At 47.9% G+C, this 288,358-nt stretch overlaps 1 protein-coding gene across 2 annotated transcripts; it reads right to left on the reverse strand.

Annotated features, from left to right (window-relative positions):
• Positions 1 to 1,399: 1,399 nt before the first annotated feature.
• On the reverse strand, positions 1,400 to 209,179 carry SDHA (succinate dehydrogenase complex flavoprotein subunit A). Of its 2 annotated transcripts, none has more exons than XM_077269529.1 (15): positions 209,065 to 209,179; positions 193,502 to 193,591; positions 191,999 to 192,160; positions 188,039 to 188,182; positions 186,979 to 187,143; positions 171,618 to 171,766; positions 168,184 to 168,308; positions 158,490 to 158,658; positions 151,627 to 151,822; positions 150,456 to 150,627; positions 150,084 to 150,202; positions 142,854 to 142,965; positions 140,773 to 140,903; positions 8,358 to 8,468; positions 1,400 to 1,623 (listed from the first exon to the last, which is right to left on the reverse strand). In XM_077269529.1, exons 1-15 carry the CDS (start codon positions 209,131 to 209,133, stop codon positions 1,537 to 1,539), a joined length of 2,001 nt encoding a protein of 666 aa, XP_077125644.1. In that variant the 5' UTR covers positions 209,134 to 209,179; the 3' UTR covers positions 1,400 to 1,536. The 2 variants fall into 2 exon arrangements, with proteins under 2 accessions (XP_077125644.1, XP_077125646.1); XM_077269531.1 differs by lacking the exon at positions 209,065 to 209,179 and adding an exon at positions 208,740 to 208,884.
• Between the last annotated feature and the right edge of the window lie 79,179 nt (positions 209,180 to 288,358).

A 288,358-nucleotide genomic window follows, 5' to 3' on the forward strand; every position in this document is an offset into this window, starting at 1 on the left:
AAAATGGTTTTGTAAATTTTGTTGTAAAAATGAGAAATCACTGGTCAATTTTAACCCTTATAACTTCCTAGCAAAAAAAAAAAATTGTTTCCAAAATTGTGCTGATGTAAAGTAGACATGTGGGAAACGTTATTTATTAACTATTTTGTGTCACATAACTCTCTTTTAATAAAAATTCAAAATGTGAAAATTGCGAAATTTTCAAAATTTTAGCCAAATTTCCATTTTTTTCAGAAATAAACTCAGAAATTATCGACCTAAATTTACCACTAACATGAAGCCCAATATGTCACGAAAAAACAATCTCAGAATCGCTAGGATCCGTTGAAGCGTTCCTGAGTTATTACCTCATAAAGGGACACTGGTCAGAATTGCAAAAAACGGCAAGGTCATTAAGGCCAAAATAGGCTGGGTCATGAAGGGGTTAAGGATGGCTTGTTTCACTTGCATGGAGAGCTCCTTTGACCGCATGTTTACTTCACAGCAAAACCTTCCAAATGCAAGCACCACACCTCAAATCAACTCCAGGCCTTTTATCTGCTTAATTGAGAATGACATAACGAAGGGATTGCCCACACCTGTTCATGAAATAGCCTTGGAGTCAATTGTCCAATTACTTTTGGTCCCTTTAAAAACAGGGTCGCACATGTTAAGGAGCTGAAACTCCTAAACCCTTCATCCAATTTTATTGTGGATACCCTCAAATGAAAGCTGAAAGTCTGAACTTCAACTGCATCTGAATTGTTTTGTTTAAAATTCATTGTGGTAATGTCTATAACCAAAATTAGAAAAATGTTGTCTCTGTCCAAATATATATGGACCTAACTGTATAGCACTGTGTACTTACAATTGCTCATTCTGCCTTTCTACCCAGCTAATTCTTCTCTTTCCTCTGCCCATTGTAGAAACAAGAAGTTTCTTTTCCCTGAATAAATCATTCCCCTCAACACCTGACAACTGCTCCCTTTTCCCTTTGCCAGGGACTTTTGCAGATACTCATGAGTCATACAGAGAAAACAGATTTCCTGTCACTACACAGAGCTTAGAAGGATTCCAAAAACATACCGATAGGGAATTTAGATTGTGAGCCCCATCGGGGACAGCTATGATAATGTGTGCAAACTGTTAAGAGCTGCGGAATATGTTAGCGCTATATAAAAATAAAGATTATTATTATTATTATTAAGGATTCAGCTGGTCAGTTTTTAATCACGTGAGGTCATGAACCTAATGGAAAACAGAAGAATTACCGGGGTAGAAGGGAAAATTGTAAGCACACAGTGCTGTATAATATGATGATTGCAGTATACTAACTTTGATAGGAGTACTACTTTAAGGTAGAGTAAAAAATAAAATCCAAAGCTCCATCAAGCAAAGTGTAGTAATGAGGACATGCAGATTTCAAAATAAAGTTAACTTTAATGGCCAGGGATCAGCAAGATGGCAAACGGCGGAGTATTTTGCATATTCACTGAATTGTCAGAAAGCTACTATACACAACAAATTAGCGTTCACGGTCAGAGAACGGTGTGGAATTTAGTAGGATCGAATGGCAGGAGGGACTGAAGCACAGTCTTGCTCGTCCAGGGTTGAGTCAATTACTGGTCTGTATTGTAAAGTGACCTAGAGAGAAAACAAAAAAACAGGTTTCACAAGCAGAATAATGTTAGGGCACAGAAGAAAACATATGAAGCCAAGTTGTTATATAGCAGCCTATAGGATATCTTTCCCAGTATGTATTTTCCATAAGATTTGAAACTTAACTCTTTCCAGAAATACTATGGACAATGAAGGTTTTCTGTTTGACACCAAGCTTATTTTCATTCCAGGTTTGACTCCACACCTTCGGTTTAAATTTTGCTCCTTTCGTTTAAGGGTGTATGTCCACGGGCCGGATTACATCCAGAATAGCTGCGGATTTGCATACAACCGCAGCGTTCAACCGGCAGCGTCCAGATGTTACAGCATAGTGGAGGGGATTTTTTAAAATCCCGTCTCCACTATGCGTGCGAACACGCATCCGGCGGCCCTGCGTTTATGGACATGCGGCGAGTCTTTTTAGAACGCAGCATGTCGGTTTACCTTACAGCGACGCTCCGTAGCCGCAAAGTAAATAACAGGGCCCTATGTATGAGGTGCGGAGATTCCAGATGTGTGCAATGAACACATCCGGAATCACCGCTTGTACAGAAAGGGGCGGCGCTTTGGGTGGAGCGAGATTTCTGCTCCGTCCAAAGCGCAGTCATTACGGACAGTGGACACATACTCTTACACTTAAAATTGAATGAGTTGATTGTAGGTGAGCAAACTTAAATGTTATTGCATGTGCACACACAAATCTGTGGCCAGCCCTGCTATTACTATGCAGAGTCACAGTGGACTCACTTAAAGGTTAAGGTTTTCCTTTCATTCCATGTACAGTACAACAATAATGATACCAGTCGTACCAATGAATGACAATATGTAAAATTTATGTGTATATTCTAAAAAGAGGTCTCTGTAATTTCACATTTTTGTTGCTGTTAAATGCAAATTTTGATAACTACCAAACGCTGTTGTCAGAATAAGCTCACTGATGGATTCACAATTCAAGGGGTATTATCATAATATCAAATTGCTTTAGCTAGTTAAACCTGGACAGACTGAAGATATGGATAAACTTTTTACATCAGATGTCTCTGTTCTTAAAAAAAAGTGCAACATAGTGATCATGGGAAATTTTAGCTATCCAGATATTTGTTGGGAAACTCTCCCAGGCAAAAGTAATGGGTCCAGAATATTCTCATCTTTTCTTGGGACAACTCTTTCAAAAGGTAAAAGAGAGAACAAGAGGAACTACAATCTTGAACCTTATTCTTACCAAGGAGGAAATGTTTGAGGAAGTAAAGGAAGCTGGGAATTTAGGAGGCAAGGATCAGGCTATCCTTGAATTTTGGATTACAAGAGGGGTAAGACCAGTGAGGACTCCAACTTTAAGGTTGGACTTCAGAAAGGCAGACTTTAATGGACTCAGAAAGCGGGAAGCAAAGGTCCAATGGCTGGATGTACTGAAGGACAGAAATGTCCAAGAAGGATGGGAGATTTAGCTAAATGAAATTCTCACTGTGCAATCTGTAACAATCCCAAAAAGGAAGAATTGGAAGCATTTAAAGAGACCAGGATGGATGAATACAGAAATTGTTGAAAAGGAAAAAAGAAATGTATATTAAATGGAAAGAGGGGGGCATATCTAAAGAAGAATATAATGTTGTCTGCAGGTAATGCAGAGCAAGTGATAGAATAGCTAAAGCCAGTAATGAAGTAAGGCTTGCAAGGGAGACCAAAAGGATTTGGGGGTATGTCAAAAGCAAAATAAAAGTCAAAGATACTATAGGATTTTTACAGGATGAAAAGGGTGAAGTGGTCAAAAATGATGATGAGAAGGCCGAACTTTTAAATTCCTATTTCACACTTATATTCGCTAAGAAAGCAATTGTAACATCAACTGATCTTCATGGTGCCATAAAAGGAATAAAAGAATCCACACGATCTATAAAACAGAGAGTTGGTGAGGGAACACTTCGCTAATTTAAATGTATTTAAATCTCCTGGTCCAGATGACTTACAGCCTAAGGTCCTGAAAGAGTTAGCAGAGGACATTTCAGAACCACTAGCCAGAATCTTTGAAAAATCCTGGAGAACAGAAGTCCCAAAAGATTGGAGAAGGGCAAGTGTTGTCCCTATCTTCAAAAAAGGAAAGAAGATGGAGCCTCAAAATTAAAGAACAGTGAGCCTCACTTCTATTTACTTCTATACCAGGAAAGATTTTTGAACAAATTATTAAACAGCATGCATGTAAGTACTTGTATAAGAATACAATGATTAACCAGAGCAAGCATGAGTGTGTAGCCAACAAGTCATGCCAGACTAATCTAATTTCCTTCTTTGATGGAATCACTGACTGAGAGGATTAGGGAAAAGCAGTAGATATAGTATATCTCGACTTCAGCAAAACATTTGACAATACTATCTTTATTGAAAAAATGACCAAGTATGGAACTGACAAGGCTACGGTTAGGTGGATTCATAAGTGGCACAGTAATTGTACTCAAAGAGTGGTAATAAATTGTTGCACATAAAATTGGAATAGCGTTTCAAGTGGGGTACCGCAAGGCTCTGTCCTGGCCCGAGTGGTGTTGTTCAAAATTTTAATAAATGATCTAGTTAAGGGAACTATAGGTAAACTAATCAAATTTGTAGACAATGCAAAACTAGGAGGGACAGCTAACACTAGAGTAGACAGAGAAAGGATTAAGAAGGATTTAGATAAGCTTGAACTATGGGCAGCGAATAATAGAATGGTATTTAACCCAGAAATGCAAGATTCTAAAGGTACCTTCACACTAAGCGACTTTGCAGCGAGAACAACGACGATCCGTGACGTTGCAGCGTCCAGGATAGCGATCTCGTTGTGTTTGACACGCAGCAGCGATCTGGATCCCGCTGTGATATCGCTGGTCGGAGCTAGAAGTCCAGAACTTTATTTCTTCGCTGATCACCCGCTGTCCATCCCTGGATCGGCATGTGTGACGCCGACCCAGTGATGTGTTCACTTGTAACCAGGGTAAATATCGGATTACTAAGCGCAGGGCCGCGCTTAGTAACTCGATATTTACCCTGGTTACCATTGTAAAAGTAAAAAAAAAAAAAACACTACATACTCACATTCTGATGTCTGTCACGTCCCCCGGCGTCCACAGGGTTACGCGCTGCTGCTCAGAGCTTCCCGCACTGACGGTGTCAGCGCCGTCAGTAAAGCAGAGCACAGCGGTGACGTCACCGCTGTGCTCTTCTTTACGGCCGGCACTGACAGTCAGTGTGGGAAGCTCTGAGCAGCAGCGCGTAACCCTGTGGACACCGGCGGGGGACGTGACAGACATCAGAATGTGAGTATGTAGTGTTTTTTTTTTGTTTTTTTTTTACTTTTACAATGGTAACCAGGGTAAATATCGGGTTACTAAGCACGGCCCTGCACTTAGTAACCCGATGCTTACCCTGGTTACCCGGGTGCTGCAGGGGGACTTCGGCATCGCTGAAGACAGTTTCAATGATGCCGAAGTCGTTCCCCTGATTGTTGGTCGCTGGAGAGAGCTGTCTGTGTGACAGCTCCCCAGCGACCACACAACGACTTACCAACGATCACGGCCAGGTCGTATCGCTGGTCGAGATCATTGGTAAGTCGTTTAGTGTAACGGTACCTTAAATCTGGGCAAGAAAAACAAAAGTGACATCTACAGAATGTGAAGAACAGAACTAAACAGTAGCACATGTGAAAAATACTTAGGTACACTAACAGATCACAGACTGCACATGAGTCAACAGTGTGATGCAGTAGCAAAAAAGGCAAACACAGTTTTAGGTTGTATTAAGAGAAGCATAGAGTCTAGATCACATAAAGTAATTATCCCCCTCTACTCCTCCTTGGTCAGGCCTCATCTGTAATACTGTTATCCAGTTCTGGACACCACGTTTAAAAAAAAAAACCATTGAAAAACTGGAGCAAGTTCATAGAAGAACTACTAGGATGGTGAGCGGACTGCAAAGTATGCCCTACGAGGAATGGTTAAAGGACCTGGGAATGTTTAGCTTGCAAAAAAAGCAAAAAAAAAGGCTAAGAGGCAACTTAATAGCTTTCTACCAATATCTGAAAGGATGTAACAGTGTAGAGGGATCATCCTTATTCTCATTTCCACATGGAAATATGAGAAGCAATGGAATGAACGGAAAGGTACAAAATACAGATTAGATATTACAAAAAACTTTTTGACAATGAGGGTGATCAATGGGTGGAACAGGCTGCCACGAGAGGTGGGGAGTTCTCCTTCAATGGAAGTCTTCAAACAGAAGCTGGACAGACATCTGTCTAAGATGGTTTAGTGAATCCTGCGCTGCATTGAGCCCCCTGGACACGATGACCCTTGTTGTTCCTCCCAACTCTAGCATTCTAGGATTCTATGAAAATAAGCAAGTTTGCAAATGGCTTGCGTTATCGGCCGTAATGCTCCTGACAACTTACATAGGGTACAACTAGATTCCAAGGAGATCAACCACCAGAGTCTGGCCGAGTATGTGCAGCAGTTAGATTCCAGAAGAGGGGCTAAAGAGGCATTCTCAAGCGGTTTCTTAACAGCACACAACTCTGCAGTCTAATTACTTCATGATTGTAGGGGGGGAAGGCACTACTCTTAGGCCATGTGCACACGTTCAGTATTTTTCACGTTTTTTCGCTATAAAAACGTGATAAAAACGCGAAAAAAATGCAAAAAAAACCGCTTACATATGCCTCCCATTATTTTAAGTGTATTCCGCATTTCTTGTGCCAATGTTGCATTTTTTTCCACGAAAAAAATCGTATCGCGGAAAGAAAAGCAACATGTTCATTAAATTTGCAGAATTGCGGGGATTCCGCACACCTAGGAATGCATTGATCTGCTTACTTTCCGCATGGGGCTGTGCACACCATGCGGGAAGTAAGCAGATCATGTGCGGTTGGAACCCAGGGTGGAGGAGAGGAGACTCTCCTCCACGGACTGGGCACCATATAATTGGTTAAAAAAAAATTATTAAAATAAAAAAATAAGTCATATACTCACCTTCGATGGCCCCCGGAGTCTTCCCGCCTCTCATCGGTGCATGCCGCCGCTTCCGTTCCTATAGATGGTGTGTGTGTGAAGGACCTGCGATGACGTTGCGGTCACATGACCGCGACGTCATCGAAGGTCCTGCACACACACCATCTATAGGAACGGAAGCCGCTGAGGAGATCGGCTGTCTGCAGGTGAGTATAACCATTTTTTTAATTATTTTTAAACATTCTATCTTACTATTGATGCTGCATAGGCTGCATCTATAGTAAAAAGTTGGTCACACTTGTCAAACACTATGTTTGACAAGTGTAACCAAACTGTCAATCAGGAAAACTTTAGCATTCTGCAAGCTAATTACGCTTGCAAAATGCTAAAAAAAAAACGGGAGAAAAAACGGGGAAAAAACGGGGAAAAAACGCAAAAAAAAAAATGCGGATTTCTTGCAGAAAATTTCCGGTTTTCTTCAGGAAATTTCAGCAAGAAATGCTGACGTGTGCACATACCCTTAGAGTGACAGTACTCATCTGTTTTCTTCGGCTAAGGTCATTGCTCTGAAGTGTATACTGTTATCACTATATTTGCATACAGAAATAACTGAGGTTTTGAAGGAAAAAGCCCATGGCTCAAGAAAGAACTGTGATTAGGAGAACTGCTGTGGACACTGCCGATGCTGGGAGTGGGAGCCTTGTGATTATGCCGAACTCATAGCAGCTTGATCAGGAGTTGAAAGTGAGCGAGAGAGGTAAGCCTTTAACTGCTCTATTGAAATCAGTGGGCTGGAGAAGGCTTTCCGGGATCTCCCTTTGTTAAACTCCCCTCACTTGCTGCCACTGTGGGCAGTGGCATCTAAATAGATACAGTGCTGGAACCAATGCTTGGTCTGGTCCCAGCACATACAATAGAAGATCAACTGTGTATAACAGCTAAATTCTTCTGCAGATGGCAAAGGCATAACACCTGAGCGCAAACTCCATGGCATAACTGTATGCCCAATGGCGGGAAATCACCAGCAATTTGGACATGCAGTTACACCTATTCAAAGGAAGGGGTTAGTAAAATTTCAGGTTGCGTTCATGTGGTCAGGTTTTTGAAGATAAAGGCCAGTACTAGATTCAAGAGGTCTGTTCTTCAAAGGCGTCTTCTGTTTATGATCCATTCCTGGCTTTGACTTCAAAAACTGCATACAAAACCTAAATGTAGAAACATATTCCTACTGAGGGTTATTTCACACATACTGGGGAGGATTTATCAAGGAAAATAAAGCAGAATTTACATAGAAAAAGTTGTCTTTCATGACAAAGGGGCCTGGCCTTGCATGCAACAAAAATGTGCCTAAAGGAAGCTAAAAAAGGGTGTTAAACTTAGACTAAACAGTCTAAAAATATGCCAAATTTACCAAACAGAATGAACCAATAAGATAAATCTGGTACACTTTAAGAGCGTCTAGTCTAAGTTTGCAATGTTTTTTTGTTTTGTTTTTTTTAAACCAAAGACCGAAGTGTATTCTAAAAGAATGTGAAATATACTAGATAGACTTTTGCTTCTCCTTGCTCTATTCACTTCTGGCTTAAATAAAAAAAAGGTCCAAACTAGGGCCCCATAACATGCATATGGGCATGTATTGGCGATACAATTCTGTTAAGGGAGTTGCTAAAGTTGTAATACTGGCAAATATAACATACAGAAGATCTTTTTTTTTTGCCCCAGTCCTGTATGGTGCAGTCAAATTACCTTGCCCTTCTGATCAACAAATGATAGTGTATGCTTTCTCCAATGTTCTTCAATGGGTTTCTTCTGCTGTCCTTGTAGTGGCTTAGAGAAATCATATTCATCAATTCTGACCTAGAAAGAACAAACCCATAAAAGACCTAATCAGTCATTCTAATCTTTCTGAAACTGAATGGGACACAGGAGCTTATACCACTCCACCACTGAATAGTGCCCTAATATTAAATGTAAAAAGAGGTTGGCCACTTTTACTTAACTTTAAGGCTGTGTGCACACGTTGCGGATTTTGATGGGGATCCGCAGTGTTTTTGGATGCGCAGCATTGCATCACATCCGCATTGTAGTTCACAACCAATGTTAGTCAATGGGAAATTCAGAATTGGTGTGCACCTGCTGCGGAAAAATCCACGTGGATTTGCAGCGTTTCTGCAGCGTTTGTGCACCCATTGACTTCCACTGAGTCAGTCAAATCCGCAGCAAAACTGCAAGTGTAAAAAGATTTGCGGTTTTGCTGCGGAGTTGCGTGAGAAAAACGCTGCAGATCATGGAGAGGAAGAGTGTGTGTGTGTGTGTGTGTGTGTGTGTGTGTGTGTGTGCAAAGATGTGCGTGTCTGTATGTATCTGTGTGTGTCTGCGGGTGTGTGTGAGTCTGTGTGTAGGCAGGCATAGTCAGATGGGACTTCTACTCCCATCAGGCTATGTCTGCTGTCACATAGAACAGTGACAGCATTAGCCGATGATGGGACAGTAGTCCCATCATCCGGCTACTATGTTGAATAGTAAAAAGAAAAAAAAAAAAACACATACAGTACATACTCACCAAACAGCTAATCCCAGACGCCCTCGATTGCCTGCAACAAAATATTAAATAATAAACCAACAGTAAACTCCCTGTTCCGATGTAATCCATTTAATAACGAGTATCCCAAGATGATCTCCTGTGTAGAGCTGTCACATCGGGAGATGTGACTGTTCTACAGGGCTTCGGTGATACAGTGACTGGAGGTGACTCTGCCGCCTAGAGGTCACCGGAGTTCATACTGTCGTTTGCAGCACCGCGTACGTAAGAAAATTCTCATGCAGCGGTAGTGCCATAAAGTGAGAGCACGTACTCTGGTGAACTACACTGAGGGAGTATTATCTCTGGTCAGTGTATCATCGGAGGCCCCTGTAGAGCGTTCCTGATGTGACAGGAACAGTGTGTTGTGTTGGTTTATTTTTTTATTTTTTGCAGGAGAACGAGGGCGTCGCATGGATTAGCTGTATAATAAATATGGGAAACGGTGTGGTGCTTTATTTCATTAAAATACTTTATTCTGGCTGTGTCTTTACTTAACCTATAACAACTATAGGATTAGCAATGGATAGGTGTCTCATTGTCACCTCTCCATTACTAAGCCGGGCTTGATATCACCTTACAAAACAAAGGTGACATCAACCCAACAACCATTACCCCACTTGCCACCGCTACAGGGCAAGTGGGAAGAAAGAGGCTAAGTGCCAAAATTGGCGCATCTTAGAGAAGCGCCATTTCTGGGGCGGCTGAGAGATGGTGTTGGTAGCTGGGGGGGAGCAACATCCATGGCCCCTTCCTAGGCTATTAATATCAGCCCACAGCTGTCTGCATAGCCTTTTCTGGTTAAAAAGTATTGGGGGACCACACATCATTTTTTGAGGGGCTCCTCTATTTTAATAGCCAGTAAAAGCTAAATATACAGCTGTGAGCTTTTTTTAATAGCCTGGGAAGCTCCATGGGTATTACCTCGTTCCCAGGCTATAAACATCGCCCCCCAGTCGCTGGCTTTCCCTGTCTGGTTTTGAAAATTGTGCAGGAGCCCACGCCTCTTTTTTTTTTTTTTTTTACATTAAACAGACATTGCGTTTAAGGCCGGGGTCACACTTGCGAGAAACTCACATAAGTCTCGCACCTCACTACCTGGCATCGGAGTGTGCGGCTGCATGTATTTCTATGCACCTGAACGCTTCAATCCGAGTGTGAGCGGCAGTACTGAGGTGCGAGACTCGTGCGAGTTTCTCGCAAGTGTGACTCCGGCCTAACGCAGATTTTGTGTGTCTGTCTGTCTGTCTTCGGGCTTGGTATTGTATATCTATCTATCCATATCTATCTATCTATCTATCTATCGATATTCACCTATATTTGTTTTGTATGTATAAACATATTTGAAGATGGTAAGTGATGATATTAAGGTATTCAATGGAGTATGTAGAAGAAGAGGTTGGACAAAGAAATTACATAACAATTCTTTTTTTTTCTGTTAAATAATCCGGTAGCTGCTACTGCGCATGCGTCGATGGCACCATCTTACTGGAGTAGAAAAAAAATTTCCTCCTCCAAGATGGAACGGTCTGTGCAGTAGCAGCTATCGGATCACAGCTAGACACAGATAGCTGCTATTGCGCAGGCGGCACCATCTTGGAGGATTTTTTTTTCTACTCCAGTAAGATGGCGCATGTGCAGTGGCAGCTATCGGATCACAGCTTGACACCGATAGCTGCTACTGCGCAGGCGTGACGGGCTCTATTTTCAAATTGATTTTTTTTTTCCCCATAGTTGAATAACGTTAAGAAAATGTATTATTGGCACACTAAACTTGCGATTATGCTGCAGAGCAGGTGCCACAGCCGGCACCTGCTTGCAGAAGAGTTTTTTGTCTCTTTCTTCAGTATGTTAGGTATTCATTATGCAAACTAAGAGACGCGTCAGTGAAGGATCAGTGACCTGTCAGCAATGTGCATTATGAATATCTAATCAGAGCACCACATACACCAACCACACGAGCATACCATTAACTAAAAACTGAAAATAAATATTAAAAAACAACCATATGACGGATTTCATCAACTAAGGTAATCAGTATAATGGTACCGACCTGACACTGCACAATCCTGCTGACAGGTTCCCTTTAAGGACCATAAAATCACATCCGCAACATAATTGTTAAAATAAATATAAAATGGCCAAACTCTTCACATTTCAAGAGCAACACAACTACTGTTAGCATGTAGCTAAGATTGCATTATGAATACATTCAATAAGGTAAGTAAAGCAAGTGCCAATTCCTCTTACTGAGAAAACAGTGGCGCACATCACTCATTCAATAATATGAAAGCTACCATATTTTTCGGACTGTAAGACACTTTTTACCTCAAAAAATATGGAGGAAAATGGGGGTGCGTCTTATAGTCTGGATGTACCTGCTCTGGCTGTAGTGGGGGAGCAGCAGCGGCGGAGCAGCGGGTTACAGGAGGCAGGAGCCGACGGCTGCGGCTAACTCCTGTGCCCGCTGCTAAAGAGAAATGAATATTCACTGCATTCCACGCCCATGGGCGTGGAGGTCAGGGAATATTCATTTCTCTTTAATGGCATCCTGCTATAAATGGCCCCATCCTTTTCCCGGTATAATTGGCCCCCAGCCTGATATGCAGGGCCCCATCAGAAAAATATTTAAAAAAAATCAAAACCATTCCACTTACCTTCTCTGCGCTCCTTCGCAGAATCTTGCTTCGGTGCCAGCAGCTGCTTCATGCTTGTAAGCAGCGCATAGTGGGGACGTCATGCACTGCTTACAAGCCGAACACAGCTGCCAGAATACTCACTGCTCTGCACGCCGGGACTATGTGTGTGGAGAGCAGAGAGTATTCATCGCTCTTCAGTAGCAAGCAGTGTCAGCCGCAGGCTTCCAGCAGCTGCTGGGCATTGACGTGTGCCCCCTACTAAAGGGAATGATTATTCACTGCTCTCCTCTCCCATGGGCGTGGAATGCAGCGAATATTCATTCCCTTTAGCAGCGGCACACATGAACGCCCGGCAGCTGCAGGAAGTGCCCTGCATCTGTGGCTGACACTGTGCTCGCTACTAAAGAGCAATGAATACTCACTGCCCTCCGCGCACAGTCCCGGTGTAAGTGTAAAGGTTTTGTTTTTTTTTAAAGATTTTTCTGATAGGGTTATGCATACAAGGATAGGGATGGGGACCAATCATACCAGGATAAGGATGGGGCTCTGCATACCAGGGCAGAGATGGGGGCCCTGCATACCAGGATGGGTATGGGGGCCAAAAATACCAGGATAAGGATGGGGCCATGCATACCAGGACAGAGATGGGGCCCTGCATACCAGGATGGGGATGAAAGTAACCATTCCTACCAGGATAGGGATGAGGGGTACATGCCTACCATGCTAGGGATGAGGGGACCAGGCATACCAGGATGGTGATGAGAGGGCCATGCATACCCGGGTAGGGATGAGGGGGCCATGCAAACCAGGATAGGGATGAGGGGGCCATGCATACCAGGATAGGGTTGAGGGGGCCATGCATACCAGGATAGGGAGGAGGGGGTCATGCATACCAGGATAAGGATGATGAGGGAGGCATATATACCAGGATAGGGGATATTAAGTACAGAATTGACCACATTTTTTGCTTAATTTTTTTTTATAATTTCCTCCTCTAAAACCTAGTAGCGTCTTATGGTCTGGTGCATCTTATAGTCTGAAAAATAAGGTACTTTACACATATGTCATGGATAGCCCTGCTATTTAACTGTTAAAAAGATGACGTCACAGCCTATGGGTTACTAACGTCAGTGTGAGGCAGCAGTCATCCATTTATAGGCTAAATTTTCCACTGTTTAGCCGATAAGTCACAAAAGGCTATTGAGAACCCCATGAAATATCATATAAAAACACAGCAGTCACTAATGGATACCATAATAAATATCTGTAAGACATACCTTGTCTGAAATGCTGTGACTTTCTACTACTATATATAAGCCCTTCCTTTACCTTCTCTGTCTTTGCATAGGCCATAATGGAAAAGGGTTTTGCTAAATTATTGACCCCTCCCACAGCAACCAAGTTTCATTTTTGAACTTACATTTTTCCCTCCCCTTCTACCCGAGCCATCATTTTTTATTTTTCTGCTGACAGTGATATAACGGCAGGTGTTTGTGGGATGAGTTGCAGCTTTGAATGACATCATTCATTTCACTATGCAATGTAGTGGAAAATGGATTTTTTTTTCACAGCGCTCTCTACACAGAAAAATGACCAGACAACATAATTCTCCCGGTGAGTACAATTATGCCCATACCAAAGTTCCACAGTTCAGTTGTTTTTTTATTTTAGCAGTGAATATCAATTCAGAAATTTGTAAAAGAAAACAAAAAATTACCATTTTCCGAGACCTATAACTATTTAATTCTTTAATCTGTGGAGCTGTATGAGCACTTGTTTTATATTGACTATATTGATTGATTGACCATTTTGGGGTACATACATGTACCAACCCTGAAGCCATGGGATTCTGTGAAGCATGCCTCTTGCTGCCATGGTAACCTATCAGCAAGACATAACTTTTTTATTTTCCTGACAATATGGCCATATGACTTGCTATGAAGACTTGCTAAAACTGACCTGTCATTATGATTCTCCAGGTCATTACGAGTTCCCAGATATCAAACATGTATAAGTTATTTTTTATTTAAGTGGTGAAAAAAAAATCCAAAGTTTGTAAAAAAAAAGTTGCCATGGGCATGGTTTACAACGCGCTTCCAGCACATGCATGTTAAACGCTGTCAAAGATTGACAGTGGCATTTAACATGTTAACATCAGCGGGTGTATCGCGATTCCACCCACGGCTGTGCTGGAAAAGCTCCACAATATTATAACACCATACTGCACGCACTCTCTCCCCTATGATATTCCCTGGAGCCTATGTTATCACAAGACCGCACTCAGTATTCAGCCCAATAGCCTCCAACATCATTGGTACAAATCGCACATATGACTGCATCTATCTACTCCCCGTTTAGGGCAGTCCTATGCCCTCACTGGGACACATTCACCAACGCAAACCGCGCATGCGCGGTGTTCTGCACACCGTGCGTCGCGTTACTTCTGGTCCGGGGAGGACACTTCCGGTCCGGCGGTGATTGCGGCGTCATTTAAAGCTGCCGCTCCTCCACACCCAATGCAGGCACACTCAGCAAGGCGTGGGAGCGCCGCTCGCCCAGACAGAACGGATCATTGCAGGTAAGGCTACGTTCACATTTGCGTTGTGCTGCACAGCGTCGGCGACGCAACGCACAACGCATGCAAAAAGCATGCACAACGCAGTGTTTTGTGACGCATGCGTTCATTTTTTGCATGATTTTTGGCGCAGAAAAAACTGCATCATGCAGCGTCCTCTGCGCCCTGACAGTTGCGCCAAAATGACGCAAGCGTCACAAAACGCAAGACAACGCATGTCCATGCGCCCCCCATGTTAAATATAGGGGCGCATGACGCATGCGTCGCCGCGGCTGCGCCCGACGCTGCGCCGCACAACGCTAATGTGAACGTAGCCTAATTGAACTATTTCCCCTTGGGGCATAACGCTGCGCCCCCAATGACTACTGCACATGAACTTAGGGTACTGTCACACAGTGGCACTTTTGTCGCTACGACGGTACGATCCATGACGTTCCAGCGATATCCATACGATATCGCTGTGTCTGACACGCAGCAGCGATCAGGGACCCTGCTGAGAATCGTACGTCGTAGCAGATCGTTTGGAACTTTCTTTCGTCGCTGGATCTCCCGCTGTCATCGCTGGATCGTTGTGTGTGACAGCGATCCAGCGATGCGTTCGCTTGTAACCAGGGTAAACATCGGGTTACTAAGCGCAGGGCCGCGCTTAGTAACCCGATGTTTACTGTGGTTACCAGCGTAAAAGTATAAAAAAACAAACAGTACATACTTACATTCCGGTGTCTGTCCCCCGGCGTTCTGCTTCTCTGCACTGTGAGCGCCGGCCAGCCGGAAAGCGAGCACAGCGGTGACGTCACCGCTGTGCTTTCCGGCTGGCACAGACACAGTGGAGAGAAGCAGAACGCCGGGTGACAGACACCGGAATGTAAGTATGTACGTTTTTTTTTTTTTTTACTTTTACGCTGGTAACCACGGTAAACATCGGGTTACTAAGCGCGGCCCTGCGCTTAGTAACCCGATGTTTACCCTGGTTACCCGGGGCCTTCGGCATCGTTGGTCGCTGGAGAGCTGACTGTGTGACAGCTCCCCAGCGACCACACAACCACTTACCAACGATCACGGCCAGGTCGTATCGCTGGTCGTGATCGTTGGTAAATCGTTTAGTGTGACAGTACCCTAATGGCTATATGCCTGCAGGTCCAGCCCAGAGGAGACGGCCACCTATCTAGATGCCGATCACTATTTAAAGAAAACCTACCATGTATGCGGATAACCTCCCCCCCCCCCCTTTTCGCCTAAGGGTACTGTCACACTAAACGATTTACCAACGATCACGACCAGCGATACGACCTGGCCGTGATCGTTGGTAAGTGGTTGTGTGGTCGCTGGGGAGCTGTCACACAGTCAGCTCTCCAGCGACCAACGATGCCGAAGGCCCCAGGTAACCAGGGTAAACATCGGGTTACTAAGCTGCTTCTCTCCACTGTGTCTGTGCCAGCCGGAAAGCACAGCGGTGACGTCACCGCTGTGCTCGCTTTCCGGCTGGCCGGCGCTCACAGTGCAGAGAAGCAGAACGCCGGGGGACAGACACCGGAATGTAAGTATGTACTGTTTGTTTTTTTATACTTTTACGCTGGTAACCACGGTAAACATCGGGTTACTAAGCGCGGCCCTGCGCTTAGTAACCCGATGTTTACCCTGGTTACAAGCGAACGCATCGCTGGATCGCTGTCACACACAACGATCCAGGGTTGACAGCGGGAGATCCAGCGACGAAAGAAAGTTCCAAATGATCTGCTACGACGTACGATTCTCAGCAGGGTCCCTGATCGCTGCTGCGTGTCAGACACAGCGATATCGTATGGATATCGCTGGAACGTCACGGATCGTACCGTCGTAGCGACAAAAGTGCCACTGTGTGACAGTACCCTAAGAATAAGGTATCTAACATTTCAACTATTACTGCTATACATAAGGCTGCTTCCTGACACCAGAGTTACCTATGCCTCCTTCCTAGATCATTAGCTTGCATATCATCATAGACCCTGCTACGGCAGATACACATTGCATGAACACTGCAAGGTACAAGTTACCTCCTGGTGTCTCACTTATTGTACTTATTATATTCTATATATAACTTTACCCCTCTCATCATTCATTAGACTGCCTGGATCTATACTAAGGAGGCTATCTTTCTCTTCTACCTTGCCACTTATACATACTCACCTGGAACAAAGGTAACCAGCCGCTATTGTACTGATGATTACCCCATCCTGTATCTACGTTATTCATTATAGTGCTTTGGAACAAAGCACTATATTGTAATCCGATCGTGGTAAACTTCTTATTCTTATTATAGTGCTTTGGAACAAAGCACTATATTGTAATCCGAACGTGGTAAACTTCTTCTTATTATTATAGTGCTTTGGAACAAAGCACTATATTGTAATCCGATCGTGGATAACTTCTTATTATAGTGCTTTGGAACAAAGCACTATATTGTAATCCGATCGTGGATAACTTCTTCTTATTATAGTGCTTTGGAACAAAGCACTATATTGTAATCCGATCGTGGATAACTTCTTCTTATTATAGTGCTTTGGAACAAAGCACTATATTGTAATCCGATCGTGGATAACTTCTTCTTATTATAGTGCTTTGGAACAAAGCACTATACTGTTATTCCATCGTGGATAACTTCTTCTTATTCTTATTATGGTGGTTGAACCTCCTAAGTTCAAGCAACATATTGTAATCCGAGTTCTTATATTTCATTATTATGGTGCTTGAACCTCCTAGGTTCAAGCAACATATTGTAATCCGATTTCTTATATTTTCTTATTATTATGGTGCTTGAACCTCCTAGGTTCAAGCAACATATTGTAATCCGATTTCTTATATTTATGGTGCTTGAACCTCCTAGGTTCAAGCAACATATTGTAATCCGATTTCTTATATTTTATTATGGTGCTTGAACCTCCTAGGTTCAAGCAACATATTGTAATCCGATTTCTTATATTTTATTCTTCTTCTTCTCCGCGTTTTCCGCAATTAATGCGGCCCGAACCGCTCGGCGCAGAGACCCCGTTCAGGCGGCGTTTGGAAGGCCTCGGTGGGGACAGGTGTGCTATGACTTTTATAGTCGATCCGATATGCAGATTTTATTTAAATCGCATTTAAAAAAAAAAATTTCCCATAGGAAATAATGGCGAACTTTCCATTACCCCCAACTTGACCTTCCAAAGATGGCAGCTATGCAAATGTACGGTGTCCATTTTAGGACATGATCATTTATCACAGTCAAACATCAGAATAAAGTGAATATGACACCCTCTCGTCCCGTGTGTGAAAAGTAAGTGCCCCCCCGGCCCCGTGTGTGAAAAGTAAGTGCCCCCCCGGCCCCGTGTGTGAAAAGTAAGTGCCCCCCCGGCCCCGTGTGTGAAAAGTAAGTGCCCCCCGGCCCCGTGTGTGAAAAGTACGTGCCCCCCCGGCCCCGTGTGTGAAAAGTAAGTGCCCCCCCCCCCGGCCCCGTGTGTGAAAAGTAAGTGCCCCCCCGGCCTCATGTGTGAAAAGTAAGTGCCCCCCCGGCCCCGTGTGTGAAAAGTAAGTGCCCCCCCGGCCTCATGTGTGAAAAGTAAGTGCCCCCCCTGCCTCGTGTGTGAAAAGTAAGTGCCCCCCCGGTCCCGTGTGTGAAAAGTAAGTGCCCCCCCGGTCCCGTGTGTGAAAAGTAAGTGCCCCCCCGGCCTCATGTGTGAAAAGTAAGTGCCCCCCCGGCCCCTTGTGTGAAAAGTAAGTGCCCCACCGGCACCGTGTGTGAAAAGTAAGTGCCCCCCCGGCCCCGTGTGTGAAAAGTAAGTGCCCCCCCGGCCCCGTGTGTGAAAAGTAAGTGCCCCCCGGCCCCGTGTATGAAAAGTAAGTGACCCACAACTCTGCCCTGTATATAGGAGTCTGTATATAGGGGGGATGTCTGTATATAGGAGTGGTGTCTGTATTTAGAGGGATGTCTGTATATAGGAGTGGTGTCTGTATATAGAGGGATGTCTGTATATAGGAGTGGTGTCTGTATATAGAGGGATGTCTGTATATAGGAGTGATGTCTGTGTATAGGGGGATGTCTGTATATAGGAGTGGTGTCTGTATATAGGGGGATGTCTGTATATAGGAGTGGTGTCTGTATATAGGGGGATGTCTGTATATAGGAGTGGTGTCTGTATTTAGAGGGATGTCTGTATATAGGAGTGGTGTCTGTATAAAGAGGGATGTCGGTATATAGGAGTGATGTCTGTATATAGAGGGATGTCTGTATATAGGAGTGATGTCTGTATATAGGGGGATGTCTGTATATAGGAGTGGTGTCTGTATATAGGGGGATGTCAGTATATAGGAGTGGTGTCTCTATATAGGGGGATGTCTGAATATAGGAGAGATGTCTGTATATAGAGGGATGTCTGTATATGGGAGTGGTGTCTGTATATAGGGGGATGTCTGTATATAGGAGTGGTGTCTGTATATAGAGGGATTTCTGTATATAGGATTGGTGTCTGTATATAGGGGGATGTCTGAATATAGGAGAGATGTCTGTATATAGAGGGATGTCTGTATATAGGAGTGGTGTCTGTATATAGAGGGATGTCTGTATATAGGAGAGATGTCTGTATATAGAGGGATGTCTGTATATAGGAGTGGTGTCTGTATATAGGGGATGTCTGTATATAGGAGTGGTGTCTGTATATAGAGGGATGTCTGTATATAGGAGTGGTGTCTGTATAAAGAGGGATGTCTGTATATAGGAGTGGTGTCTGTATATAGAGGGATGTCTGTATATAGGAGTGGTGTCTGTATATAGGGGGATGTCTGTATATAGGAGTGGTGTCTGTATATAGAGGGATGTCTGTATATAGGAGAGATGTCTGTATATAGGGGGATGTTTGTATATAGGAGAGATGTCTGTATATAGGAGTGGTGTCTGTATACAGAGGGATGTCTATATAGGAGTGGTGTCTGTATATAGAGGGATGTCTGTATATAGGAGTGGTGTCTGTATATAGAGGGATGTCTGTATATAGGAGTGGTGTCTGTATATAGAGGGATGTATGTATAAGGGAGTGGTGTCTGTATATAGGGGGATGTCTGTATATAGGAGTGGTGTCTGTATATAGAGGGATGTCTGTATATAGGAGTGGTGTCTGTATATAGGGGGATGTCTGTATATAGGAGTGGTGTCTGTATATAGAAGGATGTCTGTATATAGGAGTGGTGTCTGTATATAGAGGGAAGTCTGTATATAGGAGTGGTGTCTGTATATAGAGGGATGTATATATATAGGAGTGATGTCTGTATATAGGAGTGGTGTCTGTATATAGGGGGATGTCAGTATATAGGAGTGGTGTCTCTATATAGGGGGATGTCTGAATATAGGAGAGATGTCTGTATATAGAGGGATGTCTGTATATAGGAGTGGTGTCTGTATATAGAGGGATGTCTGTATATAGGAGAGATGTCTGTATATAGAGGGATGTCTGTATATAGAAGTGGTGTCTGTATATAGAGGGATGTCTGTATATAGGAGTGGTGTCTGTATATAGAGGGATGTCTGTATATAGGAGTGATGTCTGTATATAGGGGGATGTCTGTATATAGGAGTGGTGTCTGTATATAGGGGGATGTCAGTATATAGGAGTGGTGTCTCTATATAGGGGGATGTCTGAATATAGGAGAGATGTCTGTATATAGAGGGATGTCTGTATATAGGAGTGGTGTCTGTATATAGGGGGATGTCTGTATATAGGAGTGGTGTCTGTATATAGAGGGATTTCTGTATATAGGATTGGTGTCTGTATATAGGGGGATGTCTGTATATAGGAGTGGTGTCTCTATATAGGGGGATGTCTGTATATAGAGGGATGTCTGTATATAGGAGTGGTGTCTGTATATAGGGGGATGTCTGAATATAGGAGAGATGTCTGTATATAGAGGGATGTCTGTATATAGGAGTGGTGTCTGTATATAGGGGATGTCTGTATATAGGAGTGGTGTCTGTATATTGGGGGATGTCTGAATATAGGAGATATGTCTGTATATAGAGGGATGTCTGTATATAGGAGTGGTGTCTGTATATAGAGGGATGTCTGTATATAGGAGTGGTGTCTGTATATAGAGGGATGTCTGTATATAGGAGTGGTGTCTGTATATAGAGGGATGTATGTATATAGGAGTGGTGTCTGTATATAGGGGGATGTCTGTATATAGGAGTGGTGTCTGTATATAGAGGGATGTCTGTATATAGGAGTGGTGTCTGTATATAGAGGGATGTCTGTATATAGGAGTGGTGTCTGTATATAGAGGGATGTCTGTATATAGGAGTGGTGTCTGTATATAGGGGGATGTCTGTATATCGGAGTGGTGTCTGTATATAGAGGGATGTCTGTATATAGGAGAGATGTCTGTATATAGAGGGATGTCTGTATATAGGAGAGATGTCTGTATATAAGAATGGTGTCTGTATATAGAGGGATGTCTGTACATAGGAGAGATGTCTGTATATCGGAGTGGTGTCTGTATATAGAGGGATGTCTGTATATAGGAGAGATGTCTGTATATAAGAATGGTGTCTGTATATAGAGGGATGTCTGTATATAGGAGAGATGTCTGTATATAGAGTGATGTCTGTATATAGGAGTGGTGTCTGTATATAGAGGGATGTCTGTATATAGGAGTGGTGTCTGTATATAGAGGGATGTCTGTATATAGGAGTGGTGTCTGTATATAGAGGCATGTCTGTATATAGAAGTGGTGTCTGTATATAGGGGGATGTCTGTATATAGGAGTGGTGTCTGTATATAGGGGGATGTCTGTATATAGGAGAGATGTCTGTATAAGGGAGAGATGTCTGTATATAGAGGGATGTCTGTATATAGGAGAGATGTCTGTATATAGGAGTGGTGTCTGTATATAGGGGATGTCTGTATATAGGAGTGGTGTCTGTATATAGAAGGATGTCTGTATATTGTAGTGGTGTCTGTATATAGGGGTATGTCTGTATATAGGAGTGGTATCTGTATATAGAGGGATCTCTGTATATGGTAGTGGTGTCTGTATATAGAGGGATGTCTGTATGTAGGAGTTGTGTCTGTATATAGGAGTGGTGTCTGTATATAGGAGTGATGTCTGTATATAAGAGGATGTGGCCAAAGTGGCTACCGAGAGGCTGTGTGCTCCAAAGTGGCTACCAAGGATTCCTGCATGCCAAAATGGCTACCAAGAGGCCAAAGTTGCTAACAAGGGGCCCCGCACATCAAAGTGGCTACCAAGGGGCCAAATTGGATACCCAGGGGCAGGGCCCTGCATGCCAGACTTGCTCCTGAGGTTCATTGGCAGCTGGCAGCGCTGTTCAAGCACCATGTATTTCCTTCAGGAAATGCCCGTCTAGTTATAGTGCTTTGGAACAAAGCACTATACTGTTATTCCATCGTGGTAAACTTCTTCTTCTTATTATTATTATTATTAGGCTTTTTTTCGCAGTTAATGCGGCCCGAACCGCTGAACGCACAGACTCCAGTGAGGTGTCATTTCGAAGCCAGCGTCCACGAGAGGTGTGCTAAGTTATTTTCATGTCGATCGGATTTGTAGTTTTGGCGCAATTTGCATTTGAAAATTGTTTCCCCCTCATTGGAAAGCATTGTTTCAATGCATTTCAATAGGGAAATTTTGCTATACGTTTAAAATGGGCTGGTTTCTGAGGCAATTTCTAAAAATAACTTAACTGCCAAATGCCACCTGGCTGATTAGCTCATTGATATGCGCAGTCAGACACAGTTACTATGCCAACGCCTATCAACTCCACCAGGTCACAGTTTTGTCAGATAATATCAGCTCTTAAAGTGACAGCACAGCACAATTCCAAAGGACTATCTGTAGTCTTATTATTATTACAGTATACAGCGCAGAGCCCCGCAGCATACAGCGCGGAGCCCCGCAGCATACAGCGCGGAGCCCCGCAGCATACAGCGCGGAGCCCCGCAGCATACAGCGCGGAGCCCCGCAGCATACAGCGCGGAGCCCCGCAGCATACAGCGCGGAGCCCCGCAGCATACAGCGCGGAGCCCCGCAGCATACAGCGCGGGGAGCCGCGCAGCATACAGCGCGGAGCCCCGCAGCATACAGCGCGGAGCCCCGCAGCATACAGCGCGGAGCCCCGCAGCATACAGCGCAGAGCCCCGCAGCATACAGCGCAGAGCCCCGCAGCATACAGCGCAGAGCCCCGCAGCATACAGCGCAGAGCCCCGCAGCATACAGCGCAGAGCCCCGCAGCATACAGCGCAGAGCCCCGCAGCATACAGCGCAGAGCCCCGCAGCATACAGCGCAGAGCCCCGCAGCATACAGCGCAGAGCCCCGCAGCATACAGCGCAGAGCCCCGCAGCATACAGCGCAGAGCCCCGCAGCATACAGCGCAGAGCCCCGCAGCATACAGCGCAGAGCCCCGCAGCATACAGCGCAGAGCCCCGCAGCATACAGCGCAGAGCCCCGCAGCATACAGCGCAGAGCCCCGCAGCATACAGCGCAGAGCCCCGCAGCATACAGCGCAGAGCCCCGCAGCATACAGCGCAGAGCCCCGCAGCATACAGCGCAGAGCCCCGCAGCATACAGCGCAGAGCCCCGCAGCATACAGCGCAGAGCCCCGCAGCATACAGCGCAGAGCCCCGCAGCATACAGCGCAGAGCCCCGCAGCATACAGCGCAGAGCCCCGCAGCATACAGCGCAGAGCCCCGCAGCATACAGCGCAGAGCCCCGCAGCATACAGCGCAGAGCCCCGCAGCATACAGCGCAGAGCCCCGCAGCATACAGCGCAGAGCCCCGCAGCATACAGCGCAGAGCCCCGCAGCATACAGCGCAGAGCCCCGCAGCATACAGCGCAGAGCCCCGCAGCATACAGCGCAGAGCCCCGCAGCATACAGCGCAGAGCCCCGCAGCATACAGCGCAGAGCCCCGCAGCATACAGCGCAGAGCCCCGCAGCATACAGCGCAGAGCCCCGCAGCATACAGCGCAGAGCCCCGCAGCATACAGCGCAGAGCCCCGCAGCATACAGCGCAGAGCCCCGCAGCATACAGCGCAGAGCCCCGCAGCATACAGCGCAGAGCCCCGCAGCATACAGCGCAGAGCCCCGCAGCATACAGCGCAGAGCCCCGCAGCATACAGCGCAGAGCCCCGCAGCATACAGCGCAGAGCCCCGCAGCATACAGCGCAGAGCCCCGCAGCATACAGCGCCCACCAAATCGGACCCAGAGTGGCTACAACTACCAAACCAGCGCCTGAGGGGCACCCAAGTGTGAAAGTCTTGCTGGGGCAACCCGGGCACCATTCCAAAGCACTATCTGTAGTTCCTTCAGGAAATACCCATCTTTTTCTCTCTGTTATCAGCCATTCCCCGTACTGCTGTCAGTCTATTTGTCTCTGTTATCAGCCATTTCCCTGTCCTGCTGTCAGTCTATTCTCTCTGTTATCAGCCATTCCCCGTCCTGCTGTCAGTCTATTCTCTCTGTTATCAGCCATTCCCCGTCCTGCTGTCAGTCTATTCTCTCTGTTATCAGCCATTCCGCGTCCTGCTGTCAGTCTATTTCTCTCTGTTATCAGCCATTCCCCGTACTGCTGTCAGTCTATTTCTCTCTGTTATCAGCCATTCCCCTGTCCTGCTGTCAGTCTATTCTCTCTGTTATCAGCCATTCCCCGTCCTGCTGTCAGTCTATTCTCTCTGTTATCAGCCATTCCCCTGTCCTGCTGTCAGTCTATTCTCTCTGTTATCAGCCATTCCCCGTCCTGCTGTCAGTCTATTTCTCCCTGTTATCAGCCATTCCCCTGTCCTGCTGTCAGTCTATTCTCTCTATCAGCCATTCCCCGTCCTGCTGTCAGTCTATTTCTGTTATCAGCAATTCCCCTGTCCTGCTGTCAGTCTATTCTCTCTGTTATCAGCCATTCCCTTGTCCTGCTGTCAGTCTATTCTCAGTTATCAGCCATTCCCTTATCCTGTTGTCAGTCAGAGTGACCCGGCCCACCAAATCGGACCCAGAGTGACCCGGCCCACCAAATCGGACCCAGAGTGACCCGGCCCACCAAATTGGACCCAGAGTGACCCGGCCCACCAAATCGGACCCAGAGTGACCCGGCCCACCAAATCGGACCCAGAGTGACCCGGCCCACCAAACCGGACCCAGAGTGACCCGGCCCACCAAACCGGACCCAGAGAGACCCGGCCCACCAAAACGGACCCAGAATGACCCGGCCCACCAAATCGGACCCAGAGGGACCCGGCCCACCAAATCGGACCCAGAGGGACCCGGCCCACCAAATCGGACCCAGAGGGACCCGGCCCACCAAATCGGACCCAGAGTGACCCGGCCCACCAAATCGGACCCAGAGTGACCCGGCCCACCAAATCGGACCCAGAGTGACCCGGGCCACCAAATCGGACCCAGAGCGACCCGGGCCACCAAATCGGACCCAGAGTGACCCGGGTCACCAAATCGGACCCAAAGTGACCCGGGCCACCAAATCGGACCCAGAGTGACCCGGGCCACCAAATCGGACCCAGAGTGACCCGGGCCACCAAATCGGACCCAGAATGACCCGGCCCACCAAATCGGACCCAGAGTGACCCGGGCAACCAAACCGGACCCAGAGTGACCCGGGCCACCAAATCAAACCCAGAGTGACCCGGCCCACCAAATCGGACCCAGAGTGACCCGGCCCACCAAATCGGACCCAGAGTGACCCGGGCCACCAAATCGGACCCAGAGTGACCCGGGCCACCAAATCGGACCCAGAGTGACCCGGGCCACCAAATCGGACCCAGAGTGACCCGGGCCACCAAATCGGACCCAGAGTGACCCGGGCCACCAAATCGGACCCAGAGTGACCCGGGCCACCAAATCGGACCCAGAGTGACCCGGGCCACCAAATCGGACCCAGAGTGACCCGGGCCACCAAATCGGACCCAGAGTGACCCGGGCCACCAAATCGGACCCAGAGTGACCTGGCCCACCAAATCGGACCCAGAGTGACCCGGGCCACCAAATCGGACCCAGAGTGACCCGGGCCACCAAATCGGACCCAGAGAGACCCGGGCCACCAAATCGGACCCAGAGTGACCCGGGCCACCAAATCGGACCCAGAGTGACCCGGGCCACCAAATCGGACCCAGAGTGACCCGGCCCACCAAATCGGACCCAAAGTGACCCGGCCCACCAAATCGGACCCAGAGTGACCCGGCCCACCAAATCGGACCCAGAGTGACCCGGCCCACCAAATCGGACCCAGAGTGACCCGGCCCACCAAATCGGACGCAGAGTGACCCGGCCCACCAAATCGGACCCAGAGTGACCCGGCCCACCAAATCGGACCCAGGCCTCAACCCTGAGGGGCTACAACTACCAAACCAGTGCCTGAGGGGCACCCAAGTGTGAAAGTCTTGCAGGGGCAGCCCGGGCACCATTCCAAAGCACTATCTGTAGTTCCTTCAGGAAATACCCATCTAGTTTCTTATTATTATTCTTCTTCTCCGCGTTTTCCGCAATTAATGCGGCCCGAACCGCTCGGCGCAGAGACCCCGTTCAGGCGGCGTTTCGAAAGGCCTCGGTGGGGACAGGTGTGCTATGACTTTTATAGTCGATCCGATATGTAGATTTTATTTAAATCGCATTTAAAAAAAAAAATTCCCATAGGAAATAAAGGCGAACTTTCCATTACCCCCAACTTGACCTTCCAAAGATGGCAGCTATGCAAATGTACGGTGTCCATTTTAGGACATGATCATTTATCAAAGTCAAACATCAGAATAAAGTGACTATGACACCCTCTCGTCCCGTGTGTGAAAAGTAAGTGCCCCCCCGGCCCCGTGTGTGAAAAGTAAGTGCACCCCCCCGGCCCCGTGTGTGAAAAGTAAGTGCGCCCACTGCCCCGTGTGCAAAAGTAAGTGCGCCCCCGGCCCCGAGTGCAAAAGTAAGTGCGCCCCCGGCCCCGTGTGCAAAAGTAAGTGCGCCCCCGGCCCCGTGTGCAAAAGTAAGTGCGCCCCCGGCCCCGTGTGCAAAAGTAAGTGCGCCCCCGGCCCCGTGTGCAAAAGTAAGTGCGCCCCCGGCCCCGTGTGCAAAAGTAAGTGCATCCCCGGCCCCGTGTGCAAAAGTAAGTGCGCCCCCCTCCCCGTGTGCAAAAGTAAGTGCGCCCCCGGCCCCGTGTGCAAAAGTAAGTGCGCCCCCCGCCCCGTGTGCAAAATTAAGTGCGCCCCCGGCCCCGTGTGCAAAAGTAAGTGCGCCCCCGGCCCCGTGTGCAAAAGTAAGTGCGCCCCCGGCCCCGTGTGCAAAAGTAAGTGCGCCCCCGGCCCCGTGTGCAAAAGTAAGTGCGCCCCCGGCCCCGTGTGCAAAAGTAAGTGCGCCCCCGGCCCCGTGTGCAAAAGTAAGTGCGCCCCCGGCCCCGTGTGCAAAAGTAAGTGCGCCCCCGGCCCCGTGTGCAAAAGTAAGTGCGCCCCCGGCCCCGTGTGCAAAAGTAAGTGCGCCCCCGGCCCCGTGTGCAAAAGTAAGTGCGCCCCCGGCCCGTGTGCAAAAGTAAGTGCGCCCCCGGCCCCGTGTGCAAAAGTAAGTGCGCCCCCGGCCCCGTGTGCAAAAGTAAGTGCGCCCCCGGCCCCGTGTGCAAAATTAAGTGCGCCCCCGGCCCCGTGTGCAAAAGTAAGTGCGCCCCCGGCCCCGTGTGCAAAAGTAAGTGCGCCCCCGGCCCCGTGTGCAAAAGTAAGGGCGCCCCCGGCCCCGTGTGCAAAAGTAAGGGCGCCCCCGGCCCCGTGTGCAAAAGTAAGGGCGCCCCCGGCCCCGTGTGCAAAAGTAATGGCGCCCCCGGCCCCGTGTGCAAAAGTAATGGCGCCCCCGGCCCCGTGTGCAAAAGTAATGGCTCCCCCGGCCCCGTGTGCAAAAGTAATGGCGCCCCCGGCCCCGTGTGCAAAAGTAATGGCGCCCCCGGCCCCGTGTGCAAAAGTAATGGCGCCCCCGGCCCCGTGTGCAAAAGTAATGGCGCCCCCGGCCCCGTGTGCAAAAGTAATGGCGCCCCCGGCCCCGTGTGCAAAAGTAATGGCGGCCCCGTGTGCAAAAGTAATGGCGCCCCCGGCCCCGTGTGCAAAAGTAATGGCGCCCCCGGCCCCGTGTGCAAAAGTAATGGCGCCCCCGGCCCCGTGTGCAAAAGTAATGGCGCCCCCGGCCCCGTGTGCAAAAGTAATGGCGCCCCCGGCCCCGTGTGCAAAAGTAATGGCGCCCCCGGCCCCGTGTGCAAAAGTAATGGCGCCCCCGTCCCCGTGTGCAAAAGTAATGGCGCCTCCGGCCCCGTGTGCAAAAGTAAGTGCGCCCCCGGCCCCGTGTGCAAAAGTAATGGCGCCCCCGGCCCCGTGTGCAAAAGTAATGGCGCCCCCGGTCCCGTGTGCAAAAGTAATGGCGCCCCCGGTCCCGTGTGCAAAAGTAATGGCGCCCCCGGTCCCGTGTGCAAAAGTAATGGCGCCCCCGGGCCCCGTGTGCAAAAGTGATGGCGCCCCCGGGCCCCGTGTGCAAAAGTGATGGCGCCCCCGGGCCCCGTGTGCAAAAGTGATGGCGCCCCCGGCCCCGTGTGCAAATGTAATGGCGCCCCCGGCCCCGTGTGCAAAAGTAATGGCGCCCCCGGCCCCGTGTGCAAAAGTAATGGCGCCCCCGGCCCCGTGTGCAAAAGTAATGGCGGCCCCGTGTGCAAAAGTAATGGCGCCCCCGGCCCCGTGTGCAAAAGTAATGGCGCCCCCGGCCCCGTGTGTGAAAAGTAAGTGCCTCCCCGGCCCCGTGTGTGAAAAGTAAGTGACCCACAACTCTGACCTGTATATAGGAGTCTGTATATAGGGGGATGTCTGTATATAGGAGTGGTGTCTGTATTTAGAGGGATGTCTGTATATAGGAGTGGTGTCTGTATAAAAGGGAATGTCTGTATATAGGAGTGGTGTCTGTATATAGGGGATTGTCTGTATATAGGAGTGGTGTCTGTATATAGAGGGATGTCTGTATATAGGAGTGGTGTCTGTATATAGAGGGATGTCTGTATATAGGAGTGATGTCTGTATATAGGGGGATGTCTGTATATAGGAGTGGTGTCTGTATATAGAGGGATGTCTGTATATAAGAGTGGTGTCTGTATATAGAGGGATGTCTGTATATAGGAGTGGTGTCTGTATATAGAGGGATGTCTGTATATAGGAGTAGTGTCTGTATATAGAGGGATGTCTGTATATAAGAGTGGTGTCTGTATATAGGGGGATGTCTGTATATAGGAGTGGTGTCTGTATATAGAGGGATGTCTGTATAAAGGAGAGATGTCTGTATATAAAGGGATGTCTGTATATAGGAGTGGTGTCTGTATATAGAGGGATGTCTGTATATAGGAGAGATGTCTGTATATAGAGGGATGTCTGTATATAGGAGTGGTGTCTGTACATAGAGGGATGTCTGTATATAGGAGTGGTGTCTGTATATAGAGGGATGTCTGTATATAGTAGTGGTGTCTGTATACAGAGGGATGTCTGTATATAGGAGTGGTGTCTGTATATAGAGGGATGTCTGTATATAAGAGTGGTGTCTGTATATAGAGGGATGTCTGTATATAGGAGTGGTGTCTGTATACAGAGGGATGTCTGTATATAGGAGTGGTGTCTGTATATAGGGGGATGTCTGTATATAGGAGTGGTGTCTGTATATAGAGGGATGTCTGTATATAGGATTGGTGTCTGTATATAGAGGGATGTCTGTATATAGGAGTGGTGTCTGTATATAGGGGGATGTCTGTATATAGGAGTGGTGTCTGTATATAGAGGGATGTCTGTATATAGGAGTGGTGTCTGTATATAGAGGGATGTCTGTATATAGAGGGATGTCTGTATATAGGAGTGGTGTCTGTATATAGGGGGATGTCTGCATATAGGAGTGGTGTCTGTATACAGAGGGATGTCTGTATATAGGAGTGGTGTCTGTATATAGGGGGATGTCTGTATATTGGAGTGGTGTCTGTATATAGGGGGATGTCTGTATATAGGAGTGGTGTCTGTATATAGTGGGATGTCTGTATATAGGAGTGGTGTCTGTATATAGGGGGATGTCTGTATATAGGAGTGTTGTCTGTATATAGAGGGATGTCTGTATATAGGAGAGGTGTCTGTATATAGAGGGATGTCTGTATATAGGAGTGGTGTCTGTATATAGGGGGATGTCTGTATATAGGAGTGGCGTCTGTATATAGAGGGATGTCTGTATATAGGAGTGGTGTCTGTATATAGAGGGATGTCTGTTTATAGGAGTCGTGTCTGTATACAGAGGGATGTCTGTATATAGGAGTGGTGTCTGTATATAGGGGGATGTCTGTATATAGGAGTGGTGTCTGTATATAGAGGGATGTCTGTATATAGGAGTGGTGTCTGTATACAGAGGGATGTCTGTATATAGGAGAGGTGTCTGTATACAGAGGGATGTCTGTATATAGGAGTGGTGTCTGTATATAGAGGGATGTCTGTATATAGGAGTGGTGTCTATATAGGGGGATGTCTGTATATAGGAGTGGTGTCTGTATATAGAGGGATTTCTGTATATAGGAGTGGTGTCTGTATATAGAGGGATGTCTATATATAGGAGTGGTGTCTGTATATAGAGGGATGTCTGTATATAGGAGTGGTGTCTGTATATAGGGGGATGTCTGTATATAGGGGGATGTCTGTATATAGGAGTGGTGTCTGTATATAGTGGGATGTCTGTATATAGGAGTGGTGTCTGTATACAGAGGGATGTCTGTATATAGGAGTGGTGTCTGTATATAGGAGTGGTGTCTGTATATAGAGTGGTGTCTGTATATAGGAGTGGTGTCTGTATATAGAGGGATGTCTGTATATAGGAGTGGTGTCTGTATATAGGGGGATGTCTGTATATAGGAGTGGTGTCTGTATATAGGGGGATGTTTGTATATAGGAGTGGTGTCTGTATATAGGGGGATGTCTGTATATAGGAGTGGTGTCTGTATATAGAGGGATGTCTGTATATAAGAGTGGTGTCTGTATATAGGGGGATTTCTGTATATAGGAGTGGTTTCTGTATATAGAGGGATATCTGTATAAAGGAGAGATGTCTGTATATAGGAGTGGTGTCTGTACATAGAGGGATGTCTGTATATAGGAGAGATGTCTGTATATAGAGGGATGTCTGTATATAGTAGTGGTGTCTGTACATAGAGGGATGTCTGTATATAGGAGTGGTGTCTGTATATAGAGGGATGTCTGTATATAGTAGTGGTGTCTGTATACAGAGGGATGTCTGTATATAGGAGTGGTGTCTGTATATAGAGGGATGTCTGTATATAAGAGTGGTGTCTGTATATAGGGGGATGTCTGTATATAGGAGTGGTGTCTGTATATAGAGGGATGTCTGTATATAGGAGTGGTGTCTGTATATAGAGGGATGTCTCTATATAGGAGTGGTATCTGTATACAGAGGGATGTCGGTATATAGGAGTGGTGTCTGTATATAGGGGGATGTCTGTATATAGGAGTGTTGTCTGTATATAGGGGGATGTCTGTATATAGGAGTGGTGTCTGTATATAGAGGGATGTCTGTATATAGGAGTGGTGTCTGTATATAGAGCGATGTCTGTATATAGGAGTGGTGTCTGTATATAGAGGGATGTCTGTATATAGGAGTGGTGTCTGTATATAGAGGGATGTCTGTATATAGGAGTGGTGTCTGTATAAAGAGGGATGTCTGTATATAGGAGTGGTGTCTGTATATAGAGAGATGTCTGTATATAGGAGTGGTGTCTGTATATAGAGGGATGTCTGTATATAGGAGTGCTGTCTGTATATAGAGGGATGTCTGTATATAGGAGTGGTGTCTGTATATAGAGGGATGTCTGTATATAGGAGTGGTGTCTGTATACAGAGGGATGTCTGTATATAGGAGTGGTGTCCATATATAGAGGGATGTCTGTATATAGGGGGATGTCTGTATATAGGAGTGGTGTCTGTATATAGGGGGATGTCTGTATATAGGAGTGGTGTCTGTATATAGAGGGATGTCTCTATATAGGAGAGATGTCTGTATATACAGGGATGTCTGTATATAGGAGTGGTGTCTGTATATAGAGGGATGTCTGTATATAGGAGTGGTGTCTGTATATAGAGGGATGTCTGTATATAGGAGTGGTGTCTGTATACAGAGGGATGTCTGTATATAGGAGTGGTGTCCGTATATAGGGGGATGTCTGTATATAGGGGGATGTCTGTATATAGGAGTGGTGTCTGTATATAGGGGGATGTCTGTATATAGGAGTGGTGTCTGTATATACAGGGATGTCTCTATATAGGAGTGGTGTCTGTATATAGAGGGATGCCTGTATATAGGAGTGGTGTCTGTATATAGAGGGATGTCTGTCTAGGAGTGGTGTCTGTATATAGAGGGATGTCTGTATATAGGAGTGGTGTCTGTATACAGAGGGATGTCTGTAGGAGTGATGTCTGTATATAGGGGGATGTCTGTATATAGGAGTGGTGTCTGTATATAGAGGGATGTCTGTATATAGGAGAGATGTCTGTATATAGAGGGATGTCTGTATATACGAGTGGTGTCTGTATATAGAGGGATGTCTGTATATAGGAGTGGTGTCTGTATATAGAGGGATGTCTGTATATAGGATTTGTGTCTGTATACAGAGGGATGTCTGTATATAGGAGTGGCGTCTCTATATAGGGGGATGTCTGAATATAGAAGATATGTCTGTATATAGAGGGATGTCTGTATATAGGAGTGGTGTCTGTATATAGAGGGATGTCTGTATATAGGAGTGGTGTCTGTATATAGAGGGATGTCTGTATATAGGAGTGGTGTCTGTATACAGAGGGATGTCTGTCTATAGGAGTGGTGTCTGTATATAGGGGGATGTCTGTATATAGGAGTGGTGTCTGTATATAGGGGGATGTCTGTATATAGGAGTGGTGTCTGTATATAGAGGGATGTCTGTATATAGGAGTGGTGTCTGTATATAGAGGGATGTCTGTATATAGGAGTGGTGTCTGTATATAGGGGGATGTCTGTATATAGGAGTGGTGTCTGTATATAGAGGGATGTCTGTATATAGGAGAGATGTCTGTATATAGAGGGATGTCTGTATATAGGAGTGGTGTCTGTATATAGAGGGATGTCTGTATATAGGAGAGATGTCTGTATATAGAGGGATGTCTGTATATAGGATTGGTGTCTGTATATAGAGGGATGTCTGTATATAGGAGTGGTGTCTGTATATAGGGGGATGTCTGTATATAGGAGAGATGTCTGTATACAGAGGGATGTCTGTAAATAGGAGTGGTGTCTGTATATAGAGGGATGTCTGTATATAGGAGTGGTGTCTCTATATAGGGGGATGTCTGAATATAGAAGATATGTCTGTATATAGGAGTGGTGTCTGTATATAGAGGGATGTCTGTGTATAGGAGTGGTGTCTGTATATAGAGGGATGTCTGTATATAGGAGTGGTGTCTGTATACAGAGGGATGTCTGTCTATAGGAGTGGTGTCTGTATATAGGGGGATGTCTGTATATAGGAGTGGTGTCTGTATATAGGGGGATGTCTGTATATAGGAGTGGTGTCTGTATATTGAGGGATGTCTGTATATAGGAGTGGTGTCTGTATATAGGGGGGATGTCTGTATACAGGAGAGATGTCTGTATATAGAGGGATGTCTGTATATAGGAGTGGTGTCTGTATATAGAGGGATGTCTGTATATAGGAGTGGTGTCTGTATATAGAGGGATGTCTGTATATAGGAGAGATGTCTGTATATAGAGGGATGTCTGTATATAGGATTGGTGTCTGTATATAGAGGGATGTCTGTATATAGGAGTGGTGTCTGTATATAGGGGGATGTCTGTATACAGGAGAGATGTCTGTATATAGAGGGATGTCTGTATATAGGAGTGGTGTCTGTATATAGAGGGATGTCTGTATATAGGAGTGGTGTCTGTATATAGAGGGATCTCTGTATATGGTAGTGGTGTCTGTATATAGAGGGATGTCTGTATATAGGAGTGGTGTCTGTATATAGGAGTGATGTTTGTATATAAGAGGATGTGGCCAAAGTGGCTACCAAGGATTCCTGCATGCCAAAATGGCTACCAAGGGGCCAAAGTTGCTAACAAGGGGCCCCGCACATCAAAGTGGCTACCAAGGGGCCAAATTGGATACCCAGGGGCTGGGCCCTGCATGCCAGACTTGCTCCTGAGGTTCATTGTCAGCTGGCAGCGCTGTTCAAGCACCATGTATTTCCTTCAGGAAATGCCCATCTAGTTTATTATTATTCTTCTTCTTCTCCGCGTTTTCCGCAATTAATGCGGCCCGAACCGCTCGGCGCAGAGACCCCGTTCAGGCGGCGTTTCGAAGGCCTCGGTGGGGACAGGTGTGCTATGACTTTTATAGTCGATCCGATATGTAGATTTTATTTAAATCGCATTTAAAAAAAAAAATTTCCCATAGGAAATAATGGCGAACTTTCCATTACCCCCAGCTTGACCTTCCAAAGATGGCAGCTATGCAAATGTACGGTGTCCATTTTAGGACATGATCATTTATCACAGTCAAACATCAGAATAAAGTCAATATGACACCCTCTCGTCCCGTGTGTGAAAAGTAAGTGCTCCCCCGGCCCCGTGTGTGAAAAGTAAGTGCCCCCCGGCCCCGTGTGTCAAAAGTAAGTGCCCCCCGGCCCCGTGTGTGAAAAGTAAGTGCCCCCCTGGCCCCGTGTGTGAAAAGTAAGTGCCCCCCGGCCCCGTGTGTGAAAAGTAAGTGCCCCCCCGGCCCCGTGTGTGAAAAGTAAGTGCCCCCCCGGCCCCGCCCACCGAATCGGAGGCCGAGGGTCCCCGGCCACCGAATCGGAGGCCGAGGGTCCCCGGCCACCGAATCGGAGGCCGAGGGTCCCCGGCCTCCAAATCGGAGGCCGAGGGTCCCCGGGCACCGAATCGGAGGCCGAGGGTCCCCGGCCTCCAAATCGGAGGCCGAGGGTCCCCGGCCTCCAAATCGGAGGCCGAGGGTCCCCGGCCACCAAATCGGAGGCCGAGGGTCCCCGGCCTCCAAATCGGAGGCCGAGGGTCCCCGGCCTCCAAATCGGAGGCCGAGGGTCCCCGGCCACCAAATCGGAGGCCGAGGGTCCCCGGCCTCCAAATCGGAGGCCGAGGGTCCCCGGCCTCCAAATCGGAGGCCGAGGGTCCCCGGCCACCAAATCGGAGGCCGAGGGTCCCCGGCCTCCAAATCGGAGGCCGAGGGTCCCCGGCCTCCAAATCGGAGGCCGAGGGTCCCCGGCCTCCAAATCGGAGGCCGAGGGTCCCCGGCCACCAAATCGGAGGCCGAGGGTCCCCGGCCTCCAAATCGGAGGCCGAGGGTCCCCGGCCTCCAAATCGGAGGCCGAGGGTCCCCGGCCTCCAAATCGGAGGCCGAGGGTCCCCGGCCACCAAATCGGGGGCCGAGGGTCCCCGGCCTCCAAATCGGAGGCCGAGGGTCCCCGGCCTCCAAATAGGAGGCCGAGGGTCCCCGGCCACCAAATCGGAGGCCGAGGGTCCCCGGCCTCCAAATCGGAGGCCGAGGGTCCCCAGCCACCAAATCGGAGGCCGAGGGTCCCCGGCCTCCAAATCGGAGGCCGAGGGTCCCCGGCCTCCAAATCGGAGGCCGAGGGTCCCCGGCCTCCAAATCGGAGGCCGAGGGTCCCCGGCCACCAAATCGGAGGCCGAGGGTCCCCGGCCACCAAATCGGAGGCCGAGGGTCCCCGGCCTCCAAATCGGAGGCCGAGGGTCCCCGGCCTCCAAATCGGAGGCCGAGGGTCCCCGGCCACCAAATCGGAGGCCGAGGGTCCCCGGCCTCCAAATCGGAGGCCGAGGGTCCCCGGCCACCAAATCGGAGGCCGAGGGTCCCCGGCCTCCAAATCGGAGGCCGAGGGTCCCCGGCCTCCAAATCGGAGGCCGAGGGTCCCCGGCCTCCAAATCGGAGGCCGAGGGTCCCCGGCCACCAAATCGGAGGCCGAGGGTCCCCGGCCTCCAAATCGGAGGCCGAGGGTCCCCGGCCTCCAAATCGGAGGCCGAGGGTCCCCGGCCACCAAATCGGAGGCCGAGGGTCCCCGGCCTCCAAATCGGAGGCCGAGGGTCCCCGGCCTCCAAATCGGAGGCCGAGGGTCCCAGGCCTCCAAATCGGAGGCCGAGGGTCCCCGGCCTCCAAATCGGAGGCCGAGGGTCCCCGGCCACCAAATCGGAGGCCGAGGGTCCCCGGCCTCCAAATCGGAGACCGAGGGTCCCCGGCCTCCAAATCGGAGACCGAGGGTCCCCGGCCTCCAAATCGGAGGCAGAGGGTCCCCGGCCTCCAAATCGGAGGCCGAGGGTCCCCGGCCACCAAATCGGAGGCCGAGGGTCCCCGGCCTCCGATTAAAGTGGCTACCGAGGATTCCTAAATGCCAAAATGGCTACCAAGGATTCCTGCATGCCAAAATGGCTACCAAGGGGCCAAAGTTGCTAACAAGGGGCCCCGCACATCAAAGTTTCTACCAAGGGGTCAAAGTTGCTAACAAGGGGCCCCGCACATCAAAGTGGCTACCAAGGGGCCAAATTGGATACCCAGGGGCAGGGCCCTGCATGCCAGACTTGCTCCTGAGGTTCATTGGCAGCTGGCAGCACTGTTCAAGCACCATGTATTTCCTTCAGGAAATGCCCATCTAGTTATTATTATTCTTTTTCTTCTCCGCGTTTTCCGCAATTAATGCGGCCCGAACCGCTCGGCGCAGAGACCCCGTTCAGGCGGCGTTTCGAAGGCCTCGGTGGGGACAGGTGTGCTATGACTTTTATAGTCGATCCGATATGTAGATTTTATTTAAATCGCATTTAAAAAAAAAAATTCCCATAGGAAATAATGGCGAACTTTCCATTACCCCCAACTTGACCTTCCAAAGATGGCAGCTATGCAAATGTACGGTGTCCATTTTAGAACATGATCATTTAACACAGTCAAACATCAGAATAAAGTGACTATGACACCCTCTCGTCCCGTGTGTGAAAAGTAAGTGCCCCCCGGCCCCGTGAGCAAAAGTAAGTGCCCCCCCCTGCCCCGTGTGTGAAAAGTAAGTGCCCCCCCGGCCCCGTGTGTGAAAAGTAAGTGCGCCCCCGGCCCCGTGTGCAAAAGTGCGCCCCCGGCCCCGTGTGTGAAAAGTAAGTGCCCCCCGGACCCGTGTGTGAAAAGTAAGTGCCCCCCGGCCCCGTGTGTGAAAAGTAAGTGCCCCCCGGCCCCGTGTGTGAAAAGTAAGTGCCCTCCGGCCCCGTGTGTGAAATGTAAGTGCCCCCCCGGCCCCGTATGTGAAAAGTAAGTGCCCCCCGGCCCCGTTTGTGAAAAGTAAGTGCCCCCCCCCGGCCCCGTGTGTGAAAAGTGCCCCCCCGGCCCCGTGTGTGAAAAGTAAGTGCCCCCGGGCCCCGTGTGTGAAAAGTAAGTGCCCCCCCGGCCCCGTGTGTGAAAAGTAAGTGCCCCCCGGCTCCGTGTGTGAAAAGTAAGTGCCCCCCGGCCCCGTGTGTGAAAAGTAAGTTCCGCCCCGTGTGTGAAAAGTAAGTGACCCACAACTCTGACCTGTGTATAGGAGTCTGTATATAGGGGGATGTCTGTATATAGGAGTGGTGTCTGTATACAGAGGGATGTCTGTATATAGGAGCGGTGTCTGTATATAGAGGGATGTCTGTATATAGGAGTGGTGTCTGTATATAGGGGGATGTCTGTATATAGGAGTGGTGTCTGTATATAGAGGGATGTCTGTATATAAGAGTGGTGTCTGTATATAGAGGGATATCTGTATAAAGGAGAGATGTCTGTATATAGAGGGATGTCTGTATATAGGAGTGGTGTCTGTATATAGTGGGATGTCTGTATATAGGAGAGATGTCTGTATATAGAGGGATGTCTGTATATAGGAGTGGTGTCTGTACATAGAGGGATGTCTGTATATAGGAGTGGTGTCTGTATATAGAGGAATGTCTGTATATAGGAGTGGTGTCTGTATATAGAGGGATGTCTGTATATAAGAGTGGTGTCTGTATATAGGGGGATGTCTGTATATAGGAGTGGTGTCTGTATATAGAGGGATGTCTGTATATAAGAGTGGTGTCTGTATATAGAGGGATGTCTGTATATAGGAGAGATGTCTGTATATAGAGGGATGTCTGTATATAGGAGTGGTGTCTGTATACAGAGGGATGTCTGTATATAGGAGTGGTGTCTGTATATAGAGGGATGTCTGCATATAGGAGTGGTGTCTGTATATAGAGGGATGTCTGTATATAGGAGGGATGTCTGTATATAGGAGTGGTGTCTGTATATAGAGGGATGTCTGTATATAGGAGTGGTGTCTGTGTATAGAGGAATGTCTGTATATAGGAGTGGTGTCTGTATACAGAGGGATGTCTGTATATAGGAATGGTGTCTGTATATAGAGGGATGTCTGTATATAGGAGTGGTGTCTGTATAGAGAGGGATGTCTGTATATAGGAGTGGTGTCTGTATACAGAGGGATGTCTGTATATAGGAGTGGTGTCTGTATATAGAGGGATGTCTGTATATAGGAGTGGTGTCTATATAGGGGGATGTCTGTATATAGGAGTGGTGTCTGTATATAGAGGGATGTCTGTATATAGGAGTGGTGTCTGTATATAGAGGGATGTCTGTATATAGGAGTGGTGTCTGTATATAGAGGGATGTCTGTATATAAGAGTGGTGTCTGTATATAGAGGGATGTCTGTATATAGGAGTGGTCTCTGTATATAGAGGGATGTCTGTATATAGGAGTGGTGTCTGTATATAGAGGGATGTCTGTATATAAGAGTGGTGTCTGTATATAGAGGGATGTCTGTATATAGGAGTGGTGTCTGTATATAGAGGGATGTCTGTATATAAGAGTGGTGTCTGTATATAGAGGGATGTCTGTATATAGGAGTGGTGTCTGTATACAGAGGGATGTCTGTATATAAGAGTGGTGTCTGTATATAGGGGGATGTCTGTATATAGGGGGATGTCTGTATATAGGAGAGATGTCTGTATATACAGGGATGTCTGTATATAGGAGTGGTGTCTGTACATAGAGGGATGTCTGTATATAGGAGTGGTGTCTGTATATAGAGGGATGTCTGTGTATAGGAGTGGTGTCTGTATATAGAGGGATGTCTGTATATAGGAGTGGTGTCTGTATACAGAGGGATGTCTGTATATAGGAGTGGTGTCTGTATATAGGGGGATGTCTGTATATAGGAGTGGTGTCTGTATATAGAGGGATGTCTGTATATAGGATTGGTGTCTGTATATAGAGGGATGTCTGTATATAGGAGTGGTGCCTGTATATAGAGGGATGTCTGTATATAGGAGTGGTGTCTGTATATAGGGGGATGTCTGTATATAGGAGTGGTGTCTGTATATAGGGGGATATCTGTATATAGGAGTGGTGTCTCTATATAGAGGGATGTCTGTATATAGGAGTGGTGTCTGTATATAGAGGGATGTCTGTATATAGGAGTGGTGTCTGTATATAGAGGGATGTCTGTATATAGGAGTGGTGTCTGTATATAGAGGGATGTCTGCATATAGGAGTGGTGTCTGTATATAGAGGGATGTCTGTATATAGGGGGATGTCTGTATTTAGGAGTGGTGTCTGTATATAGAGGGATGTCTGTATATAGGAGAGATGTCTGTATATAGAGGGATGTCTGTATATAGGAGTGGTGTCTGTATATAGAGGGATGTCTGTATATAGGAGTGGTGTCTGTATATAGAGGGATGTCTGTATATAGCAGTGGTGTCTGTATATAGAAGGATGTCTGTATATAGTAGTTGTGTCTGTATACAGAGGGATGTCTGTATATAAGAGTGGTGTCTCTATATAGGTGGATGTCTGAATATAGAAGATATGTATGTATATAGAGGGATGTCTGTATATAGGAGTGGTGTCTGTATATAGGAGTGGTGTCTGTATATAGAGGATTGTCTGTATATAGGAGTGGTGTCTGTATACAGAGGGATGTCTGTATATAGGAGTGGTGTCTGTATATAGGGGGATGTCTGTATATAGGAGTGGTGTCTGTATACAGAGGGATGTCTGTATATAGGAGTGGTGTCTGTATATAGGGGGATGTCTGTATATAGGAGTGGTGTCTGTATATAGGGGGATGTCTGTATATAGGAGTGGTGTCTGTATATAGGGGGATGTCTGTATATAGGAGTGGTGTCTATATAGGGGGATGTCTGTATATAGGAGATATGTCTGTATATAGAGGGATGTCTGTATATAGGAGTGGTGTCTGTATATAGAGGGATGTCTGTATATAGGAGTGGTGACTGTATATAGGTGGATGTCTGTATATAGGAGAGGTGTCTGTATATAGAGGGATGTCTGTATATAGGAGTGGTGTCTGTATATAGGGGGATGTCTGTATATAGGAGTGGTGTCTGTATATAGAGGGATGTCTGTATATAGGAGAGATGTCTGTATATAGAGGGATGTCTGTATATAGGAGTGGTGTCTGTATATAGAGGGATGTCTGTATATAGGAGAGATGTCTGTATATAGAGGGATGTCTGTATATAGGAGTGGTGTGTGTATATAGAGGGATATCTGTATATAGGAGTGGTGTCTGTATATAGGGGGATGTCTGTATATAGGAGTGGTGTCTGTATATATAGGGATGTCTGTATATAGGAGTGGTGTCTGTATATAGAGGGATGTCTGTATATAGGAGTGGTGTCTGTATACAGATGGATGTCTGTATATAGGAGTGGTGTCTGTATATAGAGGGATGTCTGTATATAAGAGTGGTGTCTGTATATAGGGGGATGTCTGAATATAGGAGAGATGTCTGTATATAGAGGGATGTCTGTATATAGGAGTGGTGTCTGTATATAGAGGAATGTCTGTATATAGGAGAGATGTCTGTATATAGAGGGATGTCTGTATATAGGAGTGGTGTCTGTATATAGGGGATGTCTGTATATAGGAGTGGTGTCTGTATATAGAGGGATGTCTGTATATAGGAGTGGTGTCTGTATAAAGAGGGATGTCTGTATATAGGAGTGGTGTCTGTATATAGAGGGATGTCTGTATATAGGAGTGGTGTCTGTCATGGTTCTCAATGGCAAGAGACCGTAGTAAAGCATACAAAAGGACTAGCTCTTGGAAGATGGGAACTCGAGCTGACTGTGAGCTAAACCTACCGCACAACTAACAGTGGCCGGGTAGCGTGCCTACGTTTTATCCCTAGACGCCCAGCGCCAGCCGGAGAACTGACTGACCCTAGCAGAGGAAAATACAGACCTGGCTTACCTCTAGAGAAATTTTCCCCAAAAGGCAGACAGTAGCCCCCACATATAATGTCGGTGATTTTAGAGGAAATTGACATACGAAGTATGAAGATAGGTTTAGCAAATTGAGGTCCGCTTACTAGATAGTAGGAAGACAGAAAAGGGAACTACACAGTCAGCTGAAAACCCTTTCAAAACACCATCCTGAAATTACTTTAAGACTCTAATATCAACTCATGACACCAGAGTGGCAATTTCAGCTCACAAGAGCTTCCAGCCTCAGAAATATTCAAACACAGAGAACTGGAACAAAAATGCAAAACAAACTTAGGACTACAAGTCCAACTTAGCTGATAGTAGTCTAGGAGCAGGAACATGCAACAGAAAGGCTTCTGGTAACATTGGTGGCCGGCATAGAAATGACTGAGGAGCAAGGCTAAATAGACAACTCCCACATCCTGATGGAAACAGGTGAACAGAGGGGATGAAGCACACAAGTTCAGTACCACCAGTGACCACCGGGGGAGCCCAGAAACCAAATTCACAACAGGTGTCTGTATATAGGGGGATGTCTGTATATAGGAGTGGTGTCTGTATATAGAGGGATGTTTGTATATAGGAGTGGTGTCTGTATATAGAGGGATGTCTGTATATAGGAGTGGTGTCTGTATATAGAGGAATGTCCCTATATAGGAGAGATGTCTGTATATAGGGGAATGTCTGTATATAGGAGAGATGTCTGTATATAGGGGGATGTTTGTATATAGGAGAGATGTCTGTATATAGGAGTGGTGTCTGTATACAGAGGGATGTCTGTATATAGGAGTGGTGTCTGTATATAGAGGGATGTCTGTATATAGGAGTGGTGTCTGTATATAGAGGGATGTATGTATAAAGGAGTGGTGTCTGTATATAGGGGGATGTCTGTATATAGGAGTGGTGTCTGTATATAGAGGGATGTATGTATATAGGAGTGGTGTCTGTATATAGGGGGATGTCAGTATATAGGAGTGGTGTCTCTATATAGGGGGATGTCTGAATATAGGAGAGATGTCTGTATATAGAGGGATGTCTGTATATAGGAGTGGTGTCTGTATATAGAGGGATGTCTGTATATAGGAGAGATGTCTGTATATAGAGGGATGTCTGTATATAAAAGTGGTGTCTCTATATAGGGGGATGTCTGTATATAGGAGTGTTGTCTGTATATAGAGGGATTTCTGTATATAGGATTGGTGTCTGTATATAGGAGTGGTGTCTCTATATAGGGGGATGTCTGTATATAGAGGGATGTCTGTATATAGGAGTGGTGTCTGTATATAGGAGTGGTGTCTGTATATAGGGGGATGTCAGTATATAGGAGTGGTGTCTCTATATAGGGGGATGTCTGAATATAGGAGAGATGTCTGTATATAGAGGGATGTCTGTATATAGGAGTGGTGTCTGTATATAGGGGGATGTCTGTATATAGGAGTGTTGTCTGTATATAGAGGGATTTCTGTATATAGGATTGGTGTCTGTATATAGGGGGATGTCTGCATATAGGAGTGGTGTCTCTATATAGGGGGATGTCTGTATATAGAGGGATGTCTGTATATAGGAGTGGTGTCTGTATATAGGGGGATGTCTGAATATAGGAGAGATGTCTGTATATAGAGGGATGTCTGTATATAGGAGTGGTGTCTGTATATAGGGGATGTCTGTATATAGGAGTGGTGTCTGTATATTGGGGGATGTCTGAATATAGGAGATATGTCTGTATATAGAGGGGTGTCTGTATATAGGAGTGGTGTCTGTATATAGAGGGATGGCTGTATATAGGAGTGGTGTCTGTATATAGGGAGGATGTCTGTATATAGGAGTGGTGTCTGTATTTAGAGGGATGTCTGTATATAGGAGTGGTGTCTGTATATAGAGGGATGTCTGTATATAGGAGTGGTGTCTGTATATAGAGGGATGTCTGTATATAGGAGTGGTGTCTGTATATAGGGGGATGTCTGTATATCGGAGTGGTGTCTGTATATAGAGGGATCTCTGTATATAGGAGAGATGTCTGTATATAAGAATGGTGTCTGTATATAGAGGGATGTCTGTATATAGGAGAGATGTCTGTATATAGAGTGATGTCTGTATATAGGAGTGGTGTCTGTATATAGGGAGGATGTCTGTATATAGGAGTGGTGTCTGTATTTAGAGGGATGTCTGTATATAGGAGTGGTGTCTGTATATAGAGGGATGTCTGTATATAGGAGTGGTGTCTGTATATAGAGGGATGTCTGTATATAGAAGTGGTGTCTGTATATAGGGGGATGTCTGTATATAGGAGTGGTGTCTGTATATAGGGGGATGTCTGTATATAGGAGTGGTGTCTGTATATAGAGGGATGTCTGTATATAGGAGTGGTGTCTGTATATAGAGGGATGTCTGTATATAGGAGTGGTGTCTGTATATAGAGGCATGTCTGTATATAGAAGTGGTGTCTGTATATAGGGGGATGTCTGTATATAGGAGTGGTGTCTGTATATAGGGGGATGTCTGTATATAGGAGATGTCTGTATAAGGGAGAGATGTGTGTATATAGAGGGATGTCTGTATATAGGAGAGATGTCTGTATATAGGAGTGGTGTCTGTATATAGGGGGATGTCTGTATATAGGAGTGGTGTCTGTATATAGAAGGATGTCTGTATATTGTAGTGGTGTCTGTATATAGGGGTATGTCTGTATATAGGAGTGGTATCTGTATATAGAGGGATCTCTGTATATGGTAGTGGTGTCTGTATATAGAGGGATGTCTGTATGTAGGAGTTGTGTCTGTATATAGGAGTGGTGTCTGTATATAGGAGTGATGTCTGTATATAAGAGGATGTGGCCAAAGTGGCTACCGAGAGGCTGTGTGCTCCAAAGTGGCTACCAAGGATTCCTGCATGCCAAAATGGCTACCAAGAGGCCAAAGTTGCTAACAAGGGGCCCCGCACATCAAAGTGGCTACCAAGGGGCCAAATTGGATACCCAGGGGCAGGGCCCTGCATGCCAGACTTGCTCCTGAGGTTCATTGGCAGCTGGCAGCGCTGTTCAAGCACCATGTATTTCCTTCAGGAAAGGCCCGTCTAGTTATAGTGCTTTGGAACAAAGCACTATACTGTTATTCCACCGTGGTAAACTTCTTATTCTTATTATTATTATTCAGTCCGCACGTAATGCGGCCCGAACCGCTAAACTCACAGACTCCAGTGAGGTGTAATTTCGAAGCCAGCGTTCCTGAGAGGTGTGCTAAGTATTTTTCGTGTCGATCGGATTTGTATAGTTTTGGCGCAATTTGCGTTTGAAAAAAGTGTCTCAATGCATTTCAATAGGGAAATTTTCCAATACGTTTATAATGGGCCTGATTTCTGAGGCAATTAAAAATAACTGCCACCTGGCTGATTACCTCATTGATATGCGCAGTGAGACCCAGTTACTATGCCAACGCCTATAAACTCTACCAGCCCACCAGGTCACAAGTTTTGTCAGATAATATCAGCTCTTAAAGTGACAGTACAGCACAATTACAAAGCACTATCTGTAGTCTTATCATTATTGCCCCGCTCACCAAATCGGACCCAGCCCACCAAATCGGACGAGAGTGCCCCCGCTTGCCAAATCGGACCCAGAGTGCCCCCGCCCGCCAAATCGGACCCAGAGTGGCGCCGCCCGCCAAATTGGACCCAGAGTGGCGCCGCCCGCCAAATCGGACCCAGAGTGGCGCCGCCCGCCAAATCGGACCCAGAGTGGCGCCGCCCGCCAAATCGGACCCAGAGTGGCGCCGCCCGCCAAATCGGATACAGAGTTGCGCCGCCCGCCAAATCGGACCCAGAGTGGCGCCGCCCGCCAAATCGGACCCAGAGTGACCCGGGCCGCCAAATCGGACCCAGAGTGACCCGGGCCGCCAAATCGGACCCAGAGTGGCGCCGCCCACCAAATCGGACCCAGAGTGGCGCAGCCCACCAAATCGGACCCAGAGTGGCGCCGCCCACCAAATCGGACCCAGAGTGGCGCCGCCCGCCAAATCGGACCCAGAGTGGCGCCGCCCGCCAAATCGGACCCAGAGTGGCGCCGCCCACCAAATCGGACCCAGAGTGACCCGGGCCACCAAATCGGACCCAGAGTGGCGCCGCCCGCCAAATCGGACCCAGAGTGGCGCCGCCCGCCAAATCGGACCCAGAGTGGCGCCGCCTGCCAAATCGGACCCAGAGTGGCGCCGCCCGCCAAATCGGACCCAGAGTGACCCGGCCCGCCAAATCGGACCGAGTGACCCGGCCCGCCAAATCGGACCCAGAGTGAGCCGGCCCGCCAAATCGGACCCAGAGTGACCCGGCCCGCCAAATCGGACCCAGAGTGACCCGGCCCGCCAAATCGGACCCAGAGTGACCCGGCCCGCCAAATCGGACCCAGAGTGACCCGGCCCGCCAAATCGGACCCAGAGTGACCCGGCCCACCAAATCGGACCCAGAGTGGCGCTGCCCACCAAGTCGGACCCAGAGTGGCGCCGCCCGCCAAGTCGGACCCAGAGTGGCGCCGCCCGCCAAGTCGGACCCAGAGTGGCGCCACGCGCCAAGTCGGACCCAGAGTGGCGCCGCCCGCCAAGTCGGACCCAGAGTGGCGCCACCCGTCAAATCGGACCCAGAGTGGCGCCGCCCGTCAAATCGTACCCAGAGTGACCCGGGCCACCAAATCGGACCCAGAGTGACCCGGGCCACCAAATCGGACCCAGAGTGACCCGGGCCACCAAATCGGACCCAGAGTGACCCGGGCCACCAAATCGGACCCAGAGTGACTCGGGCCATCAAATCGGACCCAGAGTGACCCGGGCCACCAAATCGGACCCAGAGTGACCAGGGCCACCAAATCGGACCCAGAGTGACCAGGGCCACCAAATCGGACCCAGAGTGACCCGGGCCACCAAATCGGACCCAGAGTGACCCGGGCAACCAAATCGGACCCAGAGTGACCCGGGCCACCAAATCGGACACAGAGTGACCCGGGCCACCAAATCGGCCCCAGAGTGACCCGGGCCACCAAATCGGACACAGAGTGACCCGGGCCACCAAATCGGCCCCAGAGTGACCCGGGCCACCAAATCGGGCCCAGATTGACCCGGGCCACCAAATCCGGTCCAGATTGACCCGGGCCACCAAATCGGGCCCAGAGTGACCCGGGTTGACCAAATCGGGCCCAGAGTGACCCGGGCCACCAAATCGGGCCCAGAGTGACCCGGGCCACCAAATCGGACCAAGAGTGACCCGGGCCACCAAATGGGACCCAGAGTGACCCGGGCCACCAAATGGGACCCAGAGTGACCCGGGGCCACCAAATGGGACCCAGAGTGACCCGGGCCACCAAATGGGACCCAGAGTGACCCGGCCCACCAAATGGGACCCAGAGTGACCCGGCCCACCAAATGGGACCCAGAGTGACCCGGCCCACCAAATGGGACCCAGAGTGACCCGGCCCACCAAATCGGACCCAGAGTGACCCGGCCCACCAAGCCTCAACCCTGAGGGGCTACAACTACCAAACCAGCGCCTGAGGGGCACCCAAGTGTGAAAGTCTTGCAGGGGCAGCCCGGGCACCATTCCAAAGCACTATCTGTAGTTCCTTCAGGAAATACCCATCTAGTTATTATTATTATTAGGCTTTTTTTCGCAGTTAATGCGGCCCGAACCGCTGAACGCACAGACTCCAGTGAGGTGTCATTTCGAAGCCAGCGTCCACGAGAGGTGTGCTAAGTTATTTTCATGTCGATCGGATTTGTAGTTTTGGCGCAATTTGCATTTGAAAATTGTTTCCCCCTCATTGGAAAGCATTGTTTCAATGCATTTCAATAGGGAAATTTTGCTATACGTTTAAAATGGGCTGGTTTCTGAGGCAATTTCTAAAAATAACTTAACTGCCAAATGCCACCTGGCTGATTAGCTCATTGATATGCGCAGTCAGACACAGTTACTATGCCAACGCCTATCAACTCCACCAGGTCACAGTTTTGTCAGATAATATCAGCTCTTAAAGTGACAGCACAGCACAATTCCAAAGGACTATCTGTAGTCTTATTATTATTACAGTATACAGCGCAGAGCCCCGCAGCATACAGCGCAGAGCCCCGCAGCATACAGCGCGGAGCCCCGCATTATACAGCGCGGAGCCCCGCATTATACAGCGCGGAGCCGCGCAGCATACAGCGCGGAGCCGCGCAGCATACAGCGCGGAGCCGCGCAGCATACAGCGCGGAGCCGCGCAGCATACAGCGCGGAGCCCCGCAGCATACGGCGCGGAGCCCCGCAGCATACGGCGCGGAGCCCCGCAGCATACGGCGCGGAGCCCCGCAGCATACGGCGCGGAGCCCCGCAGCATACGGCGCGGAGCCCCGCAGCATACGGCGCGGAGCCCCGCAGCATACGGCGCGGAGCCCCGCAGCATACGGCGCGGAGCCCCGCAGCATACGGCGCAGAGCCCCGCAGCATACGGCGCAGAGCCCCGCAGCATACGGCGCAGAGCCCCGCAGCATACGGCGCAGAGCCCCGCAGCATACGGCGCAGAGCCCCGCAGCATACGGCGCAGAGCCCCGCTGCATACGGCGCAGAGCCCCGCTGCATACGGCGCAGAGCCCCGCTGCATACGGCGCAGAGCCCCGCAGCATACGGCGCAGAGCCCCGCAGCATACGGCGCAGAGCCCCGCAGCATACAGCGCAGAGCCCCGCAGCATACAGCGCAGAGCCCCGCAGCATACAGCGCAGAGCCCCGCAGCATACAGCGCAGAGCCCCGCAGCATACAGCGCAGAGCCCCGCAGCATACAGCGCAGAGCCCCGCAGCATACAGCGCAGAGCCCCGCAGCATACAGCGCAGAGCCCCGCAGCATACAGCGCAGAGCCCCGCAGCATACAGCGCAGAGCCCCGCAGCATACAGCGCAGAGCCCCGCAGCATACAGCGCAGAGCCCCGCAGCATACAGCGCAGAGCCCCGCAGCATACAGCGCAGAGCCCCGCAGCATACAGCGCAGAGCCCCGCAGCATACAGCGCAGAGCCCCGCAGCATACAGCGCAGAGCCCCGCAGCATACAGCGCAGAGCCCCGCAGCATACAGCGCAGAGCCCCGCAGCATACAGCGCAGAGCCCCGCAGCATACAGCGCAGAGCCCCGCAGCATACAGCGCAGAGCCCCGCAGCATACAGCGCAGAGCCCCGCAGCATACAGCGCAGAGCCCCGCAGCATACAGCGCAGAGCCCCGCAGCATACAGCGCAGAGCCCCGCAGCATACAGCGCAGAGCCCCGCAGCATACAGCGCAGAGCCCCGCAGCATACAGCGCAGAGCCCCGCAGCATACAGCGCAGAGCCCCGCAGCATACAGCGCAGAGCCCCGCAGCATACAGCGCAGAGCCCCGCAGCATACAGCGCAGAGCCGCGCAGCATACAGCGCAGAGCCGCGCAGCATACAGCGCAGAGTCGCGCAGTATACAGCGCAGAGCCGCGCAGTATACAGCGCCCACCAAATCGGACCCAGAGTGGCTACAACTACCAAACCAGCGCCTGAGGGGCACCCAAGTGTGAAAGTCTTGCTGGGGCAACCCGGGCACCATTCCAAAGCACTATCTGTAGTTCCTTCAGGAAATACCCATCTTTTTCTCTCTGTTGTCAGCCATTCCCCGTACTGCTGTCAGTCTATTTGTCTCTGTTATCAGCCATTTCCCTGTCCTGCTGTCAGTCTATTCTCTCTGTTATCAGCCATTCCCCGTCCTGCTGTCAGTCTATTCTCTCTGTTACCAGCCATTCCCCTGTCCTGCTGTCAGTCTATTCTCTCTGTTATCAGCCATTCCGCGTCCTGCTGTCAGTCTATTTCTCTCTGTTATCAGCCATTCCCCGTACTGCTGTCAGTCTATTTCTCTCTGTTATCAGCCATTCCCCTGTCCTGCTGTCAGTCTATTCTCTGTTATCAGCCATTCCCCTGTCCTGCTGTCAGTCTATTTCTCCCTGTTATCAGCCATTCCCCGTACTGCTGTCAGTCTATTTCTCTCTGTTATCAGCCATTCCCCTGTCCTGCTGTCAGTCTATTCTCTCTGTTATCAGCAATTCCCCTGTCCTGCTGTCAGTCTATTCTCTCTGTTATCAGCCATTCCCTTGTCCTGCTGTCAGTCTATTCTCAGTTATCAGCCATTCCCTTATCCTGTTGTCAGTCAGAGTGACCCGGCCCACCAAATCGGACCCAGAGTGACCCGGCCCACCAAATCGGACCCAGAGTGACCCGGCCCACCAAATCGGACCCAGAGTGACCCGGCCCACCAAATCGGACCCAGAGTGACCCGGCCCACCAAATCGGACCCAGAGTGACCCGGCCCACCAAACCGGACCCAGAGTGACCCGGCCCACCAAACCGGACCCAGAGTGACCCGGCCCACCAAATCGGACCCAGAGGGACCCGGCCCACCAAATCGGACCCAGAGGGACCCGGCCCACCAAATCGGACCCAGAGGGACCCGGCCCACCAAATCGGACCCAGAGGGACCCGGCCCACCAAATCGGACCCAGAGTGACCCGGCCCACCAAATCGGACCCAGAGTGACCCGGCCCACCAAATCGGACCCAGAGTGACCCGGCCCACCAAATCGGACCCAGAGTGACCCGGGCCACCAAATCGGACCCAGAGTGACCCGGGCCACCAAATCGGACCCAGAGTGACCCGGGCCACCAAATCGGACCCAGAGTGACCCGGCCCACCAAATCGGACCCAGAGTGACCCGGGCCACCAAATCGGACCCAGAGTGACCCGGGCCACCAAATCGGACCCAGAGTGACCCGGGCCACCAAATCGGACCCAGAGTGACCCGGGCCACCAAATCGGACCCAGAGTGACCCGGCCCACCAAATCGGACCCAGAGTGACCCGGCCCACCAAATCGGACCCAGAGTGACCCGGCCCACCAAATCGGACCCAGAGTGACCCGGCCCACCAAATCGGACCCAGAGTGACCCGGCCCACCAAATCGGACCCAGAGTGACCCGGCCCACCAAATCGGACCCAGAGTGACCCGGCCCACCAAATCGGACGCAGAGTGACCCGGCCCACCAAATCGGACCCAGGCCTCAACCCTGAGGGGCTACAGCTACCAAACCAGTGCCTGAGGGGCACCCAAGTGTGAAAGTCTTGCAGGGGCAGCCCGGGCACCATTCCAAAGCACTATCTGTAGTTCCTTCAGGAAATACCCATCTAGTTTCTTATTATTATGGTGCTTGAACCTCCTAGGTTCAAGCAACATATTGTAATCCGATTTCTTATATTTTATTATTATTATGGTGCTTGAACCTCCTAGGTTCAAGCAACATATTGTAATCCGATTTCTTATATTTTATTATTATTATTATTATTATGGTGCTTGAACCTCCTAGGTTCAAGCAACATATTGTAATCCGATTTCTTATATTTATGGTGCTTGAACCTCCTAGGTTCAAGCAACATATTGTAATCCGATTTCTTATATTTATGGTGCTTGAACCTCCTAGGTTCAAGCAACATATTATAATCCGATTTCTTATATTTATGGTGCTTGAACCCTCCTAGGTTCAAGCAACATATTGTAATCCGATTTCTTATATTTTATTATTATTATTCTTCTCCGCGTTTTCCGCAATTAATGCGGCCCGAACCGCTCGGCGCAGAGACCCCGTTCAGGCGGCGTTTCGAAGGCCTCGGTGGGGACAGGTGTGCTATGACTTTTATAGTCGATCCGATATGTAGATTTTATTTAAATCGCATTTAAAAAAAAAAATTTCCCATAGGAAATAATGGCGAACATTCCATTACCCCGAACTTGACCTTCCAAAGATGGCAGCTATGCAAATGTACGGTGTCCATTTTAGGACATGATCATTTATCAAAGTCAAACATCAGAATAAAGTGACTATGACACCCTCTCGTCCCGTGTGTGAAAAGTAAGTGCCCCCCGGCCCCGTGTGTGAAAAGTAAGTGCCCCCCGGCCCCGTGTGTGAAAAGTAAGTGCCTCCCAGCCCCGTGTGTCAAAAGTAAGTGCCCCCCCGGCCCCGTGTGTGAAAAGTAAGTGCCTCCCAGCCCCGTGTGTCAAAAGTAAGTGCCCCCCCGGCCCCGTGTGTGAAAAGTAAGTGCCCTCCCGGCCCCGTGTGTGAAAAGTAAGTGCCCTCCCGGCCCCGTGTGTGAAAAGTAAGTGCCCTCCCGGCCCCGTGTGCAAAAGTAAGTGCGCCCCCGGCCCCGTGTGCAAAAGTAAGTGCGCCCCCGGCCCCGTGTGCAAAAGTAAGTTCGCCCCCGGCCCCGTGTGCAAAAGTAAGTGCGCCCCCGGCCCCGTGTGCAAAAGTAAGTGCGCCCCCGGCCCCGTGTGCAAAAGTAAGTGCGCCCCCGGCCCCGTGTGCAAAAGTAAGTGCGCCCCCGGCCCCGTGTGCAAAAGTAAGTGCGCCCCCGGCCCCGTGTGCAAAAGTAGGTGCGCCCCCGGCCCCGTGTGCAAAAGTAAGTGCGCCCCCGGCCCCGTGTGCAAAAGTAAGTGCGCCCCCGGCCCCGTGTGCAAAAGTAAGTGCGCCCCCGGCCCCGTGTGCAAAAGTAAGTGCGCCCCCGGCCCCGTGTGCAAAAGTAAGTGCGCCCCCGGCCCCGTGTGCAAAAGTAAGTGCGCCCCCGGCACCGTGTGCAAAAGTAAGTGCGCCCCCGGCCCCGTGTGCGAAAAGTAAGTGCGCCCCCGGCCCCGTGTGTGAAAAGTAAGTGCCCCCCCGGCCCCGTGTGTATAAAGTAAGTGCCCCCCGGCCCCGTGTGTGAAAAGTAAGTGCCCCCCGGCCCCGTGTGTGAAAGGTAACTGCCCCCCGGCCCCGTGTGTATAAAGTAAGTGCCCCCCCGGCCCCGTGTGTGAAAAGTAAGTGACCCACAACTCTGACCTGTATATAGGAGTCTGTATATAGGAGTGGTGTCTATTTAGAGGGATGTCTGTATATAGGAGTGGTGTCTGTATATAAAGAATGTCTGTATATAGGAGTGGTGTCTGTATATAGGGGATTGTCTGTATATAGGAGTGGTGTCTGTATATAGAGGGATGTCTGTATATAGGAGTGGTGTCTGTATATAGAGGGATGTCTGTATATAGGAGTGATGTCTGTATATAGGGGGATGTCTGTATATAGGAGTGGTGTCTGTATATAGAGGGATGTCTGTATATAAGAGTGGTGTCTGTATATAGAGGGATGTCTGTATATAGGAGTGGTGTCTGTATATAGAGGGATGTCTGTATATAGGAGTGGTGTCTGTATATAGAGGGATGTCTGTATATAAGAGTGGTGTCTGTATATAGGGGGATGTCTGTATATAGGAGTGGTGTCTGTATATAGAGGGATATCTGTATAAAGGAGAGATGTCTGTATATAGAGGGATGTCTGTATATAGGAGTGGTGTCTGTATATAGAGGGATGTCTGTATATAGGAGAGATGTCTGTATATAGGAGAGATGTCTGTATATAGAGGGATGTCTGTATATAGGAGTGGTGTCTGTACATAGAGGGATGTCTGTATATAGGAGTGGTGTCTGTATATAGGGGATTGTCTGTATATAGGAGTGGTGTCTGTATATAGAGGGATGTCTGTATATAGGAGTGGTGTCTGTATATAGAGGGATGTCTGTATATAGGAGTGATGTCTGTATATAGGGGGATGTCTGTATATAGGAGTGGTGTCTGTATATAGAGGGATGTCTGTATATAAGAGTGGTGTCTGTATATAGAGGGATGTCTGTATATAGGAGTGGTGTCTGTATATAGAGGGATATCTGTATAAAGGAGAGATGTCTGTATATAGAGGGATGTCTGTATATAGGAGTGGTGTCTGTATATAGAGGGATGTCTGTATATAGGAGAGATGTCTGTATATAGGAGAGATGTCTGTATATAGAGGGATGTCTGTATATAGGAGTGGTGTCTGTACATAGAGGGATGTCTGTATATAGGAGTGGTGTCTGTATATAGGGGGATGTCTGTATATAGGAGTGGTGTCTGTATATAGAGGGATGTCTGTATATAGGAGAGATGTCTGTATATAGAGGGATGTCTGTATATAGGAGTGGTGTCTGTATATAGAGGGATGTCTGTATATAGGAGTGGTGTCTGTATATAGAGGGATGTCTGTATATAGGAGTGGTGTCTGTATATAGGGGGATGTCTGTATATAGGAGTGGTGTCTGTATACAGAGGGATGTCTATATAGGAGTGGTGTCTGTATATAGGGGGATGTCTGTATATAGGAGTGGTGTCTGTATACAGAGGGATGTCTGTATATAAGAGTGGTGTCTGTATATAGGGGGATGTCTGTATATAGGAGTGTTGTCTGTATATATGGGGATGTCTGTATATAGGAGTGGTGTCTGTATATAGAGGGATGTCTGTATATAGGAGAGATGTCTGTATATAAAGGGATGTCTGTATATAGGGGGATGTCTGTATATAGGAGAGATGTCTGTATATAGGGGGATGTCTGTATATAGGGGGATGTCTGTATATAGGAGAGATGTCTGTATATAGAGGGATGTCTGTATATAGGAGTGGTGTCTGTATATAGAGGGATGTCTGTATATAGGAGTGGTGTCTGTATATAGGGGGATGTCTGTATATAGGAGTGGTGTCTGTATACAGAGGGATGTCTGTATATAGGAGTGGTGTCTGTATATAGGGGGATGTCTGTATATAGGAGTGTTGTCTATATAGGGGGATGTCTGTATATAGGAGTGGTGTCTGTATATAGGGGGATGTCTGTATATAGGAGTGGCGTCTGTATATAGAGGGATGTCTGTATATAGGAGAGGTGTCTGTATATAGAGGGATGTCTGTATATAGGAGTGGTGTCTGTATATAGGGGGATGTCTGTATATAGGAGTGGCGTCTATGTATAGGGATGTCTGTATATAGGAGTGGTGTCTGTATATAGAGGGATGTCTGTATATAGGAGTGGTGTCTGTATACAGAGGGATGTCTGTATATAGGAGTGGTGTCTGTATATAGGGGGATGTCTGTATATAGGAGTGGTGTCTGTATATAGAGGGATGTCTGTATATAGGAGTGGTGTCTGTATACAGAGGGATGTCTGTATATAGGAGAGGTGTCTGTATACAGAGGGATGTCTGTATATAGGAGTGGTGTCTCTATAGAGGGATGTCTGTATATAGGAGTGGTATCTGTATATAGGGGGATGTCTGTACAGGTCCTTCTCAAAAAATTAGCATATAGTGTTAAATTTCATTATTTACCATAATGTAATGATTACAATTAAACTTTCATATATTATAGATTCATTATCCACCAACTGAAATTTGTCAGGTCTTTTATTGTTTTAATACTGATGATTTTGGCCTACAACTCCTGATAACCCAAAAAACCTGTCTCAATAAATTAGCATATCAAGAAAAGGTTCTCTAAACGACCTATTACCCTAATCTTCTGAATCAACTAATTAACTCTAAACACATGCAAAAGATACCTGAGGCTTTTAAAAACTCCCTGCCTGGTTCATTACTCAAAACCCCCATCATGGGTAAGACTAGCGACCCGACAGATGTCAAGAAGGCCATCATTGACACCCTCAAGCAAGAGGGTAAGACCCAGAAAGAAATTTCTCAACAAATAGGCTGTTCCCAGAGTGCTGTATCAAGGCACCTCAATGGTAAGTCTGTTGGAAGGAAACAATGTGGCAGAAAACGCTGTACAACGAGAAGAGGTGACCGGATCCTGAGGAAGATTGTGGAGAAGGACCGATTCCAGACCTTGGGGAACCTGAGGAAGCAGTGGACTGAGTCTGGTGTGGAAACATCCAGAGCCACCGTGCACAGGCGTGTGCAGGAAATGGGCTACAGGTGCCGCATTCCCCAGGTAAAGCCACTTTTGAACCATAAACAGCGGCAGAAGCGCCTGACCTGGGCTACAGAGAAGCAGCACTGGACTGTTGCTAAGTGGTCCCAAGTACTTTTTTCTGATGAAAGCAAATTTTGCATGTCATTCGGAAATCAAGGTGCCAGAGTCTGGAGGAAGACTGGGGAGAAGGAAATGCCAAAATGCCTGAAGTCCAGTGTCAAGTACCCAGTCAGTGATGGTGTGGGGTGCCATGTCAGCTGCTGGTGTTGGTCCACTGTGTTTCATCAAGGGCAGGGTCAATGCAGCTAGCTATCAGGAGATTTTGGAGCATTTCATGCTTCCTGGCACCTGCTCACAGTGCCAAAACCACTGGTAAATGGTTTACTGACCATGGTATTACTGTGCTCAATTGGCCTGCCAACTCTCCTGACCTGAACCCCATAGAGAATCTGTGGGATATTGTGAAGAGAAGGTTGAGAGACGCAAGACCCAACACTCTGGATGAGCCTAAGGCCGCTATTGAAGCATCCTGGGCCTCCATAACATCTCAGCAGTGTCACAGGCTGATTGCCTCCATGCCACGCCGCATTGAAGCAGTCATTTCTGCCAAAGGATTCCCGAACCAAGTATTGAGTGCATAACTGAACATTATTATTTGATGGTTTTTTTGTTTGTTATTAAAAAACACTTTTATTTGATTGGACGGTTGAAATATGCTAATTTATTGAGACAGGTTTTTTGGGTTATCAGGAGTTGTAGGCCAAAATCATCAGTATTAAAACAATAAAAGACCTGACAAATTTCAGTTGGTGGATAATGAATCTATAATATATGAAAGTTTAATTGTAATCATTACATTATGGTAAATAATGAAATTTAACACTATATGCTAATTTTTTCAGAAGGACCTGTATATAGGAGAGGTGTCTGTATACAGAGGGATGTCTGTATATAGGAGTGGTGTCTGTATATAGAGGGATGTCTGTATATAGGAGTGGTGTCTATATAGGGGGATGTCTGTATATAGGAGTGGTGTCTGTATATAGAGGGATGTCTGTATATAGGAGTGGTGTCTGTATATAGAGGGATGTCTGTATATAGGAGTGGTGTCTGTATACAGAGGGATGTCTGTATATAGGAGTGGTGTCTGTATATAGGGGGATATCTGTATATAGGGGGATGTCTGTATATAGGAGTGGTGTCTGTATATAGTGGGATGTCTGTATATAGGAGTGGTGTCTGTATACAGAGGGATGTCTGTATATAGGAGTGGTGTCTGTATATAGAGTGGTGTCTGTATATAGAGGGATGTCTGTATATAGGAGTGGTGTCTGTATATAGAGGGATGTCTGTATATAGGAGTGGTGCCTATATAGGGGGATGTCTGTATATAGGAGTGGTGTCTGTATATAGGGGGATGTCTGTATATAGGGGGATGTCTGTATATAGGAGTGGTGTCTGTATATAGAGGGATGTCTGTATATAAGAGTGGTGTCTGTATATAGGGGGATGTCTGTATATAGGAGTGGTGTCTGTATATAGAGGGATATCTGTATATAGGAGAGATGTCTGTATATAGAGGGATGTCTGTATATAGGAGTGGTGTCTGTATATAGAGGGATGTCTGTATATAGTAGTGTCTGTATACAGAGGGATGTCTGTATATAGGAGTGGTGTCTGTATATAGAGGGATGTCTGTATATAGGAGAGATGTCTGTATATAGAGGGATGTCTGTATATAGGAGTGGTGTCTGTATATAGAGGGATGTCTGTATATAGGAGTGGTGTCTGTATATAGAGGGATGTCTGTATATAGGAGTGGTGTCTGTATAAAGAGGGATGTCTGTATATAGGAGTGGTGTCTGTATATAGGGGGATGTCTGTATATAGGAGTGTCTGTATACAGAGGGATGTCTGTATATAGGAGTGGTGTCTGTATATAGGGGGATGTCTGTATATAGGAGTGGTGTCTATATAGGGGGATGTCTGTATATAGGAGTGGTGTCTGTATATAGGGGGATGTCTGTATATAGGAGTGGTGTCTGTATATAGGGGGATGTCTGTATATAGGAGTGGTGTCTGTATATAGAGGGATGTCTGTATATAGGAGTGGTGTCTGTATACAGAGGGATGTCTGTATATAGGAGTGGTGTCTGTATATAGGGGGATGTCTGTATATAGGAGTGGTGTCTGTATATAGAGGGATGTCTGTATATAGGAGTGGTGTCTGTATACAGAGGGATGTCTGTATATAGGAGAGGTGTCTGTATACAGAGGGATGTCTGTATATAGGAGTGGTGTCTGTATATAGAGGGATGTCTGTATATAGGAGTGGTGTCTATATAGGGGGATGTCTGTATATAGGAGTGGTGTCTGTATATAGAGGGATGTCTGTATATAGGAGTGGTGTCTGTATATAGAGGGATGTCTGTATATAGGAGTGGTGTCTGTATACAGAGGGATGTCTGTATATAGGAGTGGTGTCTGTATACAGCGGGATGTCTGTATATAGGAGTGGTGTCTGTATATAGGGGGATGTCTGTATATAGGGGGATGTCTGTATATAGGAGTGGTGTCTGTATATAGTGGGATGTCTGTATATAGGAGTGGTGTCTGTATACAGAGGGATGTCTGTATATAGGAGTGGTGTCTGTATATAGAGTGGTGTCTGTATATAGAGGGATGTCTGTATATAGGAGTGGTGTCTGTATATAGAGGGATGTCTGTATATAGGAGTGGTGTCTGTATATAGGGGGATGTCTGTATATAGGAGTGGTGTCTGTATATAGGGGGATGTCTGTATATAGGAGTGGTGTCTGTATATAGAGGGATGTCTGTATATAAGAGTGGTGTCTGTATATAGGGGATGTCTGTATATAGGAGTGGTGTCTGTATATAGAGGGATATCTGTATAAAGGAGAGATGTCTGTATATAGGAGTGGTGTCTGTATATAGAGGGATGTCTGTATATAGGAGAGATGTCTGTATATAGAGGGATGTCTGTATATAGGAGTGGTGTCTGTACATAGAGGGATGTCTGTATATAGGAGTGGTGTCTGTATATAGAGGGATGTCTGTATATAGTAGTGTCTGTATACAGAGGGATGTCTGTATATAGGAGTGGTGTCTGTATATAGAGGGATGTCTGTATATAAGAGTGGTGTCTGTATATAGGGGGATGTCTGTATATAGGAGTGGTGTCTGTATATAGAGGGATGTCTGTATATAGGAGTGGTGTCTGTATATAGAGGGATGTCTGTATATAGGAGTGGTGTCTGTATACAGAGGGATGTCGGTATATAGGAGTGGTGTCTGTATATAGGGGGATGTCTGTATATAGGGGGATGTCTGTATATAGGAGTGGTGTCTGTATATAGAGGGATGTCTGTATATAGGAGTGGTGTCTGTATATAGAGGGATGTCTGTATATAGGAGTGGTGTCTGTATATAGAGGGATGTCTGTATATAGGAGTGGTGTCTGTATATAGAGGGATGTCTGTATATAGGAGTGGTGTCTGTATAAAGAGGGATGTCTGTATATAGGAGTGGTGTCTGTATATATAGAGATGTCTGTATATAGGAGTGGTGTCTGTATATAGAGGGATGTCTGTATATAGGAGTGGTGTCTGTATATAGAGTGATGTCTGTATATAGGAGTGGTGTCTGTATATAGAGGGATGTCTGTATATAGGAGTGGTGTCTGTATACACAGGGATGTCTGTATATAGGAGTGGTGTCCGTATATAGGGGGATGTCTGTATATAGGGGGATGTCTGTATATAGGAGTGGTGTCTGTATATAGGGGGATGTCTGTATATAGGAGTGGTGTCTGTATATAGAGGGATGTCTCTATATAGGAGAGATGTCTGTATATACAGGGATGTCTGTATATAGGAGTGGTGTCTGTATATAGAGGGATGTCTGTATATAGGAGTGGTGTCTGTATATAGAGGGATGTCTGTCTATAGGAGTGGTGTCTTTATATAGAGGGATGTCTGTATATAGGAGTGGTGTCTGTATACAGAGGGATGTCTGTATATAGGAGTGGTGTCTGTATATAGGGGGATGTCTGTATATAGGAGTGGTGTCTGTATATAGAGGGATGTCTGTATATAGGAGAGATGTCTGTATATAGAGGGATGTCTGTATATAGGAGTGGTGTCTGTATATAGAGGGATGTCTGTATATAGGAGAGATGTCTGTATATAGAGGGATGTCTGTATATAGGAGTGGTGTCTGTATATAGGAGTGGTGTCTGTATATAGAGGGATGTCTGTATATAGGATTGGTGTCTGTATATAGGGGGATGTCTGTATATAGGAGTGGTGTCTGTATATAGAGGGATGTCTGTATATAGGAGTGGTGTCTGTATATAGAGGGATGTCTGTATATAGAGGGATGTCTGTATATAGGAGTGGTGTCTGTATACAGAGGGATGTCTGTATATAGGAGTGGTGTCTGTATATAGAGAGATGTCTGTATATAAGAGTGGTGTCTATATAGAGGGACGTCTGTATATAGGAGTGGTGTCTGTATATAGAGGGATGTCTGTATATAGGAGTGGTGTCTGTATATAGGGGGATATCTGTATATAGGAGTGGTTTCTGTATATAGGGGGATGTCTGTATATAGGAGTGGTGTCTGTATATAGGGGGATGTCTGTATATAGGAGTGGTGTCTGTATATAGAGGGATGTCTGTATATAGGAGAGGTGCCTGCATATAGGAGTGGTGTCTGTATATAGGAGTGGTGTCTGTATATAGGGGGATGTCTGTATATAGGAGTGGTGTCTGTATATAGAGGGATGTCTGTATATAGGAGAGATGTCTGTATATAGAGGGATGTCTGTATATAGGAGTGGTGTCTGTATATAGGGGGATGTCTGTATATAGGAGAGGTGTCTGTATATAGAGGGATGTCTGTATATAGGAGTGGTGTCTGTATATAGGGGGATGTCTGTATATAGGAGTGGTGTCTGTATATAGAGGGATGTCTGTATATAGGAGAGATGTCTGTATATAGAGGGATGTCAGTATATAGGAGTGGTGTCTGTATATAGAGGGATGTCTGTATATAGGAGAGATGTCTGTATATAGAGGGATGTCTGTATATAGGAGTGGTGTCTGTATATAGAGGGATGTCTGTATATAGGAGTGGTGTCTGTATATAGGGGGATGTCTGTATATAGGAGTGGTGTCTGTATATAGAGGGATGTCTGTATATAGGAGTGGTGTCTGTATATAGAGGGATGTCTGTATATAGAGGGATATCTGTATATAGGAGTGGTGTCTGTATACAGAGGGATGTCTGTATATAGGAGTGGTGTCTGTATATAGAGAGATGTCTGTATATAAGAGTGGTGTCTATATAGAGGGATGTCTGTATATAGGAGTGGTGTCTGTATATAGAGGGATGTCTGTATATAGGAGTGGTGTCTGTATATAGGGGGATATCTGTATATAGGAGTGGTGTCTGTATATAGGGGGATGTCTGTATATAGGAGTGGTGTCTGTATATAGGGGGATGTCTGTATATAGGAGTGGTGTCTGTATATAGAGGGATGTCTGTATATAGGAGAGGTGCCTGCATATAGGAGTGGTTTCTGTATATAGGAGTGGTGTCTGTATATAGGGGGATGTCTGTATATAGGAGTGGTGTCTGTATATAGAGGGATGTCTGTATATAGGAGAGATGTCTGTATATAGAGGGATGTCTGTATATAGGAGTGGTGTCTCTATATTGGGGGATGTCTGTATATAGTAGATATGTCTGTATATAGGGGGATGTCTGTATATAGGGGGGTGTCTGAATATAGGAGTGGTGTCTGTATATAGGGGGATGTCTGTATATAGGAGTGATGTCTGTATATAGAGGGATGTCTGTATATAGGAGAGGTGCCTGCATATAGGATTGGTGTCTGCATATAGGAGTGGTGTCTGTATATAGAGGGATGTCTGTATATAGGAGTGGTGTCTGTATATAGAGGGATGTCTGTATATAGAGGGATGTCTGTATATAGGAGTGGTTTCTGTATACAGAGGGATGTCTGTATATAGGAGTGGTGTCTGTATATAGGAGTGGTGTCTGTATATAGAGGGATGTCTGTATATAGAAGTGGTGTCTGTATATAGGGGGATGTCTGTATAAGGGAGAGATGTCTGTATATAGAGGGATGTCTGTATATAGGATAGATGTCTGTATATAGGAGTGGTATCTGTATATAGAGGGATCTCTGTATATGGTAGTGGTGTCTGTATATAGAGGGATGTCTGTATGTAGGAGTTGTGTCTGTATATAGGAGTGGTGTCTGTATATAGGAGTGATGTCTGTATATAAAAGGATGTGGCCAAAGTGGCTACCAAGGATTCCTGCATGCCAAAATGGCTACCAAGGGGCCACAGTTGCTAACAAGGGGCCCCGCACATGAAAGTGGCTACCAAGGGGCCAAATTGGATACCCAGGGTCAGGGCCCTGCATGCCAGACTTGCTCCTGAGGTTCATTGGCAGCTGGCATCGCTGTTCAAGCACCATGTATTTCCTTCAGGAAATGCCCATCTAGTTTATTATTATTCTTCTTCTCCGCGTTTTCCGCAATTAATGCGGCCCGAACCGCTCGGCGCAGAGACCCCGTTCAGGCGGCGTTTCGAAGGCCTCGGTGGGGACAGGTGTGCTATGACTTTTATAGTCGATCCGATATGTAGATTTTATTTAAATCGCATTTAAAAAAAAAAATTTCCCATAGGAAATAATGGCGAACTTTCCATTACCCCCAGCTTGACCTTCCAAAGATGGCAGCTATGCAAATGTACGGTGTCCATTTTAGGACATGATCATTTATCACAGTCAAACATCAGAATAAAGTCAATATGACACCCTCTCGTCCCGTGTGTGAAAAGTGCTCCCCCGGCCCCGTGTGTGAAAAGTAAGTGCCCCCCGGCCCCGTGTGTCAAAAGTAAGTGCCCCCCCGGCCCCGTGTGTCAAAAGTAAGTGCCCCCCCGGCCCCGTGTGTGAAAAGTAAGTGCCCCCCGGCCCCGTGTGTGAAAAGTAAGTGCCCCCCCGGCCCCGTGTGTGAAAAGTAAGTGCCCCCCCGGCCCCGCCCACCGAATCGGAGGCCGAGGGTCCCCGGCCACCGAATCGGAGGCCGAGGGTCCCCGGCCACCGAATCGGAGGCCGAGGGTCCCCGGCCACCGAATCGGAGGCCGAGGGTCCCCGGCCACCGAATCGGAGGCCGAGGGTCCCCGGCCACCGAATCGGAGGCCGAGGGTCCCCGGGCACCGAATCGGAGGCCGAGAGTCCCCGGCCACCGAATCGGAGGCCGAGGGTCCCCGGCCTCCAAATCGGAGGCCGAGGGTCCCCGGGCACCAAATCGGAGGCCGAGGGTCCCCGGCCTCCAAATCGGAGGCCGAGGGTCCCCGGCCTCCAAATCGGAGGCCGAGGGTCCCCGGCCTCCAAATCGGAGGCCGAGGGTCCCCGGCCACCGAATCGGAGGCCGAGGGTCCCCGGGCACCGAATCGGAGGCCGAGAGTCCCCGGCCACCGAATCGGAGGCCGAGGGTCCCCGGCCTCCACATCGGAGGCCGAGGGTCCCCGGCCTCCAAATCGGAGGCCGAGGGTCCCCGGCCTCCAAATCGGAGGCCGAGGGTCCCCGGCCACCACATCGGAGGCCGAGGGTCCCCGGCCTCCAAATCGGAGGCCGAGGGTCCCCGGCCTCCAAATCGGAGGCCGAGGGTCCCCGGCCTCCAAATCGGAGGCCGAGGGTCCCCGGCCTCCAAATCGGAGGCCGAGGGTCCCCGGCCTCCAAATCGGAGGCCGAGGGTCCCCGGCCACCAAATCGGAGGCCGAGGGTCCCCGGCCACCAAATCGGAGGCCGAGGGTCCCCGGCCTCCAAATCGGAGGCCGAGGGTCCCCGGCCTCCAAATCGGAGGCCGAGGGTCCCCGGCCTCCAAATCGGAGGCCGAGGGTCCCCGGCCTCCAAATCGGAGGCCGAGGGTCCCCGGCCTCCAAATCGGAGGCCGAGGGTCCCCGGCCTCCAAATCGGAGGCCGAGGGTCCCCGGCCTCCAAATCGGAGGCCGAGGGTCCCCGGCCTCCAAATCGGAGGCCGAGGGTCCCCGGCCTCCAAATCGGAGGCCGAGGGTCCCCGGCCTCCAAATCGGAGGCCGAGGATGCCCGGCCTCCAAATCGGAGGCCGAGGGTCCCCGGCCTCCAAATCGGAGGCCGAGGGTCCCCGGCCTCCAAATCGGCCAAATCGGCCAAAAGTGCCCCCCGGCCCCGTGTGTGAAAAGTAAGTGCCCCCCCGGCCCCGTGTGTGAAAAGTAAGTGCCCCCCCGGCCCCGCCCACCGAATCGGAGGCCGAGGGTCCCCGGCCACCGAATCGGAGGCCGAGGGTCCCCGGCCACCGAATCGGAGGCCGAGGGTCCCCGGCCTCCAAATCGGAGGCCGAGGGTCCCCGGGCACCGAATCGGAGGCCGAGGGTCCCCGGCCTCCAAATCGCAGGCCGAGGGTCCCCGGCCTCCAAATCGGAGGCCGAGGGTCCCCGGCCACCAAATCGGAGGCCGAGGGTCCCCGGCCTCCAAATCGGAGGCCGAGGGTCCCCGGCCTCCAAATCGGAGGCCGAGGGTCCCCGGCCACCAAATCGGAGGCCGAGGGTCCCCGGCCTCCAAATCGGAGGCCGAGGGTCCCCGGCCACCAAATCGGAGGCCGAGGGTCCCCGGCCTCCAAATCGGAGGCCGAGGGTCCCCGGCCTCCAAATCGGGGGCCGAGGGTCCCCGGCCTCCAAATCGGAGGCCGAGGGTCCCCGGCCACCGAATCGGAGGCCGAGGGTCCCCGGCCTCCGAATCGGAGGCCGAGGGTCCCCGGGCACCGAATCGGAGGCCGAGGGTCCCCGGCCTCCAAATCGCAGGCCGAGGGTCCCCGGCCTCCAAATCGGAGGCCGAGGGTCCCCGGCCACCAAATCGGAGGCCGAGGGTCCCCGGCCTCCAAATCGGAGGCCGAGGGTCCCCGGCCTCCAAATCGGAGGCCGAGGGTCCCCGGCCACCAAATCGGAGGCCGAGGGTCCCCGGCCTCCAAATCGGAGGCCGAGGGTCCCCGGCCTCCAAATCGGAGGCCGAGGGTCCCCGGCCTCCAAATCGGAGGCCGAGGGTCCCCGGCCTCCAAATCGGGGGCCGAGGGTCCCCGGCCTCCAAATCGGGGGCCGAGGGTCCCCGGCCTCCAAATCGGAGGCCGAGGGTCCCCGGCCACCAAATCGGAGGCCGAGGGTCCCCGGCCTCCAAATCGGAGGCCGAGGGTCCCCGGCCTCCAAATCGGAGGCCGAGGGTCCCCGGCCTCCAAATCGGGGGCCGAGGGTCCCCGGCCTCCAAATCGGAGGCCGAGGGTCCCCGGCCACCAAATCGGAGGCCGAGGGTCCCCGGCCTCCAAATCGGAGGCCGAGGGTCCCCGGCCACCAAATCGGAGGCCGAGGGTCCCCGGCCTCCAAATCGGAGGCCGAGGGTCCCCGGCCTCCAAATCGGAGGCCGAGGGTCCCCGGCCTCCAAATCGGAGGCCGAGGGTCCCCGGCCACCAAATCGGAGGCCGAGGGTCCCCGGCCTCCAAATCGGAGGCCGAGGGTCCCCGGCCTCCAAATCGGAGGCCGAGGGTCCCCGGCCACCAAATCGGAGGCCGAGGGTCCCCGGCCACCAAATCGGAGGCCGAGGGTCCCCGGCCTCCAAATCGGAGGCCGAGGGTCCCCGGCCTCCAAATCGGAGGCCGAGGGTCCCCGGCCTCCAAATCGGAGGCCGAGGGTCCCCGGCCTCCAAATCGGAGGCCGAGGGTCCCCGGCCTCCAAATCGGAGGCCGAGGGTCCCCGGCCTCCAAATCGGAGGCCGAGGGTCCCCGGCCACCAAATCGGAGGCCGAGGGTCCCCGGCCTCCAAATCGGAGGCCGAGGGTCCCCGGCCTCCAAATCGGAGGCCGAGGGTCCCCGGCCTCCAAATCGGAGGCCGAGGGTCCCCGGCCTCCAAATCGGAGGCCGAGGGTCCCCGGCCTCCAAATCGGAGGCCGAGGGTCCCCGGCCACCAAATCGGAGGCCGAGGGTCCCCGGCCTCCGATTAAAGTGGCTACCGAGGATTCCTAAATGCCAAAATGGCTACCAAGGATTCCTGCATGCCAAAATGGCTACCAAGGGGCCAAAGTTGCTAACAAGGGGCCCCGCACATCAAAGTTTCTACCAAGGGGTGAAAGTTGCTAACAAGGGGCCCCGCACATCAAAGTGGCTACCAAGGGGCCAAATTGGATACCCAGGGGCAGGGCCCTGCATGCCAGACTTGCTCCTGAGGTTCATTGGCAGCTGGCAGCGCTGTTCAAGCACCATGTATTTCCTTCAGGAAATGCCCATCTAGTTTATTATGGTGCTTGAACCCTCCTAGGTTCAAGCAACATATTGTAATCCGATTTCTTATATTTTATTATTATTATTATTATTATTATTATTATTATTCTTCTTCTTCTCCGCGTTTTCCGCAATTAATGCGGCCCGAACCGCTCGGCGCAGAGACCCCGTTCAGGCGGCGTTTCGAAGCCCTCGGTGGGGACAGGTGTGCTATGACTTTTATAGTCGATCCGATATGTAGATTTTATTTAAATCGCATTTAAAAAAAAAAATTTCCCATAGGAAATAATGGCGAACTTTCCATTACCCCAAACTTGACCTTCCAAAGATGGCAGCTATGCAAATGTACGGTATCCATTTTAGGACATGATCATTTTATCACACGGCCCCGTGTGCAAAAGTAAGTGCGCCCCCGGCCCCGTGTGCAAAAGTAAGTGCGCCCCCGGCCCCGTGTGCAAAAGTAAGTGCGCCCCCGGCCCCGTGTGCAAAAGTAAGTGCGCCCCCGGCCCCGTGTGCAAAAGTAAGTGCGCCCCCGGCCCCGTGTGCAAAAGTAAGTGCGCCCCCGGCCCCGTGTGCAAAAGTAAGTGCGCCCCCGGCCCCGTGTGCAAAAGTAAGTGCGCCCCCGGCCCCGTGTGCAAAAGTAAGTGCGCCCCCGGCCCCGTGTGCAAAAGTAAGTGCGCCCCCGGCCCCGTGTGCAAAAGTAAGTGCGCCCCCGGCCCCGTGTGCAAAAGTAAGTGCGCCCCCGGCCCCGTGTGCAAAAGTAAGTGCGCCCCCGGCCCCGTGTGCAAAAGTAATGGCGCCCCCGGCCCCGTGTGCAAAAGTAATGGCGCCCCCGGCCCCGTGTGCAAAAGTAATGGCGCCCCCGGCCCCGTGTGCAAAAGTAATGGCGCCCCCGGCCCCGTGTGCAAAAGTAATGGCGCCCCCGGCCCCGTGTGCAAAAGTAATGGCGCCCCCGGCCCCGTGTGCAAAAGTAATGGCGCCCCCGGCCCCGTGTGCAAAAGTAATGGCGCCCCCGGCCCCGTGTGCAAAAGTAATGGCGCCCCCGGCCCCGTGTGCAAAAGTAATGGCGCCCCCGGCCCCGTGTGCAAAAGTAATGGCGCCCCCGGCCCCGTGTGCAAAAGTAATGGCGCCCCCGGCCCCGTGTGCAAAAGTAATGGCGCCCCCGGCCCCGTGTGCAAAAGTAATGGCGCCCCGGCCCCGTGTGCAAAAGTAAGCGCGCCCCCGGCCCCGTGTGCAAAAGTAATGGCGCCCCGGCCCCGTGTGCAAAAGTAAGCGCGCCCCCGGCCCCGTGTGCAAAAGTAAGCGCGCCCTTGGCCCCGTGTGCAAAAGTAATGGCGCCCCCGGCCCGTGTGCAAAAGTAATGGCGCCCCCGGCCCCGTGTGCAAAAGTAATGGCGCCCCGGCCCCGTGTGCAAAAGTAAGCGCGCCCCCGGCCCCGTGTGCAAAAGTAAGCGCGCCCTTGGCCCCGTGTGCAAAAGTAATGGCGCCCCCGGCCCCGTGTGCAAAAGTAAGCACGCCCCCGTCCCCGTGTGCAAAAGTAATGGCGCCCCCGTCCCCGTGTGCAAAAGTAATGGCGCCCCCGGCCCCGTGTGCAAAAGTAATGGCGCCCCCGGCCCCGTGTGCAAAAGTAATGGCGCCCCCGGCCCCGTGTGCAAAAGTAATGGCGCCCCCGGCCCCGTGTGCAAAAGTAATGGTGCCCCCGGCCCCGTGTGCAAAAGTAATGGCGCCCCCGGCCCCGTGTGCAAAAGTAATGGCGCCCCCGGCCCCGTGTGCAAAAGTAATGGCGCCCCCGGCCCCGTGTGCAAAAGTAATGGCGCCCCCGGCCCCGTGTGCAAAAGTAATGGCGCCCCCGGCCCCGTGTGCAAAAGTAATGGCGCCCCCGGCCCCGTGTGCAAAAGTAAGCGCGCCCCCGGCCCCGTGTGCAAAAGTAAGCGCGCCCCCGGCCCCGTGTGCAAAAGTAAGCGCGCCCCCGGCCCCGTGTGCAAAAGTAAGCGCGCCCCCGGCCCCGTGTGCAAAAGTAAGCGCGCCCCCGGCCCCGTGTGCAAAAGTAAGCGCGCCCCCGGCCCCGTGTGCAAAAGTGAGCGCGCCCCCGGCCCCGTGTGCAAAAGTAAGCGCGCCCCCGGCCCCGTGTGCAAAAGTAAGCGCGCCCCCGGCCCCGTGTGCAAAAGTAAGCGCGCCCCCGGCCCCGTGTGCAAAAGTAAGCGCGCCCCCGGCCCCGTGTGCAAAAGTAAGCGCGCCCCCGGCCCCGTGTGCAAAAGTAAGCGCGCCCCCGGCCCCGTGTGCAAAAGTAAGCGCGCCCCCGGCCCCGTGTGGAAAAGTAAGCGCGCCCCCGGCCCCGTGTGCAAAAGTAAGCGCGCCCCCGGCCCCGTGTGCAAAAGTAAGCGCGCCCCCGGCCCCGTGTGCAAAAGTAAGCGCGCCCCCGTCCCCGTGTGCAAAAGTAATGGCGCCCCCGGCCTCGTGTGCAAAAGTAATGGCGCCCCCGGCCCCGTGTGCAAAAGTAATGGCGCCCCCGGCCCTGTGTGCAAAACTAATGGCGCCCCCGGCCCCGTGTGCAAAAATAATGGCGCCCCCGGCCCCGTGTGCAAAAATAATGGCGCCCCCGGCCCCGTGTGCAAAAGTAATGGCGCCCTTGGCCCCGTGTACAAAAGTAAGCGCGCCCCCGGCCCCGTGTGCAAAAGTAAGCGCGCCCCCGGCCCCGTGTGCAAAAGTAAGCGCGCCCCGGTCCCGGGTGTGCAAAAGTAAGTGCTCCCCTGGACCCAGGTGTGGAAAAGTAAGTGGCCCCCCTGGTCCGGTGTGTGAAAAGTGCTGCTGTAAAGCTGGCAGCGCTGTTCAAGCACCATGTATTTCCTTCAGGAAATGCCCATCTAGTTATGGTGCTTGAACCTCCTAGGTTCAAGCAACATATTGTAATCCGATTTCTTATATTTTATTATTATTCTTCTTCTTCTCCGCGTTTTCCGCAATTAATGCGGCCCGAACCGCTCGGCGCAGAGACCCCGTTCAGGCGGCGTTTCGAAGGCCTCGGTGGGGACAGGTGTGCTATGACTTTTATAGTCGATCCGATATGTAGATTTTATTTAAATCGCATTTAAAAAAAAAAATTTCCCATAGGAAATAATGGCGAACTTTCCATTACCCCCAGCTTGACCTTCCAAAGATGGCAGCTATGCAAATGTACGGTGTCCATTTTAGGACATGATCATTTATCACAGTCAAACATCAGAATAAAGTCAATATGACACCCTCTCGTCCCGTGTGTGAAAAGTAAGTGCTCCCCCGGCCCCGTGTGTGAAAAGTAAGTGCCCCCCGGCCCCGTGTGTCAAAAGTAAGTGCCCCCCGGCCCCGTGTGTCAAAAGTAAGTGCCCCCCCGGCCCCGTGTGTGAAAAGTAAGTGCCCCCCCCGGCCCCGTGTGTGAAAAGTAAGTGCCCCCCGGCCCCGTGTGTGAAAAGTAAGTGCCCCCCCGGCCCCGTGTGTGAAAAGTAAGTGCCCCCCCGGCCCCGCCCACCGAATCGGAGGCCGAGGGTCCCCGGCCACCGAATCGGAGGCCGAGGGTCCCCGGCCACCGAATCGGAGGCCGAGGGTCCCCGGCCTCCAAATCGGAGGCCGAGGGTCCCCGGGCACCGAATCGGAGGCCGAGGGTCCCCGGCCACCGAATCGGAGGCCGAGGGTCCCCGGCCTCCAAATCGGAGGCCGAGGGTCCCCGGGCACCAAATCGGAGGCCGAGGGTCCCCGGCCTCCAAATCGGAGGCCGAGGGTCCCCGACCACCAAATCGGAGGCCGAGGGTCCCCGGCCTCCAAATCGGAGGCCGAGGGTCCCCGGCCTCCAAATCGGAGGCCGAGGGTCCCCGGCCTCCAAATCGGAGGCCGAGGGTCCCCGGCCTCCAAATCGGAGGCCGAGCCAAATCGGAGGCCGAGGGTCCCCGGCCACCAAATCGGAGGCTGAGGGTCCCCGGCCTCCAAATCGGAGGCCGAGGGTCCCCGGCCACCAAATCGGAGGCCGAGGGTCCCCGGCCTCCAAATCGGAGGCCGAGGGTCCCCGGCCTCCAAATCGGAGGCCGAGGGTCCCCGGCCTCCAAATCGGAGGCCGAGGGTCCCCGGCCTCCAAATCGGAGGCCGAGGGTCCCCGGCCTCCAAATCGGAGGCCGAGGGTCCCCGGCCTCCAAATCGGAGGCCGAGGGTCCCCGGCCACCAAATCGGAGGCCGAGGGTCCCCGGCCTCCAAATCGGAGGCCGAGGGTCCCCGGCCACCAAATCGGAGGCCGAGGGTCCCCGGCCTCCAAATCGGAGGCCGAGGGTCCCCGGCCTCCAAATCGGAGGCCGAGGGTCCCCGGCCTCCAAATCGGAGGCCGAGGGTCCCCGGCCTCCAAATCGGAGGCCGAGGGTCCCCGGCCTCCAAATCGGAGGCCGAGGGTCCCCGGCCTCCAAATCGGAGGCCGAGGGTCCCCGGCCTCCAAATCGGAGGCCGAGGGTTCCCGGCCTCCAAATCGGAGGCCGAGGGTCCCCGGCCTCCAAATCGGAGGCCGAGGGTCCCCGGCCACCAAATCGGAGGCCGAGGGTCCCCGGCCACCAAATCGGAGGCCGAGGGTCCCCGGCCTCCAAATCGGAGGCCGAGGGTCCCCGGCCTCCAAATCGGAGGCCGAGGGTCCCCGGCCTCCAAATCGGAGGCCGAGGGTCCCCGGCCTCCAAATCGGAGGCCGAGGGTCCCCGGCCTCCGATTAAAGTGGCTACCGAGGATTCCTAAATGCCAAAATGGCTACCAAGGATTCCTGCATGCCAAAATGGCTACCAAGGGGCCAAAGTTGCTAACAAGGGGCCCCGCACATCAAAGTTTCTACCAAGGGGTCAAAGTTGCTAACAAGGGGCCCCGCACATCAAAGTGGCTACCAAGGGGCCAAATTGGATACCCAGGGGCAGGGCCCTGCATGCCAGACTTGCTCCTGAGGTTCATTGGCAGCTGGCAGCGCTGTTCAAGCACCATGTATTTCCTTCAGGAAATGCCCATCTAGTTATTATTATTATTCTTCTCCGCGTTTTCCGCAATTAATGCGGCCCGAACCGCTCGGCGCAGAGACCCCGTTCAGGCGGCGTTTCGAAGGCCTCGGTGGGGACAGGTGTGCTATGACTTTTATAGTCGATCCGATATGTAGATTTTATTTAAATCGCATTTTAAAAAAAAAAATTCCCATAGGAAATAATGGCGAACTTTCCATTACCCCCAACTTGACCTTCCAAAGATGGCAGCTATGCAAATGTACGGTGTCCATTTTCGGACATGATCATTTATCAAAGTCAAACATCAGAATAAAGTGACTATGACACCCTCTCGTCCCGTGTGTGAAAAGTAAGTGCCCCCCCGGCCCCGTGTGTGAAAAGTAAGTGCCCCCCCGGCCCCGTGTGTGAAAAGTAAGTGCCCCCCCGGCCCCGTGTGTGAAAAGTAAGTGCCCCCCCGGCCCCGTGTGCAAAAGTAAGCGCGCCCCCGGCACCGTGTGCAAAAGTAAGCGCGCCCCCGGCCCCGTGTGCAAAAGTAAGCGCGCCCCCGGCCCCGTGTGCAAAAGTAATGGCGCCCCCGGCCCCGTGTGCAAAAGTAATGGCGCCCCCGGCTCCTTGTGCAAAAGTAATGGCGGCCCCGTGTGCAAAAGTAATAGCGCGCCCTTGGCCCCGTGTGCAAAAGTAAGCGCGCCCCCGTCCCCGTGTGCAAAAGTAATGGCGCCCCCGTCCCCGTGTGCAAAAGTAAGCGCGCCCCCGGCCCCGTGTGCAAAAGTAATGGCGCCCCCGGCCCCGTGTGCAAAAGTAATGGCGCCCCCGGCCCCGTATGCAAAAGTAAGTGCGCCCCCGGTCCCGTGTGCAAAAGTAATGGCGCCCCCGGCCCCGTGTGCAAAAGTAATGGCGCCCCCGGCCCCGTGTGCAAAAGTAATGGCGCCCCCGGCCCCGTGTGCAAAAGTAAGCGCGCCCCCGGCCCCGTGTGCAAAAGTAATGGCGCCCCCGGCCCCGTGTGCAAAAGTAAGCGCGCCCCCGGCCCCGTGTGCAAAAGTAAGCGCGCCCCCGGCCCCGTGTGCAAAAGTAAGCGCGCCCCCGGCCCCGTGTGCAAAAGTAATGGCGCCCCCGGCCCCGTGTGCAAAAGTAATGGCGCCCCCGGCCCCGTGTGCAAAAGTAATGGCGCCCCCGGCCCCGTGTGCAAAAGTAATGGCGCCCCCGGCCCCGTGTGCAAAAGTAAGCGCGCCCCCGGCCCCGTGTGCAAAAGTAAGCGCGCCCCCGGCCCCGTGTGCAAAAGTAAGCGCGCCCCCGGCCCCGTGTGCAAAAGTAAGCGCGCCCCCGGCCCCGTGTGCAAAAGTAAGCGCGCCCCCGGCCCCGTGTGCAAAAGTAAGCGCGCCCCCGGCCCCGTGTGCAAAAGTAAGCGCGCCCTTGGCCCCGTGTGCAAAAGTAAGCGCGCCCCCGGCCCCGTGTGCAAAAGTAAGCGCGCCCCCGGCCCCGTGTGCAAAAGTAAGCGCGCCCCCGGCCCCGTGTGCAAAAGTAAGCGCGCCCCCGGCCCCGTGTGCAAAAGTAAGCGCGCCCTCGGCCCCGTGTGCAAAAGTAATGGCGCCCCCGGCCCCGTGTGCAAAAGTAATGGCGCCCCCGGCCCCGTGAGCAAAAGTAATGGCGCCTCCGGCCCCGTGAGCAAAAGTAATGGCGCCCCCGGCCCCGTGAGCAAAAGTAATGGCGCCCCCGGCCCCGTGTGCAAAAGTAATGGCGCCCCCGGCCCCGTGTGCAAAAGTAATGGCGCCCCCGGCCCCGTGTGCAAAAGTAATGGCGCCCCCGGCCCCGTGTGCAAAAGTAATGGCGCCCCCGGCCCCGTGTGCAAAAGTAATGGCGCCCCCGGCCCCGTGTGCAAAAGTAATGGCGCCCCCGGCCCCGTGTGCAAAAGTAATGGCGCCCCCGGCCCCGTGTGCAAAAGTAATGGCGCCCCCGGCCCCGTGTGCAAAAGTAATGGCGCCCCCGGCCCCGTGTGCAAAAGTAAGCGCGCCCCCGGCCCCGTGTGCAAAAGTAAGCGCGCCCCCGGCCCCGTGTGCAAAAGTAAGCGCGCCCCCGGCCCCGTGTGCAAAAGTAAGCGCGCCCCCGGCCCCGTGTGCAAAAGTAAGCGCGCCCCCGGCCCCGTGTGCAAAAGTAAGCGCGCCCCCGGCCCCGTGTGCAAAAGTAAGCGCGCCCTTGGCCCCGTGTGCAAAAGTAAGCGCGCCCTTGGCCCCATGTGCAAAAGTAAGCGCGCCCCCGGCCCCGTGTGCAAAAGTAAGCGCGCCCCCGGCCCCGTGTGCAAAAGTAAGCGCGCCCCCGGCCCCGTGTGCAAAAGTAAGCGCGCCCTCGGCCCCGTGTGCAAAAGTAAGCGCGCCCCCGACCCCGTGTGCAAAAGTAATGGCGCCCCCGGCCCCGTGAGCAAAAGTAATGGCGCCTCCGGCCCCGTGAGCAAAAGTAATGGCGCCCCCGGCCCCGTGTGCAAAAGTAATGGCGCCCCCGGCCCCGTGTGCAAAAGTAATGGCGCCCCCGGCCCCGTGTGCAAAAGTAATGGCGCCCCCGGCCCCGTGTGCAAAAGTAATGGCGCCCCCGGCCCCGTGTGCAAAAGTAATGGCGCCCCCGGCCCCGTGAGCAAAAGTAATGGCGCCCCCGGCCCCGTGTGCAAAAGTAATGGCGCCCCCGGCCCCGTGTGCAAAAGTAAGCGCGCCCCCGGCCCCGTGTGCAAAAGTAATGGCGCCCCGTGTGCAAAAGTAATGGCGCCCCCGGCCCCGTGTGCAAAAGTAATGGCGCCCCCGGCCCCGTGTGCAAAAGTAATGGCGCCCCCGGCCCCGTGTGCAAAAGTAATGGCGCCCCCGGCCCCGTGTGCAAAAGTAATGGCGCCCCCGGCCCCGTGTGCAAAAGTAATGGCGCCCCCGGCCCCGTGTGCAAAAGTAAGCGCGCCCCCGGCCCCGTGTGCAAAAGTAAGCGCGCCCCCGGCCCCGTGTGCAAAAGTAAGCGCGCCCCCGGCCCCGTGTGCAAAAGTAAGCGCGCCCCCGGCCCCGTGTGCAAAAGTAAGCGCGCCCCCGGCCCCGTGTGCAAAAGTAATGGCGCCCCCGGCCCCGTGTGCAAAAGTAATGGCGCCTCCGGCCCCGTGTGCAAAAGTAATGGCTCCCCCGGTCCCGTGTGCAAAAGTAATGGCGCCCCCGGTCCCGTGTGCAAAAGTAATGGCGCCCACATGCCCCGTGTGCAAAAGTAATGGCGCCCCCGGCCCCGTGTGCAAAAGTAATGGCGGCCCCGTGTGCAAAAGTAATGGCGCCCCCGGCCCCGTGTGCAAAAGTAATGGCGCCCCCGGCCCCGTGTGCAAAAGTAATGGCGCCCCCGGCCCCGTGTGCAAAAGTAATGGCGCCCCCGGCCCCGTGTGCAAAAGTAATGGCGCCCCCGGCCCCGTGTGCAAAAGTAATGGCGCCCCCGGCCCCGTGTGCAAAAGTAATGGCGCCCCCTTGGCCCCGTGTGCAAAAGTAATGGCGCCCCCTTGGCCCCGTGTGCAAAAGTAAGTGCGCCCTTGGCCCCGTGTGCAAAAGTGCGCGCCCCCGGCCCCGTGTGCAAAAGTAAGCGCGCCCCCGGCCCCGTGTGCAAAAGTAATGGCGCCCTTGGCCCCGTGTGCAAAAGTAAGCGCGCCCCCGGCCCCGTGTGCAAAAGTAAGCGCGCCCCCGGCCCCGTGTGCAAAAGTAAGTGCGCCCCGGTCCCGGGTGTGCAAAAGTAAGTGCTCCCCTGGTGTGTGAAGTGCTGCTGTAAAGCTGGCAGCGCTGTTCAAGCACCATGTATTTCCTTCAGGAAATGCCCATCTAGTTATTATGGTGCTTGAACCTCCTAGGTTCAAGCAACATATTGTAATCCGATTTCTTATATTTTCTTATTATGGTGCTTGAACCTCCTAGGTTCAAGCAACATATTGTAATCCGATTTCTTATATTTTATTATTATGGTGCTTGAACCTCCTAGGTTCAAGCAACATATTGTAATCCGATTTCTTATATTTTATTATTATTATTATTATTCTTCTCCGCGTTTTCCGCAATTAATGCGGCCCAAACCGCTCGGCGCAGAGACCCCGTTCAGGCGGCGTTTCGAAGGCCTCGGTGGGGACAGGTGTGCTATGACTTTTATAGTCGATCCGATATGTAGATTTTATTTAAATCGCATTTAAAAAAAAAAATTTCCCATAGGAAATAATGGCGAACTTTCCATTACCCCCAGCTTGACCTTCCAAAGATGGCAGCTATGCAAATGTACGGTGTCCATTTTAGGACATGATCATTTATCACAGTCAAACATCAGAATAAAGTGAATATGACATCCTCTCGTCCCGTGTGTGAAAAGTAAGTGCCCCCCGGCCCCGTGTGTGAAAAGTAAGTGCACCCCGGCCCCGTGTGTCAAAAGTAAGTGCCCCCCGGCCCCGTGTGTGAAAAGTAAGTGCCCCCCCGGCCCCGTGTGTGAAAAGTAAGTGCTCCCCCGGCCCCGCCCACCGAATCGGAGGCCGAGGGTCCCCGGCCACCGAATCGGAGGCCGAGGGTCCCCGGCCACCGAATCAAAGGCCGAGGGTCCCCGGCCTCCAAATCAGAGGCCGAAGGTCCCCGGGCACCGAATTGGAGGCCGAGGGTCCCCGGCCTCCAAATCGGAGGCCGAGGGTCCCCGGCCTCCAAATCGGAGGCCGAGGGTCCCCGGCCACCAAATCGGAGGCCGAGGGTCCCCGGCCTCCAAATCGGAGGCCGAGGGTCCCCGGCCTCCAAATCGGAGGCCGAGAGTCCCCGGCCTCCAAATCAGAGGCCGAAGGTCCCCGGGCACCGAATCGGAGGCCGAGGGTCCCCGGCCTCCAAATCGGAGGCCGAGGGTCCCCGGCCTCCAAATCGGAGGCCGAGGGTCCCCGGCCTCCAAATCGGAGGCCGAGGGTCCCCGGCCTCCAAATCGGAGGCCGAGGGTCCCCGGCCACCAAATCGGAGGCCGAGGGTCCCCGGCCTCCAAATCGGAGGCCGAGGGTCCCCGGCCTCCAAATCGGGGGCCGAGGGTCCCCGGCCTCCAAATCGGAGGCCGAGGGTCCCCGGCCTCCAAATCGGGGGCCGAGGGTCCCCGGCCTCCAAATCGGAGGCCGAGGGTCCCCGGCCTCCAAATCGGAGGCCGAGGGTCCCCGGCCACCAAATCGGAGGCCGAGGGTCCCCGGCCTCCAAATCGGAGGCCGAGGGTCCCCGGCCTCCAAATCGGAGGCCGAGGGTCCCCGGCCTCCAAATCGGAGGCCGAGGGTCCCCGGCCTCCAAATCGGAGGCCGAGGGTCCCCGGCCTCCAAATCGGAGGCCGAGGGTCCCCGGCCACCAAATCGGAGGCCGAGGGTCCCCGGCCACCAAATCGGAGGCCGAGGGTCCCCGGCCACCAAATCGGAGGCCGAGGGTCCCCGGCCTCCAAATCGGAGGCCGAGGGTCCCCGGCCACCAAATCGGAGGCCGAGGGTCCCCGGCCTCCAAATCGGAGGCCGAGGGTCCCCGGCCACCAAATCGGAGGCCGAGGGTCCCCGGCCTCCGATTAAAGTGGCTACCGAGGATTCCTAAATGCCAAAATGGCTACCAAGGATTCCTGCATGCCAAAATGGCTACCAAGGGGCCAAAGTTGCTAACAAGGGGCCCCGCACATCAAAGTTTCTACCAAGGGGCCAAAGTTGCTAACAAGGGGCCCCGCACATCAAAGTGGCTACCAAGGGGCCAAATTGGATACCCAGGGGCAGGGCCCTGCATGCCAGACTTGCTCCTGAGGTTCATTGGCAGCTGGCAGTGCTGTTCAAGCACCATGTATTTCCTTCAGGAAATGCCCATCTAGTTATTATTATTATTCTTCTCCGCGTTTTCCGCAATTAATGCGGCCCGAACCGCTCGGCGCAGAGACCCCGTTCAGGCGGCGTTTCGAAGCCCTCGGTGGGGACAGGTGTGCTATGACTTTTATAGTCGATCCGATATGTAGATTTTATTTAAATCGCATTTAAAAAAAAAAAATTCCCATAGGAAATAATGGCGAACTTTCCATTACCCCAAACTTGACCTTCCAAAGATGGCAGCTATGCAAATGTACGGTATCCATTTTAGGACATGATCATTTATCACACGGCCCCGTGTGCAAAAGTAAGTGCGCCCCGGGCCCGTGTGCAAAAGTAAGTGCGCCCCCGGCCCCGTGTGCAAAAGTAAGTGCGCCCCCGGCCCCGTGTGCAAAAGTAAGTGCGCCCCCGGCCCCGTGTGCAAAAGTAAGTGCGCCCCCGGCCCCGTGTGCAAAAGTAAGTGCGCCCCCGGCCCCGTGTGCAAAAGTAAATGCGCCCCCGGCCCCGTGTGCAAAAGTAAGTGCGCCCCCGGCCCCAAAAGTAAGTGCGCCCCCGGCCCCGTGTGCAAAAGTAAGTGCGCCCCCGGCCCCGTGTGCAAAATTAAGAGCGCCCCCGGCCCCGTGGGCAAAAGTAAGTGCGCCCCCGGCCCCGTGTGCAAAAGTAAGTGCGCCCCCGGCCCCGTGTGCAAAAGTAAGTGCGCCCCCGGCCCCGTGTGCAAAAGTAAGTGCGCCCCCGGCCCCGTGTGCAAAAGTAAGTGCGCCCCCGGCCCCGTGTGCAAAAGTAAGTGCGCCCCCTGCCCCGTGTGCAACAGTAAGTGCGCCCCCGGCCCCGTGTGCAAAAGTAAGTGCGCCCCCGGACCCGTGTGCAAAAGTAAGTGCGCCCCCGGCCCCGTGTGCAAAAGTAAGTGCGCCCCCGGCCCCGTGTGCATAAGTAAGGGCGCCCCCGGCCCCGTGTGCAAAAGTAAGCGCGCCCCCGGCCCCGTGTGCAAAAGTAAGCGCGCCCCCGGCCCCGTGTGCAAAAGTAAGCGCGCCCCCGGCCCCGTGTGCAAAAGTAATGGCGCCCCCGGCCCCGTGTGCAAAAGTAATGGCGCCCCCGGCCCCGTGTGCAAAAGTAATGGCGCCCCCGGCCCCGTGTGCAAAAGTAATGGCGCCCCCGGCCCCGTGTGCAAAAGTAATGGCGCCCCCGGCCCCGTGTGCAAAAGTAATGGCGGCCCCGTGTGCAAAAGTAATGGCGCCCCCGGCCCCGTGTGCAAAAGTAATGGCGCCCCCGGCCCCGTGTGCAAAAGTAAGCGCGCCCCCGGCCCCGTGTGCAAAAGTAAGCGCGCCCCCGACCCCGTGTGCAAAAGTAAGCGCGCCCCCGGCCCCGTGTGCAAAAGTAAGCGCGCCCTTGGCCCCGTGTGCAAAAGTAAGCGCGCCCCCGGCCCCGTGTGCAAAAGTAAGCGTGCCCCCGGCCCCGTGTGCAAAAGTAAGCGCCCCCCGTTCCCGTGTGCAAAAGTAATGGCGCCCCCGGCCCCGTGTGCAAAAGTTATGGCGGCCCCGTGTGCAAAAGTAATGGCGCCCCCGGCCCCGTGTGCAAAAGTAATGGCGCCCCCGGCCCCGTGTGCAAAAGTAATGGCGCCCCCGGTCCCGTGTGCAAAAGTAATGGCGCCCCCGGTCCCGTGTGCAAAAGTAATGGCGCCCCGTGTGCAAAAGTAATGGCGCCCCCGGCCCCGTGTGCAAAAGTAATGGCGGCCCCGTGTGCAAAAGTAATGGCGCCCCCGTCCCCGTGTGCAAAAGTAATGGCGCCCCCGTCCCCGTGTGCAAAAGTAATGGCGCCCCCGTCCCCGTGTGCAAAAGTAATGGCGCCCCCGTCCCCGTGTGCAAAAGTAATGGCGCCCCCGTCCCCGTGTGCAAAAGTAATGGCGCCCCCGTCCCCGTGTGCAAAAGTAATGGCGCCCCCGTCCCCGTGTGCAAAAGTAATGGCGCCCCCGTCCCCGTGTGCAAAAGTAATGGCGTCCCCGGCCCCGTGTGCAAAAGTAATGGCGCCCCCGTCCCCGTGTGCAAAAGTAATGGCGCCCCCGTCCCCGTGTGCAAAAGTAATGGCGCCCCCGTCCCCGTGTGCAAAAGTAATGGCGCCCCCGGCCCCGTGTGCAAAAGTAATGGCGCCCCCGGCCCCGTGTGCAAAAGTAATGGCGGCCCCGTGTGCAAAAGTAATGGCGGCCCCGTGTGCAAAAGTAATGGCGCCCCCGGCCCCGTGTGCAAAAGTAATGGCGCCCCCGGCCCCGTGTGCAAAAGTAATGGCGCCCCCGGCCCCGTGTGCAAAAGTAATGGCGCCCCCGGCCCCGTGTGCAAAAGTAAGCGCCCCCCGTTCCCGTGTGCAAAAGTAATGGCGCCCCCGGCCCCGTGTGCAAAAGTAATGGCGCCCCCGGTCCCGTGTGCAAAAGTAATGGCGCCCCCGGCCCCGTGTGCAAAAGTAATGGCGCCCCCGGCCCCGTGTGCAAAAGTAATGGCGGCCCCGTGTGCAAAAGTAATGGCGCCCCCGTCCCCGTGTGCAAAAGTAATGGCGCCCCCGTCCCCGTGTGCAAAAGTAATGGCGCCCCCGGCCCCGTGTGCAAAAGTAATGGCGCCCCCGGCCCCGTGTGCAAAAGTAATGGCGCCCCCGGCCCCGTGTGCAAAAGTAATGGCGCCCCCGGCCCCGTGTGCAAAAGTAATGGCGCCCCCGGCCCCGTGTGCAAAAGTAATGGCGCCCCCGGTCCCGTGTGCAAAAGTAATGGCGCCCCCGATCCCGTGTGCAAAAGTAATGGCGCCCCCGGGCCCCGTGTGCAAAAGTAATGGCGCCCCCGGGCCCCGTGTGCAAAAGTAATGGCGCCCCCGGGCCCCGTGTGCAAAAGTGATGGCGCCCCCGGGCCCCTTGTGCAAAAGTGATGGCGCCCCGGGCCCCGTGTGCAAAAGTAATGGCGCCCCCGGCCCCGTGTGCAAAAGTAATGGCGCCCCCGGCCCCGTGTGCAAAAGTAATGGCGGCCCCGTGTGCAAAAGTAATGGCGCCCCCGGCCCCGTGTGCAAAAGTAATGGCGCCCCCGGCCCCGTGTGCAAAAGTAATGGCGCCCCCGGCCCCGAGTGCAAAAGTAATGGCGCCCCCGGCCCCGTGTGCAAAAGTAATGGCGGCCCCGTGTGCAAAAGTAATGGCGCCCCCGGCCCCGTGTGCAAAAGTAATGGCGCCCCCGGCCCCGTGTGCAAAGGTAAGCGCGCCCCCGGCCCCGTGTGCAAAAGTAAGCGCGCCCTTGGCCCCGTGTGCAAAAGTAAGCGCGCCCCCGGCCCCGTGTGCAAAAGTAAGCGCGCCCCCGGCCCCGTGTGCAAAAGTAAGCGCGCCCCCGGCCCCGTGTGCAAAAATAATGGCGCCCCCGGCCCCGTGTGCAAAAATAATGGTGCCCCCGGCCCCGTGTGCAAAAGTAATGGCGCCCTTGGCCCCGTGTGCAAAAGTAAGCGCGCCCCCGGCCCCGTGTGCAAAAGTAAGTGCTCCCCTGGACCCGGGTGTGGAAAAGTAAGTGGCCCCCCTGGTCCGGTGTGTGAAAAGTGCTGCTGTAAAGCTGGCAGCGCTGTTCAAGCACCATGTATTTCCTTCAGGAAATGCCCATCTAGTTATTATTCTTCTTCTTCTCCGCGTTTTCCGCAATTAATGCGGCCCGAACCGCTCGGCGCAGAGACCCCGTTCAGGCGGCGTTTCGAAGCCCTCGGTGGGGACAGGTGTGCTATGACTTTTATAGTCGATCCGATATGTAGATTTTATTTAAATCGCATTTAAAAAAAAAAATTTCCCATAGGAAATAATGGCGAACTTTCCATTACCCCAAACTTGACCTTCCAAAGATGGCAGCTATGCAAATGTACGGTGTCCATTTTAGGACATGATCATTTATCAAAGTCAAACATCAGAATAAAGTGACTATGAAACCCTCTCGTCCCGTGTGTGAAAAGTGCGCCCCCGTCCCCGTGTGCAAAAGTAAGTGCGCCCCCGTCCCCGTGTGCAAAAGTAAGTGCGCCACCGTCCCCGTGTGCAAAAGTAAGTGCGCCCCCGGCCCCGTGTGCAAAAGTAAGTGCGCCCCCGGCCCCGTGTGCAAAAGTAAGTGCGCCCCCGTCCCCGTGTGCAAAAGTAAGTGCGCCCCCGTCCCCGTGTGCAAAAGTAAGTGCGCCCCCGTCCCCGTGTGCAAAAGTAAGTGCGCCCCCGTCCCCGTCTGCAAAAGTAAGTGCACCCCCGTCCCCGTGTGCAAAAGTAAGTGCGCCCCCGTCCCCGTGTGCAAAAGTAAGTGCGCCCCCAGCCCCGTGTGCAAAAGTAGGTGCGCCCCCGGCCCCGTGTGCAAAAGTAAGTGCGCCCCGGTCCCGGGTGTGGAAAAGTAAGTGCGCCCCTCTCCCGGGTGTGGAAAAGTAAGTGCTCCCCTGGTCCCGGGTGTGGAAAAGTAAGTGGCCCCCCTGGTCCCGTGTGTGAAAAGTGCTGTTGTAAAGCTGGCAGCGCTGTTCAAGCACCATGTATTTCCTTCAGGAAATGCCCATCTAGTTATGGTGCTTGAACCTCCTAGGTTCAAGCAACATATTGTAATCCGATTTCTTATATTTTATTATTATGGTGCTTGAACCTCCTAGGTTCAAGCAACATATTGTAATCCGATTTCTTATATTTTATTATTATGGTGCTTGAACCTCCTAGGTTCAAGCAACATATTGTAATCCGATTTCTTATATTTTATTATTATTATGGTGCTTGAACCTCCTAGGTTCAAGCAACATATTGTAATCCGATTTCTTATATTTTATTATTATTCTTCTTCTTCTCCGCGTTTTCCGCAATTAATGCGGCCCGAACCGCTCGGCGCAGAGACCCCGTTCAGGCGGCGTTTCGAAGGCCTCGGTGGGGACAGGTGTGCTATGACTTTTATAGTCGATCCGATATGTAGATTTTATTTAAATCGCATTTAAAAAAAAAAATTTCCCATAGGAAATAATGGCGAACTTTCCATTACCCCCAGCTTGACCTTCCAAAGATGGCAGCTATGCAAATGTACGGTGTCCATTTTAGGACATGATCATTTATCACAGTCAAACATCAGAATAAAGTCAATATGACACCCTCTCGTCCCGTGTGTGAAAAGTAAGTGCTCCCCCGGCCCCGTGTGTGAAAAGTAAGTGCCCCCCGGCCCCGTGTGTCAAAAGTAAGTGCCCCCCGGCCCCGTGTGTCAAAAGTAAGTGCCCCCCCGGCCCCGTGTGTGAAAAGTAAGTGCCCCCCCCGGCCCCGTGTGTGAAAAGTAAGTGCCCCCCGGCCCCGTGTGTGAAAAGTAAGTGCCCCCCCGGCCCCGTGTGTGAAAAGTAAGTGCCCCCCCGGCCCCGCCCACCGAATCGGAGGCCGAGGGTCCCCGGCCACCGAATCGGAGGCCGAGGGTCCCCGGCCACCGAATCGGAGGCCGAGGGTCCCCGGCCTCCAAATCGGAGGCCGAGGGTCCCCGGGCACCGAATCGGAGGCCGAGGGTCCCCGGCCACCGAATCGGAGGCCGAGGGTCCCCGGCCTCCAAATCGGAGGCCGAGGGTCCCCGGGCACCAAATCGGAGGCCGAGGGTCCCCGGCCTCCAAATCGGAGGCCGAGGGTCCCCGACCACCAAATCGGAGGCCGAGGGTCCCCGGCCTCCAAATCGGAGGCCGAGGGTCCCCGGCCTCCAAATCGGAGGCCGAGGGTCCCCGGCCTCCAAATCGGAGGCCGAGGGTCCCCGGCCTCCAAATCGGAGGCCGAGCCAAATCGGAGGCCGAGGGTCCCCGGCCACCAAATCGGAGGCTGAGGGTCCCCGGCCTCCAAATCGGAGGCCGAGGGTCCCCGGCCACCAAATCGGAGGCCGAGGGTCCCCGGCCTCCAAATCGGAGGCCGAGGGTCCCCGGCCTCCAAATCGGAGGCCGAGGGTCCCCGGCCTCCAAATCGGAGGCCGAGGGTCCCCGGCCTCCAAATCGGAGGCCGAGGGTCCCCGGCCTCCAAATCGGAGGCCGAGGGTCCCCGGCCTCCAAATCGGAGGCCGAGGGTCCCCGGCCACCAAATCGGAGGCCGAGGGTCCCCGGCCTCCAAATCGGAGGCCGAGGGTCCCCGGCCACCAAATCGGAGGCCGAGGGTCCCCGGCCTCCAAATCGGAGGCCGAGGGTCCCCGGCCTCCAAATCGGAGGCCGAGGGTCCCCGGCCTCCAAATCGGAGGCCGAGGGTCCCCGGCCTCCAAATCGGAGGCCGAGGGTCCCCGGCCTCCAAATCGGAGGCCGAGGGTCCCCGGCCTCCAAATCGGAGGCCGAGGGTCCCCGGCCACCAAATCGGAGGCCGAGGGTCCCCGGCCTCCAAATCGGAGGCCGAGGGTCCCCGGCCTCCAAATCGGAGGCCGAGGGTCCCCGGCCTCCAAATCGGAGGCCGAGGGTCCCCGGCCTCCAAATCGGAGGCCGAGGGTCCCCGGCCTCCAAATCGGAGGCCGAGGGTCCCCGGCCTCCAAATCGGAGGCCGAGGGTCCCCGGCCTCCAAATCGGAGGCCGAGGGTCCCCGGCCTCCAAATCGGAGGCCGAGGGTCCCCGGCCTCCAAATCGGAGGCCGAGGGTCCCCGGCCTCCAAATCGGAGGCCGAGGGTCCCCGGCCTCCAAATCGGAGGCCGAGGGTCCCCGGCCTCCAAATCGGAGGCCGAGGGTCCCCGGCCTCCAAATCGGAGGCCGAGGGTCCCCGGCCTCCAAATCGGAGGCCGAGGGTTCCCGGCCTCCAAATCGGAGGCCGAGGGTCCCCGGCCTCCAAATCGGAGGCCGAGGGTCCCCGGCCACCAAATCGGAGGCCGAGGGTCCCCGGCCACCAAATCGGAGGCCGAGGGTCCCCGGCCTCCAAATCGGAGGCCGAGGGTCCCCGGCCTCCAAATCGGAGGCCGAGGGTCCCCGGCCTCCAAATCGGAGGCCGAGGGTCCCCGGCCTCCAAATCGGAGGCCGAGGGTTTGGAGGCCGAGGGTCCCCGGCCACCAAATCGGAGGCCGAGGGTCCCCGGCCACCAAATCGGAGGCCGAGGGTCCCCGGCCTCCAAATCGGAGGCCGAGGGTCCCCGGCCTCCAAATCGGAGGCCGAGGGTCCCCGGCCTCCAAATCGGAGGCCGAGGGTCCCCGGCCTCCAAATCGGAGGCCGAGGGTCCCCGGCCTCCGATTAAAGTGGCTACCGAGGATTCCTAAATGCCAAAATGGCTACCAAGGATTCCTGCATGCCAAAATGGCTACCAAGGGGCCAAAGTTGCTAACAAGGGGCCCCGCACATCAAAGTTTCTACCAAGGGGTCAAAGTTGCTAACAAGGGGCCCCGCACATCAAAGTGGCTACCAAGGGGCCAAATTGGATACCCAGGGGCAGGGCCCTGCATGCCAGACTTGCTCCTGAGGTTCATTGGCAGCTGGCAGCGCTGTTCAAGCACCATGTATTTCCTTCAGGAAATGCCCATCTAGTTCTTCTTCTTCTCCGCGTTTTCCGCAATTAATGCGGCCCGAACCGCTCGGCGCAGAGACCCCGTTCAGGCGGCGTTTCGAAGGCCTCGGTGGGGACAGGTGTGCTATGACTTTTATAGTCGATCCGATATGTAGATTTTATTTAAATCGCATTTAAAAAAAAAAATTTCCCATAGGAAATAATGGCGAACTTTCCATTACCCCCAGCTTGACCTTCCAAAGATGGCAGCTATGCAAATGTACGGTGTCCATTTTAGGACATGATCATTTATCACAGTCAAACATCAGAATAAAGTCAATATGACACCCTCTCGTCCCGTGTGTGAAAAGTAAGTGCTCCCCCGGCCCCGTGTGTGAAAAGTAAGTGCCCCCCGGCCCCGTGTGTGAAAAGTAAGTGCCCCCCGGCCCCGTGTGTGAAAAGTAAGTGCCCCCCCGGCCCCGTGTGTGAAAAGTAAGTGCCCCCCGGCCCTGTGTGTGAAAAGTAAGTGCCCCCCGGCCCCGTGTGTGAAAAGTAAGTGCCCCCCGACCCCGTGTGTCAAAAGTAAGTGCCCCCCGGCCCCGTGTGTGAAAAGTAAGTGCCCCCCCGGCCCCGTGTGTGAAAAGTAAGTGCCCCCCCGGCCCCGTGTGTGAAAAGTAAGTGCCCCCCGGCCCTGTGTGTGAAAAGTGTGCCCCCCGGCCCCGTGTGTGAAAAGTAAGTGCCCCCCCGGCCCCGTGTGTGAAAAGTAAGTGCCCCCCCGGCCCCGCCCACCGAATCGGAGGCCGAGGGTCCCCGGCCACCGAATCGGAGGCCGAGAGTCCCCGGCCACCGAATCGGAGGCCGAGGGTCCCCGGCCTCCAAATCGGAGGCCGAGGGTCCCCGGGCACCGAATCGGAGGCCGAGGGTCCCCGGCCTCCAAATCGGAGGCCGAGGGTCCCCGGCCTCCAAATCGGAGGCCGAGGGTCCCCGGCCTCCAAATCGGAGGCCGAGGGTCCCCGGCCTCCAAATCGGAGGCCGAGGGTCCCCGGCCACCAAATCGGAGGCCGAGGGTCCCCGGCCTCCGAATCGGAGGCCGAGGGTCCCCGGCCTCCAAATCGGAGGCCGAGGGTCCCCGGCCTCCAAATCGGAGGCCGAGGGTCCCCGGCCTCCAAATCGGAGGCCGAGGGTCCCCGGCCACCAAATCGGAGGCCGAGGGTCCCCGGCCTCCGATTAAAGTGGCTACCGAGGATTCCTAAATGCCAAAATGGCTACCAAGGATTCCTGCATGCCAAAATGGCTACCAAGGGGCCAAAGTTGCTAACAAGGGGCCCCGCACATCAAAGTTTCTACCAAGGGGTCAAAGTTGCTAACAAGGGGCCCCGCACATCAAAGTGGCTACCAAGGGGCCAAATTGGATACCCAGGGGCAGGGCCCTGCATGCCAGACTTGCTCCTGAGGTTCATTGGCAGCTGGCAGCGCTGTTCAAGCACCATGTATTTCCTTCAGGAAATGCCCATCTAGTTATTATTATTATTATTATTATTCTTCTTCTCCGCGTTTTCCGCAATTAATGCGGCCCGAACCGCTCGGCGCAGAGACCCCGTTCAGGCGGCGTTTCGAAGCCCTCGGTGGGGACAGGTGTGCTATGACTTTTATAGTCGATCCGATATGTAGGTTTTATTTAAATCGCATTTAAAAAAAAAAATTTCCCATAGGAAATAATGGCGAACTTTCCATTACCCCAAACTTGACCTTCCAAAGATGGCAGCTATGCAAATGTACGGTATCCATTTTAGGACATGATCATTTATCACACGGCCCCGTGTGCAAAAGTAAGTGCGCCCCCGGCCCCGTGTGCAAAAGTAAGTGCGCCCCCGGCCCCGTGTGCAAAAGTAAGTGCGCCCCCGGCCCCGTGTGCAAAAGTAAGTGCGCCCCCGGCCCCGTGTGCAAAAGTAAGTGCGCCCCGGGTGCAAAAGTAAGTGCGCCCCCGGCCCCGTGTGCAAAAGTAAGTGCGCCCCCGGCCCCGTGTGCAAAAGTAAGTGCGCCCCCGGCCCCGTGTGCAAAAGTAAGTGCGCCCCCGGCCCCGTGTGGAAAAATAAGTGCGCCTCCGGCCCTGGGTGCAAAAGTAAGTGCGCCCCCGGCCCCGTGTGCAAAACTAAGTGCGCCCCCGGCCCCGTGTGCAAAAGTAAGTGCGCCCCCGGCCCCGTGTGCAAAAGTAAGTGCGCCCCCGGCCCCGTGTGCAAAAGTAAGTGCGCCCCCGGCCCCGTGTGCAAAAGTAAGTGCGCCCCCGGCCCCGTGTGCAAAAGTAAGTGCGCCCCCGGCCCCGTGTGCAAAAGTAAGTGCGCCCCCGGCCCCGTGTGCAAAAGTAAGTGCGCCCCCGGCCCCGTATGCAAAAGTAAGAGCGCCCCCGGCCCCGTGTGCAAAAGTAAGTGCGCCCCCGGCCCCGTGTGCAAAAGTAAGTGCGCCCCCGGCCCCGTGTGCAAAAGTAAGTGCGCCCCCGGCCCCGTGTGCAAAAGTAAGTGCGCCCCCGACCCCGTGTGCAAAAGTAAGTGCGCCCCCGGCCCCGTGTGCAAAAGTAAGTGCGCCCCCGGCCCCGTGTGCAAAAGTAAGTGCGCCCCCGGCCCCGTGTGCAAAAGTAAGTGCGCCCCCGGCCCCGTGTGCAAAAGTAAGTGCGCCCCCGGCCCCGTGTGCAAAAGTAAGTGCGCCCCCGGCCCCGTGTGCAAAAGTAAGTGCGCCCCCGGCCCCGTGTGCAAAAGTAAGTGCGCCCCCGGCCCCGTGTGCAAAAGTAAGGGCGCCCCCGGCCTCGTGTGCAGAAGTAAGTGCGCCCCCGGCTCCGTGTGCAAAAGTAAGTGCGCCCCCGGCCCCGTGTGCAAAAGTAAGTGCGCCCCCGGCCCCGTGTGCAAAAGTAAGTGCGCCCCCGGCCCCGTGTGTGAAAAGTGAGTGCCCCCTTGGCCCCGTGTGTGAAAAGTAAGTGCCCCCCGGCCCCGTGTGTGAAAAGTAAGTGCCCCCCGGCCCCGTGTGTGAAAAGTAAGTGCCCCCCGGCCCCGTGTGTGAAAAGTAAGTGACCCACAACTCTGACCTGTATATAGGAGTCTGTATATAGGGGGATGTCTGTATATAGGAGTGGTGTCTGTATTTAGAGGGATGTCTGTATATAGGAGTGGTGTCTGTATATAGGGGGATGTCTGTATATAGGAGTGGTGTCTGTATATAGGGGATTGTCTGTATATAGGAGTGGTGTCTGTATATAGAGGGATGTCTGTATATAGGAGTGGTGTCTGTATATAGAGGGATGTCTGTATATAGGAGTGATGTCTGTATATAGGGGGATGTCTGTATATAGGAGTGATGTCTGTATATAGGGGGATGTCTGTATATAGGAGTGGTGTCTGTATATAGAGGGATGTCTGTATATAAGAGTGGTGTCTGTATATAGAGGGATGTCTATATATAGGAGTGGTGTCTGTATATAGAGGGATGTCTGTATATAGGAGTGGTGTCTGTATATAGAGGGATGTCTGTATATAAGAGTGGTGTCTGTATATAGGGGGATGTCTGTATATAGGAGTGGTGTCTGTATATAGAGGGATATCTGTATAAAGGAGAGATGTCTGTATATAGAGGGATGTCTGTATATAGGAGTGGTGTCTGTACATAGAGGGATGTCTGTATATAGGAGTGGTGTCTGTATATAGAGGGATGTCTGTATATAGGAGTGGTGTCTGTATACAGAGGGATGTCTGTATATAGGAGTGGTGTCTGTATACAGAGGGATGTCTGTATATAGGAGTGGTGTCTGTATACAGAGGGATGTCTGTATATAAGAGTGGTGTCTGTATATAGGGGGATGTCTGTATATAGGAGTGGTGTCTGTATATAGAGGGATGTCTGTATATAGGAGTGGTGTCTGTATATAGAGGGATGTCTGCATATAGGAGTGGTGTCTGTATATAGGGGGATGTCTGTATATAGGAGTGGTGTCTGTATATAGGGGGATGTCTGTATATAGGAGTGGTGTCTGTATATAGGGGGATGTCTGTATATAGGAGTAGTGTCTGTATATAGGGGGATGTCTGTATATAGGAGTGGTGTCTGTATATAGGGGGATATCTGTATATAGGAGTGGTGTCTGTATATAGAGGGATGTCTCTATATAGGAGAGATGTCTGTATATACAGGGATGTCTGTATATAGGAGTGGTGTCTGTATATAGAGGGATGTCTGTATATAGGAGTGGTGTCTGTATACAGGGGGATGTCTGTATATAGGAGTGGTGTCTGTATATAGAGGGATGTCTGTATATAGGAGTGGTGTCTGTATATAGAGGGATGTCTGTATGTAGGAGTGGTGTCTGTATACAGAGGGATGTCTGTATATAGGAGTGGTGTCTGTATATAGAGGGATGTCTGTATATAGGAGTGTTGTCTGTATATAGAGGGATGTCTGTATATAGGAGTGGTGTCTGTATATAGAGGGATGTCTGTTTATAGGAGTGGTGTCTGTATATAGAGGGATGTCTGTATATAGGAGTGGTGTCTGTATATAGGGGGATGTCTGTATATAGGAGTGGTGTCTGTATATAGAGGGATGTCTGTATATAGGAGAGATGTCTGTATATAGAGGGATGTCTGTATATAGGAGTGGTGTCTGTATATAGAGGGATGTCTGTATATAGGAGTGGTGTCTGTATATAGAGGTATGTCTGTATATAGGAGAGATGTCTGTATATAGAGGGATGTCTGTATATAGGAGTTCTGTCTGTATACAGAGGGATGTCTGTATATAGGAGTGGTGTCTCTATATAGGGGGATGTCTGAATATAGGAGATATGTCTGTATATAGAGTGATGTCTGTATATAGGAGTGGTGTCTGTATATAGAGGGATGTCTGTATATAGGAGTGGTGTCTGTATATAGAGGGATGTCTGTATATAGAAGTGGTGTCTGTATACAGAGGGATGTCTGTATATAGGAGTGGTGTCTGTATATAGATGGATGTCTGTATATAGGAGTGGTGTCTGTATATAGGGGGATGTCTGTATATAGGAGTGGTGTCTGTATATAGAGGGATGTCTGTATATAGGAGTGGTGTCTGTATATAGAGGGATGTCTGTTTATAGGAGTGGTGTATGTATATAGAGGGATGTCTGTATATAGGAGTGGTGTCTGTATATAGAGGGATGTCTGTATATAGGAGTGGTGTCTGTATATAGGGGAATGTCTGTATATAGGAGAGATGTCTGTATATAGAGGGATGTCTGTATATAGGAGTGGTGTCTGTATATAGAGGGATGTCTGTATATAGGAGTGGTGTCTGTATATAGAGGGATGTCTGTTTATAGGAGTGGTGTATGTATATAGAGGGATGTCTGTATATAGGAGTGGTGTCTGTATATAGAGGGATGTCTGTATATAGGAGTGGTGTCTGTATATAGGGGAATGTCTGTATATAGGAGAGATGTCTGTATATAGAGGGATGTCTGTATATAGGAGTGGTGTCTGTATATAGAGGGATGTCTGTATATAGGAGTGGTGTCTGTATATAGAGGGATGTCTGTATATAGGAGAGATGTCTGTATATAGAGGGATGTCTGTATATAGGAGTGGTGTCTGTATATAGAGGGATGTCTGTATATAGGAGAGATGTCTGTATATAGAGGGATGTCTGTATATAGGAGTGGTGTCTGTATATAGAGGGATGTCTGTATATAAGAGTGGTGTCTGTATATAGGGGGATGTCTGTATATAGGAGTGGTGTCTGTATATAGAGGGATGTCTGTATATAGGAGAGGTGCCTGCATATAGGAGTGGTGTCTGTATATAGGAGTGGTGTCTGTATACAGAGGGATGTCTGTATATAGGAGTGGTGTCTGTATATAGGAGTAATGTCTGTATATAAGAGGATGTGGCAAAAGTGGCTACCAAGGATTCCTGCATGCCAAAATGGCTACCAAGGGGCCAATGTTGCTAACAAGGGCCCCCGCACATCAAAGTGGCTACCAAGGGGCCAAATTGGATACCCAGGGGCAGGGCCCTGCATGCCAGACTTGCTCCTGAGGTTCATTGGCAGCTGGCAGCGCTGTTCAAGCACCATGTATTTCCTTCAGGAAATGCCCATCTAGTTATTATTCTTCTTCTTCTCCGCGTTTTCCGCAATTAATGCGGCCCGAACCGCTCGGCGCAGAGACCCCTTTCAGGCGGCGTTTTGAAGCCCTCGGTGGGGACAGGTGTGCTATGACTTTTATAGTCGATCCGATATGTAGATTTTATTTAAATTGCATTTTAAAAAAAAAATTTCCCATAGGAAATAATGGCGAACTTTCCATTACCCCCAACTTGACCTTCCAAAGATGGCAGCTATGCAAATGTACGGTGTCCATTTTAGGACATGATCATTTATCAAAGTCAAACATCAGAATAAAGTGACTATGACACCCTCTCGTCCCGTGTGTAAAAGGTAAGTGCCCCCCCGGCCCCATGTGCAAAAGTAAGTGCCCCCCCCCGGCCCCGTGTGTGAAAAGTAAGTGCCCCCCCGGCCCCGTGTGTGAAAAGTAAGTGCGCCCCCGGCCCCGTGTGCAAAAGTGCGCCCCCGGCCCCATGTGTGAAAAGTAAGTGCCCCCCGGCCCCGTGTGTGAAAAGTAAGTGCCCCCCCCCCCCCGGCCCCGTGTGTGAAAAGTAAGTGCCCCCCGGCCCTGTGTGTGAAAAATAAGTGCCCCCGGCCCCGTGTGTGAAAAGTAAGTGCCCCCCCGGCCCCGTGTGTGAAAAGTAAGTGCCCCCCCGGCCCCGTATGTGAAAAGTAAGTGCCCCCCCGGCCCCGTGTGTGAAAAGTAAGTGCCCCCCGGCCCCGTGTGTGAAAAGTAAGTGCCCCCCGGCCCCGTGTGTGAAAAGTAAGTGCCCCCCGGCCCCGTGTGTGAAAAGTAAGTGCCCCCCGGCCCCGTGTGTGAAAAGTAAGTGCCCGGCCCCGTGTGTGATAAGTAAGTGCCCGGCCCCGTGTGTGATAAGTAAGTGACCCACAAGTCTGACCTGTATATAGGAGTCTTTATATAGGGGGATGTCTGTATATAGGAGTGGTGTCTGTATTTAGAGGGATGTCTGTATATAGGAGTGGTGTCTGTATATAGGGGGATGTCTGTATATAGGAGTGGTGTCTGTATATCGGGGATTGTCTGTATATAGGAGTGGTGTCTGTATATAGGAGGATGTCTGTATATAGGAGTGGTGTCTGTATATAGAGGGATGTCTGTATATAGGAGAGGTGCCTGCATATAGGAGTGGTGTCTGTATATAGGAGTGGTGTCTGTATATAGGAGTGGTGTCTGTATATAGGGGGATGTCTGTATATAGAGGGATGTCTGTATATAGGAGAGATGTCTGTATATAGAGGGATGTCTGTATATAGGAGTGGTGTCTCTATATTGGGGGATGTCTGCATATAGTAGAGATGTCTGTATATAGGGGGATGTCTGTATATAGGAGAGATGTCTGTATATAGAGAAATGTCTGTATATAGGAGTGGTGTCTGTATATAGAGGGATGTCTGTATATAGGAGTGGTGTCTGTATATAGGGGGATGTCTGTATATAGGAGAGGTGTCTGTATATAGAGGGATGTCTGTATATAGGAGTGGTGTCTGTATATAGGGGGATGTCTGTATATAGGAGTGGTGTCTGTATATAGAGGGATGTCTGTATATAGGAGAGATGTCTGTATATAGAGGGATGTCTGTATATAGGAGTGGTGTCTGTATATAGAGGGATGTCTGTATATAGGAGAGATGTCTGTATATAGAGGGATGTCTGTATATAGGAGTGGTGTCTGTATATAGAGGGATGTCTGTATATAGGAGTGGTGTCTGTATATAGGGGGATGTCTGTATATAGGAGTGGTGTCTGTATATAGAGGGATGTCTGTATATAGGAGTGATGTCTGTATATAGGGGGATGTCTGTATATAGGAGTGGTGTCTGTATATAGAGGGATGTCTGTATATAAGAGTGGTGTCTGTATATAGAGGGATGTCTATATATAGGAGTGGTGTCTGTATATAGAGGGATGTCTGTATATAGGAGTGGTGTCTGTATATAGAGGGATGTCTGTATATAAGAGTGGTGTCTGTATATAGGGGGATGTCTGTATATAGGAGTGGTGTCTGTATATAGAGGGATATCTGTATAAAGGAGAGATGTCTGTATATAGAGGGATGTCTGTATATAGGAGTGGTGTCTGTACATAGAGGGATGTCTGTATATAGGAGTGGTGTCTGTATATAGAGGGATGTCTGTATATAGGAGTGGTGTCTGTATACAGAGGGATGTCTGTATATAGGAGTGGTGTCTGTATACAGAGGGATGTCTGTATATAGGAGTGGTGTCTGTATACAGAGGGATGTCTGTATATAAGAGTGGTGTCTGTATATAGGGGGATGTCTGTATATAGGAGTGGTGTCTGTATATAGAGGGATGTCTGTATATAGGAGTGGTGTCTGTATATAGAGGGATGTCTGCATATAGGAGTGGTGTCTGTATATAGGGGGATGTCTGTATATAGGAGTGGTGTCTGTATATAGGGGGATGTCTGTATATAGGAGTGGTGTCTGTATATAGGGGGATGTCTGTATATAGGAGTAGTGTCTGTATATAGGGGGATGTCTGTATATAGGAGTGGTGTCTGTATATAGGGGGATATCTGTATATAGGAGTGGTGTCTGTATATAGAGGGATGTCTCTATATAGGAGAGATGTCTGTATATACAGGGATGTCTGTATATAGGAGTGGTGTCTGTATATAGAGGGATGTCTATATAGGAGTGGTGTCTGTATACAGGGGGATGTCTGTATATAGGAGTGGTGTCTGTATATAGAGGGATGTCTGTATATAGGAGTGGTGTCTGTATATAGAGGGATGTCTGTATGTAGGAGTGGTGTCTGTATACAGAGGGATGTCTGTATATAGGAGTGGTGTCTGTATATAGAGGGATGTCTGTATATAGGAGTGTTGTCTGTATATAGAGGGATGTCTGTATATAGGAGTGGTGTCTGTATATAGAGGGATGTCTGTTTATAGGAGTGGTGTCTGTATATAGAGGGATGTCTGTATATAGGAGTGGTGTCTGTATATAGGGGGATGTCTGTATATAGGAGTGGTGTCTGTATATAGAGGGATGTCTGTATATAGGAGAGATGTCTGTATATAGAGGGATGTCTGTATATAGGAGTGGTGTCTGTATATAGAGGGATGTCTGTATATAGGAGTGGTGTCTGTATATAGAGGTATGTCTGTATATAGGAGAGATGTCTGTATATAGAGGGATGTCTGTATATAGGAGTTCTGTCTGTATACAGAGGGATGTCTGTATATAGGAGTGGTGTCTCTATATAGGGGGATGTCTGAATATAGGAGATATGTCTGTATATAGAGTGATGTCTGTATATAGGAGTGGTGTCTGTATATAGAGGGATGTCTGTATATAGGAGTGGTGTCTGTATATAGAGGGATGTCTGTATATAGAAGTGGTGTCTGTATACAGAGGGATGTCTGTATATAGGAGTGGTGTCTGTATATAGATGGATGTCTGTATATAGGAGTGGTGTCTGTATATAGGGGGATGTCTGTATATAGGAGTGGTGTCTGTATATAGAGGGATGTCTGTATATAGGAGTGGTGTCTGTATATAGAGGGATGTCTGTTTATAGGAGTGGTGTATGTATATAGAGGGATGTCTGTATATAGGAGTGGTGTCTGTATATAGAGGGATGTCTGTATATAGGAGTGGTGTCTGTATATAGGGGAATGTCTGTATATAGGAGAGATGTCTGTATATAGAGGGATGTCTGTATATAGGAGTGGTGTCTGTATATAGAGGGATGTCTGTATATAGGAGTGGTGTCTGTATATAGAGGGATGTCTGTTTATAGGAGTGGTGTATGTATATAGAGGGATGTCTGTATATAGGAGTGGTGTCTGTATATAGAGGGATGTCTGTATATAGGAGTGGTGTCTGTATATAGGGGAATGTCTGTATATAGGAGAGATGTCTGTATATAGAGGGATGTCTGTATATAGGAGTGGTGTCTGTATATAGAGGGATGTCTGTATATAGGAGTGGTGTCTGTATATAGAGGGATGTCTGTATATAGGAGAGATGTCTGTATATAGAGGGATGTCTGTATATAGGAGTGGTGTCTGTATATAGAGGGATGTCTGTATATAGGAGAGATGTCTGTATATAGAGGGATGTCTGTATATAGGAGTGGTGTCTGTATATAGAGGGATGTCTGTATATAAGAGTGGTGTCTGTATATAGGGGGATGTCTGTATATAGGAGTGGTGTCTGTATATAGAGGGATGTCTGTATATAGGAGAGGTGCCTGCATATAGGAGTGGTGTCTGTATATAGGAGTGGTGTCTGTATACAGAGGGATGTCTGTATATAGGAGTGGTGTCTGTATATAGGAGTAATGTCTGTATATAAGAGGATGTGGCAAAAGTGGCTACCAAGGATTCCTGCATGCCAAAATGGCTACCAAGGGGCCAATGTTGCTAACAAGGGCCCCCGCACATCAAAGTGGCTACCAAGGGGCCAAATTGGATACCCAGGGGCAGGGCCCTGCATGCCAGACTTGCTCCTGAGGTTCATTGGCAGCTGGCAGCGCTGTTCAAGCACCATGTATTTCCTTCAGGAAATGCCCATCTAGTTATTATTCTTCTTCTTCTCCGCGTTTTCCGCAATTAATGCGGCCCGAACCGCTCGGCGCAGAGACCCCTTTCAGGCGGCGTTTTGAAGCCCTCGGTGGGGACAGGTGTGCTATGACTTTTATAGTCGATCCGATATGTAGATTTTATTTAAATTGCATTTTAAAAAAAAAATTTCCCATAGGAAATAATGGCGAACTTTCCATTACCCCCAACTTGACCTTCCAAAGATGGCAGCTATGCAAATGTACGGTGTCCATTTTAGGACATGATCATTTATCAAAGTCAAACATCAGAATAAAGTGACTATGACACCCTCTCGTCCCGTGTGTAAAAGGTAAGTGCCCCCCCGGCCCCATGTGCAAAAGTAAGTGCCCCCCCCCGGCCCCGTGTGTGAAAAGTAAGTGCCCCCCCGGCCCCGTGTGTGAAAAGTAAGTGCGCCCCCGGCCCCGTGTGCAAAAGTGCGCCCCCGGCCCCATGTGTGAAAAGTAAGTGCCCCCCGGCCCCGTGTGTGAAAAGTAAGTGCCCCCCCCCCCGGCCCCGTGTGTGAAAAGTAAGTGCCCCCCGGCCCTGTGTGTGAAAAATAAGTGCCCCCGGCCCCGTGTGTGAAAAGTAAGTGCCCCCCCGGCCCCGTGTGTGAAAAGTAAGTGCCCCCCCGGCCCCGTATGTGAAAAGTAAGTGCCCTCCCGGCCCCGTGTGTGAAAAGTAAGTGCCCCCCGGCCCCGTGTGTGAAAAGTAAGTGCCCCCCGGCCCCGTGTGTGAAAAGTAAGTGCCCCCCGGCCCCGTGTGTGAAAAGTAAGTGCCCCCCGGCCCCGTGTGTGAAAAGTAAGTGCCCCCCGGCCCCGTGTGTGAAAAGTAAGTGCCCGGCCCCGTGTGTGATAAGTAAGTGCCCGGCCCCGTGTGTGATAAGTAAGTGACCCACAAGTCTGACCTGTATATAGGAGTCTTTATATAGGGGGATGTCTGTATATAGGAGTGGTGTCTGTATTTAGAGGGATGTCTGTATATAGGAGTGGTGTCTGTATATAGGGGGATGTCTGTATATAGGAGTGGTGTCTGTATATCGGGGATTGTCTGTATATAGGAGTGGTGTCTGTATATAGGAGGATGTCTGTATATAGGAGTGGTGTCTGTATATAGAGGGATGTCTGTATATAGGAGAGGTGCCTGCATATAGGAGTGGTGTCTGTATATAGGAGTGGTGTCTGTATATAGGAGTGGTGTCTGTATATAGGGGGATGTCTGTATATAGAGGGATGTCTGTATATAGGAGAGATGTCTGTATATAGAGGGATGTCTGTATATAGGAGTGGTGTCTCTATATTGGGGGATGTCTGCATATAGTAGAGATGTCTGTATATAGGGGGATGTCTGTATATAGGAGAGATGTCTGTATATAGAGAAATGTCTGTATATAGGAGTGGTGTCTGTATATAGAGGGATGTCTGTATATAGGAGTGGTGTCTGTATATAGGGGGATGTCTGTATATAGGAGAGGTGTCTGTATATAGAGGGATGTCTGTATATAGGAGTGGTGTCTGTATATAGGGGGATGTCTGTATATAGGAGTGGTGTCTGTATATAGAGGGATGTCTGTATATAGGAGAGATGTCTGTATATAGAGGGATGTCTGTATATAGGAGTGGTGTCTGTATATAGAGGGATGTCTGTATATAGGAGAGATGTCTGTATATAGAGGGATGTCTGTATATAGGAGTGGTGTCTGTATATAGAGGGATGTCTGTATATAGGAGTGGTGTCTGTATATAGGGGGATGTCTGTATATAGGAGAGGTGTCTGTATATAGAGGGATGTCTGTATATAGGAGTGGTGTCTGTATATAGGGGGATGTCTGTATATAGGAGTGGTGTCTGTATATAGAGGGATGTCTGTATATAGGAGAGATGTCTGTATATAGAGGGATGTCTGTATATAGGAGTGGTGTCTGTATATAGAGGGATGTCTGTATATAGGAGAGATGTCTGTATATAGAGGGATGTCTGTATATAGGAGTGGTGTCTGTATATAGAGGGATGTCTGTATATAGGAGTGGTGTCTGTATATAGAGGGATGTCTGTATATAGGAGTGGTGTCTGTATATAGAGGGATGTCTGTATATAGGAGTGGTGTCTGTATACAGAGGGATGTCTGTATATAGGAGTGGTGTCTGTATATAGAGGGATGTCTGTATATAAGAGTGGTGTCTATATATAGAGGGATGTCTGTATATAGGAGTGGTGTCTGTATATAGAGGGATGTCTGTATATAGGAGTGGTGTCTGTATATAGGGGGATGTCTGTATATAGGAGTGGTGTCTGTATATAGGAGTGGTGTCTGTATATAGGGGGATGTCTGTATATAGGAGTGGTGTCTGTATATAGGGGGATGTCTGTATATAGGAGTGGTGTCTGTATATAGAGGGATGTCTGTATATAGGAGAGGTGCCTGCATATAGGAGTGGTGTCTGTATATAGGAGTGGTGTCTGTATATAGGGGGATGTCTGTATATAGGAGTGGTGTCTGTATATAGAGGGATGTCTGTATATAGGAGAGATGTCTGTATATAGAGGGATGTCTGTATATAGGAGTGGTGTCTCTATATTGGGGGATGTCTGTATATAGTAGAGATGTCTGTATATAGGGGGGATGTCTGTATATAGGGGGATGTCTGAATATAGGAGTGGTGTCTGTATATAGGGGGATGTCTGTATATAGGAGTGGTGTCTGTATATAAAAGGATGTCTGTATATAGGAGAGGTGCCTGCATATAGGAGTTGTGTCTGTATATAGGAGTGGTGTCTGTATATAAAAGGATGTCTGTATATAGGAGAGGTGCCTGCATATAGGAGTTGTGTCTGTATATAGGAGTGGTGTCTGTATATAGGGGGATTTCTGTATATTGTAGTGCTGTCTGTATATAGGGGTATGTCTGTATATAGGAGTGGTATCTGTATATAGAGGGATCTCTGTATATGGTAGTGGTGTCTGTATATAGAGGGATGTCTGTATATAGGAGTGGTGTCTGTATATAGGAGTGATGTTTGTATATAAGAGGATGTGGCCAAAGTGGCTACCAAGGATTCCTGCATGCCAAAATGGCTACCAAGGGGCCAAAGTTGCTAACAAGGGGCCCCGCACATCAAAGTGGCTCAAAAGGGGCCAAATTGGATACCCAGGGGCAGGGCACTGCATGCCAGACTTGCTCCTGAGGTTCATTGGCAGCTGGCAGCGCTGTTCAAGCACCATGTATTTCCTTCAGGAAATACCCATCTAGTTATTATTATGGTGCTTGAACCTCCTAGGTTCAAGCAACATATTGTAATCCGATTTCTTATATTTATAGTGCTTTGGAACAAAGCACTATACTGTTATTCCACCGTGGTAAACTTCTTCTTATTCTTATTATTCAGTCCGCACGTAATGCGGCCCGAACCGCTAAACTCACAGACTCCAGTGAGGTGTCATTTCGAAGCCAGCGTTCCTGAGAGGTGTGCTAAGTATTTTTCGTGCCGATCGGATTTGTAGTTTTTGCGCAATTTGTGTTTGAAAAAAGTCTTTCAATGCGTTTCAATAGAGAAATTTTCCTATACGTTTATAATGGGCTGGTTTCTGAGGCAATTTCTAAAAATAACTGCCACCTGGCCGATTAGCTCATTGATATGCGCAGTCAGACACAGTTACTATGCCAACGCCTATGAAGTCTACATCAGCTCACCAGGTCACAAGTTTTGTCAGATAATATCAGCTCTTAAAGTGACAGTACAGCACAATTCCAAACCACTATCTGTAGTCTTATAATTATTAGACTGTGGCCCGATTCTAACTCATCGGGTATTCTAGAATATGTATGTCCACGTAGTATATTGCACAGCCACACAGTACAAAGCGCAGAGCCACGCAGTACACAGCGCAGAGCCACGCAGTACACAGCGCAGAGCCACGCAGTACACAGCGCAGAGCCGCGCAGTACACAGCGCAGAGCCGCGCAGTATAAAGCGCAGAGCCGCGCAGTACACAGCGCAGAGCCGCGCAGTATAAAGCGCAGAGCCGCGCAGTATAAAGCGCAGAGCCGTGCAGTATAAAGCGCAGAGCCGTGCAGTACACAGCGCAGAGCCGCGCAGTACACAGCGCAGAGCCGCGCAGTACACAGCGCAGAGCCGAGCAGTACACAGCGCAGAGCCGAGCAGTACACAGCGCAGAGCCGCGCAGTACACAGCGCAGAGCCGCGCAGTACACAGCGCAGAGCCGCGCAGTACACAGCACAGAGCCGCGTAGTACACAGCGCAGAGCCGAGCAGTACACAGCGCAGAACCGCGCAGTACACAGCACAGAGCCACGCAGTACACAGCGCAGAGCCGCGCAGTACACAGCGCAGAGCCGCGCAGTATAAAGCGGAGAGCCGCGCAGTACACAGTGCAGAGCCGAGCAGTACACAGCGCAGAGCTGCGCAATACACAGCGCAGAGCCGCGCAGTACACAGCGCAGAGCCGCGCAGTACACAGCGCAGAGCCGCGCAGTATAAAGCGGAGAGCCACGCAGTACACAGCGCAGAGCCGAGCAGTACACAGCGCAGAGCCGCGCAGTACACAGCGCAGAGCCGCGCAGTACAGCGCAGAGCCGCGCAGTACACAGCGGAGAGCCGCGCAGTACACAGCGCAGAGCCGAGCAGTACACAGCGCAGAGCCGCGCAGTACACAGCGCAGAGCCGCGCAGTACACAGCGCAGAGCCGCGCAGTACACAGCGGAGAGCCGCGCAGTACACAGCGCAGAGCCGCGCAATCCAGAGCGCAGAGCCGCGCAGTATAAAGCGCAGAGCCGCGCAGTACACAGCGCAGAGCCGCGCAGTACACAGCGCAGAGCCGCGCAGTACACAGTGCAGAGCCGCGCAGTACACAGCACAGAGCCGCGCAGTACACAGCGCAGAGCCACCCAGTATACAGCGCAGAGCCGCGCAGTATACAGCGCAGAGCCGCGCAGTACACAGCGTAGAGCCACGCAGTATGCAGCGCAGAGCCGCGCAGTATACAGCGCAGAGCCGCGTAGTATACTGTGCAGAGCCCCGCAGTAAACAGCGCAGAGCTGCGCAGTACACAGCGTAGAGCCACGCAGTATGCAGCGCAGAGCCGCGCAGTATACAGTGCAGAGCCCCGCAGTATACAGCGCAGAGCCGCGCAGTACAAAGCGCAGAGCCGCGCAGTATACAGCGCAGAGCCGCGCAGTATACAGCGCAGAACGCGCAGTACACAGTGCAGAGCCGCGCAGTACACAGCGCAGAGCCGTGCAGTACACAGCGCAGAGCCGCGCAGTACACAGCGCAGAGCCACGCAGTATACAGCGCAGAGCCGCGTAGTATACAGCGCAGAGCCGCGTAGTATACAGCGCAGAGCCGCGTAGTATACAGCGCAGAGCCACGCAGTATACAGCGCAGAGCCACGCAGTATACAGCACAGAGCCACGTAGTTATACTGCCCAGTCACGTAGTATATTGTCCAGTCACATAGTATACTGCATATCCCTGTTAAAAAAAAAAAAGAATTAAAATAAAAAAGTTACATACTCACCTCCTGGAGCGGCCGGTATCTGATGGTTGTTGCACCTCCTAGAGCGGCCGGTACACGATGCTTGTTGCACCTGGAGTGGCCGGTACCCGATGCTTGTTGCGCGCTCCGGTCCCAAGAGTGCATTGCGGTCTCACGAGATGATGACGTAGCGGTGTTGAGACAGAAAGACGGAAGTGCCCTTAGACAATTATATAGTAGATTACCCCGCTCACCAAATCGGACCCCGAGGGGCCCGGCTCACCAAATCAGACCCAGAGTGACCCCGCCCCCTAAATCAGTCCCAGAGTGACCCCGCCCACCAAATCGGACCCAGAGTGGCTCCGCCCACCAAATCGGACCCAGAGTGACCCCTTCCACCAAATCAGACCCAGAGTGACCCCTTCCACCAAATCGGACCCAGAGTGACCCCTTCCACCAAATCAGGCCCAGAGTGACCCCGCCCACCAAATCGGACCCAGAGTGACCCCACCCACCAAATCGGACCCTGAGGTGCCCAGCCCACCAAATCAGACCCTGAGGTGCCCAGCCCACCAAATCGGACCGAGTGACCCCACCCACCAAATTGGTCCCTAAGGTGACCCGCCCACCAAATCGGACCCAGAGTGGCTCCGCCCACCGAATCGGACCCAGAGTGGCCGCGCCCACAGAATCGGACCAAAAGTGACCCCGCCCACCGAATCGGACCTAGATTTACCCCGCCCACAAAATCAGACCCAGATTGACCCAACCCACCAAATCGGACCGCCTGAGGGGCACCCAAGTGTGAAAGTCTTGCAGGGGCAGCCCGGGCACCATTCCAAAGCACTATCTGTAGTTCCTTCAGGAAATACCCATCTAGTTATGGTGCTTGAACCTCCTAGGTTCAAGCAACATATTGTAATCCGATTTCTTATATTTTCTTATTATTATTATTATTATTATTATTATTCTTCTCCGCGTTTTCCGCAATTAATGCGGCCCGAACCGCTCGGCGCAGAGACCCCGTTCAGGCGGCGTTTCGAAGCCCTCGGTGGGGACAGGTGTGCTATGACTTTTATAGTCGATCCGATATGTAGATTTTATTTAAATCGCATTTAAAAAAAAAAAATTCCCATAGGAAATAATGGCGAACTTTCCATTACCCCAAACTTGACCTTCCAAAGATGGCAGCTATGCAAATGTACGGTATCCATTTTAGGACATGATCATTTATCACACGGCCCCGTGTGCAAAAGTAAGTGCGCCCCCGGCCCCGTGTGCAAAAGTAAGTGCGCCCCCGGCCCCGTGTGCAAAAGTAAGTGCGCCCCCGGCCCCGTGTGCAAAAGTAAGTGCGCCCCCGGCCCCGTGTGCAAAAGTAAGTGCGCCCCCGGCCCCGTGTGCAAAAGTAAGTGCGCCCCCGGCCCCGTGTGCAAAAGTAAGTGCGCCCCCGGCCCCGTGTGCAAAAGTAAGTGCGCCCCCGGCCCCGTGTGCAAAAGTAAGTGCGCCCCCGGCCCCGTGTGCAAAAGTAAGTGCGCCCCCGGCCCCGTGTGCAAAAGTAATGGCGCCCCCGGCCCCGTGTGCAAAAGTAATGGCGCCCCCGGCCCCGTGTGCAAAAATAATGGCGCCCCCGGCCCCGTGTGCAAAAGTAATGGCGCCCCCGGCCCCGTGTGCAAAAGTAATGGCGCCCCCGGCCCCGTGTGCAAAAGTAATGGCGCCCCCGCCCCCGTGTGCAAAAGTAATGGCGCCCCCGGCCCCGTGTGCAAAAGTAATGGCGCCCCCGGCCCCGTGTGCAAAAGTAATGGCGCCCCCGGCCCCGTGTGCAAAAGTAATGGCGCCCCCGGCCCCGTGTGCAAAAGTAATGGCGCCCCCGGCCCCGTGTGCAAAAGTAATGGCGCCCCCGGCCCCGTGTGCAAAAGTAATGGCGCCCCCGGCCCCGTGTGCAAAAGTAATGGCGCCCCCGGCCATGTGTGCAAAAGTAATGGCGCCCCCGGTCCCGTGTGCAAAAGTAATGGCGCCCCCGGCCCCGTGTGCAAAAGTAATGGCGCCCCCGGCCCCGTGTGCAAAAGTAATGGCGCCCCCGGCCCCGTGTGCAAAAGTAATGGCGCCCCCGGCCCCGTGTGCAAAAGTAATGGCGCCCCCGGCCCCGTGTGCAAAAGTAATGGCGCCCCCGGCCCCGTGTGCAAAAGTAATGGCGCCCCCGGCCCCGTGTGCAAAAGTAATGGCGCCCCCGGCCCCGTGTGCAAAAGTAATGGCGCCCCCGGCCCCGTGTGCAAAAGTAATGGCGCCCCCGGCCCCGTGTGCAAAAGTAATGGCGCCCCCGGCCCCGTGTGCAAAAGTAATGGCGCCCCCGGCCCCGTGTGCAAAAGTAATGGCGCCCCCGGCCCCGTGTGCAAAGTAAGCGCGCCCCCGGCCCCGTGTGCAAAAGTAATGGTGACCCCGGCCCCGTGTGCAAAAGTAATGGTGACCCCGGCCCCGTGTGCAAAAGTAATGGCGCCCCCGGCCCCGTGTGCAAAAGTAATGGCGGCCCCGTGTGCAAAAGTAATGGCGCCCTTGGCCCCGTGTGCAAAAGTAAGCGCGCCCCCGGCCCCGTGTGCAAAAGTAAGCGCGCCCCCGGCCCCGTGTGCAAAAGTAAGTGCGCCCCGGTCCCGGGTGTGCAAAAGTAAGTGCTCCCCTGGTGTGTGAAGTGCTGCTGTAAAGCTGGCAGCGCTGTTCAAGCACCATGTATTTCCTTCAGGAAATGCCCATCTAGTTTATTATTATTCTTCTTCTTCTCCGCGTTTTCCGCAATTAATGCGGCCCGAACCGCTCGGCGCAGAGACCCCGTTCAGGCGGCGTTTCGAAGGCCTCGGTGGGGACAGGTGTGCTATGACTTTTATAGTCGATCCGATATGTAGATTTTATTTAAATCGCATTTAAAAAAAAAAATTTCCCATAGGAAATAATGGCGAACTTTCCATTACCCCCAACTTGACCTTCCAAAGATGGCAGCTATGCAAATGTACGGTGTCCATTTTAGGACATGATCATTTATCAAAGTCAAACATCAGAATAAAGTGACTATGACACCCTCTCGTCCCGTGTGTGAAAAGTAAGTGCCCCCCCGGCCCCGTGTGTGAAAAGTAAGCGCCACCCGGCCCCGTGTGCAAAAGTAATGGCGCCCCCGACCCCCTGTGCAAAAGTAATGGCGCCCCCGGCCCCGTGTGCAAAAGTAATGGCGCCCCCGGCCCCGTGTGCAAAAGTAATGGCGCCCCCGGCCCCGTGTGCAAAAGTAATGGCGCCCCCGGCCCCGTGTGCAAAAGTAATGGCGCCCCCGGCCCCGTGTGCAAAAGTAATGGCGCCCCCGGCCCCGTGTGCAAAAGTAATGGCGCCCCCGGCCCCGTGTGCAAAAGTAATGGCGCCCCCGGCCCCGTGTGCAAAAGTAAGCGCGCCCCCGTGTGCAAAAGTAAGCGCGCCCCCGTCCCCGTGTGCAAAAGTAATGGCGCCCCCGTCCCCGTGTGCAAAAGTAATGGCGCCCCCGTCCCCGTGTGCAAAAGTAATGGCGCCCCCGTCCCCGTGTGCAAAAGTAATGGCGCCCCCGTCCCCGTGTGCAAAAGTAATGGCGCCCCCGTCCCCGTGTGCAAAAGTAATGGCGCCCCCGTCCCCGTGTGCAAAAGTAATGGCGCCCCCGTCCCCGTGTGCAAAAGTAATGGCGCCCCCGGCCCCGTGTGCAAAAGTAATGGCGCCCCCGGCCCCGTGTGCAAAAGTAATGGCGCCCCCGGCCCCGTGTGCAAAAGTAATGGCGCCCCCGGCCCCGTGTGCAAAAGTAATGGCGCCCCCGGCCCCGTGTGCAAAAGTAAGCGCGCCCCCGGCCCCGTGTGCAAAAGTAATGGCGCCCCCGGCCCCGTGTGCAAAAGTAAGCGCGCCCCCGTCCCCGTGTGCAAAAGTAAGCGCGCCCCCGTCCCCGTGTGCAAAAGTAAGCGCGCCCCCGACCCCGTGTGCAAAAGTAAGCGCGCCCCCGGCCCCGTGTGCAAAAGTAAGCGCGCCCCCGGCCCCGTGTGCAAAAGTAATGGCGCCCCCGTCCCCGTGTGCAAAAGTAATGCCGCCCCCGTCCCCGTGTGCAAAAGTAAGCGCGCCCCCGTCCCCGTGTGCAAAAGTAATGGCGCCTGCGTCCCCGTGTGCAAAAGTAATGGCGCCCCCGGCCCCGTGTGCAAAAGTAATGGCGCCCCCGGCCCCGTGTGCAAAAGTAATGGCGCCCCCGGCCCCGTGTGCAAAACTAATGGCGCCCCCGGCCCCGTGTGCAAAAGTAATGGCGCCCCCGGCCCCGTGTGCAAAAGTAATGGCGCCCCCGGCCCCGTGTGCAAAAGTAATGGCGCCCCCGGCCCCGTGTGCAAAAGTAATGGCGCCCCCGGCCCCGTGTGCAAAAGTAAGCGCGCCCCCGGCCCCGTGTGCAAAAGTAAGCGCGCCCCCGTCCCCGTGTGCAAAAGTAAGCGCGCCCCCGTCCCCGTGTGCAAAAGTAATGGCACCCCGTCCCCGTGTGCAAAAGTAATGGCGCCCCGTGTGCAAAAGTAATGGCGCCCCCGGCCCCGTGTGCAAAAGTAAGCGCGCCCCCGGCCCCGTGTGCAAAAGTAAGCGCGCCCCCGGCCCCGTGTGCAAAAGTAAGCGCGCCCCCGGCCCCGTGTGCAAAAGTAATGGCGCCCCCGGCCCCGTGTGCAAAAGTAATGGCGCCCCCGGCCCCTTGTGCAAAAGTAATGGCGCCCCCGTGTGCAAAAGTAATGGCGCCCCCGGCCCCTTGTGCAAAAGTAATGGCGCCCCCGTGTGCAAAAGTAATGGCGCCCCCGGCCCCTTGTGCAAAAGTAATGGCGCCCCCGTGTGCAAAAGTAATGGCGCCCCCGGCCCCGTGTGCAAAAGTAATGGCGCCCCCGGCCCCGTGTGCAAAAGTAATGGCGCCCCCGGCCCCGTGTGCAAAAGTAATGGCGCCCCCGGCCCCGTGTGCAAAAGTAATGGCGCCCCCGGCCCCGTGTGCAAAAGTAATGGCGCCCCCGGCCCCGTGTGCAAAAGTAATGGCGCCCCCGGCCCCGTGTGCAAAAGTAATGGCGCCCCCGGCCCCGTGTGCAAAAGTAATGGCGCCCCCGGCCCCGTGTGCAAAAGTAAGCGCGCCCCCGGCCCCGTGTGCAAAAGTAAGCGCGCCCCCGGCCCCGTGTGCAAAAGTAAGCGCGCCCCCGTCCCCGTGTGCAAAAGTAAGCGCGCCCCCGTCCCCGTGTGCAAAAGTAAGCGCGCCCCCGTCCCCGTGTGCAAAAGTAATGGCACCCCCGTCCCCGTGTGCAAAAGTAATGGCGCCCCCGGCCCCGTGTGCAAAAGTAATGGCGCCCCCGGCCCCGTGTGCAAAAGTAAGCGCGCCCCCGGCCCCGTGTGCAAAAGTAAGCGCGCCCCCGGCCCCGTGTGCAAAAGTAAGCGCGCCCCCGGCCCCGTGTGCAAAAGTAAGCGCGCCCCCGGCCCCGTGTGCAAAAGTAAGCGCGCCCCCGGCCCCGTGTGCAAAAGTAAGCGCGCCCCCGGCCCCGTGTGCAAAAGTAAGCGCGCCCCCGGCCCCGTGTGCAAAAGTAAGCGCGCCCCCGGCCCCGTGTGCAAAAGTAAGCGCGCCCCCGGCCCCGTGTGCAAAAGTAAGCGCGCCCCCGGCCCCGTGTGCAAAAGTAATGGCGCCCCCGGCCCCGTGTGCAAAAGTAATGGCGCCCCCGGCCCCGTGTGCAAAAGTAATGGCGCCCCCGGCCCCGTGTGCAAAAGTAATGGCGCCCCCGGCCCCGTGTGCAAAAGTAATGGCGCCCCCGGCCCCGTGTGCAAAAGTAATGGCGCCCCCGGCCCCATGTGCAAAAGTAATGGCGCCCCCGGCCCCGTGTGCAAAAGTAATGGGGCCCCCGGCCCCGTGTGCAAAAGTAAGCGCGCCCCCGTCCCCGTGTGCAAAAGTAATGGCGCCCCGTGTGCAAAAGTAATGGCGCCCCCGGCCCCGTGTGCAAAAGTAATGGCGCCCCCCGGCCCCGTGTGCAAAAGTAATGGCGCCCCCGGCCCCGTGTGCAAAAGTAAGCGCGCCCTTGGCCCCGTGTGCAAAAGTGCACGCCCCCGGCCCCGTGTGCAAAAGTAAGCGCGCCCCCGGCCCCGTGTGCAAAAGTAAGCGCGCCCTTGGCCCCGTGTGCAAAAGTAAGCGCGCCCTTGGCCCCGTGTGCAAAAGTAAGCGCGCCCCCGGCCCCGTGTGCAAAAGTAAGCGCGCCCCCGGCCCCGTGTGCAAAAGTAAGTGCGCCCCGGTCCCGGGTGTGCAAAAGTAAGTGCTCCCCTGGTGTGTGAAGTGCTGCTGTAAAGCTGGCAGCGCTGTTCAAGCACCATGTATTTCCTTCAGGAAATGCCCATCTAGTTATTATTCTTCTCCGCGTTTTCCGCAATTAATGCGGCCCGAACCGCTCGGCGCAGAGACCCCGTTCAGGCGGCGTTTCGAAGCCCTCGGTGGGGACAGGTGTGCTATGACTTTTATAGTCGATCCGATATGTAGATTTTATTTAAATCGCATTTAAAAAAAAAAAAATTCCCATAGGAAATAATGGCGAACTTTCCATTACCCCAAACTTGACCTTCCAAAGATGGCAGCTATGCAAATGTACGGTATCCATTTTAGGACATGATCATTTATCACACGGCCCCGTGTGCAAAAGTAAGTGCGCCCCCGGCCCTGTGTGCAAAAGTAAGTGCGCCCCCGGCCCCGTGTGCAAAAGTAAGTGCGCCCCCGGCCCCGTGTGCAAAAGTAAGTGCGCCCCCGGCCCCGTGTGCAAAAGTAAGTGCGCCCCCGGCCCCGGGTGCAAAAGTAAGTGCGCCCCCGGCCCCGTGTGCCAAAGTAAGTGCGCCCCCGGCCCCGTGTGCAAAAGTAAGTGCGCCCCCGGCCCCCTGTGCAAAAGTAAGTGCGCCCCCGGCCCCCTGTGCAAAAGTAAGTGCGCCCCCGGCCCCGTGTGCAAAAGTAAGAGCGCCCCCGGCCCCGTGTGCAAAAGTAAGTGCGCCCCCGGCCCCGTGTGCAAAAGTAAGTGCTCCCCCGGCCCCGTGTGCAAAAGTAAGTGCGCCCCCGGCCCCGTGTGCAAAAGTAAGTGCGCCCCCGGCCCCGTGTGCAAAAGTAAGTGCGCCCCCGGCCCCGTGTGCAAAAGTAAGTGCGCCCCCGGCCCCATGTGCAAAAGTAAGTGCGCCCCCGGCCCCGTGTGCAAAAGTAAGTGCGCCCCCGGCCCCGTGTGCAAAAGAACGTGCGCCCCCGGCCCCGTGTGCAAAAGTAAGTGCGCCCCCCGGCCTCGTGTGCAAAAGTAAGTGCGCCCCCGGCCCCGTGTGCAAAAGTAAGTGCGCCCCCATCCCCGTGTGCAAAAGTAAGTGCGCCCCCGGCCCCGTGTGCAAAAGTAAGAGCGCCCCCGGCCCCGTGTGCAAAAGTAAGTGCGCCCCCGGCCCCGTGTGCAAAAGTAAGTGCGCCCCCGGCCCCGTGTGCAAAAGTAAGTGCGCCCCCCAACCCCGTGTGTGAAAAGTAAGTGCCCCCTTGGCCCCGTGTGGGAAAAGTAAGTGCCCCCCGGCCCCGTGTGTGAAAAGTAAGTGCCCCCCGGCCCCGTGTGTGAAAAGTAAGTGCCCCCCCGGCCCCGTGTGTGAAAAGTAAGTGACCCACAACTCTGACCTGTATATAGGAGTCTGTATATAGGGGGATGTCTGTATATAGGAGTGGTGTCTGTATTTAGAGGGATGTCTGTATATAAGAGTGGTGTCTGTATATAGAGGGATGTCTGTATATAGGAGTGGTGTCTGTATATAGAGGGATGTCTGTATATAGGAGTGGTGTCTGTATATAGGGGGATGTCTGTATCTAGGAGTGGTGTCTGTACATAGAGGGATATCTGTATAAAGGAGAGATGTCTGTATATAGAGGGATGTCTGTATATAGGAGTGGTGTCTGTACATAGAGGGATGTCTGTATATAGGAGTGGTGTCTGTATATAGTGGGATGTCTGTATATAGGAGTGGTGTCTGTATACAGAGGGATGTCTGTATATAGGAGTGGTGTCTGTATACAGAGGGATGTCTGTATATAAGAGTGGTGTCTGTATATAGGGGGATGTCTGTATATAGGAGTGGTGTCTGTAAATAGAGGGATGTCTGTATATAGGAGTGGTGTCTGTATATAGAGGGATGTCTGCATATAGGAGTGGTGTCTGTATATAGGGGGATGTCTGTATATAGGAGTGGTGTCTGTATATAGGGGGATGTCTGTATATAGGAGTGGTGTCTGTATATAGGGGGATGTCTGTATATAGGAGTAGTGTCTGTATATAGGGGGATGTCTGTATATAGGAGTGGTGTCTGTATATAGGGGGATATCTGTATATAGGAGTGGTGTCTGTATATAGAGGGATGTCTCTATATAGGAGAGATGTCTGTATATACAGGGATGTCTGTATATAGGAGTGGTGTCTGTATATAGAGGGATGTCTGTATATTGGAGTGGTGTCTGTATATAGAGGGATGTCTGTATATAGGAGTGGTGTCTGTATACAGAGGGATGTCAGTATATAGGAGTGGTGTCTGTATATAGAGGGATGTCTGTATATAGGAGTGGTGTCTGTATATAGGAGTGGTGTCTGTATATAGGGGGATGTCTGTATATAGGAGTGGTGTCTGTATATAGGGGGATATCTGTATATAGGAGTGGTGTCTGTATATAGAGGGATGTCTGTATATAGGAGTGGTGTCTGTATATAGGGGGATGTCTGTATCTAGGAGTGGTGTCTGTACATAGAGGGATATCTGTATAAAGGAGAGATGTCTGTATATAGAGGGATGTCTGTATATAGGAGTGGTGTCTGTACATAGAGGGATGTATGTATATAGGAGTGGCGTCTGTATATAGAGGGAGGTCTGTATATAGGAGTGGTGTCTGTATACAGAGGGATGTCTGTATATAGGAGTGGTGTCTGTATACAGAGGGATGTCTGTATATAAGAGTGGTGTCTGTATATAGGGGGATGTCTGTATATAGGAGTGGTGTCTGTAAATAGAGGGATGTCTGTATATAGGAGTGGTGTCTGTATATAGAGGGATGTCTGCATATAGGAGTGGTGTCTGTATATAGGGGGATGTCTGTATATAGGAGTGGTGTCTGTATATAGGGGGATGTCTGTATATAGGAGTGGTGTCTGTATATATGGGGATGTCTGTATATAGGAGTAGTGTCTGTATATAGGGGGATATCTGTATATAGGAGTGGTGTCTGTATATAGGGGGACATCTGTATATAGGAGTGGTGTCTGTATATAGAGGGATGTCTCTGTATAGGAGAGATGTCTGTATATACAGGGATGTCTGTATATAGGAGTGGTGTCTGTATATAGAGGGATGTCTGTATATTGGAGTGGTGTCTGTATATAGAGGGATGTCTGTATATAGGAGTGGTGTCTGTATACAGAGGGATGTCTGTATATAGGAGTGGTGTCTGTATATAGAGGGATGTCTGTATATAGGAGTGGTGTCTGTATATAGGGGGAAGTCTGTATATAGGAGTGGTGTCTGTATATAGGGGGATATCTGTATATAGGAGTGGTGTCTGTATATAGAGGGATGTCTGTATATAGGAGTGGTGTTTGTATATAGAGGGATGTCTGTATATAGGAGTGGTGTCTGTATATAGAGGGATGTCTGTATATAGGAGTGGTGTCTGTATACAGGGGGATGTCTGTATATAGGAGTGGTGTCTGTATATAGAGGGATGTCTGTATATAGGAGTGGTGTCTGTATATAGTGGGATGTCTGTATGTAGGAGTGGTGTCTGTATACAGAGGGATGTCTGTATATAGGAATGGTGTCTGTATATAGGGGGATGTCTGTATATAGGAGTGGTGTCTGTATATAGAGGGATGTCTGTATATAGGAGTGGTGTCTGTATATAGAGGGATGTCTGTATGTAGGAGTGGTGTCTGTATACAGAGGGATGTCTGTATATAGGTGTGGTGTCTGTATATAGGGGGATGTCTGTATATAGGACTGGTGTCTGTATATAGGGGGATATCTGTATATAGGAGTGGTGTCTGTATATAGAGGGATGTCTGTATATAGGAGTGGTGTCTGTATATAGAGGGATGTCTGTATATAGGAGTGGTGTCTGTATATAGAGGGATGTCTGTATATAGGAGTGGTGTCTGTATATAGAGGGATGTCTGTATTTAGGAGTGGTGTCTGTATAAAGAGGGATGTCTATATAGGAGTGGTGTCTGTATATAGAGGGATGTCTGTATATAGGAGTGGTGTCTGTATATAGGGGGATGTCTGTATATAGGAGTGGTGTCTGTATATAGAGGGATGTCTGTATATAGGAGAGATGTCTGTATATAGAGGGATGTCTGTATATAGGAGTGGTGTCTGTATATAGAGGGATGTCTGTATATAGGAGTGGTGTCTGTATATAGAGGGATGTCTGTATATAGGAGAGATGTCTGTATATAGAGGGATGTCTGTATATAGGAGTTGTGTCTGTATACAGAGGGATGTCTGTATATAGGAGTGGTGTCTCTATATAGGGGATGTCTGAATATAGGAGATATGTCTGTATATAGAGTGATGTCTGTATATTGGAGTGGTGTCTGTATATAGAGGGATGTCTGTATATAGGAGTGGTGTCTGTATATAGAGGGATGTCTGTATATAGGAGTGGTGTCTGTATATAGGGGGGTGTCTGTATATAGGGGTGGTGTCTGTATATAGAGGGATGACTGTATATAGGAGTGGTGTCTGTATATAGAGGGATGTCTGTATATAAGAGTGTTGTCTGTATATAGAGGGATGTCTGTTTATAGGAGTGGTGTCTGTATATAGAGGGATGTCTGTATATAGGAGTGGTGTCTGTATATAGAGGGATGTCTGCATATAGGAGTGGTGTCTGTATATAGGGGAATGTCTGTATATAGGAGAGATGTCTGTATATAGAGGGATGTCTGTATATAGGAGTGGTGTCTGTATATAGAGGGATGTCTGTATATAGGAGTGGTGTCTGTATATAGGGGGATGTCTGTATATAGGAGAGATGTCTGTATATAGAGGGATGTCTGTATATAGGAGTGGTGTCTGTATATAGAGGGATGTCTGTATATAGGAGTGGTGTCTGTATATAGGGGGATGTCTGTATATAGGAGTGGTGTCTGTATATAGAGGGATGTCTGTATATAGGAGTGGTGTCTGTATATAGGGGGATGTCTGTATATAGGAGTGGTGTCTGTATATAGAGGGATGTCTGTATATAGGAGAGATGTCTGTATATAGAGGGATGTCTGTATATAGGAGTGGTGTCTGTATATAGAGGGATGTCTGTATATAGGAGTGGTGTCTGTATATAGGGGGATGTCTGTATATAGGAGTGGTGTCTGTATATAGAGGGATGTCTGTATATAGGAGAGGTGCCTGCATATAGGAGTGGTGTCTGTATATAGGAGTGGTGTCTGTATACAGAGGGATGTCTTTATATAGAAGTGGTGTCTGTATATAGGGGGATGTCTGTATATTGTAGTGCTGTCTGTATATAGGGGTATGTCTGTATAAAGGAGTGGTATCTGTATATAGAGGGATCTCTGTATATTGTAGTCGTGTCTGTATATAGAGGGATGTCTGTATGTAGGAGTTGTGTCTGTATATAGGAGTGGTGTCTGTATATAGGAGTAATGTCTGTATATAAGAGGATGTGGCCAAAGTGGCTACCAAGGATTCCTGCATGCCAAAATGGCTACCAAGGGGCCAATGTTGCTAACAAGGGCCCCCGCACATCAAGGTGGCTACCAAGGGGCCAAATTGGATACCCAGGGGCAAGGCCCTGCATGCCAGACTTGCTCCTGAGGTTCATTGGCAGCTGGCAGCGCTGTTCAAGCACCATGTATTTCCTTCAGGAAATGCCCATCTAGTTATTCTTCTTCTCCGCGTTTTCCGCAATTAATGCGGCCCGAACCGCTCGGCGCAGAGACCCCGTTCAGGCGGCGTTTCGAAGCCCTCGGTGGGGACAGGTGTGCTATGACTTTTATAGTCGATCCAATATGTAGATTTTATTTAAATCGCATTTAAAAAAAAAAAATTCCCATAGGAAATAATGGCGAACTTTCCATTACCCCCAACTTGACCTTCCAAAGATGGCAGCTATGCAAATGTACGGTGTCCATTTTAGGACATGATCATTTATCAAAGTCAAACATCAGAATAAAGTGACTATGACACCCTCTCGTCCCGTGTGTGAAAAGTAAGTGCCCCCCCGGCCCCGTGTGTGAAAAGTAAGTGCACTCCCCCGGCCCCGTGTGTGAAAAGTAAGCGCCCCCACGGCCCCGTGTGCAAAAGTAAGTGCGCCCCCGGCCCCGTGTGCAAAAGTAAGAGCGCCCCCGGCCCCGTGTGCAAAAGTAAGTGCGCCCCCGGCCCCGTGTGCAAAAGTAAGTGCGCCCCCGGCCCCGTGTGCAAAAGTAAGTGCGCCCCCGGCCCCGTGTGCAAAAGTAAGTGCGCCCCCGGCCCCGTGTGCAAAAGTAAGTGCGCCCCCGGCCCCGTGTGCAAAAGTAAGTGCGCCCCCGGCCCCGTGTGCAAAAGTAAGTGCGCCCCCGGCCCCGTGTGCAAAAGTAAGTGCGTCCCCGGCCCCGTGTGCAAAAGTAAGTGCGCCCCCGGCCCCGTGTGCAAAAGTAAGTGCGCCCCCGGCCCCGTGTGCAAAAGTAAGTGCGCCCCCGGCCCCGTGTGCAAAAGTAAGTGCGCCCCCGGCCCCGTGTGCAAAAGTAAGTGCGCCCCCGGCCCCGTGTGCAAAAGTAAGTGCGCCCCCGGCCCCGTGTGCAAAAGTAAGTGCGCCCCCGGCCCCGTGTGCAAAAGTAAGTGCGCCCCCGGCCCCGTGAGCAAAAGTAAGTGCGCCCCCGGCCCCGTGAGCAAAAGTAAGTGCGCCCCCGGCCCCGTGCGCAAAAGTAAGTGTGCCCCCGGCCCCGTGCGCAAAAGTAAGTGCGCCCACGGCCCCGTGCGCAAAAGTAAGTGCGCCCCCGGCCCCGTGCGCAAAAGTAAGTGCGCCCCCGGCCCCGTGCGCAAAAGTAAGTGCGCCCCCGACCCCGTGCGCAAAAGTAAGTGCGCCCCCGGCCCCGTGTGCAAAAGTAAGTGCGCCCCCGGCCCCGTGTGCAAAAGTAAGTGCGCCCCAGGCCCCGTGTGCAAAAGTAAGTGCGCCCCCGGCCCCGTGTGCAAAAGTAAGTGCGCCCCCGGCCCCGTGTGCAAAAGTAAGTGCGTCCCCGGCCCCGTGTGCAAAAGTAAGTGCGCCCCCGGCCCCGTGTGCAAAAGTAAGTGCGCCCCCGGCCCCGTGTGCAAAAGTAAGTGTGCCTACAGCCCCGTGTGCAAAAGTAAGTGCGTCCCCGGCCCCGTGTGCAAAAGTAAGTGCCCCCCGGCCCCGTGTGTGAAAAGTAAGTGCCCCCCCGGCCCCGTGTGTGAAAAGTAAGTGACCCACAACTCTGACCTGTATATAGGAGTCTGTATATAGGGGGATGTCTGTATACAGGAGTGGTGTCTGTATACAGAGGGATGTCTGTATATAGGAGTGGTGTCTGTATATAGAGGGATGTCTGTATATAGGAGTGGTGTCTGTATATAGGGGGATGTCTGTATATAGAAGTGGTGTCTGTATATAGAGGGATGTCTGTATATAAGAGTGGTGTCTGTATATAGAGGGATATCTGTATAAAGGAGAGATGTCTGTATATAGAGGGATGTCTGTATATAGGAGTGGTGTCTGTATATAGCGGGATGTCTGTATATAGGAGTGGTGTCTGTACATAGAGGGATGTCTGTATATAGGAGTGGTGTCTGTATATAGAGGGATGTCTGTATATAGGAGGGATGTCTGTATATAGGAGTGGTGTCTGTATATAGAGGGATGTCTGTATATAGGAGTGGTGTCTGTATATAGAGGAATGTCTGTATATAGGAGTGGTGTCTGTATATAGGAGTGGTGTCTGTATACACAGGGATGTCTGTATATAGGAATAGTGTCTGTATATAGAGGGATGTCTGTATATAGGAGTGGTGTCTGTATAGAGAGGGATGTCTGTATATAGGAGTGGTGTCTGTATACAGAGGGATGTCTGTATATAGGAGTGGTGTCTGTATATAGAGGGATGTCTGTATATAGGAGTGTGCAAAAGTAAGTGTGCCTACAGCCCCGTGTGCAAAAGTAAGTGCGTCCCCGGCCCCGTGTGCAAAAGTAAGTGCCCCCCGGCCCCGTGTGTGAAAAGTAAGTGCCCCCCCGGCCCCGTGTGTGAAAAGTAAGTGACCCACAACTCTGACCTGTATATAGGAGTCTGTATATAGGGGGATGTCTGTATATAGGAGTGGTGTCTGTATACAGAGGGATGTCTGTATATAGGAGTGGTGTCTGTATATAGAGGGATGTCTGTGTATAGGAGTGGTGTCTGTATATAGAGGGATGTCTGTATATAGCGGGATGTCTGTATATAGGAGTGGTGTCTGTACATAGAGGGATGTCTGTATATAGGAGTGGTGTCTGTATATAGAGGGATGTCTGTATATAGGAGTGGTGTCTGTATATAGAGGGATGTCTGTATATAGGAGGGATGTCTGTATATAGGAGTGGTGTCTGTATATAGAGGGATGTCTGTATATAGGAGGGATGTCTGTATATAGGAGTGGTGTCTGTATATAGGGGGATATCTGTATATAGGAGTGGTGTCTATATAGAGGGATGTCTGTATATGAGTGGTGTCTGTATATAGAGGGATGTCTGTGTATAGGAGTGGTGTCTGTATATAGAGGGATGTCTGTATATAGCGGGATGTCTGTATATAGGAGTGGTGTCTGTATATAGAGGGATGTCTGTATATAGGAGTGGTGTCTGTATATAGAGGGATGTCTGTATATAGGAGTGGTGTCTGTATATAGAGGGATGTCTGTTTATAGGAGGGATGTCTGTATATAGGAGTGGTGTCTGTATATAGAGGGATGTCTGTATATAGGAATGGTGTCTGTATATAGAGGAATGTCTGTATATAGGAGTGGTGTCTGTATATAGGAGTGGTGTCTGTATACAGAGGGATGTCTGTATATAGGAATAGTGTCTGTATATAGAGGGATGTCTGTATATAGGAGTGGTGTCTGTATACAGAGGGATGTCTGTATATAGGAGTGGTGTCTGTATACAGAGGGATGTCTGTATATAGGAGTGGTGTCTGTATATAGAGGGATGTCTGTATATAGGAGTGGTGTCTGTATATAGGGGGATGTCTGTATATAGGAGTGGTGTCTGTATATAGAGGGATGTCTGTATATAGGAGTGGTGTCTGTATATAGAGGGATGTCTGTATATAGGAGTGGTGTCTGTATATAGAGGGATGTCTGTATATAGGAGTGGTGTCTGTATATAGAGGGATGTCTGTATATAGGAGTGGTGTCTGTATATAGAGGGATGTCTGTATATAAGAGTGGTGTCTGTATATAGGGGGATGTCTGTATATAGGAGTGGTGTCTGTATATAAGAGTGGTGTCTGTATATAGAGGGATGTCTGTATAGAGGAGAGATGTCTGTATATAGAGGGATGTCTGTATATAGAGGGATGTCTGTATATAGGAGTGGTGTCTGTATATAGAGGGATGTCTGTATATAGGAGTGGTGTCTGTATATAGAGGGATGTCTGTATATAGGAGTGGTGTCTGTATATAGAGGGATGTCTGTATATAGGAGTGGTGTCTGTATACAGAGGGATGTCTGTATATAGGAGTGGTGTCTGTATACAGAGGGATGTCTGTATATAGGAATGGTGTCTGTATATAGAGGGATGTCTGTATATAGGAGTGGTGTCTGTATAGAGAGGGATGTCTGTATATAGGAGTGGTGTCTGTATACAGAGGGATGTCTGTATATAGGAGTGGTGTCTGTATATAGGGGGATGTCTGTATATAGGAGTGGTGTCTGTATATAGGGGGATGTCTGTATATAGGAGTGGTGTCTGTATATAGAGGGATGTCTGTATATAGGAATGGTGTCTGTATATAGAGGGATGTCTGTATATAGGAGTGGTGTCTGTATATAGGGGGATGTCTGTATATAGGAGTGGTGTCTGTATATAGAGGGATGTCTGTATATAAGAGTGGTGTCTGTATATAGAGGGATGTCTGTATATAGGAGAGATGTCTGTATATAGAGGGATGTCTGTATATAGGAGTGGTGTCTGTATATAGAGGGATGTCTGTATATAGGAGTGGTGTCTGTATACAGAGGGATGTCTGTATATAAGAGTGGTGTCTGTATATAGGGGGATGTCTGTATATAGGAGTGGTGTCTGTATATAGGGGAATGTCTGTATATAGGAGTGGTGTCTGTATATAGAGGGATGTCTCTATATAGGAGAGATGTCTGTATATACAGGGATGTCTGTATATAGGAGTGGTGTCTGTATATAGAGGGATGTCTGTATATAGGAGTGGTGTCTGTATATAGAGGGATGTCTGTGTATAGGTGTGGTGTCTGTATATAGAGGGATGTCTGTATATAGGATTGGTGTCTGTATATAGAGGGATGTCTGTATATAGGAGTGGTGTCTGTATATAGAGGGATGTCTGTATATAGGAGTGGTGTCTGTATATAGGGGGATGTCTGTATATAGGAGTGGTGTCTGTATATAGAGGGATGTCTGTATATAGGAGTGGTGTCTGTATATAGAGGGATGTCTGTATATAGGAGTGGTGTCTGTATATAGAGGAATGTCCGTATATAGGAGAGATGTCTGTATATAGGGGAATGTCTGTATATAGGAGAGATGTCTGTATATATGGGGATGTTTGTATATAGGAGAGATGTCTGTATATAGGAGTGGTGTCTGTATACAGAGGGATGTCTGTATATAGGAGTGGTGTCTGTATATAGAGGGATGTCTGTATATAGGAGTGGTGTCTGTATATAGAGGGATGTCTGTATATAGGAGTGGTGTCTGTATATAGAGGGATGTATGTATAAAGGAGTGGTGTCTGTATATAGGGGGATGTCTGTATATAGGAGTGGTGTCTGTATATAGAGGGATGTATGTATATAGGAGTGGTGTCTGTATATAGGGGGATGTCTGTATATAGGAGTGGTGTCTGTATATAGAAGGATGTCTGTATATAGGAGTGGTGTCTGTATATAGAGGGAAGTCTGTATATAGGAGTGGTGTCTGTATATAGAGGGATGTATATATATAGGAGTGATGTCTGTATATAGGGGGATGTCTGTATATAGGAGTGGTGTCTGTATATAGGGGGATGTCAGTATATAGGAGTGGTGTCTCTATATTTACTATGTATTGCTTTTTCTGACTTGAACGCCCCGCCCTTCACCATGCTGTGATTTTAACTACATCCAAACACAGTTGGTTCTAACTTCCTCTATAAATACAGGCTTTACCATTTTATTAGCCATAGGTAAGTGTTCACACTAGGCAGACAGGTTAGTTACCCATTCGATCTGAGATTACCTTGACGTTTGGTGAATGGGCTCACAATATTTGGCCAAATTTTGTGCTAAAAATCTCATGTTTTTTCATAAATTTCACAAGCCATTATGCTGTTCACATTTCATGTATTGCACATTTCCTTGCTTTAGCACAATAAACTTGAGTGCAGCCATTATCTATTTGCTATGTAAGACTTTTTGGTTATGCACCAGTTCAGACTAGATGGCTGTTCAGTCAGTTTTTCTATATTTACTATGTATTGCTTTTTCTGACTTGAACGCCACGCCCTTCACCATGCTGTGATTTTAACTACATCCAAACACAGTTGGTTCTAACCTCCTCTATAAATACAGGCTTTACCATTTTATTAGCCATAGGTAAGTGTTCACACTAGGCAGACAGGTTAGTTACCCATTCGATCTGAGATTACCTTGACGTTTGGTGAATGGGCTCACAATATTTGGCCAAATTTTGTGCTAAAAATCTCATGTGTTTTTTCATAAATTTCACAAGCCATTATGCTGTTCACATTTCATGTATTACACATTTCCTTGCTTTAGCACAATAAACTTGAGTGCAGCCATTATCTATTTGCTATGTAAGACTTTTTGGTTATGCACCAGTTCAGACTAGATGGCTGTTCAGTCAGTTTTTCTATATTTACTATGTATTGCTTTTTCTGACTTGAACGCCCCGCCCTTCACCATGCTGTGATTTTAACTACATCCAAACACAGTTGGTTCTAACCTCCTCTATAAATACAGGCTTTACCATTTTATTAGCCATAGGTAAGTGTTCACACTAGGCAGACAGGTTAGTTACCCATTCGATCTGAGATTACCTTGACGTTTGGTGAATGGGCTCACAATATTTGGCCAAATTTTGTGCTAAAAATCTCATGTGTTTTTTCATAAATTTCACAAGCCATTATGCTGTTCACATTTCATGTATTGCACATTTCCTTGCTTTAGCACAATAAACTTGAGTGCAGCCATTATCTATTTGCTATGTAAGACTTTTTGGTTATGCACCAGTTCAGACTAGATGGCTGTTCAGTCAGTTTTTCTATATTTACTATGTATTGCTTTTTCTGACTTGAACGCCCCGCCCTTCACCATGCTGTGATTTTAACTACATCCAAACACAGTTGGTTCTAACCTCCTCTATAAATACAGGCTTTACCATTTTATTAGCCATAGGTAAGTATTCACACTAGGCAGACAGGTTAGTTACCCATTCGATCTGAGATTACCTTGACGTTTGGTGAATGGGCTCACAATATTTGGCCAAATTTTGTGCTAAAAATCTCATGTGTTTTTTCATAAATTTCACAAGCCATTATGCTGTTCACATTTCATGTATTGCACATTTCCTTGCTTTAGCACAATAAACTTGAGTGCAGCCATTATCTATTTGCTATGTAAGACTTTTTGGTTATGCACCAGTTCAGACTAGATGGCTGTTCAGTCAGTTTTTCTATATTTACTATGTATATAGAAGTGGTGTCTGTATATAGAGGGATGTCTGTATATAGGAGTGGTGTCTGTATATAGAGGGATGTCTGTATATAGGAGTGATGTCTCTATATAGGGGGATGTCTGAATATAGGAGAGATGTCTGTATATAGAGGGATGTCTGTATATAGGAGTGGTGTCTGTATATAGGGGGATGTCTGTATATAGGAGTGTTGTCTGTATATAGAGGGATTTCTGTATATAGGATTGGTATCTGTATATAGGGGGATGTCTGTATATAGGAGTGGTGTCTCTATATAGGGGGATGTCTGTATATAGAGGGATGTCTGTATATAGGAGTGGTGTCTGTATATAGGGGATGTCTGAATATAGGAGAGATGTCTGTATATAGAGGGATGTCTGTATATAGGAGTGGTGTCTGTATATAGGGGATGTCTGTATATAGGAGTGGTGTCTATATATTGGGGGATGTCTGAATATAGGAGATATGTCTGTATATAGAGGGATGTCTGTATATAGGAGTGGTGTCTGTATATAGAGGGATGTCTGTATATAGGAGTGGTGTCTGTATATAGGGGGGATGTCTGTATATAGGAGTGGTGTCTGTATTTAGAGGGATGTCTGTATATAGGAGTGGTGTCTGTGTATAGAGGGATGTCTGTATATAGGAGTGGTGTCTGTGTATAGAGGGATGTCTGTATATAGGAGTGGTGTCTGTATATAGGGGGATGTCTGTATATCGGAGTGGTGTCTGTATATAGAGGGATGTCTGTATATAGAGGGATGTCTGTATATAGGTGAGATGTCTGTATATAAGAATGGTGTCTGTATATAGAGGGATGTCTGTATATAGGAGAGATGTCTGTATATCGGAGTGGTGTCTGTATATAGAGGGATCTCTGTATGTAGGAGAGATGTCTGTATATAAGAATGGTGTCTGTATATAGAGGGATGTCTGTATATAGGAGAGATGTCTGTATATAGAGTGATGTCTGTATATAGGAGTAGTGTCTGTATATAGAGGGATGTCTGTATATAGAAGTGGTGTCTGTATATAGGGGGATGTCTGTATATAGGAGTGGTGTCTGTATATAGGGGGATGTCTGTATATAGGAGTGGTGTCTGTATAGAGGGATGTCTGTATATAGGAGTGGTGTCTGTATATAGAGGGATGTCTGTATATAGGAGTGGTGTCTGTATATAGAGGCATGTCTGTATATAGAAGTGGTGTCTGTATATAGGGGGATGTCTGTATATAGGAGTGGTGTCTGTATATAGGGGGATGTCTGTATATAGGAGAGATGTCTGTATAAGGGAGAGATGTCTGTATATAGAGGGATGTCTGTATATAGGAGAGATGTCTGTATATAGGGGGATGTCTGTATATAGGAGTGGTGTCTGTATATAGAAAGATGTCTGTATATTGTAGTGGTGTCTGTATATAGGGGTATGTCTGTATATAGGAGTGGTATCTGTATATAGAGGGATCTCTGTATATGGTAGTGGTGTCTGTATATAGAGGGATGTCTGTATGTAGGAGTTGTGTCTGTATATAGGAGTGGTGTCTGTATATAGGAGTGATGTCTGTATATAAGAGGATGTGGCCAAAGTGGCTACCGAGAGGCTGTGTGCTCCAAAGTGGCTACCAAGGATTCCTGCATGCCAAAATGGCTACCAAGAGGCCAAAGTTGCTAACAAGGGGCCCCGCACATCAAAGTGGCTACCAAGGGGCCAAATTGGATACCCAGGGGCAGGGCCCTGCATGCCAGACTTGCTCCTGAGGTTCATTGGCAGCTGGCAGCGCTGTTCAAGCACCATGTATTTCCTTCAGGAAATGCCCGTCTAGTTATAGTGCTTTGGAACAAAGCACTATACTGTTATTCCATCGTGGTAAACTTCTTCTTATTATAGTGCTTTGGAACAAAGCACTATACTGTTATTCCACCGTGGTAAACTTCTTATTCTTATTATTATTATTCAGTCCGCACGTAATGCGGCCCGAACCGCTAAACTCACAGACTCCAGTGAGGTGTCATTTCGAAGCCAGCGTTCCTGAGAGGTGTGCTAAGTATTTTTTGTGTCGATCGGATTTGTATAGTTTTGGCGCAATTTGCGTTTGAAAAAAGTGTCTCAATGCATTTCAATAGGGAAATTTTCCAATACGTTTATAATGGGCCTGATTTCTGAGGCAATTTCTAAAAATAACTGCCACCTGGCTGATTACCTCATTGATATGCGCAGTGAGACCCAGTTACTATGCCAACGCCTATAAACTCTACCAGCCCACCAGGTCACAAGTTTTGTCAGATAATATCAGCTCTTAACCCCTTAAGCCCCGAGGGTGGTTTGCACGTTAATGACCGGGCCAATTTTTACAATTCTGACCACTGTCCCTTTATGAGGTTATAACTCTGGAACGCTTCAACGGATCTTGGCGATTCTGACATTGTTTTCTCGTGACATATTGTACTTCATGTTAGTGGTAAAATTTCTTCGATATAACTTGCGTTTATTTGTGAAAAAAACGAATATTTGGCGAAAATTTTGAAAATTTCGCAATTTTCCAACTTTGAATTTTTATGCCCTTAAATCACAGACATATGTCACACAAAATACTTAATAAATAACATTTCCCACATGTCTACTTTACATCAGCACAATTTTGGAACCAATTTTTTTTTTTGTTAGGGAGTTATAAGGGTTAAAAGTTGACCAGCAATTTCTCATTTTTACAACACCATTTATTTTAGGGACCACATCTCATTTGAAGTCATTTTGACGGGTCTATATGATAGAAAATACCCAAGTGTGACACCATTCTAAAAACTGCACCCCTCAAGGTACTCAAAACCACTTTCAAGAAGTTTATTAACCCTTCAGGTGTTTCACAGGAATTTTTGGAATGTTTAAATAAAAATGAACATTTAACTTTTTTTCACACAAAATTTATTTCAGCTCCAATTTGTTTTATTTTACCAAGGGTAACAGGAGAAAATAGACCCCAAAAGTTGTTGTACAATTTGTCCTGAGTACGCTGATACCCCATATGTGGGGGTAAACCACAGTTTGGGCGCATGGCAGAGCTTGGAAGCAAAGGAGCGCCATTTGACTTTTCAATGCAAAATTGACTGGAATTGAGATGGGACGCCATGTTGCATTTGGAGAGCCCCTGATGTGCCTAAACATTGAAACCCCCCACAAGTGACACCATTTTGGAAAGTAGACCCCCTAAGGAACTTATCTAGATGTGTGGTGAGCACTTTGACCCAACAAGTGCTTTACAGAAGTTTATAATGCAGAGCCGTAAAAATAAAAAATCATATTTTTTCACAAAATTGATCTTTTCACCCCCAATTTTTTATTTTCCCAAGGGTAAGAGAAGAAATTGGACCCCAAAAATTGTTGTGCAATTTGTCCTGAGTACACTGATACCCCATATGTGGGTGTAAACCATTGTTTGGGCGCAGGGCAGAGCTCAGAAGGGAAGGAGCGCCATTTGACTTTTCAATGCAAAATTGACTGGAATTGAGATGGGACGCCATGTTGCGTTTGGAGAGCCCCTAATGTGCCTAAACATTGAAACCCCCCACGAGTGACACCATTTTGGAAAGTAGACCCCTTAAGGAACTTATCTAGATGTGTGTTGAGCACTTTGACCCAACAAGTGCTTCACAGAAGTTTATAATGCAGAGCCGTAAAAATAAAAAATCATATTTTTTCACAAAAATGATCTTTTCATCCCCATTTTTTTATTTCCCCAAGGGTAAGAGAAGAAATTAGACCACAAAAGTTGTTGTGCAATTTGTCCTGAGTACGACGATACCCCATATGTGGGTGTAAACCATTGTTTGGGCGCATAGCAGAGCTCAGAAGGGAAGAAGCGCTATTTTACTTTTCAATGCAAAATTGACTGGAATTAAGATGGGATGCCATGTTGCGTTTGGAGAGCCCCTGATGTGCCTAAACATTAAACCCCCCACACAAGTGACACCATTTTGGAAAGTAGACCCCCTAAGGAACTTATCTAGATGTGTTTTGAGAGCTTTGAACCCCCAAGTGTTTCACTACAGTTTATAACGCAGAGCCGTGAAAATAAAAATTATTTTTTTTTTTCACAAAAATGATTTTTTTAGCCCCCAGTTTTGTATTTTCACAAGGGTATCAGGATAAATTGGACCCCAAAAGTTGTTGTCCAATTTGTCTGGAGTACGCTGATACCCCATTTGTGGGGAGGGACCACTGTTTGGGCGCATGACAGAGCTCGGAAGGGAAGGAGCGCCATTTGGAATGCAGACTTAAATGGATTGGTCTGCAGGCGTCACGTTGCATTTGCAGAGCCCCTGATGTACCCAAACAGTACAAACCCCCCACAAGTGACCCCATATTGGAAACTAGACCCCCCAAGGAACTTATCTAGATGTGTTGTGAGAACTTTGAACCCCCAAGTGTTTCACTACAGTTTATAACGCAGAGCCGTGAAAATAATTTTTTTTTTTTTTTTCACAAAAATGAAATTTAGCCCCCAGTTTTGTATTTTCACAAGGGTATCAGGATAAATTGGACCCTAAAAGTTGTTGTCCAATTTGTCCTGAGTACGCTGATACCCCCTATGTGGGGGGGAACCACTGTTTGGGCGCATGACAGAGCTCGGAAGGGAAGGAGCGCCATTTGGAATGCAGACTTAAATGGATTGGTCTGCAGGCGTCACGTTGCATTTGCAGAGCCCCTGATGTACCCAAATAGTACAAACCCCCCACAAGTGACCCCATATTGGAAACTAGACCCCCCAAGGAACTTATCTAGATGTGTTGTGAGAACTTTGAACCCCCAAGTGTTTCACTACAGTTTACAACGCAGAGCCGTGAAAATAAAACATATTTTTTTTCCCACAAAAATGATTTTTAGCCCCCCAAATTTTTATTTTCCCAAGGATAACAAGAGAACTTGGACCCCAGAAGTTGTTGTTCAATTTGTCCCTAGTACGCTGATACCCCATATGTTGGGGTAAACCCCTTTTTGGACGCACGGGAGAGCTCGGAAGGGAAGGAGCACTGTTTTACTTTTTCAACGCAGAATTGGCTGGAATTGAGATTGGACGCCATGTCGCGTTTGGAGAGCCCCTGATGTGCCTGAACAGTGGAAACTCCCCAATTCTACCTGAAACCCTACCCCTAACCGTTTACTGAACATTTTCTGACAGTCATAAGTGCCATGTATATAAGTGCCACGTATATAAGTGTCACGTATATAAGTGCCACGTATATAAGTGCCACGTATATAAGTGCCACGTATTTAAGTGCCACGTATTTAAGTGCCACGTATTTAAGTGCCACGTATTTAAGTGCCACGTATTTAAGTGCCACAATATTTCAGTGCCACAATATTTCAGTGCCACAATATTTCAGTGCCACGTATTTCAGTGCCACGTATTTCAGTGCCACGTATTTCAGGCACTGAAAAATACGTGGCACGTAAATACTTCAGTGCCACGATATTTCAGTGCCACGATATTTCAGTGCCACGATATTTCAGTGCCACGTATTTCAGAGCCACGTATTTCAGTGCCACGTATTTCAGTGTCACGTATTTCAGTGCCACGTATTTCAGGCACTGAAAAATACGTGGCACTTAAATACGTGGCACTTAAATACGTGGCACTTAAATACGTGGCACTTAAATACGTGGCACTTAAATACGTGGCACTTAAATACGTGGCACTTAAATACGTGGCACTTAAATACGTGGCACTTAAATACGTGGCACTTAAATACGTGGCACTTAAATACGTGGCCACTGAAATATCGTGGCACTTATATACGTATATAAACGTATATTTCAGTGCCACGTATTTCAGTGCCACGTATTTCAGGTTAGGGTTAGGGGTAGGGTTAGGGTTTTTTGTTTTTTTCTTGTTTTCTTGTGTTTTTCTATAAAAACGCATGCGTTTTACCGCGTTTACATGCATTTTTTCACACATGCGGTTTTTTAAAAAAACGCATGCAGATAAAAACGCAAGTGTGAAACCAGACTAAAAGACGCTTTTTATAGCAAAAAAGTTTTTGCGTCTCCACATTTTGAGACCTATAATTTTTCCACATTTTGGTCCACAGAGTCATGTGAGGTCTTGTTTTTTGCGGGACGAGTTGACGTTTTTATTGGTAACATTTTCGGACACGTGACCATTTTTTATCACTTTTTATTCCGATTTTTGTGAGGCAGAATAACCAAAAACCAGCTATTCATGAATTTCTTTTGGGGGAGGCGTTTATACCGTTCCACGCTTGGTAAAATTGATAAAGCAGTTTTATTCGTCGGGTCAGTACGATTACAGCGATACCTCATTTATATCATTTTTTTATGTTTTGACGCTTTTATACGATAAAAACTATTTTATAGAAAAAATAATTATTTTGGCATCGCTTTATTCTGAGGACTATAACTTTTTTATTTTTTTGCTGATGATGCTGTATGGCGGCTCGTTTTTTGCGGGACAAGATGACGTTTTCAGCGGTAACATGGTTATTTATATCCGTCTTTTTGATCGCGTGTTATTCCACTTTTTGTTCGGCGGTATGGTAATAAAGCGTTGTTTTTTGCCTCGGTTTTTTTTTTTTTCTTACGGTGTTTACTGAAGGGGTTAACTAGTGGGCCAGTTTTATAGGTTGGGTCGTTACGGACGCGGCGATACTAAATATGTGTACTTTTATTGTTTTTGTTTGTTTTTTTTAGATAAAGAAATGTATTTATGGGAATAATATTTTTTTTTTTATTATTATTTATTTAGGAATTATTTATTTTTATTTTTTTTACACATGTGAAAATTTTTTTTTTAACTTTTTTACTTTGTCCCAGGGGGGGACATCACAGATCGCAGATCTGATAGTGTGCACAGCACTCTATCAGATCTGCGATCATACTTTCATCGGAGCAGGCTGCAGCTTTCATCTGCAGCCTGCTCCGACCCGGAAGTGCTCCCTGCAGGACCCGGATACAGCCCCTCGGCCATTTTGGATCCGGGGCCTGCAGGGAGAAGACGTTCGGTACGAGGTGAGTACATCACCTTGTACCGATCGTCTCAGGGAAGCCCGCAGGGAGACCCCTCCCTGCGCGATGCTTCCCTGTACCGCCGGTACACCGCGATCATGTTTGATCGCGGTGTGCCGGGGGTTAATGTGCCGGGGGCGGTCCGTGACCGCTCCTGGCACATAGTGCCGGATGTCAGCTGCGATATGCAGCCGACACCCGGCCGCGATCGGCCGCGCTCCCCCCGTGAGCGCGGCCGATCGCGTATGACGTACTATACCGTCACCGGGAATTAAGGCCCACCCCACCTCGACGGTATAGTACGTCATATGGGATTAAGGGGTTAAAGTGACAGTACAGCACAATTACAAAGCACTATCTGTAGTCTTATCATTATTGCCCCGCTCACCAAATCGGACCCAGCCCACCAAATCGGACGAGAGTGCCCCCGCTTGCCAAATCGGACCCAGAGTGCCCCCGCCCGCCAAATCGGACCCAGAGTGGCGCCGCCCGTCAAGTCGGACCCAGAGTGGCGCCGCCCGCCAAATCGGACCCAGAGTGGCGCCGCCCGCCAAATCGGACCCAGAGTGGCGCCGCCCGCCAAATCGGGACCCAGAGTGGCGCCGCCCACCAAATCGGACCCAGAGTGGCACCGCCCGCCAAATCGGACCCAGAGTGGCGCCGCCCGCCAAATCGGACCCAGAGTGGCGCCGCCCGCCAAATCGGACACAGAGTTGCGCCGCCCGCCAAATCGGACCCAGAGTGGCGCCGCCCGCCAAATCGGACCCAGAGTGACCCGGGCCGCCAAATCGGACCCAGAGTGACCCGGGCCGCCAAATCGGACCCAGAGTGACCCGGGCCGCCAAATCGGACCTAGAGTGGCGCCGCCCGCCAAATCGGACCCAGAGTGGCGCCGCCCGCCAAATCGGACCCAGAGTGGCGCCGCCCGCCAAATCGGACCCAGAGTGGCGCCGCCCGCCAAATCGGACCCAGAGTGGCGCGGGCCGCCAAATCGGACCCAGAGTGACCCGGCCCAAATCGGACCCAGAGTGGCCCCGCCCGCCAAATCGGACCCAGAGTGGCGCCGCCCGCCAAATCGGACCGAGTGGCGCCGCCCGCCAAATCGGACCCAGAGTGGCGCCGCCCGCCAAATCGGACCCAGAGTGGCGCCGCCCGCCAAATCGGACCCAGAGTGACCCGGCCCGCCAAATCGGACCCAGAGTGAGCCGGCCCGCCAAATCGGACCCAGAGTGAGCCGGCCCGCCAAATCGGACCCAGAGTGACCCGGCCCGCCAAATCGGACCCAGAGTGACCCGGCCCGCCAAATCGGACCCAGAGTGGCGCCGCCCACCAAGTCGGACCCAGAGTGGCGCCGCCCACCAAGTCGGACCCAGAGTGGCGCCGCCCGCCAAGTCGGACCCAGAGTGGCACCGCCCGCCAAGTCGGACCCAGAGTGGCGCCGCCCGCCAAGTCGGACCCAGAGTGGCGCCGCCCGTCAAATCGGACCCAGAGTGGCGCCGCCCGTCAAATCGGACCCAGAGTGACCCGGGCCACCAAATCGGACCCAGAGTGACCCGGGCCACCAAATCGGACCCAGAGTGACCCGGGCCATCAAATCGGACCCAGAGTGACCCGGGCCACCAAATCGGACCCAGAGTGACCCGGGCCACCAAATCGGACCCAGAGTGACCCGGGCAATCAAATCGGACCCAGAGTGACCCGGGCCACCAAATCGGACCCAGAGTGACCCGGGCCACCAAATCGGACCCAGAGTGACCCGAGCCACCAAATCGGACCCAGAGTGACCCGGGCCACCAAATCGGACCCAGAGTGACCCGGGCCACCAAATCGGACCCAGAGTGACCCGGGCCACCAAATCGGACCCAGAGTGACCCGGGCCACCAAATCGGACCCAGAGTGACCCGGGCCACCAAATCGGCCCCAGAGTGACCCGGGCCACCAAATCGGCCCCAGAGTGACCCGGGCCACCAAATCGGCCCCAGAGTGACCCGGGCCACCAAATCGGGCCCAGAGTGACCCGGGCCACCAAATCGGGCCCAGAGTGACCCGGGTTGACCAAATCGGGCCCAGAGTGACCCGGGCCACCAAATCGGGCCCAGAGTGACCCGGGCCACCAAATCGGACCAAGAGTGACCCGGGCCACCAAATGGGACCCAGAGTGACCCGGGCCACCAAATGGGACCCAGAGTGACCCGGCCCACCAAATGGGACCCAGAGTGACCCGGCCCACCAAATGGGACCCAGAGTGACCCGGCCCACCAAATGGGACCCAGAGTGACCCGGCCCACCAAATGGGACCCAGAGTGACCCGGCCCACCAAATGGGACCCAGAGTGACCCGGCCCACCAAATGGGACCCAGAGTGACCCGGCCCACCAAATCGGACCCAGAGTGACCCGGCCCACCAAATCGGACCCAGAGTGACCCGGCCTACCAAATCGGACCCAGAGTGATCCGGCCCACCAAATCGGACCCAGAGTGACCCGGCCCACCAAATCGGACCCAGAGTGACCCGGCCCGCCAAATCGGACCCAGAGTGAGCCGGCCCGCCAAATCGGACCCAGAGTGAGCCGGCCCGCCAAATCGGACCCAGAGTGACCCGGGCCACCAAATGGGACCCAGAGTGACCCGGGCCACCAAATGGGACCCAGAGTGACCCGGCCCACCAAATGGGACCCAGAGTGACCCGGCCCACCAAATGGGACCCAGAGTGACCCGGCCCACCAAATGGGACCCAGAGTGACCCGGCCCACCAAATAGGACCCAGAGTGACCCGGCCCACCAAATCGGACCCAGAGTGACCCGGCCCACCAAATCGGACCCAGAGTGACCCGGCCCACCAAATCGGACCCAGAGTGACCCGGCCTACCAAATCGGACCCAGAGTGATCCGGCCCACCAAATCGGACCCAGAGTGACCCGGCCCACCAAATCGGACCCAGAGTGACCCGGCCCACCAAGCCTCAACCCTGAGGGGCTACAACTACCAAACCAGCGCCTGAGGGGCACCCAAGTGTGAAAGTCTTGCAGGGGCAGCCCGGGCACCATTCCAAAGCACTATCTGTAGTTCCTTCAGGAAATACCCATCTAGTTATTATTATTATTAGGCTTTTTTTCGCAGTTAATGCGGCCCGAACCGCTGAACGCACAGAATCCAGTGAGGTGTCATTTCGAAGCCAGCGTCCACGAGAGGTGTGCTAAGTTATTTTCATGTCGATCGGATTTGTAGTTTTGGCGCAATTTGCATTTGAAAATTGTTTCCTCCTCATTGGAAAGCATTGTTTCAATGCATTTCAATAGGGAAATTTTGCTATACGTTTAAAATGGGCTGGTTTCTGAGGCAATTTCTAAAAATAACTTAACTGCCAAATGCCACCTGGCTGATTAGCTCATTGATATGCGCAGTCAGACACAGTTACTATGCCAACGCCTATCAACTCCACCAGGTCACAGTTTTGTCAGATAATATCAGCTCTTAAAGTGACAGCACAGCATAATTCCAAAGGACTATCTGTAGTCTTATTATTATTACAGTATACAGCGCAGAGCCCCGCAGCATACAGCGCGGAGCCCCGCAGCATACAGCGCGGAGCCCCGCAGCATACAGCGCGGAGCCCCGCAGCATACAGCGCGGAGCCCCGCAGCATACAGCGCGGAGCCCCGCAGCATACAGCGCGGAGCCCCGCAGCATACAGCGCAGAGCCCCGCAGCATACAGCGCAGAGCCCCGCAGCATACAGCGCAGAGCCCCGCAGCATACAGCGCAGAGCCCCGCAGCATACAGCGCAGAGCCCCGCAGCATACAGCGCAGAGCCCCGCAGCATACAGCGCAGAGCCCCGCAGCATACAGCGCAGAGCCCCGCAGCATACAGCGCAGAGCCCCGCAGCATACAGCGCAGAGCCCCGCAGCATACAGCGCAGAGCCCCGCAGCATACAGCGCAGAGCCCCGCAGCATACAGCGCAGAGCCCCGCAGCATACAGCGCAGAGCCCCGCAGCATACAGCGCAGAGCCCCGCAGCATACAGCGCAGAGCCCCGCAGCATACAGCGCAGAGCCCCGCAGCATACAGCGCAGAGGCCCGCAGCATACAGCGCAGAGGCCCGCAGCATACAGCGCAGAGCCCCGCAGCATACAGCGCAGAGCCCCGCAGCATACAGCGCAGAGCCCCGCAGCATACAGCGCAGAGCCCCGCAGCATACAGCGCAGAGCCCCGCAGCATACAGCGCAGAGCCCCGCAGCATACAGCGCAGAGCCCCGCAGCATACAGCGCAGAGCCCCGCAGCATACAGCGCAGAGCCCCGCAGCATACAGCGCAGAGCCCCGCAGCATACAGCGCAGAGCCCCGCAGCATACAGCGCAGAGCCCCGCAGCATACAGCGCAGAGCCCCGCAGCATACAGCGCAGAGCCCCGCAGCATACAGCGCAGAGCCCCGCAGCATACAGCGCAGAGCCCCGCAGCATACAGCGCAGAGCCCCGCAGCATACAGCGCAGAGCCGCGCAGCATACAACGCAGAGCCGCGCAGCATACAGCGCAGAGCCGCGCAGCATACAGCGCCCACCAAATCGGACCCAGAGTGGCTACAACTACCAAACCAGCGCCTGAGGGGCACCCAAGTGTGAAAGTCTTGCTGGGGCAACCCGGGCACCATTCCAAAGCACTATCTGTAGTTCCTTCAGGAAAAAAACATCTTTTTCTCTCTGTTATCAGCCATTCCCCGTACTGCTGTCAGTCTATTTGTCTCTGTTATCAGCCATTTCCCTGTCCTGCTGTCAGTCTATTCTCTCTGTTATCAGCCATTCCCCGTCCTGCTGTCAGTCTATTCTCTCTGTTATCAGCCATTCCCCTGTCCTGCTGTCAGTCTATTCTCTCTGTTATCAGCCATTCCCCGTCCTGCTGTCAGTCTATTTCTCCCTGTTATCAGCCATTCCCCGTACTGCTGTCAGTCTATTTCTCTCTGTTATCAGCCATTCCCCTGTCCTGCTGTCAGTCTATTCTCTCTGTTATCAGCCATTCCCCGTCCTGCTGTCAGTCTATTTCTCTCTGTTATCAGCAATTCCCCTGTCCTGCTGTCAGTCTATTCTCTCTGTTATCAGCCATTCCCTTGTCCTGCTGTCAGTCTATTCTCAGTTATCAGCCATTCCCTTATCCTGCTGTCAGTCAGAGTGACCCGGCCCACCAAATCGGACCCAGAGTGACCCGGCCCACCAAATCGGACCCAGAGTGACCCGGCCCACCAAATCGGACCCAGAGTGACCCGGCCCACCAAATCGGACCCAGAGTGACCCGGCCCACCAAATCGGACCCAGAGTGACCCGGCCCACCAAATCGGACCCAGAGTGACCCGGCCCACCAAACCGGACCCAGAGTGACCCGGCCCACCAAACCGGACCCAGAGTGACCCGGCCCACCAAAACGGACCCAGAGTGACCCGGCCCACCAAATCGGACCCAGAGTGACCCGGCCCACCAAATCGGACCCAGAGTGACCCGGGCCACCAAATCGGACCCAGAGTGACCCGGCCCACCAAATCGGACCCAGAGTGCCCCGGGCCACCAAATCGGACCCAGAGTGCCCCGGGCCACCAAATCGGACCCAGAGTGCCCCGGGCCTCCAAATCGGACCCAGAGTGACCCGGCCCACCAAATCGGACCCAGAGTGACCCGGCCCACCAAATCGGACCCAGAGTGACCCGGCCCACCAAATCGGACCCAGAGTGACCCGGGCCACCAAATTGGATCCAGAGTGACCCGGGCCACCAAATTGGACCCAGAGTGACCCGGGCCACCAAATTGGACCCAGAGTGACCCGGGCCACCAAATTGGACCCAGAGTGACCCGGGCCACCAAATTGGACCCAGAGTGATCCGGGCCACCAAATCGGACCCAGAGTGATCCGGGCCACCAAATCGGACCCAGAGTGACCCGGGCCACCAAATCGGACCCAGAGTGACCCGGGCCACCAAATCGGACCCAGAGTGACCCGGGCCACCAAATCGGACCCAGAGGGACCCGGCCCACCAAATCGGACCCAGAGTGGCCCCGCCCACCAAATCCTCAACTACCAAACCAGTGTCTGAGGGGCACCCAAGTGTGAAAGTCTTGCAGGGGCAGCCCGGGCACCATTCCAAAGCACTATCTGTAGTTCCTTCAGGAAATACCCATCTAGTTATTATTATTATTAGGCTTTTTTTCGCAGTTAATGCGGCCCGAACCGCTGAACGCACAGACTCCAGTGAGGTGTCATTTCGAAGCCAGCGTCCACGAGAGGTGTGCTAAGTATTTTTCATGTCGATCGGATTTGTAGTTTTGGCGCAATTTGCATTTGAAAATTGTTTCCCCCTCATTGGAAAGCATTGTTTCAATGCATTTCAATAGGGAAATTTTCCTATACGTTTATAATGGGCTGGTTTCTGAGGCAATTTCTAAAAATAACTGCAAACTGCCACCTGGCTGATTAGCTCATTGATATGCGCAGTCAGACACAGTTACTATGCCAACGCCTACTAACTCCACCAGGTCACAGTTTTGTCAGATAATATCAGCTCTTAAAGTGACAGCACAGCACAATTCCAAAGCACTATCTGTAGTCATATTATAATTATTGCCCCGCTCACCAATTCGGACCCAGAGTGGCGCCGCCCGCCAAATCGGACCCGGAGTGGCGCCGCCCGCCAAATCGGACCCGGAGTGGCGCCGCCCGCCAAATCGGACCCGGAGTGGCGCCGCCCGCCAAATCGGACCCGGAGTGGCGCCGCCCGCCAAATCGGACCCGGAGTGGCGCCGCCCGCCAAATCGGACCCGGAGTGGCGCCGCCCGCCAAATCGGACCCGGAGTGGCGCCGCCCGCCAAATCGGACCCGGAGTGGCGCCGCCCGACAAATCGGACCCGGAGTGGCGCCGCCCGACAAATCGGACCCGGAGTGGCGCCGCCCGACAAATCGGACCCGGAGTGGCGCCGCCCGACAAATCGGACCCGGAGTGGCGCCGCCCGCCAAATCGGACCCGGAGTGGCTACAACTACCAAACCAGCGCCTGAGGGGCACCCAAGTGTGAAAGTCTTGCTGGGGCAACCCGGGCACCATTCCAAAGCACTATCTGTAGTTCCTTCAGGAAATACCCATCTATTTCTCTCTGTTATCAGCCATTCCCCGTACTGCTGTCAGTCTATTCTCTCTGTTATCAGCCATTCCCCGTCCTGCTGTCAGTCTATTCTCTCTGTTATCAGCCATTCCCCGTACTGCTGTCAGTCTATTCTCTCTGTTATCAGCCATTCCCCGTCCTGCTGTCAGTCTATTTCTCTGTTATCAGCCATTTCCTTATCCTGCTGTCAGTCAGAGTGACCCGGCCCACCAAATCGGACCCAGAGTGACCCGGCCCACCAAATCGGACCCAGAGTGACCCGTCCCACCAAATCGGACCCAGAGTGACCCGGCCCACCAAATCGGACCCAGAGTGACCCGGCCCACCAAATCGGACCCAGAGTGACCCGGCCCACCAAATCGGACCCAGAGTGCCCCGGGCCACCAAATCGGACCCAGAGTGCCCCGGGCCACCAAATCGGACCCAGAGTGACCCGGCCCACCAAATCGGACCCAGAGTGACCCGGCCCACCAAATCGGACCCAGAGTGACCCGGCCCACCAAATCGGACCCAGAGTGACCCGGCCCACCAAATCGGACCCAGAGTGACCCGGCCCACCAAATCGGACCCAGAGTGACCCGGGCCACCAAATCGGACCCAGAGAGACCCGGCCCACCAAATCGGACCCAGAGTGACCCGGCCCACCAAATCGAACCCAGAGTGACCCGGCCCACCAAATCGGACCCAGAGTGACCCGGCCCACCAAATCGGACCCAGACTGACCCGGCCCACCAAATCGGACCCAGAGTGACCCGGGCCACCAAATCGGACCCAGAGTGACCCGGCCCACCAAATCAGACCCAGAGTGACCCGGCCCACCAATTCGGACCCAGAGTGGCGCCGCCCGCCAAATCGGACCCAGAGTGGCGCCGCCCGCCAAATGGGACCCAGAGTGGCGCCGCCCGCCAAATGGGACCCCGAGTGGCGCCGCCCGCCAAATGGGACCCCGAGTGGCGCCGCCCGCCAAATGGGACCCCGAGTGGCGCCGCCCGCCAAATCGGACCCGGAGTGGCGCCGCCACCAAATCGGACCCGGAGTGGCGCCGCCCGCCAAATCGGACCCGGAGTGGCGCCGCCTGCCAAATCGGACCCGGAGTGCGCCCGCCAAATCGGACCCGGAGTGGCGCCGCCCGCCAAATCGGATCCGGAGTGGCTACAACTACCAAACCAGCGCCTGAGGGGCACCCAAGTGTGAAAGTCTTGCTGGGGCAACCCGGGCACCATTCCAAAGCACTATCTGTAGTTCCTTCAGGAAATACCCATCTATTTCTCTCTGTTATCAGCCATTCCCCTGTCCTGCTGTCAGTCTATTCTCTCTGTTATCAGCCATTCCCCGTCCTGCTGTCAGTCTATTCTCTCTGTTATCAGCCATACCCCTGTCCTGCTGTCAGTCTATTTCTCTGTTATCAGCCATTCCCCTGTCCTGCTGTCAGTCTGTTTCTCTCTGTTATCAGCCATTCCCCGTCCTGCTGTCAGTCTATTTCTCTGTTATCAGCCATTTCCTTATCCTGCTGTCAGTCAGAGTGACCCGGCCCACCAAATCGGACCCAGAGTGACCCGGCCCACCAAATCGGATCCAGAGTGACCCGGCCCACCAAATCGGACCCAGAGTGACCCGGCCCACCAAATCGGACCCAGAGTGACCCGGGCCACCAAATCGGACCCAGAGTGACCCGGGCCACCAAATCGGACCCAGAGTGACCCGGGCCACCAAATCGGACCCAGAGTGACCCGGGCCACCAAATCGGACCCAGAGTGACCCGGGCCACCAAATCGGACCCAGAGTGACCCGGGCCACCAAATCGGACCCAGAGTGACCCGGGCCACCAAATCGGACCCAGAGTGACCCGGGCCACCAAATCGGACCCAGAGTGACCCGGGCCACCAAATCGGACCCAGAGGGACCGGCCCACCAAATCGGACCCAGAGTGGCCCCGCCCACCAAATCCTCAACTACCAAACCAGTGTCTGAGGGGCACCCAAGTGTGAAAGTCTTGCAGGGGCAGCCCGGGCACCATTCCAAAGCACTATCTGTAGTTCCTTCAGGAAATACCCATCTAGTTATTATTATTATTAGGCTTTTTTTCGCAGCTAATGCGGCCCGAACCACTGAACGCACAGACTCCAGTGAGGTGTCATTTCGAAGCCAGCGTCCACGAGAGGTGTGCTAAGTATTTTTCATGTCGATCGGATTTGTAGTTTTGGCGCAATTTGCATTTGAAAATAGTTTCCCCCTCATTGGAAAGCATTGTTTCAATGCATTTCAATAGGGAAATTGTCATGTTCTCAATGGCAAGAGAACATAGCATCAGCATATATAGGAACTAGCTCTTGGAAGATGGGAACTGAGCTGACCATGAACTAAACCTAACGCACAACTAGCAGTGGCCGGGTAGCATGCCTACGTTGATTCTAGATGCCCAGCACCAGCCGGAGGACTAAATAATGCTAGCAGAGGAAAATATTAGTCCTAGCTCACCTCTAGAGAAATACCCCGAAAGGAGACAGAGGCCCCCCACATGTATTGGCGGTGAATTAAGATGAAATAACAAACGTAGTATGAAAATAGGTTTAGCAAATTTGAGGTCCACTTACTACATAGCAGAAGACAGAAAGGACACTTTCATGGTCAGCTGAAAACCCTATCAAAACACCATCCAGGAATTACTTTAAAACTCTGGCATTAACTCATAACACCAGAGTGGCAATTCCTGTTCACAAGAGCTTTCCAGACACAGTAACGAAACTACAGCTGTGAACTGGAACAAAAATGCAAAAACAAACATGGACAAGAGTCCAACTTATCTAGTAGTTGTCTAGGAGCAGGAACAAGCACAGAGAGGCTTCTGATAACATTGTTGACCGGCAAGCAACTAACAGAGCAGCAAGGTTATATAGCGACTCCCACATCTTGATGGGAACAGGTGAACAGAGAAGATGAAAACACCAGTTCAATTCCACCAGTAGCCACCGGGGGAGCCCAGAATCCAAATTCACAACAGGAAATTTTCCTATACGTTTATAATGGGCTGGTTTCTGAGGCAATTTCTAAAAATAACTGCAAACTGCCACCTGGCTGATTAGCTCATTGATATGCGCAGTCAGACACAGTTACTATGCCAACGCCTACTAACTCCACCAGGTCACAGTTTTGTCAGATAATATCAGCTCTTAAAGTGACAGCACAGCACAATTCCAAAGCACTATCTGTAGTCATATTATAATTATTGCCCCGCTCACCAATTCGGACCCAGAGTGGCGCCGCCCGCCAAATCGGACCCGGAGTGGTGCCGCCCGACAAATCGGACCCGGAGTGGCGCCGCCCGCCAAATCGGACCCGGAGTGGCGCCGCCCGCCAAATCGGACCCGGAGTGGCGCCGCCCGACAAATCGGACCCGGAGTGGCGCCGCCCGACAAATCGGACCCGGAGTGGCGCCGCCCGCCAAATCGGACCCGGAGTGGCTACAACTACCAAACCAGCGCCTGAGGGGCACCCAAGTGTGAAAGTCTTGCTGGGGCAACCCGGGCACCATTCCAAAGCACTATCTGTAGTTCCTTCAGGAAATACCCATCTATTTCTCTCTGTTATCAGCCATTCCCCGTACTGCTGTCAGTCTATTCTCTCTGTTATCAGCCATTCCCCGTCCTGCTGTCAGTCTATTCTCTCTGTTATCAGCCATTCCCCGTACTGCTGTCAGTCTATTCTCTCTGTTATCAGCCATTCCCCGTCCTGCTGTCAGTCTATTTCTCTGTTATCAGCCATTTCCTTATCCTGCTGTCAGTCAGAGTGACCCGGCCCACCAAATCGGACCCAGAGTGACCCGGCCCACCAAATCGGACCCAGAGTGACCCGTCCCACCAAATCGGACCCAGAGTGACCCGGCCCACCAAATCGGACCCAGAGTGACCCGGCCCACCAAATCGGACCCAGAGTGCCCCGGGCCACCAAATCGGACCCAGAGTGCCCCGGGCCACCAAATCGGACCAAGAGTGACCCGGCCCACCAAATCGGACCCAGAGTGACCCGGGCCCACCAAATCGGACCCAGAGTGACCCGGCCCACCAAATCGGACCCAGAGTGACCCGGCCCACCAAATCGGACCCAGAGTGACCCGGCCCACCAAATCGGACCCAGAGTGACCCGGGCCACCAAATCGGACCCAGAGAGACCCGGCCCACCAAATCGGACCCAGAGTGACCCGGCCCACCAAATCGGACCCAGAGTGACCCGGCCCACCAAATCGGACCCAGAGTGACCCGGCCCACCAAATCGGACCCAGACTGACCCGGCCCACCAAATCGGACCCAGAGTGACCCGGCCCACCAAATCGGACCCAGAGTGACCCGGCCCACCAATTCGGACCCAGAGTGGCGCCGCCCGCCAAATCGGACCCAGAGTGGCGCCGCCCGCCAAATGGGACCCAGAGTGGCGCCGCCCGCCAAATGGGACCCAGAGTGGCGCCGCCCGCCAAATGGGACCCCGAGTGGCGCCGCCCGCCAAATGGGACCCCGAGTGGCGCCGCCTGCCAAATGGGACCCCGAGTGGCGCCACCCGCCAAATCAGACCCGGAGTGGCGCCGCCACCAAATCGGACCCGGAGTGGCGCCGCCCGCCAAATCGGACCCGGAGTGGCGCCGCCTGCCAAATCGGACCCGGAGTGCGCCCGCCAAATCGGACCCGGAGTGGCGCCGCCCGCCAAATCGGATCCGGAGTGGCTACAACTACCAAACCAGCACCTGAGGGGCACCCAAGTGTGAAAGTCTTGCTGGGGCAACCCGGGCACCATTCCAAAGCACTATCTGTAGTTCCTTCAGGAAATACCCATCTATTTCTCTCTGTTATCAGCCATTCCCCTGTCCTGCTGTCAGTCTATTCTCTCTGTTATCAGCCATTCCCCGTCCTGCTGTCAGTCTATTCTCTCTGTTATCAGCCATACCCCTGTCCTGCTGTCAGTCTATTTCTCTGTTATCAGCCATTCCCCTGTCCTGCTGTCAGTCTGTTTCTCTCTGTTATCAGCCATTCCCCGTCCTGCTGTCAGTCTATTTCTCTCTGTTATCAGCCATTCCCCCGTCCTGCTGTCAGTCTATTTCTCTGTTATCAGCCATTTCCTTATCCTGCTGTCAGTCAGAGTGACCCGGCCCACCAAATCGGACCCAGAGTGACCCGGCCCACCAAATCGGACCCAGAGTGACCCGGCCCACCAAATCGGACCCAGAGTGACCCGGCCCACCAAATCGGACCCAGAGTGACCCGGGCCACCAAATCGGACCCAGAGTGACCCGGGCCACCAAATCGGACCCAGAGTGACCCGGGCCACCAAATCGGACCCAGAGTGACCCGGGCCACCAAATCGGACCCAGAGTGACCCGGGCCACCAAATCGGACCCAGAGTGACCCGGGCCACCAAATCGGACCCAGAGTGACCCGGGCCACCAAATCGGACCCAGAGTGACCCGGGCCACCAAATCGGACCCAGAGTGACCCGGGCCACCAAATCGGACCCAGAGTGACCCGGCCCACCAAATCGGACCCAGAGGGACCGGCCCACCAAATCGGACCCAGAGTGCCCCGGGCCACCAAATCGGACCCAGAGTGACCCGGGCCACCAAAACGGACCCAGAGTGACCCGGGCCACCAAATCGGACCCAGAGTGACCCGGGCCACCAAATCGGACCCAGAGTGACCCGGGCCACCAAATCGGACCCAGAGTGACCCGGCCCACCAAATCGGACCCAGAGTGACCCGGGCCACCAAATGGGACCCAGAGTGACCCGGCCCACCAAATGGGACCCAGAGTGACCCGGGCCACCAAATCGGACCCAGAGTGACCCGGGCCACCAAATCGGACCCAGAGTGACCCGGCCCACCAAATCGGACCCAGAGTGGCCTCAACCCTGAGGGGCTACAACTACCAAACCAGCGCCTGAGGGGCACCCAAGTGTGAAAGTCTTGCAGGGGCAGCCCGGGCACCATTCCAAAGCACTATCTGTAGTTCCTTCAGGAAATACCCATCTAGTATTATTATTGTTATTCAGTTTTTTTCCGCAATTAATGCGGCCTGAACCGCTGCACTCACAGACTCCAGTGAGGCGTCATTTCGAAGCCAGCATCCACGAGAGGTGTGCTAAGTATTTTTCGTGTAGATCGGATTTGTAGTTTGGGTGCAATTTGCGTTTTTTTCCCCTCATTGGAATGCATTGTCTCAATGTATTTCAATTGGGAAATTTTCCCATTTGGCCTGATTACTGAGGCAATTTGAAATGTAACTGCCACCTGGGCTGATTAGCTCATTGATATGCGCAGTCAGACCCAGTTTCTATGCCAACGCCTACCAACTCTACATGACCCCACCAGGACACAGGTTTTGCCAGATAATATCAGCTCTTAAAGTGACCCGCCCACCAAATCGGACCCTGAGGTGCCCCGCCCACCAAATTGGACCCTGAGTGACCCCGCCCACCAAATCGGACCCAGAGTGAACCCGCCCACCAAATCGGACCCTGAGGTGCCCAGCCCACCAAATCGGACCCAGAGTGACCCCGCCCACCAAATCAGACCCAGAGGGGCCCCACCCACCAAATCGGACCCTGAGGTGCCCCACCCACCAAATCGGACCCTGAGTGACCACGCCCACCAAATCGGTCCCTGAGGTGACCACGCCCACCAAATCGGTCCCTGAGGTGCCCCGCCCACCAAATTGGTCCCAGAGTGACCCCGCCCACCAAATCGGACCGAGTGACCCCGCCCACCAAATCGGACCCAGAGTGGCCTCAACCCTGAGGGGCTACAACTACCAAACCAGCGCCTGAGGGGCACCCAAGTGTGAAAGTCTTGCAGGGGCAGCCCGGGCACCATTCCAAAGCACTATCTGTAGTTCCTTCAGGAAATACCCATCTAGTTCTTTTTGCTCACTGTCTCTCACTCTGAAAAGGTTTAACCCCTTACTATACAATTTTCCATCTCTGACTAATAGTCCGCAATCTTTGCTGGCTGCCTAGTTATGCATACTGCTGTATCTATAATGGTTTCTATGACTACTATATTATTGTTTTTCTATGCTATATATTGTCATGTGAATTTTAGTTTTGTATACTTAATACTATTGCATGAAACAAAAACTCAGGTCCCGAGACCATACTCATAAATTGGTCCTGTCAACTTGACAAAACTCTATGGAATTTTACCTTGAGATACTTACCATTATATAGCCAACCACAAGAAAAATGAAGTATAACACCTCAACTTTATCCATAAAATAATTCATTTATTTCATATACTAAAAAGAACAAAGTATAGTATAACAATAGAAATATCATATACAGAGATATTCGAATAAAAGGAAAAGGTGCACCACAATACCCACTATCACATTAATGGGAGGGGAGGAGGACATGAGTTCTAACAATAGTAGTAGTAAGTCCCTGTATTTACTCATTAGAGCCAAAAAATGCCAGTGCTAAATGTCAAACAGAGAATTACCACGCATCTCCTAATGCTGCGGACACATGTCAGGGCAATATCCCGCAGTCTGGTGACCCATAGTCCTATCTATGCAGCAAAGCTGAACACAAGCTGGGTTTGAAACGATAGGGATTCAAAAAATGAAGTTACCTTTATTAAAACTACGGTAGATCATTCACTAGACATTTGTTACCTGCACTAATAACCACTTAAGTTCATCTGTAGGACAGGCATGGCAGATGTGCACCAGCGTTGTATGGTGCGAGATCAGGAGCAAATCCAGCGTCATACACTATGGGTGGGAGCTGTATTATACAGCTGGCACCTATCTGTAACTGCTGGACAATTCTGATTTAAATACTGCAATCTTTTGAATGTTGCAGTCAATAGCATCAATGGCATCCAAGTAGGTGGGCAAGGAGGGGAAGGGTGGGAGGTGTTAACACACAACCATGTAAACATGCAAATAAAAAAATGCACTCCAAAGTGGGGTTAGTAGGGTAGCAAAACGAAAAAAGGGAAAAATGGCTGCATCTTCAAGGGGTTTAGAAGATGCTAAAGACCAAAATGATCAGTATCAGGGGAATTTCAACAGACATCAGACCATTTGTGATGATCTATCTATAATGGTAATAATATAATAATATTAAAGAAAAAAACCTCAACAATTAGTCATTTTTTGTCATGCAGACAGTATAACTATTGTCAATACGAATTATATGAAAGTCAGGATTGTTTCATCTCAGAAAGATTTACGAAAGCAGAGCTCATGGTAAGGGTCTACATGTATCACAGAAGCATCTCACCTTATAGTCCTCTCTGGCGTGAGCACCCCGACTTTCTTTACGAGCTTCAGCTCCATAGATAGTCTGAAGTGCATTAAGCATTAGGTTTTGTAATTCAAGTGCCTCCACCAAATCAGTGTTCCAAACTATTCCTAAAATTGATCATTAAAAATGTGATTATATTACTGTAATCCTCACATGCAAGCAAATTATAAGCAGCTAGTTAGCAACAAGAATAGAGGGTGACTTATGCATTCTTACGGGGTGTCAAAATAACACATGGCAATGCAGGTGGTTGTGGACTACAAATTGAACATTGACATGGACCCGTAAAAGCGTCTTTCACGCGAAACGGACGTCGTCCTCCCCCACATTCCTCCTGCACCTGCTTGTCCCAATAACTTTGTCCACAGACCAATTATGGTTTAATAAAGGACTTCGTTCACACAGCTCATGGGTGAGTGCTGCATCTTTTTCCACTTTGATTCATTGTAAATACTGTTTCTTTATGGCCGCAAGGTTTTGCTTATGTGTCAATGCCCTCAGAAAGGAGGTTAACAAGATACACTTTAGAGTCTCAGGATGGTAAAGCCCACTTATAGAATAAAAAAAAAATGTGGATAGCAATTTTCATATAGGGTAGCTACGTGGTATGTCCACACGTGTCAGGCATGAAAAATACATCCTATGAGTGTGAGTCAGCAAAAAAAATATGCGTGGACAAATAACAATAGAGCTAACCATTGTGTAAATCTGATCTAAACCCTCGGCAAATCCAGGTGGAATTCTGAGGACACAGATTTTAATATATGAAAATACCCCTGGTGAAATCACCCTTTCTATTTGTATTTCGAGTGGGATGGTTCAAGCATTGGCTCCCGGTCATTAGTACATCCATAAGTTTCTAAGTATTTGGAGGTTTGCTTTTTGAGTCCTACATAGTGTCGAGCAAATGTGCCCTAATAACATGTTATCATGCTCAGGTGTTATCAGAGTATCTTGGGAATGCTCATAGATTATGTTTGAATCCCCGAGGTTGCATGATTCTAACAAACAGGCAATCCCTGCATGTGTTCAGGTTGTCTAAAGGGTATGTTTCCACGTTCAGTTTTGCTTCAGGCTTTGGTCAGGATTTTATGCAGGTAAAATCCTGACCAAAACTGCACCTGAGGTCACTGGCAGGTCACCTGCGGTGTACCTGCGTGTTTTGCTCATAGTAGCAACATGCTGCGTTTCGAAAAAACGCACCACGCATGCGTTTTCGCGGCAAAAACGCATGCGTTTTTTAACGCATAGTGGAGTCTGGATTTCATAAAATCCCATCCACTATGCTGTAACATCTGGACGCTGCGTTTTTGACGCTGCAGAAAAACGCAGCGTCAAAAACGCAGCGTTTCCTGAACGTGGAAACATACCCTTAGGGTATGTCTCCACGTTCAGGATTGCATCAGTCTTTGGTCAGGATTTTATGCAAGTAAAATCCTGACCAAAACTGCACCTGAGGTCACTGGCAGGTCACCTGCGGTGTTCCTGCGTGTTTTGCTCATAGTAGCAACATGCAGCGTTTTGAAAAAACGCACAACGCATGCGTTTTCGCGGCAAAAACGCATGCGTTTTTAAACGCATAGTGGAGTCTGGATTTCATAAAATCCCATCCACTATGCTGTAACATCTGGACGCTGCGTTTTTGACGCAGCAGAAAAACGCAGCGTCAAAAACGCAGCATTTCCTGAACGTGGAAACATACCCTTACAGCGCGAATCATGCAGCCGCAGGGACTCAAGCACATTATATGAGCACACCCAAGATACTCTGATAACACCCGAGCATGCTCAGATAACATGTTGGCTTACAGAACTGATGACAATTTTGGATACCTTGATAATTCCAACACGTATGCACTGCTAACGGAATCGTAAAAACATGGTCTATTGGGCCCATGAGGACTGGAGTTTGGTAACACTGCACAAGACCAAGATCTAAAATCTGCTGAAGTCTATGTTGTACATTTTACCAAGTCAGTGACTTACAGGAGAAACTGAAATGTTGTCATTGAATTGATGTAAAATAAATACCCAAAAAAGAACACCACGATGCATTACCTCTGTCATAGGTTTTGATGTCATCCATGGAAGTGTTGACTGTACTCAGCTTTTCACATCCTTCCTGTAGTACAGAGCCGGTTCGGAATACAGCAGCATGAGTCTGCATGGTCTGAAGGCAAAAATTATTATGAGCTCTAAATACCGATGCTTCAGCTCTCTACAACTCTAGGATACTATATTAAAAATAAATGATCAGTCAAAGGAACTGAAACACTTTAAATTGTGTATATTAAATATGTATGTTATTGGGGTATTCTCCAGTTTGAAAGATATCCCCTATCCATGGGATAGGTAATAACTTTTCGATCACCAGGGATGCGTCCGCAAAGACAATGCAGTGTCCCATGTGACTGCAATAGTAATCAATCATGCGTCCAAACACTCTATTCACTCTTCACGGGAGCACTGGAGATTGCGGAGCACTGAACTAGGCTAATATTAAGCACTCCGTTGTCAGCTGGGTTGCTCCCACTAGATCATTGGAAGTTTTAATTGCAAAAGGTTATTGTAGATATTACATTTACTGCATTAGTACTGTTCAGTGCTAACCTCTATACTATTCACCTGCTATGTAAAATCAATCGTCATGTCTCTGCCACTTGATAAAGGGACCCGTGTGTCCAAAAACACAATGCAATTTTGAGACATTATAAATTAATACTTTTTTTTTCATATTTGAGTTCCTAATGGATACTGCATCATATCCATGTCATAATATTAACCCCTTCACCCCGAAGCCTGTTTTCACCTAACTGACACGGCCAATTTTTACAATTCTGACCACTGTCACTTTATGAGGTCATAACTCTGAAACGCTTCAACGGATCCTGGTGATTCTGAGATTGTTTTCTCGTGACATATTGTACTTTATGATAGTGGTAAAACTTCTTCGATATGACTTGCATTTATTTGTGAAAAAAACAGAAATTTGTCGAAAATTATGAAAATTTCGCAATTTTAAAATTTTTCGTTTTTATGCCCTTAAATTAGAGAGTTATATCACATAATATAGTTAATAAACAACATTTCCCACATGTCTGCTTTACATCAGCACAACTTTGAAAACATAATTTTTTTTTATGTTAGGGAGTTATAAGGGTTAAAAGTTGAAAAGCGATTTCTCATTTTTGCAACAAAATTTGCAAAACCATTTTTTTTACGGACCACCTCACACTTGAAGTGACTTTGAGGGGTCTATATGACAGAAAATGCCCAAAACTGACACCATTCTAAAAACTGCACCCCTCAAGGTACTCAAAACCACATTCAAAAAGTTTATTAACCCTTCAGGTGCTTCACAGGAATTTTTGGAATGTTTAAAAAAAATTGAACATTTAACTTTCTTTTTCACAAAATTTTTACTTCAGATATAATTTGTTTTATTTTACCAAGGGTAACAGGAGAAATTGGACCAAAAAAGTCGTTGTACAATTTGTCCTGAGTACGCCGATACCCCACATGTTGGAGTAAACCATTGATTGGGCACATGGCAGAGCTCGGAAGGGAAGGAGCGCCATTTGACTTTTCAATGCAAAATTGGCTGGAATTGAGATCGGAACCCATGTCGTGTTTGGAGAGCCCCTGACGTGCCTAAACAGTGGAAACCCCCACAAGTGACACCATTTTGGAAAGTAGACCCTCTAAGGAACTAACCACAAAAGAACAAACAGTATACTGTGCTATGTTAAAAGATAATCTTTATTAAACAAAGCTACAAAAAACCTGTAGTCACAATTACAATTGTTATAAATCTCAAATACCAACCGGCATGATGGTGTATGACACTACTTGATAAATGTGGGAAAATACATCAATGCTGCTTAGATCTACCATTGATATGAACAAAGTGCTTTGTGCTATTTCATAATGGAAACCCCAGGTGGCGCCCTAGTATCGTAGACACCATGACCATGGGATAACTTAATCACAATAAGATAAACACTTACATAGCAGGGTGATCTTGGCAGCGTGGTTTCCCTAAGCGCCCCAACGCGCGTTTCGTTCCTTCATCAGGAGGCGAACCTCTAAGGAACTAATCTAGATGTGTGGTGAGCACTTTGAACCTCCAAGTGCTTCACAGAAGTTTATAATGTAGAGCCGTAAAAAAATGATCTTTTTGCCCCAAATTATTTATTTTCCCAAGGGTAGCAGGATAAATTGGACCCCAAAAGTTGTTGTGCAATTTGTCCTGAGTACGCTGATACTTCATATATGGGGATAAACCACTGTTTGGGCGCATGGCAGAGCTCGGAAGGGAAGGAGCGCCATTTGACTTTTCAATGCAAAATTGGCTGGAATTGAGATCGGAACCCATGTCGTGTTTGGAGAGCCCCTGATATGCCTAAACAGTGGAAACCCCCACAAGTGACACCATTTTGGAAAGAAGACCCCCTAAGGAACTTATCTAGATGTGTGGTGAGCACTTTTAACCCCCAATTGTTTCACTAAAGTTTAGAATGTAGCGCTATGAAAATTAAAAAATCATTTTTTCTTTCCACTAAATGATGTTTTAGCCCGCAATTTTTTTCCCCAAGGGTAACAGGAGAAATTGGACCACAAAAGTTATTGTCCAATTTGTCCTGAGTACGCTGATACCCCATACATTGGGGGGAACCACTGTTTGGGCGCACGGCAGAGCTCGGAAGGGAAGGAGCGCCGTTTGAAATGCAGACTTAGATGGATTGGTCTGCAGGTGTCATGTTGCATTTGCAGAGCCCCTGATGTACCTAAACAGTAGAAACCCCCTACAAGTGACCCCATATTGGAAACTAGACCCCCCACGGAACTTATCTAGATGTGTTGTGAGAACTTTGAACCAACAAGTGTTTCACTACAGTTTATCACGCAGAGCCGTGAAAATAAAAAATATTTTTTTTTCCACGAAAATTATATTTTAGCCCCCACGTTTTTATTTTCCCAAGGGTAAGGCTGGTTTCACACTTGCGTTTTTATCTGCATGCGTTTTTTTTAAAAACGCATGTGTGAAAAAACGCATGTAAACGCGGTAAAACGCATGCGTTTTTTAGACGCATGCGTTTTTATAGAAAAACAAGAAAACGAGAAAAAAACAAAAAACCCTAACCCTACCCCTAACCCTAACCTGAAATACGTGGCACTGAAATACGTGGCACTGAAATACGTTTATATACGTATATACGTATATAAGTGCCACGATATTTCAGTGGCCACGTGTTTAAGTGCCACGTGTATATAAGTGCCACGTGTATATAAGTGCCACGTGTATATAAGTGCCACGTGTATATAAGTGCCACGTGTATATAAGTGCCACGTGTATATAAGTGCCACGTGTATATAAGTGCCACGTGTATATAAGTGCCACGTGTATATAAGTGCCACGTGTATATAAGTGCCACGTGTATATAAGTGCCACGTGTATATAAGTGCCACGTGTATATAAGTGCCACGTGTATATAAGTGCCACGTGTATATAAGTGCCACGTGTATATAAGTGCCACGTGTATATAAGTGCCACGTATTTCACGTAAATGCCACGATATTTCAGTGCCACGTATTTCACTGAAATATCGTGGCACTTAAATACGTGGCACTGAAATATCGTGGCACTGAAAGACGTGGCACTGAAAGACGTGGCACTGAAATATCGTGGCACTGAAATACGTGGCACTGAAATATCGTGGCACTGAAATATCGTGGCACTGAAATACGTGGCACTATGACTGTCAGAAAATGTTCATTAAACGGTTAGGGGTGAGTTTAGGGGTAGGGTTAGGGTTTGGATCCCTTTATCACCTTGATGGTGGTGGGTGACTTTTCAGTGTGTGTTCTGGTTTTTTTCTATAAAAACGCATGTGTTTTTAACGCAAACAAACGCGTTGAGATCGGACGCCATGTCGCGTTTGGAGAGCCCCTGATGTGCCTAAACAGTGAAAACTCCCCAATTCTAACCTCAACCCTAACCTCAACCCTAACCCCAGCCCTAACCCTAGCCCTAACCCCAACCCCAACCCTAGCCCTAACCCTAGCGCTACTTTCACACTAGCGTTTTTTTGCATACGTCGCAATGCGTCGTTTTGGCGAAAAAACGCATCCTGCAAAGTCATCTGCAGGATGCGTTTTTTCCCCATAGACTAACATTAGCGACATATTGACACACGTCGCAAGCGTCGTGCGACGGTTGCGTCGTGTTGTGGCGGACCGCCAGCAGCAAAAAACGTTACATGTAACTTTTTTTGTGCTGACGGTCCACCATTTCCGACCGCGCATGCGCGGCTGGAACTCCGCCCCCACCTCCCCGCACCTCACAATGGGGCAGCGGATGCGTGGAAAAGCAGCATCCGCTGCCCCCGTTGTGCGGCGCTTGCACAGTATGCGTCGGTATGTCGGGCCGACGCAACGCGACGGCCCCGTACCGACGCTAGTGTGAAAGTAGCCTAACGGGAAAATGGAAATAAATATATTTTTTAAAATTGTATTATTTTTCCCTAACTAAGGGGGTGATGAAGGGGGATTTGATTTACTTTTATAGCGTTTTTTAGCGGATTTTTATGGTTGGCAGCCATCACACACTAAAAGACGCTTTTTATTGCAAAAAATAGTTTTTGAATCACCACATTTTGAGAGCTATAATTTTTCCATATTTTGGTCCACAGAGTCATGTGAAATCTTGTTTTTTGCGGGACGAGTTGACGTTTTTATTGGTACCATTTTCGGGTACATGACATTTTTTGATCGCTTTTTATTCCGATTTTTGGGAGGCGGAATGAACAAAAATCAGCAATTCCTGAAATTCTTTTAGGGGAGGTGTTTAAACCGTTCCGCGTTTGGTAAAAAGGATAAAGCAGTTTTATTCTTCGGGTCAGTACGATTACAGCGATACCTCATTTATGTAATTTTTTTATGTTTTGGCGCTTTTACACAATAAAAACTATTTTATATAAAAAAATTATTGTTTTTGCATCGCTTTATTCTGAGAGCTATAACTTTTTTATTTTTCTGCTGATGATGCTGTATGGCGGCTTTTTTTTTGCGGGACAAGATGACGTTTTCAGCGGTACCATGCTTATTTATATCCGTCCTTTTGATCGCGTGTTATTCCACTTTTTGTTTGGCGGTATGAGAATAAAGCGTTGTTTTTTGCCTCGTTTTTTTTATTTTTTTTTTACGGTGTTCACTGAAGGGGTTAACTAGTGATATCGTTTTATAGGTGGGATCGTTACGGACGCGGCGATACTAAATATGTGTACTTTTATTGTGTGATTTTTTTTTATTTAGATAAAGAAATGTATTTATGGGAATTTTTTTTTTTTTTTTTCTTTATTTAGGAATTTTTTTTTTTTTTTACACATGTGGAAAATTTTTTTTTTTACTTTGTCCAAGGAGGGGACATCACAGATCGGTGATCTGACAGTGTGCACAGCACTCTGTCAGATCATCGATCTGACAGGCACATTGCAGAGGCTTGCAGGCGCCTGCTATGAGGAATTCTCAGCAGACGCCGGCAAGCAGGGTCATCTCATGACCCGGAAGGAGTCCCGCGGCCATCTTGGATCCGGGGACTCCTTCCAGGTCACCGGAGCAGCGCGATCTCATCGCTTTGCTCCGGTGGGAGAGCGCAGGGAGCCCCCGTCCCTGCGCGATCCCCCTCTATGCCGCTGTCACTATTGACAGCGGCATCAGAGGGGTTAAATGCCCGCGATCGGCGATAGCGCCGATCGTGGGCATTGCTGCGGGGTGTCAGCTGTCATATACAGCTGACACCCGCACCCGATCACCGCGGCGCTCAGCGCGAGACCGCGGTGATCGGGGCGCCGTACTAGTACTGCGGCTGTCAGTAATGCAGTGCCGGCAGCGCAGTACTAGTACGGCGCATGTCGGGAAGGGGTTAATGTGGTGGGTTCGGCCGAACAGTTAAAAAAAATGTAAACAGTTTGGTTCGAGTACTAGAACAGTACCCAAACAGTACCCAAATTCACTTGAATGGGGGGCCGAATATCCAGTGTTTGCCACGCTGTCATGTGCATGACACTAAAAGCTCACAGACAAAAAAAGAGGACTTAAAAATCCTCCAAAAAATTGAAAAAATCACAGAGAAAAAAAGCAGAGATGATTACCTGCTGAAGCCTCCAAACAAATGCACTATCAGGGTGCAGCGGACCCGATAAATGATGGCAAAAACACAGGTGCAAAAAATACCGATGAAACAACCACTTTCAATCCAGTGTTGGCTGTTTGGCATTAGTGCACAAAAAGATAAGCGATAATAGTCTGTATGTGGCATTGTTGTGCATGACACTGCAGCAATGAAATTATAACTGCTGGTCAAAGAGCCGCGGGTTCCCACGCTGTCAAATGGCAGGGTGAGCCCACAGCTGTGACTGGAGGTAAAAAGTTTACCTTCGGTCACTGGCGTTGGCTGATGAGACTACTACTCCCATCAGCCTATGCCTGCTGTGGCTAATAACAGAGACTCCAATCACAGCTGCGGGCTCACGCTGTCATTTGACAGTGTGGGAACCACGGTTCTCTGACCGGTGGTAATGATTTTACTACCAATCATAGGCAGTGTTTGCTGCGTTGTCATACACATGACAGAAACACCCGGTGTACAGGTTGCCGAACTCGAAGAGTAACACAGACTTCCTGGTAAAGCCCATGTTCGGGGTCCGTGCACGAACAGTGGGTACGGAATGGACCACGAACTTTACTGTTCGGGTTCACCCAGCTCTATTCATTCACTATCTTTTTCAGTGGCAAAACTTACAGCATGTGGAAGCCAATGCAAAATCTCCAGAAGGGCTTTTCCTGGTCCTTAAATAGTATTGGTTTTCTTGTATGAGCCAAAGGAACCTTTTGGGCACCCTCAACTCCAGGGCCCATGTGCGACTGCAACCCCAGGACCCACTATAGTTACGCCCCTGATTGTACTGGCTAAAATGCTCTTCCATGCCTTGCCTGGCATTTCCAGCCAAGGAGTAAGGACATCTGAAACTTGCTTATGCTTACAATGGAGCACAATTCCCTAAATCGAGACTCTCTAACCACCATTTCATGTACATATTTTGTCTAAACATGCTAACCCCATTCTTGTTTATTTCTTGTATGCCATCTACTAATTCATCTAAGAAATGCAGTTTAAGGAACTGAAGCTTTTACCCTCGAACAAGCCCGTCCATAAAAGAATAAAGTGTAAAGAGAGAACATACAATTAGAAGCATGAATGAATGAATCACCAGTGATCAGTAATACCTTTTGCATGTTGATTCTCAACTCTGAAGTTCTTGTGCTTCCATTGGCAAACCGTAATCTATCCAGATTTGCCACAGACTCTTCTCCAGCATTAGCTTTGATTGAAGGCAGCTTTTCTCCTAGAAAACACGAACACTATATTTAAAAGTGGTTTTATGGTGGCCAAAATATTGCATTAGTCAACCCAGTTGAAAAATGAATTTATGCCATTATGTACTATATAGTGAGGCATGAATTATTAACAAATGTTCTAGATGTTAAGAGGGTTTACTTGACTTCTCCCACGTCAACTGGATAAAAGAAATTTTGTATACAGTTAAGTAATTTATTAATACAAAAAATGCATTAGTCACTAAAAAAACAAAGGCATACCAGGCTTGCAGGACTCTGCTATGCTAAGAGCACAGGCACGACCAAACACCACCAAATCTAGGAGGGAGTTTGCACCAAGTCGGTTGGCGCCATGTACAGAGGCTGAAGCTGCCTCACCACAAGCGTACAGTCCAGGAACCACTTTGTCTTTACCGTTCTCATGAATAATAACCTGCAAGGAGAAAAAAGCAGAAATGTGACTTTCATATTAATTCGAAATACAAGTCTTTAACATTAGGTACTGCAATCTACCTTTGATTTGCACAATATACACTTTAAAATCTGCTATATCTCAGTTCAGAACAGTGAGGACCATTACTGTGTCTTACAACTTAAAGGGAACCTGGTGTTTTTAACTAAAAGAGCCACCTTGAGCAGCAGTAATGCTGCATTCTGACAAGGTGGCTCTTTTAGTTCTGGGTGCTGTAACTGCCGAAATAATCAGTTTTGTAATTTGTCCTAAATACCTTTTCTTCAGTCAAAGAGGCAGGCGTTTCCCCCCCTGCTGCAGACACCACACAGCCGTCACTCAAATCTTCTTGGCGCTGGGCGCCGCCTCCTCACCGCTATTTTGAAATGAGCTGGCGCCTGCGCTATTTTGAAATGAGCTGGCGCCTGCGCTTTTTTCTCCTGCCTTGGGCAGGCACAGTGAGCGCTGCCCATCTGTCCTCATATGCAGTCTAGCTGACTGCGCCTGTGCGGCCGCCCTGCCTGTGAATCCCAGCCCCGCAATGTGAATAAATCAGAAGACACTGCGGGGCTGGGATTCACAGGCAAGGCGTCCGCACAGGCGCAGTCAGCTAGACTGCATATGAGGACAGATGGGCAGCGCTCACTGCGCCTGCCCAAGGAAGGAGAAAAGAGCACAGGCGCCGGCTGATTTCAAAACAGCGCTGAGGAGGCGGCGCCCGGCGCCAAGAAGACTTGAGTGACGGCTGTGTGGCGTCTGCAGCAGGGGGGAAAAGCCTGCCTCCTTGACTGAAGAAAAGGTATTTAGGACAAGTTACAAAACTGATTAATTCGGCAGTTACAGCACCAATAACTAAAAGAGCCACCTTGTCAGAATGCAGCATTACTGCTGCACAAGTTGGCTCTTTTAGTTAAAAACGCCCTGGGGGGGGTGACAGGTTCCCTTTAATAAGATAAAGTAGACCTCTTTCAGCGAGCTTACTTGTCCTTTGAAGTTAGTTGGGATGCCTCCCATGTTATAATGGACTGTGGGCAGGACAGGTATAGGCTCCTTCGTGACATCAACACCTGCAAAGATCATTGCAGTCTCGGAGATACCTGGGAGACGAGTAGCCAACTGCTGAGGTGGAAGATGGTGAAGTTGTAAGTAGACATGATCTTTATCTGGCCCACAGCCTCTGTAAAGAAAGTGAAGATTTGATGCAGAAAAAAGATGTATAAAATAGACTGGAATCAAAATGATCCTATAGCAAAACCTGAAAAATCATATTTGCTTGCATTTAACCCCATAAAAGAGATTCCTGTTGTCTCCCCCTGTCCAATGCTGCAGCCAATATGTGAGACCAGCTCATTCTGTAAACTTGGGCACTGCCCATTATGCACAATCATCCGGTAATGTACTGTCGTCATGATGTCAGCGCTGCTGACAATAACAGGCACTGGGAGCAGCAGTTAAGACTCAGGAAGGGCGAGTAAGGCACAGTGTGATTATACATATGTTTTCCAAAACTAAAAAAAATCCATTTAAGAAGCAGGTGATTGCATGCCTTGAATGTAGTAGTAAAAAATATGAACAGCACAACTACTTATCTTCGGGTGCAAGGCCCCCAGGCAACCTGTCCAATGATTGTCCCAAATGCATACAAATTCAAAAAAGAAGGCAGCACTCCACATCCTTGAAGAAATATGTGCAGGATTTATTCAATCCACTTATCTGGGAGACGTTTCGGCTCTGAATGAGCCTTTCTCAAGGCTTGAGAAAGGCTCAAGGATGTGGAGTGCCGCCTTCTTTTTTGAATTTGTATGCCTTCAATGTAAGCATTTTATTTCATTATTATTATGCTTTTTGAAAGTGCATTTGAACAGCAAGGTGGCTTGTTGTTGAAGGGAAATAGAGAGAGAGAAAAAAAATAAAAAAAATCTATAAATCTTCAGCATAGCGAGTGTGAGCGAGCTGAGTGTGAGCGAGCTGAGTGTGACCTGAGCGTAAGTGTGAACGGCGGTAAGTGTGACTTGTGATTCAGTGACTTTGGAATCAGGGAGTTTCCAAGGGAGGAATTGCTGTCTGTTTTTAATTAATACTTTGTATTTATTTTTTATATAACGTTTCTGTGGTGCAATCCCCATTAGGAAATGTGCTCCACTATTGTTAATGCCATCCAGTGCACATCTTGCCTCATGTATGCAGTCCTTGATCAGCCGGTCGAGGGTGCATACTGCTGTGCGAGATGTGAGCACGTTGTGCATTTGGAAACCCAGATTCTGGATCTAAATGTGCAGCTGGCAACACTGAGATCCATAGACAATATGGAGAGGAGTCTTCTGCTCACAGAGCAGACGCTCAATGGGATAGATGAGGAGGGGGATGGTAGGATGGAGCTGCAGGACAGTAAGGCAGTTAGCTGGGTGACAGATAGAAGGCGGGGTAGAGGGAAGAGTGCCAGGGAGGCTAGTCCTGATCTGGCACACCCAAATAAGTTCGCTAAGTTGGCAGATGAGGGGGGTGCCAGTACAGGGGTAGCACTGCTGCAGCCAGGCATGTCCTCTGAAAGCCGGAGGAGTGACTGCTCCAGTAAGGAGGGAAATAGGAGAGCAGGGCAGGCCAGACAGGTGCTGGTAGTGGGGGACTCAATTATTAGGAGAACAGATAGGGCAATCTGTCACAAAGACAGGGATCGTCAAACGGTGTGCTGCCTACCTGGCGCTCGAGTCCGACACATCGCTGATCGGGTGGACAGATTACTGGGAGGGGCTGGTGAGGACCCAGCGGTCATGGTGCACATTGGCACAAATGACAAAGTTAGAGGTAGGTGGAAGGTCCTTAAAGATGATTTCAGGGAATTAGGCTGCAAGCTGAAAGCAAGGACCTCCAACGTGGTATTTTCCGAAATACTGCCTGTACCACGTGCCACGCCAGAGAGGCAACGGGAGATTAGGGAGGTTAATAAGAATTGGTGTAGGAAGGAGGGGTTTGGGTTCCTGCAGAACTGGGCCGACTTCTCAGTTGGCTACAAGCTCTACGCTAGGGACGGGCTGCACCTCAATGGGGAAGGTGCAGCTGTGCTGGGGGAGAAAATGGCTAGAAGGTTGGAGGAGTGTTTAAACTAGGGATTGGGGGGGAGGGTATTCATTTTATAGGAGGGGAAGATAGTGCAGATAGAGACCTGGGCACAAATAAGGAAGTTGGGGGTGGCGGTGGCATGGGGGGTGGGGTTAGAACAGCTAATAATTTAAGAAAGAATAGAGGTACAGAGAGGAACATCAAGTGCTTGTATACTAATGCCAGAAGCCTCGCCAACAAAATGGACGAATTAGAACTAATGTTGTTGGAACATAATTATGGCATGGTGGGGATATCTGAAACATGGCTGGATGAGAGCCATGACTGGACTGTTAACTTGCAGGGCTATAGCCTTTTCAGAAATGACCGTACAGATAAGCGAGGGGGAGGGGTGTATCTGTATGTAAAATCCACCTTAAAACCCATCCTGCGTGATAATATAGGTGAATATAATGAAAATGTAGAGTCCCTGTGGGTGGAGATAAGGGGAGGGGGAAAAAATAATAAATTACTGATAGGGGTTTGTTATAAATCTCCAAAAATAATGGAAGCAATGGAGAATATCCTCGTAAAGCAAATAGATGAAGCTGTGACTCAAGGAGAAGTCATTATTATGGGGGACTTCAACTACCCTGAAATAGATTGGGGAACAGAAACCTGCAGTTCCAGTAAAGGTAATCGGTTTTTGACAACTATGAGAGACAATTACCTTTCACAACTGGTTCAAGACCCAACAAGGAGGGGGGCACTGCTAGACCTAATATTAACCAACAGGCCAGACCGTATATCAAATATAAGGGTTGGGGGTCACTTGGGGAATAGTGATCACAAAATAATAAGTTTTCAGGTCTCCTTTAATAAGATGTGTAGTAGAGGGGTGACAAGGACACTAAACTTCAAGAGGGCAAATTTCCAACGGATGAGAGAGGATCTTGGTGCAATTAACTGGGACTATATCCTGAGACATAAAAGTACACAAAGAAAATGGGAGACGTTTATTAGCATCCTGGATAGGACCTGTGCACAGTATATACCGTATGGGAATAAACATACTAGAAATAGGAGGAAACCAATATGGCTAAATAGAGCTGTAAGGGGCGCAATAAGTGACAAAAAGAAAGCATTTAGAGAATTAAAGGAAGTAGGTAGTGATGAGGCATTAAATAAATATAGAAAATTTAATAAATTCTGTAAAAAGCAAATCAAGGTAGCAAAGATTGAGACAGAGAGACTCATTGCCAGAGAGAGCAATAATAACCCCAAAATATTCTTTAACTACATAAATAGTAAGAAACTAAAAAATGATAGTGTTGGCCCCCTTAAAAATAGTCTGGGTGAAATGGTGGATGAGGACGAGGAAAAGCCAATATGCTAAATGACTTTTTTTCATCAGTATTTACAAAAGAAAATCCCATGGCAGCCAATATGACTAGTGATAAAAATTCCCAATTAAATGTTACCTGCTTAACCCAGCAGGAAGTACGGCGGCGTCTAAAAATCACAAAAATTGACAAATCTCCAGGCCCGGATGGGATACACCCCCGAGTACTGCAGGAACTAAGTACAGTCATTGATAGACCGTTATTTTTAATCTTTAAAGAGTCCATAATAACAGGGTCTGTACCACAGGACTGGCGTATAGCAAATGTGGTGCCAATATTTAAAAAGGGGACAAAAACTGAACTCGGAAATTATAGGCCAGTAAGCTTAACCTCTACTGTGGGTAAAATCCTAGAGGGCATTCTAAGGGATGCTATACTGGAGTATCTGAAGAGGAATAACCTCATGACCCAGTATCAGCACGGGTTTACTAGGGACCGTTCATGTCAGACTAATTTGATCAGCTTCTATGAAGAGCTAAGTTCCGGACTGGACCAAGGGAGCCCAGTGGATGTAGTGTATATGGACTTTTCAAAAGCATTTGATACGGTGCCACACAAAAGGTTGATACATAAAATGAGAATAATGGGGATAGGGGAAAATATGTGCAAGTGGGTTGAGAGCTGGCTCAGGGATAGGAAACAAAGGGTGGTTATTAATGGAGCACACTCGGACTGGGTCGCGGTTAGTAGTGGGGTACCACAGGGGTCAGTATTGGGCCCTCTTCTTTTTAACATATTTATTAATGACCTTGTAGGGGGCATTCAGAGTAGAATTTCAATATTTGCAGATGACACTAAACTCTGCAGGGTAATCAATACAGAGGAGGACAATTTTGTATTACAGGATGATTTATGTAAACTAGAAGCTTGGGCTGATAAATGGCAAATGAGCTTTAATGGGGATAAATGTAAGGTCATGCACTTGGGTAGGAGTAATAAGATGAATAACTTTGTGCTTAATTCTAAAACTCTGGGTAAAACTGTCAATGAAAAGGACCTGGGTTTATGGGTGGATGACAAACTCATATTCAGTGGCCAGTGTCAGGCAGCTGCTACAAAGGCAAATAAAATAATGGGATGTATTAAAAGAGGCATAGATGCTCATGAGGAGAACATAATTTTACCTCTATACAAGTCACTTAGTGCGACCACACTTAGAATACTGTGCACAGTTCTGGTCTCCGGTGTATAAGAAAGACATAGCTGAACTAGAGCGGGTGCAGAGAAGAGCGACCAAGGTTATTAGAGGACTGGGGGGTCTGCAATACCAAGATAGGTTATTACACTTGGGGCTATTTAGTTTGGAAAAACGAAGGCTAAGGGGTGATCTTATGTTAATGTATAAATATATGAGGGGACAGTACAAAGACCTTTCTGATGATCTTTTTAATCATAGACCGGTGACAGGGACAAGGGGGCATCTTCTACGTCTGGAAGAAAAAAGGTTTAAGCATAATAACAGACGCGGGTTCTTTACTGTAAGAGCAGTGAAACTATGGAACTCTCTGCCGTATAATTTTGTAATGAGTGATTCATTACTTAAATTTAAGAGGGGACTGGATGCCTTTCTGGAAAAGTATAATGTTACAGGGTATATACACTAGATTCCTTGATAGGGCGTTGATCCAGGGAACTAGTCTGATTGCCGTATGTGGGGTCGGGAAGGAATTTTTTTCCCCATGGTGGAGCTTACTCTTACCACATGGGTTTTTTTTGCCTTCCCCTGGATCAACATGTTAGGGCATGTTAGGTTAGGCTATGGGTTGAACTAGATGGACTTAAAGTCTTCCTTCAACCTTAATAACTATGTAACTATCCAAAAGCTTTGACTTTTATTATGCTATCGAAGTAAAGAAAAGGTGGCTTATTTTTTGGTATCATGAACTGCGGTTTTCATGGGTACGGTTTTACGGTATGCATAAATTGAATAACTGTTGAAAAAAAACTTAATTTAATTAGCTGGGAACAGATGGTCTCAGAGGCTGGGTGCCCCCTCTATCAGGAGAGATTTTTGATTGCAGACATTGCAGAGTTTTATATACTCTTGCCACAGTCTTGTGGGTACTCTGGTCAGCACAGAAGAGGTCACTTAATAGTATTAGGCTCCAGCCAGAGATAAACTGTCACAATTTTTCATGTCATTAAAGCGGATATTCATGACTCTGTATAATAAAAAAGTAATAAATGTGCCTAAGCGCTAACAGGCAAGCATTTCCCCCTTCCAGCCTGTTGTGCCTGTTAGCAGCAGTTAGAGACCACTATTGCCTGCGATTCAGCTGCCTCTGCTGACGTCCAGCCTTGATAACAGAGCAGGGCCAAAAATCAGCCATTCTGTCAATGTACAGTCATCAGAGGCAGCTCAATCACTGGCATGAACGGTCTGTGACTGCTCAGTGCCAGCAAAGAACAGAGCTGGGCACAACAGGCAGGTAGGAAGCAACTAAGCAGTTTTTGTTTTGTTTTTCAAACAAAGTCCTTGATATCCCCTTTAGCTTTTTAATCCAAATACTGGACATACTACAAGTTCAAGAAGCAGAGTTGTAGTTTGCTACATATGGGCATACTCGCATGTGTTAACTAGCTCTTCAGCCTATATGACAAATGGAAGACAGATTGCTGGCAGTAATTTATTCTTTTTAAGATATGTAGATAAGCAAATAGAGGTTCAAGTAAATCACGCTTTCAAAGCAATGAAATCTGAATATTATAAGATAGACTTTACACCACAATCAATCCACAGAATAGGGTTCTGAAGAGTCTAGTCTGGAGTGAAAGTTGTGCATGCACTATTCCAGTCCATTCATTCTCAATGGCACATCCAGAAGTAGTTGAGTGCAGCATTTAGCTATTCTTCGGAATTCCCGTTAAGAATAAACAGAGCAGATATTTGCATGCTTGACCTCCATTCCAATAAAATGGAGTATGGTATTTCTGATTCGCCATGTCTCTCTCCTCATGTGCAGGCATTGAAGGATTTGGGGATCCATGGTTACAACCACTAGCAACTAGCTAACTTACTGTCGCTATATCAGTGGTTGTCAACATGGATACCTAAGGTCCTGCAATGCCTGCACATGAGGAAACACATATCAATAAAATCAGAAAAATTGTACTACATTTTTAATTTAAGGTATTTGCTAATATTATTCTTACACCTACTGCATATTGGGATGGTGAAATTTGACTTGGCGACATGACAGGTCCTCTTTAACATATCTGAGATAAAAGCTTTGCTCATAACCAGCAAATTGACTCCACCTGGCGGCATACTCAAGGCTTTCTCTCTTTATTTTTAAGTTACTTAAGATCATCTATTTGTACCTATTTGTAAAAGAATTTAAGCAAAATGAATGCTGCTTATTTTTTACTTAAATAGATTCTGGAATCAGAAGTGAGACCAACCTTCCCTCACGAATCTCAATGGTCATGGATCGGGATACTACATCACGAGATGCGAGATCTTTAGCTACAGGTGCATATCTTTCCATGAATCTTTCACCTTCACTGTTAATAAGAATTCCTCCCTCCCCACGGCATCCTTCAGTAATCAAACAACCAGCTCCATAAATACCTGCAAGTTGGTAAAGTAAAAGAAGAAAAAGAAAGGGTAAAGTAGTCATTAAATCCTTGCTACCCAAACCACCAAAGCATGAATCAAAACGTGGTTGCATCTTTGAAGCCAGGTACACTTTATTCTGAAATGATGCTGCATTTCACAGAAAACCTAGAACCCAACTCATCAAGATTGACATTGTTCACCTCGCTCGATGAACTGGCGTGCTGGAGCCAGATGCTCCTGATTCATGCTCAAGACCACATTTAACCCTTTAGATGCTTCAGGAATTCAAGCAACGAGGGAGGAAAAAATGAAAATGTTACTTTTTCCCCACAAAAATGTTACTTTAGCCCTAAAGGTTTCATTTTCACAAGGTTAACTGGAGAAAATGTACCCCAAAATTTGTTGTGCAATTTCTCCTGAGTACGCCGATACCCTATATGTGGTGGGAAACTATTGATTGGACGCATGGCAGGGCACAGAAGGGAAGGAGAACCATTTGCTTATTGGAGCACAAAATTGTTTGAACTAGATAGCGGATGACATATCACGTTTGTAGAGCCTCTGATGTGCCTAAACAGTGGAAACCCCTCCACAAGTGACCCGATTTTGGAAACTAAACTCCTCAAGGAACTTATCTAAAGGTGCGGTGAGCACCTTGAAGCCCCAGATACTTCACAGAAATTTATAACGTTGAGCCGTGAAAATGAAAAATTAGATTTCCCCCACAAAAAACAGGATTTTTGGTTGATTACCGTAAAATCTATTTCTCGGAGCCTTCATTGGGGGACACAGGAACCATGGGTGTATGCTGCTGCCACTAGGAGGCTGACACTATGCAAATAAAAAAGTTAGCTCCTCCTCTGCAGTATACACCTTAACGCCAGGAAGTAGGATATTCAGTTAGTGAGAAAGCAGTAGGAGAAGCACCATGTAAAAGATAGAAAACTCAAACTTTAACAATATAGCACAATAAAACAACGCTGTTCAACTTGGGAGGGTGCTGTGTCCCCCAATGAAGGCTCCGAGAAACAGATTTTACGGTAAGCAACCAAAAATCCTGCTTTCTCTATCGCTTCATTGGGGGACACAGGAACCATGGGACGTCCCAAAGCAGTCCCTGGAGAGGGAACAGCAGAAAACTCCATTCAGGTCGGAGAACTCGCCACTGCAGTACGCGAGATCCTTCTGCCTATCTGGCGTCTTCCGAAGCGTAGGTATGGACCTTATAAAATTTGGCAAACGTGTGAATGGAAGACCAGGTTGCCACTTTGCAAAGTTGTAGGGCAGATGCCCCATGGTGTACTGCCCAGGAGGCGCCTACTGCCGGTTAGAGTGAGCCTCAATCCCAGGGGAGGCACTCTGTTCTTGACCCGGTAAGCCTCCGAAATTGCAGTTCTGATCCAGCAAGCAATCGTAGCCTTGGAGGCCGGCAGGCCTCTTCACGAACCATTTGGAATGACGAATAGAGTCCGTCTTCCTAAAGGGGGCGGTCCTAGCTAGATAGGTCCTCACCACCCTGATCAGGACTAACCTGTTCAGTGAACGCTTCACAGAATGAGTCAGAGCAGGACAAAAGGAAGCGAGGACAACACCCTCATTCAGGTGAAAGGTGGACACCACCTTGGGAAGGAAGGCAGGCGGAGGTCGCAAAATCACCTTATCCTGGTGAAAAAACAAGAAAGGGGGTGACAGGAAAGTGTCCCCAACTCCGAGACGCGCCTGATGGAGGTGATGGCCACAAGAAACACCACCTTCCAGGACAGAACAGACAGGGAAACCTCTCGGAGAGGTTCAAAGGAAGAACCCCTCAGGGTCTCCAGAATAAGATTGAGGTCCCAGGGGTCCACAGGAGTCCGGTACAGAGGAGCCGCATACGCAACTCCTTGAAGAAAAGTTCTGACCTGAGAGCGGGAAGCTAAGGTCTTCTGGAAAAGAATGGAAAGGGCTGATACCTGACCCTTTAGTGACTAAGGGCAAGGCCAGCGTCCGCGTCCTGCCTGGAGAAATGCCAGAATGGAAGGGAGAGAAAGGGACATCGGCAGAATGTCATTAGACTCATACCAGCAGAAAAAGGCTTTCCAGGTCCGATAATAGACCCAGGAAGAGGACGGCTTCTTAGCCTGGATCATGGTGTGAATCACCCGATCAGAAAATCCTGACGCTCTCAGAACCGCAGTTTCAACAGCCATGGCATTAAATTGAGCGACTGAGAAGTCTGGTGGCAGATCGGTCCTTGGGACAGAAGATCTGGCCTATCTGGGAGTCTCCAGGGGGCGTCCGCGAGAAGATTGACTAACTCTGCGAACCAAGACCTTCTGGGCCAATCCGGTGAGATCAGAATGACCGGCACCCCATTCGCCTTGATCTTCTTCAACAGCCTGGGAAGAAGGAGGAAAACAGAAAGGGAAGCACGAACTGCGACAAAGAAATGGCCAGGGCATCGGCGCCCACCGCGAGAGGATCACGGGACCTGGAGACGATCCGTGGAACCTTCCTGATCAGTCGGGATGCCATGAAGCACACATCCAGGGTCCTCCATCAAAGGCAAATCTGATGGAAGACCTCCTGATGCAGGGACCATTCCCCTGCCGCAAGGCCCTCGCGGCTGAGAAAATCGGCGGCCCAGTTGTCCACGCCGGGAATATGCACCGCGGATATCGCTGGAAGTGTCACCTCTGCCCAAAGGAGAATCTTGGATGCCTCGGCCTTCGCCAAGGCACTTGGATTCCCTACCTGGTGATTAACGTATTCCACTGCCGTGGCATTGTCCGTCTGAACTCAGATTGGCAGATCCATGAGAAGCCTTTCCCAGTGACAGAGGGTCAGAAGAATGGCCCTTATCTCGAGGATGTTGATCGGCAGAGAGGTTTCCTCTGCCGACCAACGTCCCTGGACAGTCAGATGGTGAAACACGGCACCCCAGCCGAGAAGGCTGGCGTTCGTTGTCACCACCTACTACACGGTGTTGCAAATTATTATGCACAAAGAGTTTAGGAGTGATAAAGTTAGAATTTTTTTGTTTGTCATTTAAACTCATTGATGGTGATGTGCGTCTGGGCTCTTTATATCACTGAAAGCAATTGCAGATACCTGTGCATATTAGTCTGGCAGGTGTGTCCAAATAAAGGCAAGACTACTTAAGAAGGCTGTTCCACATTATTAAGCAGCCTACATTTTTTGCCAAAATGGGAAAGAAAAAGGATGTGTCGGCTGCTGAGAAGCAACAAATTGTGGAGTATTTAGGTCAAGGCATAACTACAATCAACATTGTGCGATGATCACGATGAAGTGTCTTGGCAATCAAGAAGTATGTAGCTGATTCCCAGTACACACGTGTGCGTGCTGATAAGGAAAAATTGAGGACTCTTTCCAACAGGCAATTGCGTAAGGTTAAAAGAGCAGCTGCAAAAATGCCTTGTCATAGCAGCAGACAAGTTTTTGAAGCTGCTGGTGCCTCCAACGTCCCTAGGACAACAAGATGCAGGGTCCTTCAGAGGTCTGCAGCTGTGCGTAAGCCATCCTGTCGACCACCTCTATCCACTGCACACAAGCAGAAATGGCTCCAGTGGGCCAAACAATACATGAAGACTGACTTCCAAACTGTTTTGTTCACTGATGAGTGCCGTGCAACGCTCGATGGTCCAGATGGATGGCGTGGAGGATAGCTGGTTGATGGACACCCCATGAAAACACGGCTAAGGCGCCAACAAGGAGGAGGTGGAGTAATGTTTTGTGCTGTAATCATGGGGAGAGAGATTGTCGACCCCTTTATGATCCCTGAAGGGGTAAAGATGAACTCCATAATCTATGTGGAGTTTCTAAAACAACACTTTCTGCCATGGTTCAAGAGGAAGAACCGTGCTTTCCGAAGCAAGATCATTTTCATGCATGATAATGTACCGTCTCATGCTGCAAAAAACACATCGAGATCTCTGGCTGCTATGGGCATAGAAGAGGACAAACTTATGGTGTGGCCACCATCTTCCCCTGACCTCAACCCCATTGAGAACCTCTGGAGCATCATCAAAAGGAGTGTCTATGATGGCGGGAGGCAGTTCACATCTAAGCAACAGCTCTGGGAGGGTATTCTGTCCACATGCAAAACAATTGAAGCAGAAACCATCCAAAAACTGACAAATTCAATGGACGAAGAGAGTTCAGAAGCTTCTTTCGAACAAGGGGTCCTATGTGCAAATGTAACATCACCTAGAATAAAGTTTTCACTTGAAAACTGTTTGATTTCATTTTGTAATAAGCTGATAATGCTTATAACTTCACAATTGACCATTTTTTTGTTCAAAATAAAATAAGGTTGAAAACTCTGCTGTGCATAATAATTTGGAACATGCATTTTGAGTGTTTATTTTTTTTTTTAAAAGATACTGTTTTCATAGGCAGTTTGTTCCAAAACATTGCAATTATACTAGAATAGTAGATGACTGGAAAATAACAATGACTGCAATTCAGATAGGTAATTTAGAGAAAATATGAGGAAATATTATCTGCATAATAATTTGGAATACAGTGTAGTAAACGGTTAGGAAGGACCGGCCCTGTAGGATGAGAGGGGATGACAGCCACCAATTGAGAGATCGTTTGGCTCTGGAAGAGAGCCGAACCGGATGATCCAGAGAGAGAACAGACCCATCCCACTGTGAAAGGATGGCCTGCTGAAGTGGTCCTGAGTGGAATTGGGCGGAAGGGATCGCCTCGCCGCTGCAACCATCCTACCTAGGACCTTCAGGAAGGAAAGAAGCTGAAGGCCCTGTAGAGAGAGAAACTCCATGTTAGAGGATTGCTCTCTTCTCTTTGGGAAGAAAAACCCTTGACTGATAGGTGTCGAACAGCTTGCCTAGAAAAAACAGGCGCTGAGTCGGAACAAGGCAGGACTTTTTCTTGTTGACAAGCCACCCGAAACGGGACAGGGTGTCGAGAAAGATGGCCAGGCTTTCCTGGGCCTGAGAAAAAAATGGAGCCTTTATGAGGATATCGTATTTCCCTGCGTGAGAAATCTGGTCGGCGAGATCCGCCAGATCTTCCGGTCGAGCTCCAGCAAGAATGCCCTGACGGAGTTGTTTGGCCCATCTGGCTATGGATTTCAAGACCCAAGCAGAGGCAAAAGCAAGACATAATGCAGAAGCAGCCGCTTCGAAGGCTGATTTTGCAAAGGATTCTATAATTGTCATTGGCATACTTGAGAGATGCTCCATTAGTAAGCGGGAGGGCCGTGTTTGGTGGACAGTCTGGAAACTGGCGGGTCCACCGCCGGAGAAGCTGTCCAGTTGGCGGTGAGCTCGAGAGAAAAGAGATATAGGACACAGAGGCGCTTCCCTCTTTGAAAGCGCCTGGTCGGGTTCTCTCTTTCCCTGGCAAGTACCTCTTCAAATTCTTTATGAGGAGCAAAGACCTTGGAAGGTGGTTTAGACCGTCTAAATGAAACCGACTGATCTGCGGGTTCCGTAGAGGTGTCCTTGATGCTAAAGGTGTGGTTGACCGCAACAATGAGGCTCTGGACCATATCCTTCTTGTTGGAGGTTTGTTCCAAAACAAGGTCTGAATCATCCTCTGACGGTGCATCCGAAAACGCCACGCCTGGCTCGGGAGAGGAAGATCGGGACGAGGCAGACCGCCAGGAAGGACCGGGGGGGGGGGGGAGATGGAGCGGGAAGAGGACCTAAAACGGTTCTCCTGTCTGGATCCCTTGCGGCCTGCGTTGGAAGGCCCAGACGGAGATTCCTGTGACCCACTAGCAACTATGGAAGTCGGGAGGGGCAACCTATCAAGTATGGACACCAGGATCTGGGACACCTTGGTGAGATCCACTACGGACTTTGACAGAGGAAGCCCACCCTGGAATAGGGGCCTCACTCCCACCTGGGACAGAAGGGTACTCCTAGGCGGTGGGCACAAGGGGGCTGCTGCAGTCCTGACAGAGGGAAGAGGATTGACCTGAAGGGAGCCTGCATTTGAACGAAGAGCGCACAAAGTGTTTCATGAGAGCAGAAGAAGAAGAGAAGGTGGGAGGACGAGAGCGCTCTTCCCTTAGGATTAATAGCCAGTTTCCTACTCCACACTGATAAGGGGCAAATACCCCGAAAAAGCTGTCTGTGGATGGATACCATGTTTTGGCATAGGTGGTTTTCCTTTATTGGATGCTGCCCTTCCCGTGGTTGTTCCTTCCCGGTGAAAGACCTGGCTATTCATTGCTTGCGTTGAGAAACACGTGATGGTGTCTCCGCAGTGTTGGATGTTTTGATCTCCCCGAGGTCATTCACCTTTATGTTCATAGTCTTTTCACCAGGCACTGCTCCTAATAGCCAGTTTCCTACTCCACACTGATGAGGGGCAAATACCCCGAAACAGCTGTCTGTGGATGGATACCATGTTTTGGCATAGGTGGTTTTCCTTTATTGGATGCTGCCCTTCCTGTGGTTGTTCCTTCCCGGTGAAAGACCTGGCTATTCATTGCTTGCGTTGAGAAACACGTGATGGTGTCTCCGCGGCTTTTCTACATGCATTTGCATATTTCCCATAAGGGATGGGAGCAGTGTTCTGGATCACTGTGTTGAGAAACACGTGATAGTGTCTCCGCAGTGTTGGATGTTTTGATCTCCCCGAGGTCATTCACCCTTATGTTCATACTCCCTTAGGATTAGGCATGATGAGCAGACCCATTAACTGATGCCAGAAGGTTAGGGGACAGGAGAGCCAAGGAGAGTGTCGGGCTGCAGAGCAGCTACTCAGAGTACATGCAGTCATCCTGTATTCATCTCCAGACTGTAGTGCTGCTGTGCCAGGGAGAGGCTCCACAGGAAAAAGGTACAATCTGGATCCACCAAGAGGAAAAATGGCAGTCACAAGAGGGTGTCCAGGTCCAGGAGTGAAAAAGCGCACACTGCAGAGACACATGCTGAAAAGCCTGCTCTGAGACAGGAAAAGGGGGTGGAGCTAAGCCACGGGACAACGGGCAGAGCCAAGCGCCGGGGCGGAGCTAAGTCCCGGCAGGAAGGAGCTGACTAAGAGATAGGCGGGAGAAAAGCCCGCCCGAAAAGCAGGAAGAAGAGGGGCGCAGCCAGCCCTGCAGCTAGGCCCGAGTGAAGCCGAGACCTAAATTATAGCTGATGACCACCGGAGGATGGGGGAGCAGCGTGGAGGATTGAAAAACGCTGCAAAACAACGCCTGCAGCCCCCAATACTCCCAAATTAAAGGGGAAAAGACCCCTGATGCCCCACTCTGCAGCTAGGCCCGGAAGAAGCTGGGACCTAAATTACATCAAATGACCACCGGAGCACGGGGGAAGCGGCGAGGAGAGCCCTAAAACTGCTGCAAAGGTAACCTGAATTAAGGGGCCCACTATTAAATTAAAGGAATTTTTTTTTTTCCTGATCTTCTTTCTTCTGTGATCTTCTTATCTTTCACTCTGTACCTGGGGGGAGAGAGAGAGTACCTCCCCATCCAAGATCGGACGTCTGATAATCCAGCATAGTGGGACGTCAGCGTCTCCTCGAACCGACAGGCTCTGGTGGGCGAGTGGGTGGGAGACGAAGGCAGGCCCGGGTTCGAATCACCTCAAAACGCTTCTGTGTTAGGGGCTGGGGTCCTGCCGACTCGACGTATGAGGATACGGGGTGGCAGTACACGCCGTACTCAGTCTCTTTGTGGGAGTACAGGAGTGACCATTCACCCTGTATCCCTCCGGAAACCTGAAAAGAAATGACGCACATTGAGGTAGATATGGGTCTAATGAAAGACCCGTGTCCACCTCTTACTGACACTAAGCTAAACTGGATATCCTACTTCCTGTCGGTAGGGTGTATACTGCAGAGGAGGAGCTAACTTTGTTATTTGCATAGTGTCAGCCTCCTAGTGGCAGCAGCATACACCCTTGGTTCCTGTGTCCCCCAATGAAGCGATAGAGAAATGTTGCTTTAGCCCCAAAGTTTTCATTATCATAAGGGTAACAAGAGAAAAGAACCAGTAAAGTTGTTGTGCAACTTCTCCAGAGTACGCCAATGACCCATATGTTGGGGAAAACTACTGTTAAGGCACACAGTAGAGCTCCAAAACAAAGGAGTGATGTTTTGGGAAAGACTTTGCTTGTATGGTTTGGGGGCACTATGTCACATTTGTAGGGCCCTTGTATAACCATAAGTGCAGTAACCCCCACAAGTGACCCCATTCTGGAATCCACACCCTTCATGGAATTCATCTAGTAGTGTGGTGAGCATATTGAACTCACAAGAACTTCACAGAGGTTTTGTGTTTTTGTTTGTTTTTGTTTTGTTTTTTTAAATACTGGGACATGAAAATGTTTTTGCTCCAAATTTTTATATTTCACAAATAATAACAGTGGAAAATGGACCCAAACATTTATAAAGCAATTTTTTCTGAATACCCTATATGTGGTCATTCACTTTTGTGTGGGCATACGGCAGGGCTCAGAAAAGAGAGCGCTATTTGGCTTTTAGGGAGTTTCCTAAAGTAGTTTATGGACACCATTTGCAGGGGGTCAAAACTTCTAAAACAGCAGAGAACACAATTTTGCAAATTGCACTCAGGGAAATCATCTAGAAGTATAGTGACTATTGTGACCCCATTGGCATTTTCCAAAATATGGTGCTAAATGGATGTTGGAGAGTGAAAATTGCAAATATGCCATCTTAGTGACCAATACATAGTGCCTGGTTTATGCTTCTGGAGACATGACGACTCGTCTCAATATAATTATTATTGGTGCCATTTGGGGGTACGTAACATTTTATATTTGATTTTAATTTCTATTTTTGAAAAACAAAATTAACATATAAAAAGCAACTTAGGAAATGCTGTACATTTTTTTTGCAACATTTATGCTGTTCACAGTGCGGTAAACATGAGAGATGACTATTTTTCAGGCCATTACAATTACAGTGAAGCCAGGATTATAAATTATTTTCATAATTTGCACGCTAAAACACTGATTTACAAAAAAAAGTTGCCTTTATTTTGCATTGCCATATTCTGAGAGCTATAACTTTATTTTTCCGATGAACGAGCTGTAGCAGCTTGTTTTCTGCGAGATGAGTTGACTATTTATTTGTACCATTTTGGACTACATAGTCTTGCTTTTTTTTTTCCAACTTTTAGGTGGCATAGTGAACAAAATCCAGAAATTCATAAATTATTTTTATTACTATTTTTTCATCACAATCTCCGTGTGATAAGAGAACAGCCAACTTTACTCTTCAGGTCATTACGATCGCAGTGACAAAAGATTTATAAAGGTTTGAATGTATGTTTTGTATCTTTTGCACACCAAAATCAATTTTTTACAAACAGTTTGTTTTTCCATCGTCATACTCTAACAGCTGTAACTTTACTTTTTTTCTAATCAACGGAGCTATATAGGGAAAAATTAACAGTTATCAACCTAAAAAAAAAAACCACACACACACACACAAGAGAAACACACACCTAAAAGAGTTTTGATAAAACCGTGACAATATTTTGTACAATGGGAAGAAATATTTAAAATAAAAGTATAAGAGTGACTATACCTGTTGGATGAAACTGTACAAATTCCAAGTCTTGGCAGGGTAGCCCCGCTCGTGTCACCATGGCATTGCCATCACCAGTGCATGTGTGTGCGGAGGTACAGCTAAAAAAAGTGCGTCCGTAACCACTAGGAGTTAAGAGTAAAATGGATATATTTAAAAAAGATATCTACAAGTTTGTTTTTTTTTAACTGACCAAAAAGGGCACTCGGAGAGTAATAAACAAGCATGTGTCAAGAACAGCAACAACAAAGTCAGAGCAAACATGACAAAACATCAGAACGGAGATGGGGATGAAAACCACTAGAACATGAGAACCTTCTTGATGAGGTTCAACTAAAAGCTCCAACTAAAAGTTTTGTTTTTAACTTTCCTGAGGAATGTTTTGAGCATCTATTGGTCACGGAAAAAAGTAGTAATGAGTCTGTAAATAGTGTCTCGTGAGAAATCAAAAGGCAAGATCTGGCAGATATTCCACACCTCTGCCAGCAAACATAAGACCCTGGTAAAACTCAAACAATCAGCGCACTAGAGGTACCGTCACATTAAGCGACGCTGCAGCGATATAGAAAACGATGCCGATCGCTGCAGCGTCGCTGTTTCGTCGTTGTGTGGTCGCTGGAGAGCTGTCACACAGCGACCAACGATGCCGAAGTCCCCGGGTAACCAGGGTAAACATCGGGTTACTAAGCGCAGGGCCGCGCTTAGTAACCCGATGTTTACCCTGGTTACCAGTGTAAATGTAAAAAACAAACAAACACTACATACTTACATTCTGGTGTCTGTCGCGTTCCCCGGCGTCCGCTTCCCTGCACTGTGTAAGCGCCGGCCGTAAAGCAGAGCGGTGACGTCACCGCTGTGCTCTGCTTTACGGCCGGCCGGCGCTGACACAGTGCAGGGAAGCGGACGCCGGGGGACGCGACAGACACCGGAATGTGAGTATGTAGTGTTTGGTTTTTTTACATTTACAATGGTAACCCGATGTTTACCCTGGTTAATCAGCGTCACACACGCCGACTCAGAGATGTCAGCGGGTGATCCAGCGACGAAATAAGGTGCTGACATTGTTATGACTAAGGACCCCAGAGCCTGAAACACATCAGTGTAGTCTGCTTTAGATCTTTTGGGAAAGTTGGATTCTGGAATCAAATCTTTTTTTCATAAATCCTTATTAAAATTTGTTAAGAATAACAAAACAGTTTCCTTGTTCTCTAAAATAAGTTAAATGCTGGCACTTAGTAAGTAAAATATCATAGGTTATTAAAGAATATGGCTCTAAATACAGTGCTTTGAAGTATTTGGACCTGTGAACCTTTTCACATTTTCTCACGTTACAACCACAAACTTAAATGCATTTTTGGGGAATTTATATGATTTACCAACACAATGTAACAAATATTTGTGAAGCGTAATGGAAATGATACTTGATTTTCTTAATATTCTAAAAATATAAATCTGAAAATTGTGAAGTGCATTTGTATTCAGCCCTCCTGAGACAATACTTTGTAGGACCAGCTTTCGCTGTAATTACTGCTGTACGTCTCTACCAGCTTTGCACATGTACAGACTGACAGTTTTGCCCATTCTTCTTTGATAACTAGCTCTTGCTCAGTGAGATTGGATGGAGATGTCTGTTAACAGCAATCTTCAAGTCATAGATTCTCAGTGGGAATTAGGTCTGGACGGTGAAAGGGTCATTCACACATATGAATACGCTTTCATCTAAAAGATTTCATTGTAGCTCTGGCAGAATTTTAGGATTACCTGGCATATCCAATATTCTATCAAAAAGACGTGGTGAACAGCAGTGTAAGCGGACACTTTTTACCTCTCCGCTTCTGGTATCTCCAGCGTTCGGTCAGATAGAGAGGATGGAGAGGAGTGCGAGTGGCCTCTTACCTCAGCACCACTGGTGTCTCCAATATTCGGTAAGTCAGACAGGATGAACAGCAGGGTGTCCAGCCTCTAGTATCTCCAGTGTTAGATCAGAGAGACAGGATGGACAGCAGTGAGTGGCCTCTTCTTACTTCAGCACCTCTGGTATCTCCAGTGTTAAATCAGAAAGATAGGACGAACAGCAGTGTGAGCAGCCTCTTCTTACCTCAGCACCTCCGATATCTCCATGGTCAGATAGACAGGATGGACAGCAGTGTGAGCGGCCTCTTTTTATCTCAGCACCTCCAGTATCTTCAGTGTTAGATCAGATAGACAGGATGGACCGTAGTGTGAGCTGCTTCTTTTTACCTCAGTACCTCTGGCATCTCCAATATTAGATCAGAGAGACAAGATGAACAGCAGCGTGAGCAGGCTCTTACGTAAGCACCATGGTATGTCCACTGTTCGATCACAGAGATAGGATAGACAGCAGTGTGATCAGCCTTTTTTTTACTTCAGCACCTCCAGTAACTTCTATATTAGATCAGAAGATCCACGGAGCACATCTTCCTACATATCAAGGGAGGGGTTCCTACTGCACATACTAACAGGCACCTACCTTATTAATATTCTATGTCGGGTTTCTATCAGTGTAAGAAGATGGCAGCCATTTTGTTGTACTATAGTGATTACTTCCCAAGCCAAAATGAGTGCAATAAAAGACATTTAGGAATTTATTTAAAATTGCACTCTTTTTTTCTATTCCCAGAGAAAACCTTTAAATCCTATAGTAGCAGAGTAGCAGAGCAGATAGCTTTGTTACTTTGGAGAGTTGTTTCCTAGACCTGAATCCGATCAAGGACAACATCTTAATGGCGGCCGCAGTGCGCATGCGCCGACGAAAGCCATCCTGATTGGCCTCATTCGGTCATGTGACCAAGTTCACCGGGTTATTTGAAGGTCCTGTAAGGGCCTGAGGTATACTTCCTTGAGAAAGCGTCCCCAAGTAGCCGCGAAACGTGCGTCGGGACCCTCCATCTGACCCCCCTTGTTCCCACTCATCTGCTGGTAAGCATTGCACCTTTTGCTAGTTACTTCCGCACTTTATATGAAAGATAGACAGGTGTTACTTTATCCTTAGTCACTTTATGGATGCATGCTGACCTCCAGGTGTCCACTTTTGGATGCACTGCTCCCTCAGTGTTATGGTCCTTGGACCTTTATGTTATTTTTTCAGGGACTCATGTGCAATGTGAGGTGGTGATAGGTGGGGTGTGGGGTATATAGCAATCTGCATTGTTTATGGCTCTTTATGTACTGTTGAGATGTTTTATCTTTTCTACGAATTAATAAAGTTATATGACTATTTTTACCGGATGTAATCAGTTTGCTCCTTTTTCTCCTATTTTTGTCATCTGTATGGAGTTTGTATATTCTCTCCATATTTTCTTGGGCTCTCTCCAAATACAAAAAAAGAACTGGCTTCATATGAAATTATAGAAAAATAGAGCCATTACAAAACTTCCCAGCTGCTTGTCATTATCAGAAATAAAGTATATTACCCTGTAGCTATAACGGTGTTCTTAGCCTTGAATCGATGTATGGATCCATCTTCCATACATAACGCAATAACACCACGACATTCTCCATTTTCCATTAGGAGGTCCAGGGCAAAATATTCTACGAAATAGCTGGTGTCGTATCTGAGAGACTGAAGAATTAAATACATTAAATCTAAACAAACAAAAAAAATATCATCAAAGAAAACATCAGAAACTAAACCCTCAGTTTCAACATATCTTTTTAGTCCTTTACCACTGCTGCCTGTTTTGGCCCAAAAGGGGTCTCTCATCAGTGATCTTCAGAAGCACACCACTCTGGGCGCCTTGATGCCAGGCCAATGGTTCTCTTCCGATCGGTTGCCAGTCCCTGCTACCGGCAAGGGTGCACCACTGGTATAACTGCACTCTCCAATGGGGTGTTCTGTATATGACTATTCTATTTATCCAGCTGGACTTGTACTGTAATTTAATATTTATTCATAGACCAACCCTGGTGCTATATCTGCATTGTACTATTTTATGTGTTTTGAGGACAATATCATTTGATTATTAGACCCACTTTCTGTACGTCTTTTCCTGTGATTTTCCTGTGTTTGATTTAGTCCCCTCTATGTATTTTATCTTCACTGATAATATGCAGTTTTTATATTTATGTATTAATAAAAAATATATATTTTATTGATTATTCCAGTGTCTATTCAATTTTTTTGGTAGGATGTACATATTTAATCAGTGAATAATGACATACATCATGCAAATATAATAGGTATTTATATTATCTTTGTTGTTGTTTACTTCCCAACAAGGCAATTTTCTTTTTTAGAGTTGTTTTTTTTCAAGCCGTCCTTCAAAAAACCATAACTTTTTAATTATTTTGTCAGCATAGCTACATGAGGGCTTTTTTTTTTTTGCGGGATGAGTTGTACTTTTAAAATAAAATGGGTATTAGACCTACCGGTAATTCGGTTTCCAGGAATCCATCCTGACAGCACTTTGGAGCACGTCCTCCTCCTCCTTGCAGGGACAGGAAAAACAACACGAGAAGTTAAAAGGTCCCACTCCGCCTCCTTTCCTTCAGTGTTTTGAAAAGTACCACACCATGGATAGATGCAATTTGAATTCTTTATTAACCAAATCATATTACAGCATATGAAATATTATACATAGGGGGGAAAATAACGGTGCTGTCAGGATGGACTCCTGGAAACCGAATTTCCGGTAGGTCTAATACCCATTTTCCAGGACGTCCTCCTGACAGCACTTTGGAGAATACCAAAGAAAACTCCTTTAGGGTGGGACAACTGCTTGGAGAACTTTTCTCCCAAATGACGTTTGCTGGGCTGCTAACACGTCAAGTTTATAATGTTTGCAAAATGTGTTCACCCTGGCCCAAGTTGCGGCCTTACATATTTGTTCTAAGGATGCCCCTGCCCGTTCAGCCCATGATGCTGAAATGGCCCTAGTAGAATGAGCTTTAATTCCTGCTGGACAATCTACCCCTTCTGATGAGTAGGCTTTAGCAATTACAGTTGTGATCCATCTAGCTATAGAAGTTTTGGAAGCTTTTTTACCCCTATTCTTTCCCCCAAAAGGGATAAATAGGTTAGGGTCACTTCTCCAGGTACTAGTGGCCTCTACATAGTCTAACACTGCTTGTCTGACATCAAGGGAATGTAAAGATTGCTCCTTTGCATTAGAGGGGTTTTCGCAAAAGGAGGGTAAAATTATCTCCTGGTTTCGGTTTTGTACTGAAGCAACATTAGGGCTAAACGATGGATCTAATTTTAAAATTATATGGTCGTCACTAGTGTTGAGCATTCCGATACTGCAAGTATCGGGTATCGGCCGATACTTGCTGTATCGGAATTTCCGATACCGAGATCCGATATTTTTGTGATATCGGGTATCGGGTATCGCAACAACATTAATGTAATAATGTGTAAAAAAGAGAATTAAAATAAAAAATATCGCTATACTCACCTGTCCGACGCAGCCGGGACCTCAGCGAGGGAAGCGGCAGCGTTGTTTGTTTAAATTTCGCGCTTTTACTTGGTTACGTGAAGTCCCGGCTTGTGATTGGTCAGGGCGGCCATGTTGCCGGGACGCGGACCAATCACAGCAAGCCGTGACGAAATTACGTCACGGCTTGCTGTGATTGGTCCGCGTCCCGGCAACATGGCCGCCATTAACCAATCACAAGCCGTGACGTCACGGGAGGCTGGACATGCGCGTATTTTGAAAAGCGCGCGTGTCCAGCCTCCAGTGACGTCCCGGCAACATGGCCGCCATTAACCAATCACAAGCCGTGACGTCACGGGAGGCTGGACATGCGCGTATTTTGAAAAGCGCGCGTGTCCAGCCTCCAGTGACGTCCCGGCAACATGGCCGCCATTAACCAATCACAAGCCGTGACGTCACGGGAGGCTGGACATGCGCGTATTTTGAAAAGCGCGCGTGTCCAGCCTCCAGTGACGTCCCGGCAACATGGCCGCCATTAACCAATCACAAGCCGGGACGTCACTGGAGGCTGGACACGCGCGCTTTTCAAAATACGCGCATATCGAGCCTCCCGTGACGTCACGGCTTGTGATTGGTTAATGGCGGCCATGTTGCCGGGACGCGGACCAATCACAGCAAGCCGTGACGTAATTTCGTCACGGCTTGCTGTGATTGGTCCGCGTCCCGGCAACATGGCCGCCCTGACCAATCACAAGCCGGGACTTCACGTAACCAAGTAAAAGCGCGAATTTTAAACAAACAACGCTGCCGGTTCCCTCGCTGAGGTCCCGGCTGCGTCGGACAGGTGAGTATAGCAATATTTTTTATTTTAATTCTTTATTTTACACATTAATATGGTTCCCAGGGCCTGAAGGAGAGTTTCCTCTCCTTCAGACCCTGGGAACCATCAGGAATACCGTCCGATACTTGAGTCCCATTGACTTGTATTGGTATCGGGTATCGGTATCGGATTGGATCCGATACTTTGCCGGTATCGGCCGATACTTTCCGATACCGATACTTTCAAGTATCGGACGGTATCGCTCAACACTAGTCGTCACGAATCTGAAGGTATGGATCTCTAATAGATAGGGCTTGAATTTCTCCCACTCTTTTAGCAATTGCTACCAAAAAGGCTGTTTTCCATGTACGAACTGAGATAGGCACATCTTCCTCAAGGGTATAAGGGTTACATAGAGCCCTGAGGACTAGGTTTAAGTCCCAAGTGGGAGTCAATTGTCCAATCTCTGGATGGCTTTAACAAACCTAATTATCCAAGGGTGAGAGGCCAAAGGATAATCTAAGAAAGTGCTGAGGGCCGAGATCTGTATCTTAAGGGTTCTAGGTCTAAGCCCCATGTTGAAACCAGACTGGAGAAAATCCAGAACTCTGGGAACGTCCGGGGTCTCCGTCATCAAGGCCGACCTGCCACCCTCCATACAGAATTTTTTCCAGATTTTGTAGTAGATGGCTGAAGTTACCAGTTTTCTACTAGCCTGAATGGTTGAAATTACTTCATCGGATAAACCTCGGGCTTTCAAAATGTCCCTTTCAGGATCCATGCTGAAAGGTGTAATCTTTCCGGGTTTTGGTGCAATCAGGATAAATGATGTCCTTCCATAGAGGAAGTTTGATTGGGTTCTCTGTTGTCATGGATCCCAGCAACGGGAACCAGCTTCTTTTTGGCCAGAATGGTACAATCATCAGAACTGTTGCCTGGTCTTCCTGAATTTTCCTGAGTACCACCGGAATGAGTGCTAATGGGGGAAAAGCATAGGAGAGTGGTTCGTCCCACGTTTGGCTTAAGGCGTCGACTGCTTCTGGCATGTCTGAGGGGTTGAGAGACTAGAATCTGGGCACCTTTAAATTTTTTCTTGTGGCAAACAAATCTATTTTGGAAGTTCCCCAACGGTGGCATAATAGTTGGAAAACTTCTTGATTTAGTTCCCACTCTGTTGGACAGACTTTCCTCCTGCTCAGGTAGTCGGCCAGGATATTCTGAGACCCTTCTAAGTGCACTGCTGTAATTGAAAGAACTGTGCTCTCCGCCCAAACAAATATCTTTTGTGCTAACTCTTGAAGTGCTTTGTGTCTGGGGCCTCCCTGGTGTCTCAGGAAGGATACTGCTGTCATGTTGTCTGTTAAAATCACATGCTTGTTCTTTAGGCGAGAACGGTTTCTTCTTAGGGTCTCTCTCAAACCACGTAAAGTTCGCTGTAGTTTGACGACTTGTGGCTGATGTCTTCGGGCCACCTGCCCTGGAAGAAACTCCCTTCTAGGTGGGCTCCCCATCCCCACTGACTGGCGTCTGTGGTGATTACCACACAAGGGGTCAAGATCCATTGTACACCTATTCTTAGGTTGCTGTATTGTGTCCACCACCGTAATGATCTTCTTATTGCTGTTGATCGTTGAATTGTTCTGTCCAGAGACGTCTGGCAACGATCCCATACCGAGAGAACCTGACTTTGTAATAGTCTCGAGTGAGCTTGGGCCCACCTGACACAAGTGATACAGGCTGTCATTTTTCCCAAGATCTTCATGGCTGATCTTATGGTAACTTGATGCCTCAGGAACTCTATGATCATCTTTTTCATTGACTCCTGCTTTTCTCTTGGTAGAAAGGATTGTCTGGAGGTAGAATCCAGAAGTACTCCCAGGAATACCTTCCGAGATTTGGGCTTTAGGTGTGACTTTTTTCGATTTATGACCCAACCCAGGTGTTTCAACACCGCTATGACTCGATCTCTGTGTAGGAGTAAAATGTCTTCTGCTCGGGCTACCAAGAGAAAATCCTCCAAATAAGGAATTATTGTAATCCTTGGTTTCTTAGGTATGCCACTACCTCTGCAACCAGCTTTGTAAATATTCTTGGAGCTGAGGCTAGGCCAAACGGGAGGCACTGAAACTGGAGGTGGCAGGTTTGGTCCGGAAATCTTACCGAGAACCTAAGAAGCTCCTGAGAAGTTGAATGGATTGGAACCTGATAATACGCACTCTTCAGGTCGAGTGAGCACATTACAGAATTTTTGTCTATAAGGTGGATGGTTGACCTTATCGATTCCATCCTGAACCTTTTGTATTTGACGCATACGTTTAAAGGTTTTAGCTTTATTATTGTGCGAGTTTCTCCTGACGGTTTCGGGATTGAGAATAGAGAAGATTAGTGACCTCTGCCTATTTCTGGTGAGGGAACCTGAACTATGACCTGAGCGCTGAAAAGTTTCTGAAGGTCTGAGAACATGTGGCGCGGGAGATATAAGCTCTATTTTACAGACCTCGGATATTATATTAAGGACATATTCGTTCTTTGTGATCCGACTCCAGTTGTTCAGAAAAAGACTGAGCCAGCCCCCTATACCTATGGCGTCATTGTCTTCTAGGTCTAGAGCTTGATCCAAAAAGGGAATTTCTTCCCCTTCTGTTCTGAGCATAGGATCCTTTATAGGTCCCTCAGTTGGATCTCCACTGCTCTCTATAGTCAGGTTGTTTGCGAGGTGGAGGCCTTTTCCAAAAGGGCTGAAATTTCTTAGGTTTATCCTCGGGAAAACCTTTTTTACTATCAGACGCAAACTCTAAGATGTCATCTAATGCCTGTCCAAACACCCTGGATCCTGCAAAGGGAATGGCACATAACTTTTCTAACAATAAATTATCTCCCGACCAAGATTTAAGTCATATAGCCCTAAGGGTTGCATTAGATAAGGAACTATTTCTAGCTGCAAATCTCACTGATTCAGCTGAAGTATCAGCCATGAAGGCCGTGGCAGACTTTATAATGGGCAGGGAAGAAATTATATCAGCCCACGGGGTCTTATTAACTAAATGTTCTTCTAATTGTCCCATCCACAAGAACATGGACCTGGCCACTGAAGTAGCTGCTATGTTAGTCTTTATCAGAGCTGCCGATGTTTCCCAAGCTCGACGTAAGAGAATATCTGCCTTGCGGTCCATGGTATCCCTGAGGCTTGACGAATCCTCAAAAGGGATGGCCGTCTTCTTTGTAACCTTGGCCACAGGTATGTTGACTTTAGGGATTTCTTCCCATGTCTTGATTTTCCTCTGGGTCAAACGGTAGACGGCCCTTAAATTCCCGGGACATCACCAGTCTACGCTCTGCATCCTTCCATTCCTGCAATATCATCAGTCGGATGTGTTCGCTCACCTGGAACACAGTCTGTCTCTGAGATGTAAGACCTCCAAACATCAGATCCTGTCTGGACATTGGACGCGGCTCCTCCTTCATCTGCATCGTATTTCTCACCGCCTGAACTAGATCTTCCGTGTCTTCCACTGGAAAAAGATACTTCCTTCCTTGATCCTGCTCTTCTAGTGGCAGCACTCCTCCCTCCTGATCCGAACTCTTAAAGTCTGATTCTTCATTTGAAGACATATCAGGATCTTTTTGTTCTGGGTCCCCTTCTAGGTCTCTTGCGACTTGGACCTGGACTGGAAGGGTACTGCTGTGACATGGTAGCTAACAAGCTTTGTACCTCCTCCCGGATTAGACTCCTCATCTCTGATAAGAATGTTGGTTGTTCTTCTCTTACAACCTTGGAAATACAGGAGTTGCAGAGAGCTTTTTTGTGTGCCTCTGGAAGCTTTACATGACATATGGAACACCGACTAGACTTCGCTGAGGCCATGCCTGGCTTTTTTGTCGTTGGGAGGGGTGTCTGTGGGACATCCTTATCCTAAATATAAGAATAGGGACTGCTTAGCGTCTACATGTGTGTGTGTGTAGGTACATCTCACTCCTGACTTTCATATCCTCTGTTGAGAGACAATCAGGCCTGTGTAAATGTGCAGTCCTATGTCAGAAGGACACAGCAGCAGTCGCTGCACTCACTCTTTGTCTCCGGCATTGCAGACACCTCTGATCCAGCCCTCTGTGCCAACCCAGTGACTCTGGACCGTCTGACTGCGAGTCTCGTGCACATGCGGTCGGAAGCCTGCGCAAAACAAATCAAATTTGGCGCCCGCCGCTCCTCACACTGTGGAACGCTGGACGGATACGCCTCTGACGTCACAGGAATCGACGCTCGGCTATCATGCCTACTTCCGAGTTCCACGAAGTGGAACGCACGCTGGGCCGCCGACGTCAAGGGAAATGACATCCGGGCCCGATCAGGATACGCTGCTGACGTCACCGGAAATGAAGCTCCTACTTCCGCGTTCCACACAGTGGAACGCACGCTGGGCCCCGCTGACGCCGGAAGTTCTTCTGACACCTCCGTGTTCATGTATGGAACATGTGGATCCCGACGCCTCTTTTCCGATATGGCGCCTGAGCCGAGAGCCCCCCACTGGGAGGAAGCGGCTCTACCCAGGAGCCCGTCCGCATGACTGGTCTCTTGGGCAGAGGGACTCCCCACCGGGAAGTTTCTGCCCTGGGCTACTAAAGAGGGGGAAAGATATTGGACCAGCCGCACGATCTCCCTGAGCCCTCCGGTCCGGTAAGCCTTTGCTGTGCTGATCTCTCGTGTGTCCCTCCATGCAGGGACAGGAAAAACACTGAAGGAAAGGGGGCGGAGTGGGACCTTTTAACCTCTCTTGTTGTTTTTCCTGTCCCTGCAAGGAGGAGGAGGACGTCCTCCAAAGTGCTGTCAGGAGGACGTCCTGGAAATCATACATTTTATCATGTGATGTACTGTAAAGCGGGGAAAAAAAATTTCAAGTGTGGTGAAACTGGTAGAAAAAAAAAAAGCACAGCTCGGCAATTGTATTTTTGAGTTTTGTCTTTACAGCGTTCATTACAAGGCTAGAATGACCAAGCAATATGTTTCTCCAGGTCAGTATGATTTATTTTTTCACTTATTTGTTTCGTTTTTTTCTTTAAGTGGTGAAAACATACCAAAAATACAGATTCTGAAAAAAAATAAACAAACATTTTGCTTGAGTCCCATAACAGTTTCAATTTTCAGTCAATAGAACTGTGCGAGAGGTTGTTTTTTTTTAACCCAGAGTTGATATGTTTATTAATATCATTTTGGAATGAATATAAAGTTTTGATTGACTCTTATTGCATTTTTCTCAGGTGTTGATGAAGCCGAAAAACAGCGAGTCTGGGGTTTTTGATTTTTTTTCTCATTACAGCCTTTTTGATAGATTGGCTTTTTACGGACGTGAAGGTACCACATATGTGATTTGAATCATTTATATTTTTTGTTTACATATTTTGAACACTTAATTATTTGCTGTATTTTATAGGTCCATTAGGGAACTTAAACCTGTGGTCGCCTTATCACTTGTAATATACACGGCAATACTGCAGTAGCATGGCAAAAATCAGTCTCCTATGAACACCAGCCAACAGTGCTACTTCCATGACACGTGAAGTAAAACTTCCATTGGCATATAACCAGTTAACAGCCGCAGGAGGAGCTCCAATCGACTCGCATCTTTTAGTGGCAGATGACAGCTGAATAATACAGCCATCATCTGATTCTCATCACTGATGTGTGTCACTGATCAGAGCACAGCTGCCACAGCATCCACACTCAGAAGTAATGCAAATTATTAAAAAAAGAAAATAGTCAAAAACTGAGCATAGACATCAGTTATACCGCTCTGAATAGTATCAATTAACAATATCCTCCAAAGTACGTGGCCCTCTTAATGGTTAAAACAGGAGAAGCATTGCAATTCTCTAGTCAGAACTGACCAACTAATGGCAGCAAGTGCTGATGGATAATGAGGAGAGATGGGACAATCAATTCGCAGGTCCCCAGTCCAGCAGCAAGGTCAGGATTCCATTGAATGAGGGATGTGAGATCTGCAAATCATTGCTTAACCTCTTCACACCCAGGCAATTTTTCATTTTTTTTTTCCTGTCCCATTTTTCCAAGAGCCATAACTTGTTTTATTTTTCTGTCCACATAGCCAGCCGTATGACTACCTAGTTTTTTGCAGAACAAAATATACTTTTAAATGATACTATTCATTTTATGATGTGATGCACTGGAAAGCGGGGAAAAAATTCCAAGTATGTTAACCCCTTCATGACCCAGCCTATTTTGGCCTTAATGACCTGGCCGTTTTTTTGCAATTCTGACCAGTGTCCCTTTATGAGGTAATAACTCAGAAACGCTTCAACGGATCCTAGCGATTCTGAGATTGTTTTTTCGTGACATATTGGGCTTCACGTTAGTGGTAAATTTAGGTCGATAATTTTTGCGTTTATTTGTGAAAAAAATGGAAATTTGGCTAAAATTTTGAAAATTTCGCAATTTTCAAATTTTGAATTTTTATTCTGGTAAATGAGAGAGTTATGTGACACAAAATAGTTAATAAATAACATTTCCCACATGTCTACTTTACATCAGCACAATTTTGGAAACAACATTTTTTTTTGCTAGGAAGCTATAAGGGTTAAAATTTGACCAGCGATTTCTCATTTTTACAACGAAATTTACAAAACCATTTTTTTTAGGGACCACCTCACATTTGAAGTCAGTTTGAGGGGTCTATATGGCTGAAAATACCCAAAAGTGACAATTCTAAAAACTGCACCCCTCAAGGTGCTCAAAACCACATTCAAGAAGTTTATTAACCCTTCAGGTGCTTCACAGCAGCAGAAGCAACATGGAAGGAAAAAATGAACATTTAACTTTTTAGTCACAAAAATGATGTTTTAGCAACAATTTTTTTATTTTCCCAAGGGTAAAAAGAGAAACTGGACCACAAAAGTTATTGTACAATTTGTCCTGAGTACGCCGATACCCCATATGTGGGGTGGAACAACTGTTTTAGCTCACGACAGGGCTCGGAAGGGAAGGAGCGCCATTTGACTTTTTCAATGAAAAATTGGCTCCAATCTTTAGCGGACACCATGTCGCGTTTGGAGAGCCCCTGTGTGCCTAAACATTGGAGCTCCCCCACAAGTGACCCCATTTTAGAAACTAGACCCCCCAAGGAACTTATCTAGAAGCATAGTGAGCACTTTAAACCCCCAGGTGCTTCACAAATTGATCTGTAAAAATGAAAAAGTACTTTTTTTTTTTCACAAAAAAATTATTTTAGCCTCAATTTTTTCATTTTCACATGGGCAACAGGATAAAATGGATCCTAAAATTTGTTGAACAATTTCTCCTGAGTACACAGATACCTCACATGTGGGGGTAAACCACTATTTGGGCACATGGTAAGGCTCGGAAGGGAAGGAGCGCCATTTGACTTTTTGAATGTGTGAAGGAACAAATTATGAAAGGTTCTCCATTTTGTGCTTTTCGACTCCATTTTCTTGTTGTTAAAGATAAATTCTGTTAATTAGGTAAAAGGTTATAGCTGCCATGAAGTAACTTTATCTTGTTGTTCACAAGCCTGGTATGCAACTAGGCTATGGTTCATAATTGGTATAAAGACCTTGAGTCTTCGGACTCGAGCCAGGGAAGTGACTCGGGGGTGTATCGCTAGATAAGACTTTGAGGCACCTGTGAGTATATGTTTTTCTCTGTTTTTTCTGTATACTCATGGGTTAAGTTTTTCCTGCATTCTTATAGGTTAAGAACTGTGAGCGTGTTCTTATGCTGATTGGTTGAAGTATAATTTCTATGACTATGAAAACTCATACACAATAAACGGGGGCCAGAGATCTGCTCGATCCCCCATACAGAGAAACATGTCTCCGTCTGGTCATTTTCAGTTGCCGGCAACGCCCTGTAGAATAATTTGGAAATCACTGAGTAAACCGTGAAGGATCAATTTAGATCCTCCCTCAACAAATGAAAAATTATCTCCATCGCTAGCGGACACCATGTCACGTTTGGAGAGCCCCTGTGTGCCTAAACATTGGAGCTCCCCCACAAGTGACCCCATTTTGGAAACTAGACCCCCCAAGGAACTTATCTAGAAGCATAGTGAGCACTTTAAACCCTCAGGTGCTTCACAAATTGATCCGTAAAAATTAAAAAGTACTTTTTTTTCACACAAAATTTCTTTTAGCCTCAATTTTTTCATTTTCACATGGGCAACAGGACAAAATGGATCCTAAAATTTGTTGGACAATTTCTCCTGAGTACGCCGATACCTCATATGTGGGGGTAAACCACTGTTTGGGTGCACGGCAAGGCTCGGAAGGGGAGGCGCGCCATTTGACTTTTTGAATGGAAAATTAGCTCCAATTGTTAGCGGACACCATGTCGCGTTTGGAGAGCCCCTGTGTGCCTAAACATTGGAGCTCCCCCACAAGTGACCCCATTTTGGAAACTAGACCTCCCAAGGAACTAAGCTAGATGTGTGGTGAGCACTTTGAACCCCCAAGTGCTTCACAGAAGTTTATAACGCAGAGCCATGAAAATAAAAAATAAATTTTTCTTTTCTCAAAAATGATTTTTTAGCCCACAATTTTTTATTTTCCCAAGGGTAACAGGAGAAATTTGACCCCAAAAGTTGTTGTCCAGTTTCTCCTGAGTACGCTGATACCCCATATGTGGGGGTAAACCACTGTTTTGGCACACGTCGGGGTTCGGAAGGGAAGTAGTGACGTTTTGAAATGCAGACTTTGATGGAATGCTCTGCGGGCGTCAGGTTGCATTTACAGAGCCCCTGATGTGCCTAAACAGTAGGAACTCCCCACAAGTGACCCCATTTTGGAAACTAGACCCCAAAGGGAACTTATCTAGATGTGTGGTGAGCACTTTGAACCCCCAAGTGCTTCACAGAAGTTTATAATGCAGAGCCGTGAAAATAATAAATGTGTTTCCTTTCCTCAAAAATATTTTTTTAGCCCAGAATTTTTTAATTTTCCCAAGAGTAACAGGAGAAATTTGACCCCAAAAGTTGTTGACCAGTTTCTCCTGAGTATGCTGATACCCCATATGTGGGGGTAAACCACTGTTTGGGCACATGCCGGGGCTCGGAAGGGAAGTAATGACGTTTTGGAATGCAGACTTTGATGGAATGGTCTGCGGGCATCATGTTACGTTTGCAGAGCCCCTGATGTGCCTAAACAGTAGAAACCCCCCACAAGTGACCCCATTTTGGAAACTAGACCCCCCAAGGAACTTATCTAGATGTGTGGTGAGCACTTTGAACCCCCAAGTGCTTCACAGAAGTTTACAACGCAGAGGCGTGAAAATAAAAAAATCATTTTTCTTTCCTCAAAAATTATGTTTTAGCAAGTACGGTAATTTTTTATTTTTGCAAGGGTAACAGGGGAAATTGGACCCCAATATTTGTTGCCCAGTTTGTTGTGAGTACGCTGATACCCCATATGTGGGGGTAAACCACTGTTTGGGCGCACGTCAGGGCTCCGAAGGGAAGTAGTGACATTTGAAATGCAGACTTTGATGGAATGGTCTGCGGGCGTCACGTTGCATTTGCAGAGCCCCTGATGTGCCTAAACAGTAGAAACACCCCACAAGTGACCCCATTTTGGAAACTAGACCCCCCAAGGAACTTATCTAGATGTGTGGTGAGCACTTTCAACCCCCAAGTGCTTCACACAAGTTTATAACGCAGAGCCGTGAAAATAAAAAATAATTGTTCTTTCCTCAAAAATTATGTTTTAGCAAGTAATTTTTTATTTCTGCAAGGGTAACAGGGGAAATTGGACCCCAACAGTTGTTGCCCAGTTTGTCTTGAATACGCTGGTACCCCATATGTGGGGGTAAACCACTGTTTGGGCGCACGTCGGGGCTTGGAAGCGAGGGAGCACCATTTGACTTTTTGAACGCAAGATTGGCTGGAATCAATGGTGGTGCCATGTTGCGTTTGGAGACCCCTGATGTGCCCAAACAGTGGAAACCTCTCAATTCTAACTTCAACACTAACCCCAACACACCCCTAACCCTAATCCCAACTGTAGCCATAACCCTAATCACAACCCTAACCCCAACACACCCCTAACCACAACCCTAACCCAAACACACCCGTACCCCTAATCCCAACCCTAACCCTAATCCTAACCCTAATCCCAACCCTAACCCTAATCCCAACCCTAACCACAACTGTAACCCCAACACACCCCTAACCCTATCCGTAACCCTAACCACAAGCCTAATCTTAACCCTATTTCCAACCCTAGCCCTAATTCCAACCCTAACCCTAAGGCTATGTGCCCACGTTGCGGATTCGTGTGAGATTTTTCCGCACGATTTTTGAAAAATCTGCAGGTAAAAGGCACTGCGTTTTACCTGCGGATTTACAGCGGATTTACAGTGTTTTTTTGTGTGGATTTCACCTGCAGATTCCTATTGAGGAACAGGTGTAAAACGCTGCGGAATCCGCACAAAGAATTGACATGCTGCGGAAAATACAACGCAGCGTTTCCGCACGGAATTTTCCGCACCATGGGCACAGCGGATTTGGTTTTCCATAGGTGTACATGGTACTGTAAACCTGATGGAAAACTGCTACGAATTCGCAGCTGCCAATCCGCTGCGGATCCGCGGCCAATCCGCTGCGGATCCGCAGCCAAATCCGCACTGTGTGCTGTGTGCACATGCCCTAACCCTAACCCTACCCCTAACCCTAACCCTACCCCTAGCTCTAACCCTAGTTCTAACCCTAACCCTATTGGAAAAAGAAAAAAAATATTTTCTTTTTTTTTATTATTGTCCCTACCTATTGGGGTGATAAAGGGGGGGGGTCATTTACTATTTTTTTTATTTTGATCACTGTGATAAGTACATTTTGATCACTGTGATAAAACCTATCACAGTGATCAAAATGTACAAGGAACGAATCTGCCGGCCGATTCGGCGGGCGCACTGCACATGCGCCCGCCATTTTGGAAGATGGCGGCGCCCATGGAGAAGGATGGACACCGGGAGCCTCGGTAAGTAAAAGGGGGTGGAGATCGGGGCACGGGGGGGGGAGCGCCGGAGCACTGGAGGTGTTATAGGAGCACGGGGGGAGCGGACAGGAGGACGGGGGAGCGGAGCACAAGACGGAGGGGAGTGGACCACAGATCGGTGGCTTGGGGGGGGTGTACATAAGTGTCTCCAGCCATGGCCGATGATATTGCAGCATCGGCCATGGCTGGATTGTAATATTTCACCAGTTTTTTAGGTGAAATATTACAAATTGCTCTGATTGGCAGTTTCACTTTCAACAGCCAATCAGAGCGATCGTAGCTGAGGTACCACTCCCCCTGTCCCTGCAGATCGCGTGAAATTGGAGTTAACCCTTTCACCCGATCTGCAGGGACGCGATCATTCCATGACGCCACATAGGCGTCATGGGTCGGATTGGCACAGGTTTTCATGACGCCTACGTGGCGTCATGGGTCGGGAAGGGGTTAAACTGGCAAAAAAGTGCAATGTCACCATTTTTTTTTTAATTACTCACTACGTTCACTATACGGTAAAACTGACCTGGCAATATGATTCTCCAGGTCGCTACGTTTACCAAACATGTATAGTTTGTTTTTTATATTTAATTAACTGGTGAAAAATCAGAAATTTGTAAAAATAAACTTTGCTTTTGTTGCCATTTTCCGAGACCCGTAACACTTGACATTTAGGGATATAGTGCTGAGTGATGGCTTATTTTTTGCATCCTGAGCGGATTTTTACTGGTAACATTTTGGGGTAGACAATTTTTTTGATCGCTTCTTATTGCATTTTGAAGTAATTTTGTGGAGGCCAAAACACTATGATTGTAGAGTTTTCGTTTCTTTTGAGAAAATTAATTTACTTTATATTTTGACAGATCGGAATGCAGTGATCCCAAATATAAGTATTTTTTACTTTTGCTTTATTTTTCATGGGGCAAAAGGGGGGTGATTTGAACGTTTGTTGGGTTTTGTGTTTTTTTTTTTACTTTTTACTGTATTTAATAGTCCCTTTAGGTGACGAAGCTGCAATCATCCAATCGCTTGTGCTATACATAGCAGTGCATGAGCACTACTATGTATATTTAAAATCAAGATCTCCTATGGACTGGCTTTCACAGAATAGTCAAGATAAGCATGGGGGTCTTCAGCAGACCGCTGCCTGTCATTGCTGATAGTGGCATTTCACATGCGCCTCCAGGGACATGTCATTCTACGTCGTGCCCATAGTCAAACCCACGACGTGGTCAGCTCATGTGTACTGCCATTGTCAGAGATTGACAGCAGCATATAACTGAGACCCATGATGGCTGATTCAATCAGCCATGTGATCTGCCGGGAAAGATGCGGGCTCTACGTGAAAGCTGGAATCATAGGCAGAAACGCAAGATAAGTCATATGTCATATGTTGTGAAGGGATTAACGGATGCCATTCGTGGCTCTGCTTTTCATAGCATGGCTAGTCAGGGAATTCTCCCATTGATGCAAGCTGAATCCCATCGATTCTCCTATTCTCCATAAATAAAATACATCATTTTGTATGTCCTATGTAGGGAAGGGATTACAAAGAATAAGACCTTGACTTACCCTTCCATACAAAGTGTGTAACAATGAATGCCCAGTTCTGTCTGCTACACAGCAGCAGCGATGAGCCTGCCCTCCTTTACCATACTTCAGGCTTTGCCCTCCAAAAGCACGCTGGTAGATCTTCCCTTGTTCTGTTCTGCTGAAAGGCATTCCATAGTTTTCAAGCTACCAAGAAGGGGACAGACATTTTTTTTTATTAATTATATACCTTATTTTTAAACAGATAAAGTTTATTAAGAGATTACAGGATGAAGTACACATCATATTACATAGACAATCCTATGCAGTGTATCCCTATGATAGAACTGTATACAATGATGATACTAAAAGCATATCCACTAATCATATGCACTACACAGACATTTTCTACAATGAGTGCAGAGACGGAACCCAACAATAACTGCTTTTACTGTGTGTCTGTCTGAATCCACCAAAATTTACAACCAGGATTTATGGGCATGGGTAGTGTGCTTATCATTAATGGTGGACTAAATACAGCTCATTGGTATCTTGCTAGTAGGGATATACTTTTCCATCGTTTGCCTATCCATCTTGCACTACTCCTATTTCCTGTTTGGGTGCACACAGAACAAAGTCACTTCAAATATCTTTACAGCAAAGTTGCAGATGTCCACAATATATTTTGACACAACGTAGTTTTCAAATTAACTGGATCTGTCATTTTCTGCTGTGGGAAAATGTGCTGCTTATCTGATGTAAGTGAACATACCCTTTTCTCCACATCTTCAGGAAAAGACATCCTTTCATATGCAATTCCACTTCCAGTCTATTATTAATATTTATTATTATTATTATTATTATTTATTTATTGTTATAGCGCCATTTATTCCATGGCGCTTTACAAGTGAGGAGGGGTATACATAATAAAAACAAGTACAATAATCTTGAACAATACAAGTCATAACTGGTACAGTAGGAGAGAGGACCCTGCCCGCGAAGGCTCACAATCTACAAGGGATGGGGTCTATCATATAAGGTCATTTTGTCGTGTATAATCAAATAAAAGAAGTGGACGAGAATTCTGTGGACAAGTAGTTACCTCAATAACGGAAGCTGGTGCTTGTTCTGTCATGTAATGTATGGCATCTTGATCACCCAACCAATCAGAGCCTTTTACTGTGTCATAAAAGTGCCACCTCCAATCATCATCTTCCATGTTGCCCAAAGCTGCATTTATACCACCCTAAATAAAACAATAAATTATAATGATCGTAACAAAAAACACTAATAAATCTGCGTATTACGGATCCCAGTCCTTAATTTACAATCAATAAAATATACAAATAAATGTTAGTCAGTGTTTAACTAAAAATATAGCATAGACAGTAAGGAGATAGATGTAGAATATATAGGATAGCATGTAGCACGGTAACTCGGTGGTTAGCACTGTTTTACAGCGCTGGGGTCCCGTGTTCAAAGGACACCACCTGCAAGCAGTTTGCAGGTTCTATCCATGATTACGTGGGTTTCCTTCCATCTTCCAAAGACAGGTAATTTAGATTGTTAACCATAATGGGAACAATGATGATAATGTCTGTAAAGTGCTATGGTACACACATGGTCAAAATTGTTGGTGCCCCTTGTTTAATGACAGAAAAACCCACAATGGTCACAGAAATAACTTGAATCTGACAAAAGTAAAAATAAAAAAAAATCTATGAAAATGAACAAATGAAAGTCAGACATTGCTTTTCAACCATGCTTCCACAGAATTAAAAAAATAAAACTCATGAAATAGGCCTGGACAGAAATGATGGTACCCTTAACTTAATATTTTGTTAAACAACCTTTAAGGCAATCACTGCAATCAAACGATTCCTGTAACTATCAATAAGACTTCTGCACCTCTCGACAGTTATTTTGGTCCACTCCTCAAGAGCAAACTGCTCCATTTGTCTTATGTTTGAAGGTTGCCTTTTCCAGATGGCATGTTTCAGCTCATTCCAAAGATGCTCAATAGGATTTAGGTCAGGGCTCATAGAAGGCCACTTCAGAATAGTCCAATGTTTTCCTCTTGGCCATTCTTGGGTGTTTTTAGCTGTGTGTTTTGGGTCATTATCCTGTTACAAGACCCATGACCTGCAACTGAGACCAAGCTTTCGGACACTGGGCAGCACATTACTCTCTAGAATCCCTTGATAGTCTTGAAATTTCATTGTACCCTGCACAGATTCTAGACACCCTGTGCCAGATGCAGCAAAGCAGCCCCAGAACATAACAGAGCCTCCTCCATGTTTTCACAGTAGGGACAATGTTCTTTACTTGATATGCTTCATTTTTCCGTCTGTGAACATAGAGCTGATGAGCCTTGCCAAAAAATTCCATTTTGTCTCATCTGTCCATAGGACATTCTCCCAGAAGCTTTGTGGCTTGCCAACATGTAGTTTGGCAAGTTCCAGTCTGGCTTTTTTATGATTATTTTTCAACAATGGTGTCCTCCTTGGTCATCTCCCATGAAGTCCTCTTTGGCTCATACAATGAAGGATGGGGCGATCCGACACTGATGTTACTTGGGCTTGAAGCTCACCTTTAATCTGTTTAGAAATTTGTCTGGGCTCTTTTGTCACCATTCGTATTATTCGTCTCTTTGATTTGTCATCCTGCGGCCTGGTCCAGGGAGATTGGCTACAGTCCGATGGATCTTGAATTTCTGAATAATATATGCAACTGTAGTCACAGGAGCATCAAGCTGCTTGGAGATGGTCTTATAACTTTTACCTTTAACATGTTTGTCTATAATTTTCTTTCTAATCACTCTTTCCTTCGCTTCCTCTGGTCCATGTTGAGTGTGATACACACCATGTCACCAAACAGCACAGTGAGTATCTACAGCCCTATATAGAGGCCCACTCACTGATTCCAAGATTGTAGACACCTGTGATGCTAGTTAGTGGAGACAACTTGATTTAACATGTCCCATTTGTCACACTATTTTCAGGGGTACCATAATTTCTGTCCAGGCCTATTTCATGAGTTTTATTTTTTTTGTTAATTATGTGGAAGCATGGTTGAAAAGCAATATCTGACTTTAATTTGTTCATTTTCATAGATTTTTTAACTAACGTATACACTCGAGTATAAGCTGAGATTTTCAGCCCATTTTTTTTTAGGCTGATAGTGCCCCTCTTGGCTTATACTTGAGTCACTGTCTCAGGGGGTCGGCGGGGGAGGGGGTGCGGCAGCTGTACATCATACTCACCTGCTCCCGGCGCGTCTCTGCTTGTACCTGCTTCTCCGGCGCCCGCAGCTCTTCCGGTGTTCAGCGGTCACGTGGTACCGCTCATTAAAGTAATGGATATGGACGCGACTCCACTCCCATAGGGATGGAGTGCATATTCATTACTTTAATGTGCGGTACCAGTGACCATTGAGCACAGGAACAAGCTGCCGGTCCGGGACGACAGAAAAGCAGGGACCACGCCGGGAGGGTGAGTATAACAGGGGAGGGTGAGCATTGCGATATTCACCTGTCCGCTTTCCACCACCGGGCTCAGTCTTCTGCATCCTCTGGCTGTGACGTTCAGGTCAGAGGGCGCGATGACGTAGTTAGTACACGCCGCCCTCTGCCTGAACAGTCAGAGAGCCAGAAAACGGAGCGGTGCACGGCGGTGGAAAGGGGACAGGTGAATATCGCAAGTACCGGTGTCCTGAGTGACGAGAGGCGAGTATGTCATTTTTTTCTTTTTCATCGCAGCAGCAACAGCATATGGGGCATAATCTATGGAGCATCTTATGGGGCCATCAACCTTTATGCAAAATTGTATGGGGCCATCAACCTTTATGCAGGATTGTATGGGGCATAATCTATGGAGCATCTTATGGGGCGGCCATCAACCTTTATGCAGGATTGTATGGGGCATAATCTATGGAACATCTTATGGGGCTATCAACCTTTGTGCAGCATTATATGGGGCATAATATTCTATAAAGAGTTTGTATGTTCTCTCAGTGTTTGCATGAGTTTCCTCCGGGTACTCCGGTTTCCTCCCACATTTCAAAGACATACTGATAGAGAATTTAGATTGTGAGCCCCAACGGGGACAGCGATGATAATGTGTGCAAATTGTAAAGCGCTGCAGAATATGTTAGCGCTATATAAAAATAAAGGTTATTATTATTATTATTATTATTATTATTAAGCATCTTAAGGGGCCATCATTAACCTTTTGTGCATCATTATATGGGACATATTTTAATATGGAGCATCTTATGGGACCCATCATGAACTTTATGAAGCATTATATGGGGCTCCTGATTCAATAGGGCTCCTGATTCAATATTCAAAAACACTTAACCTACTGATCTCTCAATCAGTTTTACTTTTATTGGTATCTATTTTGATTTTTTAAATTTACCAGTAGCTGCTGCATTTCCCACTGTAGGCTTATACTCGAGTCATTAAGTTTTCTCAGTTTTTTTGTGGCAAAATTAGGGGTCTCGGCTTATAGCGCCAAAACATTAAAAAAATGATATAAATGAGGTATCACTAATCATACTGACCAGAATAATAAAACTGGTTTATTAATTTTACCACACGCGGAACGGTATAAACGACCCACCCAACAGAAAATACCATTGTAACGCAAGGCATTACTGGGGACGGCAGCTGCCGGGAGCATCACGAGCATCGGTAACACTGCGCGGGATGCCGGAAGGTGAGAATATTGCCATCTTTTTTCTTTTTAACATGGGTTTTGTTGTGTATGCGTTTTCGCAGCAGAAAACCGCTGTGAATACGCATACACAACAGGTGCACATAGCCTCGATGGGTCCGTCAGAAAAGCAGGCCCAGTGCACCCGTTTTTTACAATCTGCACATGATCCGTCATTTCAACATTTTGACGGATTCTGTGCAGATTGTAAAAACAGAAGTGTGAAAGAGGCCTCAGTGGTCAGAAATGCTAAAATCCATGCGAAAATTATAAAAACTGCTGAAGTTACTATTTTCTGTCTTTTACAATATGGACACAAAAATAGAAACCAAATCAGAAGCCCGTACCTGTGCAGCCACTGTGTGGGATCTAGTAGGAAACAACTTTGTGACACATGCGGTATTGAAGCCTGCTTCAGATAAGCCAAACGCGGCTCGTAATCCTGCTCCACCAGCGCCCACCACCACCGCATCAAACTCATGGTCCACTACAGGGTACTGGGTGGAAACCTGGAAAACAAAATGGTCAAAGAAATTGTGGAGAATACAAACACCACCTTGACATACAAAAACCTCCATGGTAGCCCACACACATGCCAAGAGACATGCCCAGCACACACAGACACTTGCTGATGCACTTTTGGGGTCATCTTTTACTGCAGTCTAAATTTGATTTTATTTCCAAGTACTAAAAAAGTAAAACGCTGCAATACCCATGGACAGCTTGTGCAGAAAACGGGAACACTGCCAGTGCTGCCACTATGCAGATAAAACCTTATGGGGGACATCGTGCAGAGACCCCTTCCGTCCTTCCTTCCAGAAGCTAGAGTACATCACAAAGTGATGGAGTATCTGAGCAATATACAGCACCACCTTTAGGCTGCTTTCACACTAGCGTCGGTACGGGGCCATAGCGCTGCGTCGGCCCGACGCATACTGTGAAGAAAATGCCCGACGTTGGCAGCGGAAGCAGTCTTAAGACGCTTCCGCTGCTTCATTGTAAGGTCCGGGGAGGAGGGGGCGGAGTTTCGGCCACGCATGCGTGGTCGAAAATGGCAGTCCCGACGCACAAAAAACCGTTACATGTAACTTTTTTTGTGGCGGCAGTGCGCCAAAACACGACGCAACCGTCGCACGACGGTTGCGACGTGTGGCACTGGTTATGCACCAGTTCAGACTAGATTGCTGTTCAGTCAGTTTTCCTATATTTACTATGTACTATTTTTTCTGACTTGAACGCCTCGCCCTTCACCATGCTGTGATTTTAATTACATTCAAACACAGTTGGTTCCGACCTTCCTATAAATGCAGGCTTTACCATGTTATTAGCCATAGGTAAGTGTTCACACTAGGCAGAGAGGTCAGGTACCCATCCGATCTGAAATTACCTTGACGTTTGGTGGATGGGCTCACAATTTTTGGCCAAATCTTGTGCTAAGCATCTCATGTGTTTTTTCATAGATTTCACAAGCCATTATGCTATTCACATTTCACGTATCGCACATTTCCTTGCTTTAGTACAGTAAAATTGAGTGCAGCCATTGATCTATTTACTATATGTCTTTTTTTGGTTATGCACCAGTTCAGACTAGATTGCTGTTCAGTCAGTTTTCCTATATTTACTGCGTCGCAATGCGTCGGTAATGTTAGTCTATGGGGAAAAAACGCATCCTGCAGACAACTTTCCTCCACAACGACGCATTGCGACGTGCAGTGCACAACGCTAGTGTGAAAGTAGCCTTAGCAGTTTACGATTTTCTTATCATTCTGATCCGCAAAAGCGCTTGACACAACAATGTTGGTAATTTCATCACATAGAATTTACAGGAACATATTTAGTGGGAAACTTACGGAATCAGAGACTTTAGCAGATGCACTCTTCTTGCCATAAACAGTGAAGTGGAAAGTTCTAGTAAGTACAGGGGATACTGCTGCCCATTTCTAGAACACACAATAAGTGTTAATTATATAAAAATATTTACACAAAAAAAATTGTCTTAAAAAAAATAACATATTCAATTAAACTTATAAAAAAAACTCAACTGTACATCATTAAAATTTTATTTTGACGTTCCTTTGTGCAGGAGTGCACTGCTCCCCAGCCCCCCGGTTTTGTGCTTGGGACCAGTGGTTTAGTGGTGCCAGCACGCCTTGGGCTGCCAGCTTTGCCTCGGCAGCATGGGAGAAGCCCAGGGCATTAAAGATGGCCTGCTTGCCAGCTGTCTGACATCTGTGCGCCTCTACTAGAACATACAGCCTGGAAGCACATACTACATGTCTAGCAGACCAGACGCCTCCTGAGGTCACCACCACCAGTCACCTTGTCAACAAGCAGTAAACAGTACAATTAGATTTTTTTTTAATAAGTAGTTAACTGCAAAGTTGAATTGATTTTACAAGCACTCCAGATTTTACCCATTTTTAAAGAGACACTTATCATGAAACAACCCCTTTAATGTCTAATATATCCAAGCGCCCAGTCTGACTAGTGACTAACCCGTAATGACCTGACAAGTAGCCACACATACACCAGCTCTATCCTTTCATTGCTACAGTATAGAATAGAAGCAAACTCAGCCATACATTAGTCAGTATTCACACTGCACACAGTATAAAAAGCTTGTAGTACGCTTACTAATAACAGCAATACATTCTGCAGCACCTGAGATAAGGAAAGACAGCACGCACACACACAGAAAAAAAAACAGCTCCTTGCCCATGAGCACAAAGGCTATGAGACTATGGTACCTAGGGGAATCTGGAATGCAGTGAAAATATTAGTGACAAGATCAGGTTATGTACCTGCAATGGACTATGGCTGCAGGACAAGTCTAATGTTCAGGCCACCAAGTCCCGCAGAATGGCTGCAGCACAGGAGAATACCTGTAGGCTGGAACGGATATAATGCCAGAGTGACAGGTACAGGGACCAAATGGGTAAGTGAGAAGAGCGTCCACATGTATGGCAGTGCCTACTGTGCTTGGTAAAAGAGGGTGAGAGTACTACACCTTGTTCCACAAACAAATGGTAGCTTAAAGAGCAACCACAGCAGATATCAGGCTTCAATCACACGGCAGACGTAATTGGTAAAGTCCAACAGTACTTGGATATGTGCATGTTTTGGATTTGCAGACAGAAAATAAGGCATAGTGGCAGGAAAAAAGCTGCGGAAAATACGCACATTTTTTTGCTCCAAGGAAAAAAAATTAGCAGCACATGGGCGAGATCTCAGAAATCTCACTCACTTTACTAATGCTGTAACATGCTCAGTTACCTTTCCACAGCAAAAAGTCTGAAGACGCCTTTTGTAAGCCAAGACCTGCAGTGGGTCAATAATTTAGAGACGTTGAAGCATTTGCATCATACCACTTCCTTCTTCTTTTCCTGGATTTAGCTTACAAATATCAAGTGTGAACGTGGCCTTATTGTAACTCATAGAAAGAAAGATCAACCTTGCTGCTGGGTTAAAGCAGATTCATCACCATACAAACTGTACACATTATTAACCTGATGAGGCTCATGTATTTACTTTGAAAACAGATGTCTATATAATAAATAATACATATCCATAAAATACACAAAATAAGAGTATCTTTTGAGTCCAGGTCATTTTATGAGGCAAAAAAGTTTTCAAAATGGACAATAAAGCCCTTCTGACATGCATTTTCAAAGTATATACACCAGCCTCATCAAGTCTAAGATATTTTTAATAATAATAATAATAATAATAATGTATGCCATTTGTATTTGTAAAATCTGGTGACAGATCTGCTTTAATGATTGATTGCAGAAGAGCATGTCTTTTACGTGGAACACCATCTTCCATTCTACGGAGAAATGATTAGGGCTAGTGTTTTAGTAGGTTCGTGATGGAAGGATACAAGAAATGTTTTTTTAAGTTGAAGAATGCAGAATCAATTTGGACATACAACACATTTGTTTGTTCTACACAAAGAGCAGACAAGGGCCCGTACACAAAGAGCAGACAAGGGCCCGTACACAAAGAGCAGACAAGGGCCCGTACACAAAGAGCAGACAGGGGCCCGTACACAAAGAGCAGACAGGGGCCCGTACACAAAGAGCAGACAGGGGCCCGTACACAAAGAGCAGACAGGGGCCCGTACACAAAGAGCAGACAGGGGCCCGTACACAAAGAGCAGACAGGGGTCCGTACACAAAGAGCAGACAGGGGTCCGTACACAAAGAGCAGACAGGGGTCCGTACACAAAGAGCAGACAGGGGTCCATACACAAAGAGCAGACAAGGGTCCATACACAAAGAGCAGACAAGGGTCTGTTAGAAGGGCCAAAGTGTTCAATGAGGATGTATCTCCTTGGGTGTAATCAGCTTCAATACTCTACAGTAAACCAAGAAAACAGGAGGGGGCCAAACCCCAGAGAGGGGAAGGGGGTTAAACAAGACACTATGGTCACCAAAATGGGTGCCTTTTAGAGGACATGGTCATATACAGCTGATCCTCTGGACAGATTCAAGCTGCCCCAACTGCAAACAGCAACTCATCCAGCCGCCTCAGTAAAACCATATGATAACTGAAGACTTGTCATCTGGATGGCTCTCCACTGGTTGTACTACTGTAGATTCACAAGTCACTTAGCACATTCTATTTTGGGTAAGCTCACACTAGGCTTTTTTTCAGCAGTTTTTTTCTGCAGCAAAACCTGATCTTTTGGCAGAAAAGCATGTTTCCCTTGGTTTTAATTGCTTTATTTGTGGCGGTTTTGGCATGCTAGATTTGTCTCTTGTGCATGCTGATAAAGTTTTGTGTTGAAAAAAAAAAGTCCTATTCCATAGAATCAGGATTTCAAACAAAAAAAAAGCAGCAACCTGTGCTTATGGTGCATTTTTCAGCATTTTTGTCACCATCCATTCAAGTCAATGGGTGAAAAACGCTGAAAAAACGCTGAATGAAGTGACATGCTGCAGCACCCCAGGTAGCCGGTTGCTGCAGTAATGTTGCCTTCCCTTCGGGGAGAGTGATGTCATGCTTGGAGGCAAGGGGGATTCCTTCTATCAGGTAAGGCACTTACATTCAACACTTCTAAATCTAGGCCAGGAGGGGGTGCTCAGGACCTGGATTCAGGGGCTTCCTTGGACTTTATGTTTCCTGGTCTGGAGGAGGAGTCAGCCAGTTGTAGAGGAGTGAGGAGAGGAGAAGGACGTCTGGAGCAGACGTAGGGGCCGAGCAGCCAAGAGGGAGCTGCTACCCCTGGAAAGAACGAGAATTATAAGGAGAGTTGAATAGTGAAGGAGCTTAGAGGGAAGAAGCAAAGTGGAGGAAAGGGCTCAGGAGGGGAACAGCGGAAGGATACCCTCAGAGCCAGAGCGCAGAAGCCGGGTACCGGGAGCCGGAGGTAATGTTATTCTCCAGGGATCGGGACAGGACCGGAGGGCACAGTGCTATATGTCAATTGCCTGTAACAAGTCTGAGGTGAAGCAGTGACCTTAAGAGCCGGGTCATCTAAGAGATCCTATAAAAAGGCTCAAACTGCCTATCGTAAACATCTGAGAATGGGGACCCTGTCAGCAAGCTTTAAACCACAGGGACCTCGCCATCTGGCACAAGTAGGAAAGGCTTATGGACCTCACCTGAAGTGGGATCCGTTATTGCCTCCAAGCCGGATGGACTACAGCTACCCTACACCTGGTACCCTGGACTGAGGACTGCTACCATCAGTAAACCAGGTAAAACACTTCAAACTCTGTGTCCTCCACTTATTCGTCGGCATACACCATCTTTGCCACACACTTTGGGAGCCCTGGGGACCCCGCTTCACCTGTGGGAACCGTTACCATCTTGCTGCAACATCACCCCAGAGGACCCCATAAGCAGCGTCGGTCCCAACTGACCAAACACCACAGGTTGCGTCACGAACATAGATATTACAATTCCCCTTTAAAGACCTTTCAATTTATTTGGGGGCCCAGGGCCAAGGACCGGGTTGCAACCACTTTAACATCCCCTTTAAGACCGGACCCGGTACCGAGTATTCCGCTGCCCTGGTGTGGGCACTCCAATGCTCTATGTTCAAAAAACCATGCAAAGCACAAAATACTGATGACAAAAAAACAATGTGTGTGCATGAGATTTCTGAAATCTCATTGACTTTGCTGGTACTGTAAAAAGCAGCTGAAAATTAGCATAAAAAAAGCAGCAAACAGCCTAGTGTGAACTTAGCCTTAAGGTACCTTCACACTAAGCGACTTTGCAGCGAGAACGACGACGATCCGTGACGTTGCAGCGTCCTGGATAGCGATCTCGTTGTGTTTGACACGCAGCAGCGATCTGGATCCCGCTGTGATATCGCTGGTCGGAGCTAGAAGTCCAGAACTTTATTTCGTCGCTGATCACCCGCTGGATAGGTGTGTGTGACACCGATCCAGCGATGTGTTCACTTGTAACCAGGGTAAATATCGGGTTACTAAGCGCAGGGCCGCGCTTAGTAACCCGATATTTACCCTGGTTACCATTGTAAAAGTAAAAAAAAAAAAACACTACATACTCACCTTCTGATGTCTGTCACGTCCCCCGCCGGCGGCTTCCCTGCACTGAATGTGTCAGCGCCGGCCGGCCGTAAAGCAGAGCACAGCGGTGACGTCACCGCTGCTGCCGGCGCTGACACATTCAGTCAGTGCAGGAAGCTCTCGGCAGCAGCGCGTAACCCTGTGGACGCCGGGGGACGTGACAGACATCAGAAGGTGAGTATGTAGTGTTTTTTTTTTTACTTTTACAATGGTAACCAGGGTAAATATCGGGTTACTATGCGCGGCCCTGCACTTAGTAACCCGATGTTTACCCTAGTTACCCGGGTGCTGCAGGGGGACTTCGGCATCGTTGAAGACAGTCTCAACGATGTCGAAGTCGTTCCCCTGATCGTTGGTCGCTGGAGAGAGCTGTGTGTGACAGCTCCCCAGCGACCACACAACGACTTACCAACGATCGCATCACTGATCGTGATCGTTGGTAAGTCGTTTAGTGTAACGGTACCCTTAGGCATAGGATTTAGGGTGTAATGGCAGTCTTAGGATCGATTGTGTATTTTACAAATTAGGCCAACAATCATCTAGAGCAGACCTGAACAAAGTGTGGTCTGAGGGCCACATGTGGTCCCTTAATGGTTCTGTTGCAGATCATGGACCGGGAAAACTAAAGGACTGGATACAGTGGCATCATAAACCAAGCGTCTGTCCCTGCCGGACGCCTCACTTTCTGGGGATACAGACATTGGTAAAACTATGATGGAAGAGCGAGCAGTCAGCAAACCCCATACATAATGGGGCCTATGCTTCTGTGAGACTTCAGCATGCATGGGGACTTCACTACATCGCGCAAGCTGTGCCTTATCACACAGCGCAGACCGGAGCAGCCAGAACGGTCTTAGATCAGTGGCTTTATTTATGTTTTAATTGACAGTATATAGGACTGCACAAGGGGGCTGTGTTGGGGAGTTATACTGTGTATGGGGACTGTAGGGTCATCATATTGTGCTAGGAGCTGTTAAGATAGGGGTCGGCACTCGCTCTCCTGGGACTCATGAGGTTGTTATATCACGCGAGCCCTGCGCCCAATCACCACCGGCTTCACTGTCTCCACCTTTGGACGTATGTTATTAACAGGTAGTGAATGGCAAAATTGGATAAAAGGCTCATTCCACGCTCGCATAGGTGTGCCAATGACGTGATCGCAGGGCACTGATGGGTTCTCATGACAACCGAGGGTGTGTTGAAGACCCCAGAGCCTGTCATTAAAGGTAAGGTACCGCGTTTGTAGATCATTAATAAATCACTGTAATGTAGCATAACATGCTGCTATAACCAAGTTTTAAATGCATGTGAAACAGATTTCGTCTGTTATGTGTGTTTAAAGAAGGAACTGGGGGCTGACATCTTGGTTTTGCAGCAGCAGGGCACTAACAGTGTCATTTTACAGCACCCCATGGACATAGGAGATAATAGACCGGCGCTGACCCTATCTTTAACATTGGAGAGGTGTTAGCAGTGAGCTGGGCACGCCTCTGTGGGCTGCACAACTCACTGCTGTAGGTGTGACTAGCAGCCATTTTATTATAGCCCAGTGCTCTCTGCCCAGCTCCACTTACTCTCTATCACAGGAGCTCCATTCACTCCATTAAGCTGCATTCACAGCTTGCAGAGAGGAGTTGACACCTGACACCTCTCTCAGCCATACAACGTATCTCCCCCCTCCCTCCACAATGCCCGGCCATTCACTGCAGACCTGGAGCTCCTTCTTATTACTGAGGGATGAGTCACAGACAGCTCTGCACAGACAATGCTGCTCCATACTGATGCAGTAACTGCTGGTGATAGCAGATCACAGGTCAGTCACACACAAAATGGCTCTGCCCTGTGATGCTGCTCTTCATTCTGCCCCAGGGATACTAGACCACCCAAAAGGAGAGGGAAATGGTGATGTCAGCAGTTACTGCCCCGATTTTCCAGCTAACAGTAAAGCTGGTAAGTCTCACTATAGCTGCTTGAGGTCTAAAACGGAAAATGCTCCCCCTAGTGGTCAATATATATTTGTAAGAAAATATATAATATTTTTCATATAGAAATGTTTGCAAACAGTGCAAACATTGCATTAATACATTTTATTTACTATTTTAAGCTTAATTTCACAAAAAAACAAACTACAAGAAAACTGGTGGCACCTTCCCTTTAAGATACTTCTGTGAATGTCGGCATTCATACGAGATCGTCATTACAGTTACATGTATGTTAAGCACAGGCAATCGGACGATTGCAACTTCAAGTCACCTAAGGAGACTATTAAATAAAGGAAAAAGTGGGGAAAATAGTTTTTAAAAATCTAAAAAAAAAATGAAAAACACAAAAAGTTTGCATTGTACTTCTTTTCCCCACTGAAAACAAAACAATAAAAAAATACACATATTTGGTATCGCTGAGTCCAGAAATGTGTATTCAATCAAAAGCTAAATTAAATGAATCCAATTGGTAATCCGAAAAATGCAATAAAATGCAATATGAGGTGATCAAAACATTGCATGAACCCCCAAACTGGTATCAATAAAAACACCAGCTTAGGGCTGAAAAAATAAGTCCTCACCCAGACCCCGAAAAACAAAAATGTTAAAGGTCTCAGAAACTAGGGACAAAGCAAAAACCATTTTTTATACAAATGTAGTTTGTACATGTTTAGTATCTGCGTACTCGGAAATCAGATTACCAGGTCAGTTTAACCATATGGTGAACATGGTAAATAAACCCCCCATATGGAAAGTCAATTAGGCTACTTTCACACTTGCGTTTGTAGCCGCTGCGGAGGGCTGTGGACTTCCTCCGTGAAGCCCCGCCCCCCGCCGCTAGCTCCGCCTATTTCTGCATGCGGCCTGTGTACGTATATTTAACATTAGGTACGCAGGTCGTGCGGCTGTATGCAGATGCTGCCGCATGGTTCGTTTTGATGATGTGGAAAAAAAAAAATTGCTACGAGCTGCGTCCTACGCTGGTCTCCGCATCGTCAAAACGACGCATGCGGCAACATCTGCATACAGCCGCACGACCTGCGTACCTAATGTTAAATATAGGTATACAGGCCGCATGCCGGCCGCATGCAGAAATAGGCGGAGCTAGCGGCGGGGGGCGGGGCTTCACGGAGGAAGTCCACAGCCCTCCGCAGCGGCTACAAACACAAGTGTGAAAGCGGCCTTATACCAATCAAACGTCCAACTAGTCCAGTAAAAAAAAGCCCTCATACGGCTATATTGAGAGAAAGGACATTACATCCGAAACGTCGCTACGCCGTTCAGGCAATAGAGTCCACTATTTTTTTCAGTTTTTTTGTGCTGCTTTCCTTTTTTTGATTATATCATTGGAGACCATTGGATTGCTGGTTGGGAGAGCTTTGCATGATATTTGAGGTATTTTTTGGATGCTGTTCCAATTTTTTCTATATTGAGAGAAATATAGAAAAGGTATGGCTCTTGGAAAAAGCAAAACCGAAAAAAATGGAAAATGGCCCTGGGTGAAAGGGTTAAAGGCAAACAAGTGTCCTTGCCACATGGAATCCCCTCACTTCCGGAATGTAACTACTTACACACAGAATACATCACTTATGTTCCACTAAATCAAAGGGCACTTCACATCATGTGCAACAAATAGATCTCACAAACTGTATGTGAGAACAAGAAGAGATCCCAAAGTCCATTAAAAAACCATATGTATTAATAAACAGTTAAAATACATAAATATAAAACAAAGCAAAAAGTACTGTAGGGGACACCATGAAAAACAAAAAAACATACGCTACAACAATTCAGGCATATGGTATCTATAAACACACAGAGTGGTACATAAAATGCAATTAAATGTGGGATGCCTAATTCCCCTGATGAAATAACTGTTAATCTTGCCTAAAATAGACCTAAATATACCACCTACATGTAAAGAATGTGAGAACTCGCTCAAAAAAATGCAATGGATGGAGAATGTCAATTAACAATACTAGCAAGGTAGTTTGGTTACTACCACACAGAGCTCAATAGCTTAAGGGTTAAACAATCCCCCTTAATAATTTCTCCAAATATTCTGAACTATCATCTGTGACAATCCCTCCATTGCTGCGATCCTATTCAGCCACACCCCGGAAGCAGGAGGCGAAACGCGCCACGGAGTGAGGGGACACCACGGACCCCAACACTCGCACCAGGTATATATCCCTCCCCATGGGGAATGATATGGGTGAGGCTGAATAGGATGGCACAGGAGCCAGTGCGAGGAATCCCTGCTGCGCTTCTGAATGGCACAGGAGCCAGTACAATTCTCCCGCCCTTCCTGCCAGCAGAGGCAAGCTGAGGGGATTTATTATCTCTGGCATCCTTAAGGTACCGTCACACTAAGCGACGCTGCAGCGATATAGACAACGATCCGATCGCTGCAGCGTCGCTGTTTAGGTCGCTGTAGAGATGTCAAACACAGCAGCTCCAGAACGATGCAGGAGCGATCCTGTGACGTAACGGTGACTCACTTATCGTTCTCTCAGGTCGTTAGCTCCATGTTTAACATTGCTGGCATTGTTGCTTTTGCTGTCAAACACGACGATACATGCCGATCTGACGACCAAATAAAGTTCTGGACTTCTAGCTCCAACCAGCGATATCACAGCGGGATCCAGATCGCTGCTGCGTGTCAAACACAACGAGATCGCTAACCAGGACGCTGCAACGTCACGGATCGTTGTCGTTCTCGTTGCAAAGTCGCTTAGTGTGAAGGTACCTTTACACAGAAGCATCTCGTCTGGTCACCTGCTGGGACTTGGACAGTCTGAAGAAGTGACGGCCAGTAACATACACTGTGCCCAGGGCACTTGCTTGTCTCCGAGACTGCAGGATCGGGGTGGTAGGGCTGCCTTCCTCGCAGGCCAAATGGTATCTGCTCACGGGCCAGACTAACACATGTGCTCTAAAGTATGAATTGCGCCTATTTTTCTAATGGTAATATGATTTTTGCTTTTGTGTGGGAAAAATGCATTACTCTAGTACTGTCTGTATCAAAGTTTTCAGTCACACAGACTCTTTGCAATTAATTTTGAAGACGAGGAGGCTCTCACCTCACAGGAGGGTTGGGTAGTATACACCTCACAAAAGGGGCATGCAGGTGACAGGAGGGCCAGGGAGCATGCACGTGACAAGAGTGTTGAGGGTCATACAAGTGACAGGAGTACAGTTCAATGAGAGTCTTGGCCATAACATGAGTGCACAGGGTTTCCTTATCAGGGTCATTCCATGGTAACTTACGTTACATTCACAAGCCAAAAACTGGCTACAGACTGTTCTTTGAAGGCAGGCACAAAATGGAGAGAATGTATACTGTACATTAAACTATTCTCAATAGATTTCAACACAGTTTGATTTTTCAACAATAAAATTAAATACAGTGTTATTACTTGGTAACTTACGTTACAAAAAAAAAGGAAAGGCAATTGTCCTTCATGAGTCTGCCAAATTGTCTGTTCTGGTAAACAGGGGAGAAGCACTATTTTTATTGTATTAAAACACCATAGTCCCAGCATCTTTAAAAAATGTATTTTAACCTCTCAAGTTAAAAGCAACAGTTTTTATTACAAGAAATATAGAGAACTTACATCACCGCTCAGTATAGTAACTTACGTTACTAAGCTGATGGTAACTTGCGTTACTAAGCTAATGGTAACTTACGTTACTAAGCTAATGGTAACTTACGTTACTAAGCTAATGGTAACTTACGTTACTAAGCTAATGGTAACTTACGTTACTAAGCTAATGGTAACTTACGTTACTAAGCTAATGGTAACTTACGTTACTAAGCTAATGGTAACTTACGTTACTAAGCTAATGGTAACTTACGTTACTAAGCTAATGGTAACTTACGTTACTAAGCTAATGGTAACTTACGTTACTAAGCTGATGGTAACTTACGTTACTAAGCTGATGGTAACTTACGTTACTAAGCTGATGGTAACTTACGTTACTAAGCTGATGGTAACTTACGTTACTAAGCTGATGGTAACTTACGTTACTAAGCTGATGGTAACTTACGTTACTAAGCTAATGGTAACTTACGTTACTAAGCTAATGGTAACTTACGTTACTAAGCTAATGGTAACTTACGTTACTAAGCTAATGGTAACTTACGTTACTAAGCTAATGGTAACTTACGTTACTAAGCTAATGGTAACTTACGTTACTAAGCTAATGGTAACTTACGTTACTAAGCTGATGGTAACTTACGTTACTAAGCTGATGGTAACTTACGTTACTAAGCTGATGGTAACTTACGTTACTAAGCTAATGGTAACTTACGTTACTAAGCTAATGGTAACTTACGTTACTAAGCTATGGTAAGATGGTAACTTACGTTACTAAGCTAATGGTAACTTACGTTACTAAGCTAATGGTAACTTACGTTACTAAGCTAATGGTAACTTACGTTACTAAGCTGATGGTAACTTACGTTACTAAGCTAATGGTAACTTACGTTACTAAGCTAATGGTAACTTACGTTACTAAGCTAATGGTAACTTACGTTACTAAGCTAATGGTAACTTACGTTACTAAGCTAATGGTAACTTACGTTACTAAGCTGATGGTAACTTGCGTTACTAAGCTGATGGTAACTTGCGTTACTAAGCTGATGGTAACTTGCGTTACTAAGCTAATGGTAACTTACGTTACTAAGCTAATGGTAACTTACGTTACTAAGCTAATGGTAACTTACGTTACTAAGCTGATGGTAACTTGCGTTACTAAGCTGATGGTAACTTGCGTTACTAAGCTGATGGTAACTTGCGTTACTAAGCTGATGGTAACTTGCGTTACTAAGCTGATGGTAACTTGCGTTACTAAGCTGATGATAACTTACGTTACTAAGCTGATGGTAACTTGCGTTACTAAGCTGATGGTAACTTGCGTTACTAAGCTAATGGTAACTTGCGTTACTAAGCTAATGGTAACTTGCGTTACTAAGCTGATGGTAACTTGCGTTACTAAGCTGATGGTAACTTACGTTACTAAGCTAATGGTAACTTACGTTACTAAGCTGATGGTAACTTGCGTTACTAAGCTGATGGTAACTTGCGTTACTAAGCTGATGGTAACTTGCGTTACTAAGCTGATGGTAACTTACGTTACTAAGCTAATGGTAACTTACGTTACTAAGCTGATGGTAACTTGCGTTACTAAGCTGATGGTAACTTGCGTTACTAAGCTAATGGTAACTTACGTTACTAAGCTGATGGTAACTTGCGTTACTAAGCTAATGGTAACTTACGTTACTAAGCTAATGGTAACTTACGTTACTAAGCTGATGGTAACTTGCGTTACTAAGCTGATGGTAACTTACGTTACTAAGCTGATGATAACTTACGTTACTAAGCTGATGGTAACTTGCGTTACTAAGCTGATGGTAACTTGCGTTACTAAGCTGATGGTAACTTACGTTACTAAGCTAATGGTAACTTACGTTACTAAGCTGATGGTAACTTGCGTTACTAAGCTGATGGTAACTTACGTTACTAAGCTGATGGTAACTTACGTTACTAAGCTGATGGTAACTTACGTTACTAAGCTAATGGTAACTTGCGTTACTAAGCTGATGGTAACTTGCGTTACTAAGCTGATGGTAACTTATGCTACAGAAAGTTAGCATCAAATGGATTAAACTTATTGCCAGGTAAGTTACCATCACCTTTGTAACGTAAGTTACTATATTGTGTTGTAATGTAAGCTACCATGGAATGACCCCTCAGTGTATCTGACTAAACCTCAGTTTCTACAGTACAAAAATATTTCCCAGAGGGGCATTGCAGCTTTAAGTCTCCTCATCTCGACATGCTTAACATGTCACTCTCCGCAAGGAGAAACGATACTTCTTGGAACCCGGTCAGACGCCTCTTACTCAGCCAAACTAGATCTCCACTTTGCACTGATGAGGGGCAGTACCCCGAAACACAGTGTCTGCAAATTGAGATTTTGGTTTGGCTTTTATCCTAAGTCATGTGACAAGGCTTGTTAAAGGGTCGACATTGACTGTTAGGATTGCTACTTCCAATAGGTGGCACTAGAGTTCTAGGCTTCTTCCTCTCTGAAGAAACTATTTACAATACAAAAGTTATTTATTAAGGGCTATAACTAGTGATGAGTGAGTATACTCGTTGCTCTGGTGGTCTCCGAGTATTTGTGACTGCTCGGAGATTTAGTTTTCATTGCCTAAGTTGCATGATTTACAGCTACTAGCCTGCTTTGATTACATGTGGGGATTCCCTACCAACCAGGCAACCCCCACATGTACTCAGGCTGACTAGCAGCTGTAAATCATGCAGCTGAGTCAACAAAAACTAGATCTCCGAGTAGTCACAAATACTCGGAGACCACCCGAGTGTGATCGGGAAAACCCGAGCAACAAGTATACTCGCTCATCACTAGCTATATCACTTACAAGGCTATGGACTTCTTTATTCACATTTCACTTATTGTGATATCTTCTATATCCAATGTGTTCTTCAATTATATTTTTTAGGGACCCTTTTAGCTTGTTTTTCACTAATATTTTTGACTACTGGCATGATTTCAATGTCTGCGGATTTTCTTACCGGCTTCATGTCATAATAGTATATTATCACCTGTTGGTTTTGTAGCCCCCCGTGTACACAGTTATCGGCCACATATATATACATGTCCACATTTATCAGCTACACGCAGGTGCTAAGTCCCTCTGTTTCCATTTAGTTTTTTGGCTGGGTTTGGCAATCTACTGCGCATTCAGCCTCTTTAGTTTTGGTTACCGGTCATATCTAAGGGCGTACTGCGCAAACGTCAAGTCCTGATACCCCCTCCCACCGCATATTCTGGGTCTGATCAACCTCTACGCATGGGTCCCTTGTGCTTTTCATTACCGGCCGTATCCAGCGGTACACCACGCAAGCGCCAACTTGTTTCTATTCCTTTCTACTTTACGGCTTAGCCTGGTAACCCACAGCACATGCGCCTCTTACCCTTTAGGCCGGGTCTGGGAATTCATTGCACACGTGCAGGTTCCGTACGCCCCCTCTGACTTTCGGAAGCGCCGACACACGTGACCACAGTGCGTTCCACTGCGTGTTACGCTGCGCTCTCCCGAAAGTCCCTTTGGTAAGGTGGGCCGGTCCTGCATGCACGCGCAGATACGAATCTCCTGGATCTCCTTCCACCATCCCCGCACCTCATCTGCCACTATATAAACACCTCTAATTACCTTCCCACTTTGCCCTCGCCCCTTGGAAGAAGCTAATGCGAAACGGCGCTCGTCGGGCGAGGGGGGACTTTCAACAGCACCTCTAATACAGCCCAGCCCACAGATTTTCAATACCAACAACTACAATTGCAGGTAATTACCCAATTGATGTGCATTTCTCCCCCTTCTTACTCGGCGGTGTATAGTTAGTATATGTGCCTTATTGCCTTCCAGCTTCATTAGCAACTAATCTTGCCTGACTGGACACATCTCTATCCACCTGTCTTGATATGGGGAATACAGCACCTTAAATACTATATATATATATATATATATATATATATATATATATATATATATATAGCCTGCTATGCCTCAATATACTGTTACTGGGCACTTTAAAATTTAACTTGCTGTAACCACGTATTATCGCTGCATTAAGATCTGCCTACTCCTAGGTTTCTGCATTTTACTAGTTTGTGCTGTATAAAGTCTCCCCCAGCATTTGGAGGTTCCGTTCCCCCGGTTTTTGTCTGCATGCATTTATCCATTTTAATGGATTGTTTATAAATAAACATTATTTTTTATATTGTACTCTTTCCTCATCACTTCTTTCTTGTATGGCACCCACCATATTAGAATATGTTTCTGATGCACCATTAAAGTGACTTAAGCCGCTGCTATAATATAGGACTATGGGAATACTTAGTTTAAATTGTCAGTTTGGGCTGAAAGTGTCCCTCTAAACACAAGAATATGTTCTGATGCCAGGGCTACCGTACACACGGCACTATATTCTGATTACCTACCTACTTTATATATTGCACTACATTATCATGACAGATCCACCTCAGGGACAAAGGAAAAAAACTAACACATGGATACATGAATCTTCCAGGGCCTCAGCTAATCCAACGCAGCCAACTCTAGGGGTCTGCGCCAGAAGCGATGCCTGCTCTTTAGTCAGAGAACCGCTGCAGGATCAGGTAACTGTAAACCCTGTGACCAGGGAACGGGCTATGGTGGATGCACGGACGCCCTGGAAGGGGGGGATTCCACAATTTATTTCGGGCACGTCCATGCCTGGAAATGACATTTTTTCTGTACCTGCCAACCACATTAAATACTGCACTACAAATTGATGACTGATCCACAACAATGCAAGGATCATGGGCAGCACTGAAGCCTGTGAGACTGGAGGAACAATCTCAGGCTAATCTGGGCCTTGATAGAAGACTGAGTAGTAACCCCTAACATGCTGGTGTACAGAGAAACAGTCACACAAAACGAATCACTTCCATTCAGAACAGACATCGGTGAGCAGCAACATGTCACTGTTTACTGAGGACAGTCCGATCTGCAGTCTCAGCAGCGCCGCAGCCAGAGGACAGAGCGGTCATCCTTTGCCCTTTCAGACAGCACAAAGGTGAGAACACCAAGCTGACTCGTGACTACGTCTGCAACCAATCACTAGCAGGAAAAAGTGTGACAGTGTCCCAGCCAGCCAATAGCACATCAGAGAGGATGTGATCTTCCCCCTAGCCCCGCCCTCCCCACGCCAGCTACCTCCGCCACGAACCAAGGACAACGCCATTACATGAGCGAGCTGGCTCTGCCCTGCGGCCCGCAGTGTTCTCCCGTGCTCCCAGCACAGTGCCGCAGCTCACCTTACTGCGCGTCTCTAACGACAAGCTCCTTCCCAGGAGACGCGAAGCTGCCGCACTCAGTGCCGCCATGATGCCTGGGAGGGGTCTACTATGGAAGCACCGCCCCTTTTCACAAAACTTTATTAGATCAAGAACACATTAACAATGACATGAGCAGAAATATATACAACTGGAAGCAGCTCTTTGAACCCTGTTGACCTAGCTAGTATGAGGCGCATCTTGTAGGTTCCCCAGCAACTTTAGTCAGTATAATACTAAGGTATATACAATATATGGACACTTTATACGTTCCCCAGTAGCCTATATACACTAGTCCATGCAATACTGAGGTATACAGAATGTACGACCACCTTGTAGGTTCCCCAGAAGCCTATATACTCTATTCAGTACAGTACTAAGGTATATAGAATTTATGGACACCTTGTAGGTTCGCCAGCAGCCTATATACTCTAGTCAGTACAATACTCAGGTATATAGAATGTATGGCCACCTTGTAGGTTCCCCAGCAGCCTATATACTCTAGTCAGTACAATACTGGGGTATATAGAATATATGGACACCTTGTAGGTTCCCCAGCAGCCTATATACTCTAGTCAGTACAATACTGGGGTATATAGAATATATGGACACCTTGTAGGTTCGCCAGCAGCCTATATACTCTAGTCAGTACAATACTGGGGTATATAGAATATATGGCCACCTTGTAGGTTCCCCAGCAGCCTATATACTCTAGTCAGTACAATACTGGGGTATATAGAATATATGGACACCTTGTAGGTTCCCCAGCAGCCTATATTCTCTAGTCAGTACAATACTGAGGTATATAGAATGTATGGCCACCTTGTAGGTTCCCCAGCAGCCTATATACTCTAGTCAGTACAATACTGAGGTATATAGAATATATGGACACCTTGTAGGTTCCCCAGCAGCCTATATTCTCTAGTCAGTACAATACTGAGGTATATAGAATGTATGGCCACCTTGTAGGTTCCCCAGCAGCCTATATACTCTAGTCAGTACAATACTGAGGTATATAGAATATATGGACACCTTGTAGGTTCCCCAGCAGCCTATATTCTCTAGTCAGTACAATACTGAGGTATATAGAATGTATGGCCACCTTGTAGGTTCCCCAGCAGCCTATATACTCTAGTCAGTACAATACTGGGGTATATAGAATATATGGACACCTTGTAGGTTCCCCAGCAGCCTATATTCTCTAGTCAGTACAATACTGAGGTATATAGAATGTATGGCCACCTTGTAGGTTCCCCAGCAGCCTATATACTCTAGTCAGTACAACACTGAGGTATATAGAATATATGGACACCTTGTAGGTTCCCCAGCAGCCTATAATCTCTAGTCAGTACAATACTGAGGTATATACAGTTAGGTCCATATATATTTGGACAGAGACAACATTTTTCTGATTTTGGTTACAGACATTACCACAATGAATTTTAAACAAAACAATTCAGATGCAGTTTAAGTTTAGACTTTCAGCTTCCATTTGAGGTTATCCACATTAAAATTGGATGAAGGGTTTAGGAGTTTCAGCTCCTTAACATGTGCCACCCTGTTTTTAAAGGGACCAAAAGTAATTGGACAATTGACTCCAGGGCTATTTCATGGACTGGTGTGGGCAATCCCTTTGTTATGTCATTCTCAATTAAGTAAATAAAAGGTCTGAAGTTGATTTGAGGTGTGGTGCTTGCATTTGGAAGGTTTTGCTGTGAAGTAAACATGAGGTCAAAGGAGCTCTCCATGCAGGTGAAACAAGCCATCCTTAAGCTGCGAAAACAGAAACAAAACATCTGAGAAATTGCTACAATATTAGGAGTGGCAAAATCTACAGTTTGGAACATCCTGAGAAAGAAAGAAAGCACTGGTGAACTCATTAATGCAAAAAGACCTGGGCGCCCACGGAAGACAACAGTGGTGGATGATCGCAGAATAATCTCCATGGTGAAGAGAAACCCCTTCACAACAGCCAACCAAGTGACCAACACTCTCCAGGAGGTCGGCGTATCAATATCCAAATCTACCATAAAGAGAAGACTGCATGAAAGTAAATACAGAGGGTTCACTGCACGGTGCAAACCACTCATAAGCATCAAGAAGAAAAAGGCTAGACTGGACTTTGCTAAAAAACATCTAAAAAAGCCAGCACAGTTCTGGAAGAACATTCTTTGGACAGATGAAACCAAGATCAAACTCTACCAGAATGATGGAAAGAGAAAAGTATGGCGAAGGCGTGGTACAGCTCATGATCCAAAGCATACCATATCATCTGTAAAACACAGCGGAGGCGGTGTGATGGCTTGGGCATGCATGGCTGCCAGTGGCACTGGGTCACTAGTGTTTATTGATGATGTGACACAGGACAGAAGCAGCCGAATGAATTCTGAGGTATTCAGAGCCATACTGTGTGCTCAGATCCAGCCAAATGCAGCCAAACTGATTGGTCGTCATTTCATACTACAGATGAACAATGACCCAAAACATAAAGCCAAAGCAACCCAGGAGTTTATTAAAGCAAAGAAGTGGAATATTCTTGAATGGCCAAGTCAGCCACCTGATCTCAACCCAATTGAGCATGCATTTAACTTGTTAAAGACTAAACTTCAAACAGAAAGGCCCACAAACAAACAGCAACTGAAAACCACCGCAGTGAAGGCCTGGCAGAGCATCAAAAAGGAGGTAACACACCATCTGGTGATGTCCATGGGTTCAAGACTTCAGGCAGTCATTGCCAACAAAGGGTTTTCAACCAAGTACTAAAAATGAGCATTTTATTTAAAATTATTGAATCTGTCCAATTACTTTTGGTCCCTTTAAAAACAGGGTGGCACATGTTAAGGAGCTGAAACTCCTAAACCCTTCATCCAATTTTAATGTGGATACCCTCAAATGAAAGCTGAAAGTCTGAACTTCAACTGCATCTGAATTGTTTTGTCTAAAATTCATTGTGGTAAAATCTATAATCAAAATTAGAAAAATTTTATCTCTGTCCAAATATATATGGACCTAACTGTAGAATGTATGGCTACCTTGTAGGTTCCCCAGCAGCCTATATACTCTAGTCAGTACAATACTGGGGTATATAGAATATATGGACACCTTGTAGGTTCGCCAGCAGCCTATATACTCTAGTCAGTACAATACTGGGGTATATAGAATATATGGACACCTTGTAGGTTCGCCAGCAGCCTATATACTCTAGTCAATACAATACTGGGGTATATAGAATATATGGACACCTTGTAGGTTCCCCAGCAGCCTATATACTCTAGTCAGTACAATACTGGGGTATATAGAATATATGGACACCTTGTAGGCTCCCCAGCAGCCTATATACTCTAGTCAGTACAATACTGGGATATATAGAATGTATGGCCACCTTGTAGGTTCCCCAGCAGCCTATATTCTCTAGTCAGTACAATACTGAGGTATATAGAATGTATGGCCACCTTGTAGGTTCCCCAGCAGCCTTTATACTCTAGTCAATACAATACTGGGGTATATAGAATATATGGACACCTTGTAGGTTCGCCAGCAGCCTATATACTCTAGTCAGTACAATACTGGGGTACTTAGAATATATGGACACCTTGTAGGTTCACCAGCAGCCTATGTACGCTACTCAGTACAATACTGGGATATATACAATATATGGACACCTTGTAGAGGTTCCCCAGAAGCCTATATACTCTACTCAATACAATACTGGGGTACTTAGAATACATGGACACTCTAATAATTATAGGGAATAACTCAGGAGACTCTTTGCGTGGAACAAGACAACTACAGGACACAGTTTTATAAGTGGTAAAGTCTATATTATCACACGGTGATTCAAACAGGTGCAGAGAGAAACTCAAGTCCACAACACTTGGAGTAAATATTAAATGCAGCTTAGCAGTCTATAGGAAACTTCAGAGGAAAATGCAATCACGCAGAAAGTCTATGAAGCACAATTATTTTTGAGGATACTTGACATGAATAAGTCCTTGCTTAGTCTAAAACACAGATAGATATGCTTGTAAGGCAGTTCAAATAATATCTTAGCTCAACCAGGGAGGCCTGGGTGATAGTCTCAGGTTCTTGCAGAGCAGAAACAGCTTAAAAAGCTGGATGCAAGGCAGAATACTCTAGCACAGACTGAAGGCTGGGGTGGAGTTTTATAGCAGGAAGACACAGTGCACATGAGACCAAAGACGCCATCTTGGAAAAGGGAAGTAATGCACAAAAAGGTAATAAAAAATGTTCAGAGTCCTGACATTATTTCCTCCTTAGAAGCGGCCTCAGGACGATCCTGGACCTGCTTTCTCAGGGAATCTCTGATGAAAACGAGAAATCTTCTGTTGGGCATTGATGTTTTCCACAGGTTCCCAAGAGTCTTCTTCAGGGAGATATCCCTGCCATCTTATCAGATATTGGAACCGATTCCTGCGAATCCTGGAATCAACAATTTCCTCCACCACAAATTGTTCTTGCCCATCAATCACCACAGGCTGCGGAGGTGGCACAACACATCCCTGGAAGGTATTAGGAGATACAGGCTTTAGTAAAGATAAATGAAAAACTGGGTGTACCTTCATAGTCCTAGGCAGATTCAGTCGGCAGGCCACAGAGCTCACAATACCGTTGATCTTGAAAGGGCCAATGAATTTCTGTCCAAGTTTTTGTGAAGGAACCTTTAACTGCAGATTCTTAGTTGCTAACCACACGGAATCTCCTACCTTGAGCATGGGTGCAGATTTACGGAATCTATCGACCGATCTCTTATAACGTTCTTGAGCTGTGGTCAGCGATTCCTTCAGAACCTCTAGATTTTGCCTCATCTCAGTCAGCCTTTCCTCCACTGCTGGAACCGGAGAATTAATTGGAGACCTAGGTAAGATACACGGATGATAACCCAGATTGGCAAAGAAAGGTGTAAATTTAGTGGAGGCGCACTGAGAATTGTTATATAAAAATTCGGCTAATGGCAGCAACTCCAACCAATCATCCTGGAGATGGCTGACATAGCATCTTAGATATTGTTCCAGTTTCTGGTTGGTACGCTCAGTCTGACCATTTGTCTGGGGATGGTAAGCGGAAGAGAGACAGACATTAATATTGAGTGCAGAGCAAAACCCCTTCCAGAATCTTGAACTGAACTGCAATCCACAGTCAGAAATGATCTCATCCGGCACCCCATGCAACCGAAAGACATTCTGTATAACCAAGTTCACTGTATCTTTAGCTGAGGGGAGGCCGGTGCACGGAACAAAATGAGCAGCTTTAGTCAGGCGATCAACTACCACCATGATTGTATTCATGCCCCCCCAATTTAGGCAGCTCCACAATAAAGTCCATTGATATAGACCCCCAAGGGCGGGACGGAACAGGTAATGGTTGTAGAAGACCCGTAGGTGCCACATGAGGAGTCTTGTAACGAGCACATACCTCGCAAGAGAGAACATAGTCCTTGGTATCCTTCAGGCAAGTTGGCCACCAGAAGAATCGGCTCAGGAATTCTTGTGTCTTCTGTACCCCCCTGTGACCAGCCAACTTGGAGTCATGTACCAACTTGGGGATCTGCAGACGGACGAGCTCCGGGACGTAGATACGTCGATCTCTGAACCACATGCCACCCTTAAAGACAAGATTAATATCCACAGGTGGGTTGGCCGGAAATACATCACCTTCATAGGCCTCCCTGCATCCTTCCACAAGTCCTGATCGTGGATAACTCTGATGAAATTGGCATCGGATAGAATGGTCTTGGACGTGGCTCCAGGTACGGAATCCGCAGCATGGATTCGGGATAAAGCGTCAGCCTTCCCATTACGAGAACCTGGACGGTACGAGACAACAAAGTTAAATTGATTTAAGAATAAGTTCCAACGAGCCTCACAAGGAGAAAGACATCTAGCGGATCTAAGGAACTCTAGATTGCGATGGTCAGTTAGCACTATGATCTGTTGTGCAGCTCCTTGCAGATGATGCCTCCATTCTTTGAAAGCCGCAATAATAGCCAGCAATTCCTTGTCTCCCACGTCGTAATTCTTCTCTGCTGAGGTTAGTCTACGGGAAAAGAAAGCACAAGGATGTAGCAGACCCTTCTCTCCAGTTCTTTGGGAGAGAATAGCCCCCAAAGCATTATCGGAAGCGTCCACCTCCACAATGAAATGATGTGTTGGATCTGAGTGTATCAACAGCGGTGCTGATGTGAAACAGATCTTCAGCCGATCAAACGCTTCTTGAGCCTGTGATGACCACTTAAAGGGCTTTTCCTTCTTTGTCAAGGAAGTAATGGGACGGACAATATCAGAAAAATTTCGAATGAAGCGTCTGTAGAAATTTGCAAAACCAATAAAATGTTGGACCTCCTTAACGTTCTTGGGTGCCGGCCAGTCAAGGATAGCCTGAATCTTACCAGATTCCATGTTCAGCCCCTGGGGAGAGATGATATAACCCAAGAACTGTATCTCAGAACGATGGAACTCGCATTTCTCCGGCTTGATATACAATTGGTTCTCTTTCAGACATCTTAAAACAGTTTTGACATGTTCTTCATGTTCCTGTAGAGAGTCAGAAAAGATTAGTATATCGTCCAAATAGATCACCACAAACTGGTCCAACAAATCTCTGAAGATGTCATTAACAAGGTGTTGAAATGCTGCAGGGGCATTACAAAGCCCGAGGGGCATCACAAGAGATTCAAAGTGTCCATACCGGCATCTGAATGCTGTCTTCCACTCATCCCCTGGACGAATAGGCACCAAATTATAAGCCCCACGAAGATCCAGTTTAGAGAACACCTTAGCATGGTGGACTCTTTCCAGTAATTCGGGAATCAGAGGCAAAGGGTAACGGTTTCGTACGGTTACCTTATTGAGTTCCCGATAGTCAACACAGGGACTCAGGGTCCCATCCTTCTTCTTTACAAAAAATATAGGTGCCCCTGCTCGTGAGGAAGAAGGACATATGAAGCCTTTGGTCAGATTTTCATCAATATACTCTAAAGGAGTATTTGGTCAGATTTTCATCAATATACTCTAAAGGAGGCTTGAAGCTCAGGTGCCGCCAAAGGGTATACGTTACCAAAAGGAATAGCTGCCCCAGGAAGCAACTCAATGGGACAGTCATAATGCCTGTGTGGAAGAAGCTGATCTGCATTCTTCTTGTCACAGATGTCAGAGAACTCTTTATATGCTGGAGGTAAAGAAAATACCTGTACATGTGGTTCTGTAGCCGTGGACCCAGGGACAGCTTCTGTTAACGCTGAGTTGCTCCTTGTTGGAAAGATAATCTCCTTGGTCTCCCAGTTGATAATTGGGTTCTGAGAATGCAACCAAGGAATGCCTAAAATCACAGAAAAATGAGGAGAAGAAATTAGCAAGAAAGAAAGTTGCTCCTGATAATTAGGCTCCAACAAACTTTCAAGGGGTACGGTCTCCTGATCCACAGGCCCAGAGATTAAAGGTGACCCATCCACTGTTTCCATGGTAATTGGAGAGGCTCTTTGCTGAATTTCATTACCATGTTCCTTGGCAAATGCGATATCCATGAAATTGCCTCCTGCACCAGAGTCAATCGTAGCTGCACTGGAAATCCACTGTCCTGAACACAGGATCTTAATAGGGAGAGAACAGTGAGAGTTCTTTTCCTTAAGCTCCTTGGGGGGTGAAGTCATAGAAAGTGAATGGAATACAGCGTTTAAAGGCAGGCTACATTTAGAGATGTCAGATTCATCATCACAGTTGTCATACTCCCCTACTGCTGCTAGCACCTTGTTAGGCCGTCTAGGACACTTAGGACAATTGATCAAGAAGTGGTCAGACTGGCCGCAGTACAAACATAGACTTTCATGAAGGCGATGCTCCCGGGGCTCATTAATCTTGCGCCTCTAAACGGAATCAATTTACATGGGCACCTCCTCCACCTCCCGAGATGTTTTACCTGCAGGCTCTTTGGAAGGAAGGGAAAAGTTAGAAATACGGTTATATGCAGTAAATTTCTCCTGCCTACGCTCAGTAAGGCGAATGTCAATGCGCACACAATGCTGTATAAATGTCTCTAGCTCTTGTGGTGACTCAGAGCGAGCTAGTTCATCTTTTACAATACTAGACAGACCCCTTTTAAAAATAGGCAGTTGTGCATAACTGTCCCAATTGGTATCTACCGCTAATCTCCTGAATTCAGTAGCATACTCAATAACAGAACGTTTAGCCTGGCATAAAGACAATAAAGCGGATTCAGCGGTTGCACGGCGATTAGGGTCGTCAAACATTAATGCCATAGTGGCCAAGAAATCATCCAAGTTATTTAACCGTGGGTCACGAGACTCAATCATCGGATTTGCCCAGGCGAGCGCTCGTGCGGTCAGCAGCATTATTACACACAATACTTTGGATCTATCATTAGGAAAACGGTCAGCATGCACATCAAAATATAGCATACATTGATTCACAAAGCCACGAAATTTGTCGCGATCACCATTAAATCTGAATGGGGGCAACTTAGGTGGGCTAGCTGGTGGCGGTTGCCCAGAGGGAAAAGTCGCTTGTGCAGCTATTTGCGTGCTTACGTCCTGAAAAGCCCGTCCATACTGGGACTCTATGCCAGCAAGTTTGTTTTTCTGGGCTGCCATGCGGTTGCTTAAGTCCTGCAAAGTCTGTCCAAACACTTGTTGATTGTGTTCAAAGCTTCCAAACTTCTTTTGCAGACCTTCCACATCTTTCTGCAGTGATCTAATTATGGAAAACACCTGCTCTAATCAGCTTTCTGCAGTCATTGTTCCAGCAGTCTCCTTTTTTTTTTAGGCTAGAGTATCCTGTAATAATTATAGGGGATAACTCAGGAGACTCTTTGCGTGGAACAAGACAACTACAGGACACAGTTTTATAAGTGGTAAAGTCTATATTATCACACGGTGATTCAAACAGGTGCAGAGAGAAACTCAAGTCCACAACACTTGGAGTAAATATTAAATGCAGCTTAGCAGTCTATAGGAAACTTCAGAGGAAAATGCAATCACGCAGAAAGTCTATGAAGCACAATTATTCTTGAGGATACTTGACACGAATAAGTACTTGCTTAGTCTAAAACACAGATATAAATGCTTATAAGGCAGTTCAAATAATATCTTAGCTCAACCAGGGAGGCCTGGGTGATAGTCTCAGGTTATTGCAGAGCAGAAACAGCTTACATGTCCAGCAAATGCAGATGGAAGTAAACACGAGCAGCAGATGAAGGAGGATTACTGGAACTGGTGTATGCAGCAGGAACTCAGAGCTCAGTAGCAGGATCTCCACACAAGTTCACAGGAGCAGGTGCAGGAGCAGGATACTCTAGCACTGTCACAGGGAGACTAGGTGAGCGAGAGCTAATAACCCGGGCCCCTGCAATTTCCCTCAGACTAGGGAAATCCTGACTGACCCTCTACCTGGAGTTTACACTGATGGTGTGCATATCCAGGCCTCGAACCTCACCCTGTCTCCTGTTTCAACCCTAGGCTGAAACCTCCGCCCACCACCCAGTGAAGAGGTAATTCACCAATACCCACAGTTAGCACAGACAATGATAAAGGAAAATATACACCACGCCGCAGTCACTCAGGAATACACTATAAATGTGCAGGGCAAAATAAATACAAATATAGGAAGGAGTAAATAAGACAAAGGAAAATACACCACCAGCAACGAATCTCCAACAACCAGCTCTCCACTCCAGACCGAGATAACAACGCACAAGACAGAAGCTATAATCGGCGACGCCCAATGATCAGGAGAGCTATTTAAAGGCAATGGGCATGGCCCAGCTTCCAATCCGAGGATCAGGTAAATTAACCCCGGAACAGCTAGATAAAATTTAGCCGACGCCAAAGAGCAAATAGTGGTCAAAAGCGGAATTACCGCTGTCTGTCGAACGACCTGGTCTGAACAGCGTCCGACATGACAAGCACAGACTGAAGGCTGGGGTGGAGTTTTATAGCAGGAAGACAGTGCATATGAGAGCATATGAGACCAAAGATGCCATCTTGGAAAAGGGCAGTAATGCACAAAAAGGTAATAAAAAATGTTCAGAGTCCTGACAGACACCTTGTAGGTTCCCCAGCAGCCTATATACTCTAGCCAGTACAATACTGGGGTATATAGAATATATGGACACCTTGTAGGTTCCCCAGCAGCCCATATACTCTAGTCAGTACAATACTGAGGTATATAGAATGTATGGCCACCGTGTAGGTTCCCCAGCAGCCTATATACTCTAGTCACTACAAAACTGGGGTATATAGAATATATGGACACCTTGTAGGTTCCCCAGCAGCCTATATACTCTAGTCAGTACAATACTGGGGTATATAGAATATATGGACACCTTGTAGGTTCCTCAGCAGCCTATATACTCTAGTCAGTACAATACTGGGGTATATAGAATATATGGACACCTTGTAGGTTCCCCAGCAGCCTATATACTCTAGTCAGTACATTACTGGGGTATATAGAATATATGGACACCTTGCAGGTTCCCCAGCAGCCTATATACTCTACTCAGTACAATACTGGGGTATATAGAATATTTGGACACCTTGTAGGTTACCCAGCAGCCTATATACTCTAGTCAGTACAATACTGGGGTATATAGAATATATGGACACCTTGTAGAGGTTCCCCAGAAGCCTATATACTCTACTCAATACAATACTGGGGTATATAGAATGTATGGACACCTTGTAGAGGTTCCCCAGAAGCCTATGTACTCTACTCAATACAATACTGGGGTACTTAGAATATATGGACACCTTGTAGGTTTCCCAGCAGCTTATATACTCTAGTCAGTACAATACTGGGGTATATAGAATATATGGACACCTTGTAGGTTCCCCAGCAGCCTATATACTCTAGTCAGTACAATACTGGGGTATATGGAATATATGGACACCTTGTAGGTTCCCTAGCAGCCTATATACTCTAGTCAGTACAATACTGGGGTATATGGAATATATGGACACCTTGTAGGTTCCCTAGCAGCCTATATACTCTAGTCAGTACAATACTGAGGTATGTAGAATATATGGATACCTTGTAGGTTCTCCAGCAGCCTATATACTATAGTCAGTACAATACTGATGTATATAGAATATATGGACACCTTCTAGGTTCTCCAGCAGCCTATATACTCTAGTCAGTACAATACTGAGGTATATAAAATATATGGACACCTTGTAGGTTCCCCAGAAGCCTATATACTCTACCCAGTACAATACTCGGGTATATAGAATATATGGACCCTGTGGTGCAGTGACCAATGTTACAGCCAGGGGGCGCTGTGTGTGCACTTCAAGATGCACTTGGAGGCATAGTTGTGATGAAACAGTGATTGGCAGTGTGGTGAATGACTGATATGTTTCGCAGAGGGAGTCTGCGTGGTAAGTCTGATGTAACATGGTTGTTCTGGGACCTGTAGTCCGTCAAGAGTTCGTGTAGTGTTGTATAATAATCAAGGGAGACTTACTAGGCTAGTTGTGTGAAATGGGCGGGACAAACTAGCCACACACCCATGAGAGTGGTTACAGGTAGATAATGTGACCAAGGTGCGGGTCACGTGGTCCTGTGAGGTTCCTGTGTATGGATCCGTTTGTTCCTGTGCAAGGTCCTGGACGGTCAGTGTTGGAGACTCCTGGGAGTGGAGTCATCCTGGAAGCATTTAGAGACCATAGACCTGGACTGTCACTGTTGAGGACCTGGGACTGACGTGAAGTCAGCGTGAGGAGTGGAACTCCTGAAAGGTAACCCCAGACAAGGGGATTATAATACACGGCAGAGAAGCCTATCTGCTACATGAACTGACTGATGTCCTATAATGTTTCATGGCTATAATGAAATGGACTGTACCCTGTTTGGTTTATGTGGAGTTTAAATAAACCATATGGACAGATTTGTGTGAGAAACCGTGCCTGAGTACGTTAATCCGCTGCCAAGCGAGTGTTCCCCAAGACCCGTAGGGGGTGAAATGTTACAACACCTTGTAGAGTTCCCCAGAAGCCTATATACTCTAGTCAGTACAATACTTGGGTATATAGAATATATGGACACCTTGTAAGTTCCCCAACAGCCCATATACTCTAGTCAGTACAATACTGAGGTATATAGAATATATGTACACCTTGTAGGTTTCCCAGCAGCCTATATACTCTAGTCAGTACAATACTGGGGTATATAGAATATATGTACACCTTGTAGGTTACCCAGCAGTCTATATACTCTAGTCAGTACAATACTGAGGTATATAAAATATATGGACACCTTGTAGAGGTTCCCCAGAAGCCTATATACTTTATTCAGTACAATACTGGGGTACTTAGAATACATGGACACCTTGTAGGCTCCCCAGCAGCCTATATACTATAGTCAATACAATACTGGGGTATATAGAATATATGGACACCTTGTAGGTTCCCCAGCAGCCTATATACTCTACCCCAGGGGTGTCAAACTGCATTCCTCGAGGGCCGCAAACAGGTCATGTTTTCAGGATTTCCTTAGCATTCCACAAGGTGCTGGAACCATTCTGTGCAGGTGATTAAATTATCACATGTGCAATACAGGGAAATCCTGAAAACATGACCTGTTTGCGGCCCTCGAGGAATGCAGTTTGACACCTCTGCTCTACCCAGTACAATACTGGGGTATATAGAATATATGGACACCTTGTAGAGGTTCCCCAGAAGCCTATATACTCTACTCAGTACAATACTGGGGTACTTAGAATATATGGACACCTTGTAGGTTCCCCAGCAGCCTATATACTCTAGTCAGTACAATACTGAGGTATATAGAATATATGGACACCTTGTAGGTTCCCCAGCAGCCTATATACTCTAGTCAGTACAATACTGAGGTATATAAAATATATGGACACCTTGTAGGTTCCTCAGCAGCCTATATACTCTACCCAGTACAATACTGGGGTATATAGAATATATGGACACCTTAGGCTACGTTCACATTTGCGTTGTGCGCCGCAGCGTCGGCGACGCAACGCACAACGCAAACAAAAACGCAGCAAAACGCTGCGTTTTGGACGCAGCAAAAATGCAACTTGCTGCGTCCTCTGCGCCCGGACGCGTGCGCCGCAGTGACGCATGCATCGCAAAACGCAAGTGCAACGCATGTCCATGCGCCCCCATGTTAAATATAGGGGCGCATGACGCATGCGGCGACGCTGCGGCGCAGACCGCAAATGTGAACGTAGCCTTATAGAGGTTCCCCAGAAGCCTATATACTCTACTCAGTAGAATACTGGGGTACTTAGAATATATGGACACCTTGTAGGTTCCTCAGCAGCCTATATACTCTACGCAGTACAATACTGGACTAATTACGGGGTATATAGATTGCAGTGCTAGGTAGGCAGGGAGTGTATATGGGTCTATAGATATCACTGCTAGTCAGGCAGGCACTGTATGTGGCATACTCTATTGCATACATCAAGAGGGTCTATTCCATTACTGTCTGCTGCTGCTGCCTATTACATATATTGACCTGTATATACAGTGCCTAGCAAAAGTATTCGGCCCCCTTTCTCTGAGAATGGCATTTATCTGGTCAAAGTCCAGACCTCAATCCAATCGAGAATCTGTGGAAAGAGCTGAAAACTCCTGTTTACAAACGATCTCCATCAAACCTCACTGAGCTAGAGCTGTTTGTCAAGGAAGAATGGGCAAGAATTTCAGTCTCTCGATGTACAAAACTGATAGAGACATACCCCAAGCGACTTGCAGCTGTAATTGCAGCAAAAGGTGGCACAACAAAGTATTAAGTTAAAGAGGCCGAATAATATTACACGCCCCAGTTTTCACTTTTTGAATTTCCACAAAAGTTTAAAATAACGAATACATTTCGTTCAACTTCACAATTGTGTTCCACTTGTTGTTGATTCCTCACCCAAAATGTACATTTGGTATCTTTATGTTTGAAGCATTTACAATGTTTGAATGTGTGTTAACGTGTAATGTATGTGATGTACTCTGTGTTATGTCTTGTTATTCCTGTAATGTGTGGAGTTCCCTTCTAAAGGGAACCTGTCACCCCCCCCCCCCCCCCCAGGCATTTTTATGTAAAAGAGCCACCTTGTGCAGCAGTAATGCTGCATTCTGACAAGGTGGCTCTTTTAGTTTTGGGTGCTGTATGTCATGTCGGACGCTGTTCAGACCAGGTCGTTCGACAGACAGCGGTAATTCCGCTTTTGACCACTATTTACTCATTGGCGTCTGCTAGATTTTGTCTAGCTGTTCCGGGGTTAATTTACCTGATCCTCGGGTTGGAAGCTGGGCCATTTCCATGGCCTTTAAATAGTTCTCCCGATCATTGGGCGTCGCCGATTATAGCTTCTGTCTTGCGTTGTTATCTCGGTCTGGAGTGGAGAGCTGGTGGTTGGAGATTCGTTGCTGGTGGTATATATTCCTTCGTCTTATTTACTCCTTCCTATATTTGTGTTTATTTTGCCCTGCACATTTATAGTGTATTCCTGAGTGTATGAGGCGTGGTGTATATTTTCCTTTATCCTTGTCTGGGCTAACTGTGGGTATTTAAGTATTACCTCTTCACTGGGTGGTGGGTGGAGGTTTCAGCCTAGGGCTGAGCTCAGGAGTTGGGGTGAGGTTCGAGGCCTGAACATGCACACCATCAGTGTAAACTTCAGGTAGAGGGTCAGTCAGGATTTCCCTAGTGTTAGGGAAATTGCAGGGGCCCGGGTTATTAGCTCTCGCTCACCTAGTCTCTCCCTGACATTATAATCGGCCCAACAACAACAACAAATAAAAAAGGGGTTTCTTTTTTTTTTTTTTTGTCATGGATCCCATGACTTCCATAACCCGCCAGTTGGAGGCGCTGTCCCTACAGGTCACTGAGTTGAGGGGGGCAGTGCAGCAACAGGGACTAGCAGTGTCCAATGTGCAAGCTGGAGCGACAGGAAGAGTTACTGAGCCTAAATTTCCGTTGCCTGAAAAATTTGATGGGGAATGCAGTAAATTTGTTTCTTTTCGTGAAGCTTGCAAACTGTATTTCCGTATGCGCCCAATATCTTTGGGTAATGAGGCTCAGCGTGTGGGCCTGGTGTTGTCATTGTTAAGTGGGGATCCCCAAGCATGGGTGTTTTCTTTGCCATCTGATTCTGCTGCATTTGTCTCTGTGGAGAGTTTTTTTTCTTCTCTTGGGAAAATCTACGATGAACCTGACAGATTGGCTCTGGCAGAATCTAAGATACGCTCTATTCGCCAGGGGGAGCGAGTTGCAGAGGATTACTGTTCTGAATTTCGTCGCTGGGCGATTGATACCCAATGGAATGATGCAGCATTGCGGAGTCAGTTTATACATGGGATTTCTGGAAGGGTTAAAAAAGCCCTTCTGATGTACGAGACTTCTACTTCTCTTGATTCCGCTATGAGTCTGGTTGTCCGCATTGATCGCCGTTTGCGTCAGGGGGAGCATGAGACACCGCCTATGGGAGAGGGTTTAGGTTCATGTGAGGTTGCTGCAGGTGAGCCCACGGAGCCTATGCAAATCGCAGGGGTGTCACATGTCAAGCATCGAGCCCCTGAGCTCAGGAAGCAGGGAGCCTGTTTATCCTGTGGTAAAACTGGATAATTTTATTAACATCTGTCCTCTGCAGCCTAAGAAAAACGCAACAGCGGAAAACTTCTGAGCTCAGAGGGTGTGGAGGAGACCAGTCTGAGCTTATGTATATCCTCCATGGTGGTTTCTCAGTGCATGCTCCCTGCTAAGGTTTTTGTTGCTGGCAGTGAGTTGCCAATTACTGTTTTTGTGGATAGTGGTTCAGCCACAAATCTCATTGATGAGGGGTTTGCACGCACAGCAGGTTTTAGGATTGAAAAACTGTCTCATCCTATCCGCGTGGTCACCATCAATGAGGCTCCTCTCTCTCAGGGGGAGATTACTGAATTTGTGGCTGAGGTGAAACTCCACATTGGAGTTCTACATTCTGAGTGGGTTACATGTAAGGTGCTCAGGAATCTTCCTGCTCAGGTGGTTTTGGGTTTTCCTTGGTTGTCTATGCACAACTCGGTAATTGACTGGAAAACTCAGGACATAATTCGGTGGAGCGAGTTCTGCCAGGAGAATTGCCTGGCCACATGTGTGGCTGCGGTGACTTCAAGCGTTCCGGAGTCACTTCAGGATTTTGTGGAGTGTTCTCTGAGAAGGGTTGTTCAGGGTTGCCGCCACATCGTCCTTATGACTGTTCTATCAGGTTTAAACCAGGGGCCAAATTACCTAAAGCAAGGATGTTTAACATCTCCGGTCCGGAGAGACAAGCGTTAAAAGATTACATTGCTGAAAGCTTGAGCAAAGGGCACATCAGGCCGTCATCCTCGCCGGTGGCAGCAGGGTTCTTCTTTGTGAAGAAGAAAGATGGCGGATTACGCCCGTGTTTGGATTGCAGGGAGTTGAACCAGATTACGGTTCGTGATCCATACCCTATGCCTCTGATACCAGATTTGTTCAACCAGGTGACAGGTGCTAAGTGGTTCACCAAGCTTGACCTCAGGGGGGCGTACAACCTCATAAGAGTCCGTCAAGGTGATGAGTGGAAGATGGCTTTTAATACCCCTGAGGGTAATTTTGAAAATGTGGTGATGCCGTTTGGGTTGACTAACGCACCTGCAGTGTTCCAACATTTCATCAATGATGTGTTCTCGCATGTTTTGGGGAAATTCGTTATCGTGTACCTAGATGACATTCTCATATATTCTTGCGACCGTGAGGCTCATTTAGATCATGTCAGGCAGGTGTTACAGCTTCTCAGAGAGAATAAGCTGTATGCTAAACTTGAGAAATGTGTATTTTCTGTTCAAGAGTTGCCTTTCTTGGGTTATATTGTGTCTGCTTCTGGTTTTAAAATGGACACCGCTAAGGTGCAGGCGGTGCTGCATTGGGAACGTCCTGATAACCTGAAAGCACTTCAGCGGTTCCTTGGGTTTTCTAACTACTATAGGAAATTTATCAAGGATTTTTCCATCATTGCTAAACCGCTAACTGACATGACTAAAAAGGGTACCAATTTCTCTGTTTGGCCTGAGGCTGCTGTGCGCGCATTTGAATTTCTTAAGAACAGTTTTGTTTCAGCCCCCATTCTTGTGCAGCCAGACGTATCTAAACCATTTGTTGTGGAAGTCGATGCGTCTGAGGTTGGTGTGGGGGCGGTACTATCTCAAGGCTCATCTTTGAGTGGTTTGCGTCCGTGCGCCTATTTCTCCAAGAAACTGTCGTCCGCCGAACGTAACTACGATATCGGCAACAGGGAGTTGTTGGCAATTAAGTTGGCCTTTGAGGAATGGCGACACTTCTTGGAGGGGTCGGTCCATCAGGTAACTGTTATTACCGATCATAAGAATCTGCAGTATTTGGAGTCAGCCAAGCGTCTGTCCCCCAGGCAGGCTCGCTGGGCATTGTTTTTCATACGGTTCAATTTTGTGGTCACTTACAGACCGGGGTCTAAAAACACTAAGGCGGATGCTCTGTCCAGGTGTTTTCCAGGGGGAGAACCTCGGGAGGATCCAGTACCCATCCTCCAAAAGGGTGTTGTGGTTTCGGCTCTCACTACCGAGGTTGAGGCTGAGATTGCCGAGGCTCAGGAGGAGGTACCATCTGAGCTTCCCGTCAACAAATCTTTTGTTCCGCTTCATCTCCGCCTAAAGGTTTTGGCAAAGCATCATGATGCCATCCTGGCTGGTCACCCAGGGGTTAGAGGTACCTTGGAGTTGGTGTCACGTCGGTTTTTGTGGCCCAAGATCTGACAGGACGTGGTCTCATACGTGTCAGCTTGTACCACGTGCGCTAGGGCTAAGACGCCCAGCTCCCATCCTGTTGGCACACTACTTCCTCTTGAGGTACCTAGTAAGCCATGGACGGAAATCTCCATGGATTTCATCACTGATTTGCCCTCATCAGCTGGAAACACGGTCATCTTGGTGATTGTTGATCGTTTTTCTAAAATGTCGCACTTTGTGTCTTTGCCTGTGTTGAGTCCTTATCAGTCCCCGGCTTACTGATGTAGAGAGATCCAAGTAATAACACACAGCACAAGAGATGTGTGATCATATGCAGGGATCGCCCAGGAGCTCATCTGGCCCCCCTGGTCTCTCACCCCTCTTTTTATATGGCAAAGAGATAAGCATTACAGACATGCGTACAAGCGCTCATATTCTCTAACAAAGAGTATCTATTCTACTAATAACGTTCAACTTCTGGAATGTAGGTTAAAGGTCACAATAACAAGAAGGAATGCGTCCATAAAAGGAAATGTCTATTTGCTCAAGTTTCTTCATATACGTCTCTGAGTAGAGGAAGACAAAATGGATTCTTCAATCTGATCTCTACAATTCCCCCCTTTGACATATTCCTTTTATAATCTATCACAAATCCCCCTTTAACATATCCATATTTTAGATTACCACAGGGCCAAAGACAAAGCCTTTATTTTTGGTATTACACATGTACACGCTTGTATTCAATAAGAGAATCAAATCTACTATCAATTCTTCCGTTTAACTCTCACAACCTTTTCTTTGTTCTGCAATAAGTATACTTCAAGCTTGACTGATGTAGGTGTTGTCAACAGGACTTGGAAGGGTCCGTCAAATCTTGGTTCAAGAGCCTTTCTGGTGTGTCTTTTTACATAGACTTGATCACCTGGTTCCAACTTGTGACTTCCTTCAATGTTGTCAGGATCTGGAAGAGAAGCAAAAACTTGTGCATGCACCTTAGTTAATTGTTTCTGAAGATTTTGCACATAAGAAGTCAATGACTCAATATTTAACACAAGTTGCTGTGGAAAATAACATCCTAAATTGGCAGTCCTGCCAAACAAAATTTCATATGGAGACAGTTTAGTCTTACCCCTTGGGGTATTGCGTATTGAGTAAAGGGCCAGTGGAAGGCATTCTGTCCAAGGCTTTCCTGTTTCAGCCATGGCTTTCTGTATTTTTAATTTTAAAGTTCCATTCATGCGTTCCACCTTACCAGAACTTTGAGGATGGTACGGAGTGTGTAACTAACTTTCAACACCCAACATTTTCAGTACATTTTGAAATATTTCTCCAGTGAAATGAGTACCCCTATCTGACTCGATCACTTCAGGGAGACCGTAACGGGGTATCAGTTCGGCAACTAGCTTTACAGCAGTGTTTTTAGCTGAAGCCTTCCGAACTGGATAGGCCTCTGGCCACCCCGAGAACATGTCCACACACACCAACACATACTCATACCCATTACTTTTTGGCAGCTGGATAAAGTCTATTTGTAATCGCTGAAACGGATAGAGAGGTCGGACGTGGTGCTTCATAGGGGTCTTTGTTGTCTGTCCGGGATTATGTGCCAGGCATATAGCGCATGTTGCACAATAGTCTCTTGCGTAGTTGCCAAAACCTGGAGCCAACCAGACTTGCTTTGCCAGTAGTGTCATTGCATTTGCAGACACATGAGTAGGGTGGTGCAGTCCACCAACTACAATCGGGTACCAGGCTCTAGGTAGACATATTAGTCCATCTTTCTTCCAAATTCCTGCTTGTTCTTCTGCCCCTTCCTTTTTCCACCTGTCCCTCTCCTCTTCTCCTGCATCTTCCTGTGCTTGTCTCAGTCTATCTTCAGTATTTTCTGTGGGGTTTACAGTATGAACCTGCTGTAAGGGTTTGACCGCTGCTGCCTTGGCTGCTTTATCAGCCCTATCATTTCCCCTAGATTCCCTAGTGTCGAGTCTCACATGTGCAGCTACCTTAATTACTGCTACTTCTTTTGTTTCTTGTGCAGCCTCTAAGATCTGTTTGATCAGAGAAGCATGTTTTACAGGTTGGCCTGACGCTGTCATGTAACCTCTAGCTCTCCAGATTACTCCAAAGTCAAACACAATACCATGTGCATACCTAGAATCAGTGTATATATTAGCTGTCTGATTCTCAGCTATTTTTAGCGCTTCAATCAATGCTGTTAGTTCTGCTTCTTGTGCAGACTGTTTCGGTGGAAGAGGTTCTGCTTTGAGAGTTTCAGATTCTGACACAACTGCATACCCTGTATGGAAATTACCTGTGTCATCTGCAAACCTACTACCATCTATAAACAGCTCTAAATCTGGATTTTGAAGTGGTGTTTCGGATACATTGGGTAAGCCTACCGTTTCTTGTAAAATGAGCTCTGTACAATCATGTGTGTCTGTAGGGAAAAAATTTGCGTGTGGATCAGTGTCCTTATTCCCCCCTTCAGACTCGAGAGGTAGCAGTGTAGCTAAATTGAGAGTCTGAAGCCTTGCAAATGTGATAGTAGAGGGAAGCAGCAAAGAACACTGTAGCCGCAAATGTCTGGCCATGGAAATGTGTTTTGGCTGGACCTGGTTTAATATCCCATAAACATCATGCGTAGTTTGAACTGTGAGTGGATACTCTAGGACAATTTCTGATGCTTTGTCCAACAATAGCGAGACAGCAACAACCACACGTACACAGGTTGGCGCTGCCCTGGCTACTGGATCTAACCTTGCTGAAAGATATGCAATTGGTCTTTGTTTCCCTGCATGCTTCTGGGTAAGAACTCCTGTAGCATGGGAATCAACTTCTGCAGCCATAAGCTGAAATGGTTTGGTGTAGTCTGGTAGCCCTAACGCTGGAGCTGAAACAAGGGCATCTTTTAATTGTTGAAACGAAATCTGACCTTCTTTTGTCAACAAATAAGGTTCACTTTTTACACAGTCATACAGTGATTGCATTAGTTGACTGGCATGTATAATCCATTGTCTACAATGAGACACTATTCCTAAAAATGCTCGTAGCTGTTTATGATTTCTAGGCTCATTCATCTGTCTTATTGCTTCAGTTCTTTGAGGTGTAAGATGCTTTTTACCTTGAGAAATGCAATGACCTAGAAAGACCACTTTGATCTGACAAACTTGTAGCTTTTGTCTATTCACTTTACACCCTTCTTTTCCTAGAAAACATAGTAAACTCACAGTGGACCTTTCTGCTGTTTCTAGATCTGGGCAGCAAAGTAGTATGTCATCCACATACTGCAAAATTACTACCTGTGTTTCAGGTCCAAACCTCTGAAGGACTGTTTGTAGGGCATTTGAATAAAGAGTAGGGGAGTGTATCATTCCCTGTGGAAGGCGTGTCCACGCCAACTGTTTGCCCTTAAATGTAAATGCAAACAAATGCCAACTATCTTGGTGTAAAGGAACCGAGAAAAATGCATTTGAAAGATCTATTACAGTAAACACTTGAGAACTGGCTGGTATCTGTGATAGTAACGTATGAGGATTGGGTACAACTGGGGTGATTGGATCTAGAACTTTGTTTATTTCTCTTAGATCATGTACCATACGATATTTGGGCATAGAACTCTTATCAAGAGTTCTCTTTTTGACTGGATACAGAGGAGTGTTAGCAGGTGATTGTATCTCTACCAAAACTCCTTTCTCTCTATATCCCTCTATCTGTTTTGTAATCGCTAATTCCTGCTGGGCACTCACAGGGTATTGTCTGAGCTGTGGGAGAACAGCTCCTGGTTGCACAGATAATTTTACAGGAGAGATATGTAATAATCCCACATCAGTGTCACCCTGTGCCCACAGTGTTTCTGGGACCATTGAGAGGTCTAGATCTGTGTTGTACTCTTTTTCTTCAGTATAATCCTCAAAAGCCTGAATTCTAACATATTGTTCTAATGATTCTGCATCATCAGGGATAGTCAACATAACTGTGCCATCTTCCCTAAAATTGATGTTAGCTTCTAATTTCTTTAGTACATCAGTTCCTAACAAACATGTTGGGGCACCTCTGGCATACAAAAATCTGGATGCAAAACATTTAGGTCCTAATGAGACCTCTAGGGGCACAGTATATGGCAGTGTTCGAATTACCCCATCATAACCCTCAGCAAAAGTTGTTTGTTCTGAAATATCTTCCGGATTTGGAAGAAAATCTTGATTCAAAATTGAGGAAGTTGCACCTGTATCTATCAAAAATGGAATCTCTCTCCCCCCCACATTCACCTGTATCATAGGTCTCCTAGCTGGTAGGGAAGTTTGTAACACATCGAGTCAATCTGAATCTGGTATGGAACCATCTATGATGGTAGATTTCTGCTGGTTGTCCGTTTGGGGAGGGTTATTTCTGGGAACAAATTTGCCTGACTTTATATCTGCCAACTTCTTCCTGCACTCTCTTTGGAAATGACCTGGCTTTTTACAGTAGTGACAAGGAAAATTGTGTCTCATTCTTCCTCCTGTATTAGCTTGTGCTATTCTAACAGGCTTATGATTCTCTCTCATATCCATGGCTATTCCTAAACATCGTTGTTTCACAATATTTGGTTGTTCAATTGTTCTCCAATCTGGAGTAGAGGATTTAAATTTTTCTCTGATTTTCGGATCTAACCCCTCTATTAATTGTTTTGTAAAAAGTCTCCTTACTGAAACATCAGTCAAATCCAATCCTTCATCCCTAAAGCTATTTTCTAGTTCTTGACTATATTCTTCAATACTTTGCCCAAATTTCTGCATAATCACACCTGTAGACCCCCTTTCCCTCTGTTTTCCTCTCATGAAAATTATTAATGCCTCTGTGAACTGGGTGCCTGATGCTTCTGTCTGTAAGGCACCCCCTTCTGCCACTGGTCTATTGGGCTGTAAGTGTGTCAATAATTCCTGAAAAAGTCCGGGGGACATTTTCATTCTACATAATTCTTCCCCGTCCGCCCAGACCCCAGCATGAGTCTGCATGATTTGTTGTATATACTGTGCAAATCTAACTGGAAACTGGATAGGATCTGGTGCGTTATGTAAGAGGGACATACCCTCAGCAGGGGACCAAGGGAAGTATTGTCTGGTCTGATGATATCTGGTGTTCATTACCCCGTCAGCACCAGCTTCTCTAAAAGGTCTTGGTACTACCCTAACAGGGGCAAGTACAGCGCCATATCTAGGTGTACCACAGGCTAGGCAATCATTTCTCCAATCTGGATTTTGTTGTCCACAGTGTGAACATTCCCATCCTCCTACCCCACCAAGATTGGGATACAAGGCTGGAAATTGTTTTCCTCCTTCTGCTCTTCCAGATGGTACAAATGATTGGGCTTTTGGATCTAGGTAAGGTGGTGGGATTATGTCACAACTTTTTCCCTTTCCCATGATCCATTTGGAAGTGTCTGGATCATACTTCCAATTCTCCTCTTTTGCTGTTTTTGAGACCTCTATCATACAATGTATGATTTCTTCCCACCCATTGTCTTTGATAATTCCACCTCGTTCTTTACTCAGTCTTTCCCATTCTGTACTGAACATAAGTGCTTCTGAAATTCCCAATTTTTCTCTTACTCTTCTAATCTGACTTCTGACTGCCTTTCCACATCTTTCCTGTATGATATCTGCTGCTTCCACTTGTCCTAAAACAGTTTTGGTCTGTTTATTTCTCATTTTAGCTATTTCTACCCCAGGTGACGTTTGGACAATCACTGTGGTGATGTCTCGTTGCCTTCTCTCCTAGGGAGCTAAAATATCCTTTCAATATTTGCTATTTCTACCCCAGGTGACGTTTGGACAACCACTTCCTCTGTTGGTGGCGTCTCGTTGCCTTCTCTCCTAGGGAGCTAAAATATTGAAGGGCTTGTCTGCTCTGTTTCTTCTAATATGCAGGACGTACTTAAGTGCTATTATGCACACAGACCCAGCAACACCATACAGATCACAAAACTTTCTGTGTCAGTTAGCATACTTGTCCCAGGCTCATGAAAACCGCGTCCTGGGCTCATTCTATCACACCTTATCCAGGGAATGTAGAAACAAGTTCTATAGGAGAGTCAAGCATGGGCGGAGGTCTCCCAGAAGGACGCTACCTCATAACCCAGTTAGGCTGACTTCACCAATAACCTTGTTCTAACAATCGTGGCTTATTGTTCTACGTACTTCTATTCTTCTTTCACAACATGTCACAACCTTCACACTGTTCACACACTGTTCACACACTGTTCACACACTGTTCACACACTGTTCACACACTGCCAGGGACTAGACTCATAAATCTATACAATATGGTAACCCGAGTTCTATAGGTATCTACTCACTACTAGACTAACCCAGCATGACACGGCTCATAGAGACATTTCGGATAATACAGGGCAGATAAAAGAGAACTAATAATGTCTCTTACCTGGCCAGGTTTTTTTTCATTTGCCGTCCATTATCCCAGATCTCCGTTGTCCGTATCCGCAGGTAAATCTTGAGTAAATACTCTCACCTCGGGTCCCTGTTCGAGCGCCAGGAAATGTTGAGTCCTTATCAGTCCCCGGCTTACTGATGTAGAGAGATCCAAGTAATAACACACAGCACAAGAGATGTGTGATCATATGCAGGGATCGCCCAGGAGCTCATCTGGCCCCCCTGGTCTCTCACCCCTCTTTTTATATGGCAAAGAGATAAGCATTACAGACATGCGTACAAGCGCTCATATTCTCTAACAAAGAGTATCTATTCTACTAATAACGTTCAACTTCTGGAATGTAGGTTAAAGGTCACAATAACAAGAAGGAATGCGTCCATAAAAGGAAATGTCTATTTGCTCAAGTTTCTTCATATACGTCTCTGAGTAGAGGAAGACAAAATGGATTCTTCAATCTGATCTCTACACCTGCGTTGCCTAACGCTAAGACTCTGGCTCAGGTATTTGTGCAGGAGGTGGTCAGACTTCATGGGGTTCCGTCTGACATCGTGTCTGATAGGGGGTCTCAGTTTGTGGAAAAATTTTGGAGAGCGTTTTGCTCACGGCTGGGAATCAAGTTATCTCATTCTTCGGCGTTTCATCCTCAGTCAAATGTTCAGACTGAGCGTATGAACCAAAATCTGGAACAGTACTTACGCTGCTTTGTCTCTGATAACCAGGAGGAGTGGTCTACCTTTCTTCCTTTGGCTGAGTTTGCCATCAATAATCACCGCCAGGAGTCATCTGGGGAGTCTCCATTTTTTTGTGTTTACGGGCTACATCCTCAATTTTGTACCTTGAGTCAGAGGGGCTCTTCCAGCGTTCCGGAGGAGGACCAGTTAGGAGCACAATTGTCATCAGTCTGGAGGAGAGTTAAACAGCGCCTGTTGAGTGTGGGTGCTAGGTACAAACATGTGGCTGACAGTAGGCGTGTGCCAGGTCCGGACCTGAGTGTGAATGACTGGGTGTGGTTATCCACAAAAAACATAAGACTCAAGATACCATCCCTTAAATTGGGTCCACGGTTTATTGGTCCATTTAGGGTCACCGCCGTCATTAACTCAGTTGCGTACCGATTGGAGCTCCCTACGGTGTATAAGATACACAACGTGTTCCACAGGTCTCTTCTAAAGAAGGTGGTGGGTTCTGTGGACGTGGCGCCTATGCCACCTCCAGTCTTGGTGGATGGTAATTTGGAGTTTGAAGTCTCCAAGGTGGTTGACTCTCGTGTAGTGCGTCGCACTTTACAGTACTTGGTACACTGGCGTGGTTATGGGCCTGAGGAGAGGTCCTGGGTACCAGCCTCGGACGTTCATGCTGACCGGCTGGTCAGGTTGTTTCACCGCCGTCATCCGGACAAGCCGGGTCCTATAAGCCGTGAGGGCCCTGGGGTCCCTCGTAGAAGGCGGGGTACTGTCATGTCGGACGCTGTTCAGACCAGGTCGTCCGACAGACAGCGGTAATTCCGCTTTTGACCACTATTTACTCATTGGCGTCTGCTAGATTTTGTCAGGCTGTTCCGGGGTTAATTTACCTGATCCTCGGATTGGCCATTTCCATGGCCTTTAAATAGTTCTCCTGATCATTGGACGTCGCCGATTATAGCTTCTCTCTTGCGTTGTTATCTCGGTCTGGAGTGGAGAGCTGGTGGTTGGAGATTCGTTGCTGGTGGTGTATATTCCTTCCTCTTATTTACTCCTTCCTATATTTGTGTTTATTTTGCCCTGCACATTTATAGTGTATTCCTGAGTGTCTGCGGTGTGGTGTATATTTTCCTTTATCCTTGTCTGTGATAACTGTGGGTATTTAAGTATTACCTCTTCACTGGGTGGTGGGTGGAGGTTTCAGCCTAGGGCTGAGCTCAGGAGTTAGGGTGAGGTTCGAGGCCTGAACATGCACACCATCAGTGTAAACTTCAGGTAGAGGGTCAGTCAGGATTTCCCTAGTCTTAGGGAAATTGCAGGGGCCCGGGTTATTAGCTCTCGCTCACCTAGTCTCTCCCTGACACTGTAACTGCCGAAATAATCAGTTTAGTAATTTGTCCTAAATACCTTTCTTCTGTCCTGGAGGCAGGCCTTCTCCCCCCCCCCCCCCCTGCTGAAGACGCCACACAGCCGTCACTCAAATCTTCTTGGCGCCGGGCCTGTCAATCCCAGCCCCGCAGTGTCTTGTTATTTATTCATACTACGGGGCTGGGATTCACAGGCAGGGTGTCCGCACTGGCGCATTCAGCTGGACTGCATATGAGGACAGAGAAGCAGCGCTCACTGCGCCTGCCCAAGGCAGGAGAAAAGAGCGCAGGTGCCGGCTCATTTCAAAACAGTGGTGAGGAGGCGGCGCCCGGCGCCAAGAAGATTTGAGTGACAGCTGTGAGGCGTCTGCAGCAGGGGGGAAAGGCCTGCCTCCTTGACTGAAGAAAAGGTATTTCGGACAAATTACAAAACTGACCTTGTCAGAATGCAGCATTGCTGCTGCACAAGGTGGCTCTTTTAGTTAAAAACGCCTGGGGGGGGTGAACAGGTTCCCTTTAACTACTGTTGGTAATATGTACATGCTAAGTCTTTGCTTATGTGTTAGAGTTAGGCTGCCGTCACACTAGCAGTATTTGGTCAGTATTTTACATCAGTATTTGTAAGCCAAAACCAGGAGTGGAACAATTAGAGGAAAAGTATAATAGAAACATATGCACCTGTTAGGGTTGGCGGAATGCACCGAATATATTTATTAGATGGGATAGGTGCGTTCGCAACCCTGGATCCACCGTGCAGAAAAGAACCTGCTGCTAAGTAAGGCGGCGAAGCAAATTAGAATAAACGAACTCTGTTACTTCACAGAGCCCGTAGTAAAGAGAAAGCTGTGCCCTGTTTAGCTCACAGGGGACACAGCTATTGTGTAGAGCTGACAGTGGTCCTGCAGTCCAACAAACACGCAGCTCCTCTCCGGTGGAGCCGGAATTCTATCGGCTATTAGCCAGCCCTGAATTCATACATAAACTCCTCGCCGGAGGTGCCAGCATTCTAGGGGCTTATTTCAGCCGGGTCCCTGACTGCATACACAAAACTCCTCACCGGAGGTGCCAGCATTCTAGGGGCTTATTTCTGCTGGGTCCCTGACCACACACACGACCACACTGGCGCTGAGCTCGTACATATTTGACACTAGCGAATGGCCGTGCGGTCATGAGAAACTTATATAGCTGCAGCACCTACAGGACCTTCCAAGAAGGACCAAAGGAAGGCTGCCTGGAGCCTGGAGAGACAGCAGTAACCCTTTGCACAGTATCAGACTCAGTGAGACGCTGGGACTGACGTCTCTGCTGAGCAGGCTCCACTGCGGCCGATGCAGAATGGGAGACCGCAGCAGACACGGCTCGAGATTTCCCCTGTGCAGCAGCGGGAACTAGACTCCTAACATGCACCACTTCTGTATTTATCACCCACTCCTGGTTTTGGCTTACAAATACTGATGTAAAATACTGACCAAATACTGCTAGTGTGACGGCAGCCTTAGGGAAAGAGTTAGTTAATTTGGTGGGCTGAGCCAGCAGCAAAGAGGGAACAGGAAGCTGTTGTCCAAAGTCAGAAGCTTGGTTCGTTAGCCCAGAGCAGATGTGCTGAAGATACGGGGAACTGCCAGACTCCCAGATGGGAGAGATCTGTTGCCCCAGGCTCAAAAGGACCTAAGGGGTCAATGATTCAAAAACGTAGGGACTGCATCACGGGTCTCCAGGACTTTGGAAGGGCCCCCACTGAAGGGGTTTTAAGCACCCAGATCCCAGCGAAGTGCGCTGCTGCGAACTTCGGCTACTACGGCCATTGTGGGTACGCCTGTAGCAAGTGTCAGGGATAGAGCAGGAATCCAGTGTTGAACTTGTCTTCTCCTTTCCTTTTCATCATCGTTTAACAAAAACTTATTCCCTGTTGGACTACAGCTGTGTTCTTGGATCTTTACTGCCTGGATTGCTGTGACCCAAAGGAAAGTTAGGTAACCCGAGAGAAGAAGCTGTGTCAGTCCTGTCTATTTTATGTGCAAGGGGCCGTGGGTGCTCACTGATCGTTTGCTCACTGGACTCTGTCTGAAAACTGTACCTTTAAAAAACTCAGCCACAACTACCCCTCGGTTGCCCTTGTTACATGTGCAGTCTGCGTATTGTGTGTGTGCATGTCTACATATGTGAAGGATGAGTGTCCCTAACACTAGGGGTGCCCTAGATTGCCCTGTTCCCTGGGTTACTTCTGATGGTGAAGATGCCGGGACCATGTTCCTTGCCTTAGCTCATTAATCCGCCCTCCGTCTGAAACCTATACTATACTCTATTCAGTACAATATTGAGAAAATCCAATCTACCTGAAGATTTCATCCATTATAAGTTTATGCTTAAAACATACAACACTGCCCTTCACCTCTCCAAACAAACCTATTTCAACACCCTCATCACTTCACTATCCAATAACCCAAAACGTCTCTTTGACACTTTTCATTCCCTACTCAACCCAAGAGTGCAGGCCCCATCCACGGATCTCCGCGCTGACGATTTGGCCAATTATTTCACAGAAAAAATTGACCATATCAGACAGGAAATTATCTCCCAATCCCCTCATACCATGCACTGTCCTCCCTCCGGTACTACATCTCGCTCACTTTCTGACTTTGAACCAGTCACCGAAGATCTCGCTCACTCTCTGAAGGTACCGTCACACTAAGCGACGCTGCAGCGATACAGACAACGATGCCGATCGCTACAGCGACGCTGTTTGGTCGCTGGAGAGCTGTCACACAGACCGCTCTCCAGCGACCAACGATGCCGAGGTCCCTGGGTAACCAGGGTAAACATCGGGTTACTAAGCGCAGGGCCGCGCTTAGTAACCCGATGTTTACCCTGGTTACCAGTGTAAAATGTAAAAAAACAAACACTACATACTCACCTTCGCGTCCCCCGGCGTCCGCTTCCTACACTGACTGTGAGTTCCGCCCCTAACAGCAGAGCGGTGACGTCACCGCTGTGCTGTGCTTTCACTTTATGGCCAGCGCTCAGTCAGTGCGGGAAGCGGACGCCGGGGGACGTGAAGGTGAGTATGTACTGTTTGTTTTTTTACATTTTACACTGGTAACCAGGGTAAACATCGGGTTACTAAGCGTGGCCCTGCGCTTAGTAACCCGATATTTACCCTGGTTACCATTGTAAAACATCGCTGGTATCGTTGCTTTTGCTGTCAAACACAACGATACACGGCAATCTGACGACCAAATAAAGTTCTGAACTTTAATCAACGACCAGCGATATCACAGCAGGATCCTGATCGCTGCTGCCTGTCACACTCAACGATATCGCTAGCCAGGAAGCTGCAACGTCACGGATCGCTAGCGATATCGTTTACTGTGACGGTACCTTGACTTTGAACCAGTCACCGAAGAAGTAATCAGTCTCCTTGCATCTTCTCGCCTGACCACTTGCACCAGTGACCACATTCCAACACATCTCCTACAGTCCCTTTCCCAGCTGTCACCGCTCACCTAACAAAAATATTCAACCTCTCTCTCTTAGGCTGTGTGCACACGTAGCAGATTTTTTTTTTTCGCGGTTTTTCGCTATAAAAACACTATAAAACCGCGAAAAAAACGCTAACATTAAGCATCCTATGTAACAGAATGCAATCCGCATTTTTTGTGCACATGCTGCATTTTTTTCCTGAGCGGAATCGCAATCCAGAAAAAAACGCAGCATGTTCATTAAAATTGCGGAATCGCGGCGATTCTGCACACATAGGAGTGCATTGATCTGCTTACTTCCCACACGGGGCTGTGCACACCATGCGGGAAGTAAGCAGATCAAGTGCGGTTGGTACCCAGGGTGGAGGAGAGGAGACTCTCCTCCACGGACTGGGCACCATGTATTTGATAAAAAAAAAAAAAGAATTAAAATAAAAAATAGCGATATACCCACCTTCTGGCGGCCCGACCTTCTTAGCGGCTTCCATGGTGTGTGTGAAGGATCTGCGATGACGTCGCGGTCACATGACCGCGATGACGTCGCGGTCACGTGACCGCTACGTCAATGGAAGGTCCTGAACACACAGCATTAGGAACGGAAGCCGCTGAGGTGAGTATAACCTTTTTTTACATTTTTTTTATTATTTTTAAACATTCTATCTTTTACTATAGATGCTGCATAGGCCGCATCAATAGTAAAAAGTTGGTCACACTTGTCAAACACTATGTTTGACAAGTGTGACCAACCTGTCAAACAGTTTTCCAAGCAATGCTACAGATCGCTTGGAAAACGCTAGCATTCTGCAAGCTAATTATGCTTGCAAAACGCTAGTTTTCTGCGGGTATATGCATGCAAATTCTGCATGCGATATACCCGCGGCAGGAGGCGCAGAATTTCCGCGGAAATTTCCGCGGCAATTCTGCTACGTGTGCACTTACCCTCATGGTATCTTTCCCTCCTCATTTAAGCATGCCACCATACATCCATTACTTAAAAAAACATCCCTCAACCAAAACTGTGCCACTAACTATAGACTTGTGTCTAATCTTCCCTTCATCTCTAAACTCCTGGAATGCCTGATCCACGCCCGTCTTATCCGCTATCTCTCAGATAACTTTCTTCTCGACCCTCTACAATTGATTTCCGCTCTTTACTCTCTACTGAAACTGCCCTTACTAAAGTCTCTAGTGATCTACTAACAGCTAAATCTAATGGTCACTACTCCATGCTAATTCTCTTGGATCTCTCTGCAGCATTCGACACTGTGGATCATCTGCTCCTCCTCACTATGCTCCGCTCCATCAGCCTCAAGGACACAGTTCTCACCTGGTTCTCCTCCTATCTCTGACCGCTCCTTCACTGTATCTTTTGCTGACTCCTCCTCCACTCATCTTCCCCTTACTGTTGGGGTTCCTCAAGGATCAGTTCTAGGCCCCTTTCTCTTCTCTTTGTATACTGCCCATATTGGTGAAACAATCAGCAGATTTGGTTTCTAGTACCATCTCTATGCAGATGACACCCAATTATACACTTCTTCTCCTGATATCATGCCTGCCTTTTTAGAAATCACCAGTGATTGTCTTACCGCTGTCTCTAACATCATGTCCTCCCGCTATCTGAAACTGAACCTGTCAAAAACTGAACTCCTTGTTTCCTCCCTCTACAAATGTACCTATGCCCGACATTGCCATTTCTGTGTGTGGTTCCACCATTACTCCCCAGCAACATGCCCGCTGTCTTGGGGTCATACTTGATTCTGAGCTTTCATTCACCCCCCACATCCGATCACTGGCTCGCTCTTGTTATCTGCACCTCAAAAACATTTCTAGAATTCAACCCTTTCTTACTTTCGACTCTGAAAAAACGCTTACTGTTTCTCTTATATATTCTCATCTGGACTATTGTAATTCTCTACTAATCGGTCTCCCTCTTACCAAACTCTCCCCTCTCCAATCTGTCTTGAATGCTGCAACCAGGATCATATTCCTCACCAATCGTTACACCGATGCCTCTACCTTGTGTCAGTCATTACCCATCCACTCCAGAATCCAGTACAAACTTATTACCCTCACCCACAAAGCACTCCATGGCTCAGCACCACCCTACATCTCCTCTCTCATCTCAGTCTACCACCCTACCCGTGCCCTCCATTCTGCTAATGACCTGAGGTTAACATCCTCAATACTCAGAACCTCCCACTCCCATCTCCAAGACTTTTCACGTGCTGCACCAATTATTTGGAATGCACTACCCAGGTTAATATGATGAATCCCCAATCCCCACAGTTATAAGCATGCCCTAAAAATGCATTTGTTCAGACTGGCCTACCGTCTCAACGCATTAACCTAACTATCCCTGTGTTGCCCGTTCAAATTTTTTTTTACCATAACCAGGTTCCTTGCATCATGTTCTCACATGCTTCATGCATTTAATAGCCCTCTGTGTCTATATTGTTAGATACTTAGGCTTCATTTACACTTGCCATGTTATTGCGGGTTCATTTTTGTGACCCCAATAGATTTCTATGGAGTTGCAAAAATGGGCCATAAAAATTCATCTGAGTGCCATACGCCATATGGCCGGGATGGCCGTATTTATAGTCGTGAAAAAATATCGAGCCTGCTCGATATTTTTCACGGCTTACGTACACGGCCGCCATTGGAATCAATCGGCGCGCAAAAATAACGGAAGCTTGCCCAGTATGTTGATTTTGCGGTACACCGTGAAGACCATATTTGCAGAACGCCGTATTTTTACTAGGACACTCCCATGTACTTCTTGTTTATCATTTCGAAGGCCTGCAGAGACACAAGATGGACCTGGAGAGAGTCATCATTCTTGTCCAGGTATGAAGGGGCGCTGAAAAGCCCCCCATTTGCTGTAGAGTGTAGAGGAGGCTCTAAGTTATTATGGGTGACCGTGGGTGAAGAGCCCTCACCGGCTCCCTGTACTGTTGATTTTTGCTGGGACGGGGCCAGACAGAGATGGGAGGGGGGTTTACAGATAGGAAAAATAGGGGTGGCGAAGAGTGCAAAAGAGGGGTGGCAGAGAGTGCAAAAGAGGGGTGGCCGAGAGTGCAAAAGTGGTGTGGCAGAGTAGTCATTTTCTTTCAGTGCTGTTTGCTTTTCAAAAATATGCTATTGCTGATCACCCCCCTTTTTTTGCTTTAGGATCATCCCTGCATTTGAGATTGCAGGCGTGAGAGTTATCACGACCGTAATATGAAAGAGCGGGCCTGGGAGAATGTGGCCCAATACCTTATCCCAAACCGCTGGCAGCGTGCAGATTCTTATTGCTATGCTATGTAAGTACTCAGCACATGACCTGATATACTTGATTTTTAAAATTTAACCCCTTTCTGACATTAGACTTACTATTCCGTCGAGGTGGGGTGGGCCCGTATGACCACCGACAGGATAGTATGTCATATGCGATCGGCCGAGCTCACGGGGGGAGCGCGCCCGATCGCGGCCGGGTGTCAGCTGACTATCGCAGCTGACATCCGGCACTATGTGCCAGGAGCACATTAAACTCCGGCACACTGCGATCAAACACGGCGGTATAAGGAAGCATCGCGCAGGGAGGGGTGTTGTGAATTCTGCTCTTGGGTTCCCTCCGGTGGTTGTTGGTGGTAATACAGTTGTCCCTGGGTTGCAATCCTGAGCAGGTGTCCCTGCTGATTGCAGCTCTCTCTGGGTATTTAGGTTTGCAGGATCCATTAGCCCTTGCCAGTTGTCCATTGTTCTTGGAGGTTTTACATCTCTGTCTGGTTCCTCCTGCCCTGCAGCCATATCAGCCAAGATAAGTGTCTGGGTTTTGTTTCTGCAGCACACATGCTGTGTGCTTTACTATTCAGTACTATTCATTGTTTTTTCTTGTCCAGCTTAGACTGTGTTTGGATTTTTTCAGTCAAGTTGGATTCTCAGGAGATGCAGATATACATTCCATGTCTTTAGTTAGATGGTGGAATTTTTGTATTATCTGCTGTGGATATTTTTAGGGTTTTAATACTGACCGCTTAGTATTCTATCCTATCCTTTTCTATTTAGCTAGAGTGGCCTCTTTGCTAAATCCTGTTTTCTGCTTGCGTGTGTCTTTCCTCTAATACTCACAGTCATTTGTGGGGGGCTACCTATCCTTTGGGGTTCTGCTCTGAGGCAAGATAGAATTCCCATTTCCATCTATAGGGGTATTTAGTTCTCCGGCTGTGTCGAGGTGTCTAGGATGTGTTAGGTACACCCCACGGCTACTTCTAGTTGCGGTGTCAGTTTAGGGTTTGCGGTCAGTACAGGTTCCACCTACTCCAGAGAAAGTCTCATGCGGCTCCAAGGTCACCGGATCATAACAGTACAACTGGCCAATAATGAGTTAAATGCATCTCAGAAGAAGGGAAGAAAAGTGTTGAGCCATTTTTTTTTCTGTAGCCTGTTTTGTCTTTCCTTCCCCCTTTTTTTCTGGGTGGCTGAGGAGTCTTGTGCTAGCATGGATGTTCAGGGATTAGCTTCTCGTGTAGACCAGCTTGCTGCTAGGGTACAGGATATTTCTGATTATATTGTTCAGACTCCAATTTTAGAGCCTAAGATTCCTACTCCTGATTTGTTTTTTGGGGACAGGTCCAAATTTTTGAGTTTTAAAAACAACTGTAAACTGTTTTTTGCTTTGAAACCTCGATCCTCTGGTGATTCCATTCAGCAGGTTAAAATTGTCATCTCCCTGCTGCATGGCGATCCTCAGGATTGGGCATTTTCCCTGGAATCTGGGAATCCGGCCTTGCTTAATGTAGATGCCTTTTTTCAGGCTTTAGGATTATTATATGATGAACCAAATTCTGTGGATCAAGCAGAGAAGACCTTGTTGGCCCTGTCTCAGGGTCAAGAAGCGGCAGAATTGTATTGTCAGAAATTTAGAAAATGGTCTGTGTTGACTAAATGGAATGATGATGCTTTGGCGGCAATTTTCAGAAAGGGTCTTTCTGAATCCGTTAAAGATGTTATGGTGGGGTTTCCCACGCCTTTCGGTCTGAGTGATTCTATGTCTCTGGCCATTCAGATTGATCGGCGCTTGCGGGAGTGCAGAACTGTGCGCGCTGTGGCGTCCTAAGAGCAGATGCCTGAGCCAATGCAGTGTGATAGGATTCTGTCTAGAACGGAACAACAAGGATTCAGACGTCAGAATAGGTTGTGTTTTTATTGTGGCGATGCTTCTCATGTCATTTCAGTCTGCCCTAAGCGTACAAAGAGGATCGCTAGTTCATTTACCATCAGTACTGTACAACCTAAATTTCTGTTATCTGTGACCTTGATTTGCTCATTGTCATCATTTTCTGTCATGGCGTTTGTGGATTCAGGCGCAGCCTTGAACTTAATGGACTTTGAGTTTGCCAGGCGTTGTGGTTTCCCCTTGCAGTCTTTGCAGAACCCTATTCCTTTAAGGTGCATTGATGCTACACCTTTGGCTAAAAATAAGCCCCAGTTTTGGACACAGGTGATCATGTGCATGGCGCCAGCCCATCAGGAAGATTGTCGTTTTCTGGTGTTGCATAATTTGCATGATGCTATCGTGCTGGGTTTTCCGTGGTTGCAGGTACATAATCCTGTGTTGTATTGGAAGTCTATGTCTGTGACTAGCTGGGGTTGTCAGGGGGTTCATGATGACGTTCCTTTGATATCAATCTCCTCTTCTGAAGTTCCAGAGTTTTTGTCTGATTTTCAGGATGTATTCGATGAGCCCAAGTCCAGTTCCCTTCCACCGCATAGGGACTGCGATTGTGCGATTGACTTGATTCCAGGCTGTAAGTTTCCTAAGGGCCGACTTTTCAACCTGTCTGTGCCTGAACATACCGCCATGCGGAATTATGTTAAGGAGTCTTTGGAGAAAGGGCATATTCGGCCATCTTCTTCACCGTTGGGAGCGGGATTTTTTTGGTTGCTAAGAAGGATGGCTCCTTGAGACCCTGTATTGATTATCGCCTCTTGAATAAGATCACGGTCAAGTTTCAATACCCTTTACCTCTGCTTTCCGATTTGTTTACTAGGATTAAGGGGGCTAGATGGTTTATGAAAATTAACCTTCGGGGGGCATATAATCTTGTTCGTATCAAGCAGGGTGATGAATGGAAAACTGCGTTCAATACGCCCGAAGGCCATTTTGAATACCTTGTGATGCCATTCGGGCTCTCTAATGCTCCATCTGTTTTTCAGTCCTTCATGCACGATATCTTCCGGACTTATCTTGATAAATTCATGATTGTATATTTGGATGACATTTTAATTTTTTCCGATGATTGGGAGTCTCATGTGGAACAGGTCAGGATGGTATTTCAGATCCTTCGTGATAATGCTTTGTTTGTGAAGGGGTCTAAGTGTCTCTTTGGAGAGCAGAAGGTTTCTTTTTTGGGCTTCATTTTTTCTCCCTCATCTATGGAGATGGATCCGGTTAAGGTTCAGGCCATTCATGATTGGATTCAACCCACATCCGTGAAGAGCCTTCAGAAATTTTTGGGCTTTGCTAATTTTTATCGCCGTTTCATTGCTAACTTCTTCAGTGTGGTTAAACCCTTGACCGATTTGACGAAGAAAGGCGCTGATGTGACGAATTGGTCCTCTGCGGCTGTCTCTGCCTTTCAGGAGCTTAAACGCCGATTTACTTCTGCCCCGGTGTTGCGTCAACCGGATGTTTCTCTTCCGTTTCAGGTTGAGTTTGATGCTTCTGAGATTTGGGCAGGGGCCGTTTTGTCTCAGAGGGATCCTGTTGGTTCCTTGATGAAACCGTGTGCCTTCTTTTCCCGTAAGTTTTCGCCTGCTGAACGCAATTATGATGTCGGCAATAGGGAGTTGTTGGCTATGAAGTGGGCGTTTGAGGAGTGGCGACATTGGCTTGAGGGAGCTAAGCACCGTATTGTGGTCTTGACCGATCTTAAAAATCTGATTTTCTTCGAGTCTGCCAGATGGCTGAATCCTAGACAGGCTCGATTGTCCTTGTTTTTTTCCCGTTTTGATTTCGTGGTCTCGTATCTTCCGGGTTCTAAGAATATTAAGGCTGATGCTCTCTCTAGGAGTTTTTTGCCTGATTCTCCTGAGGTCCTTGAACCGGTCGGCATTCTGAAAGAAGGGGTGGTTCTTTCTGCCATTTCCCCTGATTTACGACGGGTTCTTCAGGAATTTCAGGCTGACAAACCTGACCGCTGTCCAGTGGGGAAACTGTTTGTTCCTGATAGATGGACTAGTAAAGTGATTTCTGAGGTTCATTGCTCTGTGTTGGCTGGCCATCCTGGTATTTTTGGTACCAGAGATTTGGTTGGTAGGTCCTTTTGGTGGCCTTCTTTGTCACGTGATGTACGTTCTTTTGTGCAGTCCTGTGGGACTTGCGCGCGGGACAAGCCTTGTTGTTCCCGTGCTAGTGGGTTGCTTTTGCCTTTGCCGGTCCCTGAGAGGCCCTGGACGCATATTTCTATGGATTTTATTTCTGATCTTCCGGTTTCCCAGAGGATGTCGGTTATCTGGGTTGTTTGTGACCGGTTCTCTAAGATGGTTCATTTGGTGCCTTTGCCTAAATTGCCTTCCTCTTCTGATTTGGTTCCGTTGTTTTTTCAGCATGTGGTTCGTTTGCATGGTATTCCGGAGAATATTGTGTCCGACAGAGGTTCCCAGTTTGTTTCTAGGTTTCGGCGGGCCTTCTGTGCTAGGCTGGCCATTGATTTGTCTTTTTCTTCCGCATTTCATCCTCAGACAAATGGCCAGACCGATCGAACTAATCAGACTTTGGAAACTTATTTGAGATGCTTTGTGTCTGCTGATCAGGATGATTGGGTGGCTTTCTTGCCATTGGCCGAGTTTGCCCTTAATAATCGGGCTAGTTCGGCTACCTTGGTTTCGCCCTTCTTTTGTAATTTTGGTTTTCATCCTCGTTTCTCTTCGGGACAGTTTGAGCCTTCTGACTGTCCTGGTGTGGATTCTGTGGTTGACAGGTTGCAGCAGATTTGGGCTCATGTGGTGGACAATTTGGTGTTGTCTCAGGAGGAGGCTCAACGTTTTGCTAACCGTCGTCAGTGTGTTGGTTCCCGGCTTCGGGTTGGGGATCTGGTCTGGTTGTCTTCCTGTCATGTTCCTATGAAGGTTTCTTCCCCTAAGTTTAAGCCTCGGTTTATTGGTCCTTATAGGATTTCTGAGATTATTAATCCGGTGTCTTTTCGATTGGCCCTTACGACCTCTTTTGCTATCCATAATGTCTTCCATAGATCTTTATTGCGGAAATATGTGGTGCCCGTGGTACCCTCTGCTGATCCTCCGGCCCCTGTGTTGGTTGATAGGGAGTTGGAGTATGTGGTTGAGAAGATTTTGGATTCTCGCTTTTCGAGGCGGAAGCTTCAGTACCTTGTCAAATGGAAGGGTTATGGCCAGGAGGATAATTCTTGGGTTTTTGCCTCTGATGTCCATGCTGCTGATCTGGTCCGCGCCTTTCATCTGGCTCGTCCTGATCGGCCTGGGGGCTCTGGTGAGGGTTCGGTGACCCCTCCTCAAGGGGGGGGGTACTGTTGTGAATTCTGCTCTTGGGTTCCCTACGGTGGTTGTTGGTGGTAATACAGTTGTCCCTGGGTTGCAATCCTGAGCAGGTGTCCCTGCTGATTGCAGCTCTCTCTGGGTATTTAGGTTTGCAGGATCCATTAGCCCTTGCCAGTTGTCCATTGTTCTTGGAGGTTTTACATCTCTGTCTGGTTCCTCCTGCCCTGCAGCCATATCAGCCAAGATAAGTGTCTGGGTTTTGCTTCTGCAGCACACATGCTGTGTGCTTTACTATTCAGTACTATTCATTGTTTTTTCTTGTCCAGCTTAGACTGTGTTTGGATTTTTTCAGTCAAGTTGGATTCTCAGGAGATGCAGATATACATTCAATGTCTTTAGTTAGATGGTGGAATTTTTGTATTATCTGCTGTGGATATTTTTAGGGTTTTAATACTGACCGCTTAGTATTCTATCCTATCCTTTTCTATTTAGCTAGAGTGGCCTCTTTGCTAAATCCTGTTTTCTGCCTGCGTGTGTCTTTCCTCTAATACTCACAGTCAATATTTGTGGGGGGCTACCTATCCTTTGGGGTTCTGCTCTGAGGCAAGATAGAATTCCCATTTCCATCTATAGGGGTATTTAGTTCTCCGGCTGTGTCGAGGTGTCTAGGATGTGTTAGGTACACCCCACGGCTACTTCTAGTTGCGGTGTCAGTTTAGGGTTTGCGGTCAGTACAGGTTCCACCTACTCCAGAGAAAGTCTCATGCGGCTCCAAGGTCACCGGATCATAACAGTACAACTGGCCAATAATGAGTTAAATGCATCTCAGAAGAAGGGAAGAAAAGTGTTGAGCCATTTTTTTTTCTGTAGCCTGTTTTGTCTTTCCTTCCCCCTTTTTTTCTGGGTGGCTGAGGAGTCTTGTGCTAGCATGGATGTTCAGGGATTAGCTTCTCGTGTAGACCAGCTTGCTGCTAGGGTACAGGATATTTCTGATTATATTGTTCAGACTCCAATTTTAGAGCCTAAGATTCCTACTCCTGATTTGTTTTTTGGGGACAGGTCCAAATTTTTGAGTTTTAAAAACAACTGTAAACTGTTTTTTGCTCTGAAACCTCGATCCTCTGGTGATTCCATTCAGCAGGTTAAAATTGTCATCTCCCTGCTGCATGGCGATCCTCAGGATTGGGCATTTTCCCTGGAATCTGGGAATCCGGCCTTGCTTAATGTAGATGCCTTTTTTCAGGCTTTAGGATTATTATATGATGAACCAAATTCTGTGGATCAAGCAGAGAAGACCTTGTTGGCCCTGTCTCAGGGTCAAGAAGCGGCAGAATTGTATTGTCAGAAATTTAGAAAATGGTCTGTGTTGACTAAATGGAATGATGATGCTTTGGCGGCAATTTTCAGAAAGGGTCTTTCTGAATCCGTTAAAGATGTTATGGTGGGGTTTCCCACGCCTTTCGGTCTGAGTGATTCTATGTCTCTGGCCATTCAGATTCATCGGCGCTTGCGGGAGTGCAGAACTGTGCGCGCTGTGGCGTCCTAAGAGCAGATGCCTGAGCCAATGCAGTGTGATAGGATTCTGTCTAGAACGGAACAACAAGGATTCAGACGTCAGAATAGGTTGTGTTTTTATTGTGGCGATGCTTCTCATGTCATTTCAGTCTGCCCTAAGCGTACAAAGAGGATCGCTAGTTCATTTACCATCAGTACTGTACAACCTAAATTTCTGTTATCTGTGACCTTGATTTGCTCATTGTCATCATTTTCTGTCATGGCGTTTGTGGATTCAGGCGCAGCCTTGAACTTAATGGACTTTGAGTTTGCCAGGCGTTGTGGTTTCCCCTTGCAGTCTTTGCAGAACCCTATTCCTTTAAGGTGCATTGATGCTACACCTTTGGCTAAAAATAAGCCCCAGTTTTGGACACAGGTGATCATGTGCATGGCGCCAGCCCATCAGGAAGATTGTCGTTTTCTGGTGTTGCATAATTTGCATGATGCTATCGTGCTGGGTTTTCCGTGGTTGCAGGTACATAATCCTGTGTTGTATTGGAAGTCTATGTCTGTGACTAGCTGGGGTTGTCAGGGGGTTCATGATGACGTTCCTTTGATATCAATCTCCTCTTCTTCCTCTTCTGAAGTTCCAGAGTTTTTGTCTGATTTTCAGGATGTATTCGATGAGCCCAAGTCCAGTTCCCTTCCACCGCATAGGGACTGTGATTGTGCGATTGACTTGATTCCAGGCTGTAAGTTTCCTAAGGGCCGACTTTTCAACCTGTCTGTGCCTGAACATACCGCCATGCGGAATTATGTTAAGGAGTCTTTGGAGAAAGGGCATATTCGGCCATCTTCTTCACCGTTGGGAGCGGGATTTTTTTTGGTTGCTAAGAAGGATGGCTCCTTGGGACCCTGTATTGATTATCGCCTCTTGAATAAGATCACGGTCAAGTTTCAATACCCTTTACCTCTGCTTTCCGATTTGTTTACTAGGATTAAGGGGGCTAGATGGTTTATGAAAATTAACCTTCGGGGGGCATATAATCTTGTTCGTATCAAGCAGGGTGATGAATGGAAAACTGCGTTCAATACGCCCGAAGGCCATTCTGAATACCTTGTGATGCCATTCGGGCTCTCTAATGCTCCATCTGTTTTTCAGTCCTTCATGCACGATATCTTCCGGACTTATCTTGATAAATTCATGATTGTATATTTGGATGACATTTTAATTTTTTCCGATGATTGGGAGTCTCATGTGGAACAGGTCAGGATGGCATTTCAGATCCTTCGTGATAATGCTTTGTTTGTGAAGGGGTCTAAGTGTCTCTTTGGAGAGCAGGTGGTTTCTTTTTTGGGCTTCATTTTTTCTCCCTCATCTATGGAGATGGATCCGGTTAAGGTTCAGGCCATTCATGATTGGATTCAACCCACATCCGTGAAGAGCCTTCAGAAATTTTTGGGCTTTGCTAATTTTTATCGCCGTTTCATTGCTAACTCCTTCAGTGTGGTTAAACCCTTGACCGATTTAACGAAGAAAGGCGCTGATGTGACGAATTGGTCCTCTGCGGCTGTCTCTGCCTTTCAGGAGCTTAAACGCCGATTTACTTCTGCCCCGGTGTTGCGTCAACCGGATGTTTCTCTTCCGTTTCAGGTTGAGTTTGATGCTTCTGAGATTTGGGCAGGGGCCGTTTTGTCTCAGAGGGATCCTGTTGGTTCCTTGATGAAACCGTGTGCCTTCTTTTCCCGTAAGTTTTCGCCTGCTGAACGCAATTATGATGTCGGCAATAGGGAGTTGTTGGCTATGAAGTGGGCGTTTGAGGAGTGGCGACATTGGCTTGAGGGAGCTAAGCACCGTATTGTGGTCTTGACCGATCTTAAAAATCTGATTTACTTCGAGTCTGCCAGATGGCTGAATCCTAGACAGGCTCGATTGTCCTTGTTTTTTTCCCGTTTTGATTTCGTGGTCTCGTATCTTCCGGGTTCTAAGAATATTAAGGCTGATGCTCTCTCTAGGAGTTTTTTGCCTGATTCTCCTGAGGTCCTTGAACCGGTCGGCATTCTGAAAGAAGGGGTGGTTCTTTCTGCCATTTCCCCTGATTTACGACGGGTTCTTCAGGAATTTCAGGCTGACAAACCTGACCGCTGTCCAGTGGGGAAACTGTTTGTTCCTGATAGATGGACTAGTAAAGTGATTTCTGAGGTTCATTGCTCTGTGTTGGCTGGCCATCCTGGTATTTTTGGTACCAGAGATTTGGTTGGTAGGTCCTTTTGGTGGCCTTCTTTGTCACGTGATGTACGTTCTTTTGTGCAGTCCTGTGGGACTTGCGCGCGGGACAAGCCTTGTTGTTCCCGTGCTAGTGGGTTGCTTTTGCCTTTGCCGGTCCCTGAGAGGCCCTGGACGCATATTTCTATGGATTTTATTTCTGATCTTCCGGTTTCCCAGAGGATGTCGGTTATCTGGGTTGTTTGTGACCGGTTCTCTAAGATGGTTCATTTGGTGCCTTTGCCTAAATTGCCTTCCTCTTCTGATTTGGTTCCGTTGTTTTTTCAGCATGTGGTTCGTTTGCATGGTATTCCGGAGAATATTGTGTCCGACAGAGGTTCCCAGTTTGTTTCTAGGTTTCGGCGGGCCTTCTGTGCTAGGCTGGCCATTGATTTGTCTTTTTCTTCCGCATTTCATCCTCAGACAAATGGCCAGACCGATCGAACTAATCAGACTTTGGAAACTTATTTGAGATGCTTTGTGTCTGCTGATCAGGATGATTGGGTGGCTTTCTTGCCATTGGCCGAGTTTGCCCTTAATAATCGGGCTAGTTCGGCTACCTTGGTTTCGCCCTTCTTTTGTAATTTTGGTTTTCATCCTCGTTTCTCTTCGGGACAGTTTGAGCCTTCTGACTGTCCTGGTGTGGATTCTGTGGTTGACAGGTTGCAGCAGATTTGGGCTCATGTGGTGGACAATTTGGTGTTGTCTCAGGAGGAGGCTCAACGTTTTGCTAACCGTCGTCAGTGTGTTGGTTCCCGGCTTCGGGTTGGGGATCTGGTCTGGTTGTCTTCCTGTCATGTTCCTATGAAGGTTTCTTCCCCTAAGTTTAAGCCTCGGTTTATTGGTCCTTATAGGATTTCTGAGATTATTAATCCGGTGTCTTTTCGATTGGCCCTTACGACCTCTTTTGCTATCCATAATGTCTTCCATAGATCTTTATTGCGGAAATATGTGGTGCCCGTGGTACCCTCTGCTGATCCTCCGGCCCCTGTGTTGGTTGATAGGGAGTTGGAGTATGTGGTTGAGAAGATTTTGGATTCTCGCTTTTCGAGGCGGAAGCTTCAGTACCTTGTCAAATGGAAGGGTTATGGCCAGGAGGATAATTCTTGGGTTTTTGCCTCTGATGTCCATGCTGCTGATCTGGTCCGCGCCTTTCATCTGGCTCGTCCTGATCGGCCTGGGGGCTCTGGTGAGGGTTCGGTGACCCCTCCTCAAGGGGGGGGGTACTGTTGTGAATTCTGCTCTTGGGTTCCCTACGGTGGTTGTTGGTGGTAATACAGTTGTCCCTGGGTTGCAATCCTGAGCAGGTGTCCCTGCTGATTGCAGCTCTCTCTGGGTATTTAGGTTTGCAGGATCCATTAGCCCTTGCCAGTTGTCCATTGTTCTTGGAGGTTTTACATCTCTGTCTGGTTCCTCCTGCCCTGCAGCCATATCAGCCAAGATAAGTGTCTGGGTTTTGCTTCTGCAGCACACATGCTGTGTGCTTTACTATTCAGTACTATTCATTGTTTTTTCTTGTCCAGCTTAGACTGTGTTTGGATTTTTTCAGTCAAGTTGGATTCTCAGGAGATGCAGATATACATTCAATGTCTTTAGTTAGATGGTGGAATTTTTGTATTATCTGCTGTGGATATTTTTAGGGTTTTAATACTGACCGCTTAGTATTCTATCCTATCCTTTTCTATTTAGCTAGAGTGGCCTCTTTGCTAAATCCTGTTTTCTGCCTGCGTGTGTCTTTCCTCTAATACTCACAGTCAATATTTGTGGGGGGCTACCTATCCTTTGGGGTTCTGCTCTGAGGCAAGATAGAATTCCCATTTCCATCTATAGGGGTATTTAGTTCTCCGGCTGTGTCGAGGTGTCTAGGATGTGTTAGGTACACCCCACGGCTACTTCTAGTTGCGGTGTCAGTTTAGGGTTTGCGGTCAGTACAGGTTCCACCTACTCCAGAGAAAGTCTCATGCGGCTCCAAGGTCACCGGATCATAACAGAGGGGGCTCCCTGCGGGCTTCCCTGAAACCCCCGGAGCAACGCGATGTGATCGCGTTGCTCCGAGGGTCTCTAACCTCCTCCTCGCTGCAGCAGGCCCAGATCCAAAATGGCCGCAGCATCCAAGTCCTCCAGGGAGGTGGCTTCACAGCGCCTGCTCAGAGCAGGCGCCGGGAAGCCTCCAGGAGCTGTGCACGTCAGATCGGCGATTTGACACAGTGCACAGCAAACTGTCAGATCGGCGATCTTACACCCCGGGGCAATGTTATAGTGTAAAAAAAAAATATTCACATGTGTAAAAAAAAAAAAATCGAAAAAAAAATCCCCCCCCCAAAAAAAAAAATATATATATTGTTCCTATAAATACATTTCTTTATCTAAATAAAATAAAAAACAATAAAAAGTACACATATTTAGAATCGCCGCATCCATAACAACCTGACCTATAAAACTGTCCCACTAGTTAACCCCTTCAGTGAACACCGTAAAAAAAAAAAAAAAAAAAAAAACAAGGCAAAATACAACGCTTTATTATCATACCGCCAAACAAAAAGTGGAATAACAAGCGATCAAAAAGACGGATATAAATAACCATGGTACCATTGAAAACGTCATCTTGTCCCGCAAAAAACGAGCCGCCATACAGCGTCATCAAAGAAAAAATAAGTTATAGTCCTCAGAATAAAGCAATGCAAAAATAATTATTTTTTCTATAAAATAGTTTTTATCGTATAAAAGCGCCAAAACATAAAAAAATGATATAAATGAGGTATCGCTGTAATCGTACTGACCCGAAGAATAAAACTGCTTTATGCATTTTACCAAACGCGGAACGGTATAAACGCCTCCGCCAAAAGAAATTCATGAATAGCTGGTTTTTGGTCATTCTGCCTCACAAAAATCAGAATAAAAAGCGATCAAAAAATGTCACGTGCCTAAAAATGTTACCAATAAAAACGTCAACTCGTCCCGCAAAAAACAAGACCTCAAATGACTCTGTGGACCAAAATATGGAAAAATTATAGCTCTCAAAATGTGGTAACGCAAAAAATATTTTTTGCAATAAAAAGCGTCTTTCAGTGTGTGACAGCTGCCAATCATAAAAATCCGCTAAAAAAACAGCTATAAAAGTAAATCAAACCCCCCCTTCATCACCCCCCTAGTTAGCGAAAAATAAAAAAATTATAAAAATTTATTTATTTCCATTTTCCCATTAGGGTTAGGGCTAGGGTTAAGGTTAGGGCTATGGTTAGGGTTAGGGCAAGAGTTAGGGCTAGGGTTAGGGTTAGGGTTGGGGCTAGGGTTAAGGCTACAGTTAGGGTTGGGCTAAAGTTAGGGTTAGGGTTGGGGCTAAAGTTAGGGTTAGGGTTTGGATTACATTTACGGTTGGGAATAGGGTTGGGATTAGGGTTAGGGGTGGTGTGTCAGGGTTAGGGGTGTGGTTAGGGTTACCGTTGGGATTAGGGATGTGTTTTTCAGTTATAATTGTAGGGTTTCCACTGTTTAGTCACATCAGGGTCTCTCCAAACGCGACATGGCGTCCGATCTCAATTCCAGCCAATTCTGCGTTGAAAAAGTAAAACAGTGCTCCTTCCCTTCCGAGCTCTCCCGTGCGCCCAAACAGGGGTTTACCCCAACATATGGGGTATCAGCGTACTCAGGACACATTGGACAACAACTTTTGGGGTCCAATTTCTCCTGTAACCTGGGGAAAATACAAAACTGGGGGCTAAAAAATAATTTTTGTGGAAAAAAAAAGGATTTTTTATTTTCACAGCTCTGCATTATAAACTGTAGTGAAACATTTGGGGGTTCAAAGTTCTTACAACACATCTAGATAAGTTCCTTGGGGGGTCTAGTTTCCAATATGGGGTCACTTATGGGGGGTGTTAGGACTATGAACATTTTTTACCTTTTGTGCATTACTGACCTTTTCCAAGATGGCGTCTTTGGTCTCATGTGCACTGTGTCTTCCTGCTATAAAACTCCACCCCAGCCTTCAGTCTGTGCTAGAGTATTCTGCCTTGCATCCAGCTCCTGACCTCTGATTACTCCCTGGCTATATTACCTGCTCCTGTAAACCTGTGTGGTGATCCTGCTACTCTGCTCTGAGTTCCTGCTGCATACACCAGTTCCAGTAATCCTCCTTCATCTACTGCTTGTGATTTCTTCCATCTGCATTTGCTGGACATGTAAGCTGTTTGCTGCTCTGCTTAAACCTGAGACTACTAACCAGGCCTCCCTTGTTGAGCTAAGATATGATTTGAACTGCCTTATAGTTTTATCTGTCTGTGTTTGGACTAAGACAAGGATTTATTTGTGTCAAGTGTCCTCAAGAATAACTGTGCTTCATAGACTTTCTGCTTGATTGCATTTTCCTCTGAAGTTTCCTATAGACTGCTAAGCTGCGTTTAATATTTACACCATGTGTTGTGGACTTGAGTTTCTCTCTGCACCTGTTTGAATCACTGTGTGATAATATAGACTTTACCACTTATAAAACTGTGTCCTGTAGTTGTCTTGTTCCACGCAAAGAGTCTCCTGAGTTATCCCCTATAATTATTACAGGATACTCTAGCCATAAAAAAAAGGAGACTGCTGGAACAATGACTGCAGAAAGCAGATTAGAGCAGGTGTTTTCCATAATTAGATCACTGCAGAAAGATGTGGAAGGTCTGCAAAAGAAGTTTGGAAGCTTTGAACACAATCAACAAGGGTTTGGACAAACTTTGCAGGACTTAAGCAACCGCATGGCAGCCCAGGAAAACAAACTTGCTGGCATAGAGTCCCAGTATGGACGGGCTTTTCAGGACATAAGCACGCAAATAGCTGCACAAGTGACTTTACCCTCTGGGCAACCGCCACCAGCTAGCCCACCTAAGTTGCCCCCATTCAGATTTAATGGTGATCGCGACAAATTTTGTGGCTTTGTGAATCAATGTATGCTATATTTTGATGTGCATGCTGACCGTTTTCCTACTGATAGATCCAAAGTATTGTGTGTCATAATGCCACTGATCTCACGAGCGCTCGCCTGGGCGAATCCGATGATTGAGTCTCGTGACCCACGGTTAAATAACTTGGATGATTTCTTGGCCGCTATGGCATTAATGTTTGATGACCCTAATCGCCGTGCAACCGCTGAATCTGCTTTGTTGTCTTTACGCCAGGCTAAATGTTCTGTTATTGAGTATGCCACTGAATTCAGGAGATGAGCGGTAGATACCAATTGGGACAGTTATGCACAATTGCCTATTTTTAAAAGGGGTCTGTCTAGTATTATAAAAGATGAACTAGCTCGCTCTGAGTCACCACAAGAGCTAGAGACATTTATACAGCATTGTGTGCGCATAGACATTCGACTTACTGAGCGTAGGCAGGAGAAATTTGCTGCATATAACCGTATTTCTAACTTTTCCCTTCCTTCCAAAGAGCCTGCAGGTAAAACCTCTCGGGAGGTGGAGGAGGTGCCCATGCAAATTGATTCCGTTCAGAGGTGCGAGATCAATGAGCAGCGGGAGCATTGCCTTCGTGAAAGTCTATGTTTCTACTGCGGCCAGTCTGACCACTTCTTGATCAATTGTCCTTGGTGTCCTAGACGGCCTAACAAGGTGCTAGCAGCAGTAGGGTAGTATGACAACTGTGATGATGAATCTGACATCTCTGAATGTAGCCTGCCTTTAAACGCTGTATTCCATTCACTTTCTATGACTTCACCCCCAAAGAGCCGAAGGAAAATAACTCTCACTGTTCTCTCCCTATTAAGATCCTGTGTTCAGGACAGTGGATTTCCAGTGCAGCTATGATTGACTCTGGTGCAGGTGGCAATTTCATGGATATCACATTTGCCAAGGAACATGGTATTGAAATTCAGCAAAGAGCCTCTCCATTTACCATGGAAAGAGTGGATGGGTCACCTTTAATCTCTGGGCCTGTGGATCAGGAGACCGTACCCCTTGAAATTTTGTTGGAGCATAATTATCAGGAGCAACTTTCTTTCTTGCTAATTTCTTCTCCTCATTTTCCTGTGATTTTAGGCATTCCTTGGTTGCATTCTCAGAACCCAATTATCAACTGGGAGACCAAGGAGATTATCTTTCCAACAAGCAGCAACTCAGCGTTAACAGAAGCTGTCCCTGAGTCCACGGCTACGGAACCACATGTACAGGTATTTTCTTTACCTCTCTCTGACATCTGTGACAAGAAGAATGCAGATCAGCTTCCTCCACACAGGCATTATGACTGTCCCATTGAGCTGCTTCCTGGGGCAGCTATTCCTTTTGGTAACGTATACCCGTTGGCGGAACCTGAGCTTCAAGCCTTAAAGGAGTATATTGATGAAAATCTGGCCAAAGGCTTCATACGTCCTTCTCCCTCTCCAGCAGGGGCACTTATCTTTTTTGTAAAGAAGAAGGATGGGACCCTGAGACCCTGTGTTGACTATCGGGAACTCAATAAAGGTAACCGTATGAAACCGTTACCCTTTGCCTCTGATTCCCAAATTACTGGATAGATTCCACCATGCTAAGGTGATCTCTATACTGGATCTTCGTGGGGCTTATAATTTGGTGCGTATTCGTCCAGGGGATGAGTGGAAGACAGCATTCAGAGGACGGATGTAATAATTATAGGGGATAACTCAGGAGATTCTTTGCGTGGAACAAGACAACAGGACACAGTTTTATAAGTGGTAAAGTTTATATTATCACACGGGGATTCAAACAGGTGCAGAGAGAAACTCAAGTCCACAACACTTGGTGCAAATAATAAACGCAGCTTAGCAGTCAATAGGAAACTTCAGAGGTAGATGCAAACAAACAGAAAGTCTTTGAAGCACAGTTATTCTTGAGGAAACTTGACACGAATAAATCCTTGACTTAGTCCAGACAGATAGATATGCTATAAGGCAGTTCAAATCATATCTTAGCTCAACCAGGGAGGCCTGGTTAATAGTCTCAGGTTTTGCAGAGCAGCAAGCAGCTTACATGTCCAGCAAATACAGATGGAAGTAACACGAGCAGCAGATGAAGGAGGATTACTCAACACTGGTGTATGCAGCAGGAACTCAGAGCAGAGTGGCAGGATCTCCAACACAGGTTCACAGGAGCAGGTGCAGGTGCAAGGCCAGGGAGTAATCAGGAGCTGGATGCAAAGCAGAATAATCTAGCACAGACTGAAGGCTGGGGTGGAGTTTTATAGCAGGAAGGCAAGTGCACATGAGACCAAAGAAGCCATGTTGGAAAAGGGCAGTAATGCACAAAAGGTAAAAAAATGTTCAGAGTCCTGACACCGGTATGGACACTTTGAATCTCTTGTGATGCCATTCGGGCTTTGTAACGCCCCTGCAGAGTTTCAACACCTTGCTATTGACATTTTCAGAGATTTGTTGGATCAGTTTGTGGTGTTCTATTTGGACGATATACTAATCTTTTCTGACTCTTTACAGGAAGATGAAGAACATGTCAAAACTGTTTTAAGACGTCTGAAAGAGAACCATCTGTATATTAAGCCAGAGAAATGCGAGTTCCATCGTTCTGAGATACAGTTCTTAGGTTATATCATCTCTCCCCAGGGGCTGAACATGGAATCTGGTAAGATTCAGGCTATCCTTGACTGGCCGGTACCCAAGAACGTTAAGGAGGTCCATCGTTTTACTGGTTTTGCAAATTTCTACAGACGCTTCATTCGAAATTTTTCTGATATTGTCCGTCCCATTACTTCCTTGACAAAGAAGGAAAAGCCCTTTAAGTGGTCATCACAGGCTCAAGAAGCTTTTGATCGGCTTAAGATCTGTTTCACATCAGCACCGCTGTTGATACACCCAGATCCAACACTTTCTTTCATTGTGGAGGTGGACGCTTCTGATAATGCTTTGGGGGCTATTCTCTCCCAAAGAACTGGGGAGAAGGGTCTGCTACATCCTTGTGCTTTCTTTTCCCGTAGACTAACCTCAGCAGAGAAGAATTATGACGTGGGAGACAAGGAATTGCTGGCTATTATTGCGGCTTTCAAAGAATGGAGGCATCATCTGCAAGGAGCTGCCCAACAGATCATAGTGCTAACTGACCATCGCAATTTAGAGTTCCTTAGATCCGCTAGATGTCTTTCTCCTCGTCAGGCTCGTTGGAACTTATTTTTAAATCAATTTAACTTTGTTATCTCGTATCGTCCAGGTTCTCGTAATGGGAAGGCTGATGCTTTATCCCGAATCCATGCTGCGGATTCCGTACCTGGAGCCCTGTCCAAGACCATTCTATCTGATGCCAACTTCATCGGAGTTATCCACGATCAGGACTTGTGGAAGGAGTGCAGGGAGGCCTATGACGGTGATGTATTTCTGGCCAACCCACCTGTGGATATTAATCTTGTCTTTAAGGGTGGCATGTGGTTCAGAGATCAACGTATCTACGTCCCGGAGGTCGTCCCTCTGCAGATCCTCAAGTTGGTACATGACTCCAAGTTGGCTGGTCACAGGGGGGTACAGAAGACACAAGAGTTCCTGAGCCGATTCTTCTGGTGGCCAACTTGCCTGAAGGATACCAAGGACTATGTTCTCTCTTGCGAGGTATGTGCCCGTTACAAGACTCCACATGTGGCACCTACGGGTCTTCTACAACCATTACCTGTTCCGTCCCGCCCTTGGGGGTCTATATCAATGGACTTTATTGTGGAGCTGCCTACATCGGGGGGCATGAATACAATCATGGTGGTAGATGATCGCCTGACTAAAGCTGCTCATTTTCTTCCATGCACCGGCCTCCCCTCAGCTAAAGATACAGTGAACTTGGTTATATAGAATGTCTTTTGGTTGCATGGGGTTCTGGATGAGATCATCTCTGACCGTGGAGTACAGCTCACTTCAAGATTCTGGAAGGGGTTTTGCTCTGCACTCAATATTAATGTCTATCTCTCTTCTGCTTACCATCCCCAGACAAATGGTCAGACTGAGCGTACCAACCAGATGCTGGAACAATATCTAAGATGCTATGTCAGCCATCTCCAGGATGATTGGTTGGAGTTGCTGCCGTTAGCCGAATTTTCATATAATAATTCTCAGAGCGCCTGCACTAAATTTACACCTTTCTTTGCCAATCTGGGTTATCATCCGTGGGGGAAAGTGGAATGAACAAAGAGCTAGCACTCGACTGTAAATAGAGTTTGCCGGTGCAAGTGAACGGAATCCGAAGACCCCCAGGTACTCAAAGAGAATCAAATCACTGCACTCATCTTAGTTCAAGTCAATTTTGCTGAAGTGAGTATTTTTATTAAAGATGTGAAGATGAAGACGAAACAATAAGGCAACAAATTTTTAACGTTTCGGCCACGTGGTGACCTTGATCACAAATGGTGCCTTAGTGGTTGTTCGTATAACGTCATGTGATAATAGGGTATTTTATTATATTCAAAGGTAGAAGCAGCCCAGTTTTCTCCCAGATAGCGAAAGAAGGGCCCAGAGGATGTCGGTTATCTGGGTTGTTTGTGACCGGTTCTCTAAGATGGTTAATTTGGTGCCTTTGCCTAAATTGCCTTCCTCTTCTGATTTGGTTCCGTTGTTTTTTCAGCATGTGGTTCGTTTGCATGGTATTCCAGAGAATATTGTGTCCGACAGAGGTTCCCAGTTTGTTTCTAGGTTTCGGCGGGCCTTCTGTGCTAGGCTGGCCATTGATTTGTCTTTTTCTTCCGCATTTCATCCTCAGACAAATGGCCAGACCGATCGAACTAATCAGACTTTGGAAACTTATTTGAGATGCTTTGTGTATGCTGATCAGGATGATTGGGTGGCTTTCTTGCCATTGGCCGAGTTTGCCCTTAATAATCGGGCTAGTTCGGCTACCTTGGTTTCGCCCTTGTTTTGTAATTTTGGTTTTCATCCTCGTTTTTCTTCGGGGCAGTTTGAGCCTTCTGACTGTCCTGGTGTGGATTCTGTGGTTGACAGGTTGCAGCAGATTTGGGCTCATGTGGTGGACAATTTGGTGTTGTCTCAGGAGGAGGCTCAACGTTTTGCTAACCGTCGTCGGTGTGTTGGTTCCCGGCTTCGGGTTGGGGATCTGGTCTGGTTGTCTTCCTGTCATGTTCCTATGAAGGTTTCTTCCCCTAAGTTTAAGCCTCGGTTTATTGGTCCTTTTAGGATTTATGAGATTATTAATCCGGTGTCTTTTCGATTGGCCCTTCCTTCCTCTTTTGCTATCCATAATGTCTTCCATAGATCTTTATTGCGGAAATATGTGGTGCCCGTGGTTCCCTCTGTTGATCCTCCGGCCCCTGTGTTGGTTGATAGGGAGTTGGAGTATGTGGTTGAGAAGATTTTGGATTCTCGCTTTTCGAGGCGGAAGCTTCAGTACCTTGTCAAATGGAAGGGTTATGGCCAGGAGGATAATTCTTTAGTTAGATGGTGGAATTTTTGTATTATCTGCTGTGGATATTTTTAGGGTTTTAATACTGACCGCTTAGTATTCTATCCTATCCTTTTCTATTTAGCTAGAGTGGCCTCTTTGCCTAATCCTGTTTTCTGCCTGCGTGTGTCTTTCCTCTAATACTCAGTCAATATTTGTGGGGGGCTACCTATCCTTTGGGGTTCTGCTCTGAGGCAAGATAGAATTCCCATTTCCATCTATAGGGGTATTTAGTTCTCCGGCTGTGTCGAGGTGTCTAGGATGTGTTAGGTACACCCCACGGCTACTTCTAGTTGCGGTGTCAGTTTAGGGTTTGTGGTCAGTACAGGTTCCACCTACTCCAGAGAAAGTCTCATGCGGCTCCAAGGTCACCGGATCATAACAGAGGGGGCTCCCTGCGGGCTTCCCTGAAACCCCCGGAGCAACGCGATGTGATTGCGTTGCTCCGAGGGTCTCTAACCTCCTCCTCGCTGCAGCAGGCCCAGATCCAAAATGGCCGCAGCATCCAAGTCCTCCAGGGAGGTGGCTTCACAGCGCCTGCTCAGAGCAGGCGCCGGGAAACCTCCAGGAGCTGTGCGTCGGCGATTTGACACAGTGCACAGCAAACTGTCAGATCGGCGATCTTACACCCCGGGGCAATGTTATAGTGTAAAATAAAAAATATTCACATGTGTAAAAAAAAATCGAATAAAGAATCCCCCCCCCCAAAAAAAAAAAATATATATATATATATATATATATATATATTGTTCCTATAAATACATTTCTTTATCTAAATAAAATAAAAAACAATAAAAAGTACACATATTTAGAATCGCCGCATCCATAACAACCTGACCTATAAAACTGTCCCACTAGTTAACCCCTTCAGTGAACACCGTAAAAAAAAAAAAAAAACAAGGCAAAATACAACGCTTTATTATCATACCGCCAAACAAAAAGTGGAATAACAAGCGATCAAAAAGACGGATATAAATAACCATGGTACCGTTGAAAACGTCATCTTGTCCCGCAAAAAACGAGCCGCCATACAGCGTCATCAAAGAAAAAATAAGTTATAGTCCTCAGAATAAAGCAATGCAAAAATAATTATTTTTTCTATAAAATAGTTTTTATCGTATAAAAGCGCCAAAACATTAAAAAATGATATAAATGAGGTATCGCTGTAATCGTACTGACCCAAAGAATAAAACTGCTTTATCCATTTTACCAAAAGCGGAACGGTATAAACGCCTCCGCCAAAAGAAATTCATGAATAGCTGGTTTTTGGTCATTCTGCCTCACAAAAATCAGAATAAAAAGCGATCAAAAAATGTCACATGCCTAAAAATGTCACCAATAAAAACGTCAACTCGTCCCGCAAAAAACAAGACCTCAAATGACTCTGTGGACCAAAATATGGAAAAATTATAGCTCTCAAAATGTGGTAACGCAAAAAATATTTTTTGCACTAAAAAGCGTCTTTCAGTGTGTGACGGCTGCCAATCATAAAAATCCGCTAAAAAAACAGCTATAAAAGTAAATCAAACCCCCCTTCATCACCCCCCTAGTTAGCGAAAAATTAAAAAATTAGAAAAATTTATTTATTTCCATTTTCCCATTAGGGTTAGGGCTAGGGTTAAGGTTAGGGCTAGGGCTAGGGTTAGGGCAAGAGTTAGGGCTAGGGTTAGGGTTAGGGTTGGGGCTAGGGTTAAGGCTACAGTTAGGGTTGGGCTAAAGTTAGGGTTAGGGTTGGGGCTAAAGTTAGGGTTAGGGTTTGGATTACATTTACGGTTGGGAATAGGGTTGGGATTAGGGTTAGGGGTGGTGTGTCAGGGTTAGGGGTGTGGTTAGGGTTACCGTTGGGATTAGGGTTAGGGATGTGTTTTTCAGTTATAATTGTAGGGTTTCCACTGTTTAGTCACATCAGGGTCTCTCCAAGCGCGACATGGTGTCCGATATCAATTCCAGCCAATTCTGCGTTGAAAAAGTAAAACAGTGCTCCTTCCCTTCCGAGCTCTCCCGTGCACCCAAACAGGGGTTTACCCCAACATATGGGGTATCAGCGTACTCAGGACACATTGGACAACAACTTTTGGGGTCCAATTTCGCCTGTTACCCTGGGGAAAATACAAAACTGGGGGCTAAAAAATAATTTTTGTGGAAAAAAAAAAGATTTTTTATTTTCACGGCTCTGCATTATAAACTGTAGTGAAACATTTGGGGGTTCAAAGTTCTCACAACACATCTAGATAAGTTCCTTGGGGGGTCTAGTTTCCAATATGGGGTCACTTATGGGGGGTGTTAGGACTATGAACATTTTTTACCTTTTGTGCATTACTGCCCTTTTCCAAGATGGCATCTTTGGTCTCATGTGCACTGTGTCTTCCTGCTATAAAACTCCACCCCAGCCTTCAGTCTGTGCTAGAGTATTCTGCCTTGCATCCAGCTCCTGACCTCTGATTACTCCCTGGCTATATACCTGCTCCTGTAAACCTGTGTGGTGATCCTGCTACTCTGCTCTGAGTTCCTGCTGCATACACCAGTTCCAGTAATCATCCTTCATCTACTGCTTGTGATTTCTTCCATCTGCATTTGCTGGACATGTAAGCTGTTTGCTGCTCTGCTTAAACCTGAGACTACTAACCAGGCCTCCCTTGTTGAGCTAAGATATGATTTGAACTGCCTTATAGGCTTATCTGTCTGTGTTTGGACTAAGACAAGGATTTATTCGTGTCAAGTGTCATCAAGAATAACTGTGCTTCATAGACTTTCTGCTTGATTGCATTTTCCTCTGAAGTTTCCTATAGACTGCTAAGCTGCGTTTAATATTTACACCATGTGTTGTGGACTTGAGTTTCTCTCTGCACCTGTTTGAATCACTGTGTGATAATATAGACTTTACCACTTATAAAACTGTGTCCTGTAGTTGTCTTGTTCCACGCAAAGAGTCTCCTGAGTTATCCCCTATAATTATTACAGCATACTCTAGCCATAAAAAAAAAGGAGACTGCTGGAACAATGACTGCAGAAAGCAGATTAGAGCAGGTGTTTTCCATAATTAGATCACTGCAGAAAGATGTGGAAGGTCTGCAAAAGGAGCTTGGAAGCTTTGAACACAATCAACAAGTGTTTGGACAAACTTTGCAGGACTTAAGCAACCGCATGGCAGCCCAGGAAAACAAACTTGCTGGCATAGAGTCCCAGTATGGACGGGCTTTTCAGGACTTAAGCACGCAAATAGCTGCACAAGTGACTTTACCCTCTGGGCAACCGCCACCAGCTAGCCCACCTAAGTTGCCCCCATTCAGATTTAATGGTGATCGCGACAAATTTTGTGGCATTGTGAATCAATGTATGCTATATTTTGATGTGCATGCTGACCGTTTTCCTACTGATAGATCCAAAGTATTGTGTGTCATAATGCCACTGACCTCACGAGTGCTCGCCTGGGCGAATCTGATGATTGAGTCTCGTGACCCACGGTTAAATAACTTGGATGATTTCTTGGCCGCTATGGCATTAATGTTTGATGACCCTAATCGCCGTGCAACCGCTGAATCTGCTTTGTTGTCTTTACGCCAGGCTAAATGTTCTGTTATTGAGTATGCCACTGAATTCATGAGATGAGCGGTAGATACCAATTGGGACAGTTATGCACAATTGCCTATTTTTAAAAGGGGTCTGTCTAGTATTATAAAAGATGAACTAGCTCGCTCTGAGTCACCACAAGAGCTAGAGACATTTATACAGCATTGTGTGTGCATAGACATTCGCCTTACTGAGCGTAGGCAGGAGAAATTTGCTGCATATAACCGTATTTCTAACTTTTCCCTTCCTTCCAAAGAGCCTGCAGGTAAAACCTCTCGGGAGGTGGAGGAGGTGCCCATGCAAATTGATTCCGTTCAGAGGTGCGAGATCAATGAGCAGCGGGAGCATCGCCTTCGTGAAAGTCTATGTTTCTACTGCGGCCAGTCTGACCACTTCTTGATCAATTGTCCTAGGTGTCCTAGACGGCCTAACAAGGTGCTAGCAACAGTAGGGTAGTATGACAACTGTGATGATGAATCTGACATCTCTGAATGTAGCCTGCCTTTAAACGCTGTATTCCATTCACTTTCTATGACTTCACCCCGAAAGAGCCGAAGGAAAAGAACTCTCACTGTTCTCTCCCTATTAAGATCCTGTGTTCAAGACAGTGGATTTCCAGTGCAGCTATGATTGACTCTGGTGCAGGTGGCAATTTCATGGATATCACATTTGCCAAGGAACATGGTATTGAAATTCAGCAAAGAGCCTCTCCATTTACCATGGAAAGAGTGGATGGGTCACCTTTAATCTCTGGGCCTGTGGATCAGGAGACCGTACCCCTTGAAATTTTGTTGGAGCATAATTATCAGGAGCAACTTTCTTTCTTGCTAATTTCTTCTCCTCATTTTCCTGTGATTTTAGGCATTCCTTGGTTGCATTCTCAGAACCCAATTATCAACTGGGAGACCAAGTAGATTATCTTTCCAACAAGGAGCAACTCAGCGTTAACAGAAGCTGTCCCTGAGTCCACGGCTACGGAACCACATGTACAGGTATTTTCTTTACCTCCAGCATATAAAGAGTTCTCTGACATCTGTGACAAGAAGAATGTAGATCAGCTTCCTCCACACAGGCATTATGACTGTCCCATTGAGCTGCTTCCTGGGGCAGCTATTCCTTTTGGTAACGTATACCCGTTGGCGGAACCTGAGCTTCAAGCCTTAAAGGAGTATATTGATGAAAATCTGGCCAAAGGCTTCATATGTCCTTCTCCCTCTCCAGCAGGGGCACCTATCTTTTTTGTAAATTAGAAGGATGGGACCCTGAGACCCTGTGTTGACTATCGGGAACTCAATAAGGTAACCGTACGAAACCGTTACCCTTTGCCTCTGATTCCCGAATTACTGGTAATTAACACGAGCAGCAGATGAAGGAGGATTACTCAACACTGGTGTATGCAGCAGAAACTCAGAGCAGAGTGGCAGGATCTCCAACACAGGTTCACAGGAGCAGGTGCAGGTGCAAGGCCAGGGAGTAATCAGGAGCTGGATGCAAAGCAGAATAATCTAGCACAGACTGAAGGCTGGGGTGGAGTTTTATAGCAGGAAGGCAAGTGCACATGAGACCAAAGAAGCCATGTTGGAAAAGGGCAGTAATGCACAAAAGGTAAAAAAATGTTCAGAGTCCTGACACCGGTATGGACACTTTGAATCTCTTGTGATGCCATTCGGGCTTTGTAACGCCCCTGCAGCGTTTCAACACCTTGCTATTGACATTTTCAGAGATTTGTTGGATCAGTTTGTGGTGTTCTATTTGGACGATATACTAATCTTTTCTGACTCTTTACAGGAAGATGAAGAACATGTCAAAACTGTTTTAAGACGTCTGAAAGAGAACCATCTGTATATTAAGCCAGAGAAATGCGAGTTCCATCGTTCTGAGATACAGTTCTTAGCTTATATCATCTCTCCCCAGGGGCTGAACATGGAATCTGGTAAGATTCAGGCTATCCTTGACTGGCCGGTACCCAAGAACGTTAAGGAGGTCCATCGTTTTACTGGTTTTGCAAATTTCTACAGACGCTTCATTCGAAATTTTTCTGATATTGTCCGTCCCATTACTTCCTTGACAAAGAAGGAAAAGCCCTTTAAGTGGTCATCACAGGCTCAAGAAGCTTTTGATCGGCTTAAGATCTGTTTCACATCAGCACCGCTGTTGATACACCCAGATCCAACACTTTCTTTCATTGTGGAGGTGGACGCTTCTGATAATGCTTTGGGGGCTATTCTCTCCCAAAGAACTGGAGAGAAGGGTCTGCTACATCCTTGTGCTTTCTTTTCCCGTAGACTAACCTCAGCAGAGAAGAATTACGACGTGGGAGACAAGGAATTGCTGGCTATTATTGCGGCTTTCAAAGAATGGAGGCATCATCTGCAAGGAGCTGCCCAACAGATCATAGTGCTAACTGACCATCGCAATTTAGAGTTCCTTAGATCCGCTAGATGTCTTTCTCCTTGTCAGGCTCGTTGGAACTTATTTTTAAATCAATTTAACTTTGTTATCTCGTACCGTCCAGGTTCTCGTAATGGGAAGGCTGATGCTTTATCCCGAATCCATGCTGCGGATTCCGTACCTGGAGCCCTGTCCAAGACCATTCTATCTGATGCCAATTTCATCGGAGTTATCCACGATCAGGACTTGTGGAAGGAGTGCAGGGAGGCCTATGACGGTGATGTATTTCTGGCCAACCCACCTGTGGATATTAATCTTGTCTTTAAGGGTGGCATGTGGTTCAGAGATCAACGTATCTACGTCCCGGAGGTCGTCCGTCTGCAGATCCTCAAGTTGGTACATGACTCCAAGTTGGCTGGTCACAGGGGGGTACAGAAGACACAAGAATTCCTGAGCCGATTCTTCTGGTGGCCAACTTGCCTGAAGGATACCAAGGACTATGTTCTCTCTTGCGAGGTATGTGCCCGTTACAAGACTCCACATGTGGCACCTACGGGTCTTCTACAACCATTACCTGTTCCGTCCCGCCCTTGGGGGTCTATATCAATGGACTTTATTGTGGAGCTGCCTACATCGGGGGGCATGAATACAATCATGGTGGTAGATGATCGCCTGACTAAAGCTGCTCATTTTGTTCCATGCACCGGCCTCCCCTCAGCTAAAGACACAGTGAACTTGGTTATATAGAATGTCTTTTGGTTGCATGGGGTTCTGGATGAGATCATCTCTGACCGTGGAGTACAGCTCACTTCAAGATTCTGGAAGGGGTTTTGCTCTGCACTCAATATTAATGTCTGTCTCTCTTCTGCTTACCATCCCCAGACAAATGGTCAGACTGAGCGTACCAACCAGATGCTTGAACAATATCTAAGATGCTATGTCAGCCATCTCCAGGATGATTGGTTGGAGTTGCTGCCGTTAGCCGAATTTTCATATAATAATTCTCAGAGCTCCTCCACTAAATTTACACCTTTCTTTGCCAATCTGGGTTATCATCCGTGGAGGAAAGTGGAATGAACAAAGAGCTAGCATTCGACTAAATAGAGTTTGACGGTGCAAGTGAACGGAATCCGAAGACCCCCAGGTACTCAAAGAGAATCAAATCACTGCACTCATCTTAGTTCAAGTCAATTTTGCTGAAGTGAGTATTTTTATTAAAGATGTGAAGATGAAGACGAAACAATAAGGCAACAAATTTTTAACGTTTCGGCCACGTGGTGACCTGGATCACAAATGGTGCCTTAGTGGTTGTTCGTATAACGTCATGTGATAATAGGGTATTTTATTATATTCAAAGGTAGAAGCAGACCAGTTTTCTCCCAGATAGCGAAAGAAGGGCCCAGAGGATGTCGGTTATCTGGGTTGTTTGTGACCGGTTCTCTAAGATGGTTCATTTGGTGCCTTTGCCTAAATTGCCTTCCTCTTCTGATTTGGTTCCGTTGTTTTTTCAGCATGTGGTTTGTTTGCATGGTATTCCGGAGAATATTGTGTCCGACAGAGGTTTCCAGTTTGTTTCTAGGTTTCGGCGGGCCTTCTGTGCTAGGCTGGGCATTGATTTGTCTTTTTCTTCCGCATTTCATCCTCAGACAAATGGCCAGACCGATCGAACTAATCAGACTTTGGAAACTTATTTGAGATGCTTTGTGTATGCTGATCAGGATGATTGGGTGGCTTTCTTGCCATTGGCCGAGTTTGCCCTTAATAATCGGGCTAGTTCGGCTACCTTGGTTTCGCCCTTCTTTTGTAATTTTGGTTTTCATCCTCGTTTTTCTTCGGGGCAGTTTGAGCCTTCTGACTGTCCTGGTGTGGATTCTGTGGTTGACAGGTTGCAGCAGATTTGGGCTCATGTGGTGGACAATTTGGTGTTGTCTCAGGAGGAGGCTCAACGTTTTGCTAACCGTCGTCGGTGTGTTGGTTCCCGGCTTCGGGTTGGGGATCTGGTCTGGTTGTCTTCCTGTCATGTTCCTATGAAGGTTTCTTCCCCTAAGTTTAAGCCTCGGTTTATTGGTCCTTATAGGATTTCTGAGATTATTAATCCGGTGTGTTTTTTCGATTGGCCCTTCCGGCCTCTTTTGCTATCCATAATGTCTTCCATAGATCTTTATTGCGGAAATATATGGTGCCCGTGGTTCCCTCTGTTGATCCTCCGGCCCCTGTGTTGGTTGATAGGGAGTTGGAGTATGTGGTTGAGAAGATTTTGGATTCTCGCTTTTCGAGGCGGAAGCTTAAGTACCTTGTCAAATGGAAGGGTTATGGCCAGGAGGATAATTCTTGGGTTTTTGCCTCTGATGTCCATGCTGCTGATCTGGTCCGCGCCTTTCATCTGGCTCATCCTGATCGGCCTGGGGGCTCTGGTGAGGGTTCGGTGACCCCTCCTCAAGGGGGGGGGGTACTGTTGTGAATTCTGCTCTTGGGTTCCCTCCGGTGGTTGTTGGTGGTAATACAGTTGTCCCTGGGTTGCAATCCTGAGCAGGTGTCCCTGCTGATTGCAGCTCTCTCTGGGTGTTTAGGTTTGCAGGATCCATTAGCCCTTGCCAGTTGTCCATTGTTCTTGGAGGTTTTACATCTCTGTCTGGTTCCTCCTGCCCTGCAGCCATATCAGCCAAGATAAGTGTCTGGGTTTTGCTTCTGCAGCACACATGCTGTGTGCTTTACTATTCAGTACTATTCATTGTTTTTTCTTGTCCAGCTTAGACTGTGTTTGGATTTTTTCAGTCAAGTTGGATTCTCAGGAGATGCAGATATACATTCCATGTCTTTAGTTAGATGGTGGAATTTTTGTATTATCTGCTGTGGATATTTTTAGGGGTTTAATACTGACCGCTTAGTATTCTATCCTATCCTTTTCTATTTAGCTAGAGTGGCCTCTTTGCTAAATCCTGTTTTCTGCCTGCGTGTGTCTTTCCTCTAATACTCAGTCAATATTTGTGGGGGGCTACCTATCCTTTGGGGTTCTGCTCTGAGGCAAGATAGAATTCCCATTTCCATCTATAGGGGTATTTAGTTCTCCGGCTGTGTCGAGGTGTCTAGGATGTGTTAGGTACACCCCACGGCTACTTCTAGTTGCGGTGTCAGTTTAGGGTTTGCGGTCAGTACAGGTTCCACCTACTCCAGAGAAAGTCTCATGCGGCTCCAAGGTCACCGGATCATAACAGAGGGGGCTCCCTGCGGGCTTCCCTGAAACCCCCGGAGCAACGCGATGTGATCGTGTTGCTCCGAGGGTCTCTAACCTCCTCCTCGCTGCAGCAGGCCCAGATCCAAAATGGCCGCAGTATCCAAGTCCTCCAGGGAGGTGGCTTCACAGCGCCTGCTCAGAGCAGGCGCCGGGAAGCCTCCAGGAGCTGTGCACGTCAGATCGGCGATTTGACACAGTGCACAGCAAACTGTCAGATCGGCGATCTTAAACCCCGGGGCAATGTTATAGTGTAAAAAAAAAAATATTCACATGTGTATAAAAAAAAAAAAAAAAAAAAAAAAAAAAAAAAAATCGAAAAAAAAATCCCCCCCCCCCCAAAAAAAAATATATATATTGTTCCTATAAATACATTTCTTTATCTAAATAAAATAAAAAACAATAAAAAGTACACATATTTAGAATCGCCGCATCCATAACAACCTGACCTATAAAACTGTCCCACTAGTTAACCCCTTCAGTGAACAAGGCAAAATACAACGCTTTATTATCATACCGCCAAACAAAAAGTGGAATAACAAGCGATCAAAAAGACGGATATAAATAACCATGGTACCGTTGAAAACGTCATCTTGTCCCGCAAAAAAACGAGCCGCCATACAGCGTCAAAGAAAAAATAAGTTATAGTCCTCAGAATAAAGCAATGCAAAAATAATTATTTTTTCTATAAAATAGTTTTTATCGTATAAAAGCGCCAAAACATTAAAAAATGATATAAATGAGGTATCGCTGTAACTGTACTGACCCGAAGAATAAAACTGCTTTATCCATTTTACCAAACGCGGAACGGTATAAACGCCTCCGCCAAAAGAAATTCATGAATAGCTGGTTTTTGGTCATTCTGCCTCACAAAAATCAGAATAAAAAGCGATCAAAAAATGTCACATGCCGAAAAATGTCACCAATAAAAACGTCAACTCGTCCCGCAAAAAACAAGACCTCAAATGACTCTGTGGACCAAAATATGGAAAAATTATAGCTCTCAAAATGTGGTAACGCAAAAAATATTTTTTGCAATAAAAAGCGTCTTTCAGTGTGTGACGGCTGCCAATCATAAAAATCCGCTAAAAAAACAGCTATAAAAGTAAATCAAACCCCCCTTCATCACCCCCTAGTTAGCGAAAAATTAAAAAATTAGAAAAATTTATTTATTTCCATTTTCCCATTAGGGTTAGGGCTAGGGTTAAGGTTAGGGCTAGGGTTAGGGTGAGGGCAAGAGTTAGGGCTAGGGTTAGGGTTGGGGCTAGGGTTAAGGCTACAGTTAGGGTTGGGCTAAAGTTAGGGTTAGGGTTGGGGCTAAAGTTAGGGTTAGGGTTTGGATTACATTTACGGTTGGGAATAGGGTTGGGATTAGGGTTAGGGGTGGTGTGTCAGGGTTAGGGGTGTGGTTAGGGTTACCGTTGTGATTAGGGTTAGGGATGTGTTTTTCAGTTATAATTGTAGGGTTTCTGTTGTGAACTGTGTTTCTGGGCTCCCTCTGGTGGTCACTAACGGTATTGTGTTGGGTGTGTCTTGTTGCGGGCCTGAGCTCCAGCTGTGTCGTTAGGCAGCGGGTGTTTCCTATTGGAGTCTCCTCTGGACTCAGTCTCTTGCCTGGCATCGTTGTATCCAGACCTATTTGGTCTCCTCCGGATTCCTTTCAGTCTGCCTCATGCAAGAAAAGCTAAGTCTGTTTTGTACAATTTGGATCGTTTGCATTATTCAGTGTTTTTGTCCAGCTTGCTTTACATTTGATTTATGACTCGCTGGAAGCTCTAGGGGGCTGATATTCTCCCTCCACACCGTCAGTCGGTGTGGGGGTTCTTGAATGTTCAGCGTGGATGTTTTGTAGGGTTTTCTGCTAACCGCATAGTCCACTATCTATTTTCTGCTATCTAGACTATTGGGCCTCACTTTGCTGAATCTAGTTCATCTCTACGTTTGTGTTTTCCTCTTGCCTCACCATTATTATTTGTTGGGGGCTTTCTATATCTTTGGGGTTCAATTTCTCTGGAGGCAAGCGAGGTCTTATTTTTTCCCTCTAGGGGTAGTCAGTTCTCCGGCTGGCTCGAGACGTCTAGAACCAACGTAGGCACGTTCACCGGCTACTTTTAGTTGTTTGTGTCAGGATCAGGTATGCGGTTAGCCCAGTTTCCACCTCCCTAGAGCAGTATTTATATTTTTGCTATCTTGCCGGAATATCAGAGATCCTCTGCCATTGGGATCATAACAGAATGCCAGGCCAAAAGAAAATGTTTAATGCATCGCAGAAGCGGGATTAAAAAGAAGTTCTGAGTTGTTTTTTTTTTTGCTGCAGTTTGCCTAGCTTCTTCCATCCCTTTTTTCTCTGAGTGGCTGAAACTCTGCTGCAGATATGAATGTCCAGACTTTGACTTCTAGTGTGGATCAGCTTGCTGCTAGGGTGCAAAGCATTCAGGATTTTGTTATCCATAGCCCTATGTCTGAACCAAAAATACCTATTCCTGAGCCGTTTTTTGGAGATAGATCTAAATTCCTGAATTTTAGGAATAATTGTAAATTGTTTCTGTCTCTGAAACCTCGTTCCTCTGGTGATTCTGCTCAGCAAGTTAAGATTGTTATTTCCTTCTTGCGCAGCGACCCTCAGGATTGGGCCTTCTCTCTGGCGCCAGGAGATCCTGCATTGGTGAATGTTGATGCGTTTTTTCTGGCACTTGGTTTGCTTTATGAGGAGCCTAATCTTGAAAATCAGGCTGAAAAAATGTTGCTGGTTATCTCTCAGGGTCAGGACGAAGCTGAGGTATATTGCCAAAAATTTCGGAAATGGTCCGTGCTTACTCAATGGAATGAGTGTGCACTGGCCGCAAATTTCAGAAATGGTCTTTCTGAAGCCATTAAAGATGTGATGGTGGGGTTTCCTATTCCTACAGGTCTAAATGATTCAATGGCTCTAGCCAAATTGATCGACGTTTGCGGGAGCGCAAATCTGATAATCCTTTGGCGGTGCTGTCTGAACGGTCACCTGATTCTATGCAATGTGACAGAATTCTGACCAGAGCCGAGCGACAAAATCATAGACGTCAAAATGGGTTGTGTTTCTACTGTGGTGATTCAACACATGTTATCTCAGCATGCTCTAAACGTTTAAAGAAAAAAGTTAATCCTGTCGCCATTGGTACTTTTCAGCCTAAGTTTATTTTGTCTGTGACTTTAATTTGTTCATTATCTTCTTACTCAGTTATGGCTTTTGTGGATTCTGGTGCTGCTTTAAGTCTGATGGATTTGTCGTTTGCCAAGCGCTGCGGTTTTGTCCTGGAGCCTTTGGAAAATCCTATTCCTCTTAGAGGAATTGATTCTACGCCATTGGCAGAGAATAAACCTCAGTATTGGACGCAGGTGACCATGTGCATGACTCCTGTACATCAGGAGGTGATTCGTTTTTTGGTACTGCATAAAATGCATGATGTTGTCGTTTTGGGTGTGCCATGGTTACAGGCCCATAATCCAGTTTTAGATTGGAAAGCTATGACTGTGTCTAGCTGGGGGTGTCAGGGGATTCATGGCGATTCTCCATTGGTGTCTATTGCTTCTTCTACTCCTTCTGAGATCCCTGAGTTTGTCAGACTTTCAGGATGTATTTAATGAGGCCAGGTCCAGTGCCCTTCCTCCTCATAGGGACTGTTATTGTGCTATAGATTTGATTCCTGGTAGTAAGTTTCCTAAGGGACGACTCTTTAATTTATCTGTGCCAGAGCATGCCGCGATGCGGAGTTATATAAAGGAGTCTTTGGAGAAGGGACATATTCGCCCATCCTCGTCCCCTCTTGGTGCAGGATTCTTTTTTGTGGGCAAGAAAGACGGGTCTCTGAGACCTTGTATTGATTATCGTCTTCTGAATAAGATCACTGTTAAATTTCAGTATCCTTTGCCATTGTTGTCTGATTTGTTTGCTCGGATTAAGGGATCCAGTTGGTTCACCAAGATAGATCTTCGTGGTGCGTATAACCTTGTGAGCATAAAGCAGGGAGATGAATGGAAAACGGCATTTAATACGCCTGAGGGTCATTTTGAGTACCTGGTGATGCCTTTCGGATTATCTAATGCTCCTTCTGTGTTTCAGTCCTTCATGCATGACATCTTCCGGAAATATCTGGATAAATTTATGATTATTTATCTGGATGATATTTTGTTTTTTTCTGATGATTGGGAGTCCCATGTGAACCAGGTCAGAATAGTGTTTCAGGTTTTGCGGGAGAATGCTCTATTTGTGAAGGGCTCAAAATGTATCTTTGGGGTACAGAAGGTTTCTTTTTTGGGTTTTATTTTTTCCCCTTCTACTGTGGAGATGGACCCAGTTAAGGTCCGTGCCATTCATGACTGGACTCAGCCCACGTCTGTTAAGAGCCTGCAGAAGTTCTTGGGCTTTGCTAATTTTTACTGTCGTTTTATCGCTAATTTTTCCAGCGTGGTTAAACCTTTGACGGATATGACCAAGAAGGGTTTTGATGTTGTGAATTGGTCTCCTGCGGCCGTGGAGGCCTTTCGGGAGCTGAAGCGTCGGTTTACTTCAGCGCCAGTCTTGTGCCAGCCGGATGTCTCTCTTCCCTTCCAGGTTGAAGTTGATGCTTCTGAAATTGGTGCAGGGGCTGTTTTGTCGCAAAAAAGTTCTGATGGCTCCGTGATGAAGCCATGCGCCTTCTTTTCAAGGAAATTTTCGCCTGCTGAGCGGAACTACGATGTTGGTAATCGGGAGTTGTTGGCCATGAAGTGGGCATTTGAGGAGTGGCGACATTGGCTCAAGGGAGCTAGACATCGTGTGGTGGTCTTGACTGATCATAAAAATCTGATTTACCTCGAGTCTGCCAAGCGCCTGAATCCTAGACAGGCCCGTTGGTCATTGTTTTTCTCCAGTTTTGACTTTGTGGTCTCGTACCTGCCTGGTTCGAAGAACGTGAAGGCTGATGCACTTTCTAGGAGTTTTGTGCCTGATTCTCCGGGAGTCTCTGATAGGCCTGATCGTTGTCCACCAGAGAGATTGTTTGTCCCTGATGGATGGACCAACAGAGTTATTTCTGAGGTTCATTCTTCGGTGTTGGCGGGACATCCTGGGATTTTCGGTACCAGAGATTTGGTGGCCAGGTCCTTTTGGTGGCCTTCCTTGTCACGGGATGTGCGTTCTTTTGTGCAGTCCTGTGGGATTTGTGCTCGGGCTAAGCCTTGCTGTTCTCGTGCCAGCAGGTTGCTTTTGCCCTTGCCTATCCCAAAGAGGCCTTGGACGCACATTTCCATGGATTTCATTTCGGATCTTCCGGTGTCTCGGAAGATGTCTGTCATCTGGGTGGTGTGCGATCGTTTTTCGAAAATGGTCCATTTGGTGCCCTTGCCTAAGTTGCCTTCCTCCTCTGATTTGGTTCCTTTGTTCTTTCAGAATGTGGTTCGTTTGCATGGCATCCCTGAGAATATTGTATCTGACAGAGGATCCCAGTTTGTGTCCAGATTCTGGCGATCCTTTTGTGCTAAGATGGGTATTGATTTGTCTTTTTCGTCGGCTTTTCATCCTCAGACTAATGGCCAGACCGAGCGAACTAATCAGACGTTAGAGACTTATTTGAGATGTTTTGTTTCTGCTGATCAGGATGACTGGGTTACCTTTTTGCCACTGGCCGAGTTTGCCCTTAATAATCGGGCTAGTTCTGCCACCTTGGTTTCACCCTTTTTCTGCAACTCTGGTTTTCATCCTCGTTTCTCCTCGGGTCAGGTTGAACCTTCTGACTGTCCTGGGGTTGATTCTGTGGTGGATAGGTTGCAGCGGATTTGGAACCATGTGGTGGACAATTTGAAATTGTCACAAGACAAGGCCCAGCGGTTTGCCAACCGCCGCCGCGGTGTGGGTCCCCGACTTCGTGTTGGGGATTTGGTTTGGTTGTCTTCTCGGCATGTTCCTTTGAAAGTCTCCTCTCCTAAGTTCAAGCCTCGCTTTATCGGTCCTTATAAGATTTTGGAAATCCTTTACCCGGTGTCTTTTCGCTTGGACCTTCCAGCATCTTTTGCTATTCATAATGTGTTCCATAGGTCCTTGTTGCAGCGGTACGTGGTGCCTATGGTTCCTGCTGTTGAGCCTCCTGCCCCGGTTTTGGTTGAGGGCGAGTTGGAGTACGTGGTGGAGAAGATTCTGGATTCTCGTATCTCTAGACGGAAACTCCAGTATTTAGTTAAGTGGAAAGGCTATGGTCAGGAGGATAATTCCTGGGTTGTCGCCTCTGATGTTCATGCGGCTGATTTGGTTCATGCCTTTCACGCTGCTCATCCTGATCGCCCTGGGGGTCTTGGTGAGGGTTCGGTGACCCCTCCTCAAGGGGGGGGTACTGTTGTGAACTGTGTTTCTGGGCTCCCTCTGGTGGTCACTAACGGTATTGTGTTGGGTGTGTCTTGTTGCGGGCCTGAGCTCCAGCTGTGTCGTTAGGCAGCGGGTGTTTCCTATTTGAGTCTCCTCTGGACTCAGTCTCTTGCCTGGCATCGTTGTATCCAGACCTATTTGGTCTCCTCCGGATTCCTTTCAGTCTGCCTCATGCAAGAAAAGCTAAGTATGTTTTGTACAATTTGGATCGTTTGCATTATTCAGTGTTTTTGTCCAGCTTGCTTTACATTTGATTTTTGACTCGCTGGAAGCTCTAGGGGGCTGATATTCTCCCTCCACACCGTCAGTCGGTGTGGGGGTTCTTGAATGTTCAGCGTGGATGTTTTGTAGGGTTTTCTGCTAACCGCATAGTCCACTATCTATTTTCTGCTATCTAGACTATTGGGCCTCACTTTGCTGAATCTAGTTCATCTCTACGTTTGTGTTTTCCTCTTGCCTCACCGTTATTATTTGTTGGGGGCTTTCTATATCTTTGGGGTTCAATTTCTCTGGAGGCAAGCGAGGTCTTATTTTTTCCCTCTAGGGGTAGTCAGTTCTCCGGCTGGCTCGAGACGTCTAGAACCAACGTTGGCACGTTCACCGGCTACTTTTAGTTGTTTGTGTCAGGATCAGGTATGCGGTTAGCCCAGTTTCCACCTCCCTAGAGCAGTATTTATATTTTTGCTATCTTGCCGGAATATCAGAGATCCTCTGCCATTGGGATCATAACAGGTTTCCACTGTTTAGTCACATCAGGGTCTCTCCAAACGCGACATGGTGTCCGATCTCAATTCCAGCCAATTCTGCGTTGAAAAAGTAAAACAGTGCTCCTTCCCTTCCGAGCTCTCCCGTGCGCCCAAACAGGGGTTTACCCCAACATATGGGGTATCAGCGTACTCAGGACACATTGGACAACAACTTTTGGGGTCCAATTTCGCCTGTTACCCTGGGGAAAATACAAAACTGGGGGCTAAAAAATAATTTTTGTGGAAAAAAAAAAAGATTTTTTATTTTCACGGCTCTGCATTATAAACTGTAGTGAAACATTTGGGGGTTCAAAGTTCTCACAACACATCTAGATAAGTTCTTTGGGGGGTCTAGTTTGCAATATGGGGTCACTTATGGGGGGGTGTTAGGACTATGAACATTTTTTACCTTTTGTGCATTACTGCCCTTTTCCAAGATGGCGTCTTTGGACTCATGTGCACTGTGTCTTCCTGCTATAAAACTCCACCCCAGCCTTCAGTCTGTGCTAGAGTATTCTGCCTTGCATCCAGCTCCTGACCTCTGATTACTCCCTGGCTATATACCTGCTCCTGTAAACCTGTGTGGTGATCCTGCTACTCTGCTCTGAGTTCCTGCTGCATACACCAGTTCCAGTAATCCTCCTTCATCTACTGCTTGTGATTTCTTCCATCTGCATTTGCTGGACATGTAAGCTGTTTGCTGCTCTGCTTAAACCTGAGACTACTAACCAGGCCTCCCTTGTTGAGCTAAGATATGATTTGAACTGCCTTATAGTTTTATCTGTCTGTGTTTGGACTAAGACAAGGATTTATTTGTGTCAAGTGTCCTCAAGAATAACTGTGCTTCATAGACTTTCTGCTTGATTGCATTTTCCTCTGAAGTTTCCTATAGACTGCTAAGCTGCGTTTAATATTTACACCATGTGTTGTGGACTTGAGTTTCTCTCTGCACCTGTTTGAATCACTGTGTGATAATATAGACTTTACCACTTATAAAACTGTGTCCTGTAGTTGTCTTGTTCCACGCTATGGACTTAATGTTTGATGACCCTAATCGCCGTGCAACCGCTGAATCTGCTTTGTTGTCTTTACGCCAGGCTAAATGTTCTGTTATTGAGTATGCCACTGAATTCAGGAGATGAGCGGTAGATACCAATTGGGACAGTTATGCACAATTGCCTATTTTTAAAAGGGGTCTGTCTAGTATTATAAAAGATGAACTAGCTCGCTCTGAGTCACCACAAGAGCTAGAGACATTTATACAGCATTGTGTGCGCATAGACATTCGCCTTACTGAGCGTAGGCAGGAGAAATTTGCTGCATATAACCGTATTTCTAACTTTTCCCTTCCTTCCAAAGAGCCTGCAGGTAAAACCTCTCGGGAGGTGGAGGAGGTGCCCATGCAAATTGATTCCGTTCAGAGGTGCGAGATCAATGAGCAGCGGGCGCATCGCCTTCGTGAAAGTCTATGTTTCTACTGCGGCCAGTCTGACCACTTCTTGATCAATTGTCCTAGGTGTCCTAGACGGCCTAACAAGGTGCTAGCAGTAGGGTTGAGCGAAACGGGTCGATCATTTTCAAAAGTCGCCGACTTTTGGCTAAGTCGGCGTCTCATGAAACCCGATCCGACCCCTGTGCTTGTCGGCCATGCGGTACGCGACTTTCGCGCCAAAGTCGCGTTTCAATGACGCGAAAAGCGCCATTTCTCAGCCAATGAAGGTGAACGCAGAGTGTGGGCAGCGTGATGACATAGATCCTGGTCCCCACCATCTTAGAGAAGGGCATTGCAGTGATTGGCTTGCTGTCTGCGGCGTCACAGGGGCTATAAAGGGGCGTTCCCGCCGACCGCCATCTTACTGCTGCTGATCTGAGCTTAGGGACAGGTTGCTGCCGCTTCATCAGAAGCAGGGAGAGCGTTAGGCAGGGTCCACTAACCACCAAACCGCTTGTGCTGCAGCGATTTCCACTGTCCAACACCACCTTCGGTGTGCAGGAACAGTGGAAGCTATTTTTTTTTTTTTTTCCCCTCAGCGCTGTAGCTCATTGGGCTGCCCTAGAAGGCTCCGTGATAGCTGTATTGCTGTGTGTACGCCACTGTGGAAACCAACTGCTTTTTTCAAAGCACATATCCTCTTGTTCCTTCCTTTCTGCACAGCTATCTTTTTTGTTTGTCCACACTTTTTATTTAATTTGTGCATCAGTCCACTCCTATTGCTGCCTGCCATACCTGGCTTACATTACTGCAGGGAGATAGTAATTGTAGGACAGTTTTTTTTTTTTTTTTGTTTTTTTTTTGTGGGAGATTAAGATTGGCATTTCTGCTACAGTGCCATCCCTGTGTGTGCCATCTCTCACTGAGTGGGCCATAGAAAGCCTATTTATTTTTTCCGTGATTTGTGTTCTAAAATCTACCTCAACACAGAAACACTACATCAATCAGTGGGAGAAAAATATTGGCCTCAGTCAGGGCTTGTGTGCCACTGCTGTGTGTGCGCTATCTCTCATTCAGTGGGCTATAGCAAGCCTATATTTTTTTTTTTTTTTTTTTTTTAATATTATTTGGTTTCAAAAGTCTCCCTGAAAAAAAAAAAAAAACCTAAAAAAACAGTGGGAGAGTAATATTGCCCTTTCAGCTTGTGTGCCAGTCTTGACTCCTGGGTGTGCCACCTCTCTCCCTCTCATTCAGTGGGCCATAGAAAGCCTATTTATTTTTTTTTTTAAATATTATTGGGTTTCTAAAGTCTCCCTGAAAAAAACAAAAAATACATAAAAAAACAGTGGGAGAGTAATATTGCCCTTTCAGCTTGTGTGCCAGTCTTGACTCCTGGGTGTGCCACCTCTCTCCCTTTCATTCAGTGGGCCATAGAAAGCCTATTTATTTTTTCCGTGATTTGTGTTCTAAATTCTACCTCAACACAAAAACACTACATCAATCAGTGGGAGAAAAATATTGGCCTCAGTCAGGGCTTGTGTGCCACTGCTGTGTGTGCTATCTCTCATTCAGTGGGCTATAGCAAGCCTATTTTTTTTTTTTTTTTTTTTTTTTTAATATTATTTGGTTTCTAAAGTCTCCCTGAAAAAAAAAAAAAACCTAAAAAAACAGTGGGAGAGTAATATTGCCCTTTCAGCTTGTGTGCCAGTCTTGACTCCTGGGTGTGCCACCTCTCTCCCTCTCATTCAGTGGGCCATAGAAAGCCTATTTATTTTTTTTTTTAAATATTATTGGGTTTCTAAAGTCTCCCTGAAAAAACAAAAAATACATAAAAAAACAGTGGGAGAGTAATATTGCCCTTTCAGCTTGTGTGCCAGTCTTGACTCCTGGGTGTGCCACCTCTCTCCCTTTCATTCAGTGGGCCATAGAAAGCCTATTTTTTTTTTTTTTAATATTATTTGGTTTCTAATTCTCCCTGAAAAAAAAAAAAAAACCTAAAAAAACAGTGGGAGAGTAATATTGCCCTTTCAGCTTGTGTGCCAGTCTTGACTCCTGGGTGTGCCACCTCTCTCCCTCTCATTCAGTGGGCCATAGAAAGCCTATTTATTTTTTTTTTTAAATATTATTGGGTTTCTAAAGTCTCCCTGAAAAAACAAAAAATACATAAAAAAACAGTGGGAGAGTAATATTGCCCTTTCAGCTTGTGTGCCAGTCTTGACTCCTGGGTGTGCCACCTCTCTCCCTTTCATTCAGTGGGCCATAGAAAGCCTATTTTTTTTTTTTTTAATATTATTTGGTTTCTAATTCTCCCTGAAAAAAAAAAAAAAACCTAAAAAAACAGTGGGAGAGTAATATTGCCCTTTCAGCTTGTGTGCCAGTCTTGACTCCTGGGTGTGCCACCTCTCTCCCTCTCATTCAGTGGGCCATAGAAAGCCTATTTATTTTTTTTTTTAAATATTATTGGGTTTCTAAAGTCTCCCTGAAAAAACAAAAAATACATAAAAAAACAGTGGGAGAGTAATATTGCCCTTTCAGCTTGTGTGCCAGTCTTGACTCCTGGGTGTGCCACCTCTCTCCCTTTCATTCAGTGGGCCATAGAAAGCCTATTTTTTTTTTTTTTAATATTATTTGGTTTCTAATTCTCCCTGAAAAAAAAAAAAAAACCTAAAAAAACAGTGGGAGAGTAATATTGCCCTTTCAGCTTGTGTGCCAGTCTTGACTCCTGGGTGTGCCACCTCTCTCCCTCTCATTCAGTGGGCCATAGAAAGCCTATTTATTTTTTTTTTAAAATATTATTGGGTTTCTAAAGTCTCCCTGAAAAAACAAAAAATACATAAAAAAACAGTGGGAGAGTAATATTGCCCTTTCAGCTTGTGTGCCAGTCTTGACTCCTGGGTGTGCCACCTCTCTCCCTTTCATTCAGTGGGCCATAGAAAGCCTATTTTTTTTTTTTTTAATATTATTTGGTTTCTAATTCTCCCTGAAAAAAAAAAAAAAACCTAAAAAAACAGTGGGAGAGTAATATTGCCCTTTCAGCTTGTGTGCCAGTCTTGACTCCTGGGTGTGCCACCTCTCTCCCTCTCATTCAGTGGGCCATAGAAAGCCTTTTTTTTTTTTGGTTTTTTTAATATTATTTGGTTTCTAAAGTCTCCCTGAAAAAAACAAAAAAAACATAAAAAAACAGTGGGAGAGTAATATTGCCCTTTCAGCTTGTGTGCCAGTCTTGACTCCTGGGTGTGCCACCTCTCTCCCTTTCATTCAGTGGGCCATAGAAAGCCTATTTTTTTTTTTTTTAATATTATTTGGTTTCTAATTCTCCCTGAAAAAAAAAAAAAAACCTAAAAAAACAGTGGGAGAGTAATATTGCCCTTTCAGCTTGTGTGCCAGTCTTGACTCCTGGGTGTGCCACCTCTCTCCCTCTCATTCAGTGGGCCATAGAAAGCCTTTTTTTTTTTTGGTTTTTTTAATATTATTTGGTTTCTAAAGTCTCCCTGAAAAAAACAAAAAAAACATAAAAAACAGTGGGAGAGTAATATTGCCCTTTCAGCTTGTGCGCCAGTCTTGACTCCTGGTTGTGCCACCTCTCTCTCTCTAATTGTGGGCCATAGAAAGCCTTTTTTTTTTTTTTTTTTAATATTATTTGGTTTCTAAAGTCTCCCTGAGAAAAAAAAATAAATAAATTAGGTGGGAGATTAATATTGACATTAGTGCTTGAGTGACAGTCCTGCGTGTGTGTCATCTCTGTGATTTTGTGCCACAGAAAACAGAGTGTGTAACATTGTGCCTGATTTTCCTTGTGGTCTCACCAACCTGTTAAGGGATATTGAAATCATACTGAAGTTATAGCTCACCGTGTAAGTTGTTTGATAGCAACAAATAAAGTTACTTTGGTTAAGATTTTAAAACAATGAGGAAGTCTGGTGCAAGAGGTCGTCGTGGGCGTTCATTGTCAGCTGGTAATGATGGTAGTGGTAGTGGAGCATCAGGTGGTCGTGGGGATAAAAATATTCCACCTAAGTCTGGAGCTGTGGAGCCAGTTTCGTCGTCAGGCTACACAAGGCCTCGAACGCTCTCTTTTCTGGGAGTAGGAAAACCGCTTTTAAAGGCGGAGCAGCAACAGCAAGTTTTGGCTTACATTGCAGACTCAGCCTCTAGCTCTTTTGCCTCCTCTTCCGAAACTGGTAAATGTAAAAGCAGCGCGTCGCTTGTGGATGTTCACGGTCAGGGACAAGTCGCTTCCTTGTCCTCCTCAGCAAAAACTACAACAAGAGAGAAGGATGCAGCAGGCGACACAACGGGTCACTCCATGGAGCTCTTTACACATACCGTCCCTGGCTTAGAAAGTGAAACATTTAACAGGCCATGCCCATTACAAGTATATTCTGACATGGAGTGCACTGATGCACAGCCACAGCCAGAGTACTATGCTGCTCCTTTGACTCAGACCACCACATTGCCCTCTCAGGGTACAGATCCACAATCAGACCCTGATGAGACTATGTTGCCCCGCCACGAACGCTATACCACCGACCGACACAGTGACACAGACGAAGTTGCACACGAGCTCGAAGAGGAGGTAATAGATGACCCAGTTATTGACCCCGATTGGCAGCCATTGGGGGAACAGGGTGCAGGCGGCAGTAGTTCAGAAGCGGAGGTGGAGGAGGGGCCGCAGCAGGCATCAACATCGCAACAGGTTCCATCTGCCGGGCCCGTATCTGGACCAAAACGCGTGTCAAAGCCAAAACCTGTTGGAGCACAGCGTTGCCATCCGGTTAAAGCTCAGTCTGCAATCCCTGAAAAGGGATCAGAGTCTAGGAAGAGTGCAGTCTGGCATTTTTTTAAACAACATCCAACTGATCAGCGCAAAGTCATCTGTCAAAAATGTTCAACTAGCTTAAGCAGAGGTCAGAATCTGAAAAGTCTAAATACTAGTTGCATGCATAGACACTTAACCACCATGCATTCTCAAGCCTGGACTAACTACCAAACGTCCCTCAAGGTTGTAGCACCCTCGGCCAATGAAGCTAGTCAGCAACGCAACATCCCTTCCGTCACTGTAAGGCCACCATTTTCCGCACCACCGGCAGTATCTGTGCAGGTTTCTTTGCCAGCCAAAAGCAGTCAGGGTCAGGGAATCACCAGTTTTGTAGGAGGAAATATTGCATGTAGGGCACCGGCGGAAACAATACCGTCTCCAACCGTCTCTCAGTCTGCCATGTCCACCGGCACACCCGAAAGTTCCACGATCTACAGCTCTCCAGTCCAGCTCACCCTACATGAGACTCTGGTTAGAAAAAGGAAGTACTTATCCTCGCATCCGCGTACACAGGGTTTTAACGCCCACATAGCTAGACTAATCTCGTTAGAGATGATGCCCTACCGGTTAGTTGAAAGCGAAGCTTTCAAAGCCCTGATGGAGTACGCTGAACCACGATACGAGCTACCCAGTCGACACTTTTTTTCCAGAAAAGCCATCCCAGCCCTGCACCAGCATGTTAAACAGCGCATCGTCCATGCACTCAGGCAATCTGTGAGTACAAAGGTGCACCTGACTACAGATGCATGGACCAGTAGGCATGGCCAGGGACGTTATGTGTCCATCACGGCACACTGGGTGAATGTGGTGGATGCAGGGTCCACAGGCGACATCAATTTAGGGACAGTTGTGCCTAGCCCACGGTCTAGGAAACAGTTGGCTGTAGGCGTTCGCACCCCCTCCTCCTCCTCCTCGTCCTCCTGCAGAAGCTACAGCTCTTCCACAGAACGCAGTCGGCCAACCACTCCATCGGCAGATGACACTGTTGCACACCAGTTGTCCCATTATGGGCCAGCTACTGCCAAGCGTCAGCAGGCTGTATTGGCTATGAAGTGTTTGGGCGACAACAGACACACCGCGGAAGTTCTGTCCGAGTTCTTGCAACAAGAAACGCAGTCGTGGCTGGGCACAGTAGATCTTGAGGCAGGCAAGGTAGTGAGTGATAACGGAAGGAATTTCATGGCTGCCATCTCCCTTTCCCAACTGAAACACATTCCTTGCCTGGCTCACACCTTAAACCTGGTGGTGCAGTGCTTATTGAAAACTTATCCTGGGTTCTCCGACCTGCTCCTCAAAGTGCGTGCACTTTGCTCACATATCCGACGTTCGCCTGTACACGCCAGCCGTATGCAAACCTATCAGCGGTCTTTGAACCTTCCCCAGCATCGCCTAATCATAGACGTTGCAACAAGGTGGAACTCAACACTGCACATGCTTCAGAGACTGTGCGAACAGAGGCGTGCTGTTATTTATTTGTGGGAGGATACACGGGCAGGCAGTAGGATGGCAGACATGGAGTTGTCAGGTGTGCAGTGGTCGAAGATACAAGACATGTGTCAAGTCCTTCAGTGTTTTGAGGAATGCACACGGCTGGTTAGTGCAGACAACGCCGTAATAAGCATGAGCATCCCCCTAATGCGTCTGCTGATGCAAAGTTTGACGCACATAAAGGAGCAGGCGTCTGCACCAGAGGAAGAGGGAAGCCTTGATGACAGTCAGCCATTGTCTGGTCAGGGCAGTGTACAGGACGAGGTAGCGGGCGAAGAGGAGGTGGAGGACGAGGAGGATGATGGGGATGAGTATATTTTTAATGCGGAAACTTTCACGGGGGCACAGGAAATTGGTTGCGTGTCACGGCCGGGTTCTGGTTTTTTGAGGGACACAAGTGACGTAGATTTGCCTGCAACTGCCCCTCAACCAATCACAACCGGAGATTTGACAACTGGAACTTTGGCCCACATGGCGGATTATGCCTTACGTATCCTAAAAAGGGACACACGCATTACGAAAATGATGAACGATGACGATTACTGGTTGGCCTGCCTCCTTGATCCACGCTATAAAGGCAAATTGCAAAATATTATGCCACATGAGAACTTGGAACTAATATTAGCAACCAAACAATCAACTCTTGTTGACCGTTTGCTTCAGGCATTCCCAGCACACAGCGCACGTGATCGTTCTCACACGAGCTCCAGGGGGCAGCAGACTAGGAGTGTTAGGGGTGCACACATCAGAAGTGGCGTTGGACAGAGGGGTTTTCTGACCAGGTTGTGGAGTGATTTTGCTATGACCGCAGACAGGACAGGTACTGCTGCATCAATTGAAAGTGACAGGAGACAACATTTGTCCAGTATGGTTACTAACTATTTTTCATCCCTTATCGATGTTCTCCCTCAACCGTCATTCCCATTTGATTACTGGGCCTCCAAATTAGACACCTGGCCAGAATTGGCAGAATATGCATTGCAGGAGCTTGCTTGCCCGGCAGCAAGTGTCCTATCAGAAAGAGTATTCAGTGCTGCAGGGTCAATATTAACCGAAAAAAGGACTCGTCTGGCTACCCAAAATGTTGACGATCTAACATTCATTAAAATGAACCACAACTGGATTTCAAAATCTTTTGCCCCACCTTGCCCGGCCGACACCTAGCTTTCCTATGAAAAGCTCTTGCCTGTGAATTACTTTTCTAATGTCTAATTTGCTGCTGCAGATTGTACAGCATACGACATGTTTACACCTCCCTAAATGGCCAAACTCCCCACACGGGGCCGTGGTATCGCGACTTGGCGCAAGCACCCGTGAGACTGCTGTTTGTCTGAAGAGGTGGGTGTGCTCGCTTTTGGTTGACGGCATTGCTACTGGGTCCCTCATAGTACAATGTAGTGTCTCTGGCGGTGGTGGTGCGCACCCAACGTCAGACACACCGTTGTAACATGAGTGGCCCTGGGGCGGTCCCGCCGGCCTCAAGAGAGTTCCCCCCTACCCCAGCTCAAACTGGGCTCTACTACGTGCAAAATTATGTCGCACAGCTCCACCAATCTTTAGTCTATTCGCTGACATCATTCAATGTCTGGCACTGACAATACAAATTTGTAGACATCTATGATGCAACTTAAAGTAGTCTGTGTCTGTGTCCTATATTGGCACCATTAAATAGTTACTGCCAAATTACTATGTCAGAAACACAGCAGATGAGCCCACCCCTGTACCTAAGTATGCCATCTTTTTTTTTGTTTTGGTTGTTTTGCGAGACATTAACATCTATTTATATTTTGGGAGTACTGGGACAGACACTCCTTGCACTACTCCTCCACTCAGCACCAAGCTGCCTGCCCGTGTATCCATGTAACCGCTGTAAAACTGCCATGAGCCTATTGTTTGTTATTTTAGGCCTTTGATAGCCTGTCTGCGGTCCCTACTCCTCCACTGACCACCAAGCTGCCTGCCCGTGTATCCATGTAACCGCTGTAAAACTGCCATGAGCCTATTGTTTGTTATTTTAGGCCTTTGAAGCCTTTCTGCGCTCCCTCCTTCCACTAGTCCTCCACTGACCAGACCACTGCTGCCCGTGTACCCCTGGAACCAATTTTAAAGTGCCTACAGCCAGCCCATTTTATTGTGTTAGGCCTTCGAAGCCTGTCTGCGGTCCATACTTCCACTAGTCCTCCACTGACCAGACCACTGCTGCCCGTGTACCCCTGGAACCAATTTTAAAGTGCCTACAGCCAGCCCATTTTATTGTGTTAGGCCTTCGAAGCCTGTCTGCGGTCCATACTTTAAATACTCCTCCACTCACCACCAAGCTGCCTGCCCGTGTATCCATGTAACCGCTGTAAAACTGCCATGAGCCTATTGTTTGTTATGTTAGGCCTTTGATAGCCTGTCTGCGGTCCCTACTTTAAATACTCCTCCACTCACCACCACCAAGCTGCCTGCCCGTGTATCCATGTAACCGCTGTGAAACTGCCATGAGCCTATTGTTTTTTTATGTTAGGCCTTTGATAGCCTGTCTGCGGTCCCTACTTTAAATACTCCTCCACTCACCACCACCAAGCTGCCTGCCCGTGTATCCATGTAACCGCTGTAAAACTGCCATGAGCCTATTGTTTGTTATTTTAGGCCTTTGAAGCCTTTCTGCGCTCCCTCCTTCCACTAGTCCTCCACTGACCAGACCACTGCTGCCCGTGTACCCCTGGAACCAATTTTAAAGTGCCTACAGCCAGCCCATTTTATTGTGTTAGGCCTTCGAAGCCTGTCTGCGGTCCATACTTCCACTAGGCCTCCACTGACCAGACCACTGCTGCCCGTGTACCCCTGGAACCAATTTTAAAGTGCCTA

Source organism: Ranitomeya variabilis, chromosome 6, assembly GCF_051348905.1.
Source record: "Ranitomeya variabilis isolate aRanVar5 chromosome 6, aRanVar5.hap1, whole genome shotgun sequence".
Taxonomy (NCBI): domain Eukaryota; kingdom Metazoa; phylum Chordata; class Amphibia; order Anura; family Dendrobatidae; genus Ranitomeya; species Ranitomeya variabilis.

Excerpts from the sequence above, each read along its gene's own strand:
- SDHA (XM_077269529.1), bottom strand. The coding sequence starts at position 209,133 with ATGGCGGCACTGAGTGCGGCAGCTTCGCGTCTCCTGGGAAGGAGCTTG. Across the intron at positions 158,659-168,183 it reads TGTACAGTTTCATCCAACAG|GTATTTATGGAGCTGGTTGT; the intron begins GTATAGTCACTC and ends ACCAACTTGCAG. Across the intron at positions 140,904-142,853 it reads CATCAAAACCTATGACAGAG|GAATAGTTTGGAACACTGAT; the intron begins GTAATGCATCGT and ends GATCAATTTTAG.